This window comes from Arvicola amphibius, chromosome 4 (assembly GCF_903992535.2).
Source record: "Arvicola amphibius chromosome 4, mArvAmp1.2, whole genome shotgun sequence".
NCBI lineage: Eukaryota > Metazoa > Chordata > Mammalia > Rodentia > Cricetidae > Arvicola > Arvicola amphibius.
The window spans coordinates 92817745-93056493 of NC_052050.1; the positions used below are offsets into that span (position 1 = coordinate 92817745).

At 48.2% G+C, this 238749-nt stretch overlaps 10 protein-coding genes and 2 pseudogenes across 20 annotated transcripts in view; 4 read left to right on the forward strand and 8 right to left on the reverse strand.

Annotated features, from left to right (window-relative positions):
- Positions 1–4119, reverse strand: part of Tfap4 (transcription factor AP-4) — a 16266-nt gene extending 12147 nt beyond the window's left edge. The window contains exon 1 of the mRNA XM_038328675.1: positions 3927–4119. Within this exon, the coding sequence (XP_038184603.1) occupies positions 3927–4015 (89 nt within the window). The 5' untranslated portion in view covers positions 4016–4119. The remainder of the gene's footprint in view (positions 1–3926) is intronic.
- A 2378-nt stretch (positions 4120–6497) lies between these two features.
- LOC119811047 (protein S100-A11-like) lies at positions 6498–6803 on the reverse strand. Its single transcript, XM_038324614.1, has one exon. The coding sequence runs from the start codon at positions 6798–6800 to the stop codon at positions 6498–6500; it is 303 nt and encodes a 100-aa protein (XP_038180542.1). The 5' UTR covers positions 6801–6803.
- A 29233-nt stretch (positions 6804–36036) lies between these two features.
- On the forward strand, positions 36037–57502 carry Glis2 (GLIS family zinc finger 2). 3 transcript variants are annotated; one of them, XM_038328696.1, is made up of 7 exons: positions 36037–36071; positions 50406–50627; positions 51445–51617; positions 52588–52764; positions 52847–52980; positions 53063–53181; positions 54852–57502. In XM_038328696.1, the coding sequence occupies exons 2-7, from the start codon at positions 50456–50458 to the stop codon at positions 55640–55642; spliced, it is 1566 nt and encodes a 521-aa protein (XP_038184624.1). In that variant the 5' UTR covers positions 36037–36071; positions 50406–50455; the 3' UTR covers positions 55643–57502. The 3 variants fall into 3 exon arrangements, with proteins under 3 accessions (XP_038184624.1, XP_038184623.1, XP_038184622.1); XM_038328695.1 differs by lacking the exon at positions 36037–36071 and having other exon boundaries at positions 49983–50627; positions 52847–52926; XM_038328694.1 differs by lacking the exon at positions 36037–36071 and having other exon boundaries at positions 49986–50627.
- Positions 57503–58072: 570 nt separating this feature from the next.
- On the reverse strand, positions 58073–62074 carry Pam16 (presequence translocase associated motor 16). The gene is made up of 5 exons (XM_038328697.2): positions 61926–62074; positions 59611–59695; positions 58756–58892; positions 58430–58495; positions 58073–58235 (listed from the first exon to the last, which is right to left on the reverse strand). The coding sequence occupies exons 1-5, from the start codon at positions 61926–61928 to the stop codon at positions 58149–58151; spliced, it is 378 nt and encodes a 125-aa protein (XP_038184625.1). The 5' UTR covers positions 61929–62074; the 3' UTR covers positions 58073–58148.
- Positions 62075–64000: 1926 nt separating this feature from the next.
- Positions 64001–117111, reverse strand: LOC119813390 (coronin-7). 2 transcript variants are annotated; one of them, XM_038328691.2, is made up of 28 exons: positions 116959–117111; positions 113966–114062; positions 112844–112918; positions 107050–107120; positions 106528–106711; positions 105863–105939; positions 101306–101356; positions 92641–92727; positions 92102–92184; positions 72829–72883; positions 72389–72446; positions 72166–72311; positions 71997–72089; positions 71714–71845; positions 70963–71089; positions 70501–70676; positions 69856–69964; positions 69664–69750; positions 69443–69585; positions 69259–69363; positions 68885–68970; positions 67750–67891; positions 67565–67654; positions 66508–66624; positions 66137–66272; positions 65510–65601; positions 64694–64780; positions 64001–64590 (listed from the first exon to the last, which is right to left on the reverse strand). In XM_038328691.2, exons 1-28 carry the CDS (start codon positions 117016–117018, stop codon positions 64585–64587), a joined length of 2772 nt encoding a protein of 923 aa, XP_038184619.1. In that variant the 5' UTR covers positions 117019–117111; the 3' UTR covers positions 64001–64584. The 2 variants fall into 2 exon arrangements, with proteins under 2 accessions (XP_038184619.1, XP_038184620.1); XM_038328692.2 differs by lacking the exon at positions 116959–117111 and adding an exon at positions 115911–116027.
- Vasn (vasorin) lies at positions 77357–87833 on the forward strand. The gene is made up of 2 exons (XM_038328693.1): positions 77357–77541; positions 85369–87833. Exon 2 carries the CDS (start codon positions 85378–85380, stop codon positions 87397–87399), a length of 2022 nt encoding a protein of 673 aa, XP_038184621.1. The 5' UTR covers positions 77357–77541; positions 85369–85377; the 3' UTR covers positions 87400–87833.
- A 4483-nt stretch (positions 117112–121594) lies between the features above and the next one.
- Dnaja3 (DnaJ heat shock protein family (Hsp40) member A3) lies at positions 121595–145582 on the forward strand. 2 transcript variants are annotated; one of them, XM_038324944.1, is made up of 12 exons: positions 121595–121840; positions 124723–124853; positions 126537–126620; positions 128689–128889; positions 130518–130670; positions 132588–132735; positions 133128–133192; positions 135806–135934; positions 137203–137318; positions 138120–138217; positions 143752–143868; positions 144453–145582. In XM_038324944.1, exons 1-11 carry the CDS (start codon positions 121630–121632, stop codon positions 143853–143855), a joined length of 1440 nt encoding a protein of 479 aa, XP_038180872.1. In that variant the 5' UTR covers positions 121595–121629; the 3' UTR covers positions 143856–143868; positions 144453–145582. The 2 variants fall into 2 exon arrangements, with proteins under 2 accessions (XP_038180872.1, XP_038180873.1); XM_038324945.1 differs by lacking the exon at positions 143752–143868 and having other exon boundaries at positions 121596–121840.
- Positions 145583–147626: 2044 nt separating this feature from the next.
- On the reverse strand, positions 147627–154629 carry Nmral1 (NmrA like redox sensor 1). Its single transcript, XM_038324946.2, has 5 exons — positions 154376–154629; positions 151238–151476; positions 149140–149389; positions 148386–148576; positions 147627–147905 (listed from the first exon to the last, which is right to left on the reverse strand). The coding sequence occupies exons 1-5, from the start codon at positions 154413–154415 to the stop codon at positions 147726–147728; spliced, it is 900 nt and encodes a 299-aa protein (XP_038180874.1). The 5' UTR covers positions 154416–154629; the 3' UTR covers positions 147627–147725.
- A 9788-nt stretch (positions 154630–164417) lies between these two features.
- Hmox2 (heme oxygenase 2) lies at positions 164418–191691 on the forward strand. Of its 2 annotated transcripts, XM_038325026.1 has the most exons (7): positions 164427–164517; positions 186177–186215; positions 186828–186952; positions 188751–188868; positions 189535–190026; positions 190608–190734; positions 190823–191691. In XM_038325026.1, the coding sequence occupies exons 2-7, from the start codon at positions 186189–186191 to the stop codon at positions 190948–190950; spliced, it is 1017 nt and encodes a 338-aa protein (XP_038180954.1). In that variant the 5' UTR covers positions 164427–164517; positions 186177–186188; the 3' UTR covers positions 190951–191691. The 2 variants fall into 2 exon arrangements, with proteins under 2 accessions (XP_038180955.1, XP_038180954.1); XM_038325027.2 differs by lacking the exon at positions 186177–186215 and having other exon boundaries at positions 164418–164517.
- On the reverse strand, positions 170403–170863 carry LOC119811552 (annotated as a pseudogene).
- A 607-nt stretch (positions 191692–192298) lies between the features above and the next one.
- On the reverse strand, positions 192299–213216 carry Cdip1 (cell death inducing p53 target 1). 6 transcript variants are annotated; one of them, XM_038325031.2, is made up of 7 exons: positions 212699–212791; positions 211020–211081; positions 195584–195657; positions 194945–195052; positions 194544–194699; positions 193713–193986; positions 192299–193613 (listed from the first exon to the last, which is right to left on the reverse strand). In XM_038325031.2, the coding sequence occupies exons 4-7, from the start codon at positions 195027–195029 to the stop codon at positions 193502–193504; spliced, it is 627 nt and encodes a 208-aa protein (XP_038180959.1). In that variant the 5' UTR covers positions 195030–195052; positions 195584–195657; positions 211020–211081; positions 212699–212791; the 3' UTR covers positions 192299–193501. The 6 variants fall into 6 exon arrangements, with proteins under 6 accessions (XP_038180959.1, XP_038180960.1, XP_038180957.1 ...); XM_038325032.2 differs by lacking the exon at positions 212699–212791 and adding an exon at positions 212160–212659; XM_038325029.2 differs by lacking the exons at positions 211020–211081; positions 212699–212791 and adding an exon at positions 213004–213216.
- A 6772-nt stretch (positions 213217–219988) lies between these two features.
- LOC119812808 lies at positions 219989–220728 on the reverse strand (annotated as a pseudogene).
- Between the last annotated feature and the right edge of the window lie 18021 nt (positions 220729–238749).

Here is a 238749-nt window from a genome sequence, read left to right on the forward strand (position 1 = left end):
CTTGCATGTATGTCTGTGTGAGGGTGTCAGATCTCCTGGAACTGGAGTTACATACAGCCAGTTGTGAGCTGCCATGTGGTTGCTGGGAATTGAACCTGCGTCTTTGGAAAAGCAGCCAGTACTTCACCACTGATCCATCTCTCCAGCCCTTGCCAAAGTTCTTAATAACAACATCACTTTTTTTTTCTTTTAAGACAAGATCTCTATGTAGCCCTTGCTGTCTTGGAACTTGCTACATAGACCAGGCTGGCTTCAAACTCAAGAGATATCTACCTGCAGGACTCCGGGATTAAACTCAAGTCATTAGGTTTGTTCATAGGGACCTTTACCGACGAAGCCAGCTTGCCAACCCTTTAAAGAGTTTATAAGACACACAGAGTGATAATACAGGCTGGAAACTCCAGTACTTGGTGGGTGGAGGCGGGCGGATCAGGAGTTCAAGGTCATTTTAGCCGACCAACTAAATGAGAACCTGTTTACTAAAGCTGGTGGGGGCGCTAAGGAGATGGCTCAGCCTGGTAAGCATCAGAACCTGAATCCTGACCCCCTGCATCCACATAAAGGCTGGGCCCAGTGCACACCTAGGAGCTGGGGGGTGCAGGAGCTGGGGGGTGCGTTGGAGACAAGCAGATCCCTGGAGCCCCTTAACAGCCAGCCAGGGGCCCCAAATTGATAAGCTCCAGGTTTGGTTCAAGACCTCTTCTAAAATACAAGGACAAGATGTTGGCTGTGGTAGTTTACATCAGTAAGTTATGCTAAGAAGGAAGCAGGAGGATCCCAAGTTTGAGGCCAGCCCAGGATACATATCTGGGCTGGAGAAATGGTTAAGAGCAGTTGAGAGAGACCCAGGTTTAATTGCCAGTACCCACACTGCAGCTCACACTGTCTGTAACCACAGTTCCAGGGGATGTGATGCCCTCTTCTGGCTTCTGAGGGCAGGGCACACATGTGCTGCACAGATATGCAGGCAGGCAAAACACCCATACACATTTTAAAATATTGGAATTTAAAAAATTAAATAAAGAGTATAAGTAAACAAATAAGGTGGGGAATGTTAGGTCTCCAACTCAGGAGGAACGGCTGAAGTGCCTATTTAATATATCGAAGGGGACGCTGGCCACCAGGTTCTCCCAGCATCTCTCCATACCTATTACAGAGTCATCCTGGTTGGTATACCCCGCCCCCTACCCTAACCGCTCCAGTCCAATCCCTGGGCTAGGATCCCCACCTTCCGCCCCCCAGCCTCTGATCCCTATATAACATCAGCCATTTTGGCTACCGCCTCTCAGTCTCTGGGTTCCCAGGTACCCTCTTTGCTCCTTCTCTCTCTTCCTCACTTGCCCCTGGCCCCTTCCCATGACCTGGTTCAGTCTGGATCTTCCAGATGCCTCTGGCTGTGCTCCCCCTCAAATCTACAGTAACCCTTCTCCTCAGCCAAACCAGGGAGCAGGCATGTCCTCCTTTTCTTCTCATTCATCTGGTGCTGAAGAGGCATAACTGAGGAAGGAAATCCAACATTGACCTGTGGCCACCACATGCACTGACACAGACATTTACACGGACAGAAACCACCTTGCACCTGCTTCTCAGAGTCTGAATTTCACCTTCTAGGCACTTCCTACATCCAGCTCTCACAAAACCGTTAGGCAGCAGGTCCAAAACTTCAAGCCAAACTTCAAATGTGCTACTGTAGGTTCCCTCGGGATGGCCCAGGAGGCCAACAGGGAGGGGTGGAGCAAAGTCCAATAACCTGAGATACACCAGAGCCAATCAATCCACCTTAAGGTCTTGCCCAGCCCACACTCCATCCTGGACAGGCCTCCCAGCTGTGCCTCCAGCTGAAAATGAACACACAGAGGCTGGAGCTCCAGTGAACAGCCAACAACTGTTTCGGTGTAGGACAGGCAGAGAACCTGTGTACCTGTAGGCAGGTTGTGGTACTTCAATCACTAGACCTGACAACACTCAATGCTCCTAGGGAGATCTACTGCCTTCCTCCAACACAGGGCTGGAGAATGGGGCAGAGGAAACCTTCTCAAGCCTACGCAGCATCAGAACCAGAACCTAGAGCCGGATCGAGTTTCATTCCCCACTCCCCAGGCGAGCTCAGAGAAGCCAGCGCCCACACAGCAAACTCAGGGTTCAAGTCCGCCTGTACCATTTGCTCTAACTGGTCCCTCTTAGCTTCTGTATCCATCTTTCCAAAGAGACCAAAAAATAAATCAATAAATCAACTCACAGCAAGACTGTGACCATACAATGAGGAAATTCTAGCAAGTGAGTCCCCAGAATATTTAGAGTCCAAGAGTTTGGTTGTTGCTGTTTTGTACAGCTGCTGGGTCCTCCAGGTGGGCCCTTGTCTTAGAGCCAACTGAGGGTGGGGAAGGGGACGCAGAGAAGGGCTGCCAGCTGCTCGATCCATCAACAGATCATCTATCCCTCTGGTACTGGCTCTCAACTTGAGAGTAAAGTGGGATACCTGCCCGGATTTTATACCTAGGCAGCAACCTGCCCCACAGGCTTTGCAGTCTACCAGCCCGTGCCACTCAGCGGGCTCCTCCTCCTTCAATCCCAGCCCTGCCTGACTGGGGTGTCTGAGCACGTGGCCCCAGCCCTGGGGAGCCATTACGCTCCTAGAGCAGCGCGGCAGGCAGGAAAGGGATCGTAGGTTTCAAATCTAAGCGCGCTGGAGAAACCTCTCCTTGCGTGCACCACCACCATTCCCGCCCCAACCCAGCCGGCTTGTAAGGTTCAATGAACAGACTCCAGGGCCGGCAATAGAAGTTCCAGGCATGACCATTTAACAAGAGTCCAGGGTGATTCGGACACTGGTTGGCCGCGATTTGGTAGAGGATAGATCTGGGGCAACCTAAGTAAGGTCAAACTCACTAAGCGGTGTCTTGGGAGAGCTTGCAGACCTCCGACCACCTACCCGGTCAGGAGACTCAACGCTTTGCATTTATGACTAGGGAACAGACATGGGACCACAAAGTTTGCAGAGGATACCCTCATGCAACAGGGTCTTGAACCCTAGAAGCAGCCTCAGGTACTCTTTTCCCAAAAGAACTCCCCCACCTGGTCTGCCTAGCCCACCCAGTTGGCTACGGTCGAGCTTTGTGCAAGTAAAAGCGTGGCCCCGAAGCGCCTACAAGTCCCACAATGCAGCACCGACCCGGCATGGAGAACTACAGCTCCCGCGAGGCCACGCGCGCAGAGGTCCGCCTACTCCAAGAGGGCTGCAGAGTCACGTCCAGGCCTCGCTAGTAAACAGCGCCCGGGCGCGGGCGGCGGGCAAGCAAGCTAGTGACTGCCAACGTGTGGGGGACCGCGGCTTCCCTGCTGGCAGCGCGACCGCTAAGGGTCCACGTACGGCCCGCAGCCCCGGGCGAGCACGCCCCCAGCTCTGCAGCAGCCCTGTTCTCTGCAAACGCTCACACCACCCGGCTCCCCGCCCCCCCCACCAGCCTGGAGCCGCGGCATGGCTGCATTGTAGCTGTCCTCAGGCACGCCCCGGACCCCCCGAAAACGTCCTTAGAAAAGGGTTCCCAGAAAGCGCGAGGAAGCAAGAAAAGGAAGGAAGCCAAAGCGGGCGGGGGGAGGAGGAAGCGCGGGTGAAAGCCACCAGCAGCAAGCATGGCCGGGACTGCTGCAGCACCACGTGGGTCTGTTTGCAATTTACAAACGTCGCGACTCGCCCGCCTGCAGCGGACAAAAGTGGCCAGGGCCTTTCGGGGTCCCATGTTCCGAGGGAAGAGGGTCCCCAGGCAGCGCGAGCCGGGCACACGAGACTGCTGCCGACCCGGTGGCTAAGAAAGGCGAGCGAGGTCGGAGGCGCGGGCCATGCGTGCGCACACGCGCACCGGCCCGGGCGGGCTGGCCGGGGGCTGCAATGGGAAGAAGGGGTTGGGGGGAGGAGCAGTACACACCTACAGAGCCCTCCTATCACTTCTTTCTCTGTTTTCCTGAAATGTTGCAAAGAGGGCACCTTCTGAGTGGGCACCATGAAATACTCCATAGCGATAGGCCCCCCTTCTCTGCACGAGCCAGGTCTCGCGGTCAGCCGGAGAATGCAAGATGGAAATCCGAATCAAAGGGCAGCGCCGGACGGAGGTGCAGAATCGGCCGGTCCCAGATGCTGGCGGCGGCAGCAGCAGCGAGGGGAGGGAGGCGGGCGGGAGGGGCGGGAGGGAGGTCTCTCCAGCCTGCCTCCCCGGGCGTGTGTATGTGTGTGTGTTTGCAGCTGATCAGATGTCTGTTTCAAGGCGGGAAACAGCTGGTGAAAACTCAGCACTCCCCCGGCCTCCTTCCGCGGAGTAAGGAATTGCATGTAAACAAAGGACTATTTGCAGCGCCCCCCCACGGGCGGCTGGATGCTGGGGCGAGAAGGGCGCAGGCTCCTTGCGACCGACTGCAACCTGGGTCTGCAGACCTAACCCCGGGATCAGGGGTTCCCGGTCGCCAGCTAGCTGTGAGGGACACGGTGTGAATGGAGTGAGCAGCGGCCCGGCTACATGCGCCACTATGGGTGATGAGGTCCATCAGCTGACAGATTGGCAAGCGTAGCTAAAAAAAAAAAAAAAAAAAAAAAAAAAAAAAAAAATGGCCAGCCACCGCGCGGGATCCCAGACTGTGCAGCCCAGGGTCCAGTGGGGACTGCCCAGCGCAGGGTCTATCGCACCGCTGCCCTGGGGGACGTGCGCTGGGCGGGGCTGCAGCAGCAAAAGGAAAGCTCCTTCGGGTGCGTGCTTCGGGATTTTGCTTTTTCATGATTGCCACTGCACGGAGCGGAGTCGCTCTGGCGCGCTCCCTTTCGAGCCGACCCGGGCCCCCTGGAAACTTGCGTCATAGCCACCGCTTCCCACATGTAACTTGGGGCTGACTCTGACCACCCGCCAGCCTCCTCCCTCCGTCTCTGCCTAGCTGGCTTCACGGCCCGGACTCTAGCTGGAGCCTAGAAATTACAAAGTGCGAAGGGTACAGATAGCAAAGGCAGGTGTGCAGGGCACCTCGGATGCTGGGGCTGTCCTAGGAAGGAAGAGCAAGCGGAAAGGGAGGGAAGGGCGGAGGCAAGCCAAAACAGCAGCGGCCTCTGGAGGCAGGCTGCCAGCGCGGCCCAAAGATCCATTAGAGGTCTGGTGGCGGCTGCCAGGTCCTCTCCTGGCTCCTTCTCTACATTTACTTTACGGCTTCGCGCGCAGCGGGCTGCAGCTTCTCATTCATGGAGAAGGCGGGGTGGAACTTGCTCCACCGCCAGGGGGCGCTCTCTACTATGGGGGGCGTGATGATCTGGGAAGGAGGGAGGGACACTTCAGGGGTGAGTTTCCGTCCTCTGTCACGCCCCCACCTTCCGGTCCCAGGCTCCTGGAGGGCTTGGCCCCAAGCTCAGGAAGCCCACGCCTGCCTTGGAATGTCCTCACTTCTGCTCAGCGCCTTTCCCAGCCCCATCCGCCTTTCAAGGTTCCACCCAAATCGCACCTCTTAGTTGAAATACTTCTATTAATAACAATTGTTAGTTTATTATTAGGGAACACTGTTATTAGATATTACCAGCATCCAGGACATGTCTAGTTTTGCGTGCATATTTGTTAGTATTCAGATCAACCTGTTAAGCAATTTCTCTATGTTTAGATCCCAGATCAATTAGCATTTAATTCCCAGGGAGACTTATAATGCAGCACATCCTAGCCAGCTGTGCAGTGCACACCTGTAATCCAACATTCTAGCACTTGGAGATTGAAGATGGAAGATGTGCATCCAAGGATAGCTGTAGAGATTGTCCCTAGAAGAGACAGAAGGAAACAGAAGAAAACAGAGCAGGTGAAATGGCTTCGTAGGTGAAGATGTTTGCCATCAAGTCTGATAACCTGTATTAAATTTCCGGAACCTCCATGGTACAAGGACAGAACCAACTCCCACAAGTTGTCCCCGACCTTGGCATGGGCACCATGGCACGTACATACATACATACATAAAATTTTAAGAAAATGGAAAGAAAGGAAATATGAAAAGGAACATCCTCGAATCCTTGGGAAGCTCAAGTTTTTCTTTAACATGTATAAATATTTCGCCGGAGAGTACAAGTGTGCACCTGGTGCCCTGTGAGACCAGAAGAATGCATTAGCTCCCCTGGAACTGGAGTTGGGGAAGGTTGTGAGCACCATGTGGATGCGGGAATTTAACCCAGTTCCTCAGGAAAAGCAGTGCTAATTGCTGAGTCATCTCTATGGCCCTTAGGTCTTTGTTTTATTTTCTGTTTTGTTTTGTTTCTTTTTGAGACAGGGTCTCCTGTATTCCAGGCTGGCTCCAAACACATCCTCCCAAGAGCTGAGGTAATAACTGTGCACCACCAAGATTTTTTTTTTTACATTAAAAAAGTTACATTGTTTTATTTCTGCTAGCAGGAACAGGCTGCATGTTATGTCGGATGTGGTGGGCTCAGTGCAGGTGTGGGTAGGGGAGGATGTGAAGACTTGGTGGCTGGAAGGGAAATGGGAAGGTTAGAAACGCTTCTGGGAACTCATGAGAAAGGAATCATGGCATGCTGCAGCCAAGCCACCAATAAGGTTGAGAAACTCTTGGAAATCTAGTTGCCCATCACTGTTGAGATCCAGCTTCTTCATCATGTGGTCCAGGACACCAAGATCCTTCTGGTTCTTCGTGAAGGCAGCCAGCTCCATGTTCATGAAGGTGAGGAACTCAGTTTTGGAGAGTTGGCAGCTGTTCCAATCCTTCCCACTGTACTTTTGGAAAACGGCAATCAGGGACCCGATGCATTGCTCAGTCTCTGTAGGTTTGGACATTTTTGCCAAGTTGGTGAGGAGCGAGACCAACGGTGATTGCAGCTGACAGCGGCAGGTACAGGGGACCACCAAGATTTTTATATCCGGCTGCCCCCCCCACCTCTCTATAATCAGGGTATTTCTACTTTCAGGTACTCCTCTAAACAGTAACCCCCCACCTATCACCCTTGAGTAGATGTGACCTTGAGCTGAGCCAGGTTTGTCTCCCAGAGAAGAGGGAGTTTACTTTGGCCCCTTCCTTCTGAAAGAGGTGGCCCTATGGAGGGGATAGTCTCTGTGGCAGACCCACAAAAACTAATTCTTGGAGTACTTTGAGATGTTGACCTTTAAAAGCTGACATTCAGATGCTGGAGAGATGGCTTAGCAGTTAAGAGCATTTGCTGGTGTGCCAGAGGACCAGAGTTCTGTCCTGGCACCTGCCTCAGTGGCTCACAGCTACCTATAACTTTACCTGGAGGAAATTTAATGCCCTCTCTGGCCCCCTTAGATGCCATGCACATGTGCTGTGCAGACACATGCACATGTGCACAGGCATACACATGTGCACAGATGCACACGCACATGTACTGTGCAGACACATGCAGAGATGCACACACATGTGCAGACACGTATATGTGCACAGGCACGTGCAAACACATGAGCACAGACACATGAACATGTGCGCAGACACGTGTGCAGACATGCGCATGGACACACGTACTGTGCACAGACGTGCAGACATGTGCATGTGCATAGACACGTGCAGACACATATGCACAGACACATGCGGGTAGACACACATAAACATAATTTAAAATAATGCTAAGAGTGGTGGTTGCTCACACTTAATGCCTACATTCCAGAAGCAGAAGCAGGCCAATCTCTGTGAGTTTGAGGACAGCTTGACTATGTAACAAGTTCCAGGCCAGGCAGTATTACACAGTGAGAATTTGTCTTAAAAAGAAAAGGGGGGTTGTGGGTGCTGGGAAATGACTCAGTGGTCAACAGCACTGGCTGTTCTGCCAGAGGACCCAGATTTGATTGGGAGCACCCACATGGTGGCCACAACCATCTGTAACTCCAGTTCCAGGGGATCCAGTGACCTTTTGGGCACCAGGCATGCACATGGTACATAGACATATATGCAGGCAAAACACTCATACATTTAAAAAACAAAATTAAAAAAGCTGGCAATATGAGCCAGCAGGTAAAAACATTAGCTGCATAAACTTCATCACCTGATTTCAATCCCTGAACCCTATAGGAGACTTACAGACACACTCATACCATGTTGTATGTATGTATGCACACACAAAATAATACTAATAATAACTTTTGTAGGGCATAATAGTGCATGCCTTTAATACCAACACTCTGGAAGCAGAGGCAGGTAGATCTCTGTAAGTTTGAGGCCAGCCTGGTCTACACAGCAAGTTCTATGCCAGCCAGAGTTACACAGTTAGACCCTGTCCCAAAATAACAAAATCCTTAAATATAATAATAATAAAGTTTAAAAGGCAAAAAGAAACCATGTTGGGTGGTGCAGGCCTTTAATCCCAGCATTTGAGGAGCAAAGGAAGGTGGACTTCTGAGTTCAAGGCCAGCCTGGTCTACAGAGCAAGTTCCAGAGCAGCCAGGGCTGTTATACAGAGAAATACAGAGAAACCCTGTCTTGAAAAAAAAGAAAAGAAAGCCATAGGTGAAATAAAGGGCTTGTGAATTATACCCAATAAAGCTGTTTTGGATGAACGTAAGGTCATGTCAGGGAGTCAGCCCAGGTCTGTACATACTTAGCACACACTATATTCCCAGCCCCCCACCCACAAACCATGAAACATCTCTTAAAGCACTTTGACCGACTCCAGAGATGATCAGAAGTCTAAGGAACCCTGAAAAACAACTTCCTAGAGTAATGGTCTGGTTAGTCTTCCCTCATACAATCAGGTCCCAGTTGTTCTGACAACGCTGTCTGCTCCCTTCCCAGGACAGACACAGCCCTCGTTCCAGGCTGCTGGGGAACTGCTGGTGGCAAGGAAACGGAATCACCAGGCGTTGTGATTCCCACACCCCATACTCAGAAGGCTGAGGCTGGTGGCTCCCTGTAAATTTGAGGCCAGCCTGGTCTACATAAGTGTAGGGTAACAAAGTGAGATCATGTTAAAAAAACAAAACAAGGGGGCTGGAGAGATGGCTCAGAGGTTAAGAGCACTGACTGCTCTTCCAGAGGTCCTGAGTTCAATTCCCAGCAACCGCATGGTGGCTCACAACCATCTGTAATGAGATGTGGTGCCCTCTTCTGGCCTGCAGGCATACATGCAGACAGAACACTGTATACATAATAAATAAATAAATCTTTAAAAAAAAAAAAAAAAACAGGTTAAGAGCACTGGCTTCTCTTTCAGAGGTCCTGAGTTCAATTCCCAGCAACCATGTAGTGGCTCACAGTCATCTAATGAGATATGGTGCCTTCTTCTGACATGCAGGCAAAACAATGTATACATAAGGGCTGGAGAGATGGCTCAGTGATTAAGAGCATTGCCTGCTCTTCTAAAGGTCCTGAGTTCAATTCCTGGCAACCACATGGTGGCTCACAACCATCTGTAATGAGGTCTGGTGCACTCTTCTGGCCTGCATTTAAAAAAACAATGTATATATAACAAATCTTTAAAAAACAAAAACCTACAAACATATTTACTGCAGTGACTTAGGACTGAAATTTCAGCACTTGAGAAGACGAGGGAGAAGTTAAGGCTAGCCTGCACTACAATGGGAGACCCTGTCTCAAAAAATAGAACAAAAAAAAAATCCTATTCCTAGCCAGGCTGTGGTGGTGCACACCTTTAATCCCAGCACTCAGGAGGCAGAGACAGGCAGATCTCTGTGAGTTCAAGATCAGCCTGGTCTAAAGTGCAAGTTCTAGGACAGGCTCCAAAACGAACAAACAAAAACCTTATGTCTCTGTGCTTTGAGGAGGTATGTGTACGTGTGTTCTGGTGCCTACAGGGATCAGAGATGTCTTAGCTCCTGGAGCTGGACTTACAGACGGTTGTGACCTACCAATTGTGGGTGCTGGGAACTGAACTTGATCCTCTGCAAGAGCAGGGCATGCTCTTCTTCACCACTGAGCCATCTCTCCAGTTTCTGCACTTTTTCTTATTTTTATTTTGTAGTACTGGGGCCTCGCTCATCTAGGCAAGCACTTTGTGACTGAACCACATCCCCCAGCTCTGCTATGGATTTATGTATTTATTATGTATACAATATTCTGTCTGTGTGTATGCCTGAAGGCCAGAAGAGGGCACCAAAGCCCATTACAGATGGCTGTGAGCCACCAAGTGGTTGCTGGGAATTGAACTCAGGACCTTTGGAAGAGCAGGCAATGCTCTTAACCTCTGAGCCATCTCTCCAGCCCTCTATTATGGATTTTAATCCTGATGGAGGAGGGATAGATTTTTCCAGTTTCTTTTTTTTTTTAATTTATTTATTTACCTGGGTGTTTTGCCTGCATGTATGACTGTGCACCTCATGCATGCCAGTAAAGTGTCTTAGATCCCCTGTAACTATAGTTACAGACCGTTGTAAGACACCACTTGGGTGCTGGGAATCAAACCCAGGTCTTCTGGGAGAGCAGCCAGTGCTCTTAACCACTGAGCCGTCTTTCCAGGCCGTGTTTTTCCAGTTTCTGAATAGCTGCCCTACATGTATCTAGGGTACTGTTTTTTGAGCTCCTATTGCTGCATACCACATTTTCACAAGGCTAGTCGGTTAAAATTGTGTTAGGGCTTAGATTGCACCTCAGTTAATGCAGTGCCTATGTACATGAAGTCCTGGGTTTGATTCCCAGTGCCATATGAACCAATGCCTTTCGTCCCAGCACTCCCAAGGTGGAAGCAAGAAAATCAGAAATTCAAAGTCATCCTTTTGCTTCAAGGCCTGTCTCAAAAACAAACAAAACCCTATGCCCAGATATCAATTATAATAAATGAATAGCTGTTTACCAGTGTTATGTGACAAAACTTTCCCTGGGCAGACACAACACAGACATCATCTGCTCACACCAGATAGAGAACCCCCAACAGAAACAAAGTATAGATACCACCAAAGTCCAATATGGGGAACCAGTGAGTTTTACTAGAGTTAATTACAGGAACAGAATTGACTTAAAGATCGGAGTCGCATTGCCAAGACCCAGCCCAGCATAGATGACAGCTCACAAGATCCAGGAAACCCATAGTGCACTGCACAGCCTGCAGACAGTTCAACAAGCTGGAGAGTGGCCTTTCCAAGTGATTTTGGATTAAGCCTCTTCCAGGCAGTTACGCTGATTTCTGCTTCTTCCAGGCAACTGGTCTGATCTTTTTTTTTTTTTTTTTTTTTTTTTTTTTGGTTTTTTCGAGACAGAGTTTCTCTGTGGCTTTGGAGCCTGCCCTGGAACTAGCTCTTGTAGACCAGGCTGGTCTCGAACTCACAGAGATCCGCCTGCCTCTGCCTCCCGAATGCTGGGATTAAAGGCTAAAGGCGTGCGCCACCACCACCCGGCTAACTGGTCTGATCTTGAAGGGAACAGGCAAACACACCTTGTCCTGAGTACTGCTATTTTGACTTCAGACTCCATTTTACCTGTAGGGTGAAATAAAGTTCAGGTTCCGAAGCCCTAGGGAAGCTGAGAACTTTCCAATGGCTGATCCACCTCTTCCCTAAACCAAAGAAATAGTCGTTCTGCATCTTTAGTTCTCTAGAAACAATGTGGTTGTTCCCAACAACAGAAGGAACAAATGAATCTGACTGGTTGAACTGAAAGGCTTGCATTGTGTATCAGTTGACAATGATGGAGCACTCAAGGAAGCACCTAGTCTCTAAATCCTGGTTGGTGAAAATTGTAACTCTATCTTGGCAACAAATGTTTGTGATTTTTATACTTGTAAACCCCACTTCTGCCCCTGCTCAGGAGCTGTCAGGAGAAACAAGGCTCCTGAGTCCTTGTCCTGTAGCCCTGATCCATCAGTGACCCACGTATGTGGTGAATATTAGAATACTTGGAACCCATAGGTGTCGTCTCTCTCCTTCCTCATGGTGCATAACGGACTAGGTGCAACCCTCTCAAGAGTCTTCATTGCAGCGTGGCCCTGCTCTTCCAAGAGGGACTCTCAGGTTTTATTACTCTGGCAGGGCAGGGCAGATCATAGTGAATCTGATCGATTTCAGGGACTTCCTGAAGCTGTTTTGAGTTATGCTCCTGCTTAAGGTGCTTGCCTCCAGGGTGGAACGTCTCAGTCTAGGATTAAATTATTGCACAACAATCGGTAACATACCTAGAGTTTCATCATTTTCATGGGCCACAAATTATCATTAATTCTTTTTAGGTCACAAGTCTAAGCCGTGTGACTAAGTCAGACCCTGGGTTTGGAGTCTTTTTTTTTTAAGATTTTTATTTATTTGTTATGTATACAACATTCTGCCTCCATGTATGCCCGCATGTCAGAAGAGGGCACCAGATCTCATTACAGATGGTTGTGAGCCACCATGTGGTTGCTGGGAATTGAACTCATGACCTCTGGAAGAGCAGCCAGTGCTCCTAACCACTGAGCCATCTCTCCAGCCCTGGGTTTGGAGTCTTGATGGATGAAATCAAAGTGTAGGCCTCTAAGGCTTGGGATGCTTCTCCAAGCCCTCTGATTGTTTCCGCAGAATTCTTCCTTTTGGCTGTAGAGCTGAGGTACCCACTGTCTCAGACTTGTCCAGGGACTGCTTTCCCTAGTTTCAATGTGATGACTTTTCTTCTACATATGTGCACTATATACAGTAGGAACAGGAGTCAGGGTGGACATGGACCAGTTAAACCCTGGTATGCGCTATGGAAAAACAGAATCTGTTGTGAATAAAGAGTGAACTCCTGCGGGGTCTGGTGGCACACACCTTTAATCCCAGTACTTGGGAAGCAGAAGCAGGAGGATCTCTGTGAACTCAAGACCATCCTGGGCTACACAGTGAGTTCCAGGAAAGCCAGGGCTCTATAGAGAGAGAGCCTGTCTCAAAAAATTCAAAACAGAGAAAACAAAAGCAAACAAGCAAGAACAGTGGACAGCAATTAGTGGAGCCAGGATGAAACTTAAAGAATGAAAACATCAATGTCTGGGAAAGGACCCATGATTTGGGTGGAACAAGGGTCAATGCCCCTGTTGGCATTAAGAGCAAATCCAATATCCCGCAATACCCCCATCATCTGGCCCAACAAAGCTGGGACCCCAAACCACTAGGGGGCGCCTGGCACGCACGAGGCTTTGTGACAAGCAACCCGGGAACGTGTGGGGCTGACCTGACCGTTCATGCTAGGATGGGCCCCTCAGGCATCCCCAGAGCCCTTCAAATCCAGGGAGTACCCAGTTTGGCTAAAGGCCTGAGTTCTGTGTATTCACCTCCATCTGGCTTCACCTCCACCACCCTCAACGCCCGTCACTCATCTGTACCTCGCCCTCTGGTGTGGCTGACGGCTGCGCCCAGTCTCTATCAGCCATACCCTGCCTAGCCTTCTTTTGAGCATTTAGCCCCTCCCCTTACACTCAAGCCCCTCCCTTAGCGATTCCTCCCCTTGGGAAAGTCTCTAGTTCTCAGTGTACCAACAGGCAATGCAACCAGGTTCTTGGGCTGCATCACCTGGTAGCAACCCCTTTTTACACATTCAGTTTATACCTGCCTGCTAGACTCTCCCTGCTTCAGACTGAAGCGGCTGTAACTGCTTTCCTTCTCAGCTGGTTCTCAGGAAGCGGTGGAGCGCTTACAGTAGTTATAATAATTCCACCAGGAAACATCGAGTGTACTGGCTCGTGCTTGTAAACCCAACAAAGCTTGGGAAGCTGCGGCAGAAAGGTCTTGAGTTCAAGGGCAGCCTTAGCCACCTTAAAACCCTTCCCCCCAAAAAAACAGGAAAAGAAATCCCAACAGTAGAGCAGGACCCCAAAGTATGTAATCAAAGGCTCAAAAGTCAACATCTGCCGGGACTGTGACCGGGCACGCCTTTAATCCCAGCACTCAGGAGGCGGAGGCGGCGGGGGAAGGGAGGGGGAATGGAGGGGGTGAGCAGTCCTGAAGCCACCTAGCCCCTGACACCCGATTGCGCCCTCTCACCATGAGTGAAGCAGGAAGGTACCTGAGTTACTAGTTCCTGTAAAAGGAAGTTAGCCAAGGAGCCAGTGGGGTGTGGCTGGAGGGCCAAGGAGGCCCACAGGAAACCAGAAGGGTAAGTGTTTTTGGTTCAAAAGAAAGGTAGGGAGCTGAGCTGAGCGGTACAGGAGAGAAGCATAGGAGTCGCTGCCTCCTTTTCCCGTAGGCACCCGACTCATGGCGTTGACTAAGGCAGGGGACACAGTGGAATGCCAAGTCCCTTTTCTTTTTCTTTTATTTGACCTTTTCTTTTCTTTCTTTTTTTTCCCCTTCAGTGCTGAGGAAGAAACCACTCGTATTTGCGAGTGGAGTGCCACCCCTGGCCTGTCACGTCCATTTAATAACTGAATGACCAGAACTGGTCAGGCTGGGAAGTGACAGGGGCTGCTGTCATAAGCCAGCCTGGGAGTGGCTTTCTCTGGGAGGGGACAGGCTCAACACCCCAAGGCATCCTGGGAGGCATATGGGTGTGGGGGCTGCAGCATTTGAGCACACCTGCAAGTCCAATACTGCTCTGGCCGATTTTCTTACCAAGCAACTTGCTGTCCGTTGTTCCGGCTGACCAGGACCAATGTCTAGGTTCTTTCAGGCTCCTTTAGGGCACTGTAAAGCGCCCGCAAGAACACCTTCCACACTGTCTTCTAAGCTCCAGGGCTCACCTGGTGCTGGGTCTCCACCAGCCATGGTCAGAAATAGCCAGCCAGAGCAGGGTCCAGCTGGGTGCAGGGAGGAATATGGGAGAAAAGGCATCACCATATGTGAAGCTAAAGTGCAAGGTGGCGCATCATTTATGCTCCGTGGTGCAAATGTTAAGGCCCTGAAATATTGGCCAATGAGGAAGAAGGAGGCAAGATGAACGAACCCGAGTGGATAGGGTGCAAAGACAGAGACTAATATTGCTCCCGAGTGGATAGGGTGCAAAGACAGAGACTAATATTGCTCCCGAGTGGATAGGGTGCAAAGACAGAGACTAATATTGCTCCCGAGTGGATAGGGTGCAAAGACAGAGACTAATAAATATTGCTCCCGAGTGGATAGGGTGCAAAGACAGAGGAGACTAATAAATATTGCTCGGCTTTGTCCTCACTCTAGACCTCCAGGCTTTGGACCCCTGCTGCTCCCGGTGGAGCTGGCAGGGCCACCAACACCTAAGGAGTTAACACCTGCCTACCCCAGAGGCCAGGCAGCAGTAACAGCGGCAGTAGCTGTGTGCGGCCAGTAGCTCAAAAGCTGAAATGTGAGACGCTAGCTAGACGCTAGGGGCAGGCCTGGAAAAGACAGAGAGCAGAGCTGAGGAAGAGGGTTTCCCTGGCAGGAACCCGAACTGGCTGCTTGAGCCTCCCTTCCTTGGCCCAGGCCCTCCCACAAAGCTGCCCCTCCTGCCTGAAAGCTGGCTGCTATAGCGTCCACTCGGGGCAGTTCAGAGGCATGGCCAGTATCCAGCACTGCTGACCACGGGACAACAGTTCTATACTGCAGATCTGTAAGAGGCCACCGGCTGTGTTTCCTGCAAAACAGAAGACAGGGACGTCTCAAGGGTTCCAACCTCAGAACCAGCATTGAGGTCCCTGCATATTGCACAGAACTGAGACATGGGAAATCTCCTGGGCAACCAGACTTTTTGTCACTCAAGAGAAACACGAGGATCCCAGGTGTTGGTGCTGGCATACCTTTGCATAAGGTCGCTGGACATGAAGCAAGAGCCAACTAAAAATTCAAAGTGCTAGGCATTGTTGAGCATTCGTCTCTCTTCTCCCAGCCACCCTGTGAATAAAGACTTTTATTTATATCCCCAAGTTTACAGGTGGAAAACAAAGGTTCAGAAACGGAATACCATATAGCCAGACTGCTGGCAAAACTTACCTGAAATTGGGCGTGTAGGACAGGTGGGATCATACACAGAGGAAGCACAGGTCCTGAATCCAAGAAGGCAAGGAATGAAACCCACAAGTGGTTGGTGACAGAGGGGCCTGGCTTCAATTCTTAAGAGCTGATAACAGCATCCAGAGGAAACTGGGAGAGCCTGGGCCCAAGACCACATCAGGAGGGACCTCTCTCCTCCTCCATATCCCCTGGGGCAATGAGTACTTTAATCTTTATTTTAGACAGGTTTTCATGCATCCCAGGTTAGTCTGAAACTCATTCTGTAGCTGAGAATGACCTTGGATTTCTCATTCTTCTGTCTCCATTTGGCAAGGGTTTAGAGGTGTGGGTCCTCACCCCAGTTTGTGCAGTGAGGATCAAATCTGAGGTTCTGTGCACACTAAGCAAGAACTCTATCAGCTGAGCCACATCCCCAGCCATACAGATCACTTTGCTGTGGGTAGCACTCTGCCAAACAGTGTTGGAAATGACCAGAAATGCTTTCCTAAATATTCATTGCCACTGTGGACTAGAGTCTCAGCTTCAACTCCTGGCTTTGCTGTGTGACTTGCCTCACTCAGTAGCACCGGTCTTCCCTGTCTGTAGATAAGAGAGTGCCAGAGGCTACACTGCTAGGTTGCTGTGAACCTCTGCTTCCCAAGTGCTGGGATTAGAGGTGTGCTGCACCACCACCACCACCACCACCACCACCACCACCACCACCACCACCACCACCACCACCACCACCACCCAGTCAGGGGCACTGGCTGCTCTTCCAGAGGACATGGGTTCAGTCCCAGCAAGTGTATGGCAATTCCCTGCCTTCTGTGACTTCAGTCCCAGGGGATCCAGTGCCCTCTTCTGGCCTCCTCTAGCATTACATGCATGTGATGCACATACACATCAAACAAAGGTAAATTTGAAAATTGCAAAAAAAAAAAAAAAAAAAAAGATTCTAGGCAACTGGACAGTGGTTGTGCACACCTTGAATCTCAGCATTCTGGAGGCGGAGGCAGGTGGATCCTTGAGTTCAATGCTTACACAGAGAAACCCTGTCTCGGGAAAAAACCAAAACCAAACAACAACTAAGCTCCATCCAGAACCCTCTCAGAGCCCTTCCCAGTCTGACTGGGGATACTTGAGTCAGGGTCTTGATAGACAGCCCAGCCTGACCTTGGCTTCCAACGTGGTGTGTAGTCTCACTATAGCGTTATTGTTCTCCCCTCTCTCCTGGAGACCGAGCCTAAGGCCTCATGTTTGTTTCCTATTGCTCTATCATTGAGCTATATTCCCAGACTCCCAACCACTCTAAAAGTCAGGATCTTGCCAAGTTATTCAGGTCGACTTTGAACTCACTGCAGAGCTCAGGAAGCCTTTGGCTTGGCTCCTCCTTCCTCAGCTGACGGTGGAGTGCAGGCATCTGCCGGTGGGTCCTGCTAAGATCAACTTATTATTTTTTTAAAAAAATGTGTGTGTGTGGCAAGTGTGGCACACACGCATGAGTGTGTGGATGCAAATGCCCATGTGTAGGCCAGAGCAGTAAGCTGGGTATCCTTTCCTATTAACTTTCACCTCATTGCCAAAGACAGCCTTTCTCTTTGAACTTGAAGGAAGTTTGAGGGTTTTTTTTGTTTTGTTTTTTTGTTTGTTTTTTTTAAATATTTATTTATTTATTATGTATACAGTATTCTGTCTGTGTGTATGCCTGCAGGCCAGAAGAGGGCACCAGACCCCATTACAGATGGTTGTGAGCTACCATGTGGTTGCTGGGAATTGAACTCAGGACCTTTGGAAGAGCAGGCAATGCTCTTAATCTCTGAGCCATCTCTCCAGCCCGAAGTTTGAGGTTTTGGCTAGGTTGGGTGGCCATTGAGTTCCTGGCAGCCATCTATCTCTGTCCCAGGATACTGAGAGAACAGGAACACTCAGCTCTGTCCAGTGATTTACTTGCGTGCTGGGGATTTGAACTCGGGTTCACATGCACCATATGTTAGTCACGTTAGTCACCATATTTTTTTAATATTTATTTATTATGTATACAATATTCTGTCTGTGTGTATGTCTGCAGGCCAGAAGAGGGCACCAGACCCCATTACAGATGGTTGTGAGCCACCATGTGGTTGCTGGGAATTGAACTCAGGACCTTTGGAAGAGTAGGCAGAGCTCTTAATCACTGAGCCATCTCTCCAGCCCTAGTCACCATATATTAGAAGAAAGAACCAACAGAATGAATGGTAAAAAGAGATTTATTACATTGAAAGTTTACACAATATAGTCTGGGTAATCGAACAATGGCTGAGAATCCATGGGCTGGATGTCTCGGCAGTCCAGACTTGGTGTTAAAAGGCTGGAGGATTCCTAGAGAGCCGCTGGTTTTCAGTCCACAGTGGGAGCCTGAAGAAGCTGAGTTCTGATGTTAGTGAAGGAATGGATCAGATGGGCCCAGACACAAAGGCAATGAGGCAAAAAGCAAAGCCTTCCCCTTGCACACGTCCTAGACAAAAGGCTCCACCTACCTTTGGGTGCATCTTCCCACTTCAATTTACCTTATCAAAACAGTCTTGCAAAGGTGCTGAGCAGTTATCTCTTAGCAGACTCCAGATCAACTGATTAACAATTTCCCTGAGGAGGAGCTCTTATCCTCTGAGCCATCTTCCCAGATTAACAACTATCTACCCTGAGGAAGAGCTCTTATCCAAGCTCCCTTTTCTCCTTTTGTGGTTTGCTTTCTGCTTTACTGGGGATAAAAGTTCAGCTTCCAGGTCAGAATTTTTTTTTTTTTTTTTTTTTTTGGCTTTTCAACACTGGGCTTCTCTGTAGCTTTGGAGCCTGTCCTCTTATAGACCAGGCTGGCCTCGAGCTCACAGATTTGCCTGTCTCTGCTTCCTGAGTACTAAGTTTAAAGGCACATGCCACCCCGCCCGGCTCAAGGTCAGTATTTTAAAGATGTATTTATTTTTATTTTGTGTGTATTAGATTTGCCTGCATGCATGTATGTGCACCCTATGCATGCCCAGTGCCCTCAAAGGTCAGAAGACCCTGGGACCTCTGGAGCTATAGTTACAAGCGGCTGTGAAAGCTGAGAACTGAACCTGGATCCTCTGCAAGAGCAGCTAGTGCTTTTAACAACTGAGCCATCTCTCCAGGCCCCTGGTCAGTATTATAAAAGCGCTTTAAAAGCTTAGAAAATTTGGCTGTCATAACAATGCCCTCCAATGCCTAGAGAGCTGTTTAATAGAAGAGACCGGCTGAACACATCAAAAGAATATTTGAGCCAAGCAATGGTGGTGCACGCCTTTAATTCCAGCACTGGGGAGACAGATGCAGGCAGATCTCTATGAGTTTGAGACCAACCTGGTCTACAGAGTGGGTTCCAGGACAACCAGAGAAACACATAGAGAAAATCTGTCTCAAAAAAAAAAAAAAAGGGGGGGGGGGGAATTGGATTTGGAAAACCCAAAAAGGCTAGTAGCTAATGTTCCATGCACTGGGAATGTGGGTGAGTGACCAGAAGGCTGTCAGTCAAACAGTAGCCATAGGCCCCATTAAGGTCTAAACAGACAAACTGAACCCACAGCCAGCAATAGAAACAACATTAGGCACAAGTGTGAATGGTGACAGACCTTCCTGAGGAAGGAAGTGAGCACTCAGACTGGGAGCAAGGACTTGGTTGGGATGCTGGGATAGGCGAGCACCCTTGCACCTGGGCATCTCAGAGCCATGACAAGGAAAAGGGCTAGCGAAGGCGAAAACCGCTGACCCCGGGGTTGAGAGCTCTTGTTGTTTTGTTTTGCTTTTTTTTTTTTTTTTCTCGAGACAGGGTTTCTCTGTGTAGTCCGGCTGTCCTGGTGCTCTGTAGACCAGGCTGGCCTTGTACTCACAGAGACCCACCTGCCTCTGCCTCCCTAGTGCTGGGATTAAAGGCGTGCGCCACCGCCGCCCGGTGTGAGTACTGTTCTTGCAGTGGACTCAGATTTAGTCCCTAGCACCCACCTCCCCACCTTAGACGACGTACAACTGCCTGTAACTCCAGTTCTGGGGGATCTAATGCCTGAGGCTTCTTTGGGCTCCTGCACTCATGTGTGCATACACCCACATAGGCATATACAAAATTTAAAATAATATTTTTAAAAGTTTTATTCATTTTATTTTATGTGTATAATTTTTGTCTGCATGTATGTATGTGTACCATGTGTGTGCCTGGTACCTTTGGAGGTCAAAAGAGGGTGTCAGAACCCCTGGAGTTGAGGAGCTATCTTGTGGGTGCTAGGCTCTCTGCAAGGGCAGTAGATGCTAAGCCTTAGTCAATAAACCATCTCTCCAGCCCCCCAGGGAAATAAAAATGTCACTGAGCCCAGAGACATGCTCCTAACACTCTGTCTACCTCCAGCAAATTCTGGGAGGTGCTCTGCTTCAGGGTTTCAAAACAGTAGCAAAACCAGAAGAACCATTATTTTACAATTAAAACAGAAAGACAAACAAGACTTAGAAGAAGCCTGTACTTTTTACTCCTTGAAACTTTAGACCAGTGGTTTCAACCCTTAAAGGGTCGCATATCAGATATTTACATTACGATTCCTAACAGTAGCAAAGTTACGATTATGAAGTAAGTGGCAACAAACATAATTTTATGGTTGGGATCACCAGAACATGAGGAATCGTATTAAAGAGTTACGGCATTAAGAAGGTTGAGAAACACTGCTTTAGACTCTAATGGGCATCCAAGAGGCTCTGTCTGGGCACTGAGAATCCTCTTTGGAGAAGTCCCAGGTTCTGGAGCATCCTCCCCTTTTTGGGCCTTCCACTAGCCTCCAGGCTTCCTGGAGGGAAGGGAGGTGACCTGAATGCTGACTCAGTGACCCTCTAACATTGAGATCACACAGGCGTCTGATGGACAAGGGGCTGAGAGCCTCTAGAAGACCCCAGGTCCCTCCCATAGCCTCGGGTGGAGCTTAGGGTACAGAAGGGCCCTCCTAGGGCAATCCCTAGCCTGCAGGCTCCGCAGCTGATGTGCACCAGCCAGGACCACTGTTCTTCTCCCGCCCAATCCTGCCCCACTGCTTTCATCAGCTTTCCTGCTGGGGAGTCAAACAACACAAAACTCTTCAGATATCAGAAAGGAAGCTAGGCCGGGCCTAGTGGTGCATGCCATGTGCCATGCCAGCTGAAGCGTGAGGACCTCAAGTTCAAGGCCCGTCTGGGCTGCAAAGCAAGTCCAAGCCAGCCTAGGCTCCTTATTGAGGCCTTGTTTTGGAGTAAAAGGCAAAAAAAAAAGGACTGGGTAGGGTCTGGAGATACAGCTCAGTTAACAGAATGGTTGCCTAGCAAGCATGAAGCCCTTGGTCTGATCCCAAGTCCAATATAAACTGGGTATGATAGCACTCACCTGTCATCCCAGACGACCTTCAACTTCTGGTCCTCCTGGCTTCACTGCAGAAGTAGACGCTAGCACTTTTCTGGCTGACACAATTACAAAATCCTTAGGTAAGGTCTCTTTAACCGAGACCTAATCTCTTGTCCCCTCCCCAGGCTGTCCCAGCAGAGACTCTAGTAGTGGATTCAAGGCTGGGACAAGGTCTTTCTCCCAGACCAGGTGGGGGTCGGCAGCTTAGCATCCTCTCCTACAGCAGTTCCAGGGCCCTGTTGACCTTCACAGCTGGCATCACCAGCAGAAATCCCTTCTGGAATGCAGCCTCCAGATGTCAGACCCACTGCAGTGGACAGTGTTAAGTATTTACTTAAACAAGCCTCTCCACCGATACAATCCCAATCAGACTGAATTCAGACCAAATTAAAAGACGCCCGTGTTTATAGATGAGAATACACCCGGGTGGCAATATTTAGCTGGGGGCTTCACCCCAGCTCCTGGCATAAGCTCCCACCCCTGGGAGTTGCCTCAGTCCAAACTCCACTGTAGCGTCCGTGCTACTACATGTACTACGGTCCTGTAGCCCCTGTACTACGTGTACTACACCTGCACTATAGGATGTTTGCTAGACCGGCAAGGCGCTGGAGATTGAAGCATACAAATACACATAGAGACAGAGACATGGCTCATCCTTAAATTCCCCAAGAATGCCAACTTTATTGTGTTCCAGGGCAGCTTATATAGGGTCCTCCCTGACCAATGGCCACGCCCTAGCTCTCACCAGCAAGCTCACTAGAAACTACTCCCCTGCCATCAGGGTCTCATGCTCAGAGCAGCTGCAAGCACAGGAATACAAGTTGTTTTGCTCAGAGCAGCTACAAGCATAACAAGTTGTTTACAGGAAATTCAGGGCCTGGGGGTCCACAGTCCCCAACACTCCACCTCCAAGAATGCCCGCTAAACTGTAACCCCTCCCCAGGGAAGATCAAGACCACTCCCACAGGCTATTTAAACGGCCCCCCAGAGATTGAGTTTGTGGTCTCCGGTTTACCCCTGGTCTCCCCTTTTCTCTAGTTCCCTCTCCATGGGTGTCTTTTAATTCGGTCTAATTTGGTCTGATTGGGATTATTTGTGTCGGTGGAGAGGTTCGTTTAAGAAAATATTTAACAGACAGCAGCAGAGGCATGAGTCTCCCCTCTGGAGCGAATCAGCCACACTCCAAAGGTGCAAAGGCAGAGGGCGTACCTAAGGCAGCCAATCTTCCTCTGCAAACCCTGCAGCCTCAATCCCCTCTTTCTTGCCTCTTCTCAGCCAGATCAGGCTTTGGGTTTGCACCTACGGGTACTGGAACACAGAGAAAGCCACTGAGCTGAGACTCCCTGATCTACTTGTATGACCCACCTCCCTCCAACACTGTTAATATAATGAGCTTGCAGATGTTTTCAGCACACACTGAGCACCTGCTACATGGAAAACAAAGATAAAATTGTGCGATGTATGATGTGGGCAGTGGGAACTGAACTCGAGTCCTCTGCAAGAGCAATATGTGTTCTTGTTCTTTTTTTTTTTTTTTTTTTTTTTTTTGATTTTTCGAGACAGGGTTTCTCTGTGGCTTTGGAGCCTGTCCTGGAACTAGCTCTTGTAGATCAGGCTGGCCTCGAACTCACAGAGATCCGCCTACCTCTGCCTCCCACGTGCTGGGATTAAAGGCATGTGCCACCACCACCCGGCTGCAATATGTGTTCTTAACCACTGAGTTACCTCATCAATCCAGACAAATTTAATGTTTATTTATGTATTTCTATAGAGTGTTTTGTCTGCACACCAGAAGAGGGCATCAAGTCCTACTGTAGATCATCATGAGCCACCCTATGGGTGTTTCAAATTGAACTCAGGACCTCTAGAAAAGCACTTTTTTATTTTTTGTTTTTGGAGACAGGGTTTTTCTGAGCAGCCCTGGTGGTCCTGAAACTCAATCTGTAGAGGAGGCTGTGTTATCCTATGTTATCAGGTATATAACTACAGAATAGAATCTGCCTGGAGAGCTGGATCCAAGTTTGACTGTACTGGCTCTCAACTTAAAAGCTGATATTTACACTCATAAAAAAACAGAAAGAAAAGCCGGGCGGTGGTGGCGCACGCCTTTAATCCCAGCACTCGGGAGGCAGAGGCAGGCGAAGAAAAACTGCTTGTAACAGAAGGTTAACAGCAGAACTGACACTAGTAGAGAACAGCTTAATATATTTTAAATCAGAGTTGAATTACACATATAGTATTTTTTTTTTTTTTTTTTTTGGCTTTTCGAGACAGGGTTTCTCTGTAGCTTTGGAGCCTGTCCTGGAACTAGCTCTTGTAGACCAGGCTGGCCTCGAACTCAAAGAGATCCGCCTACCTCTGCCTCCCAAGTGCTGGGATTAAAGGCGTGCGCCACCACCACCCGGCCATATATAGTATTTTTTGTAAGAGACTTAAAAGTACATACCAACTTAAAACATTAAAACTTATTGCTTTGTAGTCTGGAATAAGATACAATGAGCAGACAATTATAACATTTAACAGTAAACATAGGTGCATTTAAGTTACATGTATGAACACACACATACAGAGTGAATAGGAATTGGGCAAAGTAGAAAATTGGGTAGGTGGGCCCTACCAAAGGCATGCCACTGTGCAAAACATACATGCAACAGAGCCAGCAAGAGGAATTTAGAGACAAAAACATAAATAAATCAGGGGACCAGGCAAGGTATACCTCGGTTATGATACTGGCGAAGTCACCTGACCTCAGTTAAGATGGTGGTAAGGTCGCCTGACCTCGGTCAAAATGGCAGCAGTCACACGTTGTATGGAAAAGCCACAATTTTTGAGCTGCACGAATTTTAAGTTTAATATTAAGAGAGACCTAGAGGTGTGTGATCCGCCCTGTCGCTGAGCCGCCATGCCACAAACCGCAGCAGGGAGCAAAAGGCTGGAATTGAAAACAGCTGCCTCGTGGAGCTGACCAATCTTGTTGGCAGCAGTAGCAGTGGCAGGGACAGTTTGAGGAAACTCCTTCCATTTGCCTGTGAGCAGACAGTAGTTAGAAAGCTCCCTTAAGGGCTGGAGGGATGGCTCAGAGGTTAAGAGCACTGGCTGCTCTTCCAGAGGACCTGAGTTCAATTCCCAGCAACCACATGGTGGCTCACAACCATCTGTACTGAGATCTGGCGCCCTCCTCTGGTGTGCGGGCATACATGGAGGCAGAATGTTGTATACATAATAAATAAATCTTTAAAAAAAAAAAGAAAGAGGGACTGGAGAGATAGCTCAGAGGTTATGAGCACTGACTGCTTTTCCAGAGGTTCTGAGTTCAATTCCCAGCAACCACGTGGTGGCTAACAACCATCTATAATGAGATCTGGTGCCCTCTTCTGGTGTGCGGCATGGAGGCACACCAGAAGGCATTGTTTTATACATAATCAATAAATAAATCTTAAAAAAAATGCTGCAGGTCCCCAGTTCCAGGCAGAGACAGTGCAGTTCCCCAAATGGCTGCAGTGGGCCACGAGGGGCCCAGGTCTCCAAAGGCAGCTGGTTCCAGTCAGGGAGCCATGTGGCTGGTGAGAGACAGATAGATAGGCACACCATGCAGAGTGAGGTTGGATATTTATTTAGTGGGTTATGGAGGAGAAAGGGGAGAAGGGGTGAAGAGCAGAGAGAGAGAGAGAGAGGATGAAAAGGCAGGGGCTCAGGCTGGAAGCTGAAGATTAGCTTGCCTCAGTGGACAGGGGAGGGAGTGGGCAAGTCTTGTCTCTTAAAGGGACAGGACAGACCATGACATGCTGGCCTTGACCTCAGAAATCTGCCTACCTCTGCTGGGATTAAAGGTGTTTGCCACCACTTCTGACAGCCAAGGCTCTTAACTGCTAAATCATCTTACCAGCCCCTTGGATCATTTTTTTTTTTTTTTTTTGGTTTTTCGAGACAGGGTTTCCCTGTAGTTTCTAGAGCCTGTCCTGGAACTAGCTCTTGTAGACCAGGCTGGCCTCGAACTCAGAGATCCGCCTGCTTCTGCTTCCCAAGTCCTGGGATTAAAGGCGTGCGCCACCACTGCCCAGCTGAGATCGGTGAATTTCTAATTCTATTTCTTCCTCTCTCTTTCTCAAGATTTTTAATTTCTCTCTTTTTTTTTAAGACAGGGTTTCTCTGTAGCTTTGGAGCCTGTCCTAGAACTAGCTCTTGTAGACCAGGCTGGCCCCAAACTCAGAGAGATCCACCTGTCTCTGCCTCCTGAGTGCTGGGATTAAAGGCGTGCACCACCACCACCTGGGTTCATTGGTTTCAGCATATATCACACTATTTGTGTCCACAATCTATTCTGGAATATTTTCACCGTCCCCAAAAGATGTCCAGACTACACCTGTAATCCTAGCACCCTGGAGGCTGAGGCAGGATGATTACTTTGAGTTTAATTAATTTAACAAATTGCTCTGAGTTTAACTAATATTAACTAAAAATAATTGTGTTAGACTGCAATGAAACCAAATTCATACTCTAGGCAGATCTCTGAGTTCAAGGCCAGTCTCATCTATAGAGTGAGTTCCAGGACAGCCAAGGCTACATGGAGAAAACCTGTCTCAAAAAACAAAACAAAACACACCACAAGCAAGCAAGCAAGCAAACAAATAAACAAGACTACTGTCTGCTTTTCCAGAGGCCTTGGGGTGTTATTCCTGGTTCCTCATAGCAGCTGACACCCCTCTGTAACCCCAGTTCCAGGGGATCTGGCTTCTCAGGCACTGCATTCGAGTGGTACACAGCAACACATGCAGTAAAGCTTCCATATACCTAAACCAAACAAAACCAAGTCAGGCATGGTGGCTAACACTTTTAGTCCCAGCACTCGGGGCAGGGGAGGGGGCAGAGGAGGCCAATCTCTGTGAGTGCGAGGCTAGCCTGGTCTCCAAAGCAAGTTTTATGACAGCTAGGGTTACACAGAGAAACCCTGTCTCAAAAAAACAACAACAGGGCTGGAGAGATGGCTCAGAGGTTAAGAGCATTGCCTGCTCTTCCAAAGGTCCTGAGTTCAATTCCCAGCAACCACATGGTGGCTCACAGCCATCTGTAATGGGGTCTGGTGCCCTCTTCTGGCCTGCAGGCATACACACAGACAGAATATTGTATACATAATAAATAAAAAACAACAACAACAAAAATTTTTTAATTTATGTATTTTTAATTTATGTGCATGGGTGCTATGCCTGCATGTATGTCTGTACACTACATGCATGCCTGCTGCACTCAGAAGCTAGAAGGTTAGAGCCCCTGAAACTGGAATTGCAGACATCTGTGAGCTGCCACATAGGTGCTGGGAGTCATCCATGTGGGTAACATTCCTACAAGAAACAGCCAAATCTTAGCCACTTGACCATCCCTCTAGCCCCTACTATCCCATCCCATTCTTTTTCTAGTTGGCTTTTTGTTTGTTTGTTTGCTTGCTTCTTTTGTTTTGTTTTTATTTTATATTTTTGGTTTTTTAAGGCAAGGTTTCTCTATATAACAGCTCTGGCTGTCCTGGAACATGCTTTGTAGACCAGGTTGGCCTAGAGCTTATTTGGTTTTTGGTGATGGGGTATTTGTTTGTTTGTTTGTTTTTCAAGACAGTTTCTGGGGCTGGACAAATGCCCCAGAGGTTAAGAGCATTGACTGGCCGGGCGGTGGTGGCGCATGCCTTTAATCCCAGCACTCGGGAGGCAGAGACATGTGGATCTCTGAGTTCGAGGCCAGCCTGGTCTACAAGAGCTAGTTCCAGGACAGGCTCTAGAAACTACAGGGAAACCCTGTCTCGAAAAACAAAAACAAAAACAAAAACAAAAAAAAAAGATCATTGACTGCTCTTCCAAAGGACCCAGGTTCAATTCCCAGCAACCACATGATGGCTCACTGCCAACTGTAGTGAGATCTGGTGCCCTCTTCTGGCAGGCATGCAGGAGAACACTGTATACAAAATAAATCAAGAAAGAAAGAAAGAAAGAAAGAAAGAAAGAAAGAAAGAAAGAAAGAAAGAAAGAAAGAAAGAAAGAAAGAAAGAAAAAGACAGTTTCTGTTTAGCCATCCACATCTTAGAAGTCACTCTGTAGACCAGAGATCTACCTTCTGGGATTAAAGAGGTGCACTGCCACCGCCCCATGTGCCTAGCATCCCATTCTTGATGCCTACCCAGTCAGTGACGACCCACACAGAGACTCCAGTAGTTCAAAGCCTGGGTTATAGGAAGTGTCCCTAGAGCCAAATATACCGAGCTAAGATGGAGCCCCAGACCTAACCTGACTTGATGACATTACCACCTGCTGTCTAAGGGGCCCCTGGCCCCACCTATATCTGTGCCACCCGAAGAAAGGTTGGATGACTCATTCAGACACAAAAGTCTGGGGACAAGGAGCAGGAACTGAGAATAGAAAGTGTCTTCTTCCCCTTGGTTATTGTGCCCATCTACTCCCCCTCCCCTTTTTTTGTAAATATCCTACCTACGTTCCAGTGTCAAATTTGGGCTTGAATACCATCCATGTCTCTTTAACAGCTGTGTCCTCTCAGGAGAATCATATACCATCTCCAAGTCTCCTTTTCAAATGGGCCTGATAAGGAGTTCCACTGTGGTCCTCCCCCCGCCCCCCAGCATCTCAGTTTCCTTAGAGACGCCAGGCATGGGCGCATGTAGCAGCCAAGCTCCTCAAATGGAGGACCAGGCTGAGCTCCTAACTAGCCTACGGGGCCAGGGTGGATGGCTGCACCAAGCTGGGGAAGGGGTGAGTTAGACAAGGCTCCCTAGATAGGGCATAGCAGGAAAGGGCCTCTTTCTCACTTCCCACTGTAAGGAGCCATCAGCAGCACAGGGCTCGCCACCTCCCAGGGGCAGCAAGCACCAAGACTTAGGGTTTTTTTTTTTTTTTTTTTTTTTGTAGATTTATTTATTATGTATACAATGTTCTGCCTGCATGTGTCCATGCAGGCCAGAAGTTGGCACCAGATCTCATTAGATGATGGCTGTAAGCCACCATGTGGTTGCTGGGAATTGAACTCAGGACCTCTGGTAGAACAATCAGTGCTCTTAACCACTGAGCCATCTCTCCAGCCCAAGTCTTAGGTTTTATAAGTGATTTAATCTCTCCAGTGAGGAGGGATGTCTGGATGATCCGACCAGTTCTTCAGCTGCTGGTGGAAGACACGGCCTGCCTGCCTGCCTGCCTGCCTGCCTTTGTCAGTGCTTCAAAGCATTCAGCATGCAGGCCCTTCTACCCTCACCACCTCCACCCTTCTGCCCTCCCTCTCCAAAGCTACTTGTGCCTGACTGCACAGCCTGGTTAGGTGACAAGCGCTTTCCAGACAACAAAGCATTTCTAAGAAGACATCATGATGGCTTAGCACACCCTTGTTCTATGTAGGGTGCTCATTGCAGCTGGCTGGTTCACAGAAGCAAAGGACCTGCCTGCCCATCTCTGGAGGTCAGTCCGGGCCTCCAACCCTAGCAACGGGGGTGGAAAGGGAGGACCAGCCTGGAGGATCTCTCTCTGGTTAAGGTCACCCAAGGTTCAGGCAGTGACTGACAGCCATCAGTCTCAGTTCCCAATATCTATCTGCCAAACAAGTGACCTGGAGCAAGTATCTTAACCTCCCTGAGCCTGATTTCCTCCAGATAACATCAGGAGACCACTCACTTCCAGCTGTTCTGATGAATTAAAACAAACAAACATAAAAGACGTAATATGTCACCTGCTCAAAACTATGAGCATTCTTTTTCTCTACTCCAGTCACACTGGGCAGCATCTTCGACCAAATGCATTCAGATGGCCTGTTGCTCTGCTTCCTTCGGGTCTTTTTTTTTTTTTTTTTTTTTTTTGGTTTTTGGAGACAGGGTTTCTCTGCGGCTTTGGAGCCTGTCCTGGAACTAGCTCTTGTAGACCAGGCTGGTCTCGAACTCACAGAGATCCGCCTGCCTCTGCCTCCCGAGGGCTGGGATTAAAGGCGTGCGCCACTACCGCCCGGCTCTTCGGGTCTTTTTGAGACAAGATTTCATGTAGCCCGTGTTGCCCTCAAAATCACTATGTAGGGGCTGGAGAGATGGCTCAGCGGTTAAGAGCATTGCCTGCTCTTCCAAAAGTCCTGAGTTCAATTCCCAGCAACCACATGGTGGCTTACAACCATCTGTAGTGAGGTCTGGTGCCCTCTTCTGGCCTTCAAGCATACAGACAGAGTGTTGTATACATAATAAATAAATAAATGTTAAAAAATTTTTAAAAAATCACTATGTAGCTGGGACTGACCTTGAGTCCTGATGCTCCTGCCTCTACATTCGAGAGAGGCATTCGAGAATACTGGTATGCACGGCTAAGCCCGGTTTTATGTGGTGTTGGGCAGTACTTTACCACTGAGCTACATCTCTAAGCCTCTTCCTTCAGGTCTTAAGTCACCTTCTGGGCTATTCTCTCCCGTTTACGTCTTCTTGTACTCATCAGACAGCCTACTGGTTCGACTTTGTTCGGTGTTTCATTGCAACTGGAAGCAATCCCCAGGAAGACAGGGCTATTGTATTTTTTTAAGACGGTGCCGTAATGAAGGAATGCTAACGCTTCTCTTGCAAGCCTGACTCTGGAGACTTGAAGGGAGGATGGACAGCGGGACAAAGCTCCGCCACACCTACCGGCGGCCGCGAACTCCTCCCCGCGCCAGGCCGGGGAGCACACCCGGGAGGTCACCTCTCGGGCGCGCCCGGCCGGAAGGAGGCCCCCCTCCGGCACAACGGGAGGAGTGGGGCACCCAAGGCTAGCCACGCCTTCAGCAGCACGGCTCCCGCGGTGTGGGCAAAGCCTGCAAAGCTGGGGTCCCCTCGCGCTTCCGCCCCCAGTCGCCTCATTCATATTCATCATATTCATGAGGGGCGTGGGGCGGGGCCCGGCTTGCCCGCGGCGCCCCGCCCCCGACCTGGGATCCCGCCCCGGCGGAGGCTCAGGCCCCAGTGGGGCGCCCCCGGCTTCCGCTTCGGGGAGGGAGTTTCCACTTGGTCACGACTCAAAAATGTGTCGCGGCCGCTCCTCCGTCGGTCGTCCCTGCCCCAGGGTGTGTCTGTGGGGTCTCCTCCCTGCGAGGGAAGGAGCAAAGAGGCCAGGGAAAGGACTGCTCCTCTCCCCTGGGAAAGGTCGGTAGAAATGCTTGGAGACCCGCTGCTAGGTCCCTCCTGGTGCTTGTATTAGCTTTTTTTCATGGGATGGGTTTCAAACACCTCAAGCATGGTAGGCAAGCATTCTACAACTGACCTTTGACCATATGCTTCAAAAGGAGAGTATGATAGTTCTAATTCTCTGAGCAGTATTTTTTTGTCCGGCCCTGTGCCCTCTATATGAACTACCTTTTAAACCTCCCAACAAGAAGTCAAAAATTAAATTTAACAGCTTCTCCAGTATTTCACTGATGTAAGGTGTTATCACCCAAGAAGCACACGGAGCGCTGAGGCTTGATGATGGGAAGACAGAGCGGGCCTTCCAGGGGGCTGGTACCTGCCTCTCTGGTACACCCTTCAGCAATTGGGGCTTTTGGTAAGGCCCTTCAAGGGAAATGCTCACACGTGAGGGAGAAGTCCCAGGGAAACCAAAGCACCGAGGAAGGACAGACTTCTTAAGTAAAATAAAGACAGGCCCTGGGGACAGACAGACAGACATTCCAACCAGCTCTGTCACTTCAGTGTGCCAGCTCAATGTAACTGCAGGGCTGCATGTCCAGGAAGTCAGATGGCTGAAAGAATCCTCTCGGGGGGGGCTTTTTTGAGGGCAGAGTAGCCCAGATGGAGTGCCCCACTTGCTGTTGTCCTTCCCTTGCTGCATCGAGGGCCAGCTTCTGACACAGGAGCACTTGAGGCTGTCCCCCCAACCCCCTGTGTGTGTGTGTGTGTGTGTGTGTGTGTGTGTTCTGACTCTGCCAGACTTAGCCAGGTTTTAGGAGTATGTCCTGGACATTTTCCCTTGGCCCTATAGGCAGGTGTTACTGCACTGTAGAGCTAGGCCCAGGGTGGGCCTTACCGCTCACTCTAGGCCTGCTTTTTCTCCTGGAGAAGGGTGTGAGGAACAACCAGGACCACTTCCAGAACAAACACCCCACCCATACATAGGCAGCCCCAGCCCTGCAGGCTCAGTAGGGCCAGCACCAACCAACGGAGGGCTGGATTGTTGGTCCCTGCTCACAATGTGCACAGCACAAGGTTAGAGTACGCCATCCTGCTCTCATTCCTCCTCTTCTGCTTTTACCTAGACCTTGCTCAGCACGGGCTTTAGCTTCAGGAATAACAATAGCTACCATTTGTTTCCTATTCTCTTCCAGCCACACTGGAAGCCTTTTCCAGGAGCCTTCTTCCACTGAGCTCGCAAAGCCCCATAAAGGACCCTGCAGACTGCACTTCCACAGGTAGGGAGTGCTTGGCTACGGGCAGGGGTCAGAGTTTGAGACCTGTTTGCTCATCCTGAGTCCTATGGTCTCTCCAATTTTTCAACATAAGGTCTCAAACTTACCCGGATCCACTTCTGAGTGCTGGTATTAAAAGTCCACACCATGGGCTGGAGAGATGGCTCAGAGGTTGAGAGCACTGCCTGCTCTTCCAAAGGTCCTGAGTTCAATTCCCAGCAACCACATGGTGGCTCACAACCATCTGTAATGGGGTCTGGTGCCCTCTTCTGGCCTGAAGGCATACACACAGATAGAATATTGTATACATAATAAATAAATAAATATTAAAAAAAGTCCACACCACCACACCTGGCTTCACAACATAAAGGTTCACTTTTATTTATTTTAGTTCATGTTTATTCATATTTTACCTGCTTTTATGTGTGTGCACCATGTGCATGCCTGGTGCCCCTAGAACTGATGTTATGGTTGTGATCCACCATTTGGAATGAAGCCCAGAACTTGCAAGAGCAAGTGTTCTTTTTTTTTTTTTTTTTTTGGTTTTTCGAGACAGGGTTTCTCTGTAGCTTTGGAGCCTGTCCTGGAACTAGCTCTTGTAGACCAGGCTGGCCTCGAACTCACAGAGATCCGCCTGCCTCTGCCTCCCAAGTGCTGGGATTAAAGGCGTGCGCCACCGCCGCCCGGCTAAGAGCAAGTGTTCTTAACTGCTAAGCATCTCTTCGGCACCTCGTTAATTCTTTGTAGTTGTTGTTTTTGTTTATTCGTTTACTTTTTGTTTTTACATCCCAACCAAAGTTTCTCTCCCTCCTTCCTCCCACCCTCATTTTTTAAAAAGATTTATTTATTTATTATGTATAGTGTTCTGCCTGCATGTATGCCTGCCCACCAGATCTCATTGTAGATGGTTGTGAGGCACCATGTGGTTGCTGGTAACTGAATTCAGAACCTCTGCAAGAGCCATCTCTCTGGCTCCCCCGATCAATTTAATTCTTGAGATTTTTATATATGCCAGGCTGGTCCAAAATTATCATATAGCTTAGGATGACCTTGAACTTCTGCTCTTCCTGTCTTTACATTAACCTTTCAACTGTTTTTGGTGGTGCTAGGGCTGGATCTGGGCCTTGCCAATGCTAGGAAAATGGATCACCACTGAGTTCCATCCATCCTTAGTTCAAGACTTACTTTTTTGAGACAGGGTTTCTCTGTGTAAGTCCTAGTTGTTCTGGAACTAGCGCTTGTAGACCAGGCTGGTCTCGAGCTCAGAGATCCACCTGCCTCTGCCTCCTGAGTGCTGGGATTAAAGGCGTGCATCCTGGCCAAGACACCTTTCTTCCTTCCTTTCTTTCTTTTTTTGTTTTTTGCTTTTTGTTTTTTTCAAGACAAGTTTTTTTTTGTAGCTTTGGTGTCTGTCCTGGAAATAGCTCTTGTAGATCAGGCTGGCCTCGAACTTGCAGAGATTCACCTGCCTCTGCCTTCTGAGTGCTGGGATTAAAAGCGTGTTTATTCCAATGTTTATTCCAATGCCCAGCTTACTTTCATTAATTAATTCACTAATTAATTAATTAATCTTTGTTTTTGGAGACAGGGTTCCTCTGTAGCTTTGGAGCCTGTCCTGGAACTAGCTCTTGTAGACCAGGCTGGCCTCGAACTCATAGAGATCCTCCTGCCTCTGCCTCCCACGTGTTGGGATTAAAGGTCTGTGCCACCACTGTCCCTCAACTTTTATTTTTAAAATACTGGAGATAGATCTCACTTTGTAGCCAAGGCTGCGCTGAATTCACTATGTAGTTCAGACTGACCGTAGCCTGTGGTGATCCTCCCAAGTGCTGGATTTCAGGCTTCTTTCTTTAATCTTGTTGGTTTTGCAGGAAACGACCAAATTTTGGTTCCCCCTCCTGACCCCCGGTAGTTATGAGGACACCAGCTAGGTCCTGGAATTGGGCAAGGCTTGCCATAATATAGGTCATTAGCCTATATTAAGTGTACCTCCGTGCTCCCAGATCTTCAGGATCCTGGGTCTGAGTTCTCCCTGGGAGCAAAATGAAGAAAAATAATTTTTTTGGTGGTTTTTTCGAGACAGGGTTTCCCTGTAGTTTCTAGAGTCTGTCCTGGAACTAGCTCTTGTAGACCAGGCTGGCCTCGAACTCAGAGATTCACCTGCCTCTGCCTCCCGAGTGCTGGGATTAAAGGTGTGCGCCACCACCACCCGGCTTGAAGAAAAATAAATTTTGAAGGCGAAGTTTCTTAGGGCCAAGTCTCCCCCAGCTGGGGTTGTTGGCCTTTTGTCCCTACAAGTACACAGTGGCAGCCGTCCTACAAGCACTTGATATTATTTTTTCTTTTCTGGTATCAGGGATTGAACCCAGAAACGTGCGCTGTACTACTGAGCTATACCCCCAGCTCCTCAATTAGCATTTTTTCCCTAAATTAAGATTTATACCAGCCAGCCAGTTTAGAACTACCGATGCCTCTCAAGACTACAGATAGCCTGGCTGAGATACCGCGCTGGAACTAGGCTAACAGAACAGAACAGATGAATGACAGATTCAAGACGCCGGGAGGGGGCGCTTTGCAGTCCTTCGCCTCTGACTTGTGTTGTTCCGCTAGTGGAAGGATCCAGAGAGTCGGCCCTTAACAGCCCCCTCCTGGAAGCTTTAGGTCCCAGAGCTGGCCTTCCCGGGGTCCATCTGCCAGCTAATGTTTAACCGGGCAGCACTGCGACATTATCCACACATGAGAAATGAGGTTGGGGGGTGCAACCTTATCCTTGCCGTCTGCTCCTAGTGAACCGTCCTTCTTAAGTCCCTTTCATGAACTGAAAGATCATAAGCACTCAATATGTGTCTTCGTTCACAAATCGGACGAGCACCCATCATGACTACATAATCGGTTAAGAGTACTGACTACGTGTCCATTTGTTCACCACGTTAGGAGCACCAATTATGTTTCTACCCGCGCACCAGATCAGGAGCGTGAGCCAAGAGCAGTGCCTGGTGATGAGGATGCCCTGTGATCAAGACCCACGTCTTGATGTTGGCTCTGGTGCAGACCGCGGCATCAAATGCCCGAGTTAAACAGAATTCCAAACCGGAGTCAGTACTTCACCTACTGGGGATGCTGATCTGAAGTGCCTTTTTGTTTCCTATGCTCAAGTCCTGCTTCGGATCAGGAGGGCTGTCTTATTGAACCCAGATTTGTCATCAGACAGAAGACAGGTAAGAAGATACTTGGCGCGGACTCAGGAATCGCCCAAAGAAAACACTAAAGAACGCAAGCCCGAGCTTCCCAGGAAAAGGTGGAAAACAGCTTAGTTGCCGTGTGAAGCGTCTTCCACTGACTTGCATCCACCTTCTCAGTGACCAGCTCATTGAACTTACTGATCCCAAGTGCGGTGACCCCTGCGGCGCTCAGGCTGGGGGACCCAATTGTCCCGGCTGTTGTCACCAAGATACCGGAATCCTGCATTGGTTGCAGCCAGGCCTTGCGCTTATTTCATCATGAGGGGAACTGAGGTTGAAGACAAGGCAAAGCTGGAAGTGCGGAGCGTGGCCTCGAACCTGTCAGAATCAGAAAAGGCCTCTGCCCGAGCTTTCCTGGAACTGGGTTGGGCGGGGAAATCAGGGCCGTCTGAGAGAGGCATTCCTACCGCCTTCCCGGCTGCCCAGGGCTGCGGGGCCCTGGCCAAGGTGACCCCACAGGAGGAGGCGAGGGTCCCCGCCCCTCTGCCGCAGCCGCCTCCTCCATCTTCCCGGTCCTTGGGGCTTTTCCTCCAGGCCGGCGCGCCCGCCCCTCTCCCAGGCTTCCCCAGGGGCGGGATATCTCGTCTCCCCCACCCTACCCCGTCCCCCCACCTCCTAGGCCACCTCCCGGCCGTGTCCTAGCGCTGCCCTCGGGCCGGGGGCGGGACCTCGGCGGGCGGGGGGGGGTCGAGGAGGACGCGCGCCTCGGCCTCGGCGGTGCTCCCTCCCTCCCTCCCTCCCGGTGTCCGCTCCCGCTGCTGTCCGCCCTTCCTCCCCTCCCCCGGCCCAGCCGGCCGCCCCCTCCCCCCCGACGCGCACGCTCCGCCTGGCAGCTGGCGCCCCGGGCCTGGGGCCGCGGTGGCGAGAGGGGTTTGCAGGGAGGGCGGGAGCGAGTGAGCCGCGAGGGAGGGAGGGAGGCCGCCCCCCGCGCCCCTCCTCCTCGCCCTCCTCCACGGCCGACGGTCCCTCCTCCCGCCCCCTCCCTCCTCCTCTCTCCTCCCTCCCTCGCAAAGACATCCCCGCACGGCCCGGCCGCCGCGGCCACCTTCCCTGCCCCGAGCTGCAGATGTGGCGGAGCGGCCGGGCGCCGGGCGGCCGCGCCAGGGGAGCCCGCGCCCCGTGAGCCTCGCGCCCGGGCCCCCGCCCGCCCCGGCCCTCCCCCTCGCCCGTCCCCCGCTGTCCCCCGACCGCCGGAACCCGCAGCCGGAGCCAGTCAGCCCGGCCGCCGAGGTAGGAAGCCCCCGGGCGTCGCGCCGGGAGGACGCGGACCCGGCTGGGGACTTGCCTACCGTGAAGGGGCCGCGGGACCCGAGGGTCGTCTCCCCTCGCGCGTCCACGCCTCGCCCCGGGCCATTGTGAGCCCTCGCTGAGGCCCCTGCGCTCGCTGGTTTGCGCGCTCCCTCCCTCGCTCGCTCCCTGGCTGGGTCCTTCGATCTCCGTCTTTTCTCCTCCCTTCCCTCCTTCTGTCTGGAGGCCGAGCCGAACTGCGGCCCGGCCCGGGGCGGGCGCAAACTTCAGTGGGGAAGTTGGGCGGTCTCGGTGGGGGTGCGCTGTGAGGTGAGAGGGGGCACCCGGAGCCTGGGCATGAAGTTGTAAAGGGCATCAGGCAGCCGCCTTTGCTCACCGGTGCGCCCAGGTGGTTTGGAAGGTGCCCTCCCTGTCTGGGGGAAAGTCTTCTTGCTGCCCTTAGCAAGCCCTGGGAAAGGCAGGGAGTGGGGCGTCCCTTGTTTCAGCACTGGGAGCTGGAGAACTGTCTAGCGTCTGGTCCACTCCTGCAAGGTGGATAGAAGCAGGTGAGGGACCTGGCAGGATGGGGAGGGTGAGTGATTGTATCTTAAGGGTGGGACTGGAGGAGGGGGCTAGGCAGGTGCATTCCCCTCCAACCAGGAAGATTCCTGTGCCTCCCCGCAGGCCCCCTGGGATGGGCCTGGAGTCCCGGGCTGGCACCTGGACGCCTTGGCACGGTGCCCTGCCCAGTAGGGTACTCAGGCCACAGCAGGGTAGCATGCTGCCTGTCTGCCTATCCTGGAGGGCCCGCCCAGCCCAGCCAGAGGGTGGCCGGGAAGCACTGGTTGCAGGGAGTTGCCCAGCCCTGCCCTGGGGCCTGGGAAGCTGGAAGGGATGCTGGGAGGAGCCCTGGGCCCCCAGCCATCACAGCCCAAGATCTTGGCTCTAGAGGGAATACTTGACACCAAGGGGGCAGCCAGGACAGCCAGTGGCCCTACCAGTGCCTGAGCTCCCATGGGTCTTCGTCTGGGCCAGGGTTAAGCCCTCAGCCTTGGTCCTCTGTGGCAGGTACCCTGCACAGCAGCCTCCCAGCTGTCCTGGCACCCTGGAGGGAAGGTGGGGCTGAACCAGAGCCTAGGGAGACAATTGCTATCTTTGCTAGCTTTCTGAAGCCCCTAGCTCAGGGAGTGTGACCACTTCAGCGTGCCCACCTCTCCCCAGGCTCCACTCTGGTGGCACAGTACCACAGCTGTCTCAGCCCAGCCCACACATCCCTCTCTAGTGACCTCAGAGCCCTCCCTCTCGCCTCCTTTTTTCTTCCCCGTGGGCTCAGGCTGGGCCTCACAGCTGGCCCTGGCCTGTACTGGGGGAGGGGCTGCACCTGGGGGGGTCTCCTAAGACACCCCTTGCTGAGCCCAGTCTAGCCCATTTCACAGCCCATTCCCAGCTCAGTACGACCCTGTGTGCCGCCGCCAGTCAGGCAGGAGGCAGTGCCAGACTTTGGTTTTGTGGGTGGGGACCCCTTGGAAGCGGCCCTGTTTTTTTAGCTTTCCCCCCCCACCTTCTTTCCGGAGCTACCATTAGTGCTGACCCCCTGACCCCCTATGCTTGCCTGCCCTTCCCTGTCTGTGACCCCTGACCTTTGGTGTTAAATCCCTCCAGCTGGGGCTCTCCGGCCCCAGAGTGACCCTAGCCCCAGGCCCCCTGGGGCAACTCTCCCGCTCTTGGCTCTCTCTATGCAGGGACACCTGCCAACCCTCCCTCATAGATGGGGGGGGATGGGAAGCCAGACAATGAGTCACCCCACTTCCAGGCACTACTACTTTTGGGGTCAGTGGCTTTTGGGGGACTTGCTGGAGCCAGGGCACAATCTGTGTGAAGGGTGAATGGGGAAAAGCTCCTGGCCAAAACACCCTGTTTTTGTGTCTTGGGTTCGAATCTTAGCACAACCGCTACCTTTTGGGTGTTCTTTAGCCCGGCTCTTTCTCTGTCCAGGCTTCAGCTTCCTCATCTGTAAAACCAAGGGTCAGGCAAGGTGAGCTTTCTGAGTCCTAACAGTAGGTTGGTCTGTCAGTGGGGGCAGGGAGAAAGGCTACGTCCAACAAAAGCTAACTCTCAATTATCCGTGGGTGGAGCCAGTATGAATAATTGGATGCCACAGACATCCCAAAACCTCATTTTAAACAATCGTGTAAACCTCGTCCCCACAAAGCTTTTGTTTCTAAAAAGCTCAGCTGCAAAAGGGTAGCCATTGCCATTTCTTCTGCGCCCTCTTTTCTTAGTGGGAATACCAGTGAGGGGCGAGAGGGCAGATCGGACACCAGGGCTCCTCCTTGGGGCCTGGAGAGAAGCTGGAGCTCACCTGTGCATCTCAGGCTCCTCTCCAAGGCTAGCCCAGCCTTGGCCCTGTGGAGTGGGAGGGTCCGCTGGCCACCTAAATTGTTCCAGGGTCTGTGCTGGCTCTGGTGTGGAGTGAAGAGTGTGTTTTTCCTCACGACATTTTCCCATGCACATTTCCGTCTCCCCAGCTGGATTCTCCTGGAATCTGAATTTCCCACTTAGGGGAGAGGGCGGTGCCAGTGCTGGGCAGGGTTTGGGGCTATCCCAGGATGAGGGAGGAGGGTAACAGCTGTGACTGGGGGACCAGATGTTGAGGCTGGGGCCTGCAGTTCTGCTTTTTGGGAGGCATTTGGGGCTCTTTGGGAAAGAAGGAAGGGGGGGGGGGGGGGTGTGCACTATGCTCCTGGCTGGATTCCGCCATCTTCATGTGCCCCTCTGTAGGTTCCACTAAAGGTTCCTGCATCCCAGGGGAAAATGAGGTGGGCTCTATCTAAGTGGGAAAAATGGATTTCAAAGGATAGACCATCAATCAGGGCAGAGTGAGGGGCTAAACCTTTCCCAGGGCTGCCCCTAAATTCCTTCTCTGTTCGCTCATGGTTGTTATTTGGAAACCATCCTTACAAGGTGTTGAGTGGGGAGGGCCCTTTCCCCTTTTAAGGATGATAGGGACCCTGTGGCTGACGTGGGTAGGTGCTAAGCGTGAGGGACCCTTTCTTACCTGATGCAAGGGTCTCTGGGGCATCTGGGGTTTCTACCCTCTGCTTAGAAGCACCCTCCTTCAGGAGTTGTGCAGCATTCCCATACTAAATTAGAATCCAAGCATGCATATGGGGACTCACCTCTCAGAGGACACCAGAACCATGAGACTGTCCCCGTTCTGGACGTGTGGACGGCAGCCTCAGCAGGCTTGTGGGACACAGCTACTGACCCAGTGTGTTTTTGAGGTGGCTGCATTGAGCCCTACCCTAGTGAATTTTACTCCACGTGTGACCAGGTTGGGTACTGGGCATTTTTAACAAGCACCTCCCCTGCTGATTGGACAGACTGAGCCATTGCTCTGATCTCAGGACAGGACAGTGCCTGCTGGTGCTAGTAGTCAAGGGGGGTGTTTACAGGGAAAAACCTGACTGCCCCACATCTCCCACCTTACCAGAGCCATCCCTCCTACTCTGGCTAATAAAACATGGCAGACATCCCCAGGTGGGTCGGGTTGACACAGCAATGGAACCATGTTGTTGGGGGATGGGACGCTGATTCCTCCTGAATATCTCTTGCCTCCCACTGGCCAACTTGACAGAGACTGCACCCTCACCTGCAATTGCCAAGTCTGTGACAGACCCATGAATCCCAGTTTGATAAGTGAGGGAACTGAGGCTCAGGATGGAAAAGGACCAGCGGGCATCTGGATCTATGGGAAAGGGCATGTCAGCCAGTTTCCTAATCTGGATATAGCTGGGGCCTTGTCCTCAGGCAGCTGGGTGCCCTGGACCTCTTGCTCATCTTTCCCAGAGAGATGCCCCCCATCTCTCCATGGGAGATGAGTGACAGAGAGGAGAGGTTAGGCCTGGCTCTCCTTCCCATTTGTGCCCTGCTTGGGGGCGGAAGGGGAGCTCACAGATCTTCCTAAAAAGGCCTCTAGAAACCTCCTTTATAGCTGGTTGGTCCCCTGGGAGTCCAGAGGTTCAACCTGGGTGACACTTCTGGCATTGCAGCTGGGACACCTTCCTCCAGGCATCTCCAGCCTGGGCAGGCACAGTCCTTGACTGTGGCTGTTCATTGCCCATCCCCCCAGATAGGAGGGGGAGGCCCTAGTTAGCTGGTGGCTGGACTGGGAGGGGCATGAGGGTGGGAAAGAGTCTGCTTCAGGAGCAGGGGCTTCCCATCTGCTCCAGATGCCCTTGGTGGGGGATGGGCAAAGGGGCTGAGAATCTTACAGTGCCAGGACTGTTGTGGTGAGGGAGCAGCAAGGGCCCCTCAAGTCCTTTGTCTTGGATGCGGGAGAGGCCAGGTAGTACCCAGCACAGGAAGGGGTCCGTGTGTGTCTTTACAGATGGCTAGGAGAGGGGACTCCCATCTCATAGCCCTTGCGGCCTTCCTCCAGTCATGGCCAGGAGTGGATGGGAGCCCAGCAGGGGCTGCTGAGCCTTCTGAATCAGCCTGGGCTGGGAGCCTGCGGGAGAGCAGTCCCTGCCATCAGACAGCATCTCTGTGGTTTCACCATGCTCCCCTTGATATCCCAGCAGTAAAAAGGGGAGAAAAACTGAGGCTCTGGGAGCTTTGGTGACTTGTCCTGTGGTCTCTTGGTGTGGGGGGAGGACAGAAGTCATTCCTTTCTGCCTAACTTACCTACTCACTCTACAAAGCAAACCCAGAAACCAGGGAAGCCTTCAGACCCATCCTCACCCACAAGGAAATGCCTCAGAAGAGGCCTGCCAGACCCAACGTGATCCAGCGTCTGGGGGGCCCAGGGTCTGTGGAACCGAGCAGGGTAAGGTATCTTGGCATCTGAGACTGTCTGACCCTGACCCATGAAATGCCACTTCCACTCTTACTTCCCAAGCCTGCTCCTAGGGTCCTCTGCGTCTGACTGGCATATTCCAGCCTGCTGAGCCAGTTCTCCCTTGAGCCACACTATTCTTCATTGAGAGCCCACGCTGCCTTTACAGTGCCTCAGCCCCAACTGTGGTACCCCTCCTCCTCCTCTCGTCCTTCTGTTCTGAAGTCCCCCTCTCCCTCCTGAGTGATGGAGACCATCTCCACAGAACTTAGATCAGGTTGGGTCTGGCAGGGCCCTCCTGATAACTATTTCCTTGTGAGTGAGGATGGATTTGAAGGCTTCCCTGGCTTTTGGATTTGCTTTGTAGAGGGTAAGTTAGATGAGGAAGGGCATAGGGTAAAGAGCAGTGATTGTTCAGTGCGGCTACTGGTGTGGCATAGGGTAGGAGTCTCGGGGATGAAACTGAGAAGTTGGGTCCTTTTGGTCATCACAGCTGACCAGTAATGGCAATGTCATCTCTCCCCTCTCTAACCCTTTTTCAAGTCTGTACCTGATCCCAGTGTGTGCCCCAGATATGAGGAAGAGACCTCTTGCCCTTGGAAGACACTTCCATTTGTAGGACTTAAGGTACCCTGAAACCTACCACCTCCCCTGATAATAGACACACAACTGAATTCACTCACTCAACAAACATCCACCAAGACCAAGGGCTTGGAGAAGTGAAGTTTAGGTGCAATAGAGCCATCTAAGGAAACAGACCTGGATGTTCTATTTATTCATTCATTCATTCATTTAGTTAGTTAGTTAGTTAGTTAGTTTTTCGAGACAGGGTTTCTCTGGTTTTGGAGCCTGTCCTGGAACTAGCTCTTGGAGACCAGGCTGGACTCGAACTCACAGAGATCCGCCTGCCTCTGCCTCCCAAGTGCTGGGATTAAAGATGTGCGCCACCACTGCCCGGCTCAGACCTGGATATTCCAGAGTGTCCCATCTCCCAGGTGTCAAGGCTAACCTCATTCTTTCACAGTGGGGAAACTAAGACCTAGGGTCTTGCCTTACATCAAATTAAGAGATAACTGGCTTTTCCACCCTATATCTCAAGGACTTCACAACTCTGCTCAGTTCGTTATGGGAAGAGGATTGGGCCCTGGGTCAGCAGGAGCAGGACAAGGGTCAGCTGGTATGATCTTCTGTCGGTGTATGTGTGTCTTCATGTTTGTGGGTACATGCGTGTGTTGTGTGTGCAGAGGCCAGAAGCTAATCTTGGGTGTCATTCCTCAGAAGCTGTCCATCTTGTTTTTTGAGTTAGGTCTCTGATAGCCCTGGGAGTCACCTGCTAAGCTCAGCTGGGTCCCAGAGATCTGCCTGTCTGCTTCCCCAATGTTGGTGTTGTAAGCATGGGCCATTATGCCTGGCCTTTGTCACATGGGTTCTGAGGCCTGAACTCGGGTGTGTATGCTTACATGGCAAGCATTTTATCAACTGAGCCATCTCCCCGAGTCCTGGCCATCCCTTTTTCTTCCTTAGTGGGCTCGGAGCTGCCTAGGAGCCCCAGTCCCTGCCCACTTCAGGCCTTTCTTCTTGAGGGAGGCTCCTTATGCCTGGAGAATGCCTGAAGCCGAAGGCAGAACACAGGACCTGCAAGGGTCAGGCACACTTGGCATGCTTGAGGGTTGGCAACATTGTGGTATTAGTGATGCATTAGCTAGACTTGGACCCAGAGCTGGTATGGCAGGCCTCTTAGCATTGTCCTGTTTGGTGAATCACCGGCCTTCAGCAGCATGTGAACCTTGTTCAGGTAGCTCCCAGAGACTGCGGCTGGAGAGGCTATGTCACGGAAGACATGCCGAGGAGGGGGTTAGGGAATTTAGAGCTGCAGGGGAGTATGGGTAGCTGTCCACTTGATATGCAAGCCTCAGGCTTTTAGGGAGTTGAAGGTTCTAAGGAAAGGCTAAGGGTAGGAAGCTCTGAGCTGAAGGGGAAGTTGCACTCTTCTTTTGTGTAGAACACTCATGGCTGCTCGGTGCTCCTCATCTTCCAGTCCCGTCCCTCTGCCGCCTTGTCTTAGACTGAATCACAGGCAGACTTAACTGTCTTCCGTCACTGTAGGCCTTGGGGGACGACACTCCTCTGGTGCTGTGGTGCAGCCTTGGGCTCAGGAAGACCAACTGAATCCTAGCCTCACCATGGTTTGCAAGCTGTCACCTTGACAGTTTACTTAAAGATGGGGAGAATAGCACCTCATTCAAGGGTGGGAGGATAAACCAGGATGCTACATAGGAGGCCCTTTGTCCCCAGACTTTCTTCCCTTTTTACAGTCCTAGCATTAAACCCAGGGTCTCCTATGGGCAGGAGCTCTACCCCTCAGCCACTTTTACTTTTTAGAGCAAATATAGACTTAAGAAAAAGTGGGAAAAAAAAGAAAAAGTGAGCCAGCTGGTGGTAGCGCACACCTTTAATCCCAGCACTCAGGAGGCAGAGATTCACTAAGGTGGGTCTTAGTGAGTTCGAGGCTAGTCTGGTCTACAAAGCAAGTTTCAGGACAGGCTCCAAAACTACAGAGAAATCTTATCTCGAGAAACCAAGGGGTGGGGGGAGAAGGGAAGAAAAGTGAGAAAGAACTCCTGAGAGTAGGAGGGCTCCAAGGGAGGAATATCCCTTTTTTTTTTTTAACTTTTTTTTTTTTTTAATGGTTTCTTGAGACAGTGTTTCTTTGCTGGGATTAAAGGTGTATGCCACTACTGCCCGACTTTTTCCTTTTTTTTTTTTTCTTTTTCTTTTCTTTCTTTTTTTTTTTAACTTTTTTTTTTTTTTTTTAACTTTTTGAGACAGGGTTTCTCTGTAGCTTTGGAGACTGTCCTGGAACTAGCTCTTGTAGACCAGGCTGGCCTCGAAATAACTTTTTAAGACAGGCTTGTACTGTGTTGCCCACACTGGCCTTGGACTCATTCTATAGTTCAGAATTTGTAATCCTCCTGCCTCAGTATCCCAAGCATAGGCAGGCAACACCAGCTCCAGCTCCCAGGTTTATTTGTGTTGTTCCCCCCCCCACACAGAGCCGTGTGCCCCTGACATTGTTTCACTGCCTGTGTATCTGAGCGACCTTCAGGCCTTGTTCCATCTGATTTATCCTGGACCCCAGCAGAGAGCCTGGTGTTGGAATGCATAAATGAGTGGGGAGGGAAGGACCAAAGTCCAGAGCCCGCCTTCACACTCCTGCTCTTGAGTTCACAGGTGTGCTTGTTCACAGTGGCCTGTGTCTGCCCAGGGTAGTGGGAGAAGTGGGCCGGCCACAGGTATGGGCTGCCTGGTGTGTTCATGGGCATTGCTGGGCTTGGCTTGGGAAGTAGTTTCCTTGCCTTTGTGGATCAGTCACCCATACCTATCTGGTCTCATAAGCAGTGGCACCTGCCATTGAAGCCAAGGACTGGCCTCTATGTACTGTTGTGCACACATGTGTCTGTATGTCTGCTTGTCCACATCCTGCTCATCTAAGAAATACTGGCCAGGACCTGTGCTGGCCTCAGAACACCCCAATGAGTGCACACACACACACACACTGTCCCCGCCCCCACACAGCAGTGTAGCAGTTCCGTGGGTGTTTGTTTTGTGGGACAGGGTGTCACTATGTTACCCATGCTGACAGAGACCTTTCGATCTTCCTACCTCCACTTCCTCAATGCTGGCATTGTAGGCCTTTGCCACCACACCTGGTCTGTGCAGTGCTGGGGATAGAACCCCAGGGCCTTGTGCTTGCTAGATAAGTACTCTACCAAAGGAACTCCATCTCCAGTCCCACAAGGGCAGTTCTGCCTATTCTTGGCCTTGCTGACTTGCTGGGTGTGTACCCCTGTCTGACTCCCTGCTGCCCACCCCTCCCAGGGATTTCGGTGGCCTTGCCCAGCCCTGTGTCCTTCCCTTCCAGCCTGGCAGGCGGTGTGGGGGCTGCCTGGCTGGCTTGCCTCTGGCTGAGGCCCAGGTGCAGGCTTGCTCATGGCCCCATACCCCCCCACCAAAAGCTGGGCAGACAGGAAAATACCAGACATAGTTGTGCAAAGGTGGCTGCAGGCGGGTAGGCAGCAGGCGGTGGGGGCCGGAGAAGGGGGCCCAGAGCCACTAGAACATTTGGAGGCTCCTTGGCTGGACAGACCTCGCTGCCAGAGGACCACATGCTTGCATGAGTGGATGTGGAAGTAGAGGCTGTTGCGGCAGGACAAGGAAGCCCCCCTGGGAGAGGCTGATGAAGGGTGCAGGGGGAGCAAACCTGTCAGCCTTTTGTTTCAGCTCTGGGTGACCTTGGTAGATTCACAGTGTGGGTCACCCCCAGCCTGGGGCAGAAGTGAGAATCTCTAGGGCTCCTAGTTACTAGCATCTTCCATGTGCCAGGCACTGGGCCAAGGCTTGTCCCATAGAATGCCCTGTATATCTAGGATCGTTATTGTGGTGCTTGAGTTACCAATGAGGAAACTGTCCTGTGGAGGCTTAGAGAGTGACTGGGACCTGTCGGAGGCCACCCAGCCAGAGGAGGCTACAGCCAGATAGTTGGATGCTGGCTTTGCTCTGTGAACTTGCCATAGCCAAGTTCTCTGCAAACTGTGTGCTCAGATGCTGCTCAGACAGTCCCCAGTATCCTCTAGCAGAGAAGCGTTTGGATCTGGACTGGTTGTCTGAGGACATCTGGGTTTCTGAGGTGGTATTTGTGGGCTAGGTGCCCCTCTTGGGACTCAGAGGGGGCTACACCTAACCATGGGTTTCCAAGGAAGGCAAACCCCAAACCCTTTCAGAAAGTGCAGTGGCTCTGGTCTCTTCCCTAGGCCTGGGGAAGCCTCTGACTACTGCATCCTCCTTGCAGGGCCACTTAGTGCTCAGTCAGGCTCGACAAGGAGGGCTCTCCCCTGTGTCCCCCCCCCCCAAACTCTGTGGTCACTCTACAGACAGTAGAGGTCCAAGGCTCTCTAAGGGGTACAGGCCAGCCAAAGTTCTGGTCTGGAATGAGATTTTAATGTTTGTGGGTACATAGGGAGGGCCAGTCCTCCTGGGGGCTGTCCTTATAGACTTGAGACTTAAGCAGTGGCATTACTTAGGATGGGTTTAGTAAGTGCCTCCTGTGTGTCTAACTATTCTGTGCATTGAACATTACATCCCACCTTAGGAAAGAGGAGGAGGGGGTCGGGACATGGCAGGAAGCAGTGGAACAGGGTTGGGGCTCCATGTGGTCTGACCGATGTTTGGAACCTTGCCTGCTGCTTGGTTGGGAAGGGGGCCCTGAGAGGTCCTGTCCCTGCCATTGCCTTCCAGCCTCCCTCACTGGACGGCCAAGGAGGGTGGAGCTCTTGGCCAGAGTAGGAAGCACAGCCGGTTCCCAGGAATGTGGGGTTACGGGCAGTTTGCTTTGGCAGCATTGCTGCCTCGGCTCTCCCAGCCTTCTGGTGGCCCCCCGACCCTGCCTTCTCCTCCAGTGCCCCACCCACTGCCTGCTGCTGCCTTTCCTGGTTTTGCACCTAGCTCCAGAATCCCTCTGGATCGGGAGGTGGTGACCAACCTAAGCAAGTCCAAGGACACACAGGAGTGGTGATAAACCCTGTGACCCAGGGCAGGCCACCTTCCTGAACCTTTTTCTGCATCTGTAAAGTGGCTTGAACTGTCACCTGCTGTAAAAGATGCTGGCGTTAGACCATCAGCCACTGAGTGGGGCAGTCACTGTGATAGGCACCATGGCTTTGGTTTTGGTCTTGCCATCCATGATTACAACCTGGGGTAGGTACTTCCCCCAGTCTTCAGATTCCTAGTCTGTAAGAGTGGAGTGCTAAAGTAAGGATCCAAGTTACCAGACTCAGAGACACACACCAGAGCCTCTGTGTGTGTGTGTGTGTGCGCGCGCGCACGCGCGCGTGGGCTAGTCCAGACTGACCTGGAACTTACCATGAAGCTAGCCTTGATTTACTGATCTAACGGCCTCCGTCTCACAAGTGCTAGTATTATAGGCATGTGCCACCATGATTGACTGCATCTTGGGCCTGAGGCAAGTTCTAGGCTGGGTTTGCTATAGCTCATCAAATGAGCAATTTCAAGGCTACCCCTGGTGAAATGGCGTGTTCTTCATTAGTCACACCGCTGTGAGGTAGGTGGACAAGGATACAGACCCCACCTTGCTGAGGTCCTAGTCCTTTAATGTTTGCCAGGGACTAAAAGAACTATCATCTAGCATGGGTAGCCCTTCTTTACCCCTCCTGTCTCAAGGCCAACCAAATACCCTCTCTGGGGCAGAGAAGAAGAAGTCATCCTGAGCAGGATTCCAGTCCCCTTCTATTAGCTTGGTGACTTTGAAGCTCGGTTTCCCCAATAGGAAGGGATGGTGGCAGATAGGTCTATTGGGGGCCGGATGCCCTGCAGGAGCTGCAGCTGGGGGCCGTCTGTGCAGGGTCAGCAGCGGGCACACAATAGCAGTCATTGTCTTGGTATGGCTGACGGGGGGGGGGAGCACCAGCCCACCCTCAGGGTGACCCCCCCCCCCCCGTTGTGGGAGGACTGTCCCCACCCCTGCCACCCCGGTGGTCCCTGCTCAGCCAGCCCCCTCTTGCGCTTACTCCCTCACTGCCGCTTCCTTCAGCTCCCTGTTCTAATTAGTTCCTTTTGCAGCTGGAGGATCCTCATGGGGCCTGGGTCATGCGACCACCTCTATGCGGGCTCCCTTTGCAGATCCACGCAGGTGGGTGTGTTGCGGGGCGTACCCAGCCTACCTGGAGTGAGCGCTGTGAGCTGCAGCCTTTGCTCAGCGATTGCAGCTGCACAGTCAGAACAGGGTGTGAGGCACTCAACCATCCCGACCAGTAGGGAAACTGAGGCCTTGGTGGTTTCCCCAGCAAGGCTGGGATAGTGACAGGCTAGTGTGCTCCCTGCCCCTTGACACTGCATCCTTGAACTGGGAGATAGGTGGGGCACCTACCCCTGCGAACCACTAGCTTCCTGAGACCCACTGATCTCCAGAACTCTAAGGGCAAGTAGCCGGGTCATGGCTGGGGAGGCAGCTTCACCTTTTCTGGGTCACCCCCCCCCCCACCGTCCTTGTTCTAAGCATTTAAGTCTGGCTGGTGCTGACAGAGCCACCTCTGGAAGGGCTGAACCACAGAGGCTGTTTTAGAAGAGTGGGGACCTGCCCCTCACTTGCCCCTTCACCTAGCTCTGTAACAAAGAGCAACGCCGAGCTCAGACTGGCTGGTGCTGGTTGGGAATGGGAACAGGGAGAGGTTGGCCAAGGTCAGAGCATGAGTGGGGTCATAGGCCGTCTACTCCCTGGGGGCCTATGGGTAGGAAAACTTGTGAGACTCTTTGGGGCGGCTCCTTCCTCCTTTCCCAGGAGGGGCTGCGGCGCCTGGGCTGGGTTCTGGCTTCCAAAAGTGACCCCCTACCTCCCTTGGCAGAACCCAGGGACAGGAAGTAAAGAGGTGTCCCTGGAGACTGGGTCAGCTAATGGGGGGGCACTAATTGGCATCCCCTTTCCTGCAGTGAATGTACCACCCAGGGAGATGGGCTCCTGCTGGGGCCTTCTCCAGTCCTAGGTGAACACTGCACTGTTCTGTGGGGGTCCCCAGAACCTGGTGACACACCAGTGGCTCCTCCTAGGCTCCCTCTGGTGGGAGGACAACACAGGACAGGAGCAGGTGCCAAAGGATACTGTTCGGTTGACACTCTGAGTAGGAGTCCGCAGTTGGGTTTTCTAGCTCAGGCGCCATGCCAGTGATCTTCTTTTTTCCACGGTGGGTGTTGGGGGCAGGGAGGCCTGTGGCCTTGGGCCAGAAGAGGGACCAGGCCACCAGCCCTTCCTGGCTCCTGAATTCTTAATCAGCATAAATATTTACTTCCTTCCTCCCCTTCCAGGCTCCCAGCATAGAGCAGCTTCAGGGAGGTTGGACTGGGCCTGTGTCTAAAAATAAACAGGTAGAGAGACAGACAGACAGACAGACATAATGGGCTGCAGGTCAAGCAGAGGGCAGCCTTTGCCTAGACACGAACGGATGAGCAGGCCCAGGACCACCCATCACTGTTACCTACCCATCTACCTAAGAGGGTCACCAAGGTGTCAGTGAGGACAAGTGCATCTGACAACTTCAGTGGGGACAAGTGTGGACCCGAATTTCAGTCAGGAGGGGCTTCCTGTGCTCCAGTAAAGCAGCCTTGAGTGCCCAGCTCCCATGGAGCCTCTGTAGTGGGAGCTGGGGCTATGTCCTCACAAGCAGTATCTCAGGCCAAGGAAGGGATTGCCCTGAGGGGTGGAGCTTGTGGGAGGCCATGGGAAGAAGCATGTGCAGGGCTGGGATGCAAGTGAGAACCAGGTGAAGTTGCCCTAGAGTCTTGGCCTGGAGAAGAGATGGTTGGGATACAGTGGCTGTCCGCTGCCTTGCTCACCCCTGTAAGGGCATTTTTCTGGTTGCACATGGCTCCCACAAGCCCCCAAGGATACGCTCAATAAACTGCTCCAAGTGTTTCCCAGGTAGTGGCTCTTCGGCCATGGCCGCTTTTTTATTAAATACAGTGGTAGAACCTCATAGCATGGTTGTTTAGTAAACATATTTTCAAGGTGTGACAATCTGAAAATGAACAAAGGCAGGGGAAACAAGGAGGGGGTTTCTCATGGGCAGAGAGACTGCTGCTGGAAAAATGAAGTGAGTTTGGTGTGGAAGAGCTGGCCATGTTCTTAGGTCAGTGGACCCTGAGTCCACCCATGGACATGAAGTCAGGAATTGTACAAACTGGAGGAATATCACAGTATGGAGTTATATGAATATTGTTACAGCTTTCTTTAAAAAAAAAGTACTATCTACTGTCCTTTGCTGGTCCTGACAGACTGCATAGCTGGCATGGCCACAGTCCTCAGCCGCCCCCTGGTGGCTTGTGAAGGCCTAACTTCTGTCTTACCTGGAAGGTTCAGTCCTTACCTTGGCCCACTCCCACGGCCAAGCTTTGCATAGCCTGCCTGGGACAGGCCCTCAGCCTGCTTTCCTTAGAGGTGACATAGTTTCCTGCCCTCAGCAGGCACTCCTAGCATAACGGGTGCTTCATTGGCTACTGAGGAATGCTACCTACATCTTGGAGGATGTTTGTTGCTCCCCAGCCTGCTTTTAGGTTTCTGAATTCAGACTGGCAGGCTTCCCAAATGTAGCTTCCCATTCTATCAGCAGTGACAGTTGAGACTTAGCCAGTAAGTTCCTGGGAGTTGTAGCTTCAAGCCTAGCTGTTCTGCCAGCTTGTGAGTTCTGTCACTGGGGCCAGTTTCTAACACTTATTCTCACTGTTAAATGGAGACCACAGACTTGGCCTATCCCAAAGGTCTATGGGGAGTGGCAGTGGAATCTTGCACTGTTTAGATGCTGACTCTCCATAATATGCGTGAGTCAGACCATTCAGGATGTTGTCTCTACTCCTTTACTGCTTCGAGTTTTACAGTATAGCTAAGGAGAAACCTAAGGTTACAGTGTCACCGCACAGCCTGTGTCCTTCCCCAGGTTCCTGCCTAAAGACCAGCTGGGTACCCTCTCTGACCCTCCACATCACCATGCACTCCTTGGACGAGCCGCTTGACCTAAAGCTGAGCATCACCAAGCTCCGGGCGGCGAGAGAGAAGCGGGAAAGGACTCTGGATGTGGTCCGGCATCATGCTTTGCATAGGGAGTTGGGCCTGGTGGATGATAGCCCCACACCTGGCTCCCCAGGCTCCCCCCCACCAGGTACTGTGTCTCCATGCTTGTCTCTTCATCCTATAAGTGGGTGAGACCTGCCCAGTTTACTCAGTGGGCATGTAAAACTAGCTCCAACCAGGGCCTGCGGAAGGATCTGGAAAAGAGGCAGAGGGGGCAAAGCAGCAACAGGGGGCCCAAGATTGTCCTTGGACTCTGAGACTGCATGTCTGGTTGAACTAGGTGGTGACTGGGGACAGAGCCAGGCAGATGTGTCTTACAGATGCTTTGTGCCCCACCTACCATGTGGTACTCACCTCGTCTGTCATACCTTCACCTAGACTTGAGAACCAGTTTAACTACATGCTTGAGATAGAGGAGTCAGCGTACCCCAATTTTCCCATTTTACAGAAAGGAACACTAAGGCAAAACATGACTGGGAGTGAGGTAGTCTTATGGTCTGGTTCCAATTATACTACTTATTCCATGTGTCAGATAAGTCTCATTCTTAAGATGGTACTTGAAATTTTAAATTTTCTGTCTTTTTGTTGTTGAGATGGTCTCGTGTATTTCAGGCTGGCAGTGAACTCATTAGGTAGCCCAGGATGGCCTTGAATTCTTGATCCTTCTGCCCCAGCTTCCTTAGTGTTGTGATTACAGGTATGAGCCACTGTGCTCGCTGTTTCTGGCAGCTAGCTCTCCTGGTGAAGGTCAGACAAGATGACGATTTCATCACAATAACTGTCCTGTCTGTTTCATGGATATCTGGGTTCCCAGAGTAGTCAAAGATGATGGTAGGGATCCCAAAGTAGTGGGACTTGGTCCAACAGGACTCTAGCCAGCTTCCCTGAAACATGATCTTCTTCAGGCTTCCTGCTGAACCCCAAGTTCCCTGAGAAGGTAGATGGACGCTTTTCCACAGCCCCCCTGGTGGACCTCAGCTTATCACCACCGTCTGGACTGGACTCCCCAAATGGCAGCAGCTCCCTGTCCCCTGAGCGCCAGGGCAGTGGCGACCTGCCGCCATTGCCTACTGCTCTGGTAAGGAGGTGGGAGGTTCTGGAGACAGAGGCTTCCCGGGGCTCCTTGGCAAGTGCCACCAAATGGGTGGTTTGGAATGAGAAAGGAATCTCTCAGTTCTAGAAACTCCAATAAAGATGGTGATAAGACCTTGCTCTTAGGTTCTGGAGCCCTAATGCTTGGCATTCACCCCAGCTGGTAACGACAGCTGTCGTGACCACATCTTCAGCTGGCCCCGTGTGTCTGTCCAGGCCTTCCTCTTTGTCAAAAAGACAAAGGGTGTTAGATTTAGAGTCACCTTACTGTAGTAGGATCTCACCTTAACTAATCACTCCCAAAAAGACTATTTATTTTCTTTCTTTCTTTTTTTTCGAGACAGGGTTTCTCTGTAACCTCGGAGCTTGTCCTGGAACTAGCTCTTGTAGACTAGGCTGGCCTCGAACTCACAGAAATCCACCCGCCTCTGCCCTCCGAGTACTGGGATTAAAGGCGTGTGCCACCACTGCCTGGCTGAAAAGACTATTTTCAAACAAGGTTGTCTACACACACAGGTGCCTTGGATTAGTACTTGGGGTGTCTTTTAGGCTGTTATCATTATTCATTCGTTCATTTCTCTCTCTCCCTCTCTCTCCCTCCCCACCCCCCTCTGTCCTAGCTATCCTGGAACTAGCTCTTGCAGACCAGGCTGTTCTTAAACTCACAAAGATCTGCCAGCCTCTGCCTCCCGAGTACTGGAATTAAAGGCGTCTTACAACTGGCTGCAGTGATATAAATTAACATTGTCCACAGGAGGGCAAAAGTGAGGAGTCTGGTCTGGAGGCAGTGGCGGCACACACTTTTAATCCCAGCACTCAGGAGACAGAGGCAGGTGGATCTCTGGGTGACAGCCAGGACTACACAGAGAAACCCTGTCTTGAAAAACAAAACAAAGTGGGGTGGGTCTGGGCCTGCCAGTGGGGTACACTAACAGGCTCTTATCCTTACTCCTTAGGATTTCCAACCACTTCGCTATTTGGATGGTGTCCCCAGTTCTTTCCAGTTCTTCTTGCCCCTGGGCTCTGGGGGAGCTCTGCACTTACCTGCTTCCTCCTTCCTCACGCCCCCCAAGGACAAGTGCCTCTCACCAGAGCTGCCCCTGGCAAAGCAGCTGGTGTGTCGATGGGCCAAGGTGAGTTGGGAGCTGGGAAGAGTGGTGAGGGCTGGGCCAGCACCCTACTTGGGATCAGAACCCTGCCTGCCTGGCCCTACAGTGTAACCAGCTCTTTGAGCTCCTCCAAGACCTGGTTGACCATGTCAATGACCACCATGTCAAGCCGGAACAGGATGCTCGGTACTGCTGCCATTGGGAGGGCTGTGCCCGCCACGGCCGTGGCTTCAATGCCAGGTGAGGGAGCAGGGTAAGGGCAGGAAGGGAGGGGCTGGGTGCCCATTGAGCTGAGTGTGCTTCCGGGCCCTCCCTGGAGCAGGTACAAGATGCTCATCCACATCCGGACTCATACCAATGAGAAGCCACACCGATGCCCCACCTGCAACAAGAGCTTCTCCCGCCTGGAGAACCTGAAGATCCACAACCGCTCCCACACAGGTAAGTTTCTCATGGAGGAGTTAGGGGATGCCAGTGAAAGACCAGAAAGAGGGACCACAAATCGCATTGTTCATGCCCGGATCCCCTTGTTTGAGACAGGGTCTCATGTAACCCAGGCTGGGTCTAACTGTGTACCAAGGGTGGCTATGGACTCCTAATCTTCCTGCATTCATCTCCCAAATGCTGGGGTTATGGGTGTGGCTTTCCTGTTACCTTGAAGGCCATTTGCTGGGGAAACCCTTACATGGATATGATCTTCTAACACCACCTTAGGACTGGCAGACTGGGTTTGCCTCTCTTCATTGTACCCTGAGCCCCATAGACCCACATACCTTATTTTAAGTTACTCAATTAGTACATTGAAAAGAGCAAGCTGGGCATGGTAGCACAAACCTTTTTTTTTTTTTAAAGGAGGGTTTCTTTTTTCTTTATTTTTAGTTCTTATGTATACAACATTCTGCCTCCATGTATGCCCACACACCAGAAGAGGGCGCCAGATCTCATTACAAATGGTTGTGAGCCACCATGTGGTTGCTGGGAATTGAACTCAGAACTTCTGGAAGAGCAGCCAGTGCCATCTCTCTCTAGCCCCTAGCACAAACTTTTAATCTCAGTGTTTAGGAGTCAGAGTTCAAGGACTACTTGGTCTATGGAGCAAGTTCCAGGCCAGCAAGAATTATATAATGAAACTATGTCTCAAAAAACAAAAACAAAATAAACCAAAAGGAAATAGGTGAAATTAAATTAATTGTAATTATGTATCCTATGAAACCCAATATATAAAAACATGTCAGCAAACCTAGGCATGGTGATGAATGTCTGTATTATATTCCCAAATAATGAGGAGGTTGAAGGGGGGAGTTGGGTTTTTGTTTGTTTGGTTGGTTGGTTTTGGTTTTTCGTTGCAGGGTTTCTCTGTGTAGTCCTGGCTATCCTAGAACTCATTTTCCACTGCTCCTGAGTTCTGGGATCAAAGGCATGCCCCATAATTGCCCGGCAAGCTCAGGAGTTCAAGGCCACCTTAGCCAACGCAGTAAGATCCCATTCAAAAAATTAAAATGACCAAAACTAAACGGCAGAACATTGAAGTCCTTCGTTTCATACAAAGTCTCGAGGTCTAGTGTGTCTTAGCCTCACAGCACATCTCCTTCTGAGCCCAGCTTCATTTCAAAGGCTGAGTGGCTACAGGTGGCTCCTGTCCTGGTCAGCATAGTGACTTGATGATTCAAGCCAGATAAGGTGGTGCATACCTTTAATCCCAGCACTTAGGAGGCAGACAGATCTCTGAATTCAGCCTGATCTGCAAAGCTTGTTGTAGAACAGCCAGGGCTCCAAATACAAGACCAAACAACAACAGCAACAAAATTGTGAGCTGTTCTGTACAAGGCCACACGAAAGGCCCAGACAGCACTGTTAGTGCTCACCCAGGGCACACACTCCAAGGTCGAGTTCTGCCCAACAACAACCACAGCATCTATAGCAAAGGGATCTGAAGGGTGTACAGCAATTCTGGCTGCTCTCCTTAGCTGGGTCAGCCTCATGCCAGGAGCAACGACTGTCTCCCAAATCAGAGTCAGAATGCTTCAGGAGCTCTGGGCCTGGGAGAGGCAAGGGGATAGGTGGTAAGATCTGGCAGAGTTGAGACCCCTCAATGCGGCCCACCCCTACAGGTGAGAAGCCCTACGTCTGCCCCTACGAGGGCTGCAACAAGCGTTATTCCAACTCGAGTGACCGATTCAAGCACACCCGTACGCACTACGTAGACAAGCCCTACTACTGCAAGATGCCTGGCTGCCACAAGCGCTACACAGACCCCAGCTCACTGCGCAAGCACATCAAAGCCCATGGCCACTTTGTGTCTCAGGAGCAGCAGGAGCTCCTACAGCTGCGCCCACCCCCGAAACCACCACTGCCCACTTCCGACAGTGGCTCCTATGTCAGTGGAGCTCAGATCATCATCCCCAACCCTGCTGCCCTTTTTGGAGGCCCCAGTCTACCTGGCCTGCCCTTACCCTTGGCCCCTGGTCCCCTTGACCTCAGTGCTCTGGCCTGTGGCAATGGTGGGGGTGGGGGTGGGGGCATGGGCCCTGGGCTGCCAGGCTCTGTTCTGCCCCTCAATCTGGCCAAGAACCCACTGTTGCCCTCACCCTTTGGGGCTGGTGGACTAGGTCTACCTGTGGTCTCTCTCCTGGGTGGTTCTGCTGGTAGCAAGGCTGAGGGGGAGAAAGGTCGTGGGTCACTGCCTGCCAGGGTCCTGGGCCTAGAGGACCATAAGACTCCTCTGGAAAGGACGGAGCGCAGCCGCTCCCGGCCAAGCCCTGATGGACTCCCCTTGCTACCGGGAACTGTACTGGACCTGTCCACGGGCAACTCAGCAGCCAGCAGTCCAGAGGCGTTAACTCCTGGCTGGGTGGTCATCCCTCCAGGGTCTGTGCTGCTCAAACCAGCTGTGGTAAACTGAACCTGGGCTACCCATCTACCAGCTGTGACAGCCCAGCTACCTGTGGGCTCATCCCCTGACGAACAGAAACTATTCTGCGAAATAGCAATAATATCCTACTGTTTCAGGGGCCCAAGTGTCTGCTTCCTGGGAAGCTGCAGCCCCAGACAAGCTGGGTAGCAAGGATGGTGCTAGCTAGGTCTTTGGTGGCTCCAGAGTGCGGACTTGGCTTGGACCTGCTGTCCAAGGAGGCCATGCTCTTGGATGCTAAGGCCTCACTCGCCTCCATTCCCTAGCACATCGTTTGGGGGAGGCCTTCCTCTGCCTGTCCTCCAAGGACCCCTAGTCCTGCCTCTTGCTCTGGTACATTCCTCTCCGTGAGCAGTCTGGGCAGGTTGTTATTCCTCCCTGCCTTACCTACTTGTCAACCGGGAAGCCCTCAGTGATTATAAACCCATGCTTGGGAATTCCTTAGACTCCTTTCCCTCTGGCACACCCACTGGAGGGAGAGCAAGACAGACACAGGCCAAGCTACAGGAAAAAGCTGCCTTTTCCTACCTACTGCTATGACAAGGTGTTTCCCTGCTTACTTGGCAGAGAAGCCTGCTGCCAGTGCCCCCTTCTGCCTGAGTCAGCACTGCCAAAGGGTTGGCAACACTTTCTAAAGAAGGGGTAGCTGAGCACTCGCCTTTCCCTCGGGAGTGTACAGGCAGGTCCAAAAGGACCGTTTCACTGGTCCAGTTCAGCTTGGGTTGGCCTGGCAGTGTTATCCTGCAGAAGCCTGGATATCCTGTAGCAGTCTACACCAGTGGACTACCAAGCTTGGGAAGCAGCTACAGGTTTGGGGGTTACGAAGTCATGGAATGCAGGAAGAACTGATTCATCTGACTGGAGCTTTCTAGAAACCACAAACTGAAGCCTATGGGTGTGAGGGAGGCTAGGCAGCCAAGAGCAGCTCTTGGAGGACCAACTGCCAGCTAGGGAAAAGCTGGCTTGAGAGTGGACTGGACATGTGACAAGGTTGTTTTCTCTGACTTTCCAGTTGAGTTCTTTCCTTGGTGGTGCCTCTTTTGCCCACAAGCTCTACCCAAGCCAGCTCCCCAGGGCTTGTACTATTCAGAATAAGGTCTAGCACTGATGTAGGGCTAGAAAGCCAAGGACATTGGAGGACTGTACTCTACAGCTCCAGAAGGCTAGATGTGCCAACTTGGGCCTCTTGCTGTCCCCTGTACTATGATACAGAGTGGCTAAGCGCCTCCTCTCCCCATCTGTAGAACAAAAGAGTTGCTGGGATGGTAGGGTCCTTAGTAGCTCTGTGGTTCCTCTGAGCAGCTTGCCTGTTTTTTTCCAGACTGCCCTTCTGTTTCAGAAGGGGCACCCTGACCTGCCCTGCCCGACTGCTGAGCTTAGGACCCCAGCCCTGATAGGGCTTGGCCGTGCTGGCTCTACCCCTTGAAGGGGCTGTGAGCAAGTTAAGGAGCTGGTCTCCTGTCTTCGGGTCTACCCATGATCCAAGCAGCCTCTTGGCTCCGTTAGGGCCCTAGGCCTTACTTAGGTCCCTGGCTGGGAACTGGGTTTGAGACTCAAGCCTGAGAACAGAGGAACAGGGCACTGGAAGGTGACATTAGCTCAGCATGTGATTCAGTGATAGACCAGGCTTGGAAGGGCCAGTGTACTTGTCAGTTTGTTGTTGCACATTCCAGGACATCAGTATTTTAACAGGTTCTAAGTGCCTTTCTATTGTAGCTTATGTTTTTCCTCCTTTTGGCTCCATTGCTGTTAGCATAGAGTTTAAAAAAAAATAAGCTAATGACTATAACAATTTATTTCCTCCATGTGAGAGGAAGTTTATAAAGAAACAATAAAAATGAGTTGCAAAGATGGTTTCTGCATACTAGATGTGCCAGGAGCTGGGTCACTTGCTCTGTGCCTGGTTGTGGGCATCCCAACTAGATGCCTAAAGTCCTGGCCTGGAGCTCTCCCCTCAACCTGCCACTCTAAGGAAGAGATCAAAAGGCCCACCCACTTGGGACTACTAAGGGAAGACCTGGAAGAGTAGGTAGTAAGGAACAATAAGATACAGATTATCCTCAACTACAAGATCCAGGCCTTGGTCCAAGCAAGAGGCTGGCCAAAGGTGCTTCCTGCTACACATGAACATTCTGACCAAGTCCTTGAAGGCAGTATGCAACTCCAGCTGGAGTTCTGAGGCTGGGGGTTCTTTATCTTGAAGGAAAGCATGGCAGACCCTTGGTCTCCTCAGGACTGTGTGGTAGAACACACAGGAGGGAACAAAGCCTCTGACAGATCCTGGCCAGGCTTCTAAAGTGGGTATGTGGCTGTATACCAACATTTCACCCACCAGGCTGTCAAAGCTGCTGCCCCCTGACTCTTTCACAGCCCCAAATAGGAAGTGAGCGACCTTCTCAAATAGGAATATAAGCACTGGAGAAACATGGAAAGACATTTATTACCAAGCTATAAATTATGAGGCAATGGGTGGGGTGGGGTGGAGTGTGCCCAGCAGTCACGTTTTGGGCATCTGCCCTTTCTTTCTGTCTTCCTGGGCTTGTATTCGGAGTTCCTCATCTAGGCGTTCCTTTGCACGGACAACCTAGGAGGAGGAAGATCAGGCTCTGGCAATCTCTGCTCTTTGCCTGAACCAAGGGCCTTTCCCCTTCCTGTCCCAGGCCCTAACAACTTCCCTAGAGGACAGTAGACTGCCAAGATTCAAGCAACTTAAGTAGCACTCTAAGGTGGAAGGGGAAGCCTATGGCTTCCTTTCCTCATAGAGTTAAAAGCACTCACCTTTGACTGCAAGTAGAAGGAGCCACCCACGGATTTATCGTTCACTTTAAAGAGGTGTTCATAATTCTGCGGAGATGAGACAGTGACATCAGGGAAGGCTGATGGCAAGAGAAGTTAAAGGGCCTGACCTCTGACCCACATGTCATGTAGGAAGCTGCTGTGTCCAAAGGATACAGGTAACCCTGTGGGAATGGCTCAGCTGCTACAGCTAGCTGTGTGTCTCTACTTGCACAGCCAGTCTCTCACTGGCTGTGGTCAGAGCTTCCACACCCACCCTCCTCTGATTGCCCATGCAACACAATCCCATGACCCATGAGAGGCCTCACCTTCTGGACCTCCTCAGGGTTCAGCTTAGAGATGTTGAGAATCTGCTGGGCCTCCTGGAGGCTGAGGCCAGAGAGGTTGGATGCAGCTGCAGACTGGTGCCCAGCACGACCCCGAGCATCAGCAGCTGCCTGGCTTGCTGTGGATACATGGGTGACTGCTTAGCCCCCTTGGTGGCCCAGAGCTTCCCCCCCGACCCGGGAGCAGCTTTTCTTTAGTATTGGCTTCTTTTTGGAGGGGAGAGGCAAACATTCCACACAGAAGGGTAAGATGGGGTCAAACTAGGCTCTTGGTCCCCCAATCTAGACCACAAGATAACCTTGTCCCCTCCCCCCCCGTTCCTTGTCCCAGAGGCCTAGCAAATTTGAGAGCTTTAAGCTACTGTGGGGACTATAGTAGGACTAAGGGAGGAACAGTAGCTGGTGTCGGAGCCCCACAACTGGCCTAGCTGGCACCCAGACCACCACCTGGGGGACTGCTTTCCTTTGGTGACCTTAAAGTCAAAAGCCAGCAAACTTTCTCTTCAGGTGCCAGATAATAAATATTTTAACTTTGCAGCCAATTACTCAGCTCTCCGTGAAAGCAGACAGAAAATGGTACTATCTTACTTTATTTACCAAAATGGACTGCCACGGGGGCCCATCCGCCCTGGACACTTGTGCTAGCCAGGCCAAACTGAAAACAAACCTTTCCTGTATATAGGAATGTCTCAAAATCTGGCACCGCCTCCTCCCATGAGTACTCCAGCATCTAAGCCACAGAACTTTATCCAAAAGAGGTCCCTTCATTCACAACTGACACAACCCACAGGGAAATCTAAACTGGGCAGGGCTCCCAGCATTCAGGGAGAGTCTTACCTGCAAACTCCTGCCTCAGGGCCCGGGCAAAGGCTCTGCCCACCACCTGCACACCCATCACAATGATCTGGGCCAGGTACTTGGCCTGTGGGCAAAACGAACAGCTTGGAGATGTGGGGATGATCTAAGGGCTAACTTCTCTAAACTTCCTTGGGTGGCTCTAAATTCGCTGGCCTGCCCAGAGGTAGATTTGAAAGGCTATAGGGGATGAAACTGACGCTGACTTTGGGAAGAAACTGGCTTGAGAGTTAGTGCACAATACAGTCAGTCCCAGACTGCTACCAGTTTAGTCCACGCCAAGGCTGATGGCTCCTCTCTGCTTTTGGGACCATCGGGCCAGCGTTCATATTACCAGGGAAATAGATCCATCCTAACTCTCCCAAGACTTCTAGTCCTAGGACTTGGAATCTGTCCATGAATACAACACAACAACAAAATCACTAAAGGTCTGTGGTGTGCAGAGTGGGGAGGCCCAGGTAGGGTGCGCATGAGCCTGGATCTCATAATAAAACCCAGACAAATGGATGGCCCAAGAAGATGGTTCAGCAGGTAAGAGTGCTCGTTCTAAGAAAGAGCATGACTGTCCATGAACCAATACTTTAACCAAGTCATTCTTAACTCTGCTTGGCCAAGGCTTCGTTCCCCAGGCAGGGTTTCCATGTCACCATTGCTGAGTTAAGGTGGCTGCCCAGTTCCCACACGATTCAAATTCATTTCCTCCTCCCACCTCTGACCCCAGCCAGCCTTGGTCTCTGGATTCTCTCCCTCTTACCCCCCCCCCCCCATTGCAGCTGCACTCTTTACTTCTAGGTAAGCTCTCTTGCTTCTTTAATGCTTAATGTCTCCACTGCTCTGAGTTCCTTCACTATGAATACTCTCCTTTCTACATATGGCCAAGGCTCAACACTGCCCAGGCACGATGTGGCGCAAACCTCTAACTCCAACACTCGGAAGCCTGGGGCAGGAGGGTACCTAGAGTTTGAAGCTAGCCTGAGTTACAGAGCAAGACAATGCCCCAAACCAAAAATCTTCAACACCCTTCAGGGCTTGGCAAAATACACTATAACCGGACTCCCAGGTGAAAATTTCTAGGCTCCTCCCACATACACCTTCCCACAGAACTTTTCTTTGCTTCTTTTGGAAGAGTCCTGAGCATTGAATCAAAGGCCTCTCCTGTGGCGGCAAGCTCTCTAACACTGAGCTATACCCTCAGCCCTCCTTACTAAAGTATGCAGGCTGCCCTGGAACTCATGGAGTCCACACTGGTTCCGAACTCTTGACCGTCCTTCCTAAGCCTCCCAAGTGCTGGGTTTGCAAGTGTAAGCCACCATGACCACCTGAGAGAAGTTCAAAGTTGAATGTGGAGGACATGTGATAAAGACCCAGTTCCACAGGGAATCGACACAAGTCCCACTAGATGTCGGTAACCCAATTACAAGGCAGGAACTATACGGTGGGACATGTGTAGTCTCAGAACATGAGCAAAAACTGGGACCCAAACCAGGTTCTGAACCTTCCGTGAAAGGAGACTTAACTTCCTGGAAAAGTTAAATTCTCAGAGCTTCAGGTCTTTTAAGTGTAAAAACGGGGACAAACTGAGAAAGATTAAATAACAATCTACATAAAGCAACTGAAAGCAGTTAACTGCCACCTTCCAATAAAGAACAGGCTCTCCCCAGCCGGGGGTGGTGGCGCACAACTTTAATGTCCAGCACTGGAGAGCCGGAGGCAGAGGCAGGTGGATCTCAATGAGATGAGTTTAAGACCAGCCTGACCTACTACACAGAACGTACGTGGACAGCCACAGCCTCATACACAGTGATACCCTGTCTCAAATAAGTAAATAAACAGATAAGGGAACAAACAACCCTTCCAATCACTCGGCCAAACCTCAAGAACCTGCCTTTTAAAGGTTGCACAGGTGACCTGCATGGTTCCCACAAACACTCAGCCACCAGGTCTCGATTTCAGCTCAGGTCCCAGGTCTACCAATTCCTTGGACGAGCCAACTGTCAAACGCGGTTAAAAACCGAGCGACATCACAGACAACGCCGGGTCCTGCCAGTCAGGATCCGGCCCACCCTCCAATCCCCTCCTCCCACCGCCCACAGGGGCTCGCGGACGCCGAGGCAGCGGACTCCGAGGCAGGACTTGGCCGGGGGCTTCCTGCCGGCCGAGCCTCGGTTCCCAGGCCCGCGGTAGTCCCCGCCCGGGCGTCAACGGTCTGCGACCCCGCGACACGGCTCAGACATTGCTTCCTGTGGGGTACGCGGGCAGCTCACGACTCTGACTCGAACTCCCTTCCCGAGCCTCACCATGGTGGCCGCTCCACCTCAGGGCACAGGTGCCGCTTCCCGACACCGTGGGACCAGCTCCTGCGCGGCCGGTGGGTCAGAGGTCAAAGGAGACCGGAGAGCGCTTGCGCGATGCCGCGGCGCAGTTCCAGGGGCGGGACTCAGACGGAAGTCACGGTGACTGTGGGCGGAGCCTGCCTCGGGGTCAGAAGACTACTGGACGAGCAACGGTCGGCTCTAGACCTTCGGTGGGTACTCGTGCACCAAGCTTCGTTCCTTCACTTTCCCAAAATATTTAGGAAGAAGCCATCATATGAAATAAGCCAATGTAATATAGGAATGGATGTCAAATTCTCTGAAATACTTAAGAAAACTAGGTACTTCAAAGTAGGTTTAATTGCAGATTTCTCCTGCTTGTGAAACTCTTTCCTAGATAGCCTTCAGGTTTGTCCCCACTCACCTCAAGTATGTAATCCAAAGCCATCTTCTCAGTGAGGTCCATCAAGTTCCCCTACAACACTAATGCGCCCACCACGCTGTTCTGCTTTGGAGGGTCTAGGGTGTGCTTTAAACAACAGATGTTTATTTTATTTTCTGATGGTTCTGGAATCCTTTTTCTGGGGGGCAGTGGTGTCGAGATAGGGTTGCTCTCTGCAGTCCTGGAACTCTGTAGACCAGTCTGGCCTTGAACTCAAGAGATCTGCTGACCTCGGCCTCCTGCCGGGATAAGAGGCGTGCACCGCCACCTAGCTGGTTATGGAATCTTTATGTTCAAGTTGATCATGCTGCCAGATTTGTTTTTTATTTAAGTTTCTCTGATTGGCTTGCAGAGGAATATCTCTTCTCTGCAGGTTCTAACAAGATCTTCTCTGGTCTGTTCATAATCCACACACCAAACAGTTCCACTTTTTGAGTGCACAATTCAGTTCTGCCATCGCCACCGCCCTCATTCAGGCCATTTCCACCCGCAGCCCCTTCCCTACTCTGCAAACTGTGTCCATGTTTGCTCTGGACATCCTATAGAATCAGAACTAAATGCGGTCTCTTGTGACTGCTTTATCCCTTCATGCTCCATTTGCTCTATTTTTTTTCTTGAAGCTCTCATCCTCTACAACAGCGGTTTTCAACCTGTGCGTCGAAACTCCCTTAGTAAACCTCTTTCTCCAAAAATACTTACATTGCAATTCATAACAGTAACAAAATTACAGTTATGAAGTAGCAACAAAAATAATTTTATGGTTGGGGTCTCCATAACACGAGGAACTGTATTAAAGGGTCACAGCATTAGGAAGGTTGAGAACCACTGCTCTACGACATAATTCCTTTTGTAAAATAATCCAATAATTAATTTAATAAATAATGAATTTAAATAATTTAATATTTTTATCTTCATCATTTATTGCTATGCCTTCCCACTAGAGTATGAACTCTCAGTGGCCGGAACATTTATGTTTACTCTTAGCTATCAAGCCTGGAAGGCTGTCTGGCATGCCATGGACACTTTTAGGTGTTTGGTGAATGGATTTAAGTCAGATTCCTCCAGAGCAGTGGTTCTCAACCTTCCTAATGCTGTGACCTTTAATACAGTTCCTCATGTTGTGGTGGCTCAACCATAAAATCATTTTTGTTGCTGCTTTGTAACCATAATTTACTACTGTTGCGAATCACGATGTAAAATATCTGTGTTTCCAATGGGCTTAAGTGACCCACAGATTGAGAACCCCTGCTCTAGCCCACTGCCCATTCTTTCCTTTCTCCCTCTAGCTCTCCAAACTCTGTCTTACCCTGGTACACCGCTCAACTTCCTTTTGTTTGCTCTTGGCTCCTTCAGGTCTTAGTTTTCAGTTTCAAAGAACACAAGCATCTGCTCTCGGCTCCTTGCCCTGACACACCGTCCTGCCCGAGGCAGTTCACAGCTTTCCTCATAGCTGCTTTCCTCTGCACGGCCTGGTTCCCTAGGACAACGCTATGATCAGCTGATCATTACAAAGTAAATGGAGCAAAGTAAAGCCAGTATGGAGGAGCCCAGAACCAAGTTCTCTCACTCATATTCTGTCCCCTTCTTTCTAGACTCCCAGAGACCAGCACGAGAGGCACCAACTTAGAAAAGTTTAATTGATGAAAACATCCAGAGCATGGATAGGCTGGTTGTGGGGTTCACATCACTGTAATGAAGCTGTTAGCTCCACAAGACCCTTTCTCCTGGCCTCAAGCCAAGGGAAGCAGGACAAATGGTCGTAGGCCCCTGAGGATAAAGCTGCTCCCAGCAGCCTGGCGGGGGACCAGCCCCCAATGTTCTTGACTGGATCTGGGGCAGCAGGCAAGACAGGTTGGCATGTGGTAACTGACGATGTTAGATGAAGCCAGCAGAGAGACCAGGAGAGACGAGGCATCGGGGTTGGCCCAGAGACATGCTACTGACACCCATTTCCCACCCACTGGTGTCACATGCTAACAGGCAGCTGGGACAAGCAGCCGGCCCCAGAGGGCAGAGGAGCAGTGGGCCCAGCAGCAGTGGAAGTGCCTGGGGCCTGCAGGAAACCCAGGGCTCCTGGGCTCCATGTGCCTGCCAGGGCCAGAGCAGCACTGTCCAGTTTGCAGAGATGCACGGTGTGGAGGGCAGCAGGTGGTCCTAGCAGGTGGCAGTGGCAGCTGAGGCCAGGGGTGCCTAGTGTGCAGGCTAGTCCTGGGGCGAGAAACCCGGAGGCAGGAGTTAAGAGGGCCCAGGGAGGGAGGGTGCCACGGCATTTACAGGAGGAACAGGGAAGCTGGGGCCAGCTGTCACTCACCCACTCGTCTTCATCCACCCCTTCAAAGGAGTCCTGGGGCAGTGGGTCCTCTCTGTTCCCCAGCTTCGCCACCATAGCATTAAGCAGCTGTGAAGGGAGATGGGGAGGCACTGAAAGAAATGACTCCCTGACCGTAACAGCTTAAAACCCCATTTTAACACCAATAATGCTGAAAAAGAGTCATTTCGGTTAGAACCCTGGTAAGGTTGATGGGTTTGCATTGTAGAAGATGCAAAGACAGTAAAAGTGTCAGGGACAAGAGACTGCAGTGTGGTACCGGATACAGGAGCTGCTGTCTCCTCATGTGCACCAGAATCACCATAGGCTTAGGTCACCAATCTTTAACTTTGGCTGGACAAGGGCTGTCTAAAATGTGTGTGCCTCACTGCCCTCCCTGGCTTCCTGTGCCTTGGGGATAGCAGCAGGTCCTGGGCATGACCCCTCCCCAAAGTCTAGTGTGGAAACAAGTGTGACACATGGCTTGTCCTGCCATCTGGGTTGGGGCTGGTGACCTGGCAGGAACCCAGCACATGGAGGACACTGCAAAGCACAGCACAGCCCTGTCTCCCATGTCTGCACAGCACAGCACAGCCCTGTCTCCCATGTCTGCACAGCACAGCACATCCCTGTCTCCCATGTCTGCACAGCACAGCACAGCACATCCCTGTCTCCCATGTCTGCACAGCACAGCACAGCACATCCCTGTCTCCCATGTCTGCACAGCACAGCACAGCCCTGTCTCCCATGTCTGCACAGCACAGCACAGCACAGCCCTGTCTCCCATGTCTGCACAGCACAGCCCTCTCCCATGCCCACCTCTTCCTTTTTTTGTTCATCAGACTTCTCTTCCAAGTACTGTGCTGAGGATGGGGCTCTTCGGGCAGGGGCTTCACGGGGGGCTTGGCTCACTGGGGTGGAGCAAGGACAAGCATCAAAGAAGGCTCTGTTTAGAATCAACTCCCAGGAGATTCTCTGGCAGAGATCAGAGAGGTGGCATTAACAAGTATCAAAGACCCTGTTCACTGCCGAAAATTTATATTTGTAAGAGTATGCATGTGAGTCAGGTAGTGGTGGGCAGAGGCAGGAGGATCTGTGAGTTCAAGGCCAGCCTGGTCTACAAATAGAGTTCTTGGACAGCCAGAGCTGTCACACAGACTCAAAAAAAAGTCCATGTGTTGAGTATACAACATGTGTGTGTGTGTGTGTGTGTGTGTGTGTGTGTGTTTAGATATGCATGTGTACTAGGATAAAACATAAACCACGGGACTTCCCTCCAGGGGTTCAGAGACTGGGTCTGGAGACATGTCCAGCCATCCTTAGGTGAGCCAGGTCTCTATGTGGCAGCAGAAACGGAGGACTGTACTTGGACCTTCTGCTCCTTTCTCCCACTCCTGTCCAGATTCCCTCTCCCCCACTGTCTCCCCATTGTATCCCTTACTCAACCTGGGGTCATGCCCGGGGGTTGCAAACTCCGTAGCTGGGGCTGTCCATTAGCACCCTCCAGCCAGGCTTTGGCTTTGAGTACTGGCTCCCAGCTCACAGCTGTGTCTGGGAACACATCATCCTGGAAGAATTCTTTCTGTAGAGGAAAAGGGGTTATCATGAGACACTGACCAGGGGCCCGGGACCATGAGACCTGGCCTCACCCACACTGACAATCACATGCTTTGCAAAATTTCAGTAGAATATAGAAGTAGATGTTCCCCAAAACTAGACAGTGGGGAGCTTTGGATGAAAGAACAGATAAGAACCTAAATAACTGGGTCCCTGGTCAGCCACAAAAGGAGGAGATTGAGTCTTTGACCCAAACTCACCCTGACTCGGGGCAGCCGGAAGGCAACAGGCTCCAGGGAGGTCTGGCGTAACCGCAGGCATCGGGCAAACTCCACTTCCCGAATGTCACACTCCGTCTTGGGCAGAAGGACAAAGCCCTAGGAGGAATGAGGTAGTAGAAAGTAGAGCCAAGAGCTCCTAATTGGATACAGGGCACCCTAGGGTGGTCCTCACTTAGGCCTGAGGACCACGGCCTGTCCTTCGGTAGCTGCAGTGGTCTGAATGAGAATGGTCCCCATAGGCTCACATATTTGAATGCTTGGTCCTCTGGTGATAGCACTATTTAGGAAGGATTAGGAGGTATGTTACTAGGGATGGACTTTAGGCTTTTAAAAACTCTTGCTATTCCACAGTTAGCTCTCCCTCTCTCTGCCTGCTGCCACCCCCCTGCCTTAATGGTCATGGACTCGCCCTCTGAAACAGTAATAAGCAAGTCTACAATTAATGATTTCTTTTCTTAGCTGCCTTGGTCATGGTGTCTCTTCACAGCAATAGAACAGTAATTAAGACAGCAGTGGTGTGCTGCCAGTGGGAACAACTAGTTTATAAGGGGGGAAAAGACCAGACATGTATCACTGGTCCCACCATGTCCCACTTTAAGCAGTACTTATAGTAGTATGTCACAAGCCACTGTGGGACAGGTCCCCTGCATGAGTTTAATTCATGTGCATACCACATTAAGGTAAGCAAGCAATGAAACAGAATTTGTTCCCTTGGATTTCTTTGCTTGATTGAAGCAGAGTTTTACTATAGCAGCCAGGTTGTCACAACTCATGACCTCCAGAGTGCCGGGATGACAGGTTTGTGTCATCGTGCCTGGTTCATGTAACTTAACCTTATATAGTTTAATTTTTAGTAATGGCTGAATATAAGCCAGCTCTCAAAACTCTCAGATTATTCCGGTCAGCTAAACCTGCTACTGGGCATAGCTCTCTAGATTCCCTTGACCCCCATTGGCTCCTGCACTTCTGCACATGACCACAAGGGGGCATGGGACGCTCGCAGTCCAACTTGGGGACAGAAAGTAAAAGACATCACCTTGTGAGGGTCAGATGATGTGAAGCTGTTGCACTCCAAGAAGAAAGGGGCCTCTGGGAGCACCTCATACAGGAACACACGGGTATCACCCTGGAGGACAGAGGTGGGGTATGGAAGGGAAGCAGCCAGCTACACCAGACCCTGCCCTGCCCTGCCCCACACCCAGCCAGTCCATCCCAGCCAACCTTGCCAGTGAGAAGCACCAGGCCAGTATCAGGGTCATAGCTTGGAAGCAGGGTTGAGGGAGCTACATCGAGACCCAGCACTGCTGAGGGGCCGTCTGCTAGGGCATCAGCCATGTACAACTGCAGCTGGCGTTCACTTCGGCTGCCAGGGAGTTAGGGGTAGAACAGATCCTTAAGAAGCCTGGGGTAGGGCAACAACTCCCACAGAGACCCTCTTCCTGTCTGGGCTGGAAAGCCTAGGGGCCAGCAGTCCAAGGGGAGAAGAGTCCAGCCCTTAGACGTGGCCTGGATGGGGCCTCCCCTTGCCTCCCAGCTTGTCCTCCATACAACTCTGACCCCAGTGTCTGTCCTGGTCTGCACCTCCATCTGGACCCCTCCCCTCACGCTGTGCTTTGCACCCTCCGCTGCAGCAACCCCAGCCTTTCTTCTCATGCCTGAACGATGAGCTCCTCTGATCCCTCTCTTGGGAGCCTCTCTACTCCATCATCTATGGTGCCTGATGCCAGCCCTCAGGCCTCTCCTGCACACCTGGCTCTGTGCTCTCTGCTCTACCTGATCTTCATCAGGCATGGGTTCCTGGGCCTGGCCTCACCCTCTGAATCCTGTTAACACACATTCCCTCCCCAACACTTTCTCCCATCCGACTGCCTATCCATCTGTCTGTCTGTCTAATCACTGACAAATGCATCTATTTATCCACCAGTGCATACATCTACTGATCCATTTACCTATACATCTACTGAGGGCTGGGCAGTTTTTGTTGGTTTGTTTATTGTCTTTTTGGTTTGTTTTTCTTTCAAGACAGGGTTTCTTTGTGTAATTGTCTTGACTGTCCTGGAGCTCACTTTGTAGACTAGGCTGGCCTCGAACTGAGATCCGCCTGCCTCTGCCTCCCGAGTGCTAGGATTAAATAAAGGTGTGTGCCACCACCACCTAACTTTCTTGTTTTATTTTGAGACATAGTCTCTCTATTTAATGTAGTCCTGGTTGTCCTTGAACTCCTCAAATTCAGAGATCCTATGCTGGGATTTAAAGTGTACTCTATCACGCCTGGTTGACAGATGTTGTGACCTTGGAAAAAAAGGAAATCAGGTAAATTGATAAAGCCTAGGGATGGTGGTCCCTAAGTCCTCACCTGTCAAAACCAGATACCAGCAAACAACGACCATCACACACCCAGACAATGCGGGCTCCGCGGCCACCTTCAGGTCCCGGACCTTCCTGTAGAGATACATCACACAAAACTCAGTCAAAGCCCCCTCCAAATGGATAGGGGGACACTTTTAGCTCAAAGGTGCTCACTTATAGGGATGCAGAGCTGCTCCAGGGCTCACAGACCCTGGGCCCTTTCCCCCAGCTCCTACATGCTTACTTGCAGGGGCATAGGGCTGCTGATTGGTGTGTAGACTCTGAGGTTCCCCAACCCCCAGACCATGCATGTGCATCTGCAGGTTGCTCAAACGCTTATAGGCCTTGCATTTGTCCCTGTCCTAGACCATGCACGCTCACCTGTAGGGGTACAAGGCTGCTCCGGGGTTCATACACCCGTATGTGCCCATCCTTGCACACAGTGGCCAGCTTCTGTCCATCTGGACTCCAGGCCAAGCTAAAGATCTGGGGACAAACAAGGGCATAAATGGTGGCCTCTCCTCTCAGGGCTGGGCCCCTGCCCCTGCCCCTGCAGCTGTCCTACCTGGTCCTGATGGCCCTGCAGCCTCAGCTGCTCAGTTCCAGCCTGAAGGTCCCAGATGCGAATGGTCAGGTCATAGGAAGTGGAAGCCAGTATGTCAGCAGCCAGGGGATGGAAACGCAGAGAGTAGATCTTTTCTGTGTGGCCTAGAGAGGACCCGAAGGTGATGCTGAGTCAGCCCTGGGAAGTCATTGCCCCACCTGGCTTTATCAGGGCCCTCTAACCTGTGAGCACAGTCTCAGGTGTGGTGAGAACATTCTCAAGGCCCCCCGGGGGCACTCGCCATAGTCGGATCCGAGCATCCTCCCCAGCTGTGGAAAAAGGAGTATATCTTCACTGCAGAGCTGGAGATAGCTGGCTTTCCTGCCCACTCATGGCCTGGAACCTTCTCAACTCTGGATACCCAGGCTCCTTACCCACAGCAAGACGGTGTGGGTCAAAGGGGTCCCAGGCCAGATCCATTACAGCTGTCCCATTCTGCAGTGTGGGCAATGCTGTGTCAGGCAGGCGGCCTGGCTTCTGTAGCTGTAAGAGGAACCCCCACCCCAATGCACATCAGAACCAGGCAAGAGAGCCCGTCCCAGGAAAACAGGTGCTTGAGCCCACCTTCTCCAACAGAATGACATATGCCCCCGCTGCTGGGTGGCCCAAGCTCTCTGCCTTGGACAACTTGTGCTGAGCCCCAAGTGCCCGCTGTGAGGCCCCAGAAAGTGAGGGCACAGCAGCGTGTAAGGGTGGAAGGGTGGAAGGAGCTCAGGCTTGGGGCTCAGGGTTGCTTGGGTTTGAATCCTACTCCACTTACGAAGCTGTGTGACCAGGTCAGATCACTACACCTCTCTGAACTTCTTCACTCTCATCTGAAAAATGGGAATAAGAATGGCACCTACCACATGAGGCAGCTGAGCTGGTTAGAGGGTACGCTGGGCAGGTGCCTGATGCATGGTCTGTGCTCAGTGAGTTGGGGTAGACCCTTAGTGTCCTGTTCTTGCCTACTATAGGGACCTGAAGCACTGCCACCTGCCCGCCACTGCTGAGCAGGGGCACTGCCACAGGGCCCTTACCTCAAGCACAGCCACCTGCCCGCCACTGCTGAGCAGGGGCACTGCTACACGCAGTTGGTTAGCGCAGAAGCCGTCGCTCTCGCCAGGGGTCGTGAGGTTGAGTCCCTTAAGGTTGGTGATGTGGCTGTCTCGGTGGAGGACGGTGCCCTGAGCATGGCGGAATTTAGAACTGGGGCCTGGGGGTGGTAGGGACACAGTCAATGGTGGGGATACTGCATCTGTGCATCTGCACCTAGTCTTGGCCACCCGCTGTCCTCATCACTGGGAGGAGCCTGGTGTGGGCCCAGGCAGGCCTCTGTGGGGTTGGCATATACAACTTGTCCAAAAAAGCTTGCCCATGTTCCTCTCTGGCCAGGAAAGCAGTAGTCCTAGCAGCAGGAGCCTGGGTTAGTCTACGCAAGGTCTGTCCTCAGGGTCGGGGCTAGGACTGGGGCAGACAGGGTCCTGCGCTGAGCAGCTTACCCAGAAGACTCTGGAGTGACCGCTGACTGGGGCTGGTACCGATGCCGCTGGTGCTGGAGAGTGAAGGCCCCAGACTGGATGGCGTGGAGGGGGAGATCAGTGAGCTGGGAGGGGAAGAGAAGCCCTCCTAGAGGGAAGGACTTGGTCAGCCAGTGGTCCCTGGGTGTATAACCAAGCAGAAAGGGGACAGCTGGCCAACTCCTTGAGCCACTGCTCGTGGCTCCTCTGGGCTTCCGGACAGTAGGCTGGGCATGACCCTGCTGAGTTATGAGTCAGGTGGCATCAAAAGAGGGAATGAGCTTTAGGCCAAGGGGACAGGGGTGGCTGCTCCTGCCTTCCAGTTTGTGGGAGACTATGTCAAGAGTTACAGCTGCTAGCATTTCAAGAACCCTGCTTCTTTTTGTTTGTTTGTTTGTTTTTCAAGACAGGGTCTCTCTGTGTAGCCCTGGCTGTCCTAGAACTCACTCTGTAGTTCAGGCTGACCTGGAACTCACAGAGATCCACCTGCCTCTGCCTCCCGAGTGCTCGGATTAAAGGTGTGCGCCACCACTGCCCAGCCAGCCCTGTTTCTTTAACACCTGCTCAGCTTGGAAGACGATGCTCAGTTCTTTACTGTGCTGCAGCACTCCTCCATCTCTGCCATGCCTGACAGCTAGAGAGGATCATGGAGGCTATTTGGCAGGTGAACAGAACCGCTTCAGCACCCTACTGTGGTGTCCTATTAGCTGTGGGGAGGTGAACTGGTACTTACACTTGGGTCTGTGTCAGCTCTGGGCGTCTGTGCAGGCTGGGCCACGTCTTGGGGTGGTTCCATAGTGGGCACCAGGGAGGAAGTGAAGCTGGGGTGGGGCTGGTAGGCTGGGTTGAGGCTGACCTTCTGTACCTGGGGGGAGAGCATTGATGGGGGTACATGCTGCCAGATGTGAAGGAGACCCTTGGAAGGGTGGACATGAAGTTGAGAACCAAATGTGACCTCCCAGGCATTGCTGAGACCAGGGGATAAGAGGAGGAGCATGAGCCAGGCTTGGCCCTACCTGCTGATTGTCCCCAGCCCACCAGGTGTGGGCATCAGAAGCAGGCACAGAGCCAGCTGTGTCAGGAAACAGGTCCTCATGGAACTCCACAGCCTGGTGAGAGACAGGTAGTCAGTTAGTGAGGCCCAAATCCTCTAGGTCCCCAATCCCTTGTCCAGGCCCCTCTCACTTTTCGGGGTACATGGTGGCTGATGGGTATGATGGCTGTGTCACTCAGCTGCAGGACTTGAAGCACCTCACAACTCATAACAGCCAGTGCTCGCCGGGGGACAAGGGCTGCCCCTCGCAGTACACTCTCCAGAATACACTGCGTCACTGCCAAAGACACCATAGGGGAAGGTCAGAGAGGGAAGAAAGCCAGTGGCGGGGTGGAAGGGAGAGCAAGGACTCACCTGGGTTCAGCGCAGGCTGCTGTGACGTCACCTCATAGCAGGACAGCTGACTCTCACCCTGAAACACACAGAGCCTAAGTCCCACCTGACCATAGGCTACAGGCTGCAGCAAACCACCTAGGAACCTGGATCCTACTGGGTGCTGAGCCGCGCCTTGGCAGACTTTCCCTCACTTGCTCATTGCGTTGTGTGGTGAGCACCAAGGGCATACATCGGCATTTATGGCATGCCAACAGCAAGCCAGCATGTGGTCTTATCCTCCTGAGGACCATCTAGAGGTCATATCAACTTGGCTGCTTAGGTGAAGATGGCACAGGACGGGGCTGCACTGTTTTCAATTGCTCTTTCAAGGGACAGCAAGGAAGAAAACAGCACAGGGACAAGATTCTCAGTAGTGCCCCTGGAGGGCAGTGGGTGGGGCGATTCAGCTTTTTGCTCACCTTTCCTGCCAGAACCAATAGCCCGGAGTCTGGATCCAGCAGGGGTATCAGAGACCTGGGGAGAGAGGGCCAGTGAGCCGGTAGGTCAGGGATGGCAGGAAGGCTGCCAACCTGTGACATCAGATCAGGGACCTAGAAGGTACCAGTAACTTGATCCTTTTAGCTGCATCTGGTTGGCCCCCAGAATCCTCAAACTCTTCTCCTGGTTGCCCCTATACTAAGCCCCTCCCGCCCGCCCACACACATTCAGTTGTTTTGCTTCCCTGCAGAGCTTGCAATGGCCCTGGGTATTGGGAACTCAAGCCTGACCTCTGCCTCAGGCATTCATGAGAAGCTCATATATACATAATGTCTTAGAATGCTTCAGTCAGCCTAGTGAGACCAGCACAGCCAAGGAGATTAAGGGGGTAGATGCTCGACCAGGGACCCTGCAACCTAGGCACAGTAGGGTCCACTCTAGCCACTCCAGGGATGGGGTGCTACCACCCACTCATCATCCTACACTTTAGAGGCACAGACGGCCCTCCATGTGCCCAGCTGGACCAGACAATGGGGAGAAGGGCCCCTGAAGCTGCTGGGCTTCCCTAGAGTCCTGGTAGCTACAGACCAGGCCAGTAGGAAGGACATTCCTGAGGTGAGGTCATGGTGGGAGGGAGTGGTATCTGGGAAGGCAGAGGGCTGGGAGCCCCTGACACTACAACTTCAGCCCAAGAACTCCTGCCTCCCTCCCTGGACCCTGGAGGCCTTCACGTGCAGGTCCCTGGCCCAAGAGCTCCACCTTGCAGTTCCTCCTACTGGGGAAGAAGTACCCGGGAGAACAGGAGAACTTCTTTTTGCCTTGTTTTTCCATTTCTTTTTTATTTGTTTTGTTTTTGTTCCTTGAGACAGGGTTTCTCTGTGTAGCCCTGGCTGGCCTTGAACTCAGAGATCCTTCTCCTCTGCCTCCCAAGTGCTGGGATTAAGAGCGCGTGCCATGCCTGACTGTGAGAATTCATCACTTGCTTCTGGTCGTGGTTTCTGCCACACTCCCAGAGTTCCATCCCTCTTGTGGTCCCTTCTGGGTCAGCTGTCCAGTTCCCTCCTCCCCTGACTACTAGTGTTCTTCCAGTTACCACAGAGTGGGTGGAGAGCTGGGTGGGGCCCCCAAGTGCCTCCACACTTTCTTGGAGAACCCTAAGTTGGTAACCTGTGAGTAACACAGGCCTTAATTACCTCAGGATGGCAGGGTGAGCTGGCCTCACTGATGCCCGTCTCCACTTAGCCTGACCCCTGTCGACCACAGACAGTGGAAGGCAAGAAAGGGATAAGGCTGTAGGTGGCTCAGGGTCACCTACAATACTGGAGTTAACACTAGAGCCCTTACACCTTCCACATGGCTTTACTTATTCATTTATTTATAAGTATTTCTTCATTCCCTTAAGGAACTAATCTGTGCTCAGTCCTCAGCTCACCTGCTGGTAGGAATAAAGGAGGGTGCTACAGACCCCATACTAACCCTCAAGGCACAGAGTTGCCTGGTGCACAAGGCAGACACAATCCCATAATTAAACATGAAAGAAGCGATGCTGTGTAGTAGTAGGCGGGGCTAGTTGGTTTTGGCTGGACCATTGGGGAGGGGTGTTTCTTCAATTCTAGTGCCAGGTAAATATCAAAGTCAAATATCACAGGGGATAGTGTTCCAGACAAGAAGAGCATTGTGTGCAAAGGGCTGGTAGCGAGTATGAACTTAAGGCTTTGGAGGGTAGGGAAGGTGATGTGTGTGGTGACCTGGGCAATGAGGGTGATGACTGAGACTCAGGTAGGTGGAGTCAGTTGAAACAGGGCTCGGTGAATCAGGAGTTCTGTCCCAAGTAGGTGACAAACAATTAGAAGGTGGTGATTACTGCTTGTTTGTTTTGTGACACTGGGGACAGAATTCAGGGCCTTATACATGCTTAGGCAAACTGTCCTACCATGCCCAGGTGTGTGGTGTGCTTTAGACAAAGCAGGGTAGGAGCAGGATGGCACTGAGATGGGTCACAGAGACTAGAAAGGAAAGGCTGGGAAAATCGGGAACCAAAGGAACACAGGACTGAAGCAGAGATGGGGAGCAAGTGATCTGGAGGGGGGGGGGGAACGTCTCTATGGCCTTCTGCTGTACTGCACAGGAGAGAACATGACAAGAACCCGATGAATTCCATTGGGGCACTGAAAGTTTACCAGCTCTCAAAACCACCTCCTGAAGACTGGCTAGGCTTCCCTCGCCCTGCCCCTCGTCCTGCCCCTTGACTCAGGTGCTGGGTGGCAGCAACAGGAAGTCATAGAGGGCAGGGATAGCTCCACTGACAGGTCAGGCCAGTCCTCCTTGCCTTGGGCAGAACCATTTGAACATCTCTGCCAGGCAGGAGCATCCTGCTGCCCACTGCTCAGGATGGGCAGGGAAATGGGGTCATAGCACCCAGAACTAACAGCCAACAGCTGGCACGGGCCTGACTCTAGGCCTTGAGAAGAGAGCCAAGTTGTGTCTGGGTCCAGAATGCTGAAGGTTCACCTTGACTTGACAGGAGGCCAAATGGGGAGGGAGATAGTGCCAGTACATCTCCTGCTACCATGGTTTCTAGGCTTGCCACCTTGAAGGGCTCTCACCCTGACATCAGTCCAGAGTCTACTCTAAATCTAAAGTCAGAGAGGGTCCAAGGCCTGGAGCTATCCCTAACCAGAAGACTGAGGAAAATGGTGTCACCTTCTAGATGGTGAGAAGTGACTTTGGTCAGATAATGCCCTAAGCTCTGACAGGTGCCCTGCGGAAGGACAGGGGTGGGCTTGCTGCGGAAAGCAGCTCTGAACTCCTCTGGTATCCTCTCCATCCATGAGCCCAGACAGTGTGGCAATGCCCCTTATCAAAAGCAGTCTAGGTCCCACGAATATGCCACTGTCACCCAGGCTGGGCCAAAGGTATCCCACACTCTCTTCCTCTGTGGGGGTCTCTGAAGGGTGGTAGCGTGAGAGTGACAGTGGGAGCTTAGACAAGTTGTGATATACGGGAGAATGGCTCATGAGAAGGGGATTAGGGACAGTTTGACTAGAAGTCACACCGCACTTGTGTGTTTCCTCTTTTTGCTGGCATTGGGTGTTGAATCTAGGGCCTCATTTATCTTAAGTGCTTTACGACTGAGATGTGTCCCCAGACTTGTATTTGAGAAAGGTCGTGTGCAGTTACCCAGGCTGCCCTTGAATTTGCCATCCTCCTGCTTCAGTCTTCAGAGAGATGGATGCCAGAGCTGCCTCCCAGCACTCACTGACCAAGGGGCCTGGCATACAGAGGATTTGGCGTAGGGTGAACCTGAGCCCTGGCCAGAGGGGACAGTGCCACTCAACCTCAGAAGACTTCCTGTTCAAGACAGACTAGGAAACCCCATTTTAATGTGAAATCACCTGATTTTTCAATTCTGGCAAGGGCTTCAAAGTTTCAAACCTGCCACACAGACCAAATGAAACACCTCGAGTGGTGTGCATGTGTGCGCTGCTGTTCTGCATTTACAACACAGGGACCCTGCTTAGCCCCTGATAATGAGACCCAGGCCACCTTCATTTCTGGTGATGGAGTCCTGCAGAGGCCAGACAAGTCTCCAGCTAGTGTGACTCAGTCAAAGGGCTTGGCTACAGGCCAGGCACAGAGGGGGTACAGCGGTGAAATCTGGGAGCTGAGCTGGGTCCCCAAAGGCTCTGAGGCATGATCTTAACCACAGGCCATGGGGGAGGAGGGAAGCGATCACTTTCCTGGAACTCGACAAGCCAGGGGATTTTTCTGAACTAGCCCTTGGCACCAGCCCCTCCCGCTCACTGTCAACAAGCACCTAGGTCCCTCCTACTGTTGATGGAGTCCCCAACCCCACCTCCTACCCCAAGCATATTGTGGTCTTCAAGTTGAACTTCCAGTCCCTGGAGGGGTTTGAGTGGGCATCTGTTTCTAGGTAGCAAACTTTCTGTTCAGACTGGGAAGGTGACCAGGGATGCTGTCATGGCCACAATGATCCCAAATCCAGCATAAGAGATTTTACACAAGAGGCTCTTGGAAGCACTTCGTGTGGCCTTTCTAGCTTTTGAAATTGGGATTAGCTACCAACAATAACACATTGAGAGATTACACCTAAAAATCTAGATTTGCATGAAAAATCCTGAGCTTTGGCAGACTGGGCTGGTCATGGGGACTAAGCCCTCACCAGGGCTGGCCTTCCTATCCTTTCCTCGGCTTCTCCAGATCTTCACTGACCCCTGAGGGTCACATAAATTCATGTCACTATTTTTTTTTCCCAACTGAAAAGCAGGACTTTGTCAAATGTCACATAGAAAACTAAGGATTGACTTAAACCAGCCTAATAAAAATCTCTCCACACTGGGGTTCAGAGATTTCTAGGTACAGATTAGGCCTGCTCCAGGCAACGACCCGCTCCGCGGAGGGGTGTGTGCAGGTTCGGCCAAACCCCGCCTTGGCCAATGGGGAGGAGCCCCGCCCTCAGTGGAGATGGTCCCACCCCCCACATCTTAAGGAGAGACCAGCCTCCTACGAGCCAACTTCGGAGTCTGAGCCGGATCCCGGGGCTGGAAGACGCGGACGCCGCAGCCTCCGGACCCCGGGACCCCGGACCCTTCGGGACCGGCCGGAGGCGAAGGACTGAGACCCCACTGAGGCGGTGGGTCGCACCGCCCGGCTCCCTCGGCTGCCGCCTCCCGGTGAGTGTCTAAGGGACAAGGGCGGGGGCGCCAGGCAGGGCTGATCACACTCTCCCTGCACACTAGCACACACATTCTCCTGTGGAACTGCGACTGCAGGAGCGAGGGGCTTCCTCTGGCCTCGGCGATTACCTGGGCAGGCACGTCCACTTGTCTCCCGTTCCCTGAGTGGGCCCGGGGCCTCCCTTGACCCTCTGGAGAGCCAGGGTATGCATTTGTGCATGGCTCACCTACCCGTGAGGCTCTGAGTAGACAAAATAAACACCCCCCTCCCTTGCTTCCTCCTCCCACGGCTGGGCCCTCTGGCGTGACCAGTTTTATGAATCAAACCTCCTTTAGGGGATGGCCCAGCCGTAGTCTGGTTACTTTCCCCTTATGGGGTCAGACAGACTGGTGCCCCTGCGCAGACTGGTCGCCTGGGGTCCTCTGGGCCTTGTCACACATGGCAGGACTGGGGCCCACAAATATTCAGGCAGCTCAGATGAGGGATGGGGGTGGGGAGACCGATAGCTGTGCCCCCAGGTGAGGGATGGACTTTGACCAGAACCTTTAGTGCCCCAGTATCAGCATCTCATCTCTCCCGGTGAATGGGCTTTGCTTGGGCTGCAAACCCAATGGCCTATAGCCAGTTTAGTCCTTTGTGTCCCTGGGTCACAGCTCTGGGGCCAGAAGACGGCTGAGGTTCCCTGTGGTCAGGCAGGCCAGCTGATTGGTGCCAACCACACTACCTCACCCCCATTAGTTAACGATTACCACACCAGGGTCGCTGACTGCTTTCACCCATTGGATCTCAGGAGTGGAGTCTGCAGGGTAGAAGAAACCACAGGGTTCAGGAGCCCCCTTGCTTTATGCATTAATGGTAGGTGAGAGGAAGAGACAGAAGAGACACCAAGACAGCCTTCTTCCATGTCTGAGCCAAGAACCCTCAGGGAAGAGGACAGGCCAAAATGTAAAAGGTCCCTTCCCCCTAGGCTAGATTTTGGGTGCTGGGAAAGCAAAGATGTGGGTGGGCTGGAGTTTTGTGAGGGGCTCCATTGGTATGGGCAATGAAGGCCAGTATGGACCCAGCTGTTAGCATAGCCCCATAGAGCTGGGGCAGGCAGGTGGGGGATGGGAGGGCAGTCTCTAGAGTTTACTGTCCTCTCCCAGGGGAATCAGCCCCCGAGGAACTTCTGTAAACAGAGTGTCAGAGGCAGGAAGAGGGCTCTGGTAATGAGCAGCCCAGCTGGATTCCCTCCAGACCTTTATCTAGCATCTCCCATCCAGAGAGGAAAGAACCTAGGAGCACATGTGCCAGTGCCAGCCCGGGAGGGGGGCAAGCAGGGCATGTCCCTACCCCGCCCCCAAACTTTGGAGCTGCACGGATCTCAATTGCCACCTGAGATCTGTGGATAGAGAGTCAGAGGGTATGGGGTAGAGGGCTGGAGTCCAAGGGGTTTGGATGCCACCCTCTAGAAGTGGCGGAAGAGGTGAGCACAGGAGCCCCCAGAAGACCTATGCAGATGAGAGACAGCCAGGCAGATAGCCCTCGGTTCTCACTTCCATTCCAGATATCCCCAGCCCTGGGTTAGTTGGGGTAAGTCCCAGACAAGAGCCAGGGTTTGTGAGTGAACCCTCGTGGTGCCGCATAGCTTCTAAGAACAGGAAAGTAGTCCTCCCCTCACCACCCCAGGCAGACAGTTCTCTTCGGTATGTGCCTAAAGCCATTCTTGACCAGTGACAGGTCCTAATCTTAGGTGAAGGGAATCAGCCATCCCTCACAGAGCTCCCTTCAGCCACCCTCAGAGCCCCTCCCAGAGCTGTGGAGCCCAGGGCCCTTGTGTTGCCAAGAAAACCGGCTCCCCTCACTGCTGTGGAATTTGTGTGTTCTTGGGAAAGGAGGGAGAGGTGTGTGTGTACACACACGCACACAGGCCCAGAGGAGTGTGGCCAGAGGGTGTGTGTCTGTGCACGTGACCCGCAGCAGGGCCTGCTTTGGTGTTTTGCGTTTGCTGGGGAGGACTGGACCTCCTTCCTTTATCAGTTTCCACATTCCAAAGTCAGCCTGGGTGTGTGTGTGTGTGTGTGCGCGCGCGCGCGCTTTCCCCAACCCCTCAGCCTGCTGTCCAGGCCACAGGCCTCCCCCGCTTTTCCTCATTCCAGTCTCCCTGGGTGTGAGAAGTCTTCAGGCCACCTCGGTTTGTGGGGATGGGGAAGGCAAGAGGCCAGTTCTTCTTCAAGGTTGGGGACAGCCTCCCCCAACCCCCCACGCACGCCAACTCCTGGGGAATGCAATAAGGCTCTGGCATTCCTGGAGGCTGCCTGAGAGATTTCATTAAGGAGGGAGCTGGCCTGCTCTGAGGGAGCCGGGGAAGGTTGGGAACCTGTTGGCACTCAGCCTCAACCACTGGTCAACAGTGACAACTGTGGGGGTAGAACTGCAGCTCAGTGACCAACATAGTCCCCAGAAGGGGCCTCTTGTGCCATACGGTGGCTGAGGGTTCATCTAAGATTGCTGAGTGACTCGTAGGACAGTGGCATGGTGAATTTGAGTAGGATAAGGCCCCTTCTGAGACTATTCTCCTCCTGTCTCCCTGAGACTCCCGTGCCCAGGAAGCTTGCAGTGACTAAGGTGTTTTGGAAGATTCAGGGTTAATTGCAGGGTTAAAGTTTATTCAGTGGGTGCCAAGCCCTGGGCAGGGACAGGGCAGTAGGAGGCTGAGCCCCAGTGGCATCACACCTGCCGCGTGCTGACAGGGGCATTCTACTGGCCCACTTCTAGTTGGGCCACAGCCACCAAATAGCTCCTGGGGCCACAGGTGTTCCTGCCCTACAAGTGGCACCTCTCCTAAGATGGCTCAACCTGTCACCCCAAGGGTTCGCCTGAGCCAGAGACTGATCTTAGTCACTGAGTTATCTGCTCTGGCTGACAGGTCTGGCAGCAGCCAGGTCACCCGCAGGGCCACTTAAGACACCCACCTGGAGAGGGACAAGCCACCCTGGCCACACCTGTTCCAAGGCCCAGAATCCTTTCCTGGACAGACACAGCACTAAGCTGATGTCCTCATGGCCTTTCTGCAGCTCATCTGCTTTTTCCAGGCAGAAGACCCACCAGAGGACTTTCCTCACACAGAGCTGCTTATTTAACTGACTTGTTTTAAAAGATGAACAGGGCCCAGGGAATCGAGGCATTAAGGGAACTTCCTAGGTAATCCTAACCTGTAGCTGGAATGCAAAAAGCCCTTTGAGTTAGGGCAAAGATGGGAGCCACAGAGGGCAGGGAGTCGGGATGAGGTCACAAAGCGGAGTGAACAGTACCGGCTTGGGATCCCCTGATTAATAATCACAAGCCTGAGCTAAGCCTCCTCCCCCACTTTCTGTGTGAGAAATTATAATAGAGACCCTCGGCCCATCTTCTCTGTTGGGCCAGGACTGCTGTGTTCTAGGAAGGGGAGATGGGATGGACCAAACCAGGGCCCAGAACTGCTTCGGACACGTCAGCGAAACTGGAGCCAGCCATTCTGGCCGCCGGCACAGTCCCGCCTGCGGGAGGGGGCTGGGGGGGAGGTATTGGCAGCCTCCTGGGGCTGGGTTGCTGCCAGCCCTGGCGAGCAGAGTAGAGCCCATTCAGGCCAGCACCAGGAGGCAGAGGCTGGGAGCCCAAAGCTGAGAGGCAGACTTGCAGAGTCTATCCTATGGGGGTAAGTGTGCAAGGAGGGGTGGGCTCTGTCTGAATTGTCCTCTCCACCCTGCTGGGCACACAGCCTGTCTTAGCATCAGGGAGATGCACCAGCTCCAGGGCTGATGTGCTCACCAAATGCCTGGTTCTACCCCACCCACTCTCCTGTCCCTGCCTAACCTCAGGCATGTGTATGGGTGGGTGCCCACAGTGTGTCACACACTTGGGTGTGGAGGGCATTCTGGGCCCTCGAGAGTTAGATGACCAATGCCCTGAGTTGTCCTTACTCACAGAGCCCCTCCTGGAGGTCATGTGCTTCAGGAGGTTGGGCCAAAGGACAGCTTACCCCTAAATTCCTTTATAGAACTAAGGACCCCACCCTCACTTTCCCATTGAGAGTAGAGGGTGCCTGGTCAGGGGGCCTTAACCTGGGCCCAGGGGAGTCTCTAGTTAGCATGCAGGTGGTACAGAGGGTCCTGCTAATGAGGAAGCCAGGACTCCTGGCTTATAGGTAGCCACCCTCAGTGGTTAATGTTTACTGACCATATGCAAGTGCTTTGGGAAGGAGGTGTTGTGACCAGCTCCAATGGATGCTGAGGTGGAGAGCCAGGCCTTCCCGCCTCTGTCCACCAGGCTGTGGTAGAGTCAGGCCAGTGCAGGTGAAGAATCCAGGAGAAGTTCTGACCCTTCTGACCCCTAAAGCCAGGGGTTACTCTAGAATTCTCCCCACAACTTTTAGCCCCACAAGGATCAGATACCAAACAAAGGCTGTCAGAGCTACCTGTGATGCTGAAAGCACAGGGCAACAGTCACTCCAGTGAAGCCACCCACCCCACGTGTACATACGCCAGGCACTAGGACCCAGGCCAGATAAGCTAATGTCTGAGGCTGGAGAGGTGCTCTTCCAGAGGCCCAGATCTGATGCCCAGCACCCATCAGGTGATGCACAACCACTTGTCACTCCAGTTCCAAGGGATCCAACAGCCGCTTCTTGCCTCCACAGGCACTGTACATACATACATGCAGAGAAAACAACCTTACACACGAAAAAAAGAAAGCACTTCCTGTTTAAAACCAAGAGTCAGGCAGCCTGAGGATCTCTGAGTTCAAGGCCAGCCTGGTCTACAATAAGAGTTCCAGGACAGCCAGGGCTGTTACACAAAGAAACCCTCTCTCAAAAAGCCAAAATAAATAAAAATAAAATCAGCATCTAAAAAGGAAGTCCAAGCCGGGCGGTGGTGGCGCACGCCTTTAATCCCAGCACTCGGGAGGCAGAGGCAGGCGGATCTCTGTGAGTTCGAGGCCAGCCTGGTCTACAAGAGCTAGTTCCAGGACAGGCTCTAAAAAAGCTGCAGAGAAACCCTGTCTCGAAAAACCAAAAAAAAAAAAAAATAAAAATAAAAAATAAAAAGGAAGTCCATAGGGCTGCTCTCAACAGTCCTGTAGGTGAAAGGTGGAACTCAGTCAAGGGACTCAGCTGGTTGTGGTGGTGCAACCTTTACTCCTAATACCTTGGAGGTGGAGGCAGGAGGATGTCTGTGAGTTCGAGGCCAGCCTACATAGGTCTACATAGTGAGTTCCAGGACAGCCAGAGATACACAGTAAGACCCTGCCTTGAAAAACCAACCAACCAAACAAACAAACAAAAAATAAATAAATCAGAAAGAAAGGACTCAGGAATCTTTTCAGCAGAACTCGGGCCTGAGGCCAAGCCTGTCTCCTGCTGCTCAAAACGGTTTCCCACCCTTTTCCCACCCTATCCAGATTCCCTTCAGACTGCTCACGCTGTTCTCAGAGCCATGACAAGAGCTCCCCAGCTTAAAGACTGTAGCTTTCAAGCTGGAATTTTCCACAGCTGTAGCACCAACTTTTGCCTCAGTCTCCCCTTGCTGGGAGGGGTGAAGCCAGGAGTCAAGTAAAGAAACTTAACATGACTCTTAGAGGAATGGGAATTGGATTAGCTCTGACCTGTATGGTTCTTGGCTCGAGACTGTGGTCACTCCTGATTTCACTCAGTGTCCTCTCTTGCCAGCCTGTATGGACAGTCCAGTTTACAACCTGCCAGCCCAGTGGCCATCCTGTCATCAGACACACGTGCATATCCTTCACCCCTCCCCCTTTAAATGTTGCTAGTGCAGAGGAAGGAGCCCAGCCCAGCCCCGCCCCGCCCACCCCAGCCTCACAGTGAGGATATTCAGGGAAGGTGCGGTGTGAAGCAGGCTGCTGCCACTTGAGGCTTCACAGCTTGGACAACTGAACACAGGGCCGCCTGTCTGGATGAGTTCTTAACATAGCCTTAGACAAGACCCATGGGGAGACGACTCCCACAGATGGGGAGTGGCCGTGCTAGCCACGTGCAGGGTCTCCTCCTGCCTGCCCCTGGCCTGGCCCCACTGAGAAGAGTGATTGAGGGGAAGGCCCGTCGTACCCTACATGGATACGAGATGCAGACGGAGGTCATTTGAAGTCCCTATCTGGAAGCCAGGCCAAACCACCCATCCTCCCAAGTTTCCGAGTCACGGAGGGTGGAACAGGTCCTATGGGGTAAGGGAGTTAGGGGTGCAGCTAACAGCGTTTGAGGTCACTAAGTGCACAGCCCTATGGTGCTGGTAGGATCAGGTCCTCAAGGTTCTGGCGCTTGTTTCAGTTGACTCTCAGTATGAGCCCCTACCTAAATGCTCCTGGCACTGAAGGTAGGGCCTGTGGGCTTCACCTGGGCAACAAGGCCTTTCTTTTTTGCTTAGAGCTGGCGTAAGGCTCCAGGCATCTAATTTACCTGTCCTGGGTAAGTCTGTCTTCTTCCCTTTCATGTACCAGGAGCCCTTGTGCTTTGGGAAAAGGGAGCCCACAGATGGGGGGAGTGGTGAAGGCAGGCTGGGTGAGGGTCTTGTTACCTGCTGGGGCCACCTGTGGGGGAAGGGAAGCCCCAGCTCTAGCACAAAAGGTCCTTGTGTGAGCAGCAGGTACCTGGGATGGGAGGTGTCAGCCACTAAGCAGGGCTGCCCGCCTGGGGGCAACCTGGTATCCCAGGCAAGGTTCAGGCCTCTGGGGCACCCAGGGTGAGGACTGCCTGGGTGCTGGCCTTTCACCCCAGGACAAGATGGGAGTCCCACCTCTGATGGCTTGCTAAGACATGTGGCTCTGGAGGGAATGGGCCTGTCCCTGGGCAGACCCTGTCATATTGGCTCTACTCAAGCCCTGGGCTCCAGCTCAGACTCATTGGTGCCTCCAAGAGCCCCTTCCCTGAGTGACCCTGCAGGGACAGAAGCTGCCATCTAGACTGGCCACTGGGGAGCTGAGGCGGCAGTGTGCTGAGCAAGTACCAGCACGTGGGACAGTTGGGGCGCTGTCACTTCTGTTCTTCATTCTAGGGGTCTGGCCCAGAGCAGAACCCCAAAGAACTATCTGTGGAGTTAGCCTGATGTACCTGTCTAGCCTAGCACTGTCCCTCACCTGAATCATGGGGTTCCTCATCTCCAGTTCATGATTTGGTAAACTGACAAATAAGCCAATTCATCTAGCCACCCCTCTCCCCTAGACAAGGACACTTGCCAAGCAAGGGCTGCCAGTCAGCCTCTACCCTCTTCTAGGAACCTCATCCTGGCCACATCCTGGCGGCCCACAGCCCCCATACTGGGCAGGTCTGAGAGCACAAGTGGAAAAACACGGATCCCATAGTTTCCATGTGAAGTTTTCCTGCTGCGGTCTTTCCTCACTCAGAGAAGGGAGGGATGCAAGAGTGTTTTGCAGGGGCCAGCAGCCCCAACAGCCAGCTTCTCTGCTTACGCGCCCGGGCCGACTGCCATCCTGTCTCTCCAGATCTAGAGGGAGGGGCTTCAGGATCCACAGTTCTCCTCCTTCCCTGACCAAGCAGCCAGCTAGAGGGGACTGGGTTCAGGAAGGGAAAGCTGTGTTGTTAGTAGCTGTTGGTCTCCGCACTAGCCTAGCTGGCCTCTACATGGATGCCCATTTGTGACAACCAACACCATAAAGATATGATCACTGAGGGAAGGATGCCAGAGATGAGCCAGGAACCGGTCAGGGGCACTAGGGACCTGACTCACAAGTTCTGGGCTCTGCTGCATTTGAGGGTGGGGAGTGGTGAATTCCCCTCTGGCCTTCATGATGTGGTGGCCCTCAGCCCTGACTCATAAACTCTTTGCTCCTAGGAACAGAAGATGCACCCCAGGAGCTGCCTGCCACCTCTCCTGCTGTTGTTCCTGCTGCTCCTGGAGTCTGGAGTACAGGGCTGCCCATCAGGCTGCCAGTGCAACCAGCCACAGACAGTGTTCTGTACTGCCCGCCAGGGAACCACAGTGCCCCGAGACGTGCCACCTGACACAGTGGGCCTGTACGTCTTTGAGAACGGCATCACCACACTTGATGTGGGCAGTTTCGCTGGCCTCCCTGGCTTGCAGCTCCTGGACCTGTCACAGAACCAGATCACGAGCCTGCCTGGTGGCATCTTTCGGCCACTGGTTAACCTCAGTAACCTGGACCTAACTGCCAACAGACTGCACGAGATCTCCAATGAGACCTTCCGGGGTCTGCGACGCCTCGAGCGCCTCTACCTGGGCAAGAACCGCATTCGCCACATCCAGCCTGGAGCCTTCGATGCGCTTGACCACCTCCTGGAGCTCAAGTTGCAGGACAATGAGCTTCGGGTACTGCCCCCATTGCACTTGCCCCGCCTACTGCTGCTTGACCTCAGCTACAACAATATCCCGGCCCTGGAAGCTGGAATACTGGAAACTGCCAATGTGGAGGCACTGAGGCTGGCTGGCCTAGGGCTGCGGCAGCTGGATGAGGGGCTTTTTGGCCGCCTGCGCAACCTCCATGACCTGGATATTTCTGACAACCAGTTGGAGCACATGCCATCTGTGATCCAAGGCCTGCGTGGCCTGACACGCCTTCGGCTAGCTGGTAACACCCGCATTGCCCATGTCCGGCCTGAGGACCTGGCTGGCCTGACCGCCCTGCAGGAATTGGATGTGAGCAACCTGAGCCTGCAGGCCCTGCCCAGTGACCTCTCAAATCTTTTTCCCCGCCTGCGCCTCTTAGCAGCTGCCCGAAACCCCTTCAACTGCTTATGTCCCTTGAGCTGGTTTGGGCCTTGGGTGCGTGAGAGCCATGTTGTGCTGGCCAGCCCTGAAGAGACACGCTGTCACTTCCCACCCAAGAATGCTGGCCGACTGCTCCTGGATCTGGACTATGCAGATTTTGGCTGCCCAGTCACCACTACCACAGCCACCATACCTACCATAAGGCCTACTATCAGGGAGCCCGAGCCTTCACCTTCTAGCCGAGCTCCCACATGGCCCAGCCCCACAGAACCAACTACCCAGGCGTCCACCTCACCGTCCACCGCCCCACCAACCATGAGATCTGCTTCTCAGCCCCAGGACTGCCCAGCATCCACCTGCCTGAATGGTGGTACCTGCCGCATAGGGGCAAAGCATCACTGGGAGTGTCTGTGCCCCGAGGGCTTCATTGGTCTGTACTGTGAGAGTCCAGTGGGGCAAGGGATGAAGCCTAGCTCCATACCAGACACCCCAAGGCCCCCTCGGCCCCTGCCCCTCAACATCGAGCCAGTGAGCCCCACCTCTCTGCGTGTGGGGCTGCAGCGCTACTTGCAGGGCAACACTGTACAGCTCCGGAGCCTCCGCCTCACCTACCGTAACTTGTCTGGCCCTGACAAGCGCCTGGTGACCTTGCGGCTGCCTGCTTCCCTTGCAGAGTACACAGTCACCCAGCTGCGGCCCAATGCCACCTATTCTGTCTGCGTCACACCCCTGGGAGCTGGGCGGGTACCTGAAGGTGAGGAGGCCTGTGGGGAGGCCAACACTCCCCAGGCTGTCCGATCCAACCATGCCCCAGTGACCCAGGCCCGTGAGGGCAATCTGCCCCTCCTTATCGCACCCGCCTTGGCCGCAGTGCTTCTAGCTGTGCTGGCTGCTGCAGGAGCAGCCTACTGTGTGCGGCGGGGGCGGGCAACAGCTACAGCTCAGGACAAAGGGCAGGTGGGACCGGGGACCGGGCCCCTGGAACTAGAGGGGGTGAAAGCCCCCTTGGAGTCAAGCTCTAAGGCAACAGAGGGAGGTGGGGAGGCCCTGTCGGGAGGCCCTGAATGTGAGGTGCCCCTTATGGGCTACCCAGGGCCCAGCCTTCAGGGGGCCCTCCCCGGTAAGCACTACATCTAAGCCGGGACCGATAGAGCAGCCAGGCTTTTAGTCACCACCCCCCTGCTGCCACACAAACGAGTTCTCGATATGCACCACCGGGCACATGCATGACGGCGCTGTGGGACCTGTCCCCGACCCTCTCTGGCCTGGATCTCATTTGTGAGCTGCTACGGCCCAGACGAACCATCATAGCTATCAGTATGTCCAATACAGGCGCCTGCTGTCTGCTCCAGTGTGTAGCCCTGGGGTGTGAGTGCTGCCATGTGCTGGTAACATGGCTAGGCATGTTGGGCTTCCCAACATGGACTCTGGTGACCCGTGAAGGAATCCCCCAGAAGTAGTGGATGGGGAAGGCACTATGGCTGTGGCCTTGGCCCCAAAAGTGCGGGAACACTCGAAACTGGAAAGGAAGGTGCTCTAGGCACAAGTGGATTTGCTTCTATTGTTGTGTTTTGTGGTTTTTTTTTTCAAATGTATTTATAAAAGATCATTTCCCGTTTATGCTGGGAAAGTGTTTTTCAAACTCAGTGACAAGGACTTTGGTTTTTGTAAGAATATTGATGATATGAAGGCCTTTTGTAAAAAAATAAAAAACAAAACAGATTGACTGTCTCTGGTTGGGCTTGGGGTGCATGAGCTGTGTGTTCTATGGACACCTAGGTCACTGGCCACACGTCAAGCATGGGTTTGACAGGGCTGCTGCTGAGAGCTTCCCCCATTAGAATGCACCAACCATGGGCCCTGAGCCATGGTAAGTAACTTCACCTGGGTGGGACAGGGAAATGGACTAGGTAGGGCAGCTTACCCTAGCTAGCCCCAGTCTTCTGCCAGCAGGAGCCACAGGGTCTGTGTATAAGGTTGGAAGGGTCTCATAGCAAACACAGGACACAGAGGGACTCAAAGGGAGGTCACATTCTCCTTGGGTGTTGTGAAGGAAAGACTACCCCTGCCTTCAATAAAGAAGACATCCTGGAGCTTCCTTATTCTAGGGCCTAATGATGGCTGATCCTGGGACAGGTGGCTTCCAGTCTTTACCAAATCCTAGGCTACCCAGGTATGTGTAGCCCCGGCTCCTTCCTGCTGTCTACACTGTACAGGAGAGCATTGGTGGGAGAAACATGGATCACCAAGGCAAGAAGCTTGCCGGACAGAAAGGGGAGACCAGAACAGAGCATTAGCAGTAGGGACAGGGCCAAAGGGTGGTCTGGCTTGCAGATGGCACAGAATTTGGTGGCCCTGGGGATATTCCCAGCAATCCTGGAACCCCAAGAAGGAATGTTTTCTAGGAAGACTACAGGCTGTGGGGCAGCAAGATTACATTCAAGGACAGCCGTGGCCTGGACTGAGGTGGGCAGCTCGAGAAACTGAGGGACACATGTCATCATTACCTGTTACCTGTAGGACAGAGAGAAGCTGGGCCCTGGGGGAATGGAAGGGCCCAGCAAAAGCAGAAGCAAGCCATTCACAGGCCCCCAGTGCCAATCTGTCTTCTGTGGGTCATGGCCCTGGTATGAAGTCTCACCCCTGGAGGGGAGGAGGAGGCCCAGCCAGGCCTAGGGAACAGGCCCTGTGGTTTGGGGTGTTGATGTCAGCATCAAGTCAGTCTCAGCCACAAGAGGCTCTGGATTCAATTAGTGGCTGCTGAGGGCTCTGGCGGAGGGAGGAGGTGGACGGGTCATGTGGGGCAGTAGGTGGGAGCATCGGGCCTGGGTGGGGCCTCTTTCTACAGAGGCTGCAGTGGTGGCAGCAGCAGCCCAGGTGGATTTCCTGTAGGCCTGGGTTCTATTAGGACAGCAGGCGTGGTGAGGGCTGTCCCTCTCGCCAGCCCCATCAAAGGGGCCTTTGTGGGCCTGTGGCCACTGCTGAAGTATGGCAACCGCTGAGTAAATGTTTTTTCTGTAAAGCAAACCTGGCCTAGAGGGATGGCAGGCTGGGGTGGTGAGGTCTAGAGAAAGGGGAAGAGGCCCTCAGGAAAGGTATCCAGATCCCATCCTTAGCGGGGGCCCAGGTCAAGTCAAGCTAGACGGCTGTGAAGTGTGGGGTCTTCTCATCGGAAGCACCGTTCCTAGAGCTTCATAAGCTCCCATTCCAAGGCTAACAGTCTCCTTGAGAGGAGGAGAGGCACCCATGGGGAACAGCAGTAATAGCTCACAGCTGCAAGACGGGTGGGATCCCAACACCTGCTTCCTGGTGCAGAGAGAGGTGACAAGCCACAGGGAGGGCTTTCACTCTGCTGCTACAAAGGGAAGGACCTGCAGTTCACCTGCACCTTCGTACCATCTTCACACCCAGCCTCTCAGTACACCCAGGAGCAAGGGACGAGGCAGGCATGGCCCTCTACCATAGCACTCTCCAGTAGCCGGCACCTCCGGCCTGTGCTGAACCTGGGATCGGGCACACGGGAAGTACTGGAAAGCCCAATGAGCACGCCGCAGGGCCTGAGGGAGACTGGCGACATTCTGCCCTCTGCACTGTGGCAGACAGCCCTATAGACACTCCAAAGTGTCAAGGGGAGGACAGAGATGGGAACCATGACAAAGGCTCCTGGAGAGGAAGATGGGGAAGGGCATGTACCTGACCCTGGGGCCCTCTAGCTCTTGTGAGCACACACTGTTCTGCCTAAACCAAGATGGAAACTCTGTAGCAGAGAGATCAAGGGTGGCAAGTGACACGGCTGCCAACCCTCCCCCGGGGCTGCGCCCAGAGCTGGCACTCTCTGCACTTTCCACCTTCAGTCATGGCAGGGGCGGGGCGGGGCGGGGGTCTGCTTTCCAGTACGCCTGTGAGGACACGGGACCTGCCACCTCTCTCTCTCAGCAGCCTAGTTACTGGCATGCATCAATATCCACCAGCTTTGTGGAGACTGAAGAGTCCTAGTTCCCTTGCCAAGGGTGTCAGCTTGCCAGGGCATAGGCCAGGGCTGGGGGACTGATGGGAGGAATGCTGGGCCAACGGCCCATCTGGGAGTGATTTGACAAATTCCAGTCCTCGTTGGTCCTTCGAGGCTATTCTTAACTGCCGTAATTACAGGGTCAGCCCTGGCCAGTGGCACCATGGGGTCTGGGCATGGTTAACTCTTCCAGGGGCCATCCTAATGCTGGGCAGGAGATGCCCTGCAGGGGAGGGGATACTTAGCATCACTACCACTGAGAGTGGAGCCTGATTGGCTGGAAGTGCTCGGTGAAAAGTACCTGACTGATGGTGCCTAGTGCCCTTCACACCTGCAGCACCTCTGCGGGAGTAAGTGTGGAGATAAGATGCTAAGACAGTGCCAGGTCTGGGGACACAAGATAAATGCTGGTTGTGTAGCTCCAAAGCCCAGCACCTCTGTCTCCTCCAGGGCAGTGCTGCCCTGATGATACCTCTCTTGAGACCAAGCCCCTGACCCTGAATATGCCTCAGCTTTGCCTTCCTCGTCTATAAAATAGATATTGCCAAGTCAGACACGATGGCACACACCTTTAACCCCAGCATTCAGGAGGCAGAGGCAGGCAGATCTCTGAATTCGAGGCCAGCCAGGTCTACAAAGAGAGTTCTAGGACAGCCAGGGCTACACAGAGAAACCCTGTCTCAAACAAACAAACAAGTATCTCAGCCTCTCCCTGTACAGTAAAGGGTGGGGTGCAGAGTGTCTATTGCCCTGACTATACCTCATCCTCTGATGGTCTAAAGAATATGACTTCCCAGCATTCCCTGACCTCTAATATGATGCTCTTGTTTCTGAACCTTTGATAAGCCCTCGCCCCGCTGTGATTCAGAGTCTTTGGTTCTGAAATATTCTAGAAAGGAGAGGCTGGATGATTGCCAAGGACCAGGGACCTTTCCTGTCTCCAGTATTCCCCAGTCAACCTACCCCGAGGGTTCCCCATCAGTCCTTCCATCAGTAATCAGCTTCAGAGCAGGGTCCGAGTTCCTCCCTCCTTCCCTAGAGCCATGCCTGGCAAAGTCTCTGATCCTCTTGGAGCCTCCTTAGCTATTCATGATGGCTGTGCAGACTGAATAGACTATTTATCCGAAGAGCCAGCTTGCTAGTGACTGGTTATACTCCATTACAGACCAAGAGCTGCTTGGCCTGGCCAGGGATCCCACCAGGCATGTCCATAAACTTTCTTCCACATACTTCTGGGAGGTAGGAATGGAAGGATGAGTACCCATTATCCTTTGCTCTCTAAGGGTAGCTGAGGACATATGTGAGGTCCCAAGCAAACTTCCTATACAAACTTCAGGGGACCCCAGGCCCACCTGTGCCTGCTACACACTCCAAACACGGCTATCTGCCCCATCATCTCATACTCATTGGTGTTTACCTTCCTACCACAAGCTCAAGTATCCCTGGGCCCTCAGCTCCATGAAAACATCCATAGCCAAAGCAAGCCCATTCCTGTCACCTGTACCCCAATGACACAAATTTTCAAAGTCATAGCTCCTCGCCTAAATTCAAAAACACACATGAATGAACCCCTAGGCAGTGAAGTGTGCCCCCATGACCAGGGGCCTACTTTTCTGACAGGGCCCCAAGAGGACAGGACAAGTTCATTCACTGGCCCATTTAAGACAGCCTCAGCATCCCCTGCTGGTAGAGCAGGGGATCCTGGAGTGCTGGGCCCAGATGCAGCCCAGGCTCAGCATTGGCCAGCCTCAATGACAGGGCTGTCCCAATGGCCAGTGTGAACTCTTCCAAACTCTTGGCTCCCAGCTCCCAGCATGTTAAAGCTCCTACCCAGGCGAGGTGTCCAAGGTGACGGAGGCCAAGGCGTTGCTGAGGCGGCGGGTGTCCCAGAGCTTCACTTCTCTTTCCCGCATCTGTGGGGAAGCCGGAGAGAGGCTCAGAGGAGTCTCCCTGCTCCTGGAACCCAGTGTGTAAGGGTGCAGCCTGGCATGGTCCCCTGCCCCAGAGCAGCAGGGAGTCATGACAGGGAGGGGGAGTTTGGGTTTTCATGTCCTGTTCTGCCCCTTTAAGAACCTCTGGGTGACAAGGGACAAGGGGCGTTTCCCTCCATGGACTCTGGTCCCTATGGGGCCACCATGGCTCCTAGGGTCAAGCTTAGCTACTGCAAATGGAATCTGCCAGTTTTCTAAAGCCCTCAGTTCCCTGGGGGCCCAAGACCCAGCTGCACAGCCAGCCCGTATATGGACAGGCCTGTAACTGGCTGTCTGCACCCACTCCCAACGGCCTCACCCAACCCTCAGGACGCAGGAGCCTAAAGGACTAGACAAGTTCCCGGATGGCAGCGTCCAGAATGTTGGAGGAAACACTACCTGGTTGAATCCTGTGGACACAAGATGCTCCTGCATGCCTGTCCAGGCCAGCCGGGTATCTCTGTTGTTCTCATGGACCTGTGTGCTCTGCGGGGAAACAAGAGACAGCACTGAGCCATCAGGGCCCCCTACTTGGGACAAGGTCCTCCTGAGAGGCTGGGACTGGGATGTCCTGTGCCTGCTTGTCTGAGTGCCCATGGAGAACAGGAGAGGTGCTAAAGGCCACGTGTACCACAGGAAGAGCCCTGCCTCCACCTTTGAAGGCATCTTGGCACCCAGAGGCCACCAGGCTCAGGTTCATCCCCTCCTCCCGAGAGTGCTGGTGTGCCAAGGCCAAATGCAGCCGCACTTTCTCACCTCCGTGGGTGCCCTGAGAAGCTGACAGCTGAGGGTCCTCATTTAAGAACTGTATGGACTTGGGGAAGGCACACCCTCTGAGCAGCTTCGTCTCACTCGTAAATGCTCACAGTGCCTATGCCACCCACTCCCTGGAGCTGCCTGGGGATCAGCTGAGAGTGCACATAGAAGGACCAGGCCTTGAGAAAAGCCCCGTGCAAATCACAGGATTAGAGGGATTATTGCCGCCTCCTGTCACTGCCAGCAGGCAAGAGGGCGGGCCTGAGGCCAGGCTCTGGGTAATATCCTGGAGAGGGTAAAGCAGTGCCCCTGGTGGCCCTTCAGGGGTGCTGGAGCATCTGACAGACAGGAAGGCTGCAGGCCCCCAGAAAGGGAAAAGTTTACACAGCAGGGGAGTGAATGGCCCTGTCCCCCTTGGGCCATGGCAGGAGGGAGTCCAGGGGCCAGAGGAAATGCAAACAGCTCTCTCCCAGTCACCCTGGCCCCTGGAGCCTGAGACAAGGACCCTGTTACCAAAAATAGCTCACCCCAAATGTGGCCAGCCTCCTCCAAACTTCCCACGATCTCCTTGGGAATGAATGAGGCAGGGAAGCAGCTTGGAGAAGCTGGCCCAAGGCCCCCTCCCCAGCATGCAGAGGCTGACCCCAGCGTGGGAGACCACTGGAAATGCTCCGCCCATCCTTCAAGGGGCTTTTCTCACTCTTCCTTTCCCACCCAGCCACAGTGGCACAGGAAGTCGGAGACGAAGCCTGAGAACTAGGGCCCCAGACTTCTCTCTCCACGTAAAAGGGGCTGCAGGGTCCTCACAAGGGTCAAGTCACTGGCTTGCCTCTGACACACTATTATGGGTCAGCAGTATCATTTGAGCTCTTGTTTTTTCACCAGTGTGCAGTGTCCCTTGTGAGGACAGAAAACTAGATGGCTCATAACCGGTCAGCATGTCACTCACTCACGTCCATCAAGCATGGGAGGCAACAGTGGGCGGGGCGGGTCTCAAAGGCCAGGAGTGTGCATGGGTGAAGACGATCATTCTTTCTTTCCTAATATGAATGTGCTGTTCTAGGAGCTAGAGACACGGGAGAACCAAGCAGATAAGACTCCCAAGCCCATGGGACATTTACACAAGAGAGAGTGTGTCAGGAGGCCAGCAGACTGAATGGAGGAACGTCACCGCAGTTACTATCCGCGCCACAAAGGAACAGAACGAAGGTTAGCGGAGGAAGCCCTGAGTCACACTGCCTTGGTGAAAAGCCACCCTTGCTGCCACTGCCCCGTCCCTGGATGAGTTCTGTGCCTCGGTTTCTAGGTGTCAGAGTCTACTAATGTCCAGCACTGTGTCTGTGTTTTGCTGTTTAATTTTTTTTGGGGGGTGGGGCGGGGTTCTGAGACAGGGTCACGTCATGTAGTCCAGGTTAGTCTTGAACACTTGATTTTCTGCCTCAGCCTCCTAAGTGCTGGGCTTATGTGTTTACAGATGTGCACATGACATCCAGCTGCAGATGTCTACTTTACAAGGTAACAGGACAAAGAATGTAACTGAAGGAACTTCTTATTTGAGCTAGAATGGAGGAATCTACACAGAGCTAACTCTGTATGGAGACTGGGAAGCAAAAAGCTCCAAGAAGCTGCAGGTAGGGAAAGGAGGTGGCTAATCTGGTGCAGGAGTCTCTGTGACTACTATGGCCAGCAAAGGAGCCAAGAAGGTAATCCGGGTCGGGCGGTGGTGGCACACGCCTTTAATCCCAGCACTCGGGAGGCAGAGGCAGGTGGATCTTTGTGAGTTCGAGGCCAGCCTGGTCTACAAGAGCTAGTTTCAGGACAGGCTCCAAAGCTACAGAGAAACCCTGTCTCAAAAAGAAAAAAAAAGAAAAGAAAAAAGAAGGTAATCCGGTTCTGCATGATCAGTAGTTGGTGCTGGCTCGAACTCTGGGAGTCTGACCCCAAATAGTTTATTTTAGACATATTTAAGAATAGCACAATTTGGTGAAGATTTTCCTGGTAATAATTAAATCAGTACTGTATGTACAATAAAGTGTAAGACATAACCACATCAAAACTCTTTGTAAAGTACATGTAACACCTTCCAGAAGGATGGGCTCTACAGATTGACAAGCTCATGATAAGGGTCTGGGGGAAGATCTGATGTTGTCTTGGCCACAAAGATAGCACAAAGGTCACCAGGCTATTAACCACATCCTCTCCCAGGCTTCTGGTCGGATAAAAAGTTCATGCATCCCTCCCTTTGAAGGGACAATCCTGTGTGTTTAACATTCCTGGTTCCCTTGGTGGTCATCAGTGACCACAAGGACCTCCGTACCTCCCACAGGTTTGGGGTGGCTGCCACTGGCAGCTTTCCACGCAGAGACATAGACTGGAGTAGACTGTACCTTGGTTCACATCTTCTACCTTCCCATTCACATATGGAAAAATCAAGGGCCTAGACAGAGGAAGCTATGTACCTTGACTGCCGAAAATGCAGCTGTCGGCTCCTTCAATCCCTAAGCCTTGTGAGCTAAGACCCGTTATCATGAGGAGGTCTTGTGACTCATAGGTAATGACACGTACAGCTGGCAGGTGGCAGGTGGACACCGGTCCAGCTGCCTCTGGTTTCCAGCAAACTTCCAAGGCTGGCTTACACTGTGGAGTCACTAAGCATACTGATGCTCATGGAGGTCTTTTCTGCCACCCAGTCCCCTAACAATCCTCCCCATATCTGGCCTATGGCAGTGGTCCAGCCGCCCCAGCCAACCACAGCCAGGGGCAGTGGCAATTTCACATTCTAACTGAGGGGCGGTCACAGCCCTCTCCAATGGCATGTCTCTGGAGTTCCCAGCGTAGGGGAGGGCCTCTCACTTCTCCAGGAGATGGGCAGTCTCCTGGGCAACTACAGCCACTACCAGCAGGTACCTACTTGGCTCGTGGCTCCCTTCCCCCTCCTCCTGGCTCTTTTTTTGAAATAGAGAATAGCTAAATAGCCATGATGCCACCACCACCATCCTCCTCCTCATCCAACCATCATGACGCTAAGGTAGTCAAAAAGCACCTGTCCAAAAAGAGAGGTCAGAGCTGGGTAGTGGTGGCACACGCCTTTAATCTCAGTGCTTAGGAGGCAAAGGCAGGCAGATCTCTGTGAGTTTGCCAGGACAGCTAGGACTGTTACACAGAGAAACCCTGTTTCGAAAAACTAAAACTAAAAAAAGGGAGGGGGGCCTGTTCCAACTTTCTCCTGCCCTCAAACCTCAGAAGTCTGAAGTTGAAGAGATGGCTCAGAGGTGAAGAGTATTGGCTACTTTTCCAGAGGACCCAGGTTTGGCTCCCACAACCCACATGGCAGCTCACAACCCTCCCTAATTCCATTCCCACTTATATACATGCAGGCAAAGCATACACACAAAAATAAATACGTTTAAATGCAAAAAGAATTGCTGCTTCCCTTGATTAATAATGGCTTCAGGGCCTTGCTTGCCCCGACCCTAGGCTCTGGCTTAAGGGACGAACGACAGAGAAAGAAAGTCTAGGAGCTTAGGAAGGTTGGACTGGGGCTCCGCTTCCCTGCTGGATCCTGGGCCAATGACACTTGCTTAGGAGGCTAAGATAGGAGGTCACTTGAGATAAGACCAGCCCAGGCCACACAGTGAGAATCTCCATCTCAAAAATTTTTAAAAAATTAAGGTAGGAAGATCAGAAGTTCAAGGCTAACCTAAGCTATATATAGTAAGTTTACCACATGCCTAGACTACATGAGGTCCTGTCTCAAATACAAAAAAACAAACAACGGGGCTGGAGAGATGGCTCAGAGGGTAAGAGCACTCACTGGCTGCTCTTTCAGAGGTCTTGAGTTAAATTCCCAGCAACCACATGATGGCTCACAACCATCTGTAATGAATGAGACCTGGTGCCTCCTTGCCAGCAGTACATAATATGCTTAATAAATAAATAAATCTAAACTTTGAAAACAAACAGGCCGGATGGTGGTGGCACACACCTTTAATCCCAGCACTCAGGAGGCAAATCCGAGTTCAAGGCCAGCCTGGTCTATAGAGCAAGTTTCAGGACAGCCAGAGCTACACAGAGAAACCCTGTCTCCAAAAAAAATAAAACCCCAAAACAATGACAGATAAACAAATAAAAACCTACATAAATAAAATAGAATAAGAAATTAAAGCAAAGTAAAGGTATAAAATACAGAAGGAGCCAGGAGCCACCCAAGGGTCGCCTGCTTCAAGAGTGTGCCTGGAGGCAGAGGCCAGGGCTGACAGCGGGGAGAGGGCAACTCTGGGGTCTGTGCACCTCCATGGTCTCTGAAGTCCACGGTTCAGATGAAGAGAGGCCCAGAACAGCACAGGTAGGACCAGGGTGGTATACTCCACCCCACCCCCACTTTGGCTCCTGTTAGACAGGAAGGGGAACTCAGAAAAAGCGCTTTCAGAAGGAGTCTCTGTGAGCTGGCCCCTCAGCTCACACCACCCTGGCCGCCAGCAGTGATTTTTCTAATAGAAGCCAGGTGTGGGCCAGATGCCCTGGGCGGAAGTTGGGGGGAGGCAGGGACGGTTGGAGGGCAGCATTCCAGGCCTGTGCTGCCCCCGCATTGCATACAGCCTCAGAGCCAAACACAGGCACCATCCCGGCGGCCAGTGGAGCTGCCCACGCTCTTCCCAGATCTCCTGGCTAAAGCCCCTCCAGGAGGCTCCTCCAGCCCAGATCCTCAGCGCCTGCTTGTACTCTGCAGCAACGTGGAACCCCTTGGCTAGCAGCCACACCAGCTCCACCTCAGCCTCGCTCACAGACCACCTCTGTGGGGTGTTAGGGAGGCGTAGGAGGGGAGGGAAAAAAGGGGGTGGGGATGGGGGAGAAGGCAAGCTGGAAAGAGGCCACTGCAAAGGGGAAAGAAGAAAGAAAACACTCAGAAAGTTGGCCCAGAGTGATGCCTAATAGGCAGGAGTGCAGGTGCTTTGTGTAGCGCCCCCAGAACCGTGGGCACGGGACCCCGAGAAGGGGCTTCTGTCTCATCCTAAAGCAGATCTGGGGACCTCTTTCTAGGCAAAGGCTTGGGGGTCAGAGAAAGCGAGCAGGGGAGGTCTACTGTTCACACCTCATCAACCTGAGATTCCAATGACCCACAGGGATGAAATCAGCAGCTTTTTCAGGGACTCTGCTCTCCGCTCAACCATCTGACGGGGCCTCTTTTCAGTCCTCGGCTGCATAGAGTAGAACTAATAACTATTTAGGCCCAAGAGGCATAATGTACCAAGCGAGCAGACTTTTGAGGATGAAGGTAGAAGAGCCCCAGGCTATCCTTAACTCCCTATGGGGACCCAGTCCTCCAAACAGAGGAAGACTGCTAGGCCACTGGCAATGGGACTAGGATTTATCCCTGCTGCTTGTGCTGGCTCTTTGGAACCCATTCTCTTTGGAGGGATGCCTTACTCAGCCTAGATATAGTAGGGAGGGCCTTCCTCAAAGCAATGTGTCTTGCCCTCTCTGAGGAGTGGATGGATGCGGGGGAGATAGAGGGAACTGGGATTAGTATGTAAAATGAAAAAAGATCTTTTTTTATAAATAAAATAAAAATAGAAAAAAAAAACCCGAAAAGATTTCTGGAAAAAACAAAACAGAGGAAGGCTATCTGTGACGGGGCTGCTGAGGAGCAAGACTCCGCACCACACCTTCCCGGGAAAACATCTCATCAGTTTCCAGTTCTAGGAAGAACTAAAAATTCCTGGGGCTGAAGTGATGGCTCAGCTGTTAAGAGCACCGGCTACTTGTTCAGAGGGATTTGATTCCTAACATCTACATGGTGGCTCACAACTCTACGTAACTCAAATTTCAAAAAAGCTGCTATCCTCTTTTGGCCTGTAAGGGCAGCAGGCAGGCACATGGTGCTATAGACATACAAGCAAAATGCTCATAGCCATAAAATAAAGTGTTGTTTTTTAAATTCTTTTTTAAAAACATTTCTTTTTATTTTATTATTTATACAGTGTTCTGCCTGCATGTGTGCCTGTGGACCAGAAGAGGACACCAGGTCTCATTACAGATGGTTGTGAGCCATCATGTGGTTGCTTGGAACTGAACTCGGAACCCTTGGAAGGGCAGCCAGTGCTCTTAACCTCTGAGTCAGTCATCAATCACTCCAGCCTCTTAATTATTTTTTTTTTTTTTTTTAAAAAAAAAAAAAGAAAAAGAAAAAAAGGAAATGAAAGGAAGAAAGAGAAAGAAATACTGGGGCTAGAGAGATGGTTCAATGTGCAATCCCTGTACTCGGGAGGCAAAGGCAGGAGGATCTCTGAGTTCAAGATCTATAGAGCAAGTTCTAGGACAGCCAGGGCTACACAGAGAAACCCTGTCTCAAAAACAAAACAAAACAAAACAAAAATTTGTATTATGCTCTTGCAGAGGACCCAAGTTTGGTTCCTAGCACGCATGTTGGGCACCTTACAGCTGTCTGTAACTTTAGCTCCAGGGGATCCGATGCCTCTGACCTCCGTCGGCACCTGCACTCGGTACGGTACCTGCACTCACATAACAAACCCTTACCCAGACACACGATTCAAAATAATAAATGTTGCGGTTGGAGAGATGGTTCCGTGATTAAGCGCACTGGCTGTTCTTGCTGAGGACTGGAGTTTTTACCCATATGACAGGTTACAACTATTTGTAACCTCTGTTCCAAAGGAACCCATTGCCCTCTTCTGGCTTCTAAGGGCATTGCACGCATGAGGGGTACACATAACGTGCAAACAAAATAACCATATATATAAAATAAATAAATACTTTTAAAAGAACAATAAAAATTAATCTTTTTAAAAAAGAAAAGAGACCCAGGTGGTGGCGGCACACACCTTTAATCCCAGCACTCAGGAGGCAGAGGCAGGCAGATCTCTGTTAGTTTAAGGCCAGCCTGGTCTACAAAAGGATTGCCAGGATACTCACAGCTGTTATATAGAAACCCTGTCTTGAAAAAACAAAAACAAAAACAAACAAAAAAAAAAGTACAAATACCAAGTATGGTAGTTCACACCTTTAACCCCAGCACTCAAGAGGCAGAAGCAGGTGGAATTCTGTATCTGTAAGTTCAAGATTAGCTTAGTATAAATAGAATGTCAATCAGGGCAACATAATGAGACTGTGTCAAGAGAGAAAGAGTGGGGGTGTCAGAAGAGATGGCTCACAGTTAAGAGTGCTTCTTGCTCTTCCCGAGGACCTGGGTTGAGCACCTGGCTCCTACGTCAGGTGGCTCACAACTACATGCAAGCAACTCCAGCTCCAGGTCTCCAGTCTCCTATTCTGTCTTCAGTGGGCACCCATGTATATACGTGTGCATGTAGCCTGTCTCTCATACATGCATATATACACAAAAACTATTAAATAAATCTTGAGAAGCCAGGTGGTGGTGGCACATGCCTTTAATCCCAGCACTCAGGAGGCAGAGACAGGTGGATCTCTCTGAGTTTGGGGCCAGCCTGGTCTACAAGAGCTAGTTCCAGGACAGGCTCCAAAGCTACAGAGAAACCCAGTCTTAAAAAAAAGAGAGAGAAATTAAAAATCTTGAGAAAGAGAGAGGAAGAAATAGAATTAGAAATTCACCAATCTCAGCCGGGCGGTGGTGGCGCACGCCTTTAATCCCAGCACTCGGGAGGCAGAGGCAGGTGGATCTCTGAGTTAGAGACCAGCCTGGTCTACAAGAGCTAGTTCCAGGACAGGCTCTAAAGCTGCAGAGAAACCCTGTCTCGAAAAACCAAAAAAAAAAAAAAAAAAAAGAAATTCACTGATCTCATTCCCTGCTTAAAACTCTAGTGGCTTCCCACAGTCCAGAGGACAGACCTTTTGTGTAGACAGACTGCCACCCCTCTAGAACAACCTCTTGTCTCCCCTTTCCACCCTCTCAGATGACTTCTAGAACAAACTCTTCCCAGCTCTGGCCTTCTGCTTATGGCCATAGTAAAACCGAGTCCTCATCTGTAAGGTGGTTTCTCAGGACGAGCACTAAGCCCTCCAGCAAGGAGAAGCCTTAACAACCACTGAGGACAGGGCCATTTGCATGGCTAGCGACTGCGCCTACAGGGTCTCTGCTAGAGAAACGCCCGAGGCCTGCTGCCTCATTTGGAGGTCATGACTGCGTGGGCTCTAGGCACCCAGTACACAGATGACAAGAGACCTACAGTCCCCAGGTCTTTCAGGAATAGGAAGTCAGAAGAGTTCCCAGCAGCACCAGCTGCTGTCACCACCAGGCCCTCCATGTGCTGGAACTGTGCAGTCCTCATCTAGGGAGGGCTTCTAAGCCACCAGCACTGGACAAAGAACTTACCTGAGAGGCCTCGGTTCTTGCTCTGGGGTCAAAGATCCGTAGCTGCTTGTCCTAAAAAAGAATGGATATATATTGGAAAGTAAACATAGGAAGCAACAGAGAAAGATACCCAACATTTGGTCTACATGGACACACACATCCCTCTCCAACATGCATGCATATTGGCAAACACTCTAATGAAAATTAGCCTTTAGTTTCCTTTATTTCTTTTTTCTTTCTTTTTTTGAGACAGGGTTTCTCTGTGTAACAGTTTTAGCTGTCCTGGAACTCTCTCTGGAGACCAAGCTGACCCAGAATTCACAGAGATCCGCCTGCCTCTGCCTCCCGAGTGCTGGGATTAAAGGTGTGCACCACCACCTCCTAGCTAGCCTTTAGTTTCTAATAATTATCAACATCTGTATAATTGCAACAATGTATCCCACCAGTGGAAGAGGTAGTGAGGAGAAGCAGGTGCCGGATATGACTGGAATCTCAGCACTTGGGAGGTGGGGGCAGTAGAAGGTTTCCAAATTCAGGGTCAGCCTGGGTTATACAGACTGAAAAATATAATAATAGGTCTAAGCATGGTGGTGCATGCCTTTAATTCCAGCACTAAGGAGGCAGAGACAGGCAGATTTCTATGAGGTCAATCTGGTCTATATAGCCAGGTCTATACAGCTACATAGCAAGACCGCATCTCAAAACAAACATCTTAAACACAACAACAACAACAAAATAATAACGGAAATGGATATAGAGGGAAAAATAGGGGAAATTTCCTTTTTTAAAAAAAAAAATAACTGGCTGTTCTTCCAGAAGACTCAAATTCAGTTCCCAGCACACACATGGCAGTTCACAACTGTCTGTAACTCCGGTTCCAGAGAACCTAACCACCAAATGCACGTAAAATAAAGTAAAATAAATATTAAAAATAAATAAATAAATAAAAATAAAACTGTGCCTAGAAGGGCGACTAGTGCCTATGACCCCAGCATTCGGAAACAGGCGGGGCTGGAGAGATGGCTCAGCAGTTAAGAGCACTGATATTCTTTTAGAGGACCCACATTCAATTCCCAGCACCCACATATCAGTTTACAACTGTCTGAAACTCCAGTTCCCAGGACCCAAGGGCACCAAGCACCTACATAGTACACAGATACACATACAGACAAAACACCATACACAAACAAACAAACAAAAAGAAAAACTTAATGCTTGCTCTGTGCATAGCCTGAGTCTGGGCACTTCAGATGAAACAATGCACAGCCGAGCCCCAGTGAGGACGGAGTTCACAGCTAAGGGCTGCAATCTCTAGCCAGAGCTGTCACAGGAAAACCTGGAAGAAACCTGAGTTGTCAAAAGACAAGCACAAGACAAGGTGGGAAATCCCAAGCAAGATGCCGAGACAGGAGCTTGGTGGTGTGTGATGTGAAGGGGAAGGACGGAGAATGAAGCAGACAAAGGGAGTGGAGGACAACGGGCAGACACAGAGCTGGAGGCAGAGTGGCTAGAGGGGCCTGGGAAGTAGGGAGTGTTCCCAGCTACACTTTACTTTGTACAAGGCACAGCCCAGCGCTCAGATCCTGAGCAGAACTGCCCACCAGTTAGGGCTCCTAGATCAGACACAGGCAAAGTAAGAGCAAACACAACAATGTCAGACGGTGGTGGCTCACACCTTTAATCCCAGCACTTGGGAGGCAGAGGCAGGTGGTTCTCTGTGGGTTCCAGGCCAACCTGGTCTACAGAGTGAGTTTCAGGACAGCCAGGGATACACAGAGAAACCCTGTCTCAAAAAAAAAAAAAATAAATAAAATAACAACAACAAAAAAGAACAGGGAAAAAGAGAGAAGCAAGAGACCCACAGGACAGGAGAGCTGGAGAGTCATCCACGATGAAAGGTTAGAGAAATCACTTCTAACTCTGCAGGGCTAGAGCTGCCGAGGAAAGCTGGAGGCCTCCATTCAAAATGCTAACCTTACCACTGACCAGCTAGTGACCCGAGCAAGACCAAGTCCAATGACAAGGTGATAGAGGTGTCTCCCACGGGGAGTGCACTGAGGTTGGAGGTACAACATTGTTCTCGGTATGTAACAAGCTCCACAAAGGAGACTGAGCACTCGTTGAAGGCTGGGTGCAAATCAGGTTCAGACTGGGCTAGCCTTGAGGCTGTTCTAGGCCAGGCCAAGGGGCCTAACAAGGCAGCAGGGAGCTCATAGCAGGCCAAGCCGGCCATCTGTGATGACCATTCGCCCTCTAGTGGCCTCTGGTTTCTTTTCTCAGTCATTAGAGGTCAGGGTTAGTTTGGGTGCTCTGAGAGGCAGAGCTGCCCCTACTCTGGAAGAAGACAGGACCAAGAAACTAGGCACCTCTGATGGAAGCGGCATGCCATATAGGCCCAGTCAGGCAGCACAAGCAGCAACTGCACAAAACTAGAGCCTGTTCCACAAACTCTGGCAAAGAGGGGCTCTGACTCTCTTACGCAGTGAGATCACCTTACACTCCAACAAACATCTGGGCACCTCCAGCTAGCCTGTGATCATAAGGGGTAGCCTTTTGCTTCCAGTATTGTATTAGTAGAGCTAGTAGTACCACCTGGGATCTCAAGACACCTTGCCAGCAAAGGAAGGCAGAAGTGTGCATGTATTCTGCAGGAGCTCTGGCCACAATCAAGGTACCCACCAGTCCTTAGCATGTGCAGACAGGTACCTCCCTGAAAGAGATGGTGCATCCCCACAGGTGGCACACCTAGGTCTGGAAAGGAGGGAAAGGGGCGGGGTCCCTTTAAAAGCTCACAACTTTATTGTGCCACCCACTTGGGAAACACGTACTTCTTGTCCTGGCTGCTTGGTCTCTGGATCTAGAGGGGAAATGTCTCCTCAAAGGAAACTAGCATGAGTCCCCTGGGCTTGGCCTTCTCCTCCTAACAACTGCCTTATGAGATAGCAGCAGGCCAGGCAGCGTCCATACTGAGTTGGCCACAGTGCCATCGCTTCCTGGGCTATTATTCTTTGTCTTTCCTGGCCGAGTCTGGTGGCAAAAGGGGGTTCAGAGCAGGGAAAAAGAAGGGGCTGGACCATCACATCAGTGAGGGAGGGGCACGAGGTTTCTCAAAGGAAGGAGAGGCTGGCCTTGACTTAGGAGATGTGTTGTCAGGGCTGGTTTCCTGACTGGGTACCCATTTTCTAGAATGAAGGCCAAGTTTATGTTCTGGGAAGTGTCTCCCATCCTCTAGTGCCAAACCCGAATAGAAACCAACCAGAGGGTCTCAGGGTAATATTTTCAATCTCCAGAGCTCAAGACAGCACCTGGAACCTACTGAGTAAGGAACAGTACCAGAAAGGATACTTGATAAGATTTAGACGTGTGCCTTCCAAAAGATGGCAAACTGAAGGTGAGACATGGGAAATAAGGGCTCTTCAAGTGTATAGGTCCCAGGCCTGGGAGTACTTGGGGCTTAAAGCCTTCATTGGTCCCCATTCCTGGATTCTCTACTCCCCTCTCTGGCTCCATTACCCCCATTCCTTTTGCTATTTTCTGAGATAGGATTTTATATAATTCAGACTGGCCTTAAACTCACAACATGGTCCAGGTTGGCTTTTAACTCCTCATCCCCCAGCCTCTACCTTCTTAGTGTTAGGACTGCAGTCATGTACTCTCATTCCTGGTTGCCGTTTTTCCTAAGTCTCTTCAGGCCCTGATACCATCAAAAATGTCCCATATCCCAATGCCACAACTCCAAGTTTCCTATACCCCGGTGCACAGCTACCTGGTGAGTCCTCCAGCTCGGATCCCAGGCCCCACTCCCCTTACCTTCTTACTACCACCTTCTCCTTGCAGGCTTATGATTCTTCCCTTCCGAGAGTACCCCCGACGCTGGGCACAAACTGCACCTCCCTTTCCATCCTCTGCTCTGTTCTGCTCAGGATTCCACGAGGTCCTGACAAGCTGGGATGCCTTCAAGCACCCCAGCTCAAGCTCAATACACCTCCTACCACCATGGTAGCAGTACTGCCTAGATAATTCACACAAGGCATTCTCCAACTCACCTCAGTGTGGGGCTCCCCTTGTATCTAAGATCCAAGCTCATAGTCCTTACCCTCATATCCAATCCACCACCAAACACTCTATGGCCTTGATCTCCACCAACCCGGAACAAGTACAGTCTTATTACTCATTCCCTGGCGGCAGTCCCCAAACTAAGTCCAGACACCGCCCACCTCAGCTGTGTTCTGTCCACACGGAAGCCACAGTAGTGTGTCCAATGCCAACTCTGCTCATCCACAGGTCACTGCCTGCCCTGCTATCTATAACTTTCCTGCCTGCCCGCTGCCACTGCAACAACACCCACACTTCCTCCTGAAGGCTTAGCGCTGTCTCCAGATGTCCCACAGACACGTGCTCGCTCACTCGCATTCCCACCCTGCCCGTGGACTGAACTCTTCTCACGTTTTCAAACTCAGCCACTGAGTTTGAAATGCCTATTAGCAATCTGATCAGTTCAAAGCACCACATCCGATGAGAACTTCCTGACCATACTAGTCCCTTGCTAAGTTTTCGGGCTGCTTGCTGCCTGCTTACCTTGCATGCTGTGCCTACAAGGGCTCCATCCCGGCTCCAAACAGCACTCTGCACCAGGTCCTTGTGGGCCTCCAGCTCTGCAGGAAAACAGCCAAGGTCAGGCACCCGGTGATGAGGGTACCAAGGAAGTAGAGGAGAGTAGGCCTGCTCTGGGGTGACTCGGGAGCAGAGTCAGCAGCCTGGAGGGGCAGGGCAGCAGTTCCATCCACACATGCTACAGATGCATCTAGAGGCTTCCTTCTTTAAGCCTGCCACATCGGGATATTCCCTGCTTCTCAGCCTGGCTCTCGCCTTCCACGCTCACTTCTGCTCTCTAACACACACACCCGCTGTGTCACCCCCGCCTTTGCTCTTCTGTGTCCCACCTCCTTCTGCAGTCTGGGAGTTTGGAATACAAGAGATGCCTACTGGAAACAGAGAGTGATATATCTATTACAAAGCTTTAAAATGTATACTATCTGCCTATCATACGATGGTATTTCTTTTTTTTTAGGTTTCTGGTGTGGAACCCAGAGCCTTGGGAACGCAAGGCAAGCACTCACCACTGAGTTGTACCCCATCCTTGATACATTTCCCCCCACACTACTAAAAACACCAACAGAGAAGGCAAGGGCTGTCCAGATGGGGGCTGCTAGAGAAGGGCAGCCACTCCGGAGTGGCCGTACCTGTCAGGGGCTGCTGCTTGGCTACATCCCAGACCTTCACAGCCCTGCCAGCTGTGCTCACCAGAACACCATCTGACGTGGGATGGAACTGCAGTGCTTCTACTGCAAGCTCCTCAGGACCCAGCACCACTCCAGGCGCAGAGGGAAGGGTGTCTCCGGCGCTTGGCAGCCGCCAGAGTTTTATCTGAAAGAAAGACCAAGTTTGTGGTCCAGATGCTAGGAGCCTGCCCAGAGCAATCCTGGTCTCAGCAAGCAAGGCCCCCTGCTGAGACAAGGCCAATACATCTTACCTGCTAGGGCTTGAGAGCCACACATCCCATCATGGACGGGAGGGAGTCCAACTTAGGGAGACTAGGGTGTGATCAGAGACCAACAAGGGTGGCCTGTGAGTGCTGCAGTCAAGCATTGGAAGCACAGATCACAACAGCAGCTCTGAGCAGATACTTGGGGCTAGCAAGGGCTCGGAGACCCCAGTCTATCGAGGGTGGGTCATAAGCAGCTCTTCTAACCAGCCCCACTCACCATCCTGTCGGCTGAAGCTGAAGCCAGGAGGAAGTCATCAAATGGAGAGAAGTCCAGGTCAGTGACCAGATCTGTATGGAGAAGCAATCAGATCTGTTGAATGTCCCTTTCAGACCCAGTGAGCTCATTCTGGAGTTTCAGCGGTGACACCTTTGCCCACATTAAGAAGCCACATTCCCTCTGGACACTAGAGACACATATAGGTCTCTTCCTACAACACATATCCTGGTGAGTCCTTGGGCTGCTGTTTCTGTAGTCCTATCGAGACACAGCTCCACCATGCATTGGCATATGTGTGGTCTGTGTTGCTTCCAGCAACAACTGCAGAGTTAAGTAACTTTATTTGGTTTGGTCAGTTGTTTTTTTTTGTTTGTTTGTTTTTTTGTTTTTGTGCTGAGGACCAAACCCAGGGCACCGTATATGCTAAGCACACACTCTACTACCATGACGCACATGCTACCCAGAGCTAAGTAGCTGGAACAGAAACTGTGTAGTCTCTGCATCCTAAAATACACACTGCCTTGAACTTTGCAGAAAATGTCTGATGGCCCTTCTCTGCACATTAACACAGAATCACATGGTTTAGTATAGAGTCTTTCTGACCAGTTTCTGCTTTTTAATTTCAATTTTTAATGGGTGTTTTGCCTGTGGGTGTATGTCTGTACACCACTTGCATGCCTGATGTCCATAGAGGCCAAAAGATGTCAGGTCCTCTGGAACTGGAATTACAGATGTTTGTGAATCACCACATAGGGTGACAGAATTGAGCCCCAGTCCTGAAGAGCCACAAGTGCTCTTTTTTTTTTTTTTTTTTTTTTTTTTTGGTTTTTCGAGACAGGGTTTCTCTGCAGCTTTTTTAGAGCCTGTCCTGGAACTAGCTCTTGTAGACCAGGCTGGTCTCGAACTCACAGAGATCCGCCTGCCTCTGCCTCCCGAGTGCCACAAGTGCTCTTAAGTGCTGAACTATCTCTCTAGTCCTCTCTCTCTGCTTTTCCATTTAACATGCATGAATAGTTTGCCTGCAGAGTATGTATGGGCACCACACGCATTCAGCACCCAGGTCCAGGAGAGAGTCCCTTGGAAGTAAAGTTCCAGATGGTTGTGAGCAGCAGTGTGGGTGCTGGGAATTGAACCTGGATTCAATTCTCTGCAAGAGGGTATTAATTGCTGAATCACCTCTCCAGCCCCTCTTTCTTGTGGTTTTGAGATCGATTTTTTTTTTTTTTTTTTTTTTTTTTTTTTTTTTTTTTTTTTTTTTTTTTTTTTTGGTTTTTCGAGACAGGGTTTCTCTGTGGCTTTGGAGCCTGTCCTGGAACTAGCTCTTGTAGACCAGGCTGGTCTCGAACTCACAGAGATCCGCCTGCCTCTGCCTCCCGAGTGCTGGGATTAAAGGCGCGCGCCGGCGAGATCGATTTTTGATGTAACATATAACAAATCTATTTTCTCAGCTTTTTCTTTCGGCCTGCATGTATCCCTGCAGGCCGGAAGAGAGCACCAGATCTCATTACAGATGGTTGTGAGCCACCATGTGGTTGTTGGGAATTGAACTCAGGACCTCTGGTAGAACAGCCAGTGTTCTTACCCTCTGAGCCATCTCTCCAGCTCCCCCTTTTTATTCTTAAGATAGTCTTATGTAGCCCAGGGTCACCTCAGACTTGATATATTGTATATAATGTAGGAATAATCTTAAACTCCTGATTTTCCTGTCTTTTTTTCTCAAAAAAATTTTTTTAATGCTGGGATTAAAAGGATGTGCCACCATGTTTATTTTTATATACATATATATTTTACATACATATATTTACATACATGTTTTTAATTCATTTACTTTAGTTAGTGTATGTGTATATATATATGTAGGCATGCACATGTCACGGCAGCATGTAAAGATCAGAGGACAACTCTACTGAAAAAGTTCACTACTGTCTTTTTGTGAGATCCAACGATCAAACTTATACCATCAGGGCTGCATAAAAGTGCCTCTACCTAGGTGGGTGGTGGCGCACGCCTTTAATCCCAGCACTCAGGAGGCAGAGGCAGGTGGATCTCTGTGAGTTAGAGGCCAGCCTGGTCTACATAGCAAGTTTCAGGACAGGCTCCAAAACTACAGAGAAACCCTGTCTCAAAACAAAAAACAAAAACAAACCCCTGAAGTTCAGAACCAGAATCAGGATCTAGACATGCTAGCTCTTATCTTTGTCTCTTGGTGTTTTTTACCTATGAGGGAACTACCCCAAGTTCTGGAAAGTAGTAAGCCCCCTATCAATAGCATACTCTACATAAAAGCTGCAATAGTCATCTGTGGGCAAACTGGTAGCTTTGGTGCAGTGGTAACTTTAGAGTCTTTCTCTGCAGAAGCCCTGCCAGCAGTCTGCCCTTGGGTGTAATGAGCTCTAGTTCCCCAGAACCCTCCCTAAGCTGGACCTCACAGCATTAGATCTTTTCTCTCTATCTTTGTTTTGTTTTGTTTTGTTTTCAAGACAAAAAGTTTCTCTGAACAACAGCCCTAGCTGTCATGGAACTCGCTCTGTAGACCAGGCTGGCCTCGAACTCACAGAGACCTGCCTGCCTCTGCCTCCTGAGTGCTGGGATTAAATGCGTGCACCACCACTGTAGCATAGATCTTTAAGCCTGTAATTCTAGCTATTTGGGAAGTTGGGACAACCCAATGAGAGGCTGTCTCAAAAATAAAGTTAGAAAAATATAAAAAAGATGCCGGGCAGTGGTGGCACATGCCTTGAGTCTCAGCACTTGAGAGGCAGAGGTAAATGAGTTCAAGGCCAGCTTCATCACAGAGCAAGTTCAAGGATAGCCAAGACTATACAGACAAACTCTGTCTCAAAAAAACAAAACAAGAACAACACACACACATAATGCATATATACATATGTATTTAAAATATACAGACATACACATAAATAAGATTAAGGAGGTACAGGGGAAAAAAGTCTGCCCTAGAGATACTAAATGCTATTCTGGCCAATGGTGAAAGACCCTGAGTACATTAGACTCTGACCATTGCCCTGTCTTTGAAGGTTCCCTGCCTTCCAGCCTTTCCTCTTGGAGTATGCTTGCTTGGTCACCTAGCAGCCAGAGGAGCAGAGCAATGGGGGACCTAAAACAGCCTGAGATGTGGGTAGTAGGGCTGGCCATGGGACCTGCCGCTGTTCCAACGGAGAACAGGCAGCACGCCCAGGTCCTGAAGCAGATGCTGGAACTAGCCCTCACTAGCCCTCAGCCCACTCCCTTGCAGCTGTGTTCTTCTAAGCAGGCTTCTCACCCTTCGGGGTTTGGTATCCTCATTTTCTAGTTGGAAGTTACTGCAGCACTAACTTCTGGGTTGTCATGAGAATTCAGGGAGGTCTATGTGTGAAAGGACTCACCCTGTGACTCAGTTTCATTACCATATTTCCTTCTTTGTTAGATGCCAGCTGCCTGCTCTACTGCCTGATCCTGCTGGCTAGAAATCCAGACCAAAGTCATTGTAAGGGGCCGCCTGTCCATACCCACCCCACTTTCCTGTCTCTCCTGGCTGGAAGGAAAGCAGTATTCTCACCCACATCAAGGCAAGCAGTAGGGACAGCAGCGGTGCCTCTGGCATTAGTGATGCTGGCTCGCTGTCCCATCTACAGTGTCATCCTTACCCGCCACCTCCATGTTTCCTCTTCACCCCAAAGCACCAGCCTTGTTTTCCCTTTTCGCTCTGGTTCATCCTGCACCACCGTGTTCCCCTCCCAGTATAAAACTGAGATCCACTCCAGCTGCTTAATCCAAAAAGAGATTTGTGGGGTGAATCCTGGGAGCCTTCCAGATATGCTACTTAGGAGGAACTGGGCTGGGTGGCTGTGGTTCCCAAGGGTTTCCTGCCTGCTTCCCTGCCAACCTTGGGTGGCACTGACCATGAGAACTGGAGAGTAAATGACAGCCGCCGTGGACGGCTGTGCTAAGGAGCCTCCTAACCACGAGAGGATCTAGATAATCAGAGGCCGCCGTGGACTGCTGTGCTAAGGAGCCTCCTAACCACGAGAGGATCTAGATAATCAGAAGCGTTCGGAAACAGGATGCTGGTACACACAACTCTCTTTATAACTGGCAGCTAATGCCGGGGAGTGTGGCACACACCTTTAACCCCAGCACTCAGGAGGCAGAGGCAGGAAGATCTCTTTGAGTTCAAGGCCAGCCTGGTCTACAGAGTTAGTTCTAGGACAGGCTCCAAAGCTACAGAGAAACCCTGTCTCAAAACAATATCAATAACAAAAAACTGGCAGCTAACAACCATCTTTACCTCCAATTCCAGAAAATCCAATACCAAAGGCACTGCATTAACGTGGTAAACACGTGCATGCAAAAACAGCCACACACATTAAAACAAAAACAAGGGGGCTGGAGAGGTGGCTCAGTGGTTAAGAGCATTGCCTGCTCTTCCAAAGGTCCTGAGTTCAATTCCCAGCAACCACATGGTGGCTCCCAACCATCTGTAATGAGGTCTGGCGCCCTCTTCTGGCCCGCAGGCATATATGTAGACAGAATATTGTATACATAATAAACAAACAAAAAACCTAACCAAAAACAACCACACATATTAAAATAAAAACAAAACAAAACAAAAAAACTTAACAAAAATCAACTATTCACCTTTAAAAAAAAAACACAAAACAAAACACTATATATGGTATCCAAATGACATCCTAAAACTTTTTCAAAGTTTGGATTAGTGGGCTGGAGAGATGGCTCAGTAGTTAAGAGCACTGGCTGCTCTTTCAGAGGACCCAGGTTCAATTTCCAGTATCCATATGATGCTCATAACCATCTATAACTTCAACTTTAAGGATCTAACAACTTCTTCTGGCTTCCTCAGGCACCAGACATGCATGTGATGAACATACGGCAGGCAAAACACCCATACGCATTAAAAAATCATACAAAATTTAGATTGGGTTAGATGTGGTAGTGCACACCTTTAACCCCAGCACTGGGGAGGCAGTTCGATGCCAGCCTATTCTACAGAGCGAGTTCCAGGACAGTCAGAGCTTCACAGAGAAACCCTGTCTCAAAAACAAATTTAGACTGGAAAACACCCAGAGGACTCTACATAAATCTTAGCTTTTATTATTAATGACTTAATCCTCACCATCATAACTCTGACACTCAGCAGCACCCCTACTTTTGACTCTCCCTCCTCCTACCCTGCCTAAAGGCTAAGGATTTATTCTCTTCCTTCACCCCAGGTCTTCAACACAAGAGCTCTAGCCCATAGGATAAACTATAGAGAAAGAGCCAGCTAGGTCAATGCCTAGGGGAGAGCAAACTTTCCCCACAGTGGGCAGGCTGCCAGGCAGGCTGCTGGTGACCCCAGAAGCAGCTGCAGCAAACAAAAGCCCTTTGTAAGGGCCCATCCCACCCTGCAGCCCAGCACAACTACTTCCTTGGTCGGCTTTTAGTAGCCTGGCTGGGAAGGGGCCTTAGAAATGAGTGGTGTTTTGCTGGACTCCAGAGAACACAGGGTAGGAGCCACGAGTTGTTTGTGTGTGTGTGTGTGTGTGTGTGTGTGTGTGTGTGTGTGTGTGCGCCTGTGTTCTCAGGTAAGGTATCTGGGTGTCCAGGACTGATACTGCACATCCTTCTCCTGCTGAATGTCCAGCTTCCCTCCTCCAGGCCAGAACTTCAAACCATGTGCAGCTTTCTGACCCCACATATCTTGCAGAACACATAGTGGGGACAAGAAGCCACAGGCAGTGGGACCAAGTATGCATGAATCCCTGGACCTAAGCTTCTTTGATCAAGCACCACTCACCTGAATGGCAGCCAAGGTAGGCCACGTGCCTCTTGCTCTCTCCATGGCCTTCCTGAGATATGATGCCCAACACACCTATTAAACAAACACAGGGGTTCTGACTTTGAGATTAAGGGTTGCCACTTACCTCCCTTCAGAGGACTTCAAGAGGAGACCAGACCCCAAACCAGGCGACCTCCTGAGAGCCAGTTGTCACTTTTTTTCCTGACTTTGAAAGGACCTAGATTCTTCTCTGGCTTTAACTCTCTGCACTGGATGTAAAGAACTCTGGAAAAAGAGGCTTGCTTTTTCTCACACTGCAGATCATTTGAGAGGTTAGCTTTGGGATAACCTTTGGGCTTTCCTCCCATCTTCACCAAAGAAGGAAGCCTGCACCCCAAACCAGGTTGGGGGACCAAGAGAAAAACTGGAGATCATGTGAGATGGTTCACTTGGGAGACTGAGGCAAGAGAATCCTGTGAGCTGGGGGCTGGCTTGGGCTACTGTGTGAGACTCTATCTGTAAAGACTAAAGGGATGGGTATGAGGTGGGGATGGAGAGTGGGCGAGGACAGCACTTATGAACCTTTGAACCCAGCTCTTCCTAAAGTCCTGAGTCAGCCAAAAAGGTATTTATCCTGTGCTTAAGTTATTTTGTCTGTGCTGTCACAAACAGCCAAGGGAGTCCCAACTAACACATGGCTTTATTTTTTTATTTTTTTTTTCTGGGGTTTTGTTTTTTTCTTTGAGACAGGGTCTGGGTAGCTCAGGCTGGCTTGCATCTCACGCTCTTCCAGACTTGGCCTCCTGGAGCACAGATTATAGGTATGCTGCTCCACACCTGGAACAGGGCTCTTCAGACCGTCATTATGATCCCAGCCACCCAAGGCCCAGATACAAGGTGGGGAATTGTCTATGGCATGGCTGAAAACAGAAGCACTGGTTTCTCTCCTGCCTGGCTAGAACCACCACCATGATTTGTGTACAAGCACTCCCTATAAGGTGAGCAGTTTATAGGGGTCTAAGGCCTGTCCCTCCCCCTAGCCCAAGCCGTTCCAACTCTCCAGTGTGAATGGAGCTTGCCCTTCTTCACCCTATCTATCGTGATGATGTTTGAACCTTTCTCCCATGTTTACTTCCCTACCTGGGCGGTCGGAGTTGAAGGCAATGAAGCTGCAGCTTGATTTGATGTGGTTCCCACATGTGGGGGTAGTTCCAGCACGAATGTCACTGATCCAGGCCTGCAAATGAAGAATAAGCAAGATGATTAGTGTCAGGTCTCTGCTCGTGCCTAGAGAGGAGCCTAATACAGGAAACCCCGTCTTCTGTGTGTGCGTGTGCGTACACACGTGTGAATGTGGAGACCAGAGGACAACCTCTGGTGTCATTCCGCACGGGTCACCCACTTTTTTGTTTTGTTTTGTTTAGAGACAGGGTTTCTCTGTGTAGCCCTGGCCATCCTGGAACTAGCTCTGTAGATTAGTTTGACCTTGAACCCAGAGATCCACCTGCCTCTGCCTCCCATTTGTTAAGATTAAAGAAAGGCATGCGCCACCACTGTCCAGCCCCACTTTGGTTTTGAGACAGGATCTTACCCAGAATATGGAACTCATAAATTCAGCAAGGCTGGCTGACCAGTGAGCTGTCTGTGCAGCTGTGAGGTGATTACAGGCACATAGTATCTTATGTTCTGGACATGCAACTCTGTTTTCATGCATGCCCAGCAAGCAGGTTACTAATACACTCATTTCCTCGGCCCTAGGGAACTCCGCCTGAGTTCTGCACCATCAGAGAAGTACTCCTTTGGATATGGAATTGAACTTTTTTGGATCTATCCCAGAGTCCTCTAAAAATACCAAATGTTCTTGAAATAATCTAAGAAGCTAAGAGGGTGATTTTCTTTCACAAATCAGTTTCCTAATAAGGAGGAGGAGGCTGTCAGAAGCAGGCGCATGTGTCTGTGGAGGGAATATTTCAGTTCAGAGAGGGGGAAGGTGACAAAGAAGTGACAACCTAACAGAAGTTGGGCTTGGCTTCTGCAGATTCTCTGCAGAGGGCTCTCCTGGGGCCCAAGGACCTCTTGAAAACACCCACACTCAGCAGGAAGAAAGTAAAGACCTGGCTTCTTCAGAACACGCTCTTCCCTTGCCTAAGTGAAAGGCAATAAATAATGTGAACACCCCCATATGTGGGGGAGAGAAAGAGCACCTATCCTGCAATTGAGATCAGCAAGGTCCCCGTTTCCTCCGCAACCCTTCTTGCCTTGGTGACAAAGCACCCACACTCCCTAGCTTGTTGTCCATTTCCACCCAGCAGAACATCAGTACCATACATTACTTTTTTTTTTTTTTTGAGACAAGGGTTTCTCTGTAGCTTTGGAGCCTGTCCTTGAATTAGCTCTAGTAGACCAAGCTGGGCTTGAACTCAGAGATCCACCTGCCTCTGCCTCCCAAGTGCTGGGATTAAAGGAGTACACCACCACCCCACCACCGCCTGGCTCCCATATGTTACTTTTCCTTCCTGATTCATGCTTACTCTACAGTGACAGACAACAACAGCGTTGAAAGGGAGAATGGAGCCGGGCGGTGGTGGTGCACACCTTTAATCCCAGCACTCGGGAGGCAGAGGCAGGCGGATCTCTGAGTTCGAGGCCAGCCTGGTCTACAAGAGCTAGTTCCAGGACAGGCTCTAGAAACTACAGGGAAACCCTGTCTTGAAAAAGCAAAAAAAAAAAAGAAAGGGAGAATGGACAGCCTGCTCTCCCACCTCCAATCACACAAACTGTTTTCAGCCCTCTCTGAGGCCCCTAATTCCATGGACCTGTCTCTTTAACTTGTTGGATGGAGGTCCACAGAGGAAGGCACCCCGGAAGGTCTCCCCAGACCCCTCCAGTAGTAGTTACTGCACTCCTAGCACTGCTCTTGATTTAAACATAAACTTCCTCTCAACCTTTCAATGACTCCACACTGTACTCAGAACAAAAAACCCAACTTCCTCCTCTGCAGCTCTGCCCTGTACTCGTCCATCACCCGCCCTCTGTCCATCCTGGGTCCACTTTCTATTCTCTCTGGGCTTTTCTTACTTCTTACCCTTCTGGCCTCAGCTGCAATCCACCTCCCAGGCAGCGTTCTCCACAATGGTGAAGTAAACCCCGACTTCAGCAATTCACATCACAGCGCACACCCACACACCCCTGGGTGTTCTTCAACGCAGTATAGTGTGCTTGCTGGCCATCTTCCTCCTGAGGCTGTTAGGTGCCACAGGGGAGGGGAAATGCCATAATTCACTGCCCGAGCTCATGAAGCTGGGCAGCACATAGTAGGCATGGAGAGGATACTGTCCAGAGAAGGAAACGGAGAAGGGCTGTCATAACTTGCTTTGGGCCGCCGACGGTCACTAGAGGTCAATTCCTAAGCCCAATTATCCGAAGATAGTCCAGGCTTTCCAAATAATAGGGAGATAGGCCCGGGCCGGCATGGTCTCTGAAACAAACTCAACAAGCATGCTGTCCTTCTCGACACTTCTTTGGGCTCCACCTGCTCTAGCTTCTCCAGGCTCTAACCGCCACTAGTAACATCACCCTAGTAAGAGACGAGCTTGCACCAGCAGAGGAGGAAGAGCCGGCGGAAACCCAAGGGAGGAAGCCAGCCTGGCCAAGGGGCTCCCTCCCCAGATGACACCCTCACTCTCCCCAAGACAAGAAAAGGGTGCATCTCTACATAGGCCGGCCCCAGGCAGGGGCGATCCTAGACATCAGGAAAGAGAAGCCCCAAGTCTGCAGTTTCCCAGCCTGGCTCCCAGCAAGGCCGACCGGAAGCAGAGGCCTGGACGCGGCTGGGAGGACTGCGAGGCCTCCTGGGGGTCCTAGGGCAAAGGAAACTGGCCAGGCCTACCGGGATCACCCAGTGGCCAGGGCGCGTCACTAGAGCTCCGGACTCTGTCCTCTAGGCAGTGAAGGGGCGGCCTGGACTCTGGGGCTCAGCTGAAGGGAGCGGTTCCGGGTGGAAAGCTCGGGGCGGGGAGGGGCGGGGTAAAGGGTCTCCGCAGCCCAGGGTGTGCAGTGCGCCGGCTCGCATAAGAGGATGGCAGGCATCTGGGACCAGGAGTGAGGGATCGGGGTCGGCGGTCCGGGCTCACCTCTCGGCGGGACGGCCGGGCCTCCATGTGCCGAAACTTGGACACCTTGAAGCGGTTCATGGCGGTTGGGACGCAGCGAGCGCAGCCTCTACGACTAGGGGCTTCAGCTCTCAGGTGCACGGTAGGAAGCTACCCTGGACTCCCGCAGCTTCCAGCCCCACCCGCCCGCAGTTTGTGGACGACACGCCCCAACATGCTGACAACCAATAGGAAGCGTCTGCGGCCCATCTTGGCATGCCCCCGCAGCGCCCCTCTTCCGTGTGGACGCCGCCAGCCCTACCTCTCAGCCAATAGCTGTCCTGAGAAATCACGCCCTGATGCCTGAGGGACCACAGCACCAGTAGGAGGTCACGTGAGCCGCAGCTGTCCTCCTGCTTTAGAGACCACACTTCTGTTGCGCTGGGATTAGACTTGCAGGACTCGTCCCTGAGACTTTTCAATGACCTGTGTGCAGTCTGCCCCACTATCTACTTCCTCGGGGAGAAGGACAGAATCAACTAAACTAGAAACGGCCTCATAAACGTGAAGCAGAATCAAGAAGGCAGATTTTGTCACTCCAAGCCTTCCACGTGTTGGGTCGACAGCTTGCAGCAAATCACTAAAGACATTTACAGATAAATGGAAAGGGCAGGCTGCAGAGATAAGGACTACTAAGAATTCTTTACCGAGATCTTTTTCTCTCCCTCCCTCTCTCTCTCTCCCTCTCTCTCTCTCTCTCTCTCTCTCTCTCTCTCTCTCTCTCTCTCTCTCTCTCCCTCCCTCCTCTCTGTTTTTTGTTTTTTGAGGCGGGTTTTTTTTCTCTGTGTAGTGCTGACTGTCCTGGAACTAGCTCTGTAGACCAGGCTGGCCTCGAACTCAGAGATCTGCCTGCTTCTGCCTCCTGAGGGTTGGGACCATAGATGTGTGCCACCACCACCAGGTTTGAGGCCAGCTAGGGTTACATAGTGAGTTGCAAGACAGACTAAGCTACTAAGTGAGCCCCATATCAAAAAAGCCAAATTAAAAAAAAGAAGGTGGGGGGAGCAGGCTGGAAAGATGGCTCCATGGGTCATTGTGTTCGCTATGCAAACGTGAGAATCTGAGATAGAATTGTCGAATCCTATTAGACATATATTAGAGATATGGACAGTCGTGAGCTGTCATGTGGGTGCTGAGATCAAACCTGGGTCTTCTGCAAGAACAAGTGTTCTTGACTGCTGAACTTTCATTCATGTGTATATTCCTTCCTACTCACCTGTATGTGCACTACATGTGTGAAGATGCCTGTAGAAGAGGTATTGCAACCCTTGGAACTGTGTTACAAGAGCTTCTTGATACAGAAATCAAACTCAGGCATTTAGAAGAACAATAAGAGCGCTTAACTACTGATCCATTATCTCTCTAGCTCGAATAAGAGTAATTCTTGCTGTGCTCAGTAGTACGCATCTGGAGTCTTAGCAGTTTTCAAGGGTGGGTGGGAAGATTGCTTGAGCCCACAAGTTTGACATTAGCCTGGGTGGTATAAGGACAGATGAAGTTGACAAAGAACACACAGCTGAACTGAGAGCATTTTTTTTTTTTTGGTTTTTCAAGATAGAATTTCTCTTCAAGTACTGGAACTCACTCTGTAGATCAGGTTGGCCTCCCCTCCAACTCAGAGATCCACCTGCCTGTGCCTCCCAATTGCTAGGGTTAAAGGTGTGCCCACCACTGTCCAGGCAACACTGTGTCGCAGATATTTACAGTTGCTGCTGAATGCATCATGCAGATTCTTTCCCCCATCTCGCTCTCTCTGCATCTTTTCCTTGCTTCACTCAGTGTTCTTTGTTCACGGTACTGATTTCCACTCGAGCATAAGCTCTCCAAGGGTCTTTCATTTTACAACAGCTTGGGACTATTCTTTGCTTGGTTTTAACCTTTGAGTCTCAGAATCCATTGAGGATTTGGCTGGTGAAGGCTATGGATATCTACCTGGAGTAACATATACACAATTTTTGTGTATAATGCTGGGAGTAGAAAGTGGCAGTGTGTGTGTGTTCACTGATCATCCTAAACCCATTCATGAGCCCTCAGTTCCCTTCCTGTTATTTGGGAGGCTGGTGAAAATTTAACTTTTACAACTAACCAGGCCTAGTCTAGCTATGGAGCCAGCCTTAGAACTTGCTTTGTAGACCAGGCTGGCATCGAATTCACAGAGATCCACCTGCCTCTGCCTCCCGAGTGTTGGGATTAAAAGTGTGCGCCACCATCACCCGGCTAGCTTTCTAGCTTTATCTTCAGTTATATACTCTAAATTTAATGCTTAAGCATATACTTCTACACCTTCAGATACAAGCTTTCAAAGTTATTTTTGTATAAACCGATGACATGACTACTCCAGAGTGTGCTGGACTTGTGAGGGGCTGAGAAGACACAAAGACAGAGAGAAACATTGAAAATAGCAGGGTTATAAGGACGAGTAGCTGGACCTGGAGAGATGGCTCAGGGGTTAAGAACACTGGCTGCTCTTCCAGAGGTCCTGAGTTCAATTCCCAGCAACCACATGGTGGCTCACAAACATCTGTAATGAGATCTGGCGTCCTCCTCTGGCCTGCAGGCATAGAGGCAGACAGAATACTGAAAATCCCAGCAGTTGGGAGGCAGAGGCAGGTGGATCTCTGTGAGTTCGAGGCCAGCCTGGTTTACAAGAGCTAGTTCCAGGATAGGCACCAAAGCTAGAGTAGCCCTGTCTTGAAAAAACAAAACAAACAAAAGAATGAGTAATTGGAGGAAGGGAAGTTCATGAGCTGGGGAGTTTAGGGTAGGGGAGGAGGTGAGAAGGGCTGGGACAGCTAGCATGGACTGTGAAATGTGTAACAGGTACTTGTGATACAGAGGGAGCCTGGAGGCACCACAGGGAGCCATGTGTCCCTTCTGCCAATGATAGAGGGGAACAGACTTCACAAGTTCCTGAGGAATGCTGGCTTAGTACCTGTTCTTATTCTATTGTTTTTGCTTTTGCTTTTTTGAGGCCAGGTTTCTCTGCGTAGCTCCGGCTGTCCTAGAACTTGCTCTATGGAAGAATTTGCTCTGTCTTAGAACACAGAGATGTGCCTGCCTCTGTCTCCCAAGCACTGGGATTATTGGTGTGAAGCACGCACCAACGAGCTTGCTGGCTTTTATCTAACCACCAGAACTCCTCCTGTAGTCCAGGTTGAGTCCATTTTTGGATATTTGCACTGTCGTTGGAGTTTGAGGAATTGGAGTCTCCTTTAAAAGACCTAACATTTTCCCCCCTTTGTTTTCTGAGATCAGGTCTCCTGTAGCCCAGACTGTCTTGAATTTGCTATATAGCTGAACATGATCTTGAGCTCCAGATCCCCCTTTCTCTGTCTCCCAGGTTGATGATATTACAGGTGTTTGCTACAATGTCAGGCAGCATCTGAGGCTCTTGCCACCTGGAACACTCCATCTGTACTTGATGCACTGTTCATCAACGCTCAGCTATGGACATTATATGGCTCAGGAAGTGTTATGGTAAAAGATGGTGCTGTTTTGTGAGTGGCCCATGGGCCATGAGGGGCAGAGGCAGGGAGCTGAGTGATGAGTGAGAGATCGAGAGCAGCAAGTCCCAGGCAGGGAGCCAGGCAGCAGGCGAGAGACAGAGACATGGACAGGCACGCCATGCAGAGTCAGGTTGGATATTTATTTAGTGGGTTATGGAGGAGACTGGAAAGAGGTAAGCGGAAAAGCAGAGGGAGGGAGGGAAGGAGAGAGGGAGGGAGGGAGGGAGGGAGGGAGAGAGAGAGAGAGAGAGAGAGAGAGAGAGAGAGAGAGGAGAATGGAGAAAAGAAAGGGGAGAAGGGAGAGAAAAAGGAAGGAAGCTCAGGCTGGAATCCTAAAATTTAGCTTGCCAAAGCAGACAGGGGAGGGAGTGAGCGGGGCCTGTCTCTTAAAGGACAGGACAGACCATTTCAGGAAGTTTAACTTTCTCCCCAATCCTTCCCCGCCCCCCATACGTTTGAGAATCAGATCGAGGACACTGGTGTGCTTATAGCAGTGCTCCTATAGCTGGTAGCATTTATCAGTGTTACTTCATAAGAAGTCTGTTCCTGTGAAGTGAGTTTTCTCCTCTAGAGCGGATCTGCGCTAATATATTCTAGAACGTGGAAAACTAAGTGCGTGATACATAACAGTCATTCACAATACTCTATGAAATTCTTTTTACAGCTTTGGAGAAGCATAACGTACTTAAGACAGAGCTGAATGCTTCAAGTTCTGCCGCAACATAATCAGACACAGAAAACCTGCAACCGAAAACGGGGGTGGAGACTTTCTGAGAGTACACGCAATAAAATGTAATTTTCAGGGTCAAGGTAAATCAGCCACAAGCAGCACGCCGGAATCTGCGATACTGACCCCGCGTGGTCTGCTGGGATTTGTAGTTTCTCCCAGGACAAGGCTCGCTGGAAGATTACAACTGCTATACATCACTCACAAGTAAAATGCAGCATTCAATCGTACATCACAGAAATCCCAATACAGGGGAAACATACAAGATGACATCCTCGGAGCAAAGCACTAACACGCGAGCACAACCCTTCGGAGCCGACGGCGCGTACGCAAGGCTCGCGCCCAGCCTGCTGCCGAGGCCTCGCCTCCGGAAGACGCGACCGGCTTAGCGGCGCGCAGGCGCAGTATCCCCGGGTCAAGATGGCTGCGCGGTGTTCTCCACGCTGGTTGCTGGTGGCGGTGGGAATCCCCTGGCTGCCGGCTGCAGCGGGGAGAGGGGCCCAGCAGCCCCGGGGCAGCGTAGTGGCAACATCGCTGGGTCGCAAGCTGAGCACCTCTGCCTCCGGGCTTTCCATGAGCGGTCACGGCCCCCGGGCGCTGCTGACATTGAGACCGGGTGTCCGCCTCACAGGTGAGCGAGGCTTCCAGATCTCGAGTAGCGGCTCCTGGGACTAGAAAGGGCAACTCGCCTGGCTCTGACGACCGGGGTAGCGGGATGGAGGTATTTTCTCGATCGAGAGAGGAATTGCAGGGGGCAGAGAGGCCAAGGTGCGGGCTACCCAGAAGCCGTCGAGGGGAAAGAGCTGCGTGGAGCCGGAGGTGGTGAAACGCTCCGAAGGCCGTGAACCTTCACCTCTGTCAACATGCGCCTCTCTGTCCAGGCTGCTGCTCCCTTGCCCTGTTCCTTCTCTTTTTCTTCACTTTCTAGCTTGTAGTGGAGGCAACTGTCGTTCCGTGAGTGCTAGGCACCTAGATATCTGGGGAGATGCAGGTGCTTGTCTTCACTAAGGTCAGAAAGTATCATGAGTTGACATTTCAGTTTGCATCCCTAACATCACGTGATGTAAATGGAGGACATATCAGTCTTTTTTAGAATCCTGTAATAATGCAGTCTAAAATTAATTGAACACTTAGTGTGTATGAAGTATGTTTTCCAGAATATTTCATGTAACAGACATAGTTACCCTTCCTTTTTTTTTCCCCCTCCCCGAGACAGGATTTCTCTGTAGTTTTGGAGCCTGCTCTGGAACTCGTTCTGTAGACCAGGCTGGCCTTGAACTCACATAGGTCCTCCTGCCTCTTCCTCCTGAGTGCTGGGATTAAAGGCATACACGACTACCGCCTGGTTTACCCTTCCATTTTATGGAGAAACAGGCTTAGATGTTAAAGAACTTGAAAAAGTTACAGAGCAGGAAAGTGGTAGTTTTGTCGTGGCACTTACTTTCCTTATTGCTGGAGAAAATACCAAATCAGTGTGCATTAAGCCTTGAAGTGCTTTGGCCATGATCAGCAGATCAATCTTTCTCTTTAAAAAAATATCTTAAGAGCCGGGCGGTGGTGGTGCACGCCTTTAATCCCAGCATGTGGGAGGCAGAGGCAGGCGGATCTCTGTGAGTTTGAGACCAGCCTGGTCTACAAGAGCTAACTCCAGGACAGGCTCTAAAGCTGCAGAGAAACACTGTCTCGAAAAACCAAAAAAAAAAAAAAAAAATCTTAAGAATTATTTGAGTCTTATATATGGAACAAGAGCTAGTTCCAGGCAGTTAGTTTATTGAGTTATATATTCCTAGGGGCTACGAATTGAGCTTGTGTCCTCGACAGCAGTGGAATGTACTCCTAACTGTTAAACCATCTCTCTAGCCCTCTAGCCTATCTGGGAACTCACTCTGTAGACCAGGCTGGCCTCAAGCTCACAGAGCTTGGACTGCTTCTGTCTCCTCAGTGCTGGGATTAAAGGTGTGCACCCCTGTAGTGATGAGGCAAGCAGGTCTGCTTTTCATCCCGCACAGCTAGCTTTACACCGAAATAACAATGCACAAATTGTATTCATTTAAACACTGCCTGGCCCATTAGCCCTAGCCTCTTACTGGCTAATTCTCATATCTTGCTTTAACCCATATTTAGTAATCTGTGTAGCACCACGAGGGGTGGCTTACCAGGAAGGATCTTAGCCTGCGTCCATCTCGGAGAGGAGAGGCATGGCGTCTGTCTAACTTCCCTTCTTCCCAGCATTCTGTTCTGTCTACTCCACCTATCTAAATTCTGCTCTATCAAAAAGCCAAGGCAGTTTCTTTATTAACCAATGAGAGTCCTCCATCACACCCCCACTGCCTGGCCTCATATTTCCTTACACTGTGTTTAACACTTCAGTGAGGATGAAGGAAGCAAGTATTGAACTCTTAGTTTTGTAGTAGTTCCAGGGACCAAACATAGAGCCTTGAAGTATTTTTTAAAATTGGGTCTTTGCTTGAGAGAGACATAGAGACATAGACAGGCACTAAGTATTACTTCTATATGAAAATAGAACTAAAGAACTGCAGTTTGAGTTTGTTAAGTCAGCCCATAGGCTCCAGTGGACAGACATATTTTATCTCAAGGGATTCCATTTGTGGAAGTGGCATCCCTCAGTGTGTGTCCTGATACCACATCTAAGGTCATCGATTCTGCCCTGGAACTTTAATCTGTGCTCATTTCTCAAGCTTGGTTTATCAAATCAGATGACATAAAAAAATCTTCCAAGCAAAAGAAAACAGTAACTTGTTACTTACATTGGGCATTCTTGAAACAACATGGAAAATAATCCTGGGTTCACAAAAAACAAGACATTTACTGAACGTGTCTTGGATAAAGCAACAACAGAAACCAAAGTGTTAACTAAACAAATTCTTCCTAATATTGTTAGCCATTGGTGGCTTTGGGATTTCAAAGACACCCACCTTGTATAGCCCTGTGGTTGTCTACACAGTTTTATGTAAGTTCTGTGCTGCAGTTGTTGGAGCTGCTTTCACGGCCTAACTTCTAACTCTAGGTGGTGGAAGGACTGGAGGTTAACCAGCCAGGCTGCTATCAAGTAAAAAGGAGGCTGAATATAAGCTAAGAATCCACCACCCGGCTGTGTTTTGTTTTTAATTGGAAACAGGGTGTCATGTATTTCAGGCTGTCCTAAAACTTCCTATGTAGCTGTGACTTGAACTTGTGATCATCTGCTTCCTTTTCCCTAATGCTAGGATTATGGGCATGTGCTTATCATGCACCATTATGCTGAGTTTTTTCAGTGCTGGGAATCAAGCTCAGGGCCCCGTGCATGCCTGGTAAGCAATGTATCTACTGAACTATGTCCCCAAGCTGTGCCCTCATTTGAAGTTCATTGAGTTTGGCCTCTAGTATACTCAGAAAGGAACAGATCCTATAGCTGAGGCTTGTTTGATCTTTCACAGGTATTCCATAGTTGCTCATTTATAATTTTCTCTTGTTGGACAAATTCCCAGACTGACTCTCTCATTTCATTTCCAGGAACAAAAAGTTTCCCTTTTGTTTGTACTGCTTCCTTCCACACAAGCACTTCCTTGGCCGAAGATTATTACCAGATATTAGGAGTGCCCCGAAATGCCAGCCGGAAAGATATCAGAAAAGCCTATCTTGAGGTCTGTATTGGTCTCAGATTGACTGACAAGTTTGTAGAAAGATTGCTGGTGAACTTTATATATGTGGGTGTCTATTTTAATTTTTAAAATTGTGGTATGTGTCTGCGTATGGACATGTGCACAAGAATGTAGGTGTTCACAGAGGGCCCTGGTTGCCAGGCGGTGGTGGCGCACACCTTTAATCCCAGCACTCAGAAAGCAGAGGCAGGTCAATCTCTTGAGTTTAAGGCCAGCCTGGTCAACAAAGTTCCAGGACAGCCAAGGCTACACAGAGAAAACCCTGTCTCGAAAAAGAAAAACAAAAAACAGAGGTATTGGATTCCCTTGGGACTATAATTATAGGCAGCTGTGAACCATCTGCCATGTCTGGGATTTAAATTCAAATTTTCTGGGAAAGAAGTATGTGTTCTTAGCACTGATTGCTGTTCAGTCCATCTCTTCAGCCCAGATTGCTGTTGATCTTGTCTGGTCCCTATTGACTTGGTGCTCAGCACATTTGGGCAGGTCACAAGCTGCTGATCCTGTGGAGTTATCTGAGAAAAATGAAGTGTTGGGTGTGTTTAGTACACTATATAGTTTATCAGTTAATGCTGTTTTTTGTTTGTTAGTTGTTTTGTTTTGGTTTTTTTTAGTCAGGTTTCCCCCTGTAGCCCTGACTGTCCTTGAACTCATTCTGTAGACTAGGATGACCTTGAACTCAGAGACCCTCCTGTCTGCTGGGATTAAAGGTGTGGGCCATCATTCCCCCGCTAGTCAACTTTTTTTTTTTTTTAAGATTTAATTTCTGTGCATGTGTATTTGCCTAATGTATGTATGTGTGCTGCATGTATGCTTGGTGCCTTCTGAGGTCAAAAGAGGGCATCAAATCTCTGGAAACTGGAGTTTTAGACAGTTGTGAGCTGTTATATGGGTCCTGGGAGCCAAATCCAGTTCTTTGCAAGAGTGTTAAATGCTTTTTGTCACTGGGCCATCTCTCCAGACTATTTTTGAAAGATTTCTGCTAGATGAGAAATATGTAGATCTTTAAAAGAATGATTTATTTTCAAGTTTTAAATTTCGTTTTAAGAATTCGTTGCACTGGGACTGGAGAGATGGCTCAGTGGGTAAGAGCATTGACTGCTCTTCCAGAGGTCCTGATTCAATTCCCTGCAACCACATGGTGGCTCACAGCCATCTGTGATGAGATCTGGTGCCCTCTTCTGGTGTGCAGGCAGAACACTGCAAAACAAACAAACAAACAAACAAATCTATCTTTAAAAAAAAAAAAAGCCAGGCGGTGGTGGTACTCACCTTTAACCCCAGCACTCGGAGGCAGAGGCAGGTGAATCTCTGTGAATTCGAGGACAGCCTGGTGTACAAGAGCGAGTTCTAGGCACCAAAGCTACAGAGAGTCACTGTCTCAAAAAAATAAAAATAAAAAAATATTGCACTGGACAGTGGTGGCACATGCCTTTAATCCTAGCACTCGGAAGGCAGGGATGGTGGATTCTCAAGTTCGAGGTCAGCCTGGTTCTCAGAGTGAGTTCTAGGACAGCCAGGGCTATCCAGAGAAACCCTGCTTTGAAAACATACAAAAGAATTTTTTGCTCTTTTAAGAGAGACAAATGCTGTAAAGAGTCATAACTGTGGCAAGTATTTGGGTTCTGCTTTATATCAGTAGTAATGTACTTTCTTCCCCCTTAGCTTGCCAAGAAATATCACCCGGACTCAAACAAGGATGATCCCAAAGCCAAGGAAAAGTTTACCAAAGTGGCAGAAGCATACCAGGTAACAACTTGCCGTGTCATCTGGTTCAGTCTGTCCCTGCTGAAGTCTTATGCTAGTTCTGCTACATTAGAATCTCAGTGAAGAAACAAGGCTGGTGAGATGGGTCAGTGGGCATATGGATCTGCTGCCAAATCTGATGACCTGAGTTCAACCCCCAGTACTCACATGGTGGACAGAGAGAAGCATCTTTCACAGATTGTCTCTGACCTCCACCTGAGTGCTATGACATTCAAATACTCACACATGTACACAAAATAAATAGATACAATTTTTTAAAAAAGAAGAGAGCAGGAGTGGTGGTGTATTTGTAATTCCAGCACTGGTGAGACTGAGGTAGGAAATTTCCGCGAGTTTAAGGGCAGTCGGGGACACATCCCATCTCAGGAGCAGGGGCGTCTGTTCCGTGAAGCTCCTTAGGTAGTTCATGTTGACAGCTGATCTTGAGACATCCCAGTTAGACTTAGCCGTTAGGAGGGAGCAATTCTAAAAGTAGAATACCATATAAAAATACAGAAGAATGTGTCTGTGAAAGAGCCTCTGCCCAATCACAGAGTTACTGGAGAATGGCCATTTGTTTTAGTTAGGGTTTTATTACTGTGAAGCAACATTATGGCCACGGTAACTCTTTTAAAGGAAAACATTTAATTGGAGTTGGCTTACAGTTCAGAGGTTTAGTCCATTCTCATCATGGCAGGGAGCATGGTGACACACAGGCAGACATGGTGCTGGAGAGGGAGCTGAGACTTCTTCATCTGGATTGGAAGGTGACAGGAAGAGAGAGAGCAACCCTGGGCCCATCTTGAGCTTCTGAAACCTCAAAGTTCACCCCCAGTGCCACATTTTCTCCAAGGCCACACCTCCTAATAGCGCCACTCCTATGACCCTCTGAGGCCGTTTTCATTCCGGCCACCACACCATTCCTCTTGGACTGATGGACTCTAGGGGGTTCTGCATATGTCAATTTATATGTTCAAGGAACTAGATGTCCACTTAAAAAGAGTCACAACTCAGAGGTATGAAGGTTTTATCCCCTGCTAATCTGTGCTAGAGCCTTCTACAGAAGTAGAACTAATAGGATATATGTAATATCCTATTACATAAGAGATTTATTAAATTAGCTCTTTAGATGAGCTGCAGGGGGGCAGAGTGCTGTGGAGATGACTCATTAGTTAAGAGCATTGGCAGCTCTTCCAGAGGACTCAGGTTCAATCCTAGCACCCACATGGCAACTCACAACCACCTATAACACTCCAAGGTTTTTGTTTTCTTTCTTTCTTTCTTTCTTTCTTTCTTTCTTTCTTTCTTTCTTTCTTTCTTTCTTTTCTTTCTCTCTCTCTCTCTCTCTCTCTCTCTCTCTCTCTCTCTCTATCTTTCTTCCTTCTTTCCTTTCTTTTTTTGTTTTTTGTTTTTTGAGACAGGGTTTCTCTGTAGCTTTGGAGCCTGGAACTAGCTCTTGTAGACCAGGCTGGCCTCAAACTCACAGAGATCCACCTGCCTCTGCCTCTCGAGTGCTGGGATTAAAGGCGTGCACCACCACTACTCAACTAATTTTTACATTTTTTTTTATTTTCCTGTTTGTATTGCCCTGAGGACTGAAACCAGGGCTATATGCATGCTTAACAAATGCTGCCCCACTGAAGTCCAGTGTGATTTTGGTTTTTGTTGAAACGGTATCACTGCGCAGCCCAGACTATCTTCAGACTCATCTTCTTGCTTTAACCTTCTGATTGGTGGGATTACAGGCATTCACCACCCACAATGCCTGGCTTTTGTAGAATGTTTTGCACATAAGACTACTTAGTAAGGGGGCTGGAGAGAGGACTCAGCAGTTAAGAGCACTGACTGCTCTTCCAGGGGCCCTGATGGTGGCTCACAACCATCTGTTATGAGATCCGGTGCCCTCTTACAGTGTTCAGGCATACATGCAGGCAGAATGTTATATCATAATAAATAAATACATTAAAAGTAAAAAAAAACCACTTAGTAAATGTGGCGTGAGCTGTTGTCTGTGTACCTGAGCCTTAGAAGACCCAGAAATGCCTGATTGCTGTGTCATCTCTCACTGTAGGTGTTGTCTGATGAAATAGAGAGGAAGCGTTATGATACTTATGGCTCTGCTGGCTTTGATCCTGGAGCCAGCAGCTCTGGGCAGAGCCAGTGGAGAGGAGGGCCCTCTGTTGACCCGGAGGAGCTATTCAGGAAGATCTTTGGGGAGTTCTCATCATCTCCTTTTGGAGATTTCCAGACTGTGTTCGATCAGCCTCAGGAAGTAAGTTCTTTCTTTATTTTTAAATTTATTTTTGTGTTTTTGAGAAAGGGTCTCACATTGTAGTCCTGGCTGTCCTGGAACTCACTATGACCAGGTTGACCTTGAACTCACAGAAATCTGCCTGCCTCTGCCTCCCAAGTGCTGGGATTAAAAGACATGTGTCATCATGTACAGTGTGCCTTATTTTAAATGATTAATTTTTAAGCAAAAGTGAGACAGAATTTAGTTTCTGTTTCTCAGAAAGGCAATGGAATGATCCAGAGGCAGCCATTTGGCAGAAGAAACTTAGGAATATTTGGAAAAACCCTGTAGGTAGTAATGAAGGTGTATGTTGTGATGTTATTAACAGTCAGGTAGCATTGAAGACCCTCAGAACCATAGCAGAGTGATTTTATATAAAGCAGCGCTCTCCACCTGTGGGATTGCCTGTCAGATATACATTATGATTCATAACAGTAGCAAACTTACAGTCACGAGGTGGCAATGAAATAATTTTATAGTTGGAGTCCCCACAGCATGAGGAACTGTTCTAAAGGGTCACAGCATGAGGAAGGTTGAGAACACTGGCCTAGAGCATCCCTGTTACTCTGGGAAGCTCGGTCAGCCCAGCAGGAAGATACTGCTGGTGAGATCTTCCAGAGCTCTGTCCTAATGAGACGCTGTCAGAGTCGAGGGAGGAAGAGAAATGATCCAGGGTCTAAGTCACAGTTATGGATCATTCAAGCTTTTCGTTAGTACTGTTTTAATTCTGTTGTTGTAAGAACATACCTGAGACAATGCTAAAAATGGGGCTGTAGGGTGGCTCAGCTGATGAAGAGCACATGTTGCTTGTGCAGAGGACTCGAGTTCCAGGGATCCTACTTCCTCTTCTCTTCTTCTTGGGCACTAGGCACACATGTGATGCATATACATATAGGCAAAACAAGATAAAATCGAGTGGAAAGGTTTCTTTTGGCTTACGATTTTAGAGATTTGAATGAATGGTCTGTTGGTCCCACCTTTTCAGGGCCTGGGTAAGGCCGTATATAATGGCGGGGAGTGTGGGAAAGCAGAGCTGCTCACCTGATCCTGACTGTGAAGGGAAGGAGTGCAGACTGGCACCCAAATCCTCTTTGATGACACATCTCCTGTGACGTAAAATCTCTCACCAGACCATACCTCTTCAAGGTCCACTGCCTTCCAGACGCTGTACTGAGATGGAAACCAAGCCTTGGGTCCTTGGGAGATATTCTAGATTTAGGCCAAAGCAAATGCCACATGCAGATATTAGTCCTGTCTTCAGCTCTTGAATGAATTTTCACTTAGTACATTTTAAAATCCGTATGTGTAAAGCTGGGTCAGCTAAGTGAACAGCACCTATTTTTTTTTTCAAGATAGATTTCTCTGTTTCTCTTTAGCCTTGGAGCCTGTCCTAAAACTCGCCTTGAACTCACAGAGATCTGTCTGCCTCTGCCTCCCGAGTGCTGGGGTTAAATGGGTGTGCACCACCATCACCCGGCAATAGCACCTATTCTTACTGACCTGGTAGAGTATACATGTGCATGTGTTTGGTAGTTACGGAGTAACTACAGGTACTGGCCAGGGTCCTTCTGTCCTGAAACAGCAGAGTGACAGGCCATACCTTTCAGTACATCATGGAACTGACCTTCAATCAAGCTGCCAAGGGCGTCAACAAGGAGTTCACTGTGGACATCATGGATACCTGTGAGCGCTGTGACGGCAAGGGGAATGAGCCTGGAACCAAAGTGCAGCATTGCCACTACTGCGGCGGCTCTGGCATGGTAAGGACACTGTGGGGCCACTACCCCCACTCCTCTTGGAAATGTTTCCCTGTTACCTTCCTGTGCTGCTCCAACCATTCTTTTCTCTGTTCTAGGAGGTCCTTTATTTAGATTTCTGGGGCTGGGCTTGGGCTGGGTGCTAACTGAGGATGACCTTGAACCTGTAATCTTTTTTATTTATTTATTTTTTTTTTTTTTTTGGTTTTTCGAGACAGAGTTTCTCTGTGGCTTTGGAGCCTGTCCTGGAACTAGCTCTTGTAGACCAGGCTGGCCTCGAACTCACAGAGATCCATCTGCCTCTGCCTCCCGAGTGCTGGGATTAAAGGCGTGTGCCACCACCGCCTGGCTTGAACCTGTAATCTTTTCTCCACCTTCCAAGTGCTAGGATTCCTCCCTGTCAGATTAGAGGCAGGACAGGGTCTTCCTCTTTAAGCCAGGAAGACTTCTAGCATCAGGCTCTGGAGTGCTGGAATTTATAAGCACATGTGTCATCATGTCGGGTTATAATTTTTAAAAATCTTTTTTTATTACGTTTATTTGTTTATTGTGTGTGCATGTGTGCTATGGCCTATATGTAGCATTCAAACGACAACTTGTGGACATCAATTCCCTCCCATCATGTGGGACCCAGTGTTTGAACTCAAGTCATTAGCTTGGGAGCAAGCGCTTTTCCCTGCTGAGCCGTCTTGTCAGTCCATTTTATATATGTGGGCTTTTCTGTTGTCGTTGTTGTTTTTCAAGACAGGGTTTCCCTTTGTGTCCTGTAACTCTCTCACAGATCTGCCAGCCTCTACCTTTGAGCGCTGGGATTAAAGGTGTATACCACCACTGCCCGACATTTTATTTTATTTAATGAGACAGGGTCTCGATGTGTAGTTCTTATGATCAGAAACTTGCTGTATAGACCAGACTAGCTTCAAATTCAGAATTTTTCTTCTGTACCATGTATAGGCATTCCATATTTAGAGTTCTTGGGATTGTTTCTAATTGGTGAACATGTCCTTAGTATACACCAAGCCATGAATTCATATTTTTTGTTTGAGATAGGATTTAATTCTAATTTACGGTGGCCTGGAACTGAATGTAGACCTCAGGCTGACTTTGAACATGAGACAATCATTTTCCAGCCTCGTTAGTGCTATGAAAACAAATGTCAGCCATCATGCTCAGCTAAAGCCTGAATTCAATCCCCAGAATATACACATGCGTGCATGGGAGATGGTGCAGAGAAAGCCAATCAGTGATATATATGGGGCTGGAGAGCTGGCTCAGAGCTTTAGAGCATTTGACTGCTCTTCCAGAGGTCCTGAGTTCAATTCCCAGCAGCTACATCTTTAGTTACATTTTTTTTTTTTTTAACTTTAAAACTGGGTGTGATAGTATATACCTGTACTCCCAGCACTTGGTAGGTGGAGTCAGAAGTTCAAGTTTATCCTCCACTACATAGCAAGTTTGGGTCTAGCCTGGGCTATACCATCCCTCTTCCTCCACATAAAAAAAAAAAAAAGAGTTCAAATTAGCAGTGTGAGCGCCTAGGCTGTTTTCTTAGGCAGTGTGTTTTATGGCAGCACCTGCACACAAGAAGTCCATCCTTGGGCCTGGAGAGATGGCTCAGCGGTTAAGAGCACTGAGTGTTCTTCCAGAGGGCCTGGGTTCAATTTCCAGCACCCACATGGCAGCTCACAACATGTATATAATGTATTTTATTCTTATCCACCCTCCTTATTGTGAGTTGGGGGTGGGCAGAGTCTCCTGTAACCCAGGTTGGCCTTGATCCCCTAATCTATTGCCTTTACCCCTGCCCCATATGTTGGGATCATAGAACTGTGTCACTTAACCTGGAGATAAACCCTCAATAAAACACTTTTTAATAAAACAATGCACCTACATATTCAGCATTTTCCTTCTTTTCCTCAGGAAACTATCAATACAGGCCCTTTTGTGATGCGTTCCACATGTCGGAGATGTAGTGGCCGGGGCTCCATCATCACAAATCCTTGTGTGGTCTGCAGAGGAGCAGGACAAGCCAAACAGAAGAAGCGAGTGACGATCCCTGTGCCTGCAGGTGGGCCACTGCCCGGGAGATGGGCCAGCTCTGTTGTGCCTTGTTGTCTGCATGACTGCAGAGCTGGACTTGAGGGCCTGGTCCTAGGTTGGAGGAGGAACTAGAACCTGTTCCAGTCTTCCTGTATACCAGTTGTCCTTACAGTGCGCCCACCTTGGGATGCTGCGGCTCCTGTTCCAGTTTTCTGTCCTGTGTCTCTGTCTTCATGCAGTGAGGACTGGCCTTAACAGGAGACTAGCTAGTTATGTGGTAACACCTGCTAATCCCAGGAGGCTGAGGCAGGAGGAGATCCCATCTCCAAAATAAGAAACCTGGTCAAGTGGGTTTCCTGGGTAGACACCACTGTGTGAGGCCCCTACCACAACTGCTATTTGGAACTTTTGTTTTCCTAGGAGTTGAAGATGGTCAGACCGTAAGGATGCCTGTGGGAAAACGAGAAATTTTTGTCACATTCAGGGTAGGTGCTTGCCTGTCACTTTCTGCTGAGTCCTTGTTCTGTCAGTGGATACAGCTGAGGTTCCTCATTATAGTAAGGCAGACAGTTCATGTGCCAAGGTGTCACTGTTCCAAATTCGAGAAAGGCTGCTGGGGCGTGGCTCTTGTTTTTACGTCTGGGTGCAGAGAAACTTCCTCACAACACCAACAAGTTAGAAACATAGCCAGGTGTGGTGGTGGTGCACGCCTTTAATCCTATCCCAGCACGCAGGAGACTGAGGCAGGCAGATCTCTGAGTTAGTTCCAGGACAGGCTCCAAAAAGAAACCCTGTCTCAAAAAACCAAAAAAAAAAAAAAAAAAATTATCAATCTTCAGAAAGAAAGAACCACGGGTACTTCAGGGGAGGAAAGCAGATTGTTACAAGCCGTAAAGTACAAGGGACTGTCTACACAGAGGTCAGCTGGGCGACATTGATTATGTGCTGTTTAGGAAGTAGAAAGACAATAAGGTAAAGGGATGCCTGTAGGGTTGATAAATGCTAAATTCAAGATAGTAATTAACTGAGAACCATAAAGAAAGTTATAATTTGTAATTTTTCTTTCCCTGCTTTTGAGCCAGGATCTCCCTGCATTGCTCAGGCTGGCCTGAAACTCATGATTATCCTGTCTTAGCCTCTAGAATGTTGGTATTATAGGTGTGTACCTTTTGGTCCAGCATGTTTGTAATGTTTTAATTATGTAAGCTTGGTTATAGGTATACTGTTGGCCATCTTTCTTTCTTTCTTCCTTCCTTCCCTTTTCTAAAAAATATATTTTTTGGGTTTTTGTGTTGTTTTTTGTTTTTGTCTTTTTCTGTATGAGAGATACTACATTATTTGAATCAAGTACTAGGTATAGTGGTACATGCCTGTAAACTTAGCATTTGGGATGTGGAGGCAGCCTGGGCTGTACAATAAAACCCTAACCTTTTTTAAAAAAAATATTTGTTTACTTCTAAATTACATGTATGTATATGTGTATCAAAAAATACACACATGGGTGCAGGTGTTTAAAGGGCCAGAGTTGTCAGAGTCCCTGAAGCTGGAGTTACAGGTCACCTGACATGGTTGCTGGGAATCAAGCTCAGATCCTCTCAAAGAACCATCTTTCCAGGCTCCAAAACCCTGTCTTTAAAAACAAGGTTAAAAATGAAAAGTAGAGGGGCTGGAGAGATGGCTCAGAGGTTAAGAGCACTGACTGCTCTTCCAGAGGTCCTGAGTTCAATTCCCAGCAACCACATGGTGGCTCACAACCATCCGTAATGGGGTCTGGTGCCCTCTTCTGGTGTGCAGAATGCTATATGCATAATAAATAAATAAACCTTTAAAAAAAATGAAAAGTAGAAATAAGACTCACGAAGTAGGTAGAGTGCCTGGCGTGCACAAGGCCTGGGGTTCAGTCATCAACTCTGTATAAAAATGGTAATGGTGTTACCTGTAATCCCAGTACTTGGGAAGTAGAAGCTGGAGAATCAGAAATTTAAAGTCATCCTCGACCTCAGAGAATTGAAGCCAGCCTGGTTTGATGATCATGTCTCAAAAAACATCCCATCTCCTCCAAATAATAAAAATAAACCCAGTGGCAAAGCTGGGTATGGTGATCCTTCCCTGGAGTCTCACTACGTGCAAGGCTGAGGCCTAGGTTTACATAAGTGCATGAATTTGGAATCTGTGTATAGTGAGATCGCCTCTCAAACCAAAGATAGCACAGTATATAAAAATAGCATGAAGAGTGAATCCTCTAGACTGAGAAGTTGAAGATGAAGGTAGGTGCTGGGCTATAGTTTAGTGGTGGTGTGCCTGTGTGTGCGAGGCCATGTATTCTGTCTCCAGCACTGCAAAAATAAATAGGTAATTAAGATTCTTCTACCCTTATTTTCTGAGACAGTTTCTTGCTGAAGATGGAGCTCATTGATTCATCCAGGCTTTCTAGCTAGTGAGCTAAAGAGATCTACCTGCACATGCACACACACACACACACACAGACAGACAGAGAGAGCAGTGACTGGGCTTACAAATGTCTGCTACCATGGCCTAGCTTTTTCTGCTTGTTTGGTTGGTTGAGTTTTTTGTTTGTTTGTTTTTTCAAGACAGGGTTTCTCTGTGAAACTGTCCTGGAACTCACTCTGTAAACCAGGCTGGCCTTGAACTCAAAGAGATTCACCTGCTTCTGTCCGTTCCCCCCACCCTGCCCCCAGTGCTGTGATTAAAGGCATGCGCCACCACCACTCGGCCAATGCTCAGCTTTTACATGAGTGTTATGGATCCTCATACTTGTGTGGCTGGCATTTCCCTAGCCCCTGTAAATCATTTTTATCTTTGTAGATGTATTGGTCTTACTAATTAGGTAAGATTCAGGGGAAAATTAGAATGCCAAATTGCATTCTTATTTACTTTTATAATTGAAAGGTTGTGATGGAGGCTGAGTGACAGTGCCGTGCTGTGCAGTATGCATGGAGGATGTGTCCCTCCAGAGCCCTGGGGTGCTTCTCCCACTGCAAAGGGGCCCCAAGCTCAGGTCGGCAGGACACATGGCTGATGTCCACCCTCAGGCAGCACTTCCACAGCGCTCACACTTGTCTTCTCTTTGGCATTAGGTGCAGAAAAGCCCTGTGTTCCGGAGGGACGGCGCAGACATCCACTCCGACCTCTTTATTTCAATAGCTCAGGCTATTCTTGGGGGTACAGCCAAAGCGCAGGGCTTATATGAGACAATCAATGTGACGGTAAGAGGTCTTTGCACCCTGGCACCTTGTCAGTCTTCTTCCTCTCTTTTCTTTCTTTCCTTTTTGAGACTGATGCTTTTTGTGTATGTACCCTAAGCTGATCTTGAATCCAAATGCCTTCCCCTTCCGTGTGCTGTGATTGCATGGTGGCACACCACACCCAGTTCATTTTTTCTAAAATGGGAAAAAGCTGAGGTGGTCCCAAACCTGAGTGTCCAGCCTCTTAGGGATTCTTTTTTTTTTTTTTTTTTTTTTTTGGTTTTTCGAGACAGGGTTTCCCTGTAGTTTCTAGAGCCTGTCCTGGAACTAGCTCTTGTAGACCAGGCTGGCCTCGAACTCAGAGATCCGCCTGCCTCTGCCTCCCAAGTGCTGGGATTAAAGGCGTGCGCCACCACCGCCTGGCTCCTCTTAGGGATTCTAAGAGTAAAAGAGACATTGGAGCCTGTGACACTCACAGCTTTAGGCTGTTCTTGAGTAGTAATTACCACTCTAGATTTTTCTGTTTACTGTTGGCAATGGTTCTTGCTCTGTCTCCTCTTCCTCTGGACAAGTCCTAGGAATTGAGGGTGTGTTACTACACCGCAGCAGGTGCTCTTTGTTCACATCCCACCTGTGGTCTGTCTGGGGGCCGGTGTCTTACTCTCTTGAGCATCTCTAGGTTTTTTTTGGTGGTTTTTTGGTTGTTGTTTTGTTTTTTAAAGATTTACTTATTTTTTTATGTGCATTGATGTTTTGCCTGCATGTGTGTCTGTGTGAAGATGCCAGATTCCCTGGGACTGGAGTTGGAGATAGTTGTGAACTGCCATGTGGGTGCTGGGAATTGAACCTGGGTCCTCTGGAAGAGCAGCCAGTGCTCTTAACCACTGAGCTGTATCTCCAGCTTCCAGACCACCTCTAGTTTTAATTGCAGCTGTAGTGGCCAGCTTCCTGTGCCCACCCTAATCCATTATACTTATATATATTTATATATCAGGGCTTTCTTCAACCTCTGGGTACGGAGACTTTGGGCATGCCTTAGGCCATGCCTGTGGTCACTGTGGGCTCCAGCCCCCGAGAGTAAGGGAGCAAGCTCAGTCTCATACCTGCTTTCAGCTGTTTGCTCCACTCCTCACATCTGTTTTGTGGATTCAGCTGTCCACAAATGTGGCTAGATTGTTCTGACCACCTGGTGCAAATCCTTCTTTGAAGATGCCTTTCTCTGTATAGTGAAATGCTTTATTTTTGGATAGTGGGGACCAGGGAATATCAGTGCATTCCTTTTTCAATAGATACCTGCTGGGATTCAGACAGACCAGAAGATTCGCTTGTCTGGGAAAGGCATCCCCCGGATTAACAGCTATGGCTATGGAGACCACTACATTCACATCAAGATCAGAGTTCCAAAGTAAGTGTCCACTAAGACTGTGGCCAAGATGGCCAGACTCCACACACACAGATACAGTGAGCAGGTACCCGTCTAGCCTTTTACCTGCCAGTTCCAGCACCCAGCAGTTTTGCTGCCCTTTGAGCTCTTGTCTTAGGCAGGTTTTTTTTTCTTCCTTGAAGTTAGTTTTGTCCAGCTTACATTTCCCATTTGAACAGTGGATCTAGCAGGTTGGCTTCATTGTGTTGTGGAAGTGTCAACTGCACAGGTGCTAAATTCCTGATGTGTGCTGGACAGAATGCTGTGGCACTCAGTGTGGGCTGTGCTCTGCTCCTCCGCCTGGGAAGCCAGTTCCAGCTGTTGTGCCTTTTGTGAGATTATTTTCTTCTCTTTTCTTCTTCTTCTTCTTCTTTTTTTTTTTTTTTTTTTTTTTTGGTGGAGAGGGGTAAGGCATTGAGACAGGATTTCTCTGTAGCTTTGGTGCCTGTCCTGGAACTCGTTCTGTAGACCAGGCTGGCCTCGAACTCACAGAGATCCACCTGCCTCTGCCTCCTGAGTGCTGGGATTAAAAGTGTGCGCCACCACTGCCTGGCATGAGATTGCTTTCTTACCTGCTGCCCATAGACACACATACAGCACGGACACCCCATCCTCACCCCTGTAAGTGGCTGGCATAACAGTGATGACAGCTGAGACAACTCAAAGTTGTAGAGAGATGTGGCCCTCAGTCCCTCACCACTAGCTTGGTGTGTACCCTGCCTGAGCAAGAAACTTAGCTGCATTGTGTCCTTTCCAGAGCCTCTAACTGTTCTTGGTCCACAGGAGGCTAACCAGTAGGCAGCAGAACCTGATCCTGAGCTATGCCGAGGATGAGACTGATGTGGAGGGGACAGTAAATGGGGTCACCCAGACAAGTACTGGTAAGGAGCCTGGGAGTAACGTGGTGACATAAGGGACCTCCGAATCTCTAGGGTTGACAGACAATTCACAGCACATTTGATTTCTACTTGAGTTCCCATAGGCCCCCAAAAGTATCATTGGAAGAGGTGACCCGTGGGAGTGAGACCGTACCCCATTAAGCTTCTGTCTTTCACTGCATGTGTTTGCTTAGAAACCACAGGACTGCCTCCTGCCCACAGCTCTACCTCAGAGCTGCTGTTCTGAGTTCTAGCCTTGGTTCTGCCATCTGCCTTGTGACTTTGGGCGCTTCCCTCCAAGACTTCTTTGTAACAGCTTAAGAGGGAAATCAGTTGGACAGATCTGTGTCTTCCTGACCTCAAATGCTTTACCAGGATTCCAAAGTAAACCATGTAAAAACCTATCAAGGACACGGGATAGCTTTGATCTCCTGGGTCAGTGAACATGTTACCCAAAGTCAGGTGTCATGCTCTGTGAACACGAGTGGCTCATGTTTGGGCTGGAGCTTTGCTTCTCCCTTCCACCCCCCCCCCCCCCAGCTGTATTTCAGCTGAGGCCTCTGTTGATCAGGCAGGTTGGGACAGGCTATGCCCAGGCTGCACATGTTCCTACCTCATTGCATCATTTTGTTTTGTGGGAACCTGGATGGAGTTCTCCAGTCTGGAATGGCTTTAGATTGGTGTATTCAGAGCTGGGCAGTTTTTGCAGCGGAGTACAAGGAGGATGAGTTTTCTGAAAGAAGAGATGATAGTGGACGTGGAAATCCCAGCAGACTGTGTCTATAGCTTAACCAAACACCAAGTGCTTTAATGTAGTATTATAACCCACTCACAGAAGTACTGCACTGCATGTTAGAACCACTTCTAGGCCACTTCACCAGTAGTCAGTCTTTCCTAGACTCAACCTCTTGTTTCAGACAGTTAGCAAAATTAAAGGGTTTTGTTTGCTTTTGATTTGGACTTTTGTTCAGCTGATTGTTTTATTTGGGTTTTGTCTATAAGACAGCCTTGCTCTCTATGTTGCCGAGACTGGTCTGGAATTCAAGACCCTTCTGCCTGAGTTATGGGGAAACTGGAATTTTACTAGAAATGTTTTGCATTCCCTAGCCTCCCTCCTGTGTTACTTTCCCGCTGGTGGCATCACTGGGAGCACTGAGTGGTTCTCTTTAACCTTGAACAGACTTCCTTGGAGCAGTCAATTTCCTGCTTACACTCAAGTATAGTGTGTCCTAGACTTACTTAAAGTAGGTTTAGATCCAGTTGTGTGACACAAATTTAGAATCCCGATTCTCAGGAGGGAGGCTAAGGCAGAAGAATTGGGAGTTCGAGACCACCCTGCCTCAAAAGAAGTAGCAACAGCAGCCTTGGAAGCCAAGGGCTCATATTCACAGCCTGGTACCTAGGGTACATCCTACCTCCTCCTCCCCAAGCTAGTCCTCAGAAAGCAGACAGAGGAAATGCTATCTTCTTAGAGCTGATTACTTTTGTTTAGCCCTCAGAACTGGTCACCAACTTATGAATCAGAATTTCAAAGTGTTTGTGCTGGGGAGAGTTGGAGGGGAGGGAGGGGTGAGTATGATCAAGTTACATTGTTTTCATGCATGAAATAATAAAGCCTGGTAGTAATGATGCCCACCTTTAATCCCAGCACTCGGGAGGCAGAGGCAGGAGGATCTCTGATTTTGAGGCTAGCCTGGTCTACAGAGTGAGTTCTAGGACGGCAAGGACTGTATGAAGGAACTGTGTTTTGGCAGGGGGAAGAAGGGGAACAGAATTGGAGGAGAAGGGGGTGACAGTGAGGCATATTTTGCCCCACTCAGGCTAGGTGTAGTGGTCAGAATGTTCATGGTCCTGCTTTGTCGCGGTTAGCTGTGAAGCCTTAGACAGACTACCTTTTTAAGTTGGGAGAAACAGTAGCACTAATTATCTGAGCAAGGTGGCCTAAACCTGTAACCCTAGCATTTGAGAGATAAAGCAGTAGAATTAAGAGTTCAAGATCCTCCTCCACTATGTAATGAGTTCTAGGCAGGCCTGGGCTACATGAGAAAAAACCAAAAACATACAGGGCTTCTAAGCAGTTTGGTGAGGTCAGGTCAAGTGGCAAAGCCAGTAGTGTGGTGCCTGGCATGTTTTAGAAGTGCCATAGGAGGTCATTTACAGTGTTGACACACTAACTGGGCCATGCTTTACCAAAGACATGAAATGGAAAACTCGTGCACGTTTTGTCTTAGGAGACTCAGGAGGGATGGAAAGCCCATGGTTTATAGAGCTGTTGTGTTGAGTCATTTCTGTTACTTACACCTTTCTGTATTAGGAAAGGGAATACTCAGAATTGAAGCAGGGCACACCTGGTCTCTGGGCCTCAAGTCAGAAAGTGCACAGTGAGCAGTGTGCTGTGCAGGGCCTAGAGCTCAGATATCTTCCTACTAGTTTTGTTTATTACCCAGGTTTTCTGTTTGTTTTTGCTTTTGTTTCTTTTTGTTTGTTTGTTTTTGTTTTGACAGAATTTCTCCGTGTTAATAACCCTGGCTGTCCTGGAACTCACTGTGTAGACCAGGCTGACCTCAAATTGAGAGAGATCCGCCTGCCTCTGCCTCCCGAGTGCTGGGATTAAAGGCGTGGCCACCTTCACCCAGCTACCCAGATTATTTCAACCATTTTTTAAAGCTTATTTTTTTTAGGATTTATCTTTATTATGTATACAACATTCTGCCTCCATGTATGCCCGTGCGCCAGAAGAGGGCGCCAGATCTCATTTCAGATGGTTGTGAGCCACCATGTGGTTGCTGGGAGTTGAACTCAGGACCTCGGGAAGAGCAGCCTATGCTCTTAAGCAAGCCATCTCTCCAGCCCATCAACCATTTTTTTTAAAGATTAATTTTTTGCGTGTTTTTAAAAAAATTATTATGAATACAGAGTCTTGCCTCCTCTGTGTGTGCCTGCAGGCCAGAAGAGGGTACCAATTCTCATTATAGATGGTTGTGAGCCACCATGTAGTTGCTGGGAATTGAACTCAAGGCCTCTGGAAGAGCAGCCAGTGCTCTTAACCTCTGAGCCATCTCTCTAGCCCCTTACATGTAGTTTTTGTTTAGCTGGTTTTTTTGTCTTTTGAGACAGGGTTTCTCTGTGTAATAGCCCTGGCCGTCCTGAACTCACTCTATAGACCAGGCTGGTCTCAAACTCCACCTGTCTCTGCCTCCCAAGTGCTGGGATTAAAGGCATGCGCCACCACTGCCCGGCCCTTACATGTATTTTTTTTTTAATGTGTTCTACTTGCATGCATGGCTTGTGCTTGCCTGGTGCCCATGGAGACCATAAAAAGTCATTGAATTCCAATGAACTGGAATTAGAAATGGTTGTAAGCCTCCTAGTGGGTGCTGGGAACCAAATTAAGGTTCTCTGCAAATGCAGCAATCTCTGCTGAGCCATCTCCAGCTCCTGATTGCCCAGATCTTGTTTAGTGTTTTGCTCAGAACACCATTCCTTTTCAAAGGGCACACCTCGGGTCCATCAGTGTGAGCTGTGGTCCTGCTGTTTATGTTGTGTGAACAAATGTCTACTCATTTCAGATAGGGAATCAATGACAGACTAAAGCATTTATGCCCATGTCTAGCTTGGGGACCCATGAATTTTTGAGGTTTACTTGCAGACATGGGTGAGGGGCTGCTTACAGGAATGTTGGTAATCCCCCCAAACAATCGCACTGCAGAAAAGTCCTACACATGAATGGCGACCTAATGGAAGCAGCATCGTGGAGTTCCCCTTTCAGCTAACCTTCCCGAGAACAAATACTATGGAGTAGAATTACATGCAGCAAGCAGGAGGTACGTGAGGGAGTGGGGAGGGTCTCATGACCCTCTCCCTAATCCATCTTTCAAGATTATTAAAAGGCCCAATTTTGAGAGTGTCTTGCAGGCGGTCCTAGCTACTATGATGACAGTGGCTATTGTGTTATAGGACAGTGTTCCACAAAACTACAGACCTCACCTTACCCTTGTTCCCAGATTTGTGCCTCTGAGCTTTGGATACCTCCCTCTAAAGAGCCTCAGTTTCAGTTGACTCAAACCTGCTAACTGTTGGAAGCTGGGACTATTTTATTTTATTTTTATAAATAAGGCCTTACTTTATAGCCTTGGCTAGACTCAAACCCAAGGAAATTTGCTTGTCTTTACCTCTTAAATGCTGGGATTAAAAGTATATACAACTAGGGCTGGAGAGATGACTCAGAGGTTAAGAGCATTGGCTGCTCTTCCAGGGGTCCTGAGTTCAATTCCCAGCAACCACATGTTAGCTCACAATCATCTGTAGTGACATCTGATGCTCTCTTCTGTGTATAGGCATACACGCAGGCAGAACACTGTATACATAATAAATCTTTAAAAAAATGTATATACAACCACACCAGGTTCTTTTAATTGGTTGTACACCATACAAGGAACATGTATCAGCAACATTAAAAACATGTGCTGTAAGACTTTTGAGATGGCTCAGCAGGTTGCTACCAACCCTGACACAACCTGAGTTTGATCCCTGGAGCCCACTTGGTGGAAGGACAGAACTGACCCTCACAAGTTGTCCTCTGACTGCCGTACATACTCTGTTGCATGCAGCTGTATTTGCACCCCCACACACATACATACACACACACAATTTTAATAAATGTGGAAATTATCAGGCATGGTGCTCACACTTAGACTTAGGAGTAGTGGAGCAGAAGGCCTAATAGTTCAAAGCCAGTCTGGGCTACAAAATGAGTCGAAGGCCAGCTTGGGCTATGACACCTTGTCACACATAAAGAATAGTCAAAACACACAAAATGGTGTTATAGGTGTATAGCTTAGCTCATAGCCAAGGTTTGCCTCCATCTTTCAGGGTTGGCAAGTTTCTTGTGCAGAGTTAGATAACCTCTGTCTTTGCCCTAAAAACCATCCATCCAGCTGTGCATCATCTGCAGCAGTGGGGGTCAGATGTCAGAGTGATATACACCTCGCTGGCATTGTGAGAGACAAGGCAGTGCACAGCAGAGGATTCTGTGAGTCGCTCCCCCGTTGGTTATCTTGGGCGTGTCATACACAACGTAGACCGTGTGTGATGTACAGTGGGTTCAGAAATTGGTTATCTTGTAGCCAGTAGGTTGGTGGTTAAAGAGTCTGGGCTAGGTGTGAGCTTAGTTCTACTTCCTGCTGGCTGGCTCTGGGACTAGGTGGACCTGACATTGTTTGTGTACACATCAAGTATGCGAAGGTGATGAGCTACTGTGTACAAGCTGTGTGACTTGGCCCGTTTGCCTTTGTTACTGTTCAGGTTGCAGACGGTGCCTCTCCCTCTTTGTCCTTGTTTTCCATGGTCTGAGTCCAGGAAGAGCCGTGCTGTCCATTTGCTCAGGCTAACACCTGAGGCCCCGCCAGCCGGAGAGTGGCCCTTGGCTGCCGCTTGAGTGCCAGCCCCGGGCCGCTGGACATGGGTAGGCGGGGCAGGCATTTGCTGTGCGGAGGTGTATGATCTTGACCTTGGTTCTTTCTGCTGTTTGTGCCCAGGTGGCAGAACCATGGATAGCTCCACAGGAAGCAAGGATAGGCGAGAGGCTGGGGAGGACAATGAGGGATTCCTTTCCAAACTTAAGAAAATGTTTACTTCCTGATACCCCTGCTGAGGTAGGAAAACCTGTGAGCGTTCTTCCCTGTTTTCCTCTGTGAACTAATCTCTCTTCTGGTCACTTTAATCAACATCAAACCCCACCCTTCCCTACCCCAGAAGTCAGAAGCGGTGCCAATCAAAAGTGTAGCAAATATGGTGGTGTCCTCTAAGTCCTTGGAGCAGATCAGGATAAAGCACAGGATAAAGCAGGCTGCAGTGGTCAACATCTTCATTCAGATTCAATTTAGATTCCTGCCTCGGTGGGTTGAATTTCCCAGGGGCTCTGTCCCAATATGGTTGGACCAGCTTGCCCACAGTCCAGAAGGCAAATTGTGGCGGAGCCAAGCCTAGAACTCAGATCTCCTCCACCTCCTACCTGCTTTTTAGCACCCTGTTGTATCCAGGCAGCGTGGTACTGTGCAAGTCTGGGGCTGCTGGGTCATGCTTGTATTCTGTGCCTGGAGACACAGTTTGTGCTCACCCCAGGTCCTGGGGCTCTTGACCCTCTAAACACAGCCATTCTCCAGGGATTAACAGAGCCTCTCCCACACAGATGAGTTCTTCTGGGTGTGGAGTATAACTGTTTGTGTCCTTGGCTCAGGGAAACGATCGACTGGAAGCTAGACCAGGAGCAGCAGCCCCTCTTCACGGCCAGGGCATCCGACACAGGAGGATCCCAGAACAGCAGCTCAGGGGATCCCTGCTTACAGAGCCCTCTGAACCACCTAGTAACAGCAAAACTGTGATGACACCTCTGCATAGAAGGTCATGGTGACAGCCCCTAGGCAGTGATGTGTGGCCTTTGGGCTGGTGGAAATATCCTCTCCACTGGTAGGTGACTTGCTTCTGGCCCAGACAGGGTAAAACACTTGGACTCTTCTTGTAGCAGTAAAAACATGGAATCGCATGTAGCAGAGAGCTTAAAAAAATTAAAGGCCGTACTTACAGCTTAAAATGAAGCCTTAAGCTGCACAGCGTTGTGAAGTGATTAATTTCCCTTTCAACAAAGCTCATGGAGGTTCTGAAATACATTTTTCCCGGCAGGCCATCCTCTCTAGGACCTAGGGGCAGCATACCCCGCCCGTGCCATCCTCCCTGACAGGGTCTGTTGAGGTGCCTGTCACTCCCCTTGGAGTTTGTTTGCTTTTGTTTTATTGAAGGTACCAAGCAGCTGGAGAGTGGGTGCTAGGCACTCTTGGGCAACTCACTCTGTCCACTTCACCTCAGAAGCAGCTTGCCTGACGACTGATTAGATTGTTCTAGTCAGGTGTGGAAGATGTGTCCTACCCTGTTGGACCAAAGTTACTGGTCATGTGGGACAGCCGCCAGCCTCTGGACCCAGCGCTTTGCCAACCAGGGCTTGGTTCCCCCTCTTCCATTGCTGACATTTGATTTCCAAAGTATATTTAAATTACCCAATGATAAGAATCATTGTCTTTTCCTGTGTAAATGTCAGGAGAGAAAGCGCAGTGTCCTGGGTGAAGACTGCACCGTGCACAGAACGGTCTCATTTCCAGCCTCTGCTGGAAGCGTGTTACGGTTTCCGTGTGTTCCAAGGTCCTGGAGCTAGTGAAAGACACACTAATGAAGAACACTTGCTCTGTAGTTTCTTTCTTTTCCTTTATAATTTACATAAGTAAAGCATTTCTTAGTGTCTGATTTAAGAATGTAAAGTGATTCTGTATCAGTGTAAATAAGATGATCTACTACAAAACATATTTAAAACCAAAATTGTGGTCATTTCTTCTTTGAGAGTTGAAACTAGCATCTGCAGGTGGTCCAGCAGAGGCAGCATCTGCTAGTTCAGATTTCTCTTCCTGCCAGCAAGGTGGACCTAGTGCACTGACATTGCAGATCACCTACCCCCATTTCCAGAACAAGCCCTTGCCAGAAGACAGTGTTCCTCTGCGAGCAAACTCTTGAACCTGGTAGATTGGGGAGTCCTGCTGAGAAATGTGCACGTGCTCACTGTGTCCTTTGTTGATCTAGTTTTCAGACTTTGTTTTGCTATGTGGCCCAGGCTGGAACTCCTTTTCTAAAGGTAGTACCTGGTATTGAACCCAGGACCTCAGGCGTGCTGGGCAAGTGTTCTACAACTGATCTATGCCCTCAGCTGCATTTTCCTATATTGCATTTTAAAAAACCATGTGTGGGGGTGTTTTGTCCACATATATCTATGCACCACTTGCACGCAGTACTTACAGAGACCAGAAGAGGGCATTACATCTTCTGGAACTGAAATCACAAGGGGTTTATTGGCTACTGTGTGGGTGTTAGGAACCAGACCCGGGTCCTCTGCAAGAGCAGCAAATGCTCTTAACTGCTGAGCCATCTCAGCAGTCCCCCATATTAAACTTTTGGGGCCTAGCAGGATGACTCTGGATAAAAGCCTGATTATTTGAATTCAATCCCTGGAACCCATATGTGGAAGAAGAAAGTCAATTAACTGCAGGTCGATTTTTGTTTATTGCTCTCTGGGTATGGAGGTTATGCCTTTAATCCTAGAACTTGGGAGGCAGAGGCAGGCAGATCTGTGAACTAGCTAGATCTATTTAACAAACCTCCCCCCCCCCAACCAATAAGTTCTTCAACAGGGTGGTAGTGGCACACACCTTTAGTCCCAGCACTGTGGAAGCAGAGGCAGGTGGATCTCGATGAGTTTGAGGCCAACCTGGACTACAGAAGTGAGTTCAAGGATAACCAAGGCTATGCAGAGAAACCCTGTCTCAAAAAAAAAAGTTTCCTCAAGGCAGACAGTGTTAACTGGTTTGTTTACCCTATATTTTAGGGTATGGCACCGTAAATGTCAAAGATGCCTCAGTCAAGAGTCTCTGGTAGGATGCATTTGATGGGATTGCTGCTCCTTTCCTTGCTGGCGCAGTCTGGTGTCAGGGATGGGCAGGAAAAGATGTGGTCAGACAAGCCCATACATGGGTGGAAATTCATGGACTTCGCCGTGAAATTACAGGTGTCTGGGCTTTCTGGGCCTTTGTTGCTCCCTCTGATGGGCTTAGAGGCAAGCTGACTTATCATGTTGCTCTTAGCCACAGGCACCACCACCTCATCTCCACAGTGATCCACAGCTGCCACGTTTCATTTGCTCTTTTTGTATGGGTGTGTTGTAAGCATACATGTTACACACATGTACAGGTGAACATGCCTGTGTAGGCACGAAGGACAGAAACTGATGTTGGACACCCTTCTTTCATCGCTCCCTGCCTGATCCTGTGTGGCAGGCCTGACGCTCACTGGTTCAAGTTAAGACTAGAGGGCCAGTGAGCTCCAGAAACCTTCCTGCAACTGTAGGTCCACACCTGCCTGTCTGCGTAAGTGGTGTCAGGGATCCGAACTCAGGACTTCATGCTTGCACAGCAAGCACTTCACTGCTGAGCCTTCTCCCTGGCCCCCTTTCCTTTCCAGGCTCCTTTGAAGGTTATCCCTAGCTTGGCTACACCTGTCCAGAGTTGTGGTGAAGAGAGGGAAGGACAAGCGTCAAGGACGTCTACATTAGTCACCCTCATTCAGAACGAATGCACAGGCCGCCTCAGTGCCTCTGGCCCTGCCTGCTGGAGTATCAGAGGCACTGCGGCTGGTGGCTGGATGAGGCTTTTCTCTGCCTGAGAGTGGAGTCACTACTCCATTACTTTAAAGGTGCCAAATGAGCCCTTATGCCTACTTGGTGCCTCCTGCCACCATTTCTGTGCCGTCAGGGCCCATTTTCATGCAGCTGCCACTCCAACTCACTTCCCACAGACAGGCCTTCTGGGAAACCATCTGTGAGAACAGTGGTTTTATTTGAAGGGAAAAAACCCCAATCCACAAAACTACACAAAGGATGGTTGTACCTCTCATTCCCCAGAAGAGGGCTTCAAGATCACAGCTGTGCAAAGTCCCCTTTGTGCTGTTCCAGCCACTGGTCCAAAGTCTGGGCCTTGGGGTTGAGTTGCAGGGTTAAGTCAATGTTCCGGTCAGGTTTCAGGGCATAGAAACGGAACATGTTGGCCAAGTCTCGGGCTCCCGGGAAGCCAAGCTTCTCATATTCCTCAGGAGTTGTCTGGAAACAGAGAACCCACATGTCTGCCTCCTCCACAGCCCTGGCGATGCCAGGTAGGTTTGACTTCCTTCCAAGCCTAGGGAAGCCAGGGTGTAGCTGGTTGGCCCTGCAGTCACTAAGTCAGGCCCTCACTGTGAGACCACATGAATACTTCCAGCTAGAAAGCCAGAAGCATGGAAACCGTGGCTCTTCACAGGCTCCCTGGCGCTGATCAGCTTAAAGGCTGTTCTTTCAGAGTCATGAGATGAAAGCCATCAGTGCCCTTCAGAGCGGAAATCAGCCACATCACTTCCTCGTTCAAAAGCAAAAACCATTTATTCCATTTTTCTTCCAAACCCAATCTGAACTCTTGAGTTCCTTAGGTCTTCTACAACACTGGCTTAGTCCCACCTCTTTTTAAAAAAAAAAAAAAAAACAACCTTTTGGGAGTTGGGGACATCGTGCAAGATCCAGGCCTTCAGAGCTCTGGGGAGGACCCACCTTTGCATGCTGTACAGTCTTGCCAGTGTGTCGGGTAAGAAGCGCCGCGTACTCCTCTGCTGTGTGCCTGCAGGTGCTGAGCCCGAGGTTCTGCCCCACATACTCCTCTGGCTTCTTCAGCAAGCTGAGCACCACAGGGCCCAGGTCGCTCACCGCCATCCCATCCATAGGGACGTCACCCATGGGCAAGTCTGTGAGAACAGATAAGTGTCCTCGGGGAAGGGATTGGCAGCTGGTTTTCCCAGCAGCCCGTCCTCTGGGCATCCACACATGACAGTGTTGGTCTGTCATTCACTGGGCAGATAGGACTCCTAAACTCTGTCAACACCGGTATCCTCACGAGAAGGTGAGTGACAGATCGCCAGAGGGCAGAGAATGAGCCCAGGTACCAGCCCCTCCAGCTTTGGCCTCTTCCCCATGCTGCTCTAATCCACTGACCCACTGGCAGGACACTAGTTGGCCGAAGCTCCCTTCCAGGCTGGGTCAGGCATCCAGTGTGTTTACAGACTGGCCAGCAGGTACTGTCTACATCCTCTGCTTCCTGTTCTGAGAGCAGTAATAACCCTGGCTGGTTCTCTCATTACTCTAAGGAACCATTGTGTTAAACCCATTTCACAGAACGTTGAGGCCTGCCTAAGTTAGATGACTCCCAGTCTCGAGCCTGGTCTTAGACCCAGCGTGATCTGGTGACAACCCCACTGTTGCTTCCTATGCTGCGAACTGTGTTTCACTGTGTGGGGTAGGGAACACTCACGCAGCAAGTAGCTCTGTCCATCTGCAGCTTTCTGGGGCAGGAAATAGGAAAGGAGGTTCTCAAAATAGCAAGGCAGGCGCACGCTGGTCATGGGAACACCGATGTCTCGGAAGTACTCCTCCACCTCCCCTTTGCCATCAAAGTGGCCTGCTGCCAGCCTTCCCGCCGTCAACTTCCTAATGTTCTCCAGGCCACTATAGACAACATAATGGAGGCCCAAGCGTTTGGCCAGATCCGCTAGAAGCTTGCCCTGGTAAGCAGGAAGGAGAGACAGCAGGGTAAGAAGAGGAAGGCTGTGTGTCCCTAACCGTCCTCTGCACAAGGATTAACTCCACGGCACCCCACCTGTGATGTTAAAAGCCAGACCCAACTACCCCGAGGAAGCCTCTGCTCTGGAATACTGCTCAAGTGCATCACTACACTAAGCTTTCAAACTCCAGGGTGACCTTTAAGATCACACATTTTCAACTATGCACACTAAGGGATAGATCAGAGGTAAAGCCAGGAAGATTGGGGGTTCAAGGCCAACCTCAGCTACATGAGACCCTATTTAAAAATAGAAAAAGAAAAATTTAGAGCAAGCCTGCCCTGAGAAGGGGTGCAGAGGAGCCCTTTTGTTGTGCATACCCCATCTTTGCTGACCACGGAAGTCTGCTGACTTCATTGGTGAGCTCAAAGTCACCTTTGGAGAAGCAACAGCTTGATGGTTAAGCACCAAGGCCCACTCAGGTTCACCTGGGCTGTGTGACCAGGACAAATGGTCCAACCATTGTGACCCCACTGGTTAATAAACAACGATCCATGCCACTAAAGTTGGGGGTATGAAATCGCAGTCCCCCGCAAAAGATCTACCCATATCTTACCCCTACAAACTTGTACATGTGATTTAATTTGGTGACAGGGTCTTTGTAAATAGCATTAACAGTCTTGATATTTGATCATCCTAGATTATTAATCACACGAATCCTAAATCCGAGGGTCTGGAGAGATGGTTCATTGGCTAAGGGCGCTGACTGCTCTTCCAGAGGACCCAGGTTCATTTCCCAGCACCCACACAGCAGCTCCCAACTGTCGGTAACTCCAGTTCCAGGGGGGAACCTGATGCCCTCTTCTGGCCTCTGTGAGAAATGCATGCAGGGGGTGCCATAGACATACAGACAAGACACATGTGGTGGCTTGAATGAGAACCCCTATAGGCTTGAAAACTCAGTCCCGCTGGTGGGACTGTTTGGGAAGAATTAGGAGATACGGCTTTGTCAGTGTGGGGCACTGGGGATGGGTTTTTAGGTTTCAAAAGCCTATACTCTGGCAGCTCTTTGAGCTTTATGCCATGCCCATGGATCAGGATACTGCTCCAGTGCCATGCCTCCCTGTCTGCTGCCATACTTCCTACCATGATCATGAACTCAAACTCTCTGGAACCGTGAGCACTAATAAACGTTTTCTTTTATAATTTGCCTTAGTCATGGTGTTCCTTCACAACAATGGAAAAGTAACATAGACAATGTCATAAACAAAAGAAAAAAAAAATCAAGCTAGGCATGGTGGCATATGCCTGTAATCCTAGCATTCAAGATTATACTTGGGCTACATAGCAAGACCTTGTCTCACCCCTTCCTGCCAAAATAAAACACACAAGGAGCCAGGAAGATATGGAAGAAGGACTATTTGATACATAAGTTTAGGCACACCTAGAGCACAGGAGATGGAAGAGCCGAGAAGCACTCCTCAAGTGAGAAGGGACTGTGACCTTGCTGCCACCTTAATCTGGATCTCCAACTTTCAGAACTGTGAGACAATCTCTGTGGCTTTGGACTACCTGGAATATGGTTATTGTCGCCCCAGGAGGCTCACAGGTTTCCTAGGGTTAGGGAGACAAATCTGTCTCAGTCAGATGTTTGTCCCATCTGCCGTAGGATGGCATGTGTCCAAGAGCTAGGTAAAGGGTGTGTCCTCCATCTGTGTTTGGAGAGAGACAAGAAAGGAGCAAGACCTGAAATGCTCAGCCCTCCCTGGAAAGTCAAAACTGCCTTCTACATCATCTGGGGTCCACAGTGTGTCCACACTGAACCAGGCCCCCATCTTCTCACACCCTTACCTGCTTGACTTCTCGGTCCTGGCTGCACGTCTCCCAGTAGTTGGTCACGATGAAGCTGGCGTGAGCCCCAGCCAGTGCCAGCTCCATGCTGGCCTCGTCATCCTGGTCTCCTCGTACCACTTCCGCTCCTCGCAGCTTCAGCTCCTGGGCGGCTCTCTGCTCAGGGTTCCTTGTTACCACTCGAACCCGGAATGTCCCATCTTCCAGCAAGGTGCGTGCCACTGAGCCACCTTGGGCACCTGTGAAGAATCAAAAAGTTCTCTGGGGTCACAACTGCTAGTGTCAGAGCCAGAGTACAGCCCAGCAGGGATTGCTCCACGAGGAAAAAAAAAAAAAAAAAAAAAAAAAAAAAGCCAGGAAACACGAGTGTTCTTAAACTACTTCTAGGTTTTCTAGATTTGGGGGAGGTTGCTTTGTTTTATTTTGAGAGAGAATCTCACTGTTGACCTGGAACTCCCATGTAGACTAGGCTGGCCCTGAACTTAGAGATTCCCCTGCAATGTTAGGGTTAAATAAATACACTACCACACTCATCTTTACTAGGGTTTTTGTGTAGAGACTGAACTTTTTTTCCTTCTTACCTCTTTCTCCAGAACGTTGGGAATACAGGCATGAGCCACCACAGCATGCCGTTTACTGGACTGATGCGTGTGAGTGCTTGCCTGCATGTGTGCATGCATAGCATATGTGTGTCCAGTGTTCATGGAGGCCAGAAAAGGGCATCATATCCCCTGAAATCAGAACTGCAGACAGCTGTGAGCAACCCAACATGGATGCCGGGAGGTGAAGTCAGGTCTCCCGTAAGCAGCGCTTTGCCTTTTTAAAATGTATAATTCAAGGGCTGATAGTACAGTTCAGCTGCCATGTTTTCCTAGAATGTATGAGACCCTAGGCTCAATCCCGAGCACCATACATACACATACAAAATAACGAAGGAATAAAATGTATAATAAAATGCCTTTTAATATAACCTGTGAGTTGGGTAACCATTCTTATTTTTTAAATATTTATTTATTTATTATGTATACAATATTCTGTCTGTGTGTATGCCTGAAGGCCAGAAGAGGGCGCCAGACCCCATTACAGATGGTTGTGAGCCACCATGTGGTTGCTGGGGATTGAACTCAGGACCTTTGGAAGAGCAGGCAATGCTCTTAACCACTGAGCCATCTCCCCAGCCCCCTGGGTAACCATTCTTAATCTCCTCCCACCATCATGTGTCCTCACCACAAAAGAGGCCTCAGTTCCCTTCCACTAAGTTGTCAGCCATTTTCTTGGGATTTGCCCTTTGTTGACTTTCATGCAGATGGAATCATATTTGTGGCCTCTGGTGACTGCTTCTGTCAGTTCAAGATTAGTCTACATTTCTGGTTTTTTCACATATTTGTACTGTGTGTGTTTGCACACGCACGTGAGAAGGTCCAAGCAGCAGTGTTGGTGGTGGGCACTCTTCCCTGCCGAGCCGTCTCACTAGTCCCCATTTACATTCCTAGCTCACAGCACATGTATGTCCTTTACAAGACTTTCCTTTTTAAAACTTTATTTTTATTATGTGTATCAGCATTTTGCTTGCATGTAGTATGTTATGTGCAGTACCTGAGGAGGCCAGGTGAGGGCCTCAGATCCCCTGGAACTGGAGTTACAGATCGCTGTGAGCAGCCAGGTGGGGTTGCCGGAAACCAAACCAAACCTCTACAACCCTGAGCCCTCTCTCCAGCTTCCATTTATTTATTTATTTATTGTTTGTTTGTTTGCTTATACAGGGTTCCTCTGTATAACAACCTGTCTGTTCTGGAACTCACTTTGTAGACCAGGCTGGCTTTGAACTCAGAGATCCACCTGCCTCTGTCTTCTGAGTGCTGGGATTAAAGGCATGTGCCACCACCGCCCAGCATCCCAGCCTCCTATCATAAAATTTCCTAGCCAGGTGGTGGACAGTCTACCTGTTGTCTCAGCTACTCCAGGAGCTAATGAGAGAGGGCAGTTTGGACCTCAGGAGTTTAAAGCCAGCTGCCTTGATGACACAATCCACCTTAAAAAAGGAAAATTGGGGGGGCTGGAGAGATGGCTCAGAGGTTAAGAGCATTGCTTGCTCTTCCAAAGGTCCTGAGTTCAATTCCCAGCAATCACATGGTGGCTCACAACCATCTGTAATGAGGTCTGGCACCCTCTTCTGGCCTTTAGGCATACACACATACAAAATATTGTATACATAATAAATAAATAAATACATATTTTAAAAAAAGTGTGCTGACCCAAACCTTTAAGCCCAGCACTCAGGAAGCAAAGGCATATGGATCTGAGTTTGAGGCCTGTCTGGTCAACAGAGTGAATGCCAGGACTTTAAAAAAAAAAAAAAAAAAGCATCTTTCCAGCCCCATTATTTTATTTTGAGAAGGGTCTTGGCCTGGAAGTCAGAGACCCACCTGCTTCTCCTCCCAAATACTAAGATTAGCCTTTTTTTTTCCTTTCAGATATATAAATTCTTAAAAACAAAAACAAACAAACAAACAAAAAGCAAAACCTTTTCCAGGGCTGATGATTAAACCTAGGACTTCCCAAATACTGGGCAAAGGCTCCACCCCTCAATTGCATGCTGAACTGCTGCTGAACCCTGGCGGTGCGTTATTCATCTATTTTACGTTGAGTGGTGTTTCTGAAAGGAAAACAGAGCAGACAGAAAAGTGTATGGAAGCAAAGTTACATGCTGCTGTTTGAAAATGTGGCCGATATTTATATTTACTCTGGTACAACACCAAGAAAATTTGTTATCTGGGGGAGGAAGAAAATTTAATTTGGTATCCTGCGCAAATAGGCATGTGCACAGGCTTGCACGCACACGGAAGTTGCTCTATAGACCACCTGGCCTTGAAACTCTCAGCCTCGTGCCTCTGCCTTCTGAGTCCTCAGATTAAAGGTGTGAGCCACCACTTCCGCCCATATATATATATATATATAATATTATATATATATTATATTATATATATATATTATATATATTATATATATATATAATCTGTACTCAGGTTTTGCCGCCCCCGCCCAGCCATATGCGTGTGGGAACCACAGCCGCTCTTCCTACAAACGAGGGGCAGGAGGCCCCAGCTCGGCCGACCTTGCCAGGCCTGGCTCGCTCACCTGTGGCTCCAAAAACCACCACCAGTTTCTTATCGGCCATGGGGCCCAGGGCCGAAGGAGCGTGTTTCCGAGAGGCCTGGAGTGGCGGAGTTGAAGAAGGGCAGGATCTCTGCCCGGAGCCGTCCTGTCCCTGAATGATTTCCGAGATCCTGTTTGGCTAAACCCAGTGCCCTGGATCTCTGCTTCCAGTACCCAGACCGCAACTCGGATGACGAAGGCTAGGAGGGGAAATGGGGGAGAATAGGGTTTGGCGGGATCCGCGGGCCTGCAGCAGAGTCCACTAAAAGGGGGGAGCGGCAATCCTATGCAAGCCGCCAGCCCCCACTTTAGCCTCCAGGCTACCCTTGCAGAACCCCTCCAGGTCTCCACATCCGTGTGGCCAGGCGGATGCCAGGCTTCCGAGCCCCTGCAGTCCTGGTCCTGACCCTGCTCCTGCTCACTCAACCTGCTCCCCCCCCTCGATGCCTTGGATGGTTCCTCTCTTCATACTAGGGCTGCTTCTGGGTTTAAGCATTTAAATGAATGCACTGCCCCAAGTGTGCAGGTCCCTTTTGTCCCAAGCTCTCATGGCACGTAACTGGGGCGGGGGTGAAGGGTGGGGTATGTCTGCTGGACGGAATACCCGTCTCAGCCTTCAGAGAGCTGGAATTAGAGGTATGGATTACCATGCTTGGCTAGTTACGTGAAACATAGCTCTAAACTCATAAAATGTTTTTGGCATCATCATCATTATTATTGATGAGGTCCCACTATGTAATCTCCTCCGGCCTGGAACTTGATATCTAGGCCGGGCTCTGCCTCACCAGTGCTTGTGCCACAGCCCGTCTCGGTTATTATTTTAATACATACATGAACATCCATCTAATCCACCTAATAATTAAGTGTCGGTGGCCCTTAACCCTCTGCGGCCATCTGTGGGTCTGTGGGACTCCTTTGCTGGACTCACTTTTGCTGAAACTGCAATTTTTTTTTTTTTTTTAGACAGTTTCTCTGTGTAACAGTCCTGGCTGTATATTTAACAAGTGGTGCTGGCATAACTGGATATCAACATGTAGAAGAATGAAAATAGACCCATATCTATCACCATGCACAAAACTCAAGTCCAAATGGATCAAAGACCTCAACATAAAGCCAGCCACACTGAACCTATAGAAGAGAAAGTGGGAAGTACACTTGAACACATTGGCACAGGGAACCACTTCCAGCAGCACAGACTCTGAGAGAAACAATAAATGGGACCTCCTGAAACTGAAAAGCTTCTGTAAAGCAAAGGACACGGTCAACAAGACAAAACGATAGCCTACAGAATGGGAAAAGATCTTCACTAACCCCACATCAGACAGAGGTCTGATCTCCAAAATATACAAAGAACTCAAGAAATTGGACACCAAAAGATCACATAATCCAATAAAAAAAAAAAAATGGAGTACAGACCTAAACAGAGAACTCTCAACAGAGGAATCTAAAATGGCTGAAATACACTTAAGGAAATGTTCAACATCCTTAGCCATCAGAGAAATGCAAATCAAAACAACTCTGAGATTCCATCTTACACCTGTAAGAATGGCCAAGATCAAAAACACTGATGACAACTTATGCTGGAGAGGTTGTGGGGAAAAGGGAACACTTCTGCATTGCTGGTGGGAATGCAAGCTGGTACAACCCCTTTGGATGTCAGTGTGGTGATTTCTCAGAAAATGAGGAAACAACCTTCCTCAAGACCCAATAATACCACTTTTGGGTATTTATCCAAAGGATGCTCAATCGTGCCACAAGGACGTGGATTCCCTTTGTCTGTCTCATTGGCACAGAAGCATAATATAATAGGGTGAGCAGGTGCTGGGCATTTGTAGAGCATTGTAACATCTGTTAAAATCACTATTACACGCTAATGAGAAGTTCTGCAGGTTCTTACTGCTTCTCTCTCCTGCGAATAAGCAGAGCCTTTGGGGAGCGGGGCAATCTAATTCCCTAATTAGCAGCTGGTGGACTTTCTTCTGTTGCCTTATGTAAAAGACCTGTCAGTCAAACAGCCATCTGGACTGGATTATGCCAGCACCAGCCAGCTGAAACACTCCAGACACCTGGAGAAAACTAAGGATCAGAGGATTGCTTACAGGATTGCTTTCCTGAAGGCACAGCTTTGGTGAGGGCTGTTGGAAAATCTGCTATGCCAACTTATTTCTTATCAAGAAGCCTCAGTGAACTCTGATCTTGCAACTATTTCCATCTAGGCAGAGGGGGAACGTGTCTCTTTGTGACCTAGCAAAATATGACCCCGATCGGTGCTAAGAGGCAGGGTAATGATTACTCCAAGCTTGAGTCTCAGTGTCTCTTGTAGGTACTTGAGAGGCAAGACTGTGATTGGTCCAAAACAAACAGCTGAAGTTTGTCCAAAGCAAACGTCTATGATTGGTCTTCGGTCCAAACACCCTTCTCAGGGTGCTTAGTTAGGCTCACCTAGTGTTCTGGCCATGAGACTTCTCCTGTGAGCCTTAGCTGGTGCTGTAGGTCCTCCCAGCAGCTTCTTAACTGGAGAATTTTGGGGTTTGTGTTGTGTTTGTTCTTTTCTCTTTTCAGTAAAGTTGGCAGAGTTAAGATGGAGGAAGCGACGCCAGGCGGTGATGCTGCACACTTTCAATCCCAGCACTCAGAAGGTTCTTTAGGCCTGTGTGGCAGCAGGGAGGTCCAGCCTCTCATGGACTAAACCTTGAATGGTTTATTTATTGTTACACAAAGCTGGTTTTTTTTTTTCGGTGTTTTTTGGGCAAACAAGTTCCTCATACCAAAGCTCCTGATCTAATCTACATGTCCTCTGAAGGAAAGCATCACGCCCCAGTCACTTTAGTCCATATTGTGTTTGCAGTACCCAATAATCCAAGAGTTCCAGGTGTGCCAGAAGCATCTGTGACCAGAGTCGTGCAAAGGCTGCAAAGCCGCTTTAGAAAGACAGCTCTGTAAACCACAGGCAACCATCACTGGTTCCCACCAAGACTTATTTAAGCTTCTTATAGAAAGCACCTATTCTGTTCTGATGATTACCCTATCTACAGTGACTGTTAGATTCCTACAACAGGAGGCAGAGACAGGCAGATCTCTGTGAATTCAAGGCCAGCCCTGTCCACATAGAGAGTTCCAGGACAGCCAGGGCTACACAAAGAAATCCTGTCTGGGGGAGGGGGGAAAGGACAGGGGCTGGAGAGTTGGCTCAGGGATTAACAGCACTGGCTGCTCTTCCAAAGGTCCTGAGTTCAAGTCTCAGTAATCACATGGAGGCTCACAACCATCTATAACAGTGAAGCACGATTAATAAAAGCTCAGGGTCAGAAATTGGGTTTCAACCTCAAGACCTAAAAAGCAAAATAGCTGGCCACTGCCTCTTACCTCAACCTCAGTCTGAAATGGTGATTCTGCTTCCTGGAATCTCAGAAGGAGACTGCATTTGAGAGCTGTCTTCCCCCATTTTATAATCCTCTTGGCGGGCTGGGATCAAAGGCATGCACCGCCCAATTTCTATGGCAACTAGGGTGGCTATGGGGATTAAAGGTGTGTGTCTTTATGGCTATTGAGATTTAAAGTGTGTGTCATTATGGCTACTGAGATTAAAGGTGTGTGTCATTATGGCTACTGTGTGTCATTATAATCTGGTCTGTAAAGCTAACCAGTGGGACTGTTTCACTCTCAGATCTTAAGGCAATCTTTATTTATTAAAATACAGTTGAAATGCCACTATGTTTCCCCTTTTCATCTAAAAAAAATTAAAAAGGCTATAACTAATACAAGAAAACTATATACAGTAAGTACATCGACTATATACAATATATACAGGCAATAAATATGTCAAAAATGTCTAGTCCATTTTCATTTGACAAATTCAGAGAAAATATTTCATATCTATCATATCTTGGTGAGTCCAAAGTTTTCTACCTAATTTAATTTCTATCATAACTTGCTTTCTGTGTCCGGTAAATTATAACTATAACTATCTAATCTTCAACTCCCTCAGAGACCCAAGAAGGAAATATTAACTGAGTAAGCAGAAGTGCAAGCAAGCGACTTCCAAAAAATGTGAGTAATGACAGAAACAGCTGGCTGCCTGGACAGTCACCCAAAGTTCCTCTGCAGTGTTGGGGCATCCGTCTTCAGCTGACAGGCCTAGCATATTCGGCAGACTTTTCTGTGAAGCAAGATATTTTGTGTCCTTCTTGTCTAATTAGGACAGCATAATGTCAGCAGTGGAGGCAGGGGCATTTTCTTGCCCAGTGGCTTACAGAAAGTAAACTCCATGTGGAGTTTCTTCAATGCCCGTAGTCTTCTATGAAGTAGACTGGTGCTTCCAGGAGCAGACATGTCTTATTGTCATATAAAAAAAGAAGAAGCTAGGTTATTAAAACATCTTAAATGCCATATTCTGTAGATCGCTGAAGAGGTTTTTTTTTTGTTTTTGTTTTTTTTTTTTTCGAGACAGGGTTTCTCTGTGGCTTTGGAGCCTGTCCTGGAACTAGCTCTTGTAGACCAGGCTGGTCTCGAACTCACAGAGATCCGCCTGCCTCTGCCTCCCGAGTGCTGGGATTAAAGGCGTGCGCCACCACCGCCCGGCTCGCTGAAGAGTTTTAAGATGACCTATCTATCTAAATTATATCTTCATTTGATCTTGAAAACATACCTAATGTGACTACAAGTTTGATTATACTAGGTGATTAACTACTAACTTATATATTTTTATTATTCTAAGCAATTGATAATAATTTTCAAGGACTAGAAATTTGCATTACATTGCTAAATGAGCTGTATATGTACAATACCCTGAAAAAATTTAGGAACGTATATATAGTATGTTTTTAACAAAATTAATCCCAATTTGTATCAATATAAAAAATTTGTATACAATATATAAATTAAAATGAATGTAAAACATTAAAACTAATAGTTACTTTTAAAACGTAGGTTCAATCATCTACCTTTCTATCTTATCATATTTATATCCTCTTTTTGCTTTTCCTTTTCTTTCTTTCTTTTTTTTTTTTTTTTTTGAGACAGGGTTATGCTTGTTTTTTTTCAAAACAAAAACCTTGAATCTAATTTTTTTGTTTAGCTTTCTTCCTGACCATTATCCATAACAACTTGTAACCAACACATTAAACAAAACAAACATCCATAATCCATTTTTTGGGAATTTGGGTATAGTTTTCTAGGCTACTTCATGCTGATTCTGTAGAGGGAGCTGTGGGCTGCTTCCTGCTGCCTGGATCCCGGCCGCCAGCTAGCTTTACCCCAAATAATTACACGGAAACTGTATTCATTTAAACACTGCTTGGCCCATTAATTTCAGCCTCTTATTGGCTAATTCTCACATCTTGCTTTAACCCATATTTAGTAATCTGTGTAGCACCACAAGGTGGTGGCTTACCAGGACAGATCTTAACCTGCGTCTGTCTCAGAGAGGAGAGGCATGGCGTGTGCCTGAGGCATCTGCCTGACTCTGCTTTCTTTTTCCCACAATTCTGTTCTGTCTACTCCACCCACCTATGTTCTATCAAAGGGCCAAGCAGTTTCTTTATTAACCAATGAAAGTAACACATAGACAACTGACCCTCCTTCATCATTTCCCCTTTTTCTGTTTAAACAAAAAAAGAAAGGCTTTCACTTTAACATAGTAAAATTACATATAACAAAACAGTTATCAAGCAAGAATTACAGCTACAATATTTATATCTATTTTATCTTTTATCATAACTAAGGAAAACCATAACTATCTATCCATTCTTCAACTCCATCAAAGACTCCAGAAGGATATAATATTACCTAATTAAACAAGAAGTAAGCAACTTACAAACTCTAGAAATGACAGAGACATCTCGCTGCTGGACAGTCACCCAAAGTTCCTCTGTACCATTGGGACATCCATCTTTGGCCTACAGGCCCATAGCATCCAGCAGACATTTCCATGAAGCAGGAAAATTCAAAGGCAGTTTAGTCAGTATCTGCTGTGTCCTGCAGAATGTCTCACAGACTCTTTCATGAATCAGGAACCCTGAAAGATCATCTCACCTTTAGGCAAGTTCAGCAGTCCTCTCTCTGCGGGTTCTCTGTGTCCAGTTTATGCATCGGTCCAGGCAAGAGCAGTTTCTTGCCCAAATGTCTATCAAACTCCATAAGGAGCCTCTTCGATGCCCATCTTCCTCTTGAAGTAGCTGCTGCTGCCAGGAGCAGATGTGTCTCATTGTCATGAAAAACCCTAAGTTATTAAGACATTTAAAATGCCATATTCTGTAGTCTTTGAAAGATATGAAGAATGCCTATCTGAAATATATCTATGCAAATCTAGAAAGACTAACTAACATGACTACAAGCTTGACTATTATCGATGATTATCCATTAACAACCTATATTTTCTAATTATACATTACATTTTTAAATGAACTACACAATCACAATACCTTAATCAATATCAGAAATACATATACATATAACAAAATTGACCTTAAACTTGTATCAATAAGTCAAGATTTATACCAAAGCAAATTATTCATACCTATATCATATCCCCCTTTAAATGTAAAAGAACATTTATAAACAATATTTGGGAATATGCGCACAGTTTTTTCTCTCCAGACTGCTTTGTGCTGAATGGGGGCACTGTTAATCAGGTCTTTCATGGTATAACCTGTCTGCTAGGTTCATCTCAGTCGGCAGTTGAGTGAAGTAATTTTCTGAGGGTGTTCACAGCAACCTTTCAGGAGGGCGTGGTCTATCATACCATATTGGGATAGAAGCAATCCACAGGGTCTCATCCTCTGTGAAAACAAAAAAAGACCCTCTCCAAAGCATCATATCCTTAAACCCAAATTCTGAAATCATAATACCCTTTTGATATCCATTTTGGTTTAGCTTGGCAGCCCATATAATGAAATGTCTCTCTGTACTTAGCTCCTTTACAGTCAAAAAATTCAAAGAAAACACAATAATGAAAAAAAAAAAAAAAAGAAAACACAATAATACAAAGAATCCAGACTCTCTGTAAATTTTCCATTTTTACGTGGCTTATTTTTCTTTTTTTTTTCTTTTTTTCTTTTTGGTTTTTCGAGACAGAGTTTCCCTGTAGTTTCTAGAGCCTGTCTTGGAACTAGCTCTCGTAGACCAGGCTGGCCTCGAACTCAGAGATCTGCCTGCCTCTGCCTCCCGAGTGCTGGGATTAAAGGCATGCGCCACCACCGCCCAGCTGTGGCTTATTTTTCTTTACTTCTTTTAGTCTATAACTATCTGTACTCTGTCTCTTTAAAGACTTTACCCCCTTTTTAAAGGCATTAACTTTATTCTCTATATTGGGGTTCACCCTGGTTTTGTGTCCCCGCTTGTCTCAGGATATGATGCCCTCTTCTGGCATCTGCGAATGCAGAGTACTCATGCATAAAATATAAACCCTGTCTCAAAAAAACCATCCAACCAACCAAGAAACAAAGTAGCTGGGCAGAAGTGGCACATACCTATAGTCCCAGCTCTTGAGAGGCAGAGGCAGCCTGGACTACAGAGAGAATTCCAGAACAGCCAGGGCTACACAGAGAAACCCTATCTCAGAAAGAAGAGAAAGGGGAAATAATTTTCTCCAAAATTTATTATGGTTGGCAAGTACTGTGTCAGTGAGCTATGCTTTATTCAAATCTTTACTATGAGAATCTGTAAACATACAGAAAAGCTTAAGTAACTGTATAGCAAGCAGCCATATGTGTATCACCTGCATTCTGCAATTCTCAACATTTACATTCTCCTTATTGGAACAATTGTCTCTCTATCCATTCTACTTAGCTACCTTTTTATCTTATAAGATTTACTTTTATTATTTTTAATTATGTGTATGTGTATGTATGTTCAAATGAGCGCAGGTGCTCTCAAAGACCCAAGGAGGAATTAAATCCCCCCTGGAACTGGAGTTAAAGTAGGTGTGAACTTCATGAAGCCGGGGCTGGAAATCAACTCCAGTCCTCTGCAAGAACAATGCAAGCTCCCAACAGGAAAGCCATCTCAGCCCCATCTTTTTTTTTTAAAGAAAGATTTATTTATTATGTATACAATGTTCTGCCTGTGTGTATGCCTACAGGCCAGAAGAGGGCACTAGATCTCCTTACAGATGGTTGTGAGCCAAAATGTGGTTGCTGGGAATTGAACTTAGGACCTCTGGAAGAGCAACCAATGCTTTTAACCTCTGAGCCACCTCTCCAGTCCTCAGCCCCATCTTTTTTTTAAAAAAATATTTATATGTTTTGTGTGCATGTGTGTGTTCTTATTGTATACAATTTTACTATGTTAGAGTTAAAACCTTGTCTATTTAATTAGACAAAAGGGAGAACTGTTGTAGAATATTTATTTATATTGTGAAAATGTTTATGTCTCTGACTAAGATGTCTTCTGGCTTGCTTAATAAAGAGCTAAATGGCCAATAGTTAGGCAGGAGAGATAGGCAGGACTTCCAGGAAAAGAGAGGACTAGAAGAAGAGGAGGAATCTAGGTGCACAGATTGTCGCCAGCAGACTCAGAGCAAGTTGGATGTGCTGTACTAAGAGAAAGGTAACTGAGCTACGTGATGGAATGTAGACGAATATAAATGGGTCAGTTTGTTATAAGAGCTAGTTCAGAGCAAGCCTGAGCTAAGACCTAGCCTTTATAATTTAAAAGAGGCTCTTTGTCATTATTTGTGAGATGGTAGTCAAAAGAAAAATCTGTTTACTTATGGCACCCAATGTGGTGCATGTAAATTCACATGGGTGCCCAAGACAGCTAAAAAATGTTCAGATCACTTGAATGGGGCTTATGAACAAAGGGCAGCATCTTTTGTTCAGTGGCGGAGACTAACTGGGGTTGGCCTCAAACTCAGAGATCCGCCTGCCTCTGCCTCCCCAATTCTGGGATTAAAGGCATGTGCCACCATTGCTCAGCTGTCAATCATTCTGATTTTTAGCCTGATCTGGTGAGACCTAGTAAAGGAGCTTATTCCAACACAACATTCTCCTTTAATTTTTATTTATGAGGAGTGTCTTTTAATGTCATACAGTGGTCTTTCTATTTATGCCTCTTCTGGGTTTTGAAAGTATATAAAATATACAAGTATATAGGAATAGCTTCCCGGAAGTGGAATTGTTAGTTGGGTTTGATAGCTCAGGTCCTGTTGTGAGGAAAAAGGACCTCGAGCTCCTGGGCTGCATGGTCAAGATCTTAAAGAAACGGTTCTGATTACGTGCATTTGTGTGTGGGTATGTGCGTGTGCTAGTGGAGACCAGAAGGAGGGCGTCAGATCCCCTGAGGTTGGAGTTACAGGCAGCTGATGGATGAGCTAAGTGGGTGCTGGGAATAGAGCTGACCCCTCAGCAAGAGCTTTCCTTGCTCTGAGCCATTTCTCTAGTTCCCACAGCCAAGGTGCACAAAGACAGATACAGGACTGTTTGCATAGGTAGACCAAGACCGGGAATCAAGACTAGCGTTTGCCCTGGAACTGCCCAGGGGTGGCTCAAGCGTGTTAAGTGCCAAATTGTCAAGGTGTAGATGTTGAGACTGACAACTAGGCTCCTACATCCCTGGGCAGAGATAGGAAGATTAAGCAAGAAAACTTTGTAAAAAGTTCGTTTTCTCTCTCTCTCTCTCTCTCTCTCTCTCTCTCTCTCTCTCTCTCTCTCTCTCTGGTTGTTTTTTTTGTTTTGTTGCGTTAGAATGCAATAATCCTTTCCCAACAAGTTACATCCCCAATCCCTCAGTCTTGGTTTTTGTTTGTTTTGTTTTAACAAACTCTCACACTGTAGCTCAGGTTGCCCTTAAATTTAGAGCAATCCTCCTGCCTCAGCCTCCCCTTCCCTCCACCGAAAGCTGGGATTCCAGGCTTGAGTCACCACTCTCAACCAACAACAGTTGGCTTTTGTTGACACCCTCCCTCTCCGGAATACTACCGCTCCCGGATGGGCGTGCAAGGCAGTGTCAGCGCTGCCACTCGCCACCCGCTAGCTGCTGGGCACCTGGGGGCGTGGCCTGTAAGCCTCCGCCCCTCGCTGCGTGCGCACGTCGCGCCGTCCTCGCGCTCGCCCTGCTCCGCTACCGCGACGCTGGTGGAGTCACTGACACGGAGACCGACGGACCTGCGAGCGGAGTGGCTGAGGGTGAGTGGCTCACGCTGTCTCTGGCCTTGCCCGCCCGGGTCCTCGCTGGGAGGAAGTCTTCCTCCAGAGCTCTGCTCGGCTAGTCCGCCGCCACTCAGCCGCCAGCCCGAGGGGACATCCGGGCGGGGGACGGCCGGAAGCGGACTGTGGCCGGGGAGCGGGAGACGGAGGTCGGGGAGGGGGCACCGAGCGGGCCTCGAGCGTCAGGTGAGCCCGAAATCGCAGACGCCGCGCTCTAGAAGACCTCTGAATTCCGACCCAAGTGTCTTCTGCTGTCCCCGTAGGGCACAGCCACTCCCAGCGTCCCGAATGCTCTTGACGAGGTGACTCCGGGGTCGAAGTTAGTGCAGCCCAGCTCTTGAGCCCCCCTGAGGTCCCGGAGGAGCCCGGGGCGTGACGGCCTTTCTAGTCCGCCCTGCAGTGACTCCCCTCTCTGGGAAGAGCCCTTAGAACCTCTAGGGACTAATAGAGGTGTGTGACCTCTGATACAGAGTGCAAGACTGGGAGGGCTCTACAGCCAGTTGGTCTGGACGGGGAGGTCCCCTGTCACCTCCAAAGCACAGGGCTCTAGGTGACTTAATTGCCCTGTAAGAACTGCCAAGACCGCCTTACACAGTGTTTGCACAAGGGCTGTCTGTGCCCTGCCATTTAAATTGATTCTGAAGGACCGGTTGCTGTGGCCTGTGGCTGTTCATCCTTACTGTGTTGTGTCGCTGGCGCCACTAACTCAACAACAAGGAGTGTGACCGAGAGACCATATAATGCTGCCGGTTGAGGGAGACCGCTTGCTCTGGAGACCGCTTGCTCTTGAGCCCTTTTCCAAGCCTTCTGTTTCCCCAACCATTTTAGAGACTCGTAAATCGAGCGATCTCCCACAGGCAAGGTGATGGCACAGATGAGCTTAAATGCAGTGCCCTGCCTGGATGTCCCGTGCTCTTTCAGAACTGGACTGGAGATTAGAAATGGCTGTGTTGTTTAAGTGGTTATACTGGCCTTAAGCAGGCCAGTCATGTAGAAGGAAATAAGCCTGTTACTGGTTTTGGGCTTTTCTGTTTTTGCTGTGGTGCTGTTTATAATAATTATTATAAATGTTATCATATATAATGTATAATAATTAGATATTTTTTTTTTTTTTTTTTTTTTTTTTTTTTTTTTTTTTTTTTTTTTTTTTTTTGGTTTTGCGAGACAGGGTTTCTCTGCAGCTTTTTTAGAGCCTGTCCTGGACCTAGCTCTTGTAGACCAGGCTGGCCTCGAACTCACAGAGATCCGCCTGCCTCTGCCTCCCGAGTGCTGGGATTAAAGGCGTGCGCCACCACCGCCCGGCAATAATTAGATATTTTTGGTGTGGAGGTTGAACAGGACGAACACATTTTACCACTGAACAAAATACAGTGTTTTGTATTTTAAGAAAGGGATTCTTGCTATGACTGTGCCGGCTGAATTTGAGATCCTTCTGCCTCAGTCTCCTGAGTGCCCTAGCCTAAAACCATCTTTTTCCCCCCTTTGGGACAGGGTCTCTCTTAAAATTATCTAGCTCTGACTGTCCTCGAACTGGCTGTATATACAGACTTCAACTCACAGAGATCCACCTGCCTCTGCCTCCCCAGTGCTGGGATTAAAGGCATGCGCCATCATGCTGGGAGCTGTGTTTTGATTACAGCATTTATTAATGCTCTTAGTTTCTTTGAGGAGTGAAAAGTGTTTATTCAGAATTGCTTCCCTCAGAAATGTCATGAGATGTAGTCTTGTTTGCTAGGCGCGCTCAGTTCAATAGCACAGTTATCATTTCATGTGATAAAATTGTTAAACATTGGCTAATACAGTGCGGCAGCCAAACCTGATTAGAGAATCAGTGAGCTTGGAAAGTAGCCTGCTTGTGAGCGACCTGATAGTGCTGAGGACAAGTACAGGAAATCCTGTGATTCCTCCAGACCAAGGCTTTAAGTTCTGCTTTTTTCTTTGCTTAGGGCAGTCCATTGAGCTGCTGAGTCAGAACTATTAGTATTCTAGGGGCGGCAAGGCCGGTGAGCTACAGAAGGTCAAATGTTAATTTCCTTTAACACAAATCTGTTGAAACTTGCACGCTCATGGCCTATCTTGATTTTTAAAAACAGCTGATTCGTTTTTTTTTTTTTTTTTTTTTTTTTTGTTTTGTTTTGTTTTTTTTTTTTGGTTTTTCGAGACAGGGTTTCCCTGTAGTTTCTAGAACCTGTCCTGGAACTAGCTCTTGTAGACCAGGCTGGCCTCGAACTCAGAGATCCGCCTGCCTCTGCCTCTCGAGTGCTGGGATTAAAGGCGTGCGCCACCACCGCCCGGCTCGTTTTGTTTTTCGAGACAGGGTTTTTCTGTGTTGCTTTGGTGCCTGTCCTGGAACTCACTCTTGTATACCAGGCCAACTTCGAACTCAGAGATCCATCTGCCTCTGCCTCCTGGGTGCTGGGATTAAAGGCGCGTGCCACCACTGCCTGGCAACAGCTGACTCTTTACAGGACAACTGGGCTTTGCTTAGGGATTGCACCAAAAACTGGACTATCACCCTTCCAGAAGTAAATCTTTTAGCAACTGGAGTTGTATAATTCAGAGTAAAATTCGTAATTCAGCTTGTCACTTCTTAGAGAAATAAAACCCCCAAATGTTTTTCTCTGTATCTTATTGTCCATAGTTAAGTAAAAAGTTACTTAAATGTATTCCTGTTTTGGAGGGTTGGGGAGCAACCAGTGGGAACAAGCACCAAGATGTGGTGCTGTAACCCAGTATTTGAAGGAGTTCAAGGTCCTCCTTGGCTACCTAGTGGGTTTGAGGCCAGCCTGAGCTACTTGGGAGCTCAAGAAAAAGAAAAGAAAATGGGAAAAAATGGCAAAAACAGGATAAAGGTTTTAAAGTTTTTGTTGTAATCTGAATAATTTCTCATTTTTGTTTTATGTGTGTTGATTTTTGCCTACATGTATGTCTGTATGAGGGTGTCAGATCCCCTGGAGCTGGAGTTACAGACAATTGTGAGCTGTCATGTGTTACTGGGAATTGAACCCATGTCTTCTGGAAGAGCAGCCAGCATTCTTAACCACTAAGCCATTTCTCCAACCCCCATATTATCAATGTTTAACAATATATAGATCTCTCTCTCTCTCTCTCTCTCTCTCTCTCTCTCTCTCTCTCTCTCTCTCTCTCTCTCTCTCTCTCTCTCTCTCTCTCTCTCTCTCTCTCTCTCTGTTAAATTTTCGAGACAGGGTTTCTCTGTAGCTTTGGATTCTGTCCTGGAACTCACTTTGTAGACCAGGCTGGCCTCGAACTCACAGTGATCCTCTTGCCTCCGCCACCTGAGTGCTGGGATTAAAGGCGTGCAAGAGATTTTCTTTTTTATTAAAAATTATGTGTGTGCGTGGAGGCTTGCATACTTTTGGCTTGTGGAAGTTGATCTCCTTCCACTGTGAGCTCTGGTGGTCAAGCTCAGGAGTTAAACTTGCACTTATACGAGATGAGACATCTTGCTGCCCAAGAAAGAGATTTTTTAAGAAGATTTATTTATTTTATGTATGTGAGTACACTATCTACACGCATGCCTTTATGCCAGAAGAGGACATCAGATCCCACTATAGATGGCTGTGAGCCACCATGTGGGTGCTGGGGATTGAACTCAGGACCTCTGGAAATGCAGCCAGTGCTCTTACCCGCTGAGCCATCCGTCTCTCCAGCTCCTGAAAGAGTTTTTTTAATTGGTTGTTTTGTTTGTCTCAGCTTAAAAACTGAGAGGGAGGGAGGAGAAGGAGAGTTGTGGAGGTCAAAGGACACCTGTGGGAATTGGTGGTTCCCAGGGATCAAACTCAGGTTGTCATACTTGGTGGCAAGTACCTTTATCCGCTGCTCTCTCACTGGCCCATTTTGTTTTGTTTGGAAACAAGGGTCTCTAGTCCAGTCTGGACCTGAGCTGGAGATGCTCCTGCTTTAGCCCTCTGGGTGCTGGGATTCAGGTGTGTGCCACAATACCCAGCTAAAACATGTGCTGCTTTTTTATTTTTGAAAAAAAAAAAAGATTATTTTTACTTTTTGTGTTTTGCCTGAATGCAAATATGTGCACCACATATGTGCCTAGCGCCTTCAGGTCCCTTTGATCTAGAATTATGGATGGCTATAAGCCACCATGTGGGTGCTGGGAACTAATCCTGGGACTCCTTGATGAGTCTTACAGACTGGAACCTTTAAATACAGCTTATTGATCTAAGATGGAGGCTACTAAAATCTGTTTCAGTAAATCTGAGATTGGGACTGGGAATCAGTGGTTTTGGGATGTGATTATTGATTAGTCCCCTGGAATAAAGCACAGGCTGAACAGAGAAGGGAATGAACTGGAAGGTGTATAGAGGTGGATAATGGGCTACAAGAGCAGTAACAACAGGGGAGGAACGAAAGAGTGGTTGTTGGGTGGGATCAATTGTGTTGTCTGTTTGTGTGCAAGAGGCCAGCCAAGCAGATGTTACCTTCTTTCTGCCCAGGGGGAAAATTAATTTTTTGTCACAGGAAGAGATTTGTTTCCTTCCCAGGAGTACCATGAGCCTAATTATTACCATAGTTCTCAGTAATTTTAAAAGGGCTTTAGGGGGGGCTGGAGAGATGGCTCAGAGGTTAAGAGCACTGGCTGCTTGCTCTTCCAGAGGTCCTGAGTTCAATTCCCAGCAACCACATGGTGGCTCACAGCCATCTTACTGAGATCTGGCGCCCTCCTCTGGTGTGCGGGCATACATCGAGGCAGAATGTTGTATACATAATAAATCTTTTTAAAAAAAAGGGGCTTTAGGGAAGAACAGCACAATGAGACTGTTGCCTTGTCCCTAACTTGCCCGAATACTCCCAGCTTCTTCTTTTCTTCCTGGGATTGTTTTAGTTTTAAGACACTGGTTGTACGGTAGCTTATATTCATCCCCACATTTACCTGAGATTCCCAAACCACTTCTTTCTGTTTTTGCTTTTTAAGGCAGATAAGTACTCACTATGTAGGTCCAGGCTCACTGTGAATTCATGTTGACACTCCTGAGCATTTGCCTGTGGGGTTACAGGCGTGTGCCCAATGCTTGACTTATTTTTTTTTAAATATTTATTTATTTATTATGTATACAATATTTTGTCTCTGTGTGTGTGTATGTCTGCAGGCCAGAAGAGGGCACCAGACCTCATTACAGATGGTTGTGACCCACCATGTGGTTGCTGGGAACTGAACTCATGACCTTTGGAAGAGCAGGCAATGCTCTTTACCACTGAGCCATCTCTCCAGCCCAATGCTTGTCTTATTAATACTTTTTATCTACCATATGATTTTTAGTTAATTTAGTTGGCTGGCTTGTCTCTTAAGTAGCTATTATGATCATATTTTTCTACTAATCATGGAGACCCATAATCTAAACATACAGGTGAACTGAAGGAATAGTGATTGTAGGGGTTGAATCCAGGGCTTTATGTATATTAGGCAAGCACTCACCCCTGAGCTACATTCCCAGCTTTCTGTACTTTTTCCATTGGAAGGTCAGGGTTGAGTCAGTCTTTTCTTTGCCTAAAAATAGTAAGTATCCCATTACTAAGCAAATTACCCAAAAACCCCTCCATTCTTCTGTTGCATATTTAAATATTTATTATCTTCAGTAAAATTCTCAAATGTTCAAAATGTTATTATTTTCCTTGCTCTAATGCCTTTTTGTTTGTTTGTGTTTTGTTTTTTGTTTCTTGAGACAAGATTTCTCTGCATAGCCCTGGCTGTCCTGGAACTCATTCCGTAGACCAGGCTGGCCTTGAACTCACAGAGATCTGCCTGCCTCTGCCTCCCAAGTGCTGGAATTAAAGGCTTATTACATCTTAAAAAATAAAATAAAAAAAAGAATTTGGGTCTGTCTGTTCCCCTACTCCATCCCCCAGGGTCCATATTGGCACAGTTTCTTGATGGGGATAAAGCCGGAGGAGTGGGTGGCACCACTACCAGGCTGGCCATGCTTAGCGGGCTTCTGTGTGATGGAGACTCCCCCAGGCAGTGGCTAGTCATCTCTGGTTGGACTTCCACCTGGTTGAAGGTCTCGCTGTTATACAGCCCAGCATGCTTCCTGCCATTTCAGGTGGGATGATCCGGTTCCTCGGGTGTGTCTTTAACACCTTGGGCTTCTCCACGGGAGGCACCTCCTTCTTGGTCTTTCTCAGGCGATTGAGTAGTGAGTGCTGCCTCTGCTGCAGGCCATGGTTCAGGTGTCAGGTGCTGCCTCTGCTGGGCACTGTACAATGTATCATCTTCTCATAGCAGCTGGTCCAGGTCCACACCATGGTAGGTGAACTTGAGGAAGGTCTGCTTTTTCATCTCCGTTTCAGCCATCTTGGCGGCTGATCAAAAAAGAAGGACTTGTTTTTTAGAACTGATCTAAGGAGGGAGTGTCTGATGGAGAATGAGAAGCATTTGTTACCATGATTGTTAATATTTGCTCCTGGTGACTGGAGAGTTGGCTCAATGGTTAAGAACAAGAAATGCTCTTGCAGAGGACTTGGGTTCAATTCCAGTACCCATGTGATGGTTCACAACCATTTATAACTCTAGTTCCAGATCTGATGCCCTCTTCTGACCTCAGAGGTCACCAGACATGCACATGGCATATAAATACATGCAAGCAAAACATTCAGTATACATTACATAAAAATCAAATCTAAGCCTAGGCTATAGAGTGAGAGTTCCTAGACAGCCAAGGCTACACACAGAGACCCCCCCCCCCATTTTTTTAAAAAAATTTTATTCATGAACTAACAGATTTACTCCCTAACTAGCTATTTTCTTTATTTCTGTAATTAGATTTTATTTGTATGTATATGAGTCTGTGTACATGTATGTGAGTCTGTGTACATGTATGTGATGTCTGTGCAGATGCCCACAGAGGCCTTACATGAGTCCAAGAACCTTTTCTTGAGTTCTCTGGAAGAGCAGCAAGCACTCTTAGCTGTTGAACCACCATCTCTTTAACTTCTCTCTCTGAGATTCATCTTGCTATTTATTTATTGTCCTCTATCAGATGTTTGAACGTGCCTTGATTTTGAGAATATCTCTAATTCTGGAGATAATTTCTTCAACAAACTCTTTATTATGTGTATGCATCATAACATATACAGGAAAACTTGAAGTAGTAAGACTGATGTTATGAAGGACTTACTAATAAACTTGCTTAGGAAATATTAATTACACAGATAATTTAGCTAAAGGAGCATTGCCTCCTGGAAGGTAAGTAGTGTACTGGGCAGGCTTGTTAGAGACTATTAGGAAATTGTGTGCCATAATTGAAGCTTAGGGTTACCAACTTAAAACCAGTCATGCTCACGTCAAAGAACATGTTCAGGGGCAGCTCAGGGGCAGCACAGGCCACAGCTGTCAGGTCCTGCTCTCCCATTAAGTCTCCCGGGCTCTTACCAGGAAAAGTATAATTCTGCCAAGTAGACAAGGTAAACCTTGTAACAATTCCAAAAACTAGCATACTTTTTATCCCCTCCTCTATCTTTCTTTCAAACACTGGTGTGCTTAAATAATTATAAGATATTATTATAATTATTAAGATATAATTCTAGTAGTATCTTTGCTGTGTAAATCTTCCATCTGTCCAAGTGACCAGACTTGCAGTCTCCTGTCTTTGTTTAAATTGTTGAAAGTATGTTGACCAGACAGGGAGTCAATCATACAAGAGGTGAGTCACCTTCAGCAAAAGTTCTGTTAGGCAGATATTCCAGCACACAACAGTGTCTCTGTAACACCCGATTCTGTGTTACCCCCTCGGTACAGTTCACGCCCCACTGTACTGTACGCGAGTCGGGCAAGGGCCTGGAGATTGAAAGAACACACAAAGAGACCTGGGTCATTCGAAAGGAGATCAGCTGAATGCCGTTTATTTAATTTTGGGGAAATCCTTATATACCTCGCTGCTGCGCAAGGATTTCCACCCAGACAGGTGGGAAATTACCATACCAATGATGGAGTCAACAATGCCTACAGCTAATCACCAGGCGGGGCAGAGGGAGCTCAGGAACAAACAGGATGCTTAGCTGACCAGAAACTGTCCTCAAGATGAGCCCCAGGAACAAGGGTAGACTTGGGCCCAACCAACCCTTGGCTCGCACAAACTTACTCATTCCTCTCATGTGTCTTTCTTTTTTAAACTTTATTTAACTTTATTTCATGCACACTGGAGTTACAGACAGCTGTGAGCTGCCTTGTGGGTGCTGGGAATTGAACCCGGGTCCTCTGGAGGAGCAGTCAGTGCTCTTAACCTCTGAGCTATCTCACCAGCCCCTCATGTGTCTTTCTTAATTGGAACCTCATTTGTAGACTTCAGGGGTATTGGCTCATCTGATATTCTTGTCCCTCCAATGAGATACAAACCATCTTGTCTCCCCCCCCCCCCTTTGCTGTTTTTTGTTATTTTGGTTTTTTGGTTTTTTTGAGACGGTTTCTCTGCAGCTTTGGAGCCTGTCCTGGAACTCCCTTTGTAGAACAGACTGGCCTTGAACTCACAGAAATCCTCCTGTTTCTGCTTCCTGAGTGCTAGGATTAAAGGCCACCTGGCTATCCCTGTTTTTTGACAAACACATCCCAGACTAAAACTACACATGCCAGTGCAGGATCCAGAGCTCTCATAGACATGGACAGCTCCAGTTCCTGTGATACTAAGCAGGATCTACTCACATGGAAATGATGTTAACAAATAGCTTAAGCATGTATCACTTTGACCTTCTTTGTCCTGTGAAATTGATGTCATTAATAAAACTGCATAGAAAACACACACAGAAGAAATTGTTCAGAGTATAACTTGGGACTGGGACTGAAAAAGATTTAAGGATGATAGAGTATGTGGAATGCATAAGCCTAAAGTGTATCTACCTTAGCAAAGCCAGGCTCTTGGTATCTTTAAATGTGCACAGTGGTTTCTCAGAAGACAGGAAAAAAAGAGTTGTAATCTAGAAAATGTGTAAACAGGTATATGTTGCTGCAGGGTACAAGCACTTATTCAAGATCATATTTAGCCTTACACTAACTAGGGAAGCACTTCACTGCTGAGGTGCATCTCTAGTCCTTTTTAAATGTTAAGACAGGATCTTAGTACATTTCTAGGCCGCCCTTGAACTTAACCTGCCATCTTTCTGCCTTTGCCTCCTGATTAGCTAGGATTACATACCTGAACCACCGTCATGTCACTTTTATATGTGACAGCGTGTACTTTTCATCATACCTACTTCCATTACCTCAACATCTCTGTTTTTTGTTTGTTTGTGTTTTCGAAACAGGGTCTCTCTGGAACTTGCTCTGTAGACTGGGCTGGCCTCGAACTCAACAGAGATCCGTCTGCCTCTGCCTCCTGAGTGCTGGGATTAAAGGCTGCACCACCACCCGGCTTTCCCCACTTTTTGTTTGTTGTTTTTGAGATAGGGTTTTACTATGTAGCCCTTTCTGGCCTAGAACACTATGTAGACCAGGCTGGCCTCCAATTTGTGACAGTTCTCTTGCCTTAGCCTCATGACTGCTAGGATTATAACTGTGCACCACTACATCTAGCTTGTTTTGAGACAGTCAGGCTGGCATCAAACTCCTTTCTGTTTCAGCACTGTGAATTTTAGAATTACAGGTGTGTATAATCATGTCTTACAGCTTGACAGTTTTAGAACTTATTTAATTTTTTTTAATTTTTATTTATTATGTATACAATAATCTGTCTGTAGGTCTACAGGCCAGAAGAGGGCACCAGACCTCATTACAGAGGTTGTGGTTGCCGGGAATTGAACTCAGGACCTTTGGAAGAGCAGGCAATGCTCTTAACCACTGAGCCATCTCTCCAGCCTCTCATTTAATTTTTTATAACTACCTTGCAGAATTGTTACTACAAAGAGAAGAAACTCAGAGAAATGGAATTGCTGTTCCTGAGTAATCCAGCTGGTGTGTGGCAGAACCAACATTTGCTCCTGGTTGTGAGCATTGAAAGCCTGTGCTTTAACCACTGCCACACCTATGTGCTGCCTCTTGTCCTCTGTGTAGCCAGTAGACTTCTCAGTGGGCTGGCTGGTTTTAGTTAGCTTTTATAGAATGCATACTAGTGGCGAGGCTCTAGAGATCACCACTCAGTACACCATCTCAGCCTCTCGTGTGTTGTGACAGCACCGTTGCTGTGCAGGGAGGATGTCTGGCATATACCTGCTATTAGGCTTGGTGGACTCATTTTCTAGGAACTTTCAGGGGCAGGGGTTCCATCTTTAGATCATAGGATAATGTATGAAATACTGAAATGCATATCTAAATTAGTAGTCATATACTGCATTTGTGCAAACAGCAAATGACTGTTGGGTTGGACAGACTTATGTTCTGGGAATCTACTAGTCAGAAAAATAACTCAACTCTGGTGTAGATCAAGTAATTCAAGACAGCAGCCTGTTTCCTCTTTCCCTCAATCCTGGAGGGAATCATTGAGGAGTTGAAGTATCTAGAAAACTTTCCTAGAAATTCTAGTTGAAAGTTTTTCTGTTAAGTAAATATGAATATGAGGTATGGTACAAGTAATTTTCTCCTTTTTTTCCCTTTATTTTTTATACTTGCTAGTCCCAGTTTTCCCTCCCTCCTCTCCTCCTGCTTCCCCCATCCGGTGCTCAGAGAGGGTAAGGCCTCCTCTGGGAAGTCAATTAAGTCTGTCCCATGAACTCGTTGAGGCAGGACCAAGGTCGTCCTGTGTTCATATTGTTCCCCCCCACACACATACACCTAAGTTGAGCAAGGTATCTCTCCATAGAGAATGGGCTCCACAAAGTCATTTCACGCATTAGGGTTAATCCTGGTCCCACTGCCAGTGATTCCACAACTGCCCCAGCCGCACACACCATTGTCACCTGTATTCTGAGGGTCTAGTTCGGTCCTATGCAAGTTCCCCAGTTGTCTCTCTGGAGTCAGTAAGCTCCCACTAGCTCAGGTCAGCTGATTTTGTGGGTTCCCCCATCATGGTCTTGACCCCTTTATTCATATTAGCGCTCCTCCCTCTCTTCGATTGCACACTGGGAGCTCGATCCAGGTAATTTTTTGCTAACAATGAAATATAGATCATTTGGTAGAGTACTTGCCTTGTATGGATGAGGTTCTGTATTCAATTCTCAGCAAAAATAAAAGTTTGATTGAAGTTCATCCCTATATATTGGCCTGTATCTGAGAATCTTTTAAAAAATACTTTCTTATTTTTAATTTGTGTATGTGTGTCAGAGTATGTTTGTAGAGTGCCTGCAGAGGCCAGCAGAGGGTATCAGATCTCCAGGAGCTAGAGTTACTGGCAGTTGTGAGTTGCCCAACATGGGTGTTTGGATCTGAATTCTGCTCTTTACCAAGAGCAACATATGCTCTTAGTAGCTGAGCCATCTCTCCAGCCCCTGGGAGGCTTTTCAGCATAGAAAAAGCTTCATGAGGGTTGGAGAGATGGCTCAGTGGTTAAGAGCACTGGCTGCTCTTCCAGAGGTACTGAGTTCAATTCCCAGCAACCACATGGTGGCTAACAACCATCTGTAATGAGATGTTCTGCCCTCTTCTGGCATGTGGGCAGACACATAGACAGAATATTGTACACATAAATCAATCAATCAATCAATCAATCAATCTTTTTTTTTTTTTTTTTTTTTTTGGTTTTTCGAGACAGGGTTTCTCTGTGGCTTTGGAGCCTGTCCTGGAACTAGCTCTTGTAGACCAGGCTGGTCTCGAACTCACAGAGGTCCGCCTGCCTCTGCCTCCCGAGTGCTGGGATTAAAGGTGTGTGCCACCACCGCCCGGCCCAATAAATAAATCTTAAAAAGAAAAAGCTTCATGGGTTTATGCTCTGGTGTATGTCTCTATTTATGCGACATAGTTGTCCGTATGTAAATCAGCCCTTTTTGATGAGAGAACATAGTTGAGGACCCCACTCCTAGTGACTCCTGGTGCCTTGCTTATTAAGATAGGAAGTAAAAACGTAAGATGGAAGTGCAGTTCCTCTGACAGTTCAAATGTAGGCGGTGCTGAGAAATTCTATCCTTTTCTTCTCAATCCATCAGCTTTGTTTTATTCTCTTCTACCACAGACACAAAGCTGTATAAGACATAAAGCAGGCATTGGAGTTACTTCATCTTGTTTTAGGATGTCATTGTTTGAAAGTCTAGGCCCTGAGAAAGCAAGGACAGACATAAGGTGAAGTAGAGAGGGCAGCAGCTGGTGAAGGCCTTGTCTTTTTTTTTAAAAATATTTATTTATTTATTTATTTATTATGTATACAATATATACCTGCAGGCCAGAAGAGGGCACCAGACCTCATTACAGATGGTTGTGAGCCACCATGTGGTTGCTGGGAATTGAACTCAGGACCTCTGGAATAGCAAGCAATGCTCTTAACCGCTGAGCCATCTCTCCAGCCCCCTAGGCCTTGTTTTATTATACTCTTATTGATCTTATTATACTCTGTTATTCTCCCTCATTCCTCTTAGCTTACACTTTCCAAGTGGCATATGTTTTCTTTCATTTTTTTATTTAACAGATTTATTCAGTTTTTAATTTTAATGTGTGTTTTGTGTGTATGTATATGCACCACTTACATTCCTGATGCCTGAAGGGGTCAGAAGCAAGCATTGGGTCCCCTGGAACTGGAGTTATAGGTGGTTGTGACCCACCCTGTGGGTATTGGGAATTGAACCCCTGTCCTCTGGAAGGGGGAGCAAATGTTCTTAATCACTCTCCAGGCATCTCTCTAGCCCCATTAGCATCCATTTTTAGAAGTAGTTAGGACTGCTTAGATTTTAAAATAATCAGTACACAATTGACACACAGATTCTTGTTTGTTTTTTGAGACGGGATTTCTCTGTATAGCCATGGCTGGGCTGCCCTGGAACTTGCTCCTTAGACCAGGCTGGCCTTGAACCCACAGAGACCCGCCTCCCTCAGCCTCCAGTGCTGAGATTAAAGGCTTGTACCAATACTACCAGGCCAGCATACAGATTCTTAAAACTAGATCTTCTGTTTCTCTCAATTGCTATGGTAACTAATGCTATAGAGATGTGGAGACCCTATTGTGACCTCTAATGTAGGAATGCCACCAGAGCCTCTTACTTGATTGTTCATTAAGGCCAGATAGGTCTGGCTCTCCAGGCACCAAGTGTTGGGGTGTGCCACCTCCCCCTCTGGAACCACCTTAGGTTGATGTCTTATAAAAGCAGGCCTTACCAAAGAACAGTCATCTTGGATTGCATAACTAAATGAGCCAAGGCAAGTGTTTGAGGGGTAGGAGGCAGCAGCTCTCAGTCTGTGTGTGTTGGTATGCATGTGGAGGCCAGAGGCCGACACTGAGTATTTGCTATGCCTTCTCCCTTAGTTGTGTTGTCCTCTGCCCCCCTTTGGTCGTTTCCCCCGCCCCCCGCCCCTGCAAGATATGGTCAGGGCTTATGTGTGTAGGCCTGGCTGTCCTGGAACACACTCTGTAGATCAGGCTTGTTTCAGACTCACAGATCTGCCTGCCTCTGCCTCAGCCTCCCGAGTGCTGGGATTAAAGGTGTGCACACCACCATCTGGCCCCTCCTTAGTCTTTGAAGCCAGGTTTCTGACTAACTTGTTGCTCATCGATTTGGCTAGACTGACTGGTCAGTAAGCTCCAAGGATCTGCCTTTCTCCTCACTCAGAATTGAGGTTACAGAGTTCCATTATTTTATGTTAGTCATATGAATCTGAATGGAGGTTTTCGGTGATTTTATCGTTAACACTGAACTGTCTCCTCAGCTCCCAGCTCTTTAAATGGAAGCTTAAAGCATTTATGTCTCAGAAATCATGGGGTCATGTTTTCATCCTGAAACAAGTTGTGGTTTAATACCTCCATGGTGTGAATAAATGCAGTGTGATTCAGCAGCCTCTACCTTTAGTTTCAGTGTAACCTGTAGTCCATGATAATACCATACTAACTCTCACATGCATGAACCAGTGAAAACTAGTTTGGGATCAGGAAGAATCTCTTACATTCTGAATGACTCAGGTTTAGTTCCAACTTGACTGTTAACTTCCTGTGACCTTAGGCAGGTTAATTCTCTTCATTTTAGCACCCCCTTGGGTTTTGTTGTTTGTTTTGGTAAGACAGTAGCTCACGTAGGCAATGCTGGCCTTGTAGCCAGTGCTGGCCTCGTAGCCAGTGCTGGCCTCACAATCATTTTGTAGCCAAGGATGGCCTTGAATTTTTATCTTCCTGCCTCCACCTCTGGAATGCTCAGATTATGGGGCCCCACCAACACGCTCAGTTTATGCAGTGCTGGCCATTTAACCCAGGGCATTGTCCGTGCTGAACAAACACTATACCAACTGAACTATAGACCCAGCCTAATTTCTCTGTCACCCCCCCCCCCCCCCCCCTCTCTCTCTCTCTCTCTCTCTCTCTCTCTCTGTCTCTTTCTCTCTCTGTCTCTCTAAATTAGACTAAGGAGGCAACATCAGGCCTCTGAAATTATTTGTTTAATTTTTTGGTCATTTGATTCTTCTTTTTTTTAAAAAAAAATATGTTTATGTTTTTATGTGCGTTGGTAGTTTGCCTGCATTTCTAACTGTGTGAGAGTGCCAGTCTCCTGGAACTGGAATTACAGATAGTTGTGAGCTGCCATGTGGGTGCTGGGCATTGAATCCAGGTCCTCTGGAAGAGCACCCAGTGCTCTTAATTGGTTGGTGACCCATCTCTCCAGCCCCTGCTTTAATTTTGTAATTAGTGGATCACTGCTCAAAAGTGACTTAGACTGAATGGAGTGTCCAGGTCTGTCAAATTGTGACCTGCTGCACTGTCCTCTACTTTTTGCCCTGCAGGGGTAGTTTCTAAGGCTTTTTGGTGTTACCAAAGAGGAAAGTACCTGGGAGCTGGGTTTGCAGAATGACAATTCAGACCCATCTTGATTACTGACTCCCTCCCTCCAACCCCAAATGTGATTCTGTTTTTTTAAAATATCTTTTGTTTCTTGAAAATTTTGTACATGTATAACAGTATATTTTGATCCTATGATTTACAGTTCTTATTTTTAGAGAAGCTGAAGCTGGTATAAAAGTGATAGAGGGGAATTCCACACCAGCTATCCACAGGGTACGTGGTTTTAAGCTTGCTCAAAATTGTCAGATCTGTTTCTTTTCTCTGCCTTTCTTTTTGGGGTTTTTTTTTTTTTTTTTTTTTTTTTTTTTTTTTTTTTTGAGATGGGGTTTCTCTGGTAGCCCTGGCTAGCCTGGAACTCACTCAGTAGACCAGGCTGGCCTGGAACTCACTCTGGAGATCAGCCTGCCCCTGCCTTCCGAGTGCTGGGATTAAAGGTTTGTGTCAACCTGCTCAGCATCTTACTCAGAGCTTTTTCTTTTTTTTTTTCTTTTTTGAGACAGGGTTTCTCTAGCTTTGGAGCCTATTTTGTAGACCAGGCTGGTGTTGAACTAAAAAAGATCCGACTGCCTCTGCCTCCCCAGTGCTGGGATTAAAGGTGTGCACTACCACCGCCTGGCACAGAGCTTTTTCTTAATGCCTTTCTAGAGTTGACTTTCCGCCCCCAGCATTTCTTTAGTGAAATTGTTTTTTGTTTGTTTGGTGTTTTTTTTTTTTTTTTTTTGGGGTTTTTTTTTTTTTTTTTTTTTTTTGTTTTTGTTTTTGTTTTTTTTCAAGACAGGGTTTCCCTGTAGTTTCTAGAGCCTGTCCTGGAACTAGCTCTTGTAGACCAGGCCGGCCTCGAACTCAGAGATCCGCCTGCCTCTGCCTCCCGAGTGCTGGGATTAAAGGCGTGCGCCACCATCGCCTGGCTTCTTTAGGGAAATTGGTACATATGTTTTGTCCTTTAAAAAATATTTCTACTCATGGGAGCTAGAGAGATGGCTCAGGAGTTAAGTGTGCTGGCTGCTCTCTCAGAGGACCTGGGTTCTTTTCCCAGCATCCACATAGCAGCAGCTCACAACTAACTCCAATCCCAAGGGGTCTGACAGCCTCTTCTGGCCTCCTGGGGCACCAGCACACATGGCGCAATGATACACTTGCAGACAACCCCACCCTCCACGGCTTAAAAAAAATATCCTGCTCAAGTAATTTTAGAATTTAGTCAGGGCTCCATATCTGTGCCTGTCATTCTTCTTATGGTACTGGAATTGCTGCCTTCTTGTCCTGGGAGTTTGTTCATTCCAGACAATGTTAGATGGTAGACAGGGAGCAGGAGGGAGTCTACTGTGATTTCATTTATTGTAGGAAGGCTCCCTCCCTCCCCCTTCCTGCTGTGGGGCTGTGAGAAGTGAACTTAATGTCTCACACATGTTAGACAAACAGGAAAGCTGTTTACCAAGACTTCTGATTATCGCAACCATCAGTTCCAGGCTCCTTTGCTGGTGTCTGCTTTGAATGCTGGTATTTGGTTATGATAGAGTTGAGGACACCCATCTTCCTCAATTAAAAAAAAAATGCTTGTGGAAGGAACCTAAGACATCTTGAGATGTCACTTATTGAAGATTCTAAAGCAAAAGGATGGTACTTTTTAAGTTTTGGTTACTATTTTTGAGACCAGGTCTCACTGTGTAGCTTAGGTTTGCTTTGAACTGCCTCACGTCCTGCCTTCCCCCAGTGTTAAGACTGCAGAGATACACCACTACACCCTGATTTTGTTTTCGGTGCTGGGGTAGAAGATAGGACTTAAGAATACTAGGAAATGCACCTTTAATCCCAGCACTCGGGAGGCAGAGGCAGGCGGATCTCTGAGTTTGAGGCCGGCCTGGTCTACAAGAACTAGTTCCAGGACAGGCTCTAGAAACTACAGGGAAACCCTGTCTCGAAAAACCAAAAAAAAAAAAAAAAAAAAAAAAAAGAATACTAGGAAATGTGTGCTGCCACAGAACAAATCTTCCCCATGCAGTTAGCTTTCTTGCTGTTTACCCAGATCTGCAAGCATGTGTTTCATAAATCAGGCTACAGTTTTTGTCACCGAGTCCTTTCCAGGATTTCCCATCTGGCCTTGCTCTTTATCAAGAGGTTAATAGTCATCTATTCAGTGAACTGTGGGATTGAATGTCCACAAATCAAAATGAAGAAAACATGATACATACCAGATTTCCAGAGGAACCGCAGTTACAAAGTTCAGAGACCTGGGGCCATTTATTCTAGAAACATTTTACCTAGAAAATGTTTCCTTAGTGTTTGTTGAAAGGCCCCTGTTATCAAGTATCTCCTTAGGTTAGAGCTGATCTAGCTCTCTGTTGTCCCCAACATCCAGCACAGCTAACATTGAGCTGAGCCAGCACTGAGGAGTGTGAGCATTCTTTCCAGCCTTGGTCACATGTCTTACCTTGAAAAGAACAGATATTGCCATTTCCTTACACTGCTGCAGAAGGGCTGAGTTTTCTGGTATGATGCGTCCAGAATCATCTGAATTGACTGAATTTCTCATATTTCCTTCCTGATTGTTCTACAATCACCGACTGCTCTTTCTTAGTTTTGAGTTGTATCTCAGGCTGGCCTTGAACTCATTTGTATCCAGGGATGACTCCTGACCTTCTTTCTGCCTCTGCCTCCCAAGTGCTTGCTTGTGTTATGCTCACTTTACTACACCCAGTTGGGGATTGAAGCCCTGGGCTCTCCCAGTTGTTCATTCTTTAAGAGGTCAGCATATGAGGCAGCATTACATTTCATACAACATTCTCATGCATGGTATCTCATTTTAGTTTTCACAGCATATTTGAGAAAGTAAACCAAATTTTGTTGGCCTGTTTAGTAGATGAGGAAACTCAACTTCCGGAAATTATGACTCACATACTGCCAAGAGCTAATTAGTATGGAGACCTTATCTCTGAAACCTAAAGATCAAGCCCTGTGTTTGGGGTCAAGCTACCCCTTCCACGCTTGAAGATAAGCTGGGTTTCTAGTAATAATTAGCAGTAGGTAGGTGTTCAGAAGTAGCTTCAACATACTAGCAAATCCACTCAGCATGTCCATGTCCCTCCTCCAATACCAGGTGGTGGCTGACCTAGAAAAACAGGTCACATCTTCTCTGTCCATCCATTTGCTAGATGGAATGTAAAACTGGCCTTTGGTATTTTAATTCTCTTAAAAATTCTTCTTATTACTTGGGGAGGAGTTGCGTGGGTGAATGTGGGCTTGTTCTGGGCTGAGAGGGCACCTTGTGAGAATTGGGTCGCCCACCACTGTGAGTTCTAGGTTTTCAGGCTCATGCTCAAGCATTTTACTCTGAGCCATCTTACCAGTTTATGTGCAGTTAATTCTTATAATGCTAAATTTTACTCTTCCCACCTCCCCTAGCAGTTTTGTGTTGTTTTGAGATAGGGCCTTGGCATTTATAACAGTCCCCCTGTCTCCACTCCTCAAGTGTTGTGATAACAGGCATGCATGAATGCTAGAGTTTAGTGGTGCTGAAGAGACCAAGTCACTCTTCAGTTTGCCTTCGGGAACTGGGTTTATTATGTTGATCCTTCCTATTTGTCCTGGCATGGTCTGATAAGCTCACCCAGGGATGCCTAATAACTGTTTCATTTCCTAAGGTTGCTCGTGTGATCTTTCCACAATATATGCCTGTCTCAAAAAAAAAATCACATTGTACACAGTAAGTATACATAATTATTTGTCAATTAAAACTTGAAAATAAAGAGAAAAAGAACTAGATCTGAAGTTAAAATGCGATCTCATAATGGTTCATTTAGTGTCACGGCACCCAGTTACACACTCAGCATACAGCTTTCGTTTAGCTTGCGTGTCCAGTGCATTCTGTGTGCACATTGTAACAGTAACAGCTCAGATTGGAGGCTCCATGGCATGCTGTGCTGTGATGGATTGGACCCTGATAGTGAATCTGAGGGAAATCTTGATCAGCCCTGTAGAAAGCTGCTGGTTTAATTGGGGGCAGTCACATATAGGGTAGTATGGTATCAGTTATATACAGGAGTGAAATCTTGAACCATAGACAGCCTTCTAGGAAGAAGGCAGGGGACTCACAGTGATGGTGAGAAGCCTAATGCCCAGCAGAAATCTGTTCAAAGAGGAAATCATGATCAAGTCTTTTTTTTTTTTTTTTCTCGAGACAGGGTTTCTCTGTAGCTTTGGAGCCTGTCCTGGAACTAGCTCTTGTAGACCAGGCTGGCCTCGAACTCAGAGATCCACCTGCCTCTGCCTCCCGAGTGCTGGGATTAAAGGCGTGCGCCACCACCGCCCGGCTTTGGTTTTTTTGTTTTTTTTTTTTAATTTTTTAAATTTTTTTTTATGATCAAGTCTTGGTAAAGAATGCTAGGAGCAGCCACTTAATCTCCCTATGCATATGGGATAATAACAGTGACTCATGTTGTGGGCGTAAGCTGATGGTTGCTGAATGTCACTACCCAGTGAGTCAGGCTCACAGCATTGTTCTAGTGCCAGGGAGCAGGTCACCCCGCCATTGCTCTTCTGTCACCTGTTCCTTTCCTTCAGTGCAGAGTGAATGCCAGATGTCCATTATTCTTTAGATCATCGGATAGGAAATGACCGTGATATGGTCATTAGGTTACATTTCTGCCTGGCAGCAGTGCTCTGAATTACCTGGCCTGTGAAATTTGCTGGAGTTAGTCTCCACGAAGGAGAGTTTCTTTGAATAACATCTGTTATTTCAGAAAGCCCTAACACCTTCACAGTGCTTTACCAGGAACAACAGCTTTGAGGTAGATGTTTTAGATCTGCTATGTGGGTACCTCTTGCTGGAAATCTCTGTGGTAGGAACTTGCTGCTTCACTCAAAACAGGTATTAGAATGAAAACCAGTAGCTGATTGGGAAAACAGCTGGCAGTACAGGAATTATGTAGTAGCAGTCGGGTTTTTTTTTTTTTTTTAAAGCTGGGTGGGGCGGGGCACAGAATGACCTTTCTGCTGCAACTTGTAGCAGAAGAGCCAAGGACTGACTTCCTGTTGACTAGTTCAGGGCAGAACTTTGCTAGTTTTCTTATACCAACCAATTTCTATTTGTGTTTCCTTTTTACTCTTTCCTTTCCTGCATTTCTCTCTTTCCCTTTTCTCTTTTTTCTTTCTAATAGGATAATGCTACTTTACATAAAAGAAACAGCCAGTTTGCTAAGTTGGCCAACAAAAACCATGAATGAAGAATTTTCCAGATTCCTTCCCTGTCGTTGTTAATGTACTTATACGGTGATATAATCCTTGCTGGGCAAGCACTCTACCTCTGAGCAACATTCCCAGCCCTGTACAGTGCTGTGCTGCTTATACATAATCGTAGTCGTGGTTTGGATTTTTTTGGTTTTGGTTTTTTGAGACAAGGTTTCTCTGGGTCACAGTTCTGGCTGTCCTGGAACTTGCTTTGTAGACCAGTTTGGCCTCGAACTCACAGAGTTCCTCCTGCCTCTGCCTCCTGAGTACTGGGATTAAAGGCGTGTGTCACCACCTCCTGTCATTTTTTTTAAAAAATGTAGACTATTCTGTACATGATCACAGTTTGTCAGCTTGTCAGGGTGGTGCTAGCATTCATTGTTTACTGTCCTTTGAGTAGCTCAAGCCTTGGCTGTTAGGCTGTGTGATTTATTTTCTTACTTTATAGTATAACTATTATTAGGGTATAGATTCCTGGGTTTTGTTTGTTTGTGTGTTTGTTTTTTCGAGACAAGGTTTCTCTGTGTTAACAGTCCTGCTGTCCTGGAACTCTCTTTAGAAACCAAACTGGCCTGGAACTCACTGAGATCCGCCTGCCTTTGCCTCCCGAGTGCTGCGATTAAAGGTATGTGCCACTGCCTGGCCCAGTTTTCTATTTTTAAGGAGTATGACCTAGAGTATACAGGTCAACAGAGGATTTGGAAATGTAACTTTTCAAAGACTGAGATCATTTTTTCCAGTAGGGCAAGGTAACCTCTTAGTATTACCTGTGTGGCCAACGAGTGGTAAATCGGCAACAAGAATGGACACATTTGTCTCCCCGGCAGGAGCCTATGTTGGTTGAATGTGGTGACTGAGCCTTCCTGGAAAGGGAGCTTTCAGATACCCTTGAGGACTCAGTATTCTTCAAAGGGAAATAAGTAAATTATACTTGGAGTTTAGAAAACTGTTGAAGTGATAAAGAACAGGTTATTAATATTATCTTATTGTTTTAAAAAAATACATCTTAAGCAGGGCTGTGGTGCTGCATCTGATCCTGAGCTACAGTCCTCCCTCAAGGGCCGTTCTTACACCTAGTTGTCTCAGTTGTAAAAAATGCTCAGTAAAGAAGTACTAATTGAGGCAGAAAATTAAGTTTTCCTTTTCCTTGGCCCAGCTTGGCCAGATACGGCTCCAGAGTTGGAATTCCTGTCTTTAGGAGTTGACTTTATTGATGATGTGTCACACTGTTCGTCTAAAAAGTTGCCCTTTATGTACTGCTAGAGTAGACGTCTCCTGAGATGGAGGATAAAATTGCCGTATTATGGGATTGTATTTCCCTTGCTGATGAAAGGTCAGCCTTGAATAGGCAGTGGGAGTTGATCAGCTTGCTTTTTGTTTCATGTAGCCCAGCAGAGTACAGAATAGGCTTGGGATAGTTTGCTAGGTGACTCACTTGAAGGCGTCTCAGGCTTGCTGAGCTGTTCAGTTCTACAGGGGAGCTGTTGGGCACAGCCTGGCTTAATTAAACTCTAACAACACTCTGTTCATACTTTTTTTACTTGGCAGCCCACAGGTAGAATGGAAAGTCTTGCATTGTTTAATAAGGTGAGATCCCGGCAGCTTTTTTTTTTTTAATGTATCTTTCTTTTGTGTGTTTAGTAGCTTTTTATTTGTGTATAATTTCAAACATGCAGGGGAGAAGATGATAAAACTAGTACAGAGAACTCTTGTAGCCCAGTAGTGGTGCACACTGTTAGTCCAGCACTTGGGAGGCAGAGGCAGGCAGCCCTCTGAGTTTGAGGCCAGCCTGTCTACAAAGCAAGTTCCAGGACAGTCAGTTACACAGAGAAACCCTGTCTGAAAAAAAAAATTAAAAAGAGCTTTTGTATACGTTTTACCCAGAGCGTCAGCATTTGCCTCATGTGCTTTCTTCACGGGGATGCCACCTACTTACCTTCTTCTCAGGTGCTGAGAGTAGGTGTAGACAGCGTGCCGTTTACTTCTGAATTTGTGTATTGCCTAACAACAAATTCAGCAATGTTATAATTATACCTAATTTATTGTCCAACTTCATATCTGCCCACATTCTGAAATGGTCCTAGTAATGACAGAGCTTTGTTGTGAAAAACAGTCTTGAGGTACAGGGGTGTCTCCTCGGTTATGTTGGCTTAAAGCCAAAAGACATCATTCAGTCACCAATTTCTTGTGTCTTTACAGGACCAGAGTGAGGAGGGCTTCACCAGCTACTCAGCAACAATGTCTTCAGAAGTGGAGACCTCAGAGGGGGTAGACGAGTCAGAGAAAAAGAACTCTGTGGCCCCAGAGAAGGAAAACCATACCAAGTGAGTGACAGCAGCTGACTGCTTCTCATTGAGAGGGTCCAACACCTGTCCTCTCACCTGCCATCATGTCTGGTTCAATCTGTCAGTGGCACTTGGGAATGCTCATCAGTCCTGAGTTGTGTAGACCCTGGGATGTTTGATTGGCATTGCAGGCCCCTGTCCAGTCTGGGCTGTTCCATTCTCTGGTTTTCTGTTTTGTTACCAATGGAGACAGGCCAGATGCTGGGAGTGCTGAGTCAGGGTTTCATGGTAGTCATTATTCTCTTTTTAAAAACCAAGTGGTAGCCGGGCGGTGGTGGCGCACGCCTTTAATCCCAGCACTCGGGAGGCAGAGGCAGGCGGATCTCTGTGAGTTCGAGACCAGCCTGGTCTACAAGAGCTAGTTCCAGGACAGGCTCCAAAGCTACAGAGAAACCCTGTCTCGAAAAACCAAAAAAAAAAAAAAAAAAAAAAAAAAAAAAAAAAAAAAAAAAAAAAAAAACCAAGTGGTGCCAGGCATGGCGGTGCCTTTGATCCCAGCAAGAAGCAGGCAGATTTTGGCTAGCCTGATCTACAGAGTGAGTTCCAAGACAGACAGAGCTACACAGAGGAACCTTGTCTCAAAAAACAATCAAAAAAAGAACAGACAAACTCCCAAACCTAAGTGGGTTTTCACTTGAACTCACATGAGGAATGATGAGGCAAAGTTGATTCCCTTTACAGTGTTATCTCTCTACCAATGTGGAATCTGAACTCTGTTCTAGGGCAGGCCTTTACTTGTAAATCTCTCCAGAATTTAAATTACTGGGCTTTGCTCTGCATTTTTCCTAGCCTCTCATTAAAGTCCCGTTGTTGGCTAAGTTATTATATCTTAAAATAATTGTTAATAAACCAATTCTCAGGATGTGAGTGATATAAATTAATCTAAAAACAAAAACAAATTAAACTGCAGAGGCTAGACTGTTTTTGTTTTTTTTTTTTGTTTTTTTTTTTTTTGTTTGTTTGTTTGTTTTTTGAGACGGGGTTTCGTTGTGTAACAGTCCTGGCTGTCCTGGAACTTGCTTTGTAGACCAGGCTGGCCCTGAACTGAGAAGCAGCATCTTCTCATTCTAGCAGATGGACTGTATGATATACCGGAGTGCTCCCCAGGTTCCATTGTCCTAGGATCAGACTTTTCTTCCTTGTCCATTTATTGGTGTAACTATCCTGTGTGATTCTGTTAAGAAATACAAAACAGGGAGGCAGAGGCAGGAAGTTCTATTGAGTTTGAAATCTACAGATTGAGTTCCAGGACAGCCAGGGCTACACAAACAAACCCTGCCTTGAAAAACAAAAAAGGAGAAGAAAAGAGAAGGGGGGGGGGTGAGAATAAGAGAAGAAGAAGAATACAAAACCAAGACCTTGGTCCTCATCTCTTAACTGTCTCATCTTCCCACACCTGGGCCCATCTACGAAACACCCTAGGAACTGGTTCCTCATTGGGAAGAAGGCAACTCTCTGGGCTGGATTAAGTTCTGTTTCTTCAGCCACTAGGTGGCCACAGAAGCCAAATCATTCATTTGGGTGCTTACTAACATGTATACATGGATCCAGACAGTCTTGGGGAGACAGTAGTAATCTTTATGCTCCCTGAATTTTATGGCAGATTGTCACAGCTGCTTGCCCTGTGCTCACATATAAGATTCACCTGTTCATGCTGGACTAGTCTGAGCAGCTCCAGCTTCAGTCTGTATCTGGGGTCTAGACTGTCTTTGGCTCTTTAGTCCTTTCTGGAGAACTGGAAAGGGCTACTGTCTTACACACAAAACTCATTCCACAGACTGGCAGACCTCTCTGAGCTCCTGAAGGAAGGGACCAAGGAAGCACATGACCGGGCAGAAAATACCCAGTTTGTCAAAGACTTCTTGAAAGGAAACATTAGGAAGGAGCTATTTAAGGTTTGTGCCCTCAGTCAGATGGGGTTGGATTCTAAACTTTATTAATGGGTGGGAGGTGGGGGGGGCTAAGTTGGCTGAGGAAATTGTACTGCAATCACTCAAAGGGAGAAGCTGCTGGGTCTTTTTCTTGGAGACTGTCTGGCTGCATAGTCCATGAACTCTATCCCTGGGTCCTCTAGCCTTAGCTTCCTAAATACTGGGGGTGAAAGGTATGTGCCTCCATGCCCAGCCATATATATATATATATATATATATATATATATATATATATATATATATATATATATATATATATATATGTATGAAGTTACAGAAGCTTCCTAGGTGTGTTAAGTAGTTCACTGTATAAAAAGTCACAGCTGTGTGTTCGGGACAGGACAAAGTGGCTTTTGTCTTGACCTAGTCTTGAATCATGGTGGGTTCCAAAAAAAATTAAAAAGCTGGATAGTTGTGGCAGCACACACCTTTCGTCTCAGCATTGGGGAGGCAGAGGCAGGTGGGTCTCTGTGAAGTTTGGGGCTAGCTTGGTCTACGCTGAGTTCTAGGACAGCCAGGGCTACACACACACAAAACCTCTTTGAAAAACCAAAACCCAAAACAAAACATAGTTCTAAAGCTGCTGGTTTGGCTTATAATCTTCTCCCACGATCTTCATCACCCTCACAGCTGGCCACTACTGCACTTTATTTCACATACTCAGCCCTTGAGGAGGAAATGGACCGAAACAAAGACCACCCAGCCTTCGCCCCCTTGTATTTCCCCACGGAGCTACACCGGAAGGAAGCACTGATTAAGGACATGGAGTATTTCTTTGGTGAAAACTGGGAGGAGCAGGTGAAGTGCTCTGAGGCTGCCCAGAAGTATGTGGAGCGGATCCACTATGTAGGGCAGAACGAGCCAGAGCTGCTGGTGGCACATGCTTATACTCGTTACATGGGGGACCTTTCAGGAGGCCAGGTGCTCAAGAAGGTGGCCCAGCGGGCACTGAAACTCCCCAGCACTGGGGAAGGGACCCAGTTCTACCTGTTTGAGCATGTGGACAATGCCCAGCAATTCAAGCAGTTCTACCGAGCCAGAATGAATGCCCTGGACCTGAATTTAAAGACCAAAGAGAGGATCGTGGAGGAGGCCAACAAAGCCTTTGAATATAATATGCAGGTACTGGGCACTGACCGTGGAGCCTACTTCATGGAGTTATGTACATGGATGCATGAGCTTGATCTTTTAGCAGTAGAGTCAAAGCCAGAGCTTTCAAGAGGCCATTGGTAGCATGATAAATGAACTCCTGCATGCCCTAGAGAAAGGTGAGGGGACCAGTTAGCTCCCAGATGGAGGCCTGGTTTAAGGCCTGTGGATAGTTATGGAAGGGCAAAGGTCCAGCATTTAAAAGGTCGGAAAATAAACCTAACTATCACTACAGGATGCTAGGATTCATGAATTGGCAATTTCTTCATTTTGTAGCAAAGGCAGAAAAATACTGTTTAGTATGGAGCCAGAGTCATTGGGGAGTAGGTTTTACAAGCTGATCATGCTGAAGCCATTTCTAATCCAGAACCCAATGTCAGAACAGCAGTCACCTGAACTCCCACTAAGAGGTGCAGGGAAGTGTTCACTTTTCTGCCTTGATGTTCACCTAGTCCTGATCAGATGTATCTGGGCTGTAGTTAGTTCCTCTGTGGGTGGTGCAAATTCTAAGTCTGCCTACTTTAGGGATGGCTCAGTTAATTTCTGCTCCTCAGATATTCAGTGAACTGGACCAGGCTGGCTCCATGCTGGCAAGAGAAACTCAGGAGGATGGACTCCCCATGCATGATGGGAAGGGAGATATACGTAAATGCCCCTTTTATGCTGCTCAGCCAGACAAAGGTAGGTTGTGGGTCCTAAGCTAACATTTCTGGAGCAGGTTATGTCATTGCTCTCCATTGATGCCCTATCTCCTGTTGTGCACCTACAGGTACCCTGGAAGGGAGCAGCTGCCCTTTCCGGACAGCCATGGCTGTGCTGAGGAAGCCTAGCCTCCAGTTCATTCTAGCTGCCAGTGTGGCCCTGGCTGCTGGACTCCTGGCCTGGTACTACATGTGAAGGACCTGTCATGCTATTTGCATCCTACCCCAAGTGACCTGTTCCATCCCTGTCTCCACCTCTGACTAAACTACCACCTCAGGCAACTTTTTTAATGCTGGGTTTGAGAAAACAAGCAACCAATAAAAGCCAGACACTAGAGCCTCTGCGTAAACAGCATCTTCTCTGCCAGCCAGGTGCACACCAAGCATAGGCTGTCGCTCTATTGACAGCCAGTACTCCACTGCAAGTCAGCCTCTGGACCTCTTCATCTGGCAGTGCCCCAGGATTTCTGCCACTTTGGAGGCCTGGGTACATTTTCTTCTTTCTTAATAGTTCTTGGAATAGTCATTGCCTTTGTTTGGGAGTTGGCTGCCCATACACCCAGGCTTTGTGGGAAAGGGTCATAGCAACTGATAATGCTCAATTTTCTAGGCCTCAGGGAGCCTTTTGGGGGTGAAAACTATGCTTTCCTGTTCTCAAAGCCCCCAACCCCCAGAGCTTATCCCTAAGCAGGCTGTTATCCTGGGCTGTCTCCACTGACTGGTATATCTGCTTCAGCACTATTAAAACAGACACCTCACACTTCCTCCACCCTGGGATAGAGTAGGTGAGACTACCTCCTGGTCCCCCAGAAACAGTAGCATGTTGTGTACATTCTCCTCGACAGCCCTCGCCTACCTCCCAACACCTCTGGACAATTCCTTGTACCTTATTTTTCCATGTATTCACGTTAAGCATTATAAAAATTCTTAATGTCTACTTGAACTTGTGATTTTTTTCTTAGAAATACTTTGAGGTTTCTTACTTTTAAGCAGATACTTATATTTAAACAATTCATAAAGTAGAAATATGAAGTTAAATATTTTTATTAGTAGGAATCTATTCCTGTAAAAGTCTTATGTGAAAAAAAATAGTAAAACAGCAGGGAGACTCTTGAAAGGTGAGTCCACCACCTTCACAGTTCAGATGGTTGGTTTACCCAGGCCAACCTGGTCGAGTGAGTGCCTGAGTACCAGACTTGAGTGTTTATCTTCAGAATACAAGGTCTCAGTCCAATAGTGCTGTCTAGTTTAAGGACCAAAGAGCAACACCTTCAGTTAGGAGGTCACTAAGCTAGGACAAGGCTCCAGTTCTCAGGCTCTGCAGCCTGGACACCTAATTATCTAGTAGTGGAAACCAAAACCTCCTTGGCTCAGAACAGCTGGGTTCCCCCAGGGCAAGTCTATATATAATTCTGGTTTGGCGTAATTGGGTTTTTAAACCTGTTTTTTCCAGGCTCAATCTCTTGCCTGCCAGTAAGACTACTGTAGTCCCACCCTGACCCTCAGAAAAGAAGGAAGCCAGGCAAGACAGCAGAGGCCCAGGGCAGGAGAGGGAAAGGGCCAGTTTAATGAAACTACAAACTGGAACCAGGCCACAGTTCACAGTGATAGGAGGCCATGCAGCGGTAGTGTGAGACCAGGAGAGGGACAGCAGCAGGACACAGCGCCCACGTGAGCATCTTCACAGACCATTCAGGAAAGAGACAAGTTTGGGTTTACACCCTGGGCAAGACTCATGTCCTAGGACACCCCCACCACTTGTGACTTCTTCCTGGTCCCCAGCCCAGTGCCACAGTTGTCCCTTCTATGGCAAAAAAGACTGGCACTTACTCCAGAGACCAATGAACCTATAAGGAGGCTCTTCTGATCTGCCATCTGTCAGCAAGCCACCAGGCAGAAGTTGTATTCACACACAGCACAAACACAAAAGTAGACAAGACAGGCTCATGGGCATTCATTCTTTCTGGCCCCAGAAAATATAGGGGGTTCACAGAGGTGTGGCCAGAAAGAAGATCTCTGCACACTGACTGACTCAAAGGAAGCTAAGTAAGAACAGGGGCAAGTTGTTCTTGGCTACCAGGGCTTTAACTAGCCCAGTGTCCTCTTCGCTTTATGCCAGGCAGCTCTTAGGTACCTCCTAGACAGTGGGTAGAAGTCCTGTGTTTCCATACCTGAGAGTTCTGAGGCCCAGAGTTGGCAGTCATTATTTCTTTCTTATTCCACCTTTGGCACCCCAGACAACATACTCCATATAAGCCCAGGCCTTAACACCCTGTATTGCTTGGGTCCACTTAACTCTAGATGATGCCCTGACCTCATTCCAGGTCAGAAACAACTATGGTTCCAGGCACAACCCTCACTGTAGGCCCTAGTCTGGGACCTGTTGATGCTTTGGGTGCTTTTGGTCCCAGGAAGAGTAAGGACCAAGCATGGACCTTATACAGAAAGGAGGAATGAGGACCCCAGGAAGAGACCCTCCAGCTTATCTTCTGGACAGCAAATGCCCAAGCAACACACAAGATCTGTGCCACCCCCATGCCACCCACTGGCCCTTGGCCTTAAATCCAACGGAGTTTTTGCTAGAAGAGTCGGATGCTCAGGGAAGGGCAAGGTGAGGACAGGATTTCCAGGGAACAGTGGCAAAACTTCCAACCCTAAGTGGGGGCTGAGGGATGGTGACCACTGAGCATGGGGAGCAAAGCACACGGGGCCAGAGTAATAGGTGGGGGAGTCCAAGTCTAGCTCCGTTAGCATAAGCGCTTGTATGTGTAGATGTAGGCTTTGCAGCTGGGACACGTGTGCGTCACATCCTTGAAGTCATTGATGAGACAGGGGATCAAGCAGCAGCCCAGGTCACACCTGAATTGAAGACAGATAGATAGGCTGAGGCCTGAAGAAATGGTCAGGCAGCTTACAGAGCCCCAGCAGCACCACCACTTGTCAGCACCCCACACCTACCCCATGAAGCAGCAGAAGAAACCCAGCACAAAGTTCATCAGGCCAATCTCGTAGGAAATCTTGGTGGTGATTGCCTGCTGGCAGTGGGGGCACACTGTCTGCACAGGTGCACCTTCAAAGATCTCTCCCTGTAGTACTGTCACCGTGGTGGCTGCCCCTGATGGGACCAAGACTGTGGCCGTGTGGCCCCCAGGGCCAGGATAGGGCCCTGGTGGGTAGGGTCCTGGTGGATAATAGCCCATAGGTGGGTGAGGGCCTGGAGGAGGGTAGAAACCTGAAACAACACAGAGAGATCACTGGCTGAGTGAACACAAACCCTAGGATCCCAGCACTTAGGGCACAGCCCACACAGCCTCTTATAATGGCCCAGGTCTTTTGATCTCTACATATTAAGACCAAAACAGATGTGGCAGACAGCTGGGAACATATCCCAGATCTACTTTCTTGCTCTGGCATGCCAAGACTGCTTTTCCATGCCTGCAAGGGTGTCAGCAACAAGAGGGAAGCATACCTCACCTGTATACAAAGCTTTTGCATATCAATGTCTGATATATCAAAGATTACCCAACCCCAGAAACTATAGGAACCACAAACTTTGGGCCTGAGAGCTACTGGTGAGAAAGGCCCAGGCTTCCAACAGGGCTTATGTCCCTGACAGGGAAAAGCCCCACCACACCACAGTCCTCAGCATGAACCACAGTAACCTTCCCTCAGTGAGTGATAAGCTCCTACTATGCCACCATTTCCATTTCATATGGCATGACTGATGCCCTGCCACAGTCAATTCAGGGTGGAAGCTGCCGGTTTCCTTTAGGACTCTTCCCAACTCACCTGCAGGCATGTAGGTGCCATCTGCATTCATGTGAGGGGGCACAAAGCCAGGCTGAGGCATTGGATGACCAGGTGGCTCATAAGGTGGAGGAGCAATGTCAGCAGAGGGCAGTGGCATGCCTGGTGGTGGCTGCATCACCGCTGGGGAGGTGCGGCCTGGACAGGCAGAAAGAAGGTGGCTAAGCTGGTCTCTACACACAGACTGGGCACAGGGTGACCTCGAAGCGGGGTTATTTAGTTCACTATGAAAATCCTCAATCACACTTGGAATGGAGAGGGAGTTACAACAGAGACCCCAGAAGGCTGAGGTCAGGAGAGACCTTCAAGAGCCAAATGATATGGGGTACTGACCCAGCAATCCCATCTAGGAACCCTTACCCAGAGCAATTTGATATCCTTACCTGGGGTAGGTGGGGCTCCACTTTTTTCCTCTAGTAGTGGGGCTGTAGGGCCTCCAGGATAAGGAGGGGGTGGCTCATTAGACATCTTTGCTGCTGATACTCCTGGACCTGAAGGGAAAACAAATTGAGCTCCTTGTTTCTATGCAGGGCCAACACACAAGGTTGTGACCATCTTCAGATGTCCACCAAGCCCAAGCACCTAAGTGTTTTTCTCTGGCTCCTTTCAGGGATTCTCTGGTTCAAGCTCAGGTATCTGAGCTCTATCTTTTCCTTTCCTCAAAAGGAAATCTAAGTGTGTGGAGGATCAGGGCTGGTGGCTAGGTCTAGTACCTTCGGAGCATCAGTGACGACTGGGCTCCCTCTGATACTTGGGATACTCCATCTCTGCCAGGGACAACCTACCAGAGCTACCATCCTATACACTGCTCCATGGTCACCCACAACTCTTTGGAAGCTGGGGGTGGGGTAAGGATAGACCTCTGAGGACAAGGCCCAGCAATCCTCTCTGGGAACCTAACCCCTACCTCTACCCAGGGAAGCTTGGCATCCATTCTTCCAACTCTTGACTGAGCCACAGAGGGGCAGACTTCTACCGCAGGCTGCTGTAGCAAGGCTTGGAAAGAAATCTGGATTTCTTACCTGAGGTTCCTGGTGCAGAGAATGAAAGCAGGTGAGAGTAATTCAGCTACCGGCTGAAACGTGGATCCAGGAGACTAGTTCAGAGAAAGAGAAATAACACCTTTAGCCACAGGCTTCCAGGTGAGTTATCACAGCATAACCACTCCACTCCCACCCTTTTTCTTTCCCCAAGTGGCAAAACTGCTACATCCTCTGGGTGCCTACCATTCTCAATCCCTACAGACCCAATGCCCATGCTTGAAGGAATGCAAAAGGAGTCAGCTGTGGGTTGCTGTCCGGCACTGTTTTGCTTGGGAGGTATGAAAAGAGTCAGCCAAAGAAAAACACTGAGTCCATCAAATGTCCTGAATGCTTGCTGCAAGGCACTGGTGGAGAAGCAGATGCCCTTACAGTAAATCCAGGCACATAGATAGGTGCCAAGTTTGCCAAGGGTGAGAGATCCTGGGGTTTGTGATTCACTTTGTCCCTACTCTCCAACTTCAACATTTTCCCCTTTGAAATAGTCCAGTCTGGCCTCTAACTCTCCATCCCCTGCCTTAGCCTCCCAAATGCTACGATTATAGGCATGCACCAGGACACCTTGCTTCCTAAATTTAACAAATCAGTGACGGGCAGAGAAATGAGATTCAAGCTTTGAGTTCAATTTTAATATGTAAGTTTGAGAAACTCCACTCATGACCATTACAGCCTAAACCAGCCCCTCCCCCCCCCAATTCCCTTCTGCAGGAAGTTACTCAGGCAACCTTTGCCTGCATCCCCCTTTCCACAGACCAATGGCTGAAGCTTCCATCCACTTACAGGTTATATAGAGCCACTCTTCTGAAAAGCCACCCTCATATCTCACGGTCCCAAACCTAGAGATTATGTCTGAGTCTGAAATGTGATGTACATTTCATTCAGTTGCTCTGGGGGCTGCTTGTTCAAAGTAGCAATCATGGATTGGAAACCTGATGGGTTCCCCTCACCCTGAAGCTAATCAGGGAGCTGCAAACTCTCCTTTACTTGGCCACACTCACCCACCAGACTAAGATCTTGCTTCTCTGAAGAACTTCCAGATGGGGCTTCTTACAGAAGCAAGGATGGAACTGACATTCTGAGATGCCTACCAAAACTGAAGAGACACTAACTACAGAGCCATGAAATAAAGCAAACTGCTTTACTTCCGACCCCCATCCCAGGCCATATGGAATGGGACTCAGCTCTAAGGACAAACATCTACAGTCTTGTAGCATGGGGTCAGCAGAGCACCACAACTCCATTTCCTCTCACATTCAGAAGAGAAAGGGTTCACTTGTAGCAGGCAAACAGAATGGACAGGAAGGAGATCTGGAATCAGATTAACCTGGCCTCAAGTCAACCTTGGCATGTCAAAAAGTCTCTCTACCTTCCTGTATGAGAAAACGCCTGCCCCAGGCCCACACAGAACCTAATCTCTGGTACATCCCATGGGGGAGGGGACCTGTTGAGGGGTTGAAAGTGTTCTGCGGTTACATCACAGTTAGAGTTGTACAGCTGTTAAGACATCAAAAGCACCAAACATAATTAATAGTGGGAAATTATTATTATTATATTTTTGTTTTTCGAGACAGGGTTTCTTGGTAGCTTTGGAGCCTGTCCCGGAACTTGCTCTGTAGACCAGGCTGCCTCTGCCTACTGAGTGCTGAGAATAAAGGCGTGTGCCACCATCGCCCGACCCTGAGAAATTACTCTTACAAATAAATTGTTAGGCAATTTCACGTAGTACAAACGTTACAGATTATAGAAACTGAAAGAGCTATGACAGCACTTAATCTTAGGAGATGCTTGGCTATGCAATCCAACCTTCATCCGAACATTGTTGTGTAGCACATGGCTGTACTTTGAAAGAATATGATTCCAAAACAGGACCCTAGAAGACAGTATTGCCTGGTATGCTAATTTTGTCAACCTGGCACACATGGGAAGCAAGAACCTCAATTTAAAAATTGCCTCTGTAAGACTGACCTACGGGTATGGGTATGTCTGTGGGGCATTTTTTTGATTGCTAATTGAGTGCCCAGTTCATTGTGGGCAGTACTAACCTTAAGTAGGTGTGCCTAGGCCATCTAAGGAAAGAGGCTGTGAGTATGGCAGCAAGCCAGCAAGTAGTGTTTTCTTTAGGTTTCTCCTTGAACTCCTATCCTGGTTTCCCTTGGTGTGACAGACTGTATGTAACCTGGGAGCTGGAAGCTGAAACCCCTTCCTCTCCAAGTTGCTTTTGGTAATGCTGTTTTATCACAACAGGAAGTGCATTAAGACACAGGATGGAAAGGGAGAGATGGGGACTGGATTCCTCCTGTACGCTAAGTACAGTTGCTCTTCTCTGGGTCACTAGATTCCTGGAGAGGCGTTCCAAGCACAAGGCCTCAGGGCCCTGATAACTGCCCCTTGGTGTTCTACTTGGCTCTCAACTATCCATTATACAGTGCACCTGACCTAAGGCCAAGGCAAAGCCTGGCAGCCTGCCTCTGCTACAGGGCCCCTTGGAGGGACTGGCAGCAGGACGCATATGTCCTGGCCATAGCTGCAGCTGTAGGGTCTTAGTTAAGTAAACTTAATTCTCTGGTGAAACTGTCCACACAGCAACCGACAGTAGCTAGCGTGCTCCCATGGTCTTTTCTGTTCCCCAGAGTACCAGGCAGCAGGCATACTACCAAGTCCCAATGCAGCAAAGGCCAGGGGAGAGGAAAGGGGAATGTGCACAAGTCTCACAGGACTGAAGACAAGTCCTGAGGGGATGAGGCACAGGTGACAGAGAGGACAGGCTTAGAGGGACTTTCTGACACGACTTCTAGGTTGCACACCAATGCTCTCCAAATGTCTTGTTCTGTGGACTCTTACCCCCTGTGGACTTCTTTATACCCAATTATTGGGAACTTCAAATAGACTTATCTACTATATTAGAAATATCTCTTAAATACTTAAAAAAATGAAGAATTAAAAATATAGTTGAGCCAGGTGGTGGTGCCACATGCCTTTAATCCCAGCGCTCAGGAGGCAGAGGCAGACAGATTTCTATGAGTTTGAAGCCAGCCTGGTCTACAAAAACTAGTTCCGGGACAGGCTCCAAAGCTACAGAAAAACCCTGTCTCGAAAAAGAGGCTAAGGATGTAGCTCAGTGGGAGAGCAATTTCCTTGCTCATGTAAGGTCCTAGATTCAATCCCCAACACCAAAAAGATTCAATGTCATGAAACTATCAAGCTCACAGAATTTTAAGTTTTCAAAATTCCAATCAATACTCACCAATAGATCAAATTTTAACAGTGGCAACAAATCATTACAAATTTAGCTGGAAATGATGGCACTCAGCATTTGGGAGGCTGAGACAGGAAGATTGCTGTAAGCTTGAAGTCAAACTGAGTTACAGATTGAGAAATGCCTCAAAAAACCTAAACCAGGGACTGAAGAGATGGCTCAGCAGTTAAAAGCACTTGTTGCTCTTACAGTGGCAGATCACAAGCACCCAGTTCTAGGGAATCCAATGCTCTCTTAATGCTCCCTGACCTCCACAGGCACCAGGCACATGTATGTCTCTGTCTCTCTCTCTCACACACACACAGAGGTTCAACACTCATACACATATGTACATCTTAAAAAAAAAAATCCAAACTAGTGGGCCATGAAGATGGCTCAATAGGTAAAGGTGTGTGCTATACATTCTGGGATCCTGAGTTTGATCCTGGAAAGCCATAAAGCTACTCACCTCCATACAAATGCTGTGGTGCACACAAACACCCTCATATACAAAATAAGTACAAAAAAGTTACTAGCAACATATAGAAACGAAAGTTGTTTCCTGTAGTAGGGAATTACTTTGTTCATTTTCAAGACAGTATCATCTGTTGAATGCTTGAATCACCACCCGGCCTGTAGTAAGTTCTTGTTGCTATTAATGGCATGGGTGTGGAGATCCGAGGACAACTCTCTGGAGTTAGTTGTCTTAATCCACCTTTATGTGGGTTCTGGGGGTAGAATTCAAGCTGTCAGGTTTGCATGTTAAGCATTTTTACCCACAGAGCCATCTCACTGGCTAACCATTAACTTTTGGCTAATAAAAACCCATCTTTAGCCAGTGGTGACACATGCCTTTAATCTCAACACTTAGGAGGAAGAGGCAACTGAATCTTTGTGAGTTCAAGGTCAGCCTGGTCTACAGACGGAGTTTCAGGACAGCTGGGGCTGTACAGAAAAATTCTGTTTCCACAAACAAAACCCCATATTTTTAAAAATAAAAGTCTTTGCTCTACTAATATGGTAGTCTGACCTCCAGCCGGGGGCCTTGGGAAACCCTCCCCTAGGCTGCAGAAGACACCACTGTAGTGGAGAGACCCCACTAGACTGGATGTAATAAATATTAAAGCCTAAAGGCAGGGTCAGTTGTCCACTGTCAAAGAGACCTGGAGTCTTAGGCATCTCCAGGGAAAACAGCTTGTTGTTCAACGTGGACTGCACTCCAGGGAGGCACCTGCTGCTGTGCAATCTTTTTAAATTAAGCAAGCAGTTGGGACGTGGGCTCTGCATCAACCTTACTAAATCCAGCTCTCCATTTCTGGCTGCCACATCAGAGCCTTGGTTTACTCATTTGCCTTCTTCTCAGAATGGAAGGTTACCAGAAGGGGGCACAAAATGTCCTCTGCTAGAGGACAGGGTTAGCCCACAAGAACACTGAATAAAAAGAAACTGTTACTTTATTACTCAACAGGGACTAATGCCTCTATCCTGGAGTCATTTGCTCCCTGATAACCTGCAACAAACCTCATTCTGAGACATTCTGGCAAGACCCAGTCTGAGCACCTCAGCCCTGTGGCATCTGACCCCAAACAGCCGAGGTCACAGCCTCTGAGACATCCTCTAGATTGCTCTCCTGCTGGACTGTATCTTAAGAAAAGTAGGGACTTGCCTGGAGCGCCCCAAGTCAGCAACACCCCTGGGAAAGCATTCTACCTCAGATGCAGTGGCATGGAAGCAGGGTGCAGCTGCTCGAGCTGTATTCTCAGGGTCAGCTGACTACCACTGCTGGAGAGGTCGTCTCTTGTGACAACTCTGGACTAAGACACCAGCTGGCCTCAGACAGGCCCCTCTGTCTTTTGGACCAGGTCTTGGGCATCTGGCCAGTGGCAGGGTATTCTGCCTCACATGGTCTCCCATTTCCTGAATGGGAGGTATCTGCTGGCTAGAAGGCCATGCAGTGTGATGGGTCAACTAGGTTAGGACAGCTTAGCTGTCCTAAACCTGTTTTCCCATATCCCAAGGATAGGTTTTAGCCTAAGCCTGTGTGGTGGCTATGTGGGGTGAGATCCAGATGGCTGGTGCTTCCTCGTGGAACAACCAGCAACCTGGGCTAGTATCACAGTTGCACAAACACTCATTCCAACAACTACTCAATGGTCCCATTAAAAACAAAACACCACCCCCCTCCCAAAAAAACCCAGAAGATTCAGTGTTCTGGGGTTAAAGCCCAGGAGGAAGGCTTGGGTGAGACAGAGTTCAGCAAAGCAAAGTCCAGCAGGCAAAGAGGAGGAGGAGGAGACAGTGACCGGGTGACTATGTTGTTGGAGTGGGAGGACCCAGTTGGTGACTGCTTCTAGGCTGTGACCCTAAGATCCAGGCAGAGCAAATGAGAAGACAGTCCCAGACCTCCTCAGGCTCAGGCTTGTGAGATCCTCAGCATCACCCAACCTTGCACTTGGAAGGCACTAGCAGGGTGGGATATACATAGCTCAATGGTAGAACACTTCGTAACCATGAGGCCCTGGGTTCAAATTCTTGTACTAAAAAGAAAAAAATTCAGGACAGCAAGAGTGACATAGTGAGATCCTGTCTCAACAACAACAAACAAAAAGGGAACATATAAAGCCAACCCAAATAGCAATGGAAGCAGAGCCACCTTCCTTTCTTGACCATCAATGACACACGAAGAGCACAGGTCTTTCTGGCACTCTGGCATCATAATGGTTGATGCCCTAGACAAATTCCTTAATGTCTGACTTGTTTTAAAACATGTTCTTGTGAGGTAGAACAAAACTCTGAATGCTGGGCCAGAATAACTTCATGGAAGTAACAGGTAGTATTTATATCAGAAGACACTTTTAATTGAACCACTATGCAAAGAAACATCCTCCATCCCCAGTGAAATCAAGACTATGATTATGTCACATTGAATAGTGACAGATTGTAAAGAATGACAGCCTCATGAAGTAGGTGGCTCAAACAGCTAGCTGCACCCAAAGCCATCCTTCCTGTGTTTTCCTTCTGTTATGAAATCAGTGGATTAACTAAGACACTCCAGCCCTAATTACAGTTCCCATAACCATCTGACTAAGCTCTGACCATGGCTGGCCTTAGTGCCCGGGCCATGAGAAGGCACTGAGGGAAATCAGTTCGTCTAATCCAGGACCCTTTTCTCCTTCCTGCGGGCCGGGCCACAGGACATAGCTACAGTAGTACAGTAGCAATGGAACAATGGAAGCCAGTACTAAGGAAAGCCATGCAGACCCCAACCACCTCTAACTCTTCCACTAATAAAAATAAACCTGCTTTAGTCAATTATTGGTAAGCCAATTTCCAATTATTAGAAAAAAAATTTCCAATTATGGGGGGAAAAACCCTAGCATTACAAATAAATAAATGCTTCTTGGGTCTAAAAGCATATAACTTCTTTCCAGGCAATAAACCATCTAAACATTTCCATTAAGTTTCCAACTGAATGGTTTTCTCCACATCACACAATATAGTCTGTTAGGCTAGCAAGTTGGGACAAATGCTTTCATGGTTTAAAAACAGACCCCATCTCGACTCCTGACTGAACATAGCCATGGAAGAGTCGCCCTCTATGCTGGATCAAACTTCTCAGTATGGCTGCTCTAAGGTCACTATGTATAGCTCTGTAAATAAGCCTAATAAATTCAGTGGGTATCCAGAATAAACTGTGGTAGAATCTCACCTTGGTTTGTTGTCGGGACCATAAGAGGTGCGGTAGACATTATTTATTTATATCTCCCCATGGAAAGGAATTTTAGCAACAGAGGCTATCAATCATGGGCCTCTACATAGAGATCCTCTCTGGGGAAGAACAAAAAAAAAAAAAAAAAAAGAACAAGGGTGCCAGAATAACAACAAAACAAAAACCGGGGCAGGGTATGGTGGCACTCGCCTTTAATCCCAGCATTTGAGAAGCAGAGATATCTCTGAGTTCGAGGTCAGGCTGGTCTACAAAGTGAGTTCCAGGGCTACAAAGAGAAACCCTGTCTCAAAAAATCAAGGGAGGGGATGTAGTTCAATGTAGAACACCTGTCTAACATGAGCAAGGTCCTGGGTTCAATCTCCAACACTACATACAAAAAAGGGAAAGAAAAACAATACAGACAACTAGTAGCCCTGTAATGAGGCCATCACCCACTTCAGCACAGCCACCTGATTGGAGAGGCTGCTGCTACTGTATGGCGAGTCCTGAGGGAGCATATACCATACTGACACAGATACCCAGCAGGGACAGAGCTCAAAAGGGAGCACGGGTGCATCCCCTGAGTGTCTGCTGAAAGGACAGTTCACCAGTGTCTCACTCAGATCCTGACCATTTTCTCCCCACCAAGCTCTGCAGAAATCTGCAGCTGAGTTAGGCATTTACTAGTGTGGAACCAAGCTAGGACTCCTGCAGCTCATCAGAGACACTATGGCTAGGCAAGAGACAAAGAGAAAGCCAGACACCTTCAAACCCAGCACTTCAGAGGCAGAGGCAGGCGGATCTCTGAGTCCAAAGCCAGCCTGGTCTACAGAGTGAGTTCCAGGCCAGCCAGGATTGTTATACAGAGAAACCATGAAAACAAAAGACCCTGTCTCGAAAAACAAACAAACAAACAAACAAAAAAAGACAAACAAAAAACTGTCTCAAACAAAGAGATGGAGGGGAAGCAGGGATCCTTCAGGAAATCCAGTTTCAGAACCTGGTAAAGGCTGAACCTTTCTAAGACTGTGCTAGGAAGGCTGCCAGCATGTTCCCATGACCAACCTGAGAGACTGCTGTCCTTGGTTACTCAATTAGCTCTGGGTAGACTATGAAATTCTACCTGTGGTCATCCATCTTCCACAGTGGAGGAAGCTAGGAGGGGCGATGCCTTCACTGCGGGCCCTGACCATCTTTGGCTTGTATCTATGAGGTGAGGACACAAGCCCAACATGAGGAAGTAAAAATAATAAATAAATACAAGTAAAAAAGAGAAGCAGAGCAATATAAAGCAAGGACAGTGACTCCCAACTTAGAAGTCATAATAAAAACTGTGCACTAACATTCTGTTTCTCATCATTGTTCTTAGCAAACCTCCCCAACAGAGCAAGCTAATTCTACTTTCCTGGAGGAAAGTTGTTCTTCCTATACATTCTTTTTGATTCATTCCATTTTAAGGTATCTGTATGTAGTCTTGATGTTCAGCCAAAAGGATGGCTAACTCCACCTGACCCAACCACAGAGTAATTGCATTCGCATCTGAAAATGACACCTATCTACTTTTAACCAATATGGAAAAATTGTATGAGCTAAGAACTGAGTACAAAAGCAGGGCAGTGGTGGCGCACGCCTTTAATCCCAGCACTCAGACAGAGGCAGGCGAATTTCTGAGTTCAATGCCAGCCTGGTCTACAAGAGCTAGTTCTAGGACAGGCTCCAAAGCTTCAGAGAAACCCTGTCTCGAAAAAAAAAAGAAAGAAAAAAAAGAACTGAGTACAAGCAGTTAAGAACAGTGCAATTGCTTGGTGGTGGTGGTGCACGCTTTTAATCCCAGCACTCAGGAGGCAGAGGCAGGCAGATTTCTGTAAGTTTTAAGCCAGTCTGATCTATACACAGTGAATTCCTGTGAACCCCAAGTTTGCATTTGTGTTCATTAGATAAAATTAAGCTTGGGTCAGGAGGCTGAGTTAGCAATTAGTTGACAGAAGGTAATAACAGAGCATCAGAGGGCATTTGGGAGAAACAGACACAGAAGTAGCAGGGAGGGATCTGGAGCGGCGCAGCCTTTTGGGGTTTGGCAGTGTGGAAGCACAGGTCTTTCAGAGACACCAGCAAAAATAGAGGGCTAGCTATTTGCTACTCAGCCTCTCTTGAGCTTTCAGGTTTTCATGACAGCCTTTGAATCTCAAGCTTTATTTATACTTAGAATGATAGTTAAAGCTACCTTTAGCAGCAGCAACAGGGCCAGTGCCTGCAAGAACAGAATTCCCGCCAGTCTGAGGCTTGAACAGCCAGGCAGCTACCAAAGAAGCAGGACAGTAGCTGCAGAGTCACAATTGATGGCTGTAATAACATTAGATTGAGGTACAGCCACTGTGCTGAAGTTAAACAAGGAAAAAAAAACCTTATCTCAAAAACAAAAGAACGAATAATAATAATAAAAAATCAAAAACTCAAAAACTGTTAAATCTGTTATAATTAATCCAGAAAGGTGCCTCAGACTATGACAGAGTTCTCCACAGCGTGCAGGGGAAACGGGCTTCTGAGAACGCTCCTTCTCAGATATCACAAGTATCTTTTACTGGGTCTTCCTAGGTTGGATAAAGTGACTCCCATCCAGGGCTTTGGGCAAACTGTCAAGTTGGCTAGGTCTTACATAGAGAGTCAGCAAGTCACTTGATAGAGGAGGGCAGGCAAACAACTCCCTAAGGGACACATGATACGCCAGAGAATGGCGAAGTTACAGGCCTGCCTGAGGCAGGCAATGGCTAGCTTTGAGCTGAGAGCAGAGCCCAGGCCCCGCATGGTCCTGTGCCCTTGCACTGTTCTCTGAGCTGCTGCAGTGCCCGGGAGCTCGCTGCTGCCTACTCTGCTGTTGATACAGAACACGCAGAAGCACACACAGAGAGATGAAGAGCAAGGATGGAAAAAGAGCTACGGCTTCAGGCACGACCAGAGATAAACAAGTTGTCGGCACCTGCTCCAAGGCAGGCAGGCCTTGGTGACTGAAAGCTAATTTTAGAAACACCACAAGCCTAAAAGACCCATCATCAAGCCACCAAAACGGAACTCTAGGGAAAAAAATCCTGGTATCTGCCTGCACTGAACTGACACAAATGGACAGTCTCTGGGTTGTTTTACCCAGATGTCTCAGTGAGATTAAAATTGCTATTCTGACCTAGGAAAACACATAAGACACGGATATGCAGTTAAACCATGTAGTCAGTCATGACAGTCATAGCCAACAAGTGAAGTTTGTTTTTAAAATTTTTATTTTTGAGCCAGGAGGTGGTGGCGCACACCTTTAATCACAGCACTTGGGAGGCAGAGCTACAGAGAAATCCTGTCTCAAAAACAAAACAAAACAAAAAAAACAAAACAAAAAAAGCAGCACTAGGGATTAAACTCTGTGAGTTCCAGGCCATTTTTCCAGGTCAGCCAGGGCCACACTGTGAGGCTGGAAGGAATTAATATGCCTAGTCCAGGGTCACAAAATAGCACTAGTCTGCCCTTTGGATCCATACACAGATCTCAGCACAGACAACTAGGAAGAATGGGAATCTAAGTGCTATAGGAGTGGAAGGCAACTAGTACTTTACATTCATCATATGACATAGTATATAGAGGTTGAAACAAATGCCTATTACTGGAAGTTGACATGAGGCCCTGGGATACTTCACATCAGGTGGCTTGGGAGAACTCCAGATTCTCCCTTTGGGAAAATGAGAACATGTATCATGTTTGGAGCTGTCATTGTCAGATTTCCTTCTGATTCAGGTATCTCACCTTTCTGGCTAGAAAAGCATCAGAGATAACTAAATCTGAAGTTCCATCTAACACTCATTTGGGTGTCAAGCACTTACTAGGCACCCAAAGGCAGAACTACTGGAGACTACAGTAAGAAAGAAAAAGCCAATATACTGGGAAGTAGGCTGAGGAGTGACGGATGATTCTGGCTGCACAAATATGCTAGAGCAGAGACAGGACTCGGCTGCCCCGAGCCAACACAGCTGCTGCAGCATTCTCAGCCCCCTTGTCATATACTCGAAAACGTTCCAAGAACACCGGTTGCCCAGAATGGTGGTAGAAGTGTATAATCTAAGTATCTGGAAGGTGTAGGCAGGTGGATCGGCAGTTCAAGGCCAGTCTCAGCTACATAGAATGTTTGAGGACAGCCTGAACTGTATAAGACCCTGCCTCAAAAACAAACAACAGGGGCTGAAGAGATGGTTAAGAGCAGTATCTGTTCTTCTAGAGGACCTGAGTTCAATTCCCAGCACCCACATGGCAACTCACAACTGTCTATAACTCCAAGATCCAACACCCTCACAAAGATACACATGCTGGCAAAACACCAATGCACATAAAATAAAAATAAAAAAATAACACAACACCAAACATTTAAGTGGGTGGTGCCTTATGCTTCCATCCTCTCTGCACTTAAGTTTACACGGATTTCTTGGCACCCAGAACAAAAAAGTGAAGTCTCAAGTCTCACTGCCTAGCCCCTGGCTCTTCCTACAAAAGGCTGGAGAGAAAATGGGAAACAAAACGCAGTGTCTCCTTGGGCTGCAGTCTCTCCACCATTCTCAAAGCTCACAGGCTATTCATTCAAGGACTTTAAAGGGCAGTTTGACCACATGAGGTCTTTGCTTTACCAGCTGACTTTAGAACTAATCAATGATTGGCACCTGAGAATTCAACTCTCCATCTGCTATTTGAGGGAAGGGAAGAGTGAGCACACCACTGCCCTGTGTCTTCAGAGCTCATAGGAAGACAACACAACTGAAATTCAGGTAGTATTTGATTTTATTTAACCAATAAATACTGAGTGTCTGCTATGCGTCAGACAATTTCCTAGCAATCAAGGTGGGAAACACTTATTTTAACAGACTGGGAAAGGGAGCTACCAACAGAAATATAAACACAGCGGTACAGTGACGGAGGAACAATTAGAGAAGAGCTACAGAGCCTAATTTACATAGGAAAGACGTCACTGAACGTGAAACATTTCAGCACAGGCAATGCCAACTACATTCAGTGTGGGAAGAAGAGCCAGGCCAAAGGTGAGAGGCAAAGACCCCCTGAGCAGACTGGAGAGAAGGAATCTTAGGGAGCTCCCGCAATGAGGGCAGAGAAGCAGTCAGGAGAGCAGCTGGGCTAAGATCTTTTTTACACTGGACAATCTGGGAAATGGGGTAGGGAGTCCTTTGGTTGTCCCAGTCTCCCTCTGCACTCTGTGGTGCACTATTTTCAAACAGGTGGCTGTTAGAGGAACCTCTGGCAGTGCCAGGTACAGTTCCTTTTTGGCCAGTTTGAAGCCACAGAGAAACTGGCCACAGTGTGGCTCATCTCTATGCCAAACCGGTAAGCCATGCATATCTGGAAGCCTAGCTTGACCACAACCAGGGGCCAAAGACTAAGGCCCAAGCCTTACAGATACAGAATGTCTGGGACATCTGAGCTGCGAAGTGATCATGCGAGGTCGTCTTCTTCAGGTCTAACACAGGCCAGTTTTAGTGAATCTACATTAGTCTAGTTTCCTTTTCTAAGTGACTTCTGACTCCTCAATGCAGACAATTCACTGTACCCTTGTCCCAGTCCTCAGGTACCCACCTGAAGAGGCTGTGGGTTGGGGCCCCGCAGGATGCACAGAGAGCTCCAGGCCCAGTGCATCAGTCACTCCCAGCAGACAGTCTTTCCCCAGCTCATACAACACGAGTGCTAGAACTTGGCCCACACTCCTAGGCAGGAGCTCCCCATCCAGAAGGCCCTATTTCTGTATGCCGCACCCAGTCACCAAACTAGATGGCTGAAAGTGGTTCCAAACATTTTTTTTTCAAAATTACAGTTTACTTATATGTGGGCTTATGTGCCACAGTATGCCTGTGGAAGTCAGAGGCCAACCTAAGAGTTGGTTTTCTTTGTTATGTGTGTCCTGGGGATTAAATTCTAAAGTCAAATGCCTTTACCTGATGAGCATCTTGTCAGCTACCAACTTTTTAATATTTTTATTTTATGTATATGGGATTTTGCCTGAATGGATGTCTATGCACTGCATTCAAGGAGTGCCTGAAGAGGTAAGAGAATGTAGGAACCAGGCGGTAGGTGGCACACGCCTTTAATCCCAGCACTCGGGAGGCAGAGGCAGGCGGATCTCTATGAGTTCGAGGCCAGCCTGGCCTACAAGAGCTAGTTCCAAGACAGGCTCCAAAGCTGCAGAAAAACCCTGTCTTGAAAAACAAACAAACAAAAAAAAGAGTATAAGATCCCATGGAACTGGAATTACCATAGGTGCTGCGAACTGAATCCAGGTTCTCTGAAAGAGCAACAAGTGCTCTTAACTGCAAAGCCATTTCTCCAGCCCTGACAATTTAAAACATTTCCTCTAACCTTGACCAGTACTTCTAACTCTGTGGTAAAACAAACATAAAACCAATACGCTGTATCTCGTCTGATGACCAAGATGAGAGAGAAAAGGTCTAGGTTCAGCCCTATGTCCCAAACCTACCCCAGCCCCACCCACTGTATATACCTGCTGAACAAATGAGTGCATGAGATTTGGGATCCACCGCAGTGGCCATCCTATGCTACTCCTAACCCAAATGCCCACTACCCTCTGCTCCAGCCACAACACAGCCACAGTGGAGGTGGACACCACAGTCTGCTTCCTGAAAGGGCCTTTATTTATGGCCAGAATTAAAAACAGCAAAGGCCAGGGCATGGTGGTGCACATCTTTAATTCCAGCACTCAGGAGGCAGAGGCAGGTGTGGAGTTCAACGCCAGCCTGGTCTACAGAGCAAGTTCCAGGACAGCTAGGGCTATACAAGAGAACCTGTTTTGAAAAAGGAAAACACACAAACTCCCCCCCAATAAAAACAGGAAAAAAAAAAAAAGGTCACTTCTTGAAACACAATCCGTTCCAAGGAGGAGGGATCACAGTGGAGCCAGCACAGCTCGCACTCCTGTGGTCCTCTTTCCTTTAACCCGCTATGTTAGGGTGGAAGGCCTGCTCTGTCATTAAGTGGAGACTCTGCTGGACAAGCTGTGCCTAGACCACCTCCTAGACCAGCGGTTCTTACCTTTCCCAATGATTTGACCCTCCAATATAGTTCCTCATATTACGGTGACCCCCAACCATAAAATTATTTTTGTTGCTACTTTATAACTGTAATTTTGCTACTGTTATAAATCATAATGTAAAAATGTGTTTTCCAATGGTCTTAGGCACCCCTGTGAAAGGGTCTTGACCCACAGGTTGAGCACTGCTCTCCGAGACAGAGAATCAGTGGAGGAACAACAATCGATACACAAGACACTGTACGGAAATCTCCTTCAATTCCCCACTGCAACGCGGTTGTACTTACTGTCACCGAGGCACACAAGAACTACTCATCAAGGAGTGAGAAGTCAGAACTCTTCTCAAACACCCTCACACCTTATACCTATTTCCACTTTTGTTTCTTCTAGAAGGAAAATCCCAGACACAGCATGCAACTGGATCTGAGTTCAGACTAATTTAACATTTACTGACTATGTGGCTTATAAGGCACATTCAGAGTTTTAGCTGAACTCCTCTGACACCTTGTAGTTAAGAACTGACAAGCTGGCTCACCCGATGGCCAATCAGGGATTTTCAGCCCTCACTTAGAAGCATGGCGATGAGGAATATTTCCTAGGAAGATAATGCACGACAACTGCTTTCAAGGGAAGAATAACTGTTTTTGTAAACCAACACCCCCCGTTCATCTCCTGGGATCAAGCAATCAATTCTTCCACCTCAGCCTTCACGGTAGTTGAGAATTCAGGGGTACCATCAGACTCTATGTTAAGGCTTCTTTATGCTGTGCAGCTCCATGGTCTTTCTTTTGTCTATTTACGAAGGAATTCCAATCTTTTCAGCACTTATGAGATACCGGTTTTCATCTCACCTGGCTTTTCTCTGCCTAAATGTAGCACATAAGGTTCTTGGGAGGGAAATGGCTTGTTACAAAACTTCAGAGTCACCAAGAGGGCTCTTCAGTGTGGTCTGCCATCTTCAAGTCTAGGACTCTATCATCATCGCCAGAGTTTTGAGGCACCAGGTAGGCCCAGGGGGTCGCAGGCTCAGAACTGTGTGGGTGGGTGGTTCTAGAAGGGTAGGAAACGCTAAGAAAGGGCTGAGGCCTGGCTTGTTCTCCTCTCTGGTAGTAGTGGGACACTACCACAAAGCTTACCCTACAAGACATGGTGTTTAGGGGAATCCTGTATGGAGATGGAGCCTTCTGTGGACTCCAAAAAATGGGTCCATTTCTGTTTGGTACAATCTACTTCTAAGTTCTCTCACAAGACAAAAACCTCCCATCAACACTGCCAGCCAGACTCTCCTCCTCAGCCCAGTACAGACCAACTCCTCTGTAGAATTCCTTCATTCTGACTTCTTACTAGAACATCTTTCACTTATAGGACAGACACCTTAACATAAATGACAAACCTTTTACTGCCACATCTCCCAAACTGTGTGCTCCTTACAGTTCTCCCTTTTGAGTGATGTTCCTGAAAGGAGAGAATTTACAGAGCTTGTTTCTTCTCCCTAACAAAAGAACAGGGTGTGTAACAGTCTGGTGTTCATAGCTGTGGAGCAAAGACCTATGGGTCTCAAAGCTGTGACCATAAGCCATCAGTATCATGGCTGTGTACCTCGAATCTGTTCTAGAGCTTCAAAAACACCCACCACACCAGCAGGTTCAAACTGGGCAAGCTTGTAACATACAAAACAAGCCAAGAAAACAAGGCCAAGGGCTGAACAAGCAGACAACTCACTTTAATTATTGCCAGCATAATCTGCTGGGACAACCAGGCCTCTGGGACACATTCCATTTTCTCTCAAAACAGTTTTGTTCCCTCAAGCATTCTTTCCACACTCCCTATTTCTTCTGATTCTAGCACCATGATCAAATGTGTTTAAGTCTTCTAAAAGTTTATGTAAAAACCTTTCTTGATTCTAAAACCACTGTGAGAAACCCTCCAAAACTCTTTGGATCTTCAGGGCTGGGAGGCAGATTGACTTCTAAATAGCTGAGGTTGAAAAAGATTTCTAAAACTAGTTAATAATGTGCAAGCTTAACTACTAGGAATGGAAACATACTGTTATCTGCAATGTACTTTGGCATGGATTAAAATACGAAACTGCTGCATGGATACACAATAAAGGACAATATGAACTGCACGTTCTAAGTGGTAGTCCACGGTTAGCGCTGTAAAAATCAACATTTTCTGTATGCTTTGAAATTTTCCTAACTAAACGTCGGGGTAGAGGAGGTCTTCGAGACAGCGAATGACTGAAAATATCTTTCTTCTTATGAGCAGAGGGCAAGAAGAGCAGACATGCCATCTCTTCCCACCCACCTCAGGTCAGCCCCAACGGGAAGAAGAAAAGGAGAGAGCAGTCCTATTGCTCAAACAATGCACTGTTTGGAGTACACCACAAAACTGACGTAAGAGCTACTGAACGCCTCCCCCCCCCCCCCCCCCCCAAGACCCTTGGTCCTCACTCCTGAGACGCAGGTTCTCAGTCCTAAATGTGCATGAGAATTTCTGGAGAGCTGGCTAAATGCAGATTTCTGGGCCTCACCCCTTAGCTACTCATTCAGATCCAGGTCTTTCTGATGCAGAGAATCCTACGCTGTTCACGCCATCTTCTTTCACACCTGTTGAGGCCCCAGGGGACCCACTCCTCCAACGTACTGGATTCGCCAGCCTATCGCCTTCCTAACGTTCTGCCGGAGAGCTGCGTCCAGACCTGGAAACCGGCAGGGAAGGGAGAGCCAGACAGGCTCCTCCGGGACCGCCAAGGTCACCCGCGGGTCTCTGGGGTGGCTTGGCGCGGGGACCCTCCCCGAAGGACTCCCCTTCCTCTACCCTCCATATTCCGAGGAGAAACAGCACACACTGCCTTCCTTACAGAAATGTAGAACGGTGTGATAAGGGAACACCCGAGTGGATTGGCCCTCCTCCGGCCGATAATCCCGTGTCTGCAGGCCCAGTCCCTCGCGGCCCAGAAAAGCAGTCCTTCACAGCCCAGCGGCGGCAGCCACACCGAAATCAACTGTCCGCCCTGATTCTGCGTCTCTGAGGAAATGGACTGCACCACACTACCCCAGCCCCGTTTACCTCGGAATCCAGGAACCCGCGGCCGGAGGAACAGAGGCCTGCGGGCGTCAAGCCCGGTGCTCCCAGGAGCCCCTCTATCAGCGGGCTCGGAGCGCACACCTCCCCCGCACCCAGAGGACCCTGGGACTTGTAGTCCTTCTATGCACCCAAAGCATTCCCTGAGGCGGGGGCCTACGGCTCCCGGCACCCCCCGCGCGGCGGAGGGCTGGGTCACACGGGCCGAGGGTTTCAGAGCCCAGCCCCCGCCTCGGCGTGAGGGAAGGGGTCCCATCGGAAGCCACCCCGGAGTCTCAGAGGCGACTCACCGTCGTTGGGGCCCCTCACGGCGCAGCTGCAGGAACGGCTGCCTCCGTTCCCGTTAAGAGGAAACGGAAAGGCTTTGGAGGAAGGCCCAAGCTGCTGGCCTCGCGGGGAAGGGCGGAGCCGAGCGTCACACGTGACGAGCTTGGGTGACGTCAATGGAGGCGCGTTGCAGGCGTGAGATAAGCACGTGGGAGGACCCCAGCCCATATGCTGGGGAAAGGCTGGAGAGGGTGGGTGCGGCGGTGCGGGCGGTGCGGGTGGCGCTTGCGCACCCTCCCTCCCCGGGCCAGCCGTGCCCTGCACGGGTAGAGGGAGTGGCACAACCCTTGCCCTCGGCCGCCCAGGAGCTGTACTTGAAGCTGGGAACCACCCCAGCTGTCCCTGCCCTCATAGCTTCCATTCTGACAGACGACATCCATACACATAAACCACAAAATGCCCAGCTCTGCGAAGGCAAACTGTAGAGCATCTCAGCAGAATTATAGAGTGTTGCCTGTGGGCAGGGAAGTTAGGAATGGAGATGGTGGGGGGAGTTGTGAAGACAGAAAGGAACTGGCTTTAGATGAGCAAGAACTGAAAGACATTGGCCAGCAAGGTGAGGACTCTGGAAAGTAGGCTGGATCCAAGTCACAAGACCATTGAAGGAGTTTGGGTTTATTACAGGTAAAAACTAAAACCCTTGACCAGCTCTCTCCTCTTTTCCTTTTGTATTTTTATGTGTGTTGGGCACTTACTGAGGTCAAGAACAACTTTCAGGAGCCGGGTCTTCCTCCATCATGTGGATTTTGGCTATCAAACTCAGGTCGTCAGTCTTGGCAGACTAACACCCTTGAGCCATCCCACCAACCCTTCTTTTGTGTGTTTGAGACAGGGTCTCCCTCTGAACTCCCGGATAGCCTTGCGCGCACTGTTTAGTCCAGGATAGACTCTGACCGTCCTCCTTCCTAGCCTGCCAAGAGCTGGGAATGCAGGCAGGGAGCCATAACGTGTTGACAAGTTTTTTTTTTCAAAGCATGACCTTTTATTTTTTAAAATATTTTATTTATTTATTATGTATACAATATTCTATCTGTGTGTATGCCTTCAGGCCAGAAGAGGGCACCAGACCCCATTACAGGTGGTTGTGAGCCACCATGTGGTTGTTGGGAATTGAACTCAGGACCTTTGGAACAGCAGGCAGTGCTCTTAACCTCTGAGCCATCTCTCCAGCCCATGTGTTGACAAGTTTTAAACGTTTACAGTTGATCTTCATATTGACAGTTTTTATAGTCAAATTTCACCTGCTCAGTAACATATATTTCTATTACAAAACCAATAATTGTGCTTTCTCATTTATTCATGGATGTATGGATCCTGTACATTCTTAGCCCATGTTAAGTATGAGCAACCTGTTACAAATATCTTTTATTAGGTGTATAGGTGTTAGTTAGTGGTTTTGCTATTTAAAATGGCCCTAAGGGTAGGGCTGAATTGCTGTCTAGTGTTTCAAGGTAAAAAAAGGATTTGCTGTCTTTTGTGGAGATTATACACATTAGTGATTAACTCTGAATCACCAATAATGCATCAGCGTCACATTAAGGAAAAAGCAAAACTACTCCCCTTTGGAGTCGTTCAATCAAGAGCAAGTTCAGGTTATAACTCTCTACTTCATGCTTTCTGTGTCTGCCCTCCTTTGTTGTATGAGTTTGAATCTGTGCCTGCCTGAGGCTACCTTGTGAAAATGTATTAGATGAGTTTGTATAGGCTTAACTTTAAGTTTAATTAAACAGAACCAATAATATATGTTAAATAAGGTATTTTTAAACATGAACATTCTGCTTTGTGGTGATGGTCCACATCTTTAATCCCAGTATTCAGGAGGCAGAGATTGGTGGAGCTCTGTGAGTTCAAGGCCAGCCTGGTCCACAGACCTGGTTCAGGAGAGCCAGGGCTACACAGAAAAACCCTGTCTTGAAAAGCAAAAGCAAATAAACAAACACTCAAAAACCAAGTTTTATACTGATTAGTTGACAAAGGAAAAAAAAAGATATTGTAACCAGAGGCTCACAGAATCCTAACCCTATATTTCTCCTGGAAGCAATAGTTCAGCACTTACTAATTATTTGTAGCAACATCATAGAATATAACTACCTCAAGTAATGGTATTTGACTATATATGATTTGACTTCATGGGCTCCTGACTAATGTGTAAAGAATGGTTTAGACCAAGAGTGGCATTCTAGAAGCTGGAGGCAAGCACGTAATGCAATTTAAAAATTTCTGATAACTCTGGCATTAGAGGGCATAGAGAGATGGTTCAGCAGTTAAGATATGTAATGCTCTTATAGAGGACCCAAGTTCAAGTCCCAGCACCTACAAGTCCCAGGTGGCCTACAGCTGCTTGTAACTCCAGCTCCAGAGGATCTTACACTGCTGCCCTCCATGGTCCCTTTACTTGTATGCACATACCCTACACATAATTAAAAATAATAAAAATAGTGGCTGGAGAGATGGCTCAGTGGTTAAGAGCATTGCCTGCTCTTCCAAAGGTCCTGAGTTCAATTCCCAGCAATCACATGGTGGCTCATAACCATCTGTAATGAGGTCTGGTGCCCTCTTCTGGTCTTCAGACAGAATATTGTATACATATACATAATAAGTAAATAAATATTTTAAAAAATAATTTCCCTGGTCTACAAGAGCTAGTTCCAGGACAGGCTCTAGAAACTACAGGGAAACCCTGTCTCGAAAAACCAAAAAAAATAATAATAATAATAATAATAATAAAAATAGGGGGCTGAAGAGATGACTCAGCAGTTAAGAGCTCTGGCTGTTTTTCCAGAGGATCTGGGTTCAGTTCCCAGCACCCACGTGTGAGTTCACAACTATCTACAACTCAGTTCCAGGGGAACTGATGCCCTCATACAGACATAGATGCAAACAAAACGCCAATACATGTAAAAGAAGAATAAATAATTAAATGTTGAAGAGATGGCTCAGTGGTTAAGAGCAATGGCTGTTCTTCCAAAGGTCCTGAGTTCAATTTCCAGCACCCACATGATGGCTCACAACCATCTGTAATGAGATCTGGTGCCCTCTTCTGGCCCATAGGCAAACATGCAGGAAGAACACATAATAAATAAATCTTTAAAAAAATATGAAAACTTCTTAGGACCCACAATATTGAGCTGGAGAGGTGGCTCAGTAAGTAGTTAAGAGCACTTGCCTGCTCTTTCATAGGTTCTGAGTTCAATTCCCAACAATCACATGGTGGCTCACAACCATCTCTAATGGGATCAGATTCCTTCTGGTATTCATGAAGACAGAACACTCATATATTTAAAATACATGAAAAACTCTTTAAAAATAATAATAGCAGAATGAGATGGATTACTAGGCAGAAATATTTACTCTGTATCTAATAATTGACACCTGAGTTCAGTCCTCAGGACCCACACAGTAGAGAGGGAGAAATGACTACCCAATTGTTCTCTGACCTCCACAGAAGGACCATGGCACTTCTGCATCCACACAAAAGTAAATAAACCTTTTAAAAAATAATACAAATCTTTTTTTTTCAATTTCTCGTGCATTAAAAAGATGGGCACACCACCCTGGTGCAGTGGTGCATGCCTCTAATTCAAGCACTTGGAAGGCAGTGGCAGATAGCTCTCTGAGTTTGAGGCCAGCCTGGTCTATAGAGTGAGTTACAAGACATCCAGGCCTACACAGAGAAACCCTGTCTCAAAAAAAAAAAAAAAAAAAAAAGCTGAGTGCAATGGTGCATGCTTGTAGTCCCAGCACTAGAGTCTGAGGCAGGGATATCTTATTTCTAGACCAGCCTAGGCTACATAGCCACACCCTGTCCACAGAAAGCTATGACTCGGGATGGAGCTCAATGGCAGAACACTTGCCTATTATCCTTAGGCCCCTGGGCTCATCCCTAGCAACACGCACGAACATTTTTTTTAATTGAAAGAATTAGTATAATAGGAGTTTTTTGGTTTTTTGAAGCAGGGTTTGATAAAAAATTAATTTTGATAATACCATATACTGTTTTAAGTATACTGGGTTAAATTATTGCTTCAAGATTTAATCAATATAAAAATATAAATGAAACATTTTACTTTTCTTCACAGTGCCTTTGAAATCTATGCCTTGTTTTATTCTTTCAACACACCTAAATTTAGACCAGCTACTTTTCAGGAGCTACCGCATGTGGTTTGTGGCCAACGTAGTGGATAGCCCTGATCTAGAACGTGTATTCATTTACTCATTCAATCAAGCAAAGCATTATAGTCCTGGAAATACACAAAGGATGAGGCCAGTCTCTATTTTCACAGTATACACAGTCCAGCTGGGAAGGCTGGGATGGTGGCTTATTTTGAAAATGATGGTACTTTAAGAAAGCTAGATGTGACATATAATCCCAGCACTTGGGAGGCTGAGGCAGGATTGCCATGAGTTTAAGACTGATTTGTGCCACATAGCAAAACATTGTCTGAAAAAAACACAAAGATGCTAGGCAGTGGTGGCGCACGCCCTAATCCCAGCACTTGAGAAGAAGAGGCAGGCGGATCTCTGTGAGTTTGAGGCCAGATTGGTATACAGAGTGAGTTGCAGGACAGTCAGTTACACAGAGAAACCCTGTCTCAAAAAGCCACACACACAAAAAGAAGGAATAAATAAGACTTGAAGTGCTTATGAAAAGGCAAATGTTCCTTAAAAGATTAATCACAATGGATGTGGTGGTCATATGATTAGTATATTCTAGGCCAGCTGTCATTGCATAGTGAGACCATATGTCAAACAAACAAAAAATTAATCATAAACTCAAGAACCTTGTAGTTCCACTCCCAGAAATAGTCCACAAAGAACTAAGAACACAGATTTGCTGCAATTTAAAATAGTTCCACACTAGTCCAGAGTGGAGTATAAAAAAGGTTTATTTATCTAGGGGTAAACTCACAGAATAGTGATCCTCAATCCTCTGCATGCTCTAGGAACTGGGAATGAGTTTAGCAGCCAAGGAGCTTGCTCATGCCCCTATGTCTGCATTTATAGTACACAAGACCACACCCAAAGTGGGTCAGCATCCAAGAGGCCATTGGCTGAAGGAGTTCTCACAGCACCTCCCCTTTTTGTCTAAATAAGAAAGTTTCAAGCCCAATACAAAACTATATAAAACAAGAACAAATATCAAGCATAAAAATTAGAATTGCAACCAGCATGAACAACATCAAGCAAAGAAACATGCTAAATGTTTCAATAGTTATCCTGTCCTAAGGAGTCTAAGTCTTATATTAGAAATGGCTTGGCTAAGTCCTAAGAGGAAAGTAACTATGACTATCTAGTCTTCAACCCCATAAAAGACCTGAGAAGGGAAATAATCTTACTTGGGTAAACAGAAAATGCAAAAATGCAACTTCCAAAAGGTGCAAGAAATAACAGAGACACAGAGACAAGTGGCTACCTGGCCAATCACCCAAAAAGTCTCATTTTTTTAAAGGTTTATTTATTATATATACAGTGTTCTGCCTACATGTTTACCTACAGGCCAGAAGAGGGCACCAGATCTCATTACAGATGGTTGTGAGCCACCATGTGCTTGCTGGGAATTGAACTCAGGACCTCTGGAAGAACAACCAGTGCTCTTAACCTCCAAGCCATCTCCCCAGCTCCTACCCAAAGTCTCATTTGCAATACTGGGGCAAACAACTTTGGCTAAGGCCTACAGTAACTGACAGACCATTTTCAGAGGCAGGAAAAAATTTCAAAACCATCTTACCCTGTCTTGGCAACATTTGGCAGTCTTTTTGTTTGCATCCTACTTGTCCTGTCTGAACACCGTGCATTTTGTCAGTGGTCCAGGCAGGAGCAGCTCTTTACACAAAGACCAGTGTGAAGGAAACAAGCTCCAAGTGGAGTGTCTTCAGTGGTCAACATTCCCTCTGGAATAGATCAGTGCTGCCAGGAGCAATCGTGTATCATATCAACAGAATCCTAAGTTGTTTAAATGCCATATTCTACAGTTCTTTGAACTGGATGAAGATTACCAATCTATGTGAAATACAATCTATGCATCTAAAAGTATGACAAACATGTATGACTTTTGACCTATAATTCTTAATACCTATATAGCTTAAGGACTAAAGCTTCATATTAAAATATTAAACAATCTTTAAACAACTGTGCAGCAAATGGGGACAATGACCTTCAAGTGTAAACAATGTATAAGTATCTTGAACAGAGGTGTATAGTGCAATATGATAAGTATATTCTAAAATTGCGTCAGTATACAAAATATATTAAGCAGAGGTTGAAAAATGCATGCACACTAACTCTTACATCTTAAATTAATTCATTACTGTTATTTTGTATTTTACCACAAGACTTGTGATTTACTGATAAGGTTCCCAGCATCCTTCAGGGGCTACATGGCATCTCCTTGACTCCGCCTACTTTCTCCTTTATCTCTGCTTGGAATTCCCACCTTATTGTATTCTGCCCTGCCAGTAAGCAAAAGCAGCTTTACCAATGATAACAAAACACATTCACAGCATACAGAGGGGAATCCCACATCACCTCCTCTTTTCTGTCTAAATTAAAGGAAGGTTTTAACTTTAACCTAGCAAGATTACAACAAAACAGTTATCAAGCAAGAATTATAGTTACAATATTTAGTCCCATTTATACTTGGCAAAGTAAGGAAAATACTCTTATCATTTATCCTATATTTGTGAGTCTAAAGTTTTATATCTATTTTTTATCATAACTAAGGAAAAGGATAACTAGAACCATCTGTTCTTCACCTCCATTAAAGGCTCCAGAAGGACATGATGTCACCTAAGTTAACAGGAAGTGCATAGTAAGCAACTTCCAAAATTCTAGAATTGACAGAGACATCTTGCTGCCTGGGCAGTCATCCAAAGTTCTTTGTTTGTTTGTTTGTTTGTTTGTTTGTTTTTATTTTCAAGGTCTGATCATTTATTTGTTACCCTTACAGACTTATTTTTGACTGGACTCGGACTTAGAAGTAGAAGCTCTTAGAGAGAACAGCCTTCGCCTCTTGGCAATCTGTTCCTGGCGCTTTTTTTTGGCTTCCTTCATTCTCTTGGCCAAAAGTTTAGCATATTCTGCAGCCTCCTCCTTGTTTTTCTTTGTTCATTGCTTCTTCAGAGCAATATGCCAGCGTTTGTGTTGCAGGACATGTGGAGTCATAAAACGCTGAATCTTGGGTGCCTTGGTCCCGGGCCTCTTGCCTTCTTTGTTTAAGGCTTTCTGACAACATACTGGTGGACATTCTTTAGAAAGATTAAAAAGCTTTCGGATTCTGCTAGCTCTTTTAGATTCCAACCGACAAGACACAGTAGTATCTGTCAGTCCAGGAATATCCTTTTCTCCTTTTTTTTTTTTTTACAATAACCAAGTTGAGAACATTCAGATTGGCATCTACAATGCACCCTCAGACAGACTTCCTCTCTCCAGTTCTCTTTGGTCTATAACAAGAATGCCCCTTACTCAACAGCAGGCACATTCTGCCATGGGTTAAGACACTTTGTTTCATGGGAAAATCTTGTTTTTGCCACCATTGATTCGGACCACGTAATCCTTCCACTCTTCACCCGGAGCATCGCAGCCACTTCTGTGGCCATGTGCTTCTCATAGAACATCTGAAGCTTGCGTTCATCGTCCTCTTCGATGAGTTTCTGACAGCCGGTGACAGGGAAGGAGATATTCAGCTTCATCTTTGCACAGCCGACCACCCAGGAGGCACTACGAAAAAGAACATCCAAAGTTCTGTAACGTTGGGGCATCCATCTTCAGCCTACACGCCCATAGCATCTGGCAGACTTTACCATGAAGCAGGAAACTTCAAAGACAGTTCTGCCTGTATTGGCAATTTGTCAGTCACTTTTTTCTGTGTCCTGCAGAATAACTGGCAGTCTCTTCTATGAAGCAGGAACACTGCAGGACTGTCTCACCTTCTTTAGGCAACTTCAGCAGACATTTTTCTGTGGGTTCTGCATGTTCACTTCATACAGCATACCAATCAAGCAGTCCAGGCAAGAGCAGTTTTTGCCCAAATAGTTAACAAACTCCTTAAGGAGCCTCTTCAATGGCCATATTCCTCTTGAAGTAGATTGGTGTTGCCAGGAGCAGATGTGTCTCATTGTCATGAAAAGTCCTAAGTTCTTAAAACAGTCAAATGCTATATTCTGTTAAGCCTTTGAAAGGTTTGAAGAATGCCTATCCATCTGAAATATATCTCTATACATCTAGAAAACCTAACTAACATGATTATAAGTTTGACTATTACAAATTACAAATTTACAAATGACTACCTATTAATCTGTATTTTTAAACTACATTACATTTTTAAATGAGCCACACAAACAAAATACTTTAATCAAGAGTAGAAATATACATGTAACAAAATTGACCTTAAATTTGTATCAATAAATCAAGGTCCATACCAATGCAAAGAATTCATCTCCATAGCATATCCCCCTTTAAATGTAAACAAACATTTACAAAGATTTAAGGAATATGGGCATTGTTCTCTAGACTACTTCCTGCTGATTGGGGCACTGTTAATCAGGTCTTTTATGGAGTATCCTGTGTGGTAGGTCCATCTCAGCTAGTAGTCCTGAAGCTGTCATGGATGTTGGACCATCTGGGCCATTGCTTCAGGGGGGCTTGTTTGGTCAAACCATATTAGCCGGAAAGGAATCCACAGATTTCTGTCCTCCGTGGAAACAAAAACAGAACCTCCTTTCCAAAGCAACATATCCTTAGACCCAAATTTTGAAGTCAAGATAACTTTAAAATATATATGTTGGTTTAGTTTAGCAGCCCATACAATGAAATGTTTCTCTGTACTTAGCTCATTCACAGGCAAAAAATTCAAAGAAAACACAATAGTATACATAATCCAGACTCTTATATATTCCATCTTTACGTGGCTTATTTTTCTTACTCTATTATTTTTTTCTACAAGTTTGATATTTATCTTATCATCTTTACTCCTTTAACTTATAACTGTCTGTACTCTTTTATATCTGTCTATTCTCTTTGTCCTCTCTCTCACAAGCCTACATACATTTATCCAACACTGTGACCCATTTAAAGGTCTTTTTTTTTCTGAATCTGTCTTTATTGTGTATCTGTAATTATTTTTTGACCCGGAGCACCTTTTTTCTTTTTAAATGCTAAGTAGGCATGGCTAGGACCAACTCCAGGGCTCTGCCTGTTGGCTTCATCCAGTCCAACATGGCAGAGGTATATTCACTGCCCCTGAGAGCCGTGGACACTGCCCTGGCTCCAGGATCATAGTCTATGTCACCATTCAGTAATTTGTAACATGCTGCTCACAGACCCCATTTAAGTGCTTGACCTCCTGAAAGAGCCAGAACTGTTCGTGTAACTAGCAGGAACCAGGAAGCTGCCATTTCTTAAAGAAGCTGTATGGGCTTTTTTGCTGCTAATGCTGAATCAGGAAGACCTCTCTTTTTTTCTTTTTTTTTTTTAAGATTTATTTATTTATTATGTATACAACATTCTTTCCATGTATGGTTGCATGCCAGAAGAGGGTACCAGATCTCATTATAGATGGCTGTGAGCCACCATGTGGTTGCTGGGAATTGAACTCAGGACCTTTGGAAGAGCAGTCAGTGCTCTTAACCTCTGAGCCATTTTTCCAGCCCCCAGGAAGACCTCTCTTGAAGGAGTTGCAGCACCCCTGCTCATTGCCAGCAAACTGAGCCCACCCAGGAAAAAAAAATGCGGCTGCCAAGAAGCTGCACTAAACTTCGTTCTTTGCTTTCTAGAATTCCTTTCCAAGCTCTCTCAGGTTTTATGTGGATGTAGTCAGCCCATGTTGGCACGCTATAAAGTAGATGGACGCTATAAAGTAGTCTAGCTCAGAACTGAGCATCATAAAGGGTTCTTTATTTAGGAGTAGACTCACAGAGCACAGTTCTCTGTACAAGCAGGGAACAGGAACTGAATCCAGCAGCTGAGAGAGAGTGCATGCACAAGTTTTATGTCTGCATTATAGTATAAGAGACCATGCCCATGTCATTAGTATCTTAAAAGCTATTGGCTGAAGTAGTTCCCACAGCACCTAACCCTGAGGACAAACTTTGTTGGGAGAGGGGACAGTCTTACAGAATTACTTCCAGCTGTCATGGAGGCAATATTATTTCTATGGGATCCTAAAAAAACTAAAATGATAGTTAAGTTTCTGGTACAATTGCAGATGATCTCTGAGTAGTTGGTTGGGTTATTTCTGAAGTTTTTATTTGAAGTTCTGGCCAGAATGTTGTAAGAAGGTGCACCATATCAGCTAGCCAAGTTGGAATCATCTCGAGCAGCTTGTAACCAAAAACCAATCTTAAAGTGGTGCTATCAACTTCATGACATCATATCAATCAGGTAGAATTGTTGTTGTGGGGCCCTATCTTCTTCCTGGAAACTTCAAAGATTACTGCAGGAAAATTTATTGTTAATTGTGGAAAACTTAAACATTATTCATATAGACATATATTCCATGAAAGTTACCATAGTAAAACTTTTCCTAAATTCTTTCTTCTTTCTGTCCCATACCAGGTGTCTCCTTATATGAAACAGAAAATTTGAATTTTTCTTTTAACACCATGCTTGACTTTAGATAAGGATAGCCATTGTCTGTAATAGGAGGGCCTGCTTATTGGGGTTTCTGTCCTGCCTGGTTCCCACAGTCATTAGGTCCCAACACAGAAGGTCTACATAAGTTATAAAACTGATTGGCCCATTAGCTCAGGCTTCTTATTAACTCTTACAACTTATATTAACCCATTATTCTTATCTATGTTAGCCACATGGCTCAGTACCTTTTTCAGCAGGGAGGTCACATCCTGCTGCTTCTTCAGTGTCTGGGCAGGACTGTGGAAGAATGGGCTTCCTCCTTCCCAGAATTCTCCTGTTCTCATTGACCTGCCTCTACTTTCTGTCTGGTTCTTCTGCCTATACTTCCTTCCTGGCTACTGGCCAATCAGCGCTTATTTAAAACATAATTGACAGAATACAGAATTGTCCAACACCAATTGTCTAATTCCAAAGCCAGTTTTGATTTTAAAGTGAGTTGCAACTATTATTATACTGAGAAGTAGAGATATATACATGTTCAGGTAGTGAAATTTTACCCTGCAGAGGATATTGGTAGCATAAGTCAGATTTCCTGTTGCTTGGTGATTCTTTCTGAATAGCTGTCTTTTTTTCTTTAGGCATCCAGATGCCCAAGGTCTCTTGACTTTTGAAAGATGGGTATTTTCGTGCAATGACAAGATCAGAACCCTGCCCCAACCCTTATGAGGTTTCCTTACTACCTGTAGGTTTGTCACCTCTGTGGATGAGGTATCATTTCTTTTTATCAATAGAGTTCTCGTTTTCAAATTTAATCTTTATTAATTTTGATGGTATCCATAGCTTTTATTCTCCTGTGGAAATAAAAGCGAAACCCCTTCCCCAATGTAGAACATCTCCTGGTTTCCATTCCGAGGTCAACACATCCTTGAAATGCACCAACTAATTTAATTCAGAAGTTTTTTCTATTATCCAATGTCTCTCTGATGCCATTGTTCCTTTCTCATTAGTACTAAGAAAATTCAAGGTTAATAAAGCATTATGCAATCTATTTCTGAGGGTATTTTCCATCCCTTTCTGTTTGTTTAACATATACTTTATAGTTTGATTTGATCTTTCTATAACTGCCTGACCTGTAGGATTGTTCATTATACCTGTAAAATGCTTTATAGTTGCTCTGTAGACCAGGCTGGCCTTGAACTCACAAAGATTCACCTTCCTCTTTCTCCCAAGTGCTTGGATTAAAGGTTTATACAACCACCATTGGGCAATATGCTTCATATTATAATAAGCAAAAACTGTTTCATTTTCTTAGAGACATATGCTAGACCATTTCTGTCTTTATTTGTGCAGGTATACCCATGATGGCCATAACTTCTAATAAATGTGTGATTACCAAATCAGCCTTTTCCAAGAAGTTGCCTATTGAAAACCTGAATAGGTGTTAATGGTGTGGTATACATATTTTAATTTTCCAAATTCAATGAAGTGGAAGCCATTGATCTGCCAGAATTCATTCCTTTGAGTGCTTTTTGGGTTACTTCCTGCAGGTAATGGTGTTTGGTTATATAAAGAACAAGTAGGACATTTCTTTTTAAAAAATATTTATTATGTATACAATATTTTGTCTGTATGTATGCCTACAGGCCAGAAGAGGGTACCAGCCCTCATTACAGATGGTTGTGAGCCACCTTGTGGTTGCTGGGAATTGAACTCAAGACCTTTGGAAGAACAGGCAATGCTCTTAACCATTGAGCCATCTCTCCAGCCCAGGGCATTTCTTTATAATCTCCTTAGCTTGTTGCCATGTAATAGAAAACTCCTTTTTTAAACCATTGCTAGTAACATGATTTTTTTGTGAAATTATGAGCCCTTCAGCACATTTCCAATCAATAATATATCAATTTCTGCATTACCTGTACTAGAGGACCTGGCAGACCCATATGGGATTGGATGTGTGTTATGTATGTGGGACAAAGCCTGTTCCTGATTATATCTTGAACCTGAATAAATAATGAAGTCAGTTCTGTATCATCTGGTATTCAGCAGTTTCAATATGCAAAACAACTCTTTCTGCATATTGAAAATCAGTAACTATATCAAGAGGTTCTTTAAAATCCTTTAGTGCCATGAGAATAGCATATAATTCTGACTCTTGGACCAAGTCATCCGGGCCTTGTTCCACCTTGCTTAAATCTTCTGATTTATAACCTGCCATTCCTAATTTATTTGCATCAGTATGGACTGTATGGGTTCCAGTTATTGGTGTGTCACCTACAGTATGGGGAAGGATCCAATTAGCTCTCTTTATAAGGTTAATTCTATAACTTTTGGGATAGTTATTAATCTCTCCTAAAAAATTAGCACAAGCTCTTTGCCAGAGTTCATTGTCTTCCCATATTTTTTTTAATTTCATCACTAGTAAAAGGTACTATAATTTCTGCTGGGTCTATTCTTGCTAATTGACAAATACTCAATTTTATTTTATAATTAATTCAGAGACTTTTTCTACATAAGTTTTTAATTTTTTATTCCACTTATGTGGTAAAAAGATCCATTCTAAGATAATATCTTCCCTCTGTATTAAAATTCCTGTAGGGGAAATTTTGGAGGGCAGTATGACTAGAATACAGTTAAGATTCAGCTACAGGGGGCTGGAGAGATGGCTCAGTGGTTAAGAGCACTGTTTGCTCTTCCAGAGGTCCAGAGTTCAATTCTCAGCAACCACATGGTGGCTCACAACCATCTGTAATGAGATCTGGTGCCCTCTTCTGCTGTGTGGGCATACATGGAGGCAGAATGTTATATACTTAATAAATAAATCTTTTTTAAAAAGATTTAGCTACAGGGCAAGTCAAGATCAGGCTCCCTCTCCTCTATTGCCCAGGGTCCTAGGTGGGGTCATCCTTTTGAATTCCTGGGAATTTCTCTAGAGCCAGGTTTCTGCTAACCCTATAATGGCTTCCTCAATCAAGATATCTCTCTCCTTTCTCTCATCTCCATCTTGACCATCCCATTCTCTCAAGTTCTCCTCTTCCCTCCCCTTCTCCCCTCCTCTTTTCCTCCTAACTTCCCCTCTCCCCCAACCCCCGTGCTCCCAACCCTGCCAGTCAATCCTGTCAGTTTCCAATTTCCAGGTAAGTTTATATGTTTTTCTTTATAAGGTTCACCTTATTACTTAGCTTCTCTAGGATCATGAACTATAGGCTTTCCCTGTCATCAGACTAATGATTATCTTAAATATCACCATAGAGCCTTCATCCAGCAACCAGTGGAGGCAGAGGCAGAGGCAGAGGCAGAGACTGACATCTGAGCACTGGACCGAGCTCCCAAAGTCCAGCTGAAGAGTGGAAGAAATGAGAATATGAGCAAGGAGGTCAAGACCATGATGGGTTCACTCACTGAAACAGTTTGTCTGAGCTAATGGGAGCTCACCAACTCCACCCAGACTAGGAAGGAACAAGCATAGGACCAAACTAGTTCCTCTGAATGTGGTTGACAGTTGCATGGCTGGGGCAGACTGAGGGACCACTGGCAGTAGCAGGATTTATCCCTACTGCATGTACTGGCTTTTTGGGATCCTATTCTCTTTGAATGTATACCTTGCTCAGCCTAGCTATAGTAGGGAGGGCCTTGGACCTTCCATAAAGCAATGTGCCCTACCCTCTCTGGGGATTAGATGGGGTAGGGTGGGAAGGTGTGTGGAGGGAATGGGAGGAGGAGAGGGAGTGGGGACTTGGATTGGTATTTTTCTTAATCTAATAAATTAAAAAAAGATTCAGATCCAACTGATCCACATGTGCCTCCTATGATTTCCTTTCAGTCACAGTCAATGTTTTCTCAGTTTCAGCTGTTAATTCCCTGGAACTATTTAAGTCTTTGTCATCATCTAAGATTTTTTATAGGAATTATTAGATTAGGTGTTATCCCAGAAGCAGATCATAGATTGGAAATGTCTCCTAGGAATCTTTGAAAGTCATTAAGCGTCCACAATAGATTTCTCCTAATTCATGTGTTTTGGGCACCAATCTCTTGCAATTCAAAATAGTTCCACACTAGCCCAAAGTGGACTATAATAAAGGTTTATTTATCTGGGGGTAAACTCACAGAATAATTATCTGCAATCCTCTGTGTTGTAGGAACTGGGACCAAATCCAGCAGCCTAGGGGCTCATGCGTGCCCCTATGTCTACATTTATAGTACACAAGACCATGCCCAATATGGGCCAGAATCCCCAAAGGCCATTGACTGATGCACACAAATTACAGATCCACACAACACACACACACACACACACACACACACACACACACATGTACAAATGTTCATGGTATGAATGTTTATATGTAATAGAAAGTAACCCAACATACTCTGACAAAAGTTGAGTCAGTCTTTTCTGGATCCTCTCGGCAACTGGACCTTGACTTTTGAACACCTGCAACCTCTTTTATTGCTTTATTTACTTGTTCATCCATTTGAGGTTTTTTTTTTTGCAGGGGTGTTCTGTTTTGTTTTTCAGCTAAAGCCATGCATCATCATTGCCCCAGCCTCTAATGAAGAAGAACAAACTGCATTTTGAGAAAACTTCATTTTAGAAAGGACCTAATTAAGGGGGAGGGCAAGTGAATGCAACCCAGCAAAGGCATAAGCATTCCCAAGAAACTGTGGCAGTCCTGATCAAAGTGACCCACACGGTGTCCAGACATCTGCTTGCTTCAAACGTCCTTGTAAGTATCTGATTAACCGCTGTTTTGAAATTCTTGTCTGCTGACAGTCACTATGTTGAAATTCCCCTATACCCCAACCAACAAATTCAAAAGTTGTATATTTTTACCCAATCCCTAAACACCAAGGCTTGTGCCACCCTGCCTGCAGCTTCCCCTTTAAAATACCCTTACCCTGAAGCCTCCGGGCTGTTCTCTCCTATCCACTGTGTGTCGGAGTGATGGATTATGGTCTGAGTTAGCTAACTTGTAATCAATAAAACCAGTGTGTTTGCATCAGATATGGGCTCTGTGGTGGTCTTGTTTGGGGATCCCTGATGCGGGCACATCACTTCCATCTCTTGAAGTTTTCCTGTCCATGCAGGAATCCTGTCAGGTAAATTTCCATCCTCAGTATCTGACTGAACCCTTATGTTCAGCTTATGTTAGGTCACCCTGCCTGCCTTCAGCAAGAGTCTCATTAGGTTGGTTTACCCTGCCCTCTCTGTAATTTTCACCACCACCACCTCCACCACCACCACCAACACCTTCACCACCACATCTACCACCACCATGTCCACCACCACTAACACCTCCACCGCCTCCGCCACCACCACCACCACCTCCACTACCCACACCATCACCTCCACAACCACTTCCACCTCCACCACCCCACACACACTAGATATAAATTCTTGCCACACACACACACACACACACACACACACACGATATAAATCCTTGCTTTTCTTTGTTGTAATCATAACTGAACTTATTTCATTTTACAGGCAACTGCTGTTGTGTTTTCTCTCACACAATACAAATGATAAATGTATAACAAAACATAGGCAATAAAAAGAAATGAGGTCTGATATAGGCTACAACATTGATGACGCTCAAAATGCTATGCTTAGTGAAAGAAGTCATTTACATAAAATGTCTATGTCTACTCAGAGCCAGGGAGGCTTCTCTTTTTAAAAATGTATTTTTACATGTGTGGGTGTTTTCCCTACATGTGCATCTGTGCACCACATGCATGTAGTACTCATGGAAGCCAGTAAAATGCATCAGATCCTCTAGAGCCGGAGTAACAGACAGTTGTGAGCCACCATGTGGGTGCTGGGACCCAAACCCAGATCCTTTCTGAGAACAGCATGGGTTCTTGCTGTAAAAGACCCGACCGTCTTGTTTTGGGGAGGGTTTTGGAACTTTGGGCTAGAAACGCTGTAGAGTGTTCAAAGTTTGGTGAGCTCTTGGGGGAACCTGAAGATTCAAGGACAATGCTGAACGCTATGAAGATGAAGGACACCCAGCTTGGGCAGTTTCAGAGGGAAGCAGAGACTCCACTGGTCCATTTGAGTTTGTTTTGTTTTGTTTTGTTTTGTTTCTGGTTTCTCTGTGTAGCCTTGGCTGTCCTAGAACTCAGTTTGTAGACCAGGCTGGTCTTGAACTCACCAAGATCCATCTGTCTCTGCCTTCTAAGTGCTGGGATTAAAGGCATTTGTGTGCTGGCTGGAGAACAACCTGTGAGAGTTCCATTCTCTCCTTATACCGTGTGACTTCTAGAAAGAAAACCGAGATTGTCAGGCTACACAGCATGTGCCTGACCCACTGAGGCATCTTACTAATTCTTCCCAAATATCTGTGTTCAGCTGCGGCTGTCGGTACAGAAACAGCCCAAAGGTAGGAACGCCAGGGCTGAGAAGCTCCACAGCCAGTTCTCAATGCAGCGACAAGAGGCATGGCCACAGCCCTTCTTGCCTACCCCTGTAAGTTAGAGCCTTCTAGGCCAGAACTTAAATTAGACCCTGATGAACCATGTGCAGTCCCACACACATAGGCACCAGGCTGAGGCAGGAAGATTGGGAGTTCAAGGAGGCCAATCTGTACTACATAATGAAACTTGTCACAGTCAATCAATCAATTAATCAACCTGAGTTCTACAATGAGACTCCATGAAGCAGAGTGCCCTGTGGGCCTGAGGCTGTAGCTCAGTGCTAGAGTCTTCATCTAGCAGGTACAAGCACATGGGCTCCATCTCCAGCGCTACACTGCACAGAAAAAGGAAGTGTTGTTGGCTTGGTAAGTTTTCTTCAACCTCAGTCATTAGCGCTATCAGTACCAAGTTGGTGCACAAAGCATGCCCATCACCCTGCTGCTATGGCCTTTCCCATTCGTCGATCCCAACAGAAGTCACTAGCTCCTAAAATTAGGTTCAATTCACTTGTTTTTTCCAATGTAAGTTAGAAAGGTTGGGATTCACCCCTGAAGTAGAGCACTTGCCTAGTAAGGTCCTGGGTCCCATTCCTGTCCGTTGGATGGCACCTACAGTATATAAACTTTATAACGCAGCTGCCTGAGTTGACTGAAGGGTGTTCACTGGCACAGACTGAACAGTCAGGAGGTACTTTTGAGTCCTGAACTGCATTCTCTGCTTTCTCTTGCCACCCATTGAGTTTATGCTCGACTTGAAAACCTCTGGCAAAATCACACGCTCATTTTGAGAAACACAACTAGTATCATTGAACACTGTTACTGGGTACTAAGTCAAGCACTTTGCAAATTCGCCTTTCAACAGAGAGCCTAGAAATGTTTGCCTCTGGCTCTCAAGTACATACGGAGAGGGGCAGTTGGTGAAGGTGGCTAAAGAACATATTCAGACCTGGTGGTGGTGGTGGCGCACGCTTTTAATCCCAACACTCGGAAGGCAGAGGCAGGTGGATCTCTGTGAGTTCGAGGCCAGTCTGGCCTACAAGAGCTAGTTCCAGGACAGGCTCCAAAGCTACAGAGAAACCTTGTCTTGCAAAACCAAACACACACACACACACACACACACACACACACACACACACACACACACGTTCAGGGCCAGTGCCCTGCAGAATCAATGTTTTAGAATTCTAGTCTGAGGTAGACCGCACAACCTAGGCTACTCTCCAGAACTGCATGTGAATAAGCACACACAAGCTGGAGAGGGTGTTGTTGAACCCAGGCCAGTTCTTTGCACAGGACACTGGAGTCCCTCGAGCTGAGCCAGCGGATGCGGAACCCACACTGTGGCATTGGACATTTGGTGGTCATACTCAGACGTTTTGGTTTTGCAGTGCTGATGATTCAGCTCAGGGGCTTGCACATATTAGATAAGCACCTTGTCGCTGAAATCTATAGCACCAGCCACTGGTGTTCTGAGAAGGTCTGAACATAAGGCTCAGACTGGTCTTGAATACACTCTATAATGAGCCTAGCCCCTAACTTGCAAGTTCTGTCTGTGCTTTCCAAGTCTGGGATTCTAAGTGTGTACCACCATGCTTAGCTATCCTAAGACCTTTGCTGGAGGACAGGCTTCCGTCAGAAGTACAGTCAGCCTGGTGAATTTCCCAGGCTGTCTCTGCAAGCTCGTCATCATAGTCCTTTCCAAGCCCGAGGTCACCGTAGGATCACCACCCCACTGACTTTTGAAACCAAAGATTAGTTCTTTCCATGTTTGTACCTATTTTTGAGACAGGGTACTATTTCTGGCCGTCCTGGAACTCAGTCTATACACCAGGCTGGCCTCAAACTCACAGAGATCCACCTGCCTCTGCTTCCCAGTACTGGAATTAAAGAAATGTGCTACCACATCCAGCTCATGTCTGTACATTTCATAGCAGTGGATTCAAGCAGTGTGAACTTGGCTAAACATGGCTTCTTCTGCCTGTTTTTATAGCTGCGGAAGCTGCCCATGTTGTGGCACAGTTATGAATCCTCCCTCCCATTGTCGTATCTATTGTTTTATTACTTTATTAATGGAGTGGAGGCACATGTGTGCACATGCATCATGAAGAACAGAAGGACTCAGTTTTCCCTGACCATGTGGACCCAGGGACTGAACTCAAGTCATCAGGCTTGGCAGCAAGCAATCACCCTTGAGGACTCTTGTTAACGCAGTTTGTCTGTTTTCTTATGCTGGGTATTTGTGAGGATTTCTGGCACTGTGCACACTGGTGTCACAAATGACCTTCTACATTACCCGTGAACATTCCTGTTGGGCATCCACCTAAGGTACAGAGACAAGGGGTTACCTTCGAGTTTGACAGTATGTCTATAACCATTTTACAGAGAAGAGAATGAATTTCCAAGAAACAATGAATGAAAAAATAGTTAAGCCCCTACCCCTTTCTTTTTAGACAGGGTCTCATGCAGCCTAGGCTGGCCTCAAATTCACTGTGTGGCAAAGATGCCCTTGAACTTCTGACCCTCTTGATTCTCTCTGCCCTTCTTTAGTTATGAAGTCATGCTAGTCTATGCAGCAAGCATCTCAGTGAACATGAGGCATGATGTTCCATGTTTCTTAGGCATGTTCCTGTTACTGTAACAGACTGGGCCTCTTACTCATTTCCCTGCTCTTGAGAGTCCTTTCCTTCTGTCGTGGTGCCTTGTCCAACTTCAAGAGAATGGTTTTCACTTTATCGTTGGATTTTATTTTATTATGTTTCATTGTTATCTTTTAGAGAGCTTTTCTTCTCTAATGAGAGACAGAAAGGGAGTGGATACTGAGGGGAGGGAAGGAGGGGAGAAATAGGAGAGTAGAGGGAGGGGAACTATATCAGGATGCATTGTATGAGAAAAAGAATCTATTTTCAATATAAAAAGGGAAAGTTATTTTAAAAAGCAGAGTATTTTATAAAGGCTTTTGGTTTGGTTTTGGCTCACAGCTGGAAGGTACAGTCCATCATGGTGGGAAAGTTGGAGCCCTCCTGAGAGAACTTATACAGATAAAAGAAGAATACAGGGGGCTGGAGAGAGATCTCAGAGGTTAAGAGCACTGCCTGCTCTTCCAAAGGCCCTGAGTTCAATTCCCAGCAACCACATGGCGGCTCACAACCATCTGTAATGGGGTCTGGTGCCCTCTTCTGGCCAGCAGGTATACACATAGACAGAATATTGTATACATAATAAATAAATAATTTCTTTTTTAAAAAAAGAATAGAGGGAAGCAATAAGCAAAAGTAGAGGAACAAATAAAGGAAGGGGGAAGTGCAGTGTTAAGCACCCACTGTAGGGCAGAAACTAGAGGGAGGCAACTGTGTGTTAATACTTTGAAAGAGAGCTTTGAGATGAGATCTAGAGAAAGGGCGTTGTATGTTAGTATGCTGGAACTTGAAAGTGAAGTGGAGGCCACTGCTGCCTCATGGTTTCTTCTTATCTATCTATGTATCTATCTATCTATCTATCTATCTATCTATCTATCTATCTATCTATCTATCTATCTAGATATCTATCTATCTAGATATCTATCTATCTATCTATCTATCTATCTATCTAGATATCTATCTATCTATCTATCTAGATATCTATCTATCTATCTACCTATCTATCTAGATATCTATCTATCTATCATCTATCTATCTATCTATCATCTATCTAGATATTTATCTATCTATCATCTATCTATCTATCTATCATCTATCTATCTATCTATCATCTATCTATCTATCTATCATCTATCTAGATATTTATCTATCTATCTATCTATCATCTATCTAGATATTTATCTATCTATCTATCATCTATCTATCATCTATCTATCATCTATCTAGATATTTATCTATCTATCTATCTATCTATCTATCTATCTATCTATCTATCTATCATCTATCTATCTATCTATCATCTATCTATCTATCTATCTATCAATCATCTATCTATCATCTATCTATCTATCTATCATCTATCTATCTATCTATCATCTATCTAGATATTTATCTATCTATCTATCTATCATCTATCTATCTATCTATCATCTATCTATCTATCTATCTATCTATCATCTATCTATCTATCTATCATCTATCTATCATCTATCTATCTATCATCTATCTATCTATCATCTATCTAGATATTTATCTATCTATCTATCTATCTATCATCTATCTATCTATCTATCTATCATCTATCTATCTATCTATCTATCATCTATCTATCTATCTATCATCTATCTATCTATCATCTATCTATCTATCTATCTATCTAGATATTTATCTAGATATCTATCTATTTATTTTACAGTGTTCTGTCTGCATGTATGCCTGTAGGCCAGAAAAGGGCACCGGATTTCATTACAGATGGTTGTGAGCCACCATGTGGATGCTGGGAATTGAACTCAGGGCCTCTGGAAGAACAATCAGTGCTCGTAACCTCTAAGCCAACTCTCCAGCCCCCGCCTCATGGTTTCTTGGGCTGCATTCGGGGAGGCTTGCCCTTGGTTTCTAGGGAAGGGGGTGGTGAATTTGGCTACTTGAAACATAAATTTAAAAATATGAGAAGGCTTGGATACACAGCCTGGGATCTGAGCATGTTGCCATTTTTCGTTTTCATTTTAACTTTCATTCCACATTTGGCAAAAACAACCAGCCCACAGGGGTGGGTGTGTGCAGAGTGGGCAAGCTCAGGCAGCTGCGCAGGCCTTCAAGCTACAGTGTGACCCACCAGAGCCTGGCAGGGTGCAGCCAGTGCCATCTTGCCAAGCAGCTGCTGGGGGTGGGGGTGGGAGGTTGGCAAGGGAACGCGACCTCAGTTGCTACAGGGCCTACCTCAGGGTGAGAAGGCATACACTATGAACAGTCAGAGGGAGGGGAAATGCTGTGTGTCTGCTAACTGTGGCCTTGAATGTCACATGGTCAAGGGAGAAGCCTCCTGGGCAGATGTTTTTTCACTCAGTGACTTGGTCACATCCTGCCACACCTGTTTATACTAATGAGTACTTCCATTTTGGGGGGTGTACTGCTCTAACCATCTGGAGTCCCGGTTAGCTCCCTTTAACTCTTCCATGTGCTACAACCCTGCAGTTTCGACAGGATAATTGGGAATTAATTGGGACCCATCTCCTAGGTGGTTAGAGCCTCGATATTGTGGGTATGGCCAGTTATGTCATCATGCGGGCACACCCTGGGAAAGCAAAAGGCTTGTGATCAGATTCTCCTGATAATATTGTGGAAAGGATTCTTAGCAAGCTTTGTCAAATTTCAAGACTCCCATCCCTTAAACCTGTTCAAACAATCTTTTGTTTCTGATGGGCATAGTGGCTGTTATGATCCTCCTTCTTATGATCCTCCTCCTTGCATGATGTTAAGCTTTGAACTACTCCTGGAATAAGCATGAAGACCATCCTGAAGGGACTTAGTATGACTGAGCCTGGCAAACATGGTTCTGGTAGGCCTTGCTGTTATGGTTTTCATCTCTTTAAGAGACAAGCCATGCCCACTCCCGGCGGGGCCCTGCCCTCCTCTTCCCATCTTGATTCTCACTGTCCCTTTTGGTGCACGTGCTCCCTCTCTTCAGCTCCCTTCTCTGTCTTTCTCCTTTCTCTTTTCCTTCTTCCCCAACTCTCTCTCCCCTCTAAGTAATAAATATCCAATTCTATTCTGTATGGTGTGTCTGTACATGTGCCTCCTACCTGCTGCCTGCTCACACCCCCGGGCTCGCTGGGACCAGCCCGCCCGGGACCAGCCACTGCTTGGGAACCAGCAGCAGTCTCTGCCTGGGACTAGCTGCTATGTGGGCCCCGCTGCCTACTGCTGCCGGGGATCTTGAAGTATTTTTAACACTTGCCCCTCCCCCATTCCCTCTTACATGCTATCCTTTAGTTTATATTCCTAAAGCTAGCCACCAAGGTCTATTCCCTTAGAGCCACTTCTTCTGAAGCTGACTAACAAGGTTCATCAAAGTATTGAAGTCCAGCAATCAAAGCCCCCTTTTAGCTCACCTAATTAACATACCCAATCAAAACAAACCAACTTGGGACTGAAGAGATGGCTCAGAGGTTAAGAGCACTGGATGCTCTTCCAGAGGTCCTGAATTCAATTCCCAGCAACCACATAGTGGCTCACAACCATCTGTAATGAGATCTGATGCCCACTTTTGGCAAGCAGGCATACATGCAGACATAATAATGTAAACATAATAAATCTTTAAAAATAAAAAACAGGGCTGGAGAGATGGCTCAGTGGTTAAGAGCACTGGCTGCTCTTCCGGAGGTCCTGAGTTCAATTCCCAGCACCCACATGGTGACTCACAACCATCTCTAATGAGATCTGGCACACTCTTCTGGCCCTCAGGCATACATACAGAACACTATACATAATAAAAAAAATAAAATCTTAAAAACAAACAAACAAAAAACCAAAAAACAAAACAAAAACCAACCAAACAAACTGATCTGTAAGTGTGAATGTTACAGTTCTGAACCTGCAAAGGTATCCTGAGTTATTGGGAAGCCAGGTTATACCTTGAGCCACAATAGGACAGCTTTGGAGGGGTAGAGCCGCAATAGGACAACTCAGCCCTGAGGGAAAGGTGTCCTGATTTGTCAGGAAGTCAGGCTGAAGGACTGGGGAGCTGCGGGGGATGGTCTCCCTGCAGGACATAGCAATCCTGCTCCTTTTCTAGAAAGAGCCATCATAGCTGAGCTCTGCTCTGTTCCCCTAAGGGAACGTTCTAGCAGAGCTATCTGCCTCTGCTGCAGCCCAAGATGTTACTTTCTGCTACACTCTGCTAAAGGGGAAGCCACTGCAGAAATGTAGCAATCTCCTCGGCTCCAGTGAAAAGCTGTTACTTTTTTCTGCTCAGCCGGCTAAGGGACGTTCCAGCCAGGTTCTTCTGTTCTGTGCTGGTGAGAAGAATTTCACCCAAGACTCTTCTGAGAAAGATTTATTTGGAAAGGAGGAGTCCTGGAGAGTGGCCGCCTCTGCCAGGGCAGTGAAGGACTTGAAGGACTGCGCCCCCACCCCCACCCCCACCCCCGCCGCAACTGACCTGGCAGGGAAACTTATATAGGGCTTCTCCGGGTAGAGGTTTTTTTTTGGGGGGGGGGGGATTTTCTGCTCAGGCATTGGTTAGTTTACTTGGTCAGGGACAGAGTTGGCTCTGTTTTCAATGCCAAACTCTTTCTTTCACTGGCTTTTTTTTTCCCTCTAGTTTTGGGGCTAGGGCATATTTCTTTCACTGTTTGGTTCAAAGTGTATTTCTTTGGCTATGGTTTCAGAGGCAGGATTTTTTTTCTTTGCTTCTGGGTTCAGGAATAAAGTGTTTCTTTCCTTGCTCTGGGTTCAGAGCCAGAGTAGGTTTCTTTGGCTGACCCTTTTTCCCTCCATTGTCCTAACATGGGGATTCTGCTTTTACCTTTATAAACTGCTGTTTGCCTATGAGCTGTAAGGCCCAGGGCAGCTTGCCTACTCGGTTGCCATGTAGAGACCAGTCCGAAAGTGGGCCTGACTTTTGGTTTACCCAAAGGCAACACCTGACTCCAGGAAAGAACACAAACTGAGACCACCCAGGCACCACCCAGGAACATATGAATCAGCCTCTAAGGGGAAACTATCTATTGCTCCAAAGGAAATACCTAATGTTCCAAGCACTGTAGATAGGATCACCAGATGTCCCTTAGCCCAGCACACATCCATCCCCTTTCACTAAGACACCCCCTAGACAAATGTCAGTCACTCAGAGGTCCTGAACCTTAGAAACCCTTCACCCTAACCTCGGCTATGACAAAAACTCCACCCCAATTGAGCTCGAGGCTCTCCAATCTCGTACAGCTGCATCGGGTTACACCAAGGGTCCAAGTTAGAGCTTGAATAAAGGCTCTTTACTTTTGCATATGGATTTGGACTCCTTAGTGGTCTTTGGACTCTGCAATCTGGGTGTAACAGGGCCACATCTGTCTCCTCTCTATCCCTCTGGGATAAATATCCCTTCCCTCTCCCCCTTGTTCCTTTCCCCTTCTCCCTAATCTTCTATCTCCTGTCTTTGTCTCCTTTTCCCTGCCCTATGTCTCTCTGGAGCAAATAAATCTCCTTTGTGCTGAGAACTTGGTCTTGGGGTGTCTTGTACCAATACTGGTTCTTTCACATCCTGAGCATCTAAGATACCAAGAAAGGGGGAGATGTGGAGAGTGGAGAAAGCCCTGAGGAAATGAAGTCCCAAGTATATGCTGTAAATATGGACACAGCCATATCAAGACCCAGAGGGAATGGCAAAGCCTTACCCTCAAGGATGAAGCCCAGAGGGATGGCAAAGATTTCTCTTCTAGTCCATGTGTGCAGAAAACAGCCATTACAGCTTTCTCTTGGAGGGAGTTTCTGGCCTGTAGATGCTCTGCTGCTGAGACCGCTTCTCTGAAGATTAGCAAACCTGCTTCATGGATTCAGCTGCATAGCATGAAACCCACGTCGTGTTTATCTATGTGTGATTGCCGTGCCTCCTTGTCTGGTTGTGTACAGTAACCCCACCTCTCAGTCCTGCTCTATAATAAACACCCTGAGCTTCCAGAATGCTGTAGGCTTTCCATCCTAAAACCCAGACTGTCTGATCCCTGCATTTCTGCTCGTCTGTTTGTCTTTTTTCTATTCCCTGGCTGTCCCTATTTCAAGTCCATCCCTGGAGCTGTGTAAGGATGCAGCA

Excerpts from the sequence above, each read along its gene's own strand:
- LOC119811047 (XM_038324614.1), bottom strand. The coding sequence starts at position 6,800 with ATGTCCAAACCTACAGAGACTGAGCAATGCATCGGGTCCCTGATTGCC.
- Glis2 (XM_038328694.1), top strand. The coding sequence starts at position 50,309 with ATGTTGTCTCTACTCCTTTACTGCTTCGAGTTTTACAGTATAGCTAAG. Across the intron at positions 50,628-51,444 it reads CCCAGGCTCCCCCCCACCAG|GCTTCCTGCTGAACCCCAAG; the intron begins GTACTGTGTCTC and ends GATCTTCTTCAG. Across the intron at positions 52,981-53,062 it reads GGCCGTGGCTTCAATGCCAG|GTACAAGATGCTCATCCACA; the intron begins GTGAGGGAGCAG and ends TCCCTGGAGCAG.
- Pam16 (XM_038328697.2), bottom strand. Across the intron at positions 58,496-58,755 it reads ACCCTGAGGAGGTCCAGAAG|AATTATGAACACCTCTTTAA; the intron begins GTGAGGCCTCTC and ends TCATCTCCGCAG. Across the intron at positions 58,236-58,429 it reads CCTTCTACTTGCAGTCAAAG|GTTGTCCGTGCAAAGGAACG; the intron begins GTGAGTGCTTTT and ends TCCTCCTCCTAG.
- Vasn (XM_038328693.1), top strand. The coding sequence starts at position 85,378 with ATGCACCCCAGGAGCTGCCTGCCACCTCTCCTGCTGTTGTTCCTGCTG.
- LOC119813390 (XM_038328691.2), bottom strand. The coding sequence starts at position 117,018 with ATGAACCGCTTCAAGGTGTCCAAGTTTCGGCACATGGAGGCCCGGCCG. Across the intron at positions 72,312-72,388 it reads GCAGCCTGCGCTGAACCCAG|TGACGCAGTGTATTCTGGAG; the intron begins GTGAGTCCTTGC and ends TGTCTTTGGCAG. Across the intron at positions 69,586-69,663 it reads ACCTGAGACTGTGCTCACAG|GCCACACAGAAAAGATCTAC; the intron begins GTTAGAGGGCCC and ends GGTCCTCTCTAG.
- Dnaja3 (XM_038324944.1), top strand. The coding sequence starts at position 121,630 with ATGGCTGCGCGGTGTTCTCCACGCTGGTTGCTGGTGGCGGTGGGAATC. Across the intron at positions 128,890-130,517 it reads TGTTCGATCAGCCTCAGGAA|TACATCATGGAACTGACCTT; the intron begins GTAAGTTCTTTC and ends CATACCTTTCAG. Across the intron at positions 133,193-135,805 it reads AAATTTTTGTCACATTCAGG|GTGCAGAAAAGCCCTGTGTT; the intron begins GTAGGTGCTTGC and ends CTTTGGCATTAG.
- Nmral1 (XM_038324946.2), bottom strand. The coding sequence starts at position 154,415 with ATGGCCGATAAGAAACTGGTGGTGGTTTTTGGAGCCACAG. Across the intron at positions 149,390-151,237 it reads AGGACCGAGAAGTCAAGCAG|GGCAAGCTTCTAGCGGATCT; the intron begins GTAAGGGTGTGA and ends CCTGCTTACCAG. Across the intron at positions 147,906-148,385 it reads AGACTGTACAGCATGCAAAG|ACAACTCCTGAGGAATATGA; the intron begins GTGGGTCCTCCC and ends CTCTGTTTCCAG.
- Hmox2 (XM_038325026.1), top strand. The coding sequence starts at position 186,189 with ATGGAAAGTCTTGCATTGTTTAATAAG. Across the intron at positions 186,216-186,827 it reads GTCTTGCATTGTTTAATAAG|GACCAGAGTGAGGAGGGCTT; the intron begins GTGAGATCCCGG and ends GTGTCTTTACAG. Across the intron at positions 190,027-190,607 it reads CCTTTGAATATAATATGCAG|ATATTCAGTGAACTGGACCA; the intron begins GTACTGGGCACT and ends TCTGCTCCTCAG.
- Cdip1 (XM_038325029.2), bottom strand. The coding sequence starts at position 195,029 with ATGTCTAATGAGCCACCCCCTCCTTATCCTGGAGGCCCTACAGCCCCA. Across the intron at positions 194,700-194,944 it reads TGGAGCCCCACCTACCCCAG|GCCGCACCTCCCCAGCGGTG; the intron begins GTAAGGATATCA and ends CTGCCTGTCCAG. Across the intron at positions 193,987-194,543 it reads TGGCACCTACATGCCTGCAG|GTTTCTACCCTCCTCCAGGC; the intron begins GTGAGTTGGGAA and ends GTGTTGTTTCAG.